Raw genomic sequence first — 243,992 nt, 5'->3', positions numbered from 1 at the left:
TAGAAGTCTAGGATTGCCTATTGATTTGCAATTACAAATGTTTGACACATTGGTAGCACCTATATTGTTATATGGGTGTGAAGTGTGGGGTTATAGTAACAATAATACTGTTGAATCTTTATTCTTACAATTTTATAAGATTATTTTAAATGTTAAGAAGTCAACTCCAAATTGTATTATATATGGAGAACTAGGTAGATATCCTATTGATGTATTTATTAAAAGTAGGATGATTGGTCTATGGAAAAGATTCATGTGTAGTAAGCAAGATAAGATTTCATCTATTTTGTATAAATTGTTATACACCATGCATAACAGAAATATGTACCATTCAGAATGGATACGTTGTGTTGAAAATACACTAAATGAATGTGGTTGTTCTGAATATTGGTTAACTCAAAATGTGTCTAAATCTGTCAACCTAGCTAAGATTGTAAAGCAAAGGTTATGTGACCAATTTAAGCAGAAATGGTGTGCTACTGTGTATGAATCACCTAAATGTCTCAATTATAGAATTTTTAAAAGAAAGCATTGTTTTGAAAAATATTTAATAGAACTTCCTACAGATTTAAGGAAATCTTTATGTAATTTTAGATGTGTTAATAATAAACTGCCAGTTGAAAAGGGCAGGTTTTGGGGAATAGCAAGAGATGATAGAATTTGTGATATTTGTGACTGTAACTCATTAGGTGATGAATTTCATTATTTATTCCAATGTTCTTATTTCAAAAACGAGAGGAAAATGTTATTGCCAAAAGAATTCACTACAAATCCAAATGTTGATAAATTTCATGCTTTGTTTAACTCAGACAATTATAATGTAATATTCAAAGCTGCAAAATTTTGTAAAATCATACTTTCTTTAGTAAAATGATTGAAGTTACTGTTTATATAATATGTTCGTCTTCCATATATTTGGAAATGTATATCATGTATATATGTTAACTTGTTCATTTAATCAACCTATTTTGTTATATTGTGTTAAATTGTATTCAATTGTATTTGTTCACATACCCTGGTTAAGGGTCTTGAGAAATAAAAAACTTGAAACTTGAAACTTGAAACAAAGTGAAATCTAATGAAATTTAGTAAAACAATTATTAATATTTGAAAAACAGATTGAATTGTGGTAACATACTATCTTTTTTGTTGAAAATGCATGAACTGATTACAAAACGATTCATTCGATCTCCCATGAAGCCCATTTTATGTCCGTTGATCTATTGATCATTATGACGAGGTCATACAATTTTTATTCTTCTGAATGATTTTTTTTTATATTACAGTATATGCAGGCTCAAATTTCCCCGACCATCAACCCATATGGCCTCTTTGTGACCAGACCTACCTATTGTATTCATTGTGAACTTGTTCTCGTCCTAAATATGCATGAAATATTTGCCACTGGACGTTAAGCAACCAACAATCAATCAGTATATTCAGTTATCTATTTTACATAAAGATTAATAAAAATGAATTTCAAAAAAAGTGTTTGTTGTTTTATGACCTTATATTTATTTTAAGTTGAACTTCTTATGGAGAGCAACTGGCTTACCTTGACCTGTAACTTGGCATTGCACAAGGTCATGTTTTTCTCTGGATGTTTATGCCGTCTTTACACTAAATCCATTGTATGTTGGATGTGTACGGATTGAGTGTTAAGTCTTAGAGGCATGATTTTTTTATTAGTTGGTAGTGGCTTTGAACTAGCTGTCAGATAACTGCGAGTACTCTCAGATCTGTTCATCGTGTCTTTTTGTGTCGGGATGTATAAGTACCCGGCCACGTCTACTTGTATTTTTGTCTATCTGATAAGTTACGCCTTTCAACTGATTTTTTTAGTTCGTTCTTATGTTGTACTGTTATACCACTGTCCCAGGTTAGGGGAGGGTTGGGATCCCACTTACATGTTAACCCCGTCACATTATTTATGTATGTGCCTGTCCCAAGTCAGGAGCCTGTTATTCAGTGGATGTCGTTTGTTTATGTGTTACATATTTGTTTTTCGTTCATATTTTTACATAAATAAGGCCGTTAGTTTTCTCGTTTGAATTGTTTTACATTGTCTTATCTGGGCCTTTTATAGCTGACTATGCGGCATGGGCTTTTTCATTGTTGAAGGCCGTACTGTGACCTGTAGTTGATATTGTTTGTGTCATTTTGGTCTTTTGTGGATAGTTGTCTCATTGGCAATCATACCACATCTTATTTTTTATACTTACAATAGGTTACATTGTAGATAATTATTTTCAATTTATGTATTGTGGTTTACACAATGACAAGAATAAAGAAAGAGTGAAGAATATTTGGTTTAGCAAAACGACAAAGAATACGAGTAGGTTCAGGCAATGTTAAACATGTGTACAAGTGTACTTTGAAAGAAGGGACTGGAGTTAGAATAATAAAGAAGCGTAGAGCAATTGCTAACAACAGAATGATTTTTAAACTATTAACGCCAACTATAAAGAAGAAATTCCAGGTGTACAGGTCTGTCGATGAAGTACTTAGAAGTGTTGAAATTACCAATATAGCTGCCACAGAATACAGAATTATAAACTTACAGTGTTTGCAAAAACATGTTTCCGAGATAACATGTCATGCTTTTCTTTGTGATAAAGCAAGAAAAAGGATATTTCAGGTGCAGTTCCAATAATTTTGGAATCTCAGGTAGCTCATTTTGGATTAGCTGCAATTCTCGCTGCCAAATGTACGGAATGTGGAAAAAAAATCCTTTTAGACTAGCCCCAAATTGTTAAACGTTGGAACACGTCACTATGACATCAATGTCAGATCTGTGTGGGGTTCAATAGTAAGCGGGAACGGTTTAGCTCATCTAAATGCACAATTGGCAAGCATGGATTCCCCAACTATGGCATAGAACACATTCAGTGTTATCGAAAAAGAAATAAATCAGTGGGGGAAAGTGATGGTAGAAGAAGAAATGTCATCGGCCATGGACTTGGAATAAAAACAATAGCAATAAAAAAGAATAGATATCCCGAAGGTGTGCATAAAATTAATACATTTATTTATATATACCTTACAAAACTATAATTATTGAAAAATGACAATCAGTATAAAAAAAACATAAAAATAAAAACCAAAACCCAAAAAGTATAACAGTTACATTTGTAAAATATGTAAGATAATAATTTAATGGGTGTAGTTGTACTTCTCAATTTTAGACATTAAATGTCCACTGGTTTTCATATGTTAAACCCAATATAATAATTATAGAGCGGAACAGGCCTATATTTCATAACAGTATCCCTTACATGATTGGTCGATTTATTATTGTTTGAATAATGTTCAATAGCAACTATACAATGTATGTTGTAAGAGAAAGATTTATATTTTTTCTAAAGGGGAGTAGGAGGAGGGGGCACCCACTTTTGCTGGGAAAAAAATAGTTGATTGTATAGGGAATCAATGAAGCATGACCAGAGTTGGTTCCCTCTGAGGAATTTAAAGGGCCCCTAGTTCCACTATCTGCCACTTAATAAGGGTGGTGGACAATGACAATATAATGAATAATAAATTTTCATAAAGAAAATATATCTTCATACTATAGAACTAACCTTCCAGAATGTTAAAAATCACCAAAAGCAAAAGGCCCATTAGCACCTGTATTATAGGGGTTCAAAGGAACATTGACCAGTATTTGTTATTGCAATGAATTGGGCTCCACATAATATTTTTTAATGATTTAAAATTCTTTACGATAAAATTTGGAATCTACAGAATTAAATGTCAATTTCATGAAAAAAATAGTAACATTTATTATTATGTTGGCCTGTACAGATGATTTTTACAAGCAGAAATTAAAGAAACTTTGGTAATTGGACAGTGGTTTAGCACAAAGATTGTGATTTTATTTAACTGGAATAAGGCTCCGAAATTAATACGGCCCCTAAAAACTTGTTACATTGGTTATTCAGGGTGCAGAGACCAAAAATTATAACTTATTGAACACCCAGTGGCATATATTTCTGTAACTTGTTGAACACCCAGTGGCATATATTTCTGTAACTTATTGAACAGCCAGTGGCATATATTTCTGTAACTTATTGAACACCCAGTTGCATATATTTCTTGCATGTTCCTTGATAATTACGGTATTACAATTTGACCATGAAATTCTATACCACAAAGGGAATGTTGGGATTGAGTTAAGGGGTAATTGTCCAATTCATGAAGGAATTACGGGCAGAAAAATGTTGAAAAACAAGCATACTAAACTCAGAATTATACACAAGAAACTGTAATAAAAATCAAAGAAGATTAACAAAGGCCAGAGGCTCCTTACTTGTGACAAGCGCAAAATTGAGGCGAGGTTAAACATGTTTATGAGATCTCAACGCTCCATTATACCTCTAGCCAATATAGAAAAGTAAACGCATAACAATACGCACATTAAAATTCAGTTCAAGAGAAGTCTGACTCTGATGTCAGAAGATGTGAAAAAATAATAATAAAAAACAAATGACACTAATACATCAATAACATACTACTAGCAGTTAACTGACATGCCAGCTCCAGACCTCAATTAAACTGATTGAAAGATTATGTCTTCATCATATGAATATCAGGCACAATCCCTCCTGTTAGGGGATTAGTATCATACTATCATAACTTTAATTAATAAACATTTTCTTCTAGATAATCCATCCACAACAGTTATGTGTGATGGTGGATGGAGCAAAAGGTCGCAAAAGCACTCATATAATGCTATTGGAGGCGTTGCCGTTGTAATTGGTGCAGAAATTAAAATAATCTTGCACATAGGGATCCGAAATAAATACTGCTACATTTGCAATAGATGTAAATCCCTAGGAATAACACCAAAAGACGGTGAATGCTTCGAATTTGGACTGTTTCAAGTCAATTTATAGAGTCTGACATAATTGTGGAAGGTTTTTCGAAGGGTAATGATTTTGGAGTGCGTTATATGCATTTTATTGCAGATGGCGACTCATCAATTCATGCACAAATTATGGAACGTGTACCTGTTTGGGAAAAATTTGTTCAAAAGATGGATTGTGCTAATCACATAACCAAGTGTCTTAGGGGTAATTTAGTAAATGAAAATCCGAGTGATAAAGGAAAAGACAAGTTGAACAAAAGGACAAGAATAAGAATTGTTAGTGATGTCCGGTGTTCCATAAGAAGAAGGTCCTCAGAAAAAAATAAAACACTAGCCATCAAAAATTTAGAACACGTTATCAGAAATGTAACATCACACATCTATGGTGATCACACTAGATGCAATGAAGATTTTTGCAAGGTAAAACAGACTTGAAAACCACAGTAATGGAGCACAAACAGATGCAGTTGATGATGATAATGATGCTGATTACATATTCCTCCAACAATCGGAAATTCGCACTCAAGGTACATCCTGACAGGCTCAAGAGCAGTCAAGAGGCTCCTACATGCTTTCCAATTCCGATTTACAATCTGGAATGAGACAGGATCTTTCTCTCCTACTGAACAATGTTGCACGTATGGCTAGATCTTTATTAGGTAACTTTACAACTAATTTGGCGGAGTGTTGGATGCATATGAGAACAAAATTTGATGGCGGAAAGATACTAAACCACTGCAATAGAGGATCGTGGCATATAAGATGCTATGCCACTGGTTTAAGTTTAAACAAAGGACCAACTTGGTCTCCAAATGTGTGGGAGCAAACTACCGAATCAACACCTGGTGCATATTTTGTAAAGCTAAATGAACAGCGCAAACAATGCATTAACAATAACAATACCACCAAAGACAAGTGCACTATTAAACAACATAGATGGAAAAGAAAAATGTCATCAATAAAAGAATCAAATACAAAGAAAACAAAACAGCATTATGGAAAAGAATCTTTACAGGTTGAAACAGATATTGCGTCTGAAGAATAAGAAAAATTAAAAGTTAACTATTTAAATAAAAACATAGATACTCCTGAAGCTGAAATCATTAAAAGTGAAAAACACTACGTCTCAACTATGTTCTGAAATTTGGAAAGATGAAAGAAAAAACGCATTACAGCATCAAATTTTGGCTCAGTTGTAAAAAGAAATTCAAAAATTAAAATAGCACTATTGATTCAACAACTCCTGTACAGTACATTCAAAGGCAACAAAACTACAAGAATTGGAATAAAAGAGGAAAAAGTTACCATCACTGAGTATGTCAATATTAAACAGAAACAAAATATACACACCAAGGTTGAACAATCAGGACTTGTCATTGACAAACATCATAAATTTTAGGAGGAAGTCCAGATGGTGTAGTCACTGAAAACAATTCTAAAGGACTTATTGAAATTAAAAATCTAGTTCATGGCAAGAATATTAATTTGACACAAGCTCCAATGTCAGTAAAAAACATTTGCCTAGAAAATATATCGAACAACTTAAAACTGAAAACAAACCATAACTATTACTTTCAGGGTTTATTGAATGGATGCAATTTACCATGGATAGATTTTGTGGTGCGAACATTAAATCCATATGATACACATAAAGAAAGAATATATAAGGACACAGTACTTTGGCAAACCAAGATGATACCTAAATTAACAGCATTCTATCATAATGCTTTACTTCCAGAGTTCGTTTCACCACGCTACAATACATATCCTGGAATAAGAGAACCTGGCATATGGGTAAGGAAGTGTTTGACTCGGTTATTTTGCTTTCTTTTTAACGTGTAGGAAAATTATCTTCCACATGTACAGTCATGTCTCCCAAAAAATTTCATATTGTACTTGTATATGTGAATATTGATATAATCAAAAGTGACATATATAATAGCTAAATCTTTTTTAGGTGAAGTTCACCTGAGAGAGTTTTGTATTTTGGTGTGTTTATAAATATATATATATGTAATGTATTTGGAACTGATGTATATGTGGACAGGGGAACAACAATAGTGTTAAAATAAGGCTGATTTTTTTATCTCTTTATTGATGCATGCAATATAGGCATTCAGAGTTTTCACACAATGCAGAAAATAGTATTAAGCATTGAGCAATTAGTACTACAATAACGATGCAAATTGTTTTATTGTATAATGTGAATAAAACTGAATTATTTGGCTTGAAATAATTGTGGCTTTGTCAACTTAATATATGAAAATTATGATGGTAACATACATTTTGCACAACCCAATTAAAATATAGGCAATGTAAAATTTCTATTGTGTACTGTACAAATTAAAGTATGTTAGAATATTAGATAATATAATTTGTGTAATATTATATATAGCTATCATGATCGACTATTAGATCATTAGAAAGAAAGAAAAAACAACCAATCAGTAATAAGAAGCTGTTGTTACATTTTCCTTAATTATTCCAGTACACTGAGGTACCATATTTAGGAAGCGCTTCAAGTCAACAGACATCTGGTAAAGTGAACACAAGACAGAGAGAATTCTTGACAGTTGAAAGTGACACAGAGATAGATGAACCAGTGGTAACAACTACCAGTTAAATTGCTAAAAGGTAAAATTATTATAAAATATAACATTATTTGAATGTGTACTAAAAATCAAAAGTAGCAGTATGGTTGCAAAAGACATTGGAAAGATGCGAAAGAGTTTTCAAATCATAATTTCAAAATAAACGGACAGCATCATGGCCAAAAAATAGGTTCGAAAGCCAACTTCGCACAAAACACAACATAGAAAACTAAAGACAGGCAAATCCAACCTAACCAAAAAACTGGGTTTGAACTCTGATCGTCTTGCAGGGTAAGCAGATCCTCTTCCACATGTGGCACCCATCATGTTGCTATTTTTACTACAAACCTGGTGCTATGTGTAATTTAGAAGGTTACTTTTTAGGAAAAAAGGATTAGCATCAAGTAGAAAACCAGGGTTTTGGATGAAAATCTCTTACTTAACTTTACAATAAAGTTTCAATAATTTTAATGACAATTTTCATATACCTAAGGTGATTAAAAGGATAGTTATGGCCTACATATACACAAATTAAAGTTGTCCCTAATCAGTGTTTACACATATAAACGTTGATTTTATTACATCAAGAAAAATGCCATCATCCAATGTACTTATATGATAAAAAAAAAATGTTATTAAAATTGTTAGTGAAGTTTAAAAATATTTTTTTTTTCTTTTATTTTCAGATTAAAACGCAAATGTTCTGGACCAAAATTTGTAGTTAAAGAAATATTACATGGATGGGTGGAGGAAAACGGCAACAGAAAGTGGTTTAAAGGCAGGGTAATTTCTGTAATCCAGAATAAAGATGGAGACAAAGATGCTGTATATGAAGACTGTGATGAACCTTATGAGATTGATCATTTGCTAGAGGATTTTACAAATTCCTCTTTGACATTGATTGATATATAGATGTAAGTACAATATGATAATTTAATGTGCACCAATAGCTTCATGAGGATGTGTCCTACAAAAATATCAATGTTTGAACTTGATCTAGATAATCAAATAAAATAATCCAAACAATGAAACAAGCAATATTTCAAATATAAAATGTATATGACATGGGTGGTATGATTGCCAGAGAGAACAATATAAACAAGAAACAAAAAACTATTGATTCAAACAAATTATGTTCAATGTATGGCCTTTTGCATGGAACAAATGCACATAATTCATAATGTTTTGCTAACTGTGGGTATACATACTTAAATTTAATATGTAAAAAGGGAGGTAATAAGCATTAAAAATTATATTTTTTGATTTTACCAGGATATTGCCTAAGTTGACGCCATCGATACCTTTGTTGGCAAAGGAAAGATTAAGGAAAGATCTTTTCTCTTTTTAATCTTTTCCAATGCGGACTGGCTTGTCTACGGAGAGTCGTTGAAAGATTGGGATTGTTAGAGCTGTGGTATATCTTTTCGATAATGCGAACTGTCATAGAAACGATGGAATGATCGGGCTGATTGAAATGCTGGTATAGAATGTCGTTAGCATTGAGGTTAATGTCTGATCTATGATCGCACATACGTTTGTTTAGCCTTCCTTTCGTTTCACCGACGTATACCAATCCACAAAGGTTGCACTCTAATCTGTAGACGACATTTATTGATTTACAATTCAGATCATCGTAACTTCTGGTAAAATATGACTTCTTGGTCAAATTGCTAGTGAATTCAGCATCTGTAATTAAAATTGCACAAGTTTTGCAGCCTTTGGTCTGACATTTCGAAATGCGACAGTGTTGTACTGTGTCATCAAAAACCAAAATGTCTTTAAGGAGAACTAAACATGGCTGTATATGTTTAATATTTCTATTTTCACTAGGACGATGATCTGAATGAGTCATATTTGAGATATTTGTCATTTCTGGTGATGAGGGGACACCTCCCGTATCAGATGACACCGTGTCCATGGTGACGTCTGGTTCGGACCTTTTTATACTGGGCGACGTCCGAGCCAGTTGCCTGTTTGATCTTAGTAAATTCATGCAATTGTAGTTTTGCTACTGGGTGGATGATGTCCTCGGGGACAAAATAACCACCAGCAAAGACATCGACGCAGTGGTTATAAAAGAGGGACGAAAGATACCAAAAGGACAGTCAAATTCATTAATCTAAAACAAACTGACAACGCCATGGCTAAAACATAGGCATAATTTGCAGCCGATTCGATTTGGGTAGTAAAAAAATATCCGTGGGCTGCAATTTTTTAAGAGAATGTGAAATGCATGAACAACTTCATTAAAAGAAATGTCATATGTACATTGTACATAGAACATATCCTTAAATATTTCTTGGTTAAACTTTTGTTGTGATTAAACGTCAAAATATCAACGGGGTTTTTTCTTCATTTTAATGATTTTCATAGTTTTTTTGTAGCCTTTGTGCTTTCACAATAAGTGATGCATATGTAATTTACCTTAGTTCGCCGTATTATTCAGTTCGGCCATTTTGACAGACATGTTTCTTTTCTTATTTTGTACCGAATTTTGATAATATGATGCGTATTTCACAGATTTTAGAGGTGGTCTTTTTATTTACACGTTCAATCACCCGATCACTTCCGATAAAATAATTATGCACTGTTATTTTTGCTTTTAAGATACAGACATACCGAACTCAGTGGAAAATTTAAAACGGAAGGTCCACAATCGAATGACAATTTCAAAGGTTCAAACTAATCAAAACGAATATTTCTGACTTGAGTAGGTTTGAATATGCCATACCATTTTAAATATTGCGAGTATCAAACTGTATCGGATTGTCATACATAAAATAAAATATTGTTTTTTTTCTAATGCAACGTCGTTTGTAACGTTTATTTTAATTGAATAACGTCACGAAATCTCATTGCATCAATTGACTATTGATGCTATGAAAATAATCGCGCAAGCACAATCAATGTCTGCCAAATTTTAGATGTGTGATTTGTCGTTGTTTTCGGTCAGTTTCATTAGAACAGAGATATAAATATTGTATTTTAAGCTCCGATGGCATCAATTGGAGATTTTATGGTCGCAAATATCCATTTACTGTCTCCGCTAAGGCGTCGCCAGTAAACTTAATTTGCGACCAATACATCTTCAATTGATGCCGTCGGAGCTTAAACTACAATACAGTTATTTCCTAAGTGTCAGTCGTGTCAATAAGCATACTATGTCAAGGTTTGTGTACAATGATACATGCTGTTACATTTTTACCCCTGAGACTAATATAAATATTTGTTTTATACTTGCGATCTAAATGACTTCGAGTTAATACGTAAAAAATATAGCGTCATAAAAATGTGTAATAGGTGATAAACAAGTTTTTACGCAGTGTAATGCTGAGGGTTCAAAGTCATGTTTATCGATTTTTTGTATATCCTAAAATGATGTCACTATACTTGTATTCTACATTACAACTCAGCTTACTTTCAATTAATTTTGCATATATACTAACGTCATTTTACGGTATCCTTAAAACCAATTCAGAATGATATACGAACATCAATTCAGTATACACTCAACTTTGTACTTGTTTGGCTTTATAACTTTTTTATAACTCGGGTTTTGTTTTCTGTAATTAGTTAATACTTCAGTTTCATTATGTATATCTCTTTCATATTCATTTGTTAAAATTTACTGTTTGCAATAGCATTAAGTGTTCTATATAATAAGGATGTTCTTATCCCGTGCATAAAAACAATGCCGTATTTGTCAAAACCTTTTCAACTTTTGATCTTCAGTGCTGTACAACTTATTACCTTTTTCACGTTCGATCTTTTATATCTAGGCGTTATGTATTCAGGTTTAGTTTTCTGTAATTAGTTAATACTTCAGTTTCTTTGTGTATATCTCTTTCATACTCATTTGATAAAATTTACTGTTTGCAATAGCATGAATTGTTCTATATAATAAGAATGTTCTTATCCCGGGAATAAAAACAATGCCGTATTTGGCGAAACCTTTTCAACTTTTGATCTTCAGTGCTGTACAACTTTGTACTTTTTTCACTTTCGATCTTTTATATCTGGGCGTCACTGGTGAGTCTTGTGTGGACAAGGCGCGTTTTTGGCGTATTGAATTTTAAACCTGATGCTTTTTGTTATCTATTAATCATGTTTTTCTTTGTCTAATATGTTCTCCTATTTATTTGTATTGTAGTCCTGTAATATTATGTTGTCATGTCAATGTTATATTTAACTTTGCCATTAAAGTGCGAGGTTTGGCATGCCATAAAACCAGGTTCAACCCACCACTTTTATTCCCTTTAAAAGTGTCCTGTACCAAGTCAGGAAGATGGTCATTGTTATATTATTGTTCGTTTCTCTGTGTGTAGCATTTTAACGTTGTGTCGTTTGTGTTTTCTCTTATTTTTGAGATAAGACGTGGCACGGTACTTGTCTATCCCAAATATATGTATTTGGTTTTCATGTTATATTTGTTATTCTCGTGGTGTTTTGTCTGATGCTTGGTCCGTTTCTGTGTGTGTTGCGTTTCGGTGTTGTGTCGTTGTTCTCCTCTTATATTTAATGCGTTTCGCTCGGTTTTGGTTTGTTACCCCGTTTTGTTTTTTGTCCATGGATTTATGAGTTGCCTTTATTTATATCTGAGCGTTACTGATGAGTCTTATGTAGACGAAACGTGCGTCTGGCGTATTGAATTATAATCCTGGTACCTTTGATAACTACTTAAACCAATCAGTGTGTCTGGTGAATGAAAAACCTAAACATCGCATTGGAAGCACAAAATCAGCAAAAAAAAACCACAACGTACATTGAATTATTGCATAGTGTTTATGTAAAATAAAATATGACAGTATCTTTATGGTTAATCAATCTATTTCAGGTAATGATACTTAAAAGGATCAAGGTGAAAATTCCAAGTAAAAAATATATTAAAAAGCATCTCTATTTTTAAGTACATTTGCACAAATTTAGGCAACCATTGGGGAAGAATACTTTTTATTTAAGTGTACAATACACAGTAAAATGTTGTGCATCTTGCACACATTAAAACAGGTCATAAAAGAGGGACGAAAGATACCAAAGGGACAGTCAAACTCGTAAATCTAAAACAAACTGACAACGCCATGGCTAAAAATGAAAAAGACAAACAGAAAAACAATAGTATACATGACACAACATAGAAAACTAAAGAATAAACAACACGAACCCCACCAAAAACTAGGGGTGATCTCAGGTGCTCTGAAAGGGTAAGCAGATCCTGCTCCACATGCGGCACCCGTCGTGTTGCTTATGTGATTACAAATCCGGTAAATAGTCTTAATTCGGTAGGTCATTTTCATGAAAGGGAAGGGGATTGTAGTTACGACGTAAGGAACATATCCGATATCATTTGTGAAGCGGTTATTCCATAACGGTCAACCAACTCGTGATGACGTCCGTAAAATTTACGAAGAGATGATTTCAACTTCACCATTTGGAACTCTTGGTTTAATAGCTTCTTTGTGAGCAGTAACCCTCTATCAAGAAAATCATGATAGGAAATGTAAGCACGGGAATATCGTATCAATTGGGAGATATATACCCCGTATGCAGGTGCTGCTGGAATGTTGCTACTTAGAAATGGAAAGTTCACAATTGGAAAGCTGAAATCATCTCTTTTGACGGAAAGTTTTGTCTTCAACCGACCCTCATTGTCAATTTCTAGATGTAAGTCAAGATATGAAGCCGACTTAACTGTATCTGTAGTATCCTTTATCTCCAATTCGATGGGATAGATGCGATCCACATAGTCACCAAATTTTGAATTGTTTAGTGAAAGAACGTCATCTATATAGCGGACAGTAGAGTTAAAGGATATTGCTAACTTCTTATCTTTCTTCCTAAGAAGTTCCTGCATGAAGTCAGCCTCATAATAATATTGAAACAAGTCAGCAAGTAGAGGGGCACAGTTTGTTCCCATTGAGATGCCGACAGTCTGTTGAAAAACACGTCCTCCGAACGTAACAAATATGTTGTCAATCAAGAAATCAAGCATCTTGATAATATCGGTTTCAGAGAACTTTTTGTTTGAATCAGAATGATTCTTTACAAAGTAGGATTTATCCCTCCCTAAGACAAGATACTAGTATCTACGTTGGCCATTCTTTTTTATAAAGCAAAGTAATACCAACTCTTTTAATTTGTCTTTTAGTTTGGAATGTGGAATACTTGTGTAAAGAGTAGAAAAGTCAAATGTTTTAATACTGTTACAAGATGAAAGAGAGTTAGATTGTATGTACTCTAAAAGATCTTTGGAATTTTTAAGTATCCACATCTGATTCACACCACCTCTAGAATAGGAAGTTTCACAATAAATTTGAAGCCCGTCTTTGATTGCTGATAAAAAAGATGTTAATATTTTAGAAAGGGGTTTCGTGGAGCACTTGGAAGACCCAGCAATATGCCGTTGTTTGTAAGGACACTTATGTAGTTTCGGTATCCAATACAGTGATGGAAGATCCAGTTCTTCATCTTTGGTTGAAATACCAAAGGAACAAAGAACAGACCTGATTATCCAGGATTTCCTCTTTGGTAATTGTCGTGGGGTATATGTTGGGTTTCCAAGTGAATTGTCTATACCTAATTCGTTTATCAAGCAATTAATGTAATGACTTTTACAGACAAAAACGATGTTATTTGGGGCTATGTCTGCGGGGACAACAACATATTTATCATGGAGGTCAGATAGGTGTTTAGCAACATTTGGATCTTTGAAGATTGACGTAGCATGGGCCTTGATGGACCCATTCAGTTTCCTAATTCTGATTTGTATTAACGACCTCACTGCCTTAATCCATTCGGATAGAGTGTCTACGTCTTCCTTCTCGCGCTTAGCCCATTGCCTGGCATAATCCTCGACTGAATCCATCAAAATTTTAAAGTTAAATTTCCAATTGATGGATTTAGGCTCACGATATTTCGGACCTTTCGATAACACGTTTCGTAGAAAAGTGATATTAACAATGTTAAGGTCACCGGTAATAACGTGGCCAGAAGGATTATATGTGAATTGGGAACTAGCACAAGTGCAATCAGGAGGTTTAGACTTGAAGTCGTCAATATCGAGATCCTGCAAAACGCGTTTGTAATTGAAAATTTTAGTTGCAATAGGTTTGGTATAGGTATAAGAAATTATTGGTACAGACTGGTCTTTGAAATAAGGAGGTATTTTCGATTCAACTAATTTATGATGAAGGATATTGCCTAGGTTGACGCCATCGAGACCTTTGTTGGCAAAGGAAATATTTAGAAAAGATCTTTTCTCTTTTTCATCTTTTCCAATGCGAACTGGCTTGAAAAGTCTGTGACTAGCAATATCCAAATTTATAGCTTGTAGTTTGTATTGGTTTGAATGAGGGTTTGTAACAGTGGATTCCAAACATAAATTGAACAGAGAATGAAGTTTTGAAAGGGGTAATAAATAAAGTTTCGTGCGAATGTGATGAATACCTAACGGTTTTTGTATGCATGGCAGCAAGTCATTAATAGAGACATCATGCAGAGAGGGTGATGTATAATGACGATGGCCATGACTACGTCTACGTCGAGGAGTCGAGTTGAAAATATTCATCACATTCACCGAGTTACACGATGGACTAGATAGAATACCTATACCATCAATTTTGTCATTGCATCCATACGGTGTTGCAGTTCTCAATTGTCTAATCCATTAGTCTTCTTTTTGTCTACGGAGAGTCGTTGAAAGATTAGGATTGTTCGATAGTTATCAAAAGTACCAGGATTATAATTTTATACGCCAGACGCGCGTTTCGTCTACATAAGACTCATCAGTGACGCTCAGATCAAAATAGTTTGAAAGCCAAACAAATACAAAGTTGAAGAGCATTGAGGACCATTGATCGAGCTATGGTATATTTTTTCGATAATTCGAACTGTCATAGAAACGATGGAATGATCGGGCTGATTGAAATGCTGGTATAGAATGTCGTTAGCATTGAGGTTAATGTCTGATCTATGACCGCACATACGTTTGTTTAGCCTTCCTTTCGTTTCACCGACGTATACCAATCCGCAAAGTTTTGAAGCCTTTGGTCTCACATTTTGAAATGCGACAGTGTTGTACTGTGTCATCAAAAACCAAAATGTCTTTAAGGAGAACTGAACAAGGCTGTATATGTGTAATATTGCTGTTGTCACTAGGACGATGATCTGAATGAATCGTGTTTGGGATATTTGTCATGTCTGTTGATGAGGGGACACCTGCCGTATCAGACGACACCGTGTCCATGGTGTCGTCTGTTTCGGACCTTTTTATACTGGGCGACGTCCGAGCCAGTTTCCTGTTAGTTCTTCGTGAGTTCCTGCAATTGTAGTTTTGCTACTGGGCGGATGATGTCCTCGGGGACACCAGCAGAGACATCGACCCAGTGGTAATAAAAGAGGGACGAAAGATACCAATGGGACAGTCAAACTCGTAAATCTAAAACAAACTGACAACGCCATGGCTAAAAATGAAAAAGACAAACAGAAAAACAATAGTACACATGACACAACATACAAAACTAAAGAATAAACAACACGAACCCCACAAAAAACTAGGGGTGATCTCAGGTGCTCCGGAAGGGTAAGCAGATCCCGCTCCACATGCGGCACCCGTCGTGTTGCTTATGTGATTACAAATCCGGTAAATAGTCTAATAATATGTTGCAATTTTCAGTTGAAAAATAGACTATAAACATTCGACAAATGTTTGGTAATGTGACTGAAAAATAAGTAGCAAAACAATGAAAGATCAAATCGGAAAGTCCTTTATCAAAAGCTCAAAACATCAAACGAAGTAAAATAACTGTCATATTACTGACTTGGAACAGGTATTTCCTTAAATGGAAAATGTTGGATTGAGCCTGGTTCAATACTTTGATTGAGCTAGCGTAAAATACTGTTTATACTGTTTTTAATATCAAGCAAGTTCTTAAAAAAAAAAAAAAAGCGTACCTTGGAAATTGAACGATGTTTCGAAATCCAGGTAAATATAGTTATATACATGTATTTTCCTTAAAAAGCAAAATCACACAAAAAAAAATGAACTCAGAGGAAAATTCAATCGGAAAGTTCAATCACATGGCAAAATCAAATGACAAAACAAATCAAACGAATGGACAACAACTGTCATATTCCTGACTTGGTATAGGCATTTTCAGATGTGGATAATGGTGGATTAAACCTGGTTTTATAGCGCTTAACCTCTTACTTTTACAACAGTCTCATCAAATTCCGTTATATTTACAACGATGCGTGAACAAAACAGACATGATAAATAAAATGGTCAAAATATGAGTACAGCAGTTATCACTGCATAACAATCTTAAAACAAACAATTTTATAAAAAAAAAAAAAGCACACAATCATCGTTCAAATTAAAAACACATTCGTTGTGTCTGACCTCAGAAAATTAATACGTCACATAGGAAGAAATTTTGTCGTTCAATGTTTACACAAAGCAATTTCATAATTTCACATTGGAAATATTGGCGTACCGGTTTAAAAATCAAAAGTGTGTTACAAGAGTTAATTTTCAGAAATGAATTGAGATTTAAAATTGTACAAAAGTTCTGTAGAATTTCTAAGAATCCAAAAATGGTTCATACCACTACTCGATTAAAATAATTTTGTCGGTTGTCGTTCAACGTACTTTCTAATTCATAATAGAACTAGAACATAATGACATTTAATAGAAGAATAACATAATGACGGGATCTTTTAAAGTACAGAGTCACGTTATAAGAACCAAAGAAAAACTAAAAGTCGCATATACAAAACACACCAGCAAAAAAAAAAGATAATACAAACACATTGACGTGATGAATAAGTACCGAGCCACGTCACATGGATATCACAGAAAACAATCCAAACAGTAAAAGAAATGATGATAATAGAACAAAGACAAATGGACGAACAATATAACACGTGATTTAGATGATAAACAACGTCAGTACGCAGTATCGTGTATTATTTGTGAAGTTGATACGGAATATTATAGGTCTTGATACCTTCCGATGAACATTTTTAGGAAAATTACGAGATGTTCTTTGAGATACCCTGGTTCATAAACTTTCTGCTCAGACAATGGTGACGTTTTACAAAGTCTGAGTTGGAGCTGCAAGCTCTTGAATATCGAATAAACTGGGAAATGTATATTCTATATGCAGGTGAAGTTGGTATATTGCTACTAAGGTGGGGCAAATTTATAATTTCAAAATTAAAATCGTCTCGTAAAATAAAATATTGTAATAGTTTCGTGATATATTTTGGCCATCACTTGTGACTTTCAACAAGTTTATTCTTGTAGATGATTTAAAACACTGCAAATATACATGCTCCACATGTGACCCCGTCGTGTTGCTCAAATTATTACAAATATAGACCAAAAATAACGTTATAATGTATATGATTGGGTTAATACTTGTAATTCAAAAGCTAAGAAAGTTTTAATTAAATCGAAAAGTTGTAATTAAAGGTATTGATAATTTGGCGAATAAATTAAAAACAAGTTGGAAATATAAATTAAGAGCGCATCGGAGTGTCCTCTAGATGGAGATCAGAGTACCTTTGATTTGTTATTGTCAATGTCCACGCATGCAAGGATTTTGCGTCGTCGATCAATACACCAAGTTCTTTCTTTTCCAGTCGATATTTATACAGATTTCAGGAATTAGATACATGCAAATAGAAGCTTCTTTTCTTTGTTTTAAATCGAATAATGCATGTGCTTTGGTGAGAGTCTGCACCAAACTTTGATCATTAGGTCACCAAGTTAAACACACATATTTTTGTCGCTTTTATGAAGGAAGAACACGGGGTCTGTATTTTGATAAGGTTGTTTTAGTTCCAAATGTAAGTTTCTTTAGAAATAGACTAAGAAATCGGTTGGCGAGTCGCACTCATGTCTTCTTGTAGTCCATACAAAACAAACATTTAGTAAATCGAATTTCAAGATTTAGAAATTTCACTTATCGGTGGGCATTCCGCAAGGTTTTTGAACAGATAATACTAGACTGAATTTGAAAGTAATAGCACGAAGAAGTTTGTCTGACGTGAAAATACGTTGACCTATATCTCATGGCTTCATTTACACACATAGAATGAACACTGAACCTTTATGATATTTTCTCTAAATCATATGAGTTATGCTTTTTGAAGAAACTTTTAAGTCCAATATTATAATATATTACAATTATAAAATTGAGAATGGTAATGAGGAATATGTCAAAGAGACAACAACTCGACCAAAGAGCAGAAAAAAGCCGAAGGCCACCAATGAGTCGTCAACGTAGCAAGAGAATACCGCACTCGGAGATGGTCCTCTTCTGGCCCCTAAATAAAATTGTGTGCTAATTCAGTGAAAATGGACGTCACACTAAACTCCATAATAATAAATAAATGAACTAAAATTTTAAAAAAATCCGTACAAAGTCCAGAGGCTCCTGTCTTAGGGTTAAACATGTTTTGCGAGATCTCAACACTCCCCTATACCCCTAGCCCATGTAGACTAAAAAAAACACATAATATATACGCACAGCAAAACTCAGTTCAAAAGAAGTCCGAGTCCGATGCCAGAAAAGGTAACAAAAGAAACTAAACAAAATTACAATTATACATATATTAACAAAGGACTACTAGCAGTTTCTGACATGTCAGCTCCTGGTCTCAAGTAAACTGATTGAAAGATTATGTCTTCATCATATGAAAATCAAGTACAATCCCTCAGGTAAGAGGTGTAGAATCATACCATTTATAAAAAAAAAAATGAGAAGAACATAACCCGTATCATGCCAACAACTAATTTTAGAATAAATGTGTTTATAAGCATAATATTTAGTGAGGCTTTAAATAGGTCGGCTTGCCGGTGTATGATAATCCAACACTTTATGAAGGTGTGTCAAAGAGTTGAATAAAAAAAATACCGATCTCAAAACACCACAAGAATGGAGAACAACTGGCATATACCTGACTTGGTGCAGCCACTTTCTTATGCACGTGACTAAACCTAGTTTATTGCTAGCTTAACCTCTCACGTGTATGAAAGTTGCTTACAATTTTATAACATTGACAACAATGTGTGAACTAACCAAACAGACTATGTCTGTAACAGAAATACCAGGTAACAATTTCAAAAATAGGGGTACAGCAATCAACATTGTGTTATAATATTAGGTCATTTATCTTGGTTCAAACTCGTGACTGGTTTTTTTCAAGCAAAACTCATGAATTAAACGCAAATATGTTTCAACAAATCACCAACTCGCGTTATAATACATCTTTTTAAATATTGCGTAAATGCGAATGTATGCGTATATATATATGCGAAATTTGCACCGCCTACGTGTAGGAAACCGTTGGTTCGTCGAAAATCCAGTCTATCAACTGCCCAACAGCAAACATGTTTGAACTTTTTGTCACTCTTGTCTGTGCCAAATACTCATTGAAAGAGAAATGCCTTTTTAAACAAACAGATAAAATAGAAATGCAGTTATCCTAAACATCACAATCATTTTTCAGGACGTTGATGCAGACTACGTTTATAACTGCGTAATCGAACAAATTCAGTATCTTTAAAGTACTGCAAATCATCATTATTGCTTTCATGAAGGAGCAACCAATATAACTTCAATGGTTTGTTTTGAGTCGGAATTAATTGTTTTCTTTTTTCGCGCGAACAATTTTATTGAGTTATTCGACGCTATCAATCAAATTTTTTTTTCTTTCAATATTTGACACTTTAAGCATGGGGAAAACTGGATTATTTATCGGGAATATTTTTTTGTCATCTGCCTGACCAGAATTTTTTTTTTATCGAATTTGAAACAAACATTGTTTTTTTCCTTGAATGCCAACATCCTTTGATATACCGACAATTTAACTGTAACATTATGTTGGCGTTCAAGGAAAAGGTGCAAGTAGTTATCACAACAAAAGTGCATGCTTATCAAAACAATCATTCTAATTAAACAGATAGGTAAATACAGGTAGCTAAATCTAGTTCATGTTTCTTAAATTGATAAAAAAACATATTTTGCTGGTTTATTCCCGTTAAAATAAAATAGAAAATGTTGGCATTCTAGGAAGATACTCAAACATTACCCTCTTCCCTCTGTCATCTGCCCTTCTGCTCACCACGGGAAGTGGATGTGAGATTTCGAGAAAGATAAATTTACTTAAAACTTTTAAAACTATAAGTAGCGCATAACTCTTTAAAAAAAGTAACAGTTTGACGTAAAAAGTACCTTTTCAAGTTTATGAATCTATCATAGCTGAGTATTTGTATGCAGCACGACCTTGTAATAATTTCTCTACAATACATCCTATATTTCAAACTTCAATAAACAAGTCTGTTTTACTTTTCATGTTTTCTTACGGCTGCTGGAATGTGGAAAGATATGATTTTTACACAATTTGTTATCTTGATTTCTTAATGACATCCCTAAAAATGTAAAACTATTCGGGTGGTGTAAGTAAAACTGTTCACGCTATATTACGGGGCGCCGAATGGGACTCTTGTGGTTTTGCACAAAATTCTATTCTGTCAAAACAAAATCATTTTTGTCTTACAAAACTATGTGCTACATACTTGTTTTGTGAGAACTTCAATTTTGTGATGACAAAATTCATTTGTGTAGACGAAATTCATTTTTGTCATGACAAAATTCATTTTTGTCATGACAAAGTTCATTTTTGTAGACAAAATTCATATTTGTCATGACAAAAGTCAATTTTGTCTAAAAGGTATGCAAATATAACAAAATTGACTTTTGTTACCTGATATGGAAATCAAATCACAAAAGTCAATTGTGTGAGGTAAGATTCAATTTTGTGAGACAAAATTGACTTTTGTGAGACAAAATTGACTTTTGTGAGACAAAATTAACTTTTGTGAGACAAAATTGACTTTTGTGAGACAAAATTGACTTTTGTGAGACAAAATTGACTTTTGTGAGACAAACTTGACTTTTGTGAGACAAAATAGACAAAAGTAAATTTTGTTAATTTTGTTGAGACAAAAGTCAATTTTGTCAATTTTGTTGAGACAAAAATCAATTTTGTCAATTTTTTTGAGACAAAAGTCAATTTTGTCAATTTTGTCAATTTTGTTGAGACAAAAGTCAATTTTGTCAATTTTGTTGAGACAAAAGTCAATTTTGAGACGACAAAATTCATTTTTGTGTCGACAAAATTGAACAACAAAATTGAATTTTATGAGACAAAATTGACTTTCGTGAGACAAAATTGACTTTTGTGAGACAAAAATCAATTTTGTTGAGACAAAATTCAATTTTGTCAATTTTGTTGAGACGAAATTCAATTTTGTCAATTTTGTTGAGACAAAAGTCAATTTTGTCTCACGTTGGTCAATTTTGTCTCACTAAAGTCAATTTTGTCAATTTTTTTAATCACAAAAGTCAATTTTGTCAATTTTGTTGAGACAAAAGTCAATTTTGTCAATTTTGTCAATTTTGTCTCACAAAAGTCAATTTTGTCTCACAAAAGTCAATTTTGTGTAACAAAAGTCGATTTTGTATGCAAATTAGTTCACAGAAACCAAACTTAACTAATTTGAATACAAAATTTACTTTTGTCGCCCAATTTTCAAATTAGGTAACAAAAGTCAAGTCTGTGTAACAAAAATGAATTTTGTCATGACAAAAGTGACTTTTGTCCGCTGATAGATAATTTTGTATGACAAAATTTTAAATTTGTAGTATGATACAAATTTTGTTAAACTGAACTCATTTTTTTTTAACAAAAGTCACTTTTGTCCGTACAAAATTGAATTTTGAGTACAAAACCACGAGAGTCCCATTCGGCGCCCCGTATATAGTGCCTAACAGGATTGTGTGAGGTAGAGAAACATGACTTTCAAACGATCGTGTTGAATTATGACATACAAAAATTGGCAGATCGGACATATTTTGACTTTGATTACTCACTACTCTTGTTTGGGTTTAATTGTAATTGCAATATTGAAATTAGAATGAAAAATGTTTTTTTTTTGTCAGGATAAACAAACATTTTATCTGGCGAAGCTGTGCGTAAAATGAATTTCGGCGTTTCTCATCTAAACATGACTTTTTTAGTGAACAAAACGTTAAATTAATTAATTTCCAGTAATTTCTCAAGAACATGCTATATAGATATAGGAAGATGTGGTGTTAGTGCCAATGAGACAACTCTTCATCCAAATAACAATTTAAAAAGTAAACCATTATAGGTTAAAGTACGGCCTTCAACACGGAGCCTTGGCTCACACCGAACATCAAGCTATACAGGGCCCCAAAATTATTAGTGTAAAACCATTCAAACGGGAAAACCAACGGTCTAATCTATATAAACAAAACGAGAAACACGTATATATTACATAAACAAACGACAACTACTGTACATCAGATTCCTGACTTAGGACAGGTGCAAACATTTGCAGCGGGATTAAACGTTTTAATGGATCCAAACCTTATCCATGAGTAATGTCTTTGCTCCAAATAAGTAGCATTTTGAGAAATATAAGAATTCGCAATTACAACCATTCATACCTTTAGTTTCATTGATAAAAAAACATATGGACTCGTCCGCTGTCCAGTTTGAAGGTCATTTAATTAACTGCTCACTCATCACGTGTTCGTGTAAGAGGAAAACCAATTATATTATTAATTTTATATAAACAAAAGTTTCTCATTCATTTCTTTAAAATTGAGAATTGAAATCCTTTGCACATTTTTAGCTTGATAAATCAATTAGGCAACTATTCATTTAAAGGGTTATAGAGCTTTTCTTTTCTTTTCTTTTTTCATCTATAATAAAACAGTGGCGATTCCAGCCCGCTGACTGATATAAGAGGCGCTTCGCTGAGATGATTAAGGGGGGGGGGGGCTGCTCCAGTTATGCTTCAGTGACTGGCTTATAAGTTTTCCAACAAAAATAATAGTTGGGCCGGACCGTCCCCTCAGGTCCTACTGGAGCCACCTATTACACTTCTGAAACAAGTAAAAAAGAATCTTTATTAATTCAAACTTAAACAATTTTCGAAAGATGCACGTAGACGAATGACCGATTTCATGAGACATACTATTTAATTGACACAAAAAAAACCATTTTACTCTCCAACTTATACATTATTCAGTATAATAAAATGATAATCATATGAAACAAAAATACAGTGATAATTATGCACTTTTAATCTAAATCGTATGCGTCCGAGTCATTATCAATGCCTTCAGATATAGCTTACGAAATGCTTCTGCATTCAGATGAGGGAATATCATGATTTTCAATCTCTGCATCTTCATCTCCGGAATCAGAAGAATCACCAACGCTAAATACCAAAGAAGGATTTTCTCTTTTGAATTTTTCCATTTCGTCTTCTTCGTCGGTTCCCTGAAACAAATACCAATCTTCCCAAGTGCGTGCTTTTTTTTACTAAACATTCCCATTGTTTTTTAGAACCAAGTCAATGCCTTTAAGTTGAATATTTGGGTTCTGATACATGGTCTGCTTGATGTTCTTTGATCTTTACCTTTCTCAATGAGAAATTTCAGCATTTTAAATGTGTGATTGATGTTGTTATTGGCGACATATTTTTTTACCAATGCCCATGTCACTTCAACAGGGTTCAATTGATGATGATATGGTGGCAAAAAATAACTTTATGTCCATATTTGGTAGCTATTGATGACATCTTAAGTTTTCCGTTAGGCATGTTTACAAACACAACTTCGCGTAATGCCTTTGCTGTTTTCGGACATGGCATTTCTAACTGTCCCGGAATTTCCCCTTTCAACCACATTTCTTTTAACTGTGCAGGTTTTGTTTTTGTCCAATAAGTTTTTCGACATTTTTGGTTAACAACCTCTTTATGATATGATGCATTATCTGCAACGAAAACACACTTTCCAATAGTTTGGCATTCTGTTGCTAGTTCTTCGAAAATTTCCATGAAATGTTTCCCGTTCATAGAGTCATGGTAGTCAGCTGAAGAAATATAGTAAAATAAACTAAGAATGATAAACAAATATAGTGAAAATAACCAAGGATTAAAACAAAAAGAATAAAACAGTAAAAAAATATGAAAGAGAAAAAAATCATAGCAAATTTATTAAAGCAAAAGAGGCGTGAAATTAAATAACTTTATTAAAGAAATAATAGAAAAATGTTAGAATGTCAATCTGATATCTTTCGCCCTTCTTTTATAAAACAAACCCAAGAAGAGTGTGTCCATAGAACACAGATGTCTCATCAGCACTTTCATTTTCTATGATCAGTGGAGCGTTAAATTGGGGTAAAAAAACTCTTATTATGCATTGGAATTGGGAGGTAATATCATAGGGAGCATGTGCAATATGTTTCAAGTTGATTGGACTTCATCTAATAAAAAACCTCGACTAAAAACTTAAACCAAAAACTTTAACCGGAAGCGGGACAGTCGAACGAACGGAGGAACGTAAAGACGGATCAGAAAATATTATGCCCATAAAAAGAGTAACAACACGTGGTCCTTAAAATATTAATGTCATTGACAACGTAGATCGTTACACCAATATCTGACCTTCCAATAACGTTTACTTGCTTGGCGTCAGATTATCACATTTTATTAAAGACTTATAATGTGGCAACAAATGGGAACAAAATGTAAAGTGTTTTCTTCTCTATTTATCTCGTATATGAAAATAAGGAGATGTGGTATGATTGACAATCAGACAACTATCACCCGGAGTTGATTTCAAATGCATTGTAGGTGGAACAAATATACATTGAAAGGTCGCCATACGGACTTCAAAAATGAAAAGCACCCAAATTGTACAAGTTGGACACTAAACAGAATTAATGCACGGCTTTGTGTAATTTTATTTCATTCTATTCTATAATATCTTATTTTATTCTATTCTATAATGTTTTATTTTATTTGATTATAATACTGTTTTCTATTGTTTCGGTTTTGTTTTTGTAGTCATGTTTTAAACATCATTTACTATTTATTTTTTTAAACATACCAGTCTTTTTGGCAGTAAATAGTTTATATTTCCATTGAATCCAGCCATTAGCACCACCAGCGTGGAAAAGAATCCATCGGTTGCCTTTTCCAGACTTCTCCTTTACAGTTAAACCGTTATAAAACCAGCTTCTGTTGAATACAGGGTTTTCGTTAACATACGTCTCATCTATGTATACTGGATAAAAGCCTTCATTGTCGCTCAAGTTTTTCAATTCCCGGCAATATTTTAGGCGCCAATATATAATTTCTTTGGTTTGTTCCACACAAAAAAAATGTCCGGATTTTGATTTTCGAAATTCAAACCCAATTGCTTTTATGATTCTTCTTAGCTTCGACCTACTGATTATGACACCCTTATAAAAAGACAAGTTGCGAACAATTTTTTAAGCGGTTGGAAAAAAATCCCTTCTTAGCCAGGTGTTCAATGAATTAAATGTATGGCAGATATAATTTCTCTGTCATAAATGGTATTTTTTGTACGTTACAGTCCTTTTTGTCTCTTACCAGGCCATGCACCATCCCTAAGTTGTACAACAAGAGACATCACACAACCATAGCTGTAACCAGTTAAAAAGGCTAGCCTTTCAGTTACAGCATGGTCTGTTGCATTTGAGTTTTCGTCAAGGAGTCTGACAGCAACAGTGCAAACCAAATCTATGCTCGATTGTGACAATTCTTTTCCTTCGTTGCCGATATGCTTATTGAAAACTTTACAATATTTAGTAGTCTGACCTTGAGTGTCTTCTGTATTTCCTTCTGTTGTGACCTTTTTCTCCACATATACTGCAGTGTCCATGGTGGTGTCTGAAATTGTGGCCATTAGCTCTACAAACTGAACAAATCAAATACAAACAAAGAAAGAAAAACACTCCAATCTGGTGTACATTTCTGATAGACGCCATCACACTTTTATACTGGTTCTGTTAATTTTATTTGTTTATTTATTTTTGAAATAAAATAATATAATAATTGGCATTTTAATCATTTTTTTTCATTGCCGATGCTTTCTGTCAATTGGTGTGTACGTACTCCCCCCAAAAAATCAACATTTTTATAAATCAATTGAGTTAAATTTTATAATTTTTATTCTTTTTTCAAACTTTTGCTTGTTCACACTATACGGACTTCATATACAGGAGTGTGCTCCTTAAGCAGAAACTGCTCCAACAAAGTTATGAGGAGGACAGATTAAAATTGACACTCCGTAAATTTTATGGACACCATCACGAATTGGTGGATCCATATGATGTCTCTTTAACCAAATTAGCTAAGGACATTTTTACCACGTGATAGATTGTGGTTTGCCATTATGTCGTCTAATCTTTTAATTACCAAACGTGACTTATTCCCGATTGTGACTGTTTTGCTGAATGTGAATTCGCATTACTATAAGATGTGTTTCTGTAGTTGTTTATCCCAAATTCTTGTTTTTAGTTTACATGTTTAATGTTATATTTGTAATTCTCATCGGATTTTGTCAAATGTGTTGACGTCTTTTTATTATATTTTGGTGTTACGGATAGAAAAATTAATCACCGCCTTTATTAATTATATTAAATTTTGTACGATTATTTACGTTTGAAGTTGGATTCATAACACAAACTGGACATATATATATTACAGTTTATTGCTATTAATAAGTATTGCAATATGCATTTTGTTTAAATGAATTATCAGTATTTAGTTCTAATACAATCTTAAATCAATCCTAATTCTATCTCACTTTTGAATGATAGTTTTTCATATGTGACGCCATGCTGTTTCTAAATTTCATAAATTCAAATGTGGCATAACGTTTGTGCCTTTTCGCCATCGTATGTGACGTCACATTTTTTTTAATTACGTTTACGCCTGGACTGATTCGGGTGTGTCTATTCGGGTTTAGTTTTCATTATGTATATCTCTTTTAGATTCATTTGTTAAAATTTACTGTTTGCAATAGCATGAATTGTTCTATATAATAAGGATGTTCTTATCCCGTGCTTAAAAACAATGCCGTATTTGGCAAAACCTTTTCAACTTTTGATCTTCAGTGCTGTACAACTTTGTACCTTTTTCACTTTCGATCTTTTATATCTGGGCGTTATGTATTCGGGTGTAGTTTTCTGTAAATAGTTAATACTTCAGTTTCTTTATGTATATCTCTTTCATATTCATTTGATAAAATTTACTGTTTGCAATAGCATGAATTATTCTATATAATAAGAATGTTCTTATCCCGGACATAAAAACAATGCCGTATTTGGCGAAACCTTTTCAACTTTTGATCTTCAGTGCTGTACAATTTTGTACTTTTTTCACTTTCGATATTTTATATCTGGGCGTCACTGGTGAGTCTTGAGTGGACAAGGCGCGTTTTTGGCGTATTGAATTTTAAACCTGATGCTTTTTGTTATCTATTAATCATGTTTTTCTTTGTCTAATATGTTCTCCTATTTATTTGTATTGTAGTCCTGTAATATTATGTTGTCATTTTAATGTTATATTTAACTTTGCCATTAAAGTGCGAGGTTTGGCATGCCACAAAACCAGGTTCAACCCACCACTTTCATTCCCCTTTAAAAGTGTCCTGTACCAAGTCAGGAAGATGGCCATTGTTATATTATTGTTCGTTTCTGTGTGTGTTGTATTTAAACGTTGAGTCGTTTGTGTTTTCTCTTCTTTTTCAGATATTGAGATAAGACGTGGCACGGTACTTGTCTATCCCAAATTCATGTATTTGGTTTTCTCGTGGTGTTTTGTCTGATGCTTGGTCCGTTTCTGTGTGTGTTGCGTTTCGGTGTTGTGTCTCCTCTTATATTTAATGCGTTTCCCTCGGTTTTAGTTTGTTACCCCGATTTTGTTTTTTGTCCATGGATTTATGAGTTTTGAACAGCGGTATACTACTGTTGCCTTTATTTGTTTACTTCAGAGTTACCATCCCTGCTTTATAAACATTTATTAATACACGGTCTAGTTTAATCAACATACATGTTACACTTTAACAGGTAAACTTATCATAACATCACTTAAGCAAATCAAATTGCGCAACTTTCCATAACAATGACCGGTCCACATCATTATAAGTGGTAGGGGTAATTTGAGTAGGGAGAAAATGAGAGAAATTTTAAGTTCATTTTTTGTTAAAACTACTTAAAATTTGTGAACCAAAAGTATTGCTATCATCTAAAAAAAACATGACGCTTTGTATCGGTACAATTTTCGCATCTCCCAGTTACGTATTTCATGCAATAAAAAGTGGTCTCCAAAAGTCAACATAATTTTTGACTTTATACAGATAATTGGCTCTATTAAAAAAATTACTTTTAACAAATTTTACAATTGTACAACGTAAAATCATTTCTCAACGCACTTAAAAAAAATCATTCTGATTGGTTAAGTAGTTTTGTCAAAAAGTGAAAAGAAATGAACTTTGGTACACCAAACATCGAATTCCCTCACAGAATATTATCACACACTATAGTGCGATTGAAACGATTCGATCCGTTGTTTTGTTGGGTTTAATTTACAGTTCGAAATGCATCGGAAATTCATATATTCGAATGAATTTGTCTCGAATTTAAAATAAAAAAATTGGCACAAATGAAAAAAAAATCAAAATATTTTCATTTGCCCATTTCTGTGTTTTCATGAACTCTTGTGGTCATGGTCGAAGTTTGTCAATATTTTAAACAAAAATGATATTCAAATATGAATAAATGATATAAAAAAAAATGTGTAACATTCTCAGTCCAAGGTGACATGTTTTCAAAAACTAAATACAGAGACCCTGATATAATCGAATGACTTTCGTCTGTGGCCATATAACAGCTGTTATATCTGTAGGCAAAGCAACATGTATGATCAACGGATTCAAAATGTAATATTTTCCGATACCTAAGGGTTTTTGTTACATAAAGTTCTAATTAATCATTATCACTGTTGCCTATCAGCAAGTTTCTAAACCATTATAAAATGAAATCCAATGCTGTACTTCGCTAGACGGAAATTCTAAACTAACAGACATCATAATGAAATATTCTGTAATTTTCTGTATTGTTTTAGTAGTAGTAAGTTTTCACGAGTCTTTACAATGCTCTTGTGATTGGGGATTCTTCGAACTCGAAGGCAAAAGCATTCATAACTCCATCTGCCATGACAGACAATGTAAGTATACGTTTATATTTAGTTATTTATTAAAGCAGGACTGTGGCATTGGCTGAATTATTAAGTTGGTTCTACCTGTTTGACTATTTTGATATGAGCGTCACTGATGAATAAAAGCAACAGAAGTATACCGATGTTCAAAACTCGTAAATCTATGGACAAAAAACAAAATCGGGGTAACAAACTAAAACTGAGGGAAACGCATTAAATACAAGAGGAGAACAACGACACAACATTAAAATGTAACACACAGAACGGACTAAGCATTAGACAAAATCCGATGAATAGCACAATGAGTCTTATGCAGACGAAACGCGCTTTAAACTATAAGTCTAGTACCTTTGATAAATATTTACACCACTGGATCGATGCCACTACTGGTGGACGTTTTGTTCCCGAAGGTATCACCAGCTCAGAAGCCAGTACATCGGTGTTGACATGAATATTAATTATATAAATTTCTTGTTTACAAAAGTATGAATTTGTCGATATTAAGGCTTTTCTTATACCAGGCATAGATTACCTTAGCCGTATTTGGCACAACTTTTTAGAGTTGTGGGTCCTCAATGCTCCTCCACTTTGTAATTGTTGGCTATATAACTATTTTGAGACTGAGCGTCACTGATGAGTAAAATGAAGACGAAACGCATGTCTGGCGTATTAAATTATGAGCCTGGTACCTTTGATAACTATTAGTAAAACCTACATTTGTATTTTTTTTTAAATTATTATACTTAATTCACTTTAAAATGTAATGTCTGATTAATATTAATAACTTTTTTAAATCTCAAATAATGGTAAGTAATACTTATTCAAAACTTGAGTGGCTACATATTGAAATACACATTAGATGATTTTTTTTGGACGATTGACATAAGTGTACCTTTCCAATTTCCATTCTCAATATTATTTCACCATAATAAACAGTTGTCTTATATAAATACAGTCAAACCGGCTTAAGAGAACACCTGTATTAAGCAGAAACCTGTATTAAAAAACACCAATTTAAGACTCCTCTGTAGTACATATCATATAAATGGAATCTGTAATAAAAGACAACCTGTCTGAAGACGCAAATATCGAATGGGCTGGCCGCCTCAAGATTTAAAAAGACAAACAAGACCATAAAAACTACATAGAAAACGAAACTGAGGTCGTAGGTTCGAACCCCAGGAGGGTTAAACCAAAGAATTGAAAATTGGTACTTGCTGCTTCTCCGTTAATCAAGCGGCATTCTGGAATAAGATTAAAGACTGGTTGCTACGGAGTCAGAATAATGTGTCAGGTTAGGCTGACATGTCTTTCTGTGGACTAGCACTACTTAAATTAATATTAACGTTATTTTGGTGTATAGAATTAATTATATAAAATTAAATTTTATCGTTTTTTTCAGATATATTGTTTAAGGCAGATAAAAAATCAGAATTACCAGGAGCTAGTGGTAATAACGAGATTGATGGAAAAGTTCGTTTTACTGTTACCTTACTGAAAATGTATACGGTATGTTCAATTTTGTTATCATCTTTAAAATACTGAAACACAATTGGGAACATGATCTAAAAAAATTGGAAACTTTGAATAACATAGACTGAAGATACATTGTTCCCGCAGAACATTAAAACGCATAAGTCAAAGACAAAACAAAGACGATGAAAGGACAGCAAAATAACATAGTAATGCATAGACATCTTATAATTGAGCTTCACGGATCCAACCAAAAAATGGTGGTCATCCCGTATATTTGATATATTTGTTCAAATTTGGCGTAAATCTTGTGTATTATTATTTATCTGTATGTCTTTTTTTTCATTTTAGCCATAGCGTTGTCAGTTAATTTTTAATTTATGAGTTTGACTGCCCCTTATGGTATAATTTGCCCCTCTTTTCATAACAATTTTAAAATAATATATATAATAGCTTGTAAATTATTAATGAAAGAAATCAATATAATTTTCAATTTTAGTTATCTTTTACTAATCTCTCTTGTGAATAACTTATACAACTGTAAAACTTGGTTAAATAATGGTGTTAACTTTATTATTTCTTTCCGATTACATTTATCTCACAGCAGTTGTGTTCGCAAAACATATGTAATTTGATTTAGGGATATTTATGTACCTTAAATCTTAGATATTGAATTAATTGGACGTTTTTCTTTTTGTTTTGCAATACTCTTAAAATTAACATGTTGCGGTAAAAAAAAAATCGTAATCGAGCGCTAATTGGACATTCAATTTAATGGATGACTTTTTTTCACGAATGTTATGGTCGATGCCTCTGCTGGTGGACTATTAGTCCCCGAGAGTATCACCAGCCCAGTAGCCAATACTTCGGTACTGGCATGAAAATACGGACTTTTTTGTGTTTTTAAAATTTGCTGTTACAAAATACCGGTATTAAAAATTATTATAAATTAAGGAATGTATCTCCCTCATGCAAAGCTCTGATTCCTTTCTCGGATTTGGCTATACTTTTTTGACCTTTTGGATAATAGCTCTTCATCTTTTATATAAGCTTTGGATTGCAAATATTTTGGCCACGAGCATCACTGAAGAGACATGTATTGTCGAAATGCGCATCTGGTGCAAGAAAATTGATACCGTTAATTTTATTATATTCGTCAACAAACATATGCATAATGCTGTGTTAAGAGCTTACATATTCATTACCAATAGTCAGGCTGACAGAATTATTTGTTTTCTTTTAACCAGTAAGGGAGCAACTATTTAACCTCAAGGGTCTAAGGGAGAAGGAGGGGTATGGGTTTTTTTCTTAATGATATTTTATTTTCAACGCAATCAATCAGATTATTTTTTGGTGTCGTTTAAAGTTGTTTATATATATTGTAAGAAGTGTGATAATCGACTAAATGTTTTCGTCTTGACATTAACATTGTGACATACCAAAAAATAAAATGATTTTGTTTTCTTTAGAACGGTCATGAAGACAACTTTGCTGCCGGAAGAACTGTGTTTTTGGATGCTCCTATGGCTAGTTCATTATGTTCATATATTAATTTTAAACTTGGCAAGAAATACTATGTAAATGGTAAGTTCATACTTTTATTTCAAGGACTATATGTAAAGTGTTACTGCTTTAGGTGTATACTGCATAAATTTATGCATAGTGCAAGGTGTAAGCTGTGCTGTTCAGTGTACATATACAGTGTTGTATAGTGTATATAATCTGTGGTGTATAGTGTATATATAATGCCATGTTTAATAAACTGTACTGTATAGTTTATATATTCTGTACTATTTAGTGTATATATAATGTACTGTATAAAGTATGCTGTACTAAAAATTGTATCATTAACTGAGTTAGTATAATTGTTTGTACAGTATAGTATATTGTATATTTTATATGAAAACATTGAAAATATTTGTTGATAAATTTCTGTATATTAACCCATATTTTTTATTAGATAAGAACTTGCCTTGTTTAACATGTGGTTTGAATATGTTATTCATTTTTAAGTAAAATTAACGTGATGTCGTACACATGGGCTAAATTATATACTTTTGGCCTTAATAATTACTTTTCGGGAAAACAAAAGCAAATGTGGCTATATTCCAGCTTTGATTAAGATATTAAAATATTGGTAATAGACCAGCCAATAATATATTGAAATTAATTAAGTTTAGAAAACACTATATGTGTGTAGTAGTGAAAAAAACTCATATTTAACGAATAATAGATAAATTTAGTGTATTTACTGTCACCTCATTGGTTAAAAGTATTACTTTAATTTTCAATGTAGTCAAATTTTATGGCGCCCACTCTGACGTTATGTATGCATACGCTAACATAAGTGTACGTTGTTATTGATATATAAATAATATAAAAAGTTCTTTGAACCCTATTTGACTGTCCTCAATCATGCCCAAAATGACATGAATTAACATGCTTTATATAAACTTTTAATTTGTTTGATTAATTCAAACGGATTGGGTAAAATGTTCTAGAAGTTAACTCAAATGCAAAACCATATAGAATTCAGACATTTTAAAGGAATGCAGTTTTTTGAGTCCCTTAAAATTTTCTGCCTCTTTGTATTACCAAATCATTGACTAGATGACAACCATTAAAATATATATATAAATGTTTTTTTCATCCGTTTTCAATTTATAAAAGTATACAAATTGAAGCAAAGAAATGTAGCATCCTTTGGCTTGTATATAGTATGGTGATTTAATGTTTATTTTCAGTTTTCGGTGCAACCAAGGATTCCAAAACCTTTGACCTAAATGGGTGCCATTATTCATCAAGTGTGGCAGAGATATCGGATGTTGAACGTCGTATTATTACAGGAGAGTTGGATTGTCCAGCACAGGAAATGGTGGTGTCATAATCTACATTGGACTTCAATCAATAAAATTTCAAATACGTCATAACGTTGTTAACATCACAGCCGCCATACAAATCATACAAACTTAATACAAATGGTTTCACGCTTCTGTTTTATGTCTTGCTAGAAAAGGAGTGTTTGTTTTCATTTTCGCATATTCACTTGTAAAAACATGATGACATCTGAAAATAAAACACTATTACCTACAATGTTCAGGGTCAGGGAAAATTCCACATTCAAATACTCTCATGTGTAGATAATCATAGAACACATGGAATATAATGAACATAACACAAGTTAAAACTTACTAAAAGACCAGTGAAAAACAAGAAACATTCCGATTTAATGAATTTGATATGAAGCACAGTAACATAGAATCATCAAACCCCGTTTTCATCTTTACAGGTCATTCTTTTGCTCAAACCTAAAATTGGCATACATATCAACAGGACACTAGGTAATGAACACTACAATACACTTTAAATTGTTCAACGTCGTTTATAAATGTTTGTGTATGTCCATACCGCTCCCTTAGACGTTTAGCACGATATTGCATCTCAAATAGTAACGTCAAATTTTTACGTTTTACGGCGATTACCGACTATTTGGGATAATTGTATTTCGCTTGCAATTTTTGTTTTGCACATCAATATGAATACTTCTTATAATGTTTTGTTGTACCAAATATGCATGGAATATTTCCCAATGAATGTAACGTAAGCAACAAACAACAAAATATATCGTATTTGGATAATGCATAAGTCTATATGAAATGAGAAGATATATACGGTATGATGCAATGAGACAACTCTCTACCAGAGATCAATTGACATAAAACGTTTTAAAGTGCAATGTTTTCCCATTTAGATCCGAAAAAGAGGAGAATATATATTTAGCTTTAATATAAAAAGTTTGTCGGGAATTATAAGTTAAACGGGTCTTGCTTATGAAATTCACTATACTTTCTTTAATAGCGGTACAATTAGATTATGAAATGAAACGATTGTCAGAACAAAAAGGTGAATTAAAATTCATCTCATTTGTTTACAAGCTTTGTATGATGTGGAGAGGTATATAGCCACGCTTTAGGCCCAATTTTATTTTCACTTTCAATTCTATACACATGAATCTTATTGCAAGGAAATAAAAAAAAACGCAGTCAGTTTACGCTTCCCAAATTTGAAAATTTGATAAAGATGATTTGTGATATAAAACTTTTTCACAACTTAATAACTTCATCTAAACGAACGAACCCAGTCATCGGATTTTTTTTAATACTTTTTGATAGTATCTGACTATAAAGAAAATTCTATCTGAGGAACTTCTACAGATGATCCACCATAAATGCGTAACCAGAATAGACAACGTTGAAAACGTACGAAATCGTCAAGTGGACAAACTTGCAAGACATTTCATTTCTTTGAAAACGAAGTCGTTTTGACTACGCAAGTTATAAAAAAGTATAAGCTGTTTTGTAAAGTTAAAACACAATTATGGAAAAGCACTTGTTATAATGCAGCTAATCTAAATTTTCAATAAATAACGTCGCAAATTATAATTTATTTTTTAAAAACGGAGAAATCCGACATTGGACATCTTGCAAAACATTTGCCAGAAGCCGTTGCATTTTTCTATATAGTATGAGTGCTGCAAAAATTCTAATTTAATATGGTCTATGTATGCACTTATATGAGCCGAGTTTACACGAACGAAATATCATATAATCTTATATTTTAAAACCTATAAATTTTGATAACTTAATATCTTCCAAAATCTGACCATAATGAACAATATTTGTTATTGCCAAAAAATAGCGTTGGTCGTATCAGAAACACATGTCCAGTAAAATTGTTATACTTTATATATAAAGCATATCATTCATTCGAATTTTCGTGGATATAACACTATTTTGAAGAACACAAACACCCCTGCCAAAATGACTATGCTTATAGTCTGTAACGTCTGACACGCATATTTTTGACGTTTTGTCAATATATTGTCCTCATTTTAGACTAAAGTAAAATATGATAAAACAATTTGTACTGTTTTTCGGAATAGTATTTACCTGTCTAGTCTATGGATTTAAATTTTATATAACTTAAATGTTATTATTTTATAGAACAGCTGTTTATAAGTGTTGACTGATTGATAACACGGTATTGACGCAATAACGTGCGTAACGTCTTAGCAATGCATTTGCGTAGTCATAGTTGGCGTTTGAAAGAGATAAACCGGATATACATTGTGCGGCTTCATTGTGTATATGAGATTTGAGATATTCGTTAAAAAGGGGATGTGATGAACGGTTGTCTCAAACGATTACAAGAATGTCTTCCGTTTTAATATGTCTCCCGTAAACTTCGGTAGATCAACTTCGGTAATCTGTGATGTAAAATTGTCGTTTTTGTTGGGTTTTCGTTAGTATTCACGGACTAATTTTCCACTGAAAATATATTTTCATGGTTTGAGTTGTGATTTGCAAGTGTATTTGCTATCGGAACATAAGTTGTTTCAATCACTGTGTGCTGAAATGAGGGTCGAGTCTTTTATAGTCCTTTTCATTTTCTTATGAAGATCATATGATATTTTTTTATTTCTTGAAAAAACTTTAAAAGGACAACGATCATTGTTGACGTAAGATTTAGTAAGATTTAGGGGGAAAAATATTCTTCACAGATAAAGATGTTTCTAATAATCAGTAGGTATCTTGAAAATATTTCTCTCAACAGCAGTGCTCCGTTAAGCCATGAATTTTAAAGTATTAGAACAAATTTGAATGTCTAGTCATATGAATACTCATCAACAAAGATGTTATTTACAAGGCGAACATAAAACACATCAAGGAAAATATGGTGATATTCACCAATTGATTCTTTTGCATGCACGACGCGTTTCGGTGATATACAAATACCGTCCGTCCATTTTTCAGTGCAATCGTTTGTATGGTCGTGGAAGCGCCACTACATGTATAATATTATTGGGTGGTTTTTAAAAAAAATATATCATAGGTTTATATGCAGATGTTGGAATATAGGTTTCAAACAACTTTTTTTAAGCAGTTATTCCAATTTAAAATACAAAAAAAATATGTTAACTATGTCAAAACTTGCATGATAAGTGTTCCCAAATCGACAATTCTCGTAGGATTGTTATAAAATCTACATGTATATGAAAGTTAATAAATGCATTGTCCGGGACAATTTCGAATAATTAAATATCTTATCAACGATTCCAGTAATCAGGAACAATGTCTCTTAAAAATGTAACTTATATAGAAAAAAAATGCATCGTAAGCACTCTTAAGTGTACGATTCGTGTCAGATATTTATGAAATTCATAGAAATATATGGTAACACTGAATTATATGAACTTTAGCGTCCCCTTTACTTTTTTAATACTTCAGTATCAGTGTTCTTCTTTGTGTACTTACTTGGCATTGTTAACACAGGACTATCTAATGAGCCATCCCCTCCAATGCTATGAGAAGAAATGGAAATTAAATACTGGATGACTCGGTATGTAAGACAGATATACAAGAGAGGTGATTACAATTCTTTACTACATGGTCTTTATATATAACATTGTATTTAATACATGTATATGGAAGGTAGGGAAAATTAATGACAAATTGAACGAATAGAGCTATGTCTTTTTGGTTCTCAAAATGTTTGTTGTTTATCAAATAAACTTATTCTTTGCTGCGGCCGATGCAAGTTTCTGAATATAAATAGAGATGATTGTGGTGACTCCTAATAACGATTTGGGGTGAATACCGGAGAAAATATATGCATTGTAACTTATATGGCCACTATTATTACTCAATTTATTTCACTTCACTGGGCGGAGTATAACCGGTTCGCTCATAATAAACCAGTCCATCTATTGATAGGTGTTTTAGAATAAACTCATCAATGAAGTGTCCAGTCATTCTTTTGTAAATTCCTTTGATGACACTGATAGGTGATTAGAAATCAGTAATAATTATAACGGCAATCATCCTTATCACACACATCTGCAAATAGACTGTCCTTATGCAAATTAAAACGTAAGCTCCGCCCGATCAGTTGAAATAACATTGGTAATACTTTACAAACAAGAATATCCATAACCATCTACAGAGATCTTTAAATGAGTAGGCGTTACGCAAAGTGGTAGACTATATATTGTTGTCCTTCTTTAATTTTGTTTGAAAGATTGTAAGAGGAATTGAAAATGTACACGAAACTACATGCATTTTTATATACAGTTGTCATTTGTGTAACTTAAATATATATTCCATCAGACCTTTTCGTAATTGATTGTTGGTCATGTGCTAATAGTTCATGCATATTCAGGACAGGAACAAATCTGGCATATCTTTCGGCAAAGCAACATATGATCAACGGATTCAAAATATAACACGTTTCGATACCTTAGGGTTTTTTGCATTAAGTAACAATTATTCATTATAACTGTTGCCTTTCAGCAGTTTCTAAACCATTATAAATAAAATCCAATTCTGTTCTTCACCAGACGGACATTTTTAACTGTCAGACATCATAATGAAGTACTCTGTAATTGTCTGTATTGTTTTAGTAGTAATAAGTTTTCACGAATCTTTACAATGCAGGTGTGATTGGGGATTCTTCGAACTCGAAGGCAAAAACATTCATAACTCAATCTGCCATAACAGACAATGTAAGTAAACGTTTATATTTACTTATTATTTAAAGCAGTCCAAATCATTAAGTTGGTTCTACAGTGCAAAATCAACTCTTGTATTCTTAAGGAAAATGTCCTCACATTATTTTTTCTAATTGACTTTAAAATTTAGTTTAATGTCAGAACATAATTATTTTTATTTTTTTAACCACAAACAAAGGGAATTGTATGTTTGTGAGGTCTGCACAGTTGCCTATCAAAGCTTTAGAAAGGAAATTTCAAAATGAGATGATGACCTCAAGATCGACTATACAACTGAAAGTACATAGCAAACTAAAAACTGAGGTAGTGGATTCGAACCCAAGAAAGGTTTAACCAAAGAAATTAAAATTGGTATTTGCTGCTTCTTCGCTAAGATAGTGGCGTTCAGGAGTAAGAGCAAAGACTGGTTGCTACGGAGTCAGAATAATGAGTTAGGGTAGGATGAAATGTCTTCCTATGGATTAGCAATAGTTGAATTAATGTAAACATTAGTTTTGTGAATAGAATAAAGAGATATGAAATGTCATTTTTATCGTTATTACAGATATATTGTTTAGGGCAGATAAAAAATCAGGAGTACCAGGACTTAGTAGTTATAACGAGATTGATGGAAAAGTTCGTTTTACTGTTACCTTACTAAAAATGTATACGGTATGTTCAATTTTGTCTAAATACTGAAACAATAATTGGAAACTTTACTTAAAATAAAAATAGACTGAAGATACATTGTTCCAGCAAAACTTTGATACTCGTCAGTCGAAGATTGTACACTGACAACGCCAATGCTTAAACAAAAAACAAAGACGATGACAATAAAGACAAGACCACAAAGCAATGCATAGAAAACTAAAAACTGAGCTTCCATACCCAACTTTATCAGTCCTATTCAGGACCGATAACTCTGCCGTTAAATATTATCGAGTAAACAATTGTTGAAATCAGAACAATTGAATAATATATATATATATGTCTCTGTTGAAATGTAGACAATAACATTTGTTCTACACAAGTTACACTCTTAATTTCGATTTATTAGAAGCCTGAATTTGCTTAAAATATTGAATTTAAATGAATAAATAATGAAACCATATGCAATGAAATCGCTTTTAGTTTGCTATGAATTAAAACAAAATCCATTTGAAATAAAATTTGAATCAGAATATTTCTTTGAAATAATTATGGAAACATAAATATTTAATTTTATAACATTGGTTGCAATGAATTACATTGATTTCCTAGTTAAATAAAAACCGATAATTTCACATGTGAAATAAACGTGGTTATTTCACTCTCTCATGTCATACAACAATAAGAGTTTGTGAATATTATTATGCGTCGAAAAAAAGATATAGTTCCTTACACGTTTCACATTAATTTCTTTAAAAAAAAAAGCCATTTGCCAATAATAAAAAGAATAACTAATTAAAGAATTAAAAAATCGAAAAATATTCAATTCGTGACTGAACGACGCTGATAATTAACTCATGAGCTACGCGCATTCGTGACATAATGTGTTGTTCGGTTACTCGTTGAATATTTTTCTCTATTTGAATTCTTCGATTAGTTATTCTATAAATCTTTTTGAGCAAACATTTTGTTTAAAGAAATTTTCATAATATTCATATTTTCTTTAAGTTTGTTATGATACATACTTATGATTTGACACGGGGAAGAGAAGATATTTATTTGTACATTTATGAAAACTGTTGTATATCACAAAATTTAATTTCTGGTAATCCATGTATACACAGGATGTGTTATGTCACCTAGTTGCTTTTGGTTTGCACGTCTACCTGACACTATATTGTTATGTAACTTTATAACCAAAGTAAAATTTTACCTGTTCGTCAAGATATAGAATATTCATCTGTAATAATTGTTGGGCATTGTTTTATTTTTCTCTTGGAACGAAACTTGGTTTTTTTTCTAAAAGGAATGTATAAATATATTTCTAAAGAAAGATAAATTATAGAGAAAACAGGAAAAACACCTTTAAAAAAAGAAGAGAAAAAAGTGTATCATAGATTGTATTGTAAACTATTTTCTGGTAAAAGTTTATATCTTAGATATTTGTTAAAATAAATATTATTAGGCGTCGAAAAAAAGATATAGTTCCTTACATGTTTCACATTAATTTCTTTTAAAAACAATCCATTTGCCAATATAATGAAAAGAATAACTAATTAAAGAATTCAAAAATCGAAAAATATTAAGTTGTAAAATATTGTAAGAAGTGTGATTAGCGACACAAGTTGGTCGTCTTTACAAGTAAATTTTGATCTACACCAAACTTATTGATTTCGTTTTCTTTAGAACGGTCATGAAGACAATTTTGCAGGTGGAAGAACTGTGTTTTTGGATGCTCCTATGGCTAGTTCAATGTGTTCATATATTGATTTTAAGATAAGCAAGAAATACTATTTAAATGGTAAGTTCATACTTTTATTTCTGTAATATATATATAAAGTGTTAATTATTTTAGTGTATACTGCATAGTTCAAAGTGTAAACTGTGCTGTTTAGTGTACAGACACTGTTTTATAGTGTATATAATCTGTGGTGTATAGTATATATATATATATATACAACTCGTCTAAACATCAACCCAACAATGTTAGATCTGTAAATTTGCTTTCGCAAAATTTTTGGTTCTTCCCTCGCCGGGATTCGAACCCATGCTAGTGTGATATCGTGACACCAAATCGCCTGCACAGCAGCCGTCCCGCTAGACCGTACGACCACCTGGGCTCTCAAAATAAAAGAGCTTTCGGTGGGCATGTGTTACCTTTCCACGTCAGTTTTAATCTAGCGGCGTACTACAGTACATGATATATAAGGCATGAAGATGTTATTGTTACAGATCAGCTAAATTATCTATAGTAAAGGATCCTACAAATTAATGTAAGATACAGTCACAGAAAATAATTATATTCATAAGTACGTCTGAGTCAGTGACAACCCTACAACAGATGTATCCATCGGATCGCCATCAATGATGGTTTATGTAAATTTGCTCTTGCAAAATTTTTGGTTCTTCCCTCGCCGGGATTCGAACCCATGCTACTGTGATGTCGTGACACCAAATCGCCTGCACAGCAGCCGTCCCGCTAGACCACACGACCATGTCTATATAAACTGTACTGTATATCTTATATATTATTCTGTACTATCAAGTGTATATATATTATGTACTGTAAAGAGTATATATCATTAGCAGATTAACAGTATAGTAAAATTATGAGTACAGTATAGTATATTGTATATTGTATATGATAACATTGAACATATTTGTTGATAAATTTCTGTTAACAACCCCATATTGTTGGTTTGTTTAGAACTTGTATTGTTTAACATCTGGTTTGAATATGTATTCTATTTTAAAGTAAAAATAACGTTATGTCGTACACATGCGCTAAATTATTTACTTTTGAGAAGCCGTTTTAATTGCATTGCGGGAAAACAATAGCAATGGCGAAATAATTGATATTCTTATATTGCAGTTTTCATTAAATGTTTTGCAGATGTTAAAGTATAGGTAATAAACCAGCCAACAATATATTGAAAATGATAAAGTTCAGGAAAAACTATAAGTGTAGTAGTGAACACATTTATATTAAACTAATACAACTATCAAAATAAAACTAAGAATAATGTTCGACCGCTATATGGCCCAAAATCACATATATTATCATGATTTATATAAACTTTCAATTGTTAAATTAATTTAAACGAATTGGATAAAATCTTCTACAAGTTATCTCAAATGGAAAACCATACAGAATTCCGACATTTTAAAGGAATGCAATTGTTTGTCCTTTGAAATGTTTTGCCTCTTTTCTAAAAGGAAGGTATTACCCGGGAATTGTATAGTAAAACTATTAAAATCATTGGTATTACTCATTTATCGAACAGGTGACAACAAGTAAAAAAATATATATAGATATAACTTTCATCCGTTTTCAATTTTAAAAGGTTTAACCATTGAAGCAAAGAGATGTAACATCCTTCGGCTAGTATATAGTATGGTAATTTAATGTTTATTTTCAGTTTTCGGTGCAACCAAGGATTCTAAAACCTTTGAACTTAATGGGTGCCATTATTCATCAAGTGTGGCTAAGATATCGGATGTGGAACGTCGTATTATTACAGGAGAGTTGGATTGTCCGGCACAGGAAATGGTGATGTCATAATTTACATTAAACTTCAATCAATAAAATTTCATATATACCATACCGTACGGTAGTTAACGTCATAACCGCCATATAAATCAAACATAACAGAAGATTGTACGCTCCTGTTTCATGTCTTCCTAGATAGAAAAGGAGTCTATTTGTTTTTCATTTTACCGCATATGACTTGTAAAAACATGGTCACACTTACCAAAAAACACTATAACATACAGTGTAAAAGGTCTGGAAAAGGTTATATATACAAATATTCCAATGATATATATAATACTAATAGTTCTCGACAGGCATAACCTTACATAGAGGCGGATCAACTTGGGACTCCCCTTTTAGGACGATCAATGCATTTAAATGGGGATATGTGGTTGAACTCCCCTTATCCTGGGTTTGAAACCTCCTTTTGAAAAAGGCTGGACCCCCCTGCTTACACCAACGCTGATTTCAAACCAGTCTTATAATTTTCAATAAAAATGAACACCACATTATTGTAGCACCCGAAGTGTTTGTTTTAAAAACAACCAACAAACTCCATCCATATGCACAAAGGCATCGATCTACGTGGATCTAACGACTGCTACACATATCAATTCTTATGATCACATAATAAAACTTACTACCTTCAAATGCAGTCCTTTTCTCTACAGTGAACATTTTTAGACTACAGTACACTAACAGTTGACACCAACTGTTCTATGCAATATAGCAGTATTTAAAGCATTAATTAGCAGTTATGCAAATATGTTTAACCGCATGTTCATGTTTTGTATTTATTTTTGTTGATATTCATTTAAAGTTATTGGAAAGTGGGTCACTTTATCTTAATCTTTCCCGTAAAGGGCAATATCAAAATAAACCCACTATAGATACCAGGATTATTTTTTTTTTGTATAGCAGACGCGCGTTTCGTTTATAAAAGACTCATTAGTGATGCTCAAATAAAAAAAATTAAAAGGTCAAATAACGAATGAAGTTGAAGAGCATTGATGACTTCAGCTTCCGAAAGTGAAAAAAAATGAGCTAATAATGACACATGATCACCACGCCAGGTGATTTCTATTTGAGATTAATGATAAAGTACTCATATATACTAAGAATAAGATAACATCTTTCATCGAGTATTTATTGAATGATTTATTTCTTTCCCAAACCAAATTGTCCATTAGCATTAAATTTTGTGGTGATGAATTCATGGCCATGGTCGCCCTAAAAAATATGAAAGGATTAGTTGTAAATTAAAAAAGTGCATCAATACAGAAAAGCTGAAAAATGAAATACGACAATGGTCTTTATATGTGTATAAATGTGTACATGCATGAGTGAACATCAGAGGTTCGACTCCAAAGTTTTGCCCTATGTTTTTTTTTATATTATTGAATATTCAGACTAAGGATTGGAGAAGTGGGTATTTTTTATTGTACTAACAAGTTTTCAAAAACAACAGACGAATTGCGGCTCCATCAAAGAATTGTTTTGTTTGTTCATAGACAGTACATAACGCATGGTACTTGGCGGCTCCACACGTAACATCGGTATTTAAGTCCCCATTCTTACAGTACCCTGACAAATTCTTTAGCTGATGTTCAAGGATAAACTTGAAGACAAGATTAAAATTACACGATTTATTGGGAAATCCTTATGTTATCGACCATAAAGTTAGATAACGATATACATTTAACCACAAAACTTGCAAAATAAACGTTGTATACTTACTATTGAAGTTGAATATACATTTATATAAAACTTACATGTGTTCCAGGACAGTGGAAATCTTGATCTAAATGCCAAGAAAGCTGTTTAGACCCTGGTGCCTCAAACTAAAAAAACAAATTTCATTTATATGAATAAAAATTAATATATTAAGATTAGATGTATGTTTCACAAGAATATGAAATTTGCCGTAGAAATCTAAAAAAAAATGCACGTGCTTCCCATGACAACGTCACAATAATGCATAGAAAAGCAGATCCTGCTCCACGTGTTGCTCATGTTATTACGAACCCGGTAAATACTCTAATTCGGTAGGTCGTATTCGTGAAAAGGGGACAAGATTATAGAAACGACACATTCGATATCATCTTAGAAACAGATATGCCGTAACGGTAAACCAACTTTTGATGGTATCCGTAAAAATTAAATAAGGATGATTTCAACTTTACCGTTTGGAACTCTTGATTTAATAGTTCCTTGTGAGTCTCCATCAAGGAAATCATGATAGGAAATACAAGCCCGGGCATATCGTATCAGCTGAACGATATATACTCCGTATACAGACTCCGTATACAGGGGCTGCTGGAATGTTGCTATATAAGAAATATAAAAGGGGGACTAGCTGTTAAACTCATGTTCACCGATTTAAATCAAATTATCATAGGCAACAGTATTATACCGCTGTTCGAAATTCATAAATCGATTGAGAAAAAACTTAAACTGAGGGAAACGCATTAAATATAAGAGAGGGACTTACGACACAATAGAAACACTTCATTAAAATGTAATACACACAAAAACGAACTATTATATAACAATATAACAATTATATAACAATGGTCATTTTCCTGCTTGGTACAGGACATTTTCCGAAAAAAATGATGGGTTGAACCTTGTTTTGTAAAGCATTTATCCAAACTATTATAAGTCTTAAATAAGCATTTAACACGGGCATGAAAATACGTAGCTTCGTTTCGTGTATATTTTAGTCTAGATACCATCTAAGTAACTATCGAGTTGATCTCTAAAGTCATCCACCAACCATATAAGCGATGTAAACATAAATATAGATAGAAATAGATTATAAGCAAACTCGTGTTGTTCCATTTTACTAGGGCTATTTAATATCATATTATAGATGAAATATATGTTTATCATCGTTTTTACCTGTATAAGAATGATTTTTGTGTATCAAATTAGTTACTAGTAATCAAATGATTTCCTTTTGCTTCACTTTCAATGTTGACATTCTTTTCTTTCAAATAACTTTACACATACAATTCACGTGTTATCCATCTCAAGATAAGGGGTTTAATTGAAGGTCACATGAATACGGAAACAATGAGAACGAATTATTCACTTGCAAGTGAATAATTCATAATAAATGTTTTTTGGGCTTATTTTGACAAAATGGAACAATGCTGGCTGCTTAAAGCGAGTTATTATTTCTTTATTTGCATTTCATCAATGATTGAATAAAAATAAAAAAAATCTTAAGTTTCGTAGCTAGTGCCCAATTGAATATGGTTGTTATTTTAAATGAAGTAACAAACCATTATATCACGACAAAAAATTGATATTCATGGCACGGACTTTTAAAGAAGGAGGACTAATATATACTTCATATATATGAAAGTTTATCACAAGTGTGAAATAATAGGAGAAAGCTTTATTGTTAGTTTACTAGATAAAATACTTACCATGTTATTCCATAAAGACAAAGCAGCAGCTCCATGACCCTTCTCGTTAAAATGGAAACAGTCAGGTGAGAAATAACTCAGATCTACCATATTTGTACCGGACTAAAAATTAGAATATATGATGAGTTGTTAATAAAGAAAAACACAAAAATATAACACAAAAAAAAACTTAATGTGAGCGGTTGGTTGAAATATTTTTCAAATAAAAATATTAAGAATACCCATTTCAAATAATTTTTAGAATTTAGTACCTCTGCTTTAAAAGTAAAAGTACTTATATAATTAATGATTGAGGAACCACAATAACCAGTGTACTTACATGAGTAGGTGGTCTAGTATTTGTAAAGAGGAACCACAATAACCAGTGTACTTACATGAGTGGGTGGTCTAGTATTTGTAAAGAGGAACCACAATAACCAGTGTACTTACATGAGTGGGTGGTCTAGTATTTGTAAAGAATGGTTGAAGGACAGCTGTAAAGTCAGACCTGGTGTCGTATCTACCACTGTCGATCAGTGCCTTCGTCTGGTCCTGATAATCCCGGGTGAACCCATCTAATAAAGCAGCATTACCTTTGTCCTTTCCACATGGACATACAAAACTGGAATACAATTATTTATCTTCATTGTAAAAGAAAATACTGACTCTTGTGTATTAGTTCTAAATAGGTTTTTATGATTTATTACATGTATTTATGTATAAATATCAGTGATAACTATGTGCTGGATAATTGTAAGTTCATGAATTCTATGGAAAACGATGACATGTGGCTAAAATTCCGTGCATATTCTCGACAATAACACATTAACAATTATCCAACTTAGATGGTACGCAAAATTTAAGACTTGAACGTGAGGGAAAAGGATAGGGACAAACACATTTATATTGCAACTTACCGACCAATGAGCTTATGAAAAGTGTATTGAAAGAGTTCTGTATAAATGTGCAGAGAGATCATTATCATAGATTAAAAACGTCATATATTCGACTGCACGTGGCTATGAATATATGCATGACTCGGCATAACAAGACGGACACCCCTTTTGCGAATATTTATCTAATACGAAGTGCATTATGATGATCAGCGCCAAATTTTAAACCTTTTCTAAGAATTGGAAAAAAAAATTATTATGCATATTGATAGATAATATTTTTTAAAAAATTATTGAAAATTTGCCGTTTTCTTTCGAAAATCTACAACGAAATTAGATTGTTTAGCTCATTAGACAACCACAATAGAAATTCCAATCCTCTGTTACAATGATTAGATACAGATTTATTTTTCAGGGGATACATAAAAAGTGATGCCTTCTCTTATATTGATGTTTGTTATGATATTGTTCACACAGTTTAGTGTGATCATTATTTTTAAAGTAGTGGCAATAAGGCCCAAATATTACAAGAGATAAAAAAGCTATCATACATATTCTTTGATTTGTCCGAACTAGACAATGGTTCAAGGTATTCAGAAATTAATTTTTAAAAATCACATTGATCGAGTTACCATAGCAATAAACCATGACAAAATTTGTACATAAATATTCTAGATGTTTTTCATCAAATTTTAAGTATGATTCGGAAAAGTGAGTGCGCATCCAAGAAACAACTTTATATTTGGCGAGATTGTTCTTACAGTCATAATAAAGCTTTTCTTAAATTATTTTGTTGTTTCGTAGGATGTTTTCACAATGAAAATAACGATAAAACTGCCTAAATTCTGTACTTTTCATGGTTTTAGAGAAAACGGTACATACTATGACGTGATCGTGACGTCATTTGATAGAAATATTTATGTTTTTCATCTATATTTTTTTACCCTATGCATTTCCTAAAATTTGAAATGATGGCCCAACAATTTATTTTCTTGTGCCAAAACCGGGCCTTAGTGCAATTAGACCTTTGTTAAAAGAATATTATATCCTCACCTATGTACTAAATTACACAGAAATCCGCCGTTCATTGCAGCAATTGGTGCAATATCAAAGATCTGCACTACATTAACAAGAACTTTTGGAACTTGAGCATGTAGTATATCCAGAGCTTGTTTGATGTTATTGGCATAATTGGCACCGCTGTACTTGATCTGTTCATGTATGTATATATATATGTATATAAAAAAGCATGAAAATAGATATAGTGTACTAACACATGTTCACACTTCTCTATAACACAAATGTTGTTAGACGAGAGAATCAGGCAATATTGGGTCAAATACAATAATGACTTGTTTATTTGTTCCGTAGTTTTCCTGTCATGGTTGATGTGATTTAGTTTTTAACCCAGATTTGTTTTCAGTCTCTCAATCTATTTATGACTTTTGAACAGCGGTATGTTACTGTTGCCTTTTTTTTTCTTTCCAGAACTTATGGATACCTATGTTTCCTCGAAAAACTAAATATATAACCTGTAATGTTTGTTTTTCCTATATTTCCTAAAAACATTTATATGGGTTTGAGTATGATTGTGACCTCTATACTCGGGAATTTATCAGTTTAGTTCTAGAGCTCTCTAACAAATCTAATTATGATTCAGATTCTGTGTTTTCTACAAGCATAGCTTGAACAAAAAATGTGTATTCTAATCAGATTTACGGTCTTACACGATCGTTACAAGCATCACACAGGTCATTTCCACCAACAAAAAGTGTGACAAGCTTCCAATCGTCATTATATCGCACATTTGCATCAGACTTTAGACTGTTTACCAACATAGCAGCTTGTTCTGGCATATTGCTGAAACACAAAGACTTTTACATTTATATGTGTGCTTATGTTGTTTTTTTATCTATTATATCAAATGAACATATCATTATCAAGTCACGTTAGGAACATATACATTGATTAAATATTGTTAATTATCATGTTCCTAGGACACGGTTACATATATCAAAATTTCTTGCAAAATAACGCTACTGTTACTGTAACATGTCTGTCATCATCAGGCGAGATGTAATATAATACAGAAAGAACATAGAGAGCTCTAGAATTAGATTTGAAACTAGTTAAATATAATGCCTTAAGTAATTCAAAGCCAACATTTTAAAATGTAATCATAAAAATCAGTAGAAGAATGTCTTTTCAACCATTTTTTATTTATTTTGCCACATATTGATAAATAGTATAACTAGGCTATTGTTTGTGAATGGTTGTGTCTTGTATTTTTTGCGGGTTGATAAATTTTAATTCACTTATCTTTATTTTCTTTTATAGTTCTATTTTTGCAATTTCACACAATAATTATCATGTTTTAAGAAGTTTTGTTTATCCCCACAACCTTACTAAGAAGTATCCCCAGGGTCGGCTTTGTTAAGTCTAGAACCAGCGCTCCCACGGCCTCCTGTTCCGGTGGAATATCCATACAAAAATTGACCAAATTTCTTTAATATATCTGTAAATAAATATGTGTTGTTGTTAACTTGACTATTTGATTGAATAGGAAAAGGAAAAATGATCGGTGAGCATTTATTGTCCTCCTCCTGTTTCCCACCCCATAAAATATTAACTCAGATGACGTCTTAGTTGTCACGTGTTCTGTACATGTTCAACAACTCCCATCGAATTCAAGATCCTCGTTTATAGTTTTCTTTAATTTAAATATTCTAATGCGTTTTACAGTACAGAGGTTTGTGATAATGACCGAGTTTGTAATATCCCTCCAAGTTGATATTTTTCAAATGAAGTTTATGAGAAATATTGCCATCGTGACGTACTAGTAACACAAAAAGGGCAATGCATCGATCATGATTGTTAACGTTAGATTTCGTGAGAGTAAGTTGTAAGCGGATTAATTAAGTGAATATATTAAGAAAGAAGTGTTTCCTTGCAGATAAATTGTTATTTTAATGATCAGTAGGTATTTTGGAAATATTTACCTCGACGGCGGTGCTCAGTTAAGCCATAAAATAGTGGAACGAATTTGCAAAGTAAAGGCGCTGTATAATATACTTTGTTTCCAAAGTCAACATTAATATCATCAAGGAAAATACTGTGGCCTTAACCAATTGATGTTTTTTTCTAATAAATGTAATTTCATCATTTTATTTTCCACGCACGATACGTTTAAGCGAGATATGAAAATACCGTCCGTCCGTCTTTCCATGCAGCCATTCATATGATCTTGTAAACGCCATTACATGTATAATTCTTGACAGATTTTTGTAAAATTTATAAAATAGTTTACACAAGCAGTCATGAAGATATTCGAAATTAAATTTCAAACACCCATTTTTGTAGTTAGTTATGTCTCTTGGAAATTATATCGAAGATTGCATTGTAACGGTTTTCAAGTCTACATTTCTCGTGTGTGTGTTATGAAATCTTTATTGAAGGTTTATTATAGCAATGTCAAGTTGGAGTATCAGCGCTGTCAATTATTTCAGTAACAAGAAATTATGTCTCCTAGAAATGTTATTAATATAGAAAAATTGTAAAAAAAAAATGTAAGTAAACTCATCATTGATACTAGGATTAAAATAGCGATCTCCGAAATGTACAATTACTTTCAGATTTTATGAAAATTGTTAAACTCGAGATATACATGTACCGCTGAAATAAGTGTACCATAGCGTAACGGTACGCTTAATTTGAAATATCTAAATTTCAGTTTTAGCTCGCTTGCTTGACTGTACTTACTTGGCATCGTTAATACAGGACTATCTAATGACCCATCTCCTCCAATGCTGTGAACAAAATGGAAATTAAGAAGTTAAGTACTTGTATTTTTCTTTTAAATCTAATGCAATATATTCTCATTTTAAAACAAGGCATAATATGCTTCAAACGCTGGATAACTAGATGCGTGACGCTGATATATATAGCGAGGTGATTACGCTTCTTTACTGTATGCTTTTTTCGTTAGGTTACTTGTCTTTTATGAAAGGTAGGAGAAAATAATGATAAATTTATCGAATAGAGTTATGTCTCTTTGGTCTCAAATCGTTTGTTACAAATCCATTAAAACAAATTAGAAGCGAAGGTGGTCAGCAAATATTGGGGTGGGGTTAAATACTGAAAATTTATAATATACATTATGACTGAAAGTAGAAACCCCCTTTCAATTTATGAAATAACTAGGCCATAACCATTTGCGGGTATATTTGCACAAAGGTGCGATAATCAGTCACTGCGCTTGGCTTTTTACTGATTCTAAGAAAGACTTGCTATAATTTCTGAGAAAATGAAAAAATAAATGAAACTGCATATAAATATTCAGTATCCATTAGTGTTGTGTGAATAAAACAGATTCCACCGGACCTTTTCGTGATTGTTTGTTGAACAATTGACAAATAGTTCATGCATTTTTAAGAGATTAACAATGACCAATTATACAATAGTCATGTTTTTCAAAGTGGTTTGACCGAGATGACTTGTGAAAACTTTTGACTGCCACCGTAAATAAGCCTGTGTTGTTGATTCAAAATTTTTAGGTAGTGAAGTGTAAAAATACAACAAATGCATTACCACCATGAATGTCCTCTATATTCTACCAAATCCCCGAGAATGTTGGTTGCTAGGATACCATTTCCGGCCTATAGAAATAATAATAACAGCAAATATGATTCAACGAATACCTAAGTACACGTTAAGAATACTATAAATTGAAGTTACCTGAGAGAAAGTATCTATTTTTTATAATTGTTTCTTGATAGCGTCATACTTATAATTATCCCTCAAGGCTCGTAATTCCTGCATTTTTTAAGCATTATTCTTTATTGTGAATATTAAAATAAAAATGTTTGTAAACCATCGGTAAAGTGACTCGTCTTTGGACTAGGCTTTATCAAAAATGTTTGATATTATATAAGAATGTCTTATCAAGTCCTGTTTATCTTGTTATTTCACGAACAGAAATGGAAATCTTACCGTTAAAGAATCTCCCAAGGCTGCAACTACTCTAATGTCACCAGGATGGAGTTCATGTACTATAAATGAGAAAATATATGGTATACACATAACATTACTCCCAAAACATTGGTAAATAATAACATTTAATAACATATTCACAATAGATATTATTGTTAGCGAAATGAAAACGATCCTTTTTACTAAACCATAATCTTACAGTGTCCTTTGTGACCTAATTATATAAAACATCCATAAATATATGTTCAAGTCTTATGGACAATTTTTCACTAAGGGTGACACTATTTAATAGTTTGCAAAGAAGACACAATTTCATGGGACACGTTTTTGACTTACATATACTCTTTTCAAGATAGTGAACAGTTGTCAAAAATTTGACATTGGGCTTCTCATATTGTTTAAATCAGTACGAAGTGTTTTCGATTTTATTCACAAAGTTCATTGTGACACTAACCGTTTGTTGCATGGTGTCCATTGTGTGCATGGCTTAAATGACAGTTGAATGGTGGCATAGGGTATTTTGCTCGGGTTTTACTCTACAATGACAAAAGCTTGGGTCAGAGTTATTGAAATGCATTTCTTAACAAATATAACAAACTATACATGTTCAGTGAAAATAAGGTTATAGGTAAAAAGTTATAACTCATTATGTACATTGAACTTACTAGAATGATCTAGAATACCAATCTAAACAACAGCGTTTCGACAATAAATACAAATAAATGGTTACCAAAACCATGAACGTTGTACAATTGTCCAAGTTATTGGACATTGTTTTAGGTTCTAAGAAGTTGTTTTGAACAAAGGGTTTTCGATTGAACACTTTTAAACAGAAGTTAAAACATGACTTGACAAACGAATTTACGTAGTAAGTATTTTCCTCTTTGCTTTGAAACAATTTTTGTATTCATTTCCGTTACTTTCAAACATTATAGCATCTATTTTTGTTGTTTCTATACATTTTTGTGCATTTGCTTTCATGGTTTTCAATCAATTGTGTATCTATTTTCGTTGCATGTTAACATTTAAGTATTAATTTGGTAATTTTTTACCTTCTTAAAATCATCATGTCTAAGTTATTGTAACACAATGTTTTCAAAATACAAAAGGATTTACAATTTCTACTTTTCAATTATGTATGTCCAACAATCGTCGTGACCAAAAGCTGTGTGATTTAGTTTTTTGTGAAGAGTAATCTCATTGGCAAACATGCCAGATCTTCATTTTAAATGATTTTTTTCTTTGGAAAGCTTACCACTCCTGGCCATGTTTTCAAATGTTCTCTCCACATCTCCATAAGGGTACTGTTGTTTGGCAGAGTTTCATTGAAAAACTCAACATATCTATTCCAAAATGTATCATTGCCTGCAAAACATAATTCAGTTTTTAAGTTTTATAATGATTTTGTTTTTATTGAGATGAACTCCATTTTATTGAAAAACTAGTCGAATGGTTCAAGGTAGACATTCAAAGTCAATAGTTCGACAATAATCTGACGTTAGAATAATGAAAAGAGATCGAAACGACTGATAAGTCAAGAAAACACTACAAAGAAAACTAAAGATTGTGCAACACGAACTGCATTGAAAACTTTAAGGGTGTCTCATATGTTATAAAGAGTAAGCAGACTAGACTCCATCAAAGCATTCGCCGTGTTGATGAGTTATGTCACAATCGAGTAAACAGCAGACGGTGTTGTGGTATATTATTTATTTATTGTGGTACCGACAATTCCATTCGTGGTCATCTGTGACACATGTATCTAGCAACGGTCAATGAGTTAACTCCGTAAAATTTTGGAAGGGATGATTTCTATTTTTCCACTTGGAATCCTTAGTTTAATAACGTCCTTGTAAGCAGTTACATGTATCAAGGGAATATTGATATGAAACGCAAGTTCAGAATACCACATCAACTGAGAGGTTTATACTGTATATGCAATCGCCGCTGGAATGCTGGTATTTAAAAATGAAAATTTCACAATTTGAAAGCTGATATCATTCCTTTAGTCAATTTCTAGATGTAAATAGAAATATGAGGCAGACCATGTATTGAAGTATTTTAATGTAATACTTCAATTGGCAGACATAACTGTTTATTGGGTATTTTTTATTTCAAGTTCTGCATTATAGTTGCGTTCAACATAGTCACCGAACTTTGAAGTATTTAGTGAAAACACATCATCATTCATTTTTATTGATACGGACTGCAGCTTTATTAATATACTTAATCATTGCATATGTTTTTATTCATGTGCACTGCATTCTATTGATATACACTGTATTTATTTACTAATATACCCTACTTTTTATGGTATGCTCAGCACTTTATTGACAAACACTGCATTTTTAATGACAAGCACTGCATTTTAACTGATATGAACTTCCTCTTTTATTGATATGCACTGCTTTTTTTTTATTGATACGTACTACGTATTTATCGATATGCACAGCACTTTTCTGGATATGTAGTTGCATTTTCATTGATATGCATATCACTTTTATTTATTTGCACTGTATTTTTATTGATATATACAGAACGTTTATTGATAAACACAGAACTTTTATTGATCTGCACTGCATTCTTGTATTAATATACACTGCATTTGAACTGACATGCACTGGATTTTTAATTGATACGCACTGCTTTTCTTTTATTCATATGCACTACGTTATTTTATTTGCACTGCATTTTTTTCGATATGCACTGCTTTTTGTATTGATATGCACTGACTTTTGACTGATATGCACTGCGTTTTTATTGATATGCATATCATTTTTGTTGTTGTCAACTTAATTTACTGACATTCAATGCACTTTTATTGACATGCAAGTCTTTTGCATTAATATGCACTTCATTGTCCTAACATGCATCTAATTTTCATTTCACTGTATTTAATACTTATTGATGCAAGTGCGTTTATATTTATATGTAGTTCTACTGCGTTGTTTTGAGGATTTGTTTTATTAATTATGCATTTTTCTTTATATACCAAATTTTTATAAACACAGCATTTTATTGAAAGTACATGAATCTGTACTTCCGTATTTCAGTACGGTATACATTGCAACCTAAATCTATAACACGATCAATTGTTGTCACTATATACGTATATTAACATGAAACGGCCTTTTTGATAAAAAAAAACTTAATAAAAAGAAGTCTAGTCTAGCATGATTAAATCAATATCCTAAACTATAACTTCAAATAGACAATTATCCTTAAAGGGTGTGCTAGTTCCACATGTTTTGTCAATCAATATTTACTTACAACCGATAGACAAATATACTTAACATATTTCCAATCCTGTAGAACCTTGCAGACAATTTGTAATTTCAAATTTAATCTAATTTTTAAAATATATATCAGCAGATATGATTAAAGCAACTTTAGAAAAAGCAAATTTATATCAACCGTAAATACGTTACTCTCTTGAAAATTAATATACTGTAAACTCAGAAATTAGTGCGTGCATTTATTTCGATTTCAGGAAAAGCTGTAAACAAATATATGTATCAGATATAAGAATTCGAGTTCTTATCATTGTGATACTCTATTATGCAATATTTTCATTGATACAGACCTCGCCATAATTTCTGAGTTTACAGAAATAATACTGTTTGTTTTCAAAAAGTAACGGTAAACATAATATAATAAAAGCCAAAACTTTTTAAATTTTAAGATATCAAATAAAAAGTGTTTCCTTATTTGACAAAATTTGTGAAAAAAACCCACATAAGTACACATACCATTACAGCTAGCTATACACGCCAAGAAAACTAATGCAACAAAACGACCCATTATGTCGACGGAGAACTGAGAACTGAGGTTGAAGCGGACTTATCTTAATCGTGACATTCCATGGGTTAAAAATATGTCCCAGTTCAAGGAACTGTCAATTTATAAATGTATTTCGGTCAATTCTCCAGGCTTATCAATAAGTTCACAACACGACCTTAATTATCATTGTACTCTGGCTTGACTTTAAACTGGTTTCAGTCATTTCTTTCGCAAAAAAACAATTTGTTTTTGGCAAACTTTTGAATTATGTTAACATTTCTTTGGGAAATTTTCCAATCGATTTTGTAAAGAAGTCCCCAATGATATTGGATAATTCTTTATTGTACCAATTGTAAAATTGGCAAAGGTTTGGGTTTGACCTTTTTTAAAAGAGGAAATGACAATGTCTGCTTAATTTATCACCAGTGTCATTAAAAGCCTTTTCATCTTATAGATACTAAAATTTTCATTAATAAAGCTTCGTGAATGTTATTTGAGACTGTTATATCACACTATCGTATTTTTGAAAGCATGTAAACTAACCATATTATACTTTCTTAACGATTGTTAAAAAAATAATTTAATATTCTAACAAATTTTAAGACAGTTTATTGTCGTAAATAGTAAAATTTAAATGAAAAGGATTTATAAATGAATGATATTTTGCTTTTGGTGTTTTTCAGTTCAATCTTTTATATGTATAAAAATATCTTTAAAAAATTGCTATTATAATGAATGATCGTCCACTGTTTTTATGTTTTTGTTATATGTATTTCTATTTGTATCCATTAGATGAGTTAAGGTGGTATGGGAGTCTAAAAAAAATGAAAGAATTTGTTCATACTTTGCCAAAACGTAGTATCTGTTGAAAAATATAATACAAATGATAGGTCACCGTGCATTTTCTCAAGCTACAGGACGTGACAAAATGACACATTTTGTATGGATTATACAGGAAAAAACACCATTTTGGGATTAGAAACTAAACAAAATGATAGAATTGTTAAATACGTAAAGAAAAGATAGCTTTCAGACAATTCTTTGAGAATATCAAAAGAAAAGATAGGGTCACCGTACGTTTTTCCTGGCGAAAATACAAAATAGGAAAATTCCATGTAGATTCCTTTAGAAAATGCACTGATTTAGAGTTACCTCCCCTTAAAATGCCATTTTTTTAATTTTTTTTCAAACAACCAAAACTAATCAACATTTGCAAAAATATTAATATTCACAAGTTATATTCTTATAAATTGGTTCTTTTAAATGAAAATTCATATTAAATAATTGCATTCCTGCATCAAATTTTGCTGACTTGATAGAAAATCTGGACCTTTGGTTCACTGTTCACTTTTTACAATCCAAGATGGAGAAAGACACCCATACCACCTTAAGTATTTTTCTACTGATTTTTATAGTTCGTTTTTATGTTGTACTGTTACACCACTGTTCCAGGTTAGGGGAGTGTAAGGATCCCGCTTACATGTTTAACTCCGCAATATTCTATATATATATGTGCCTATCTCAAGTCAGGAGCCTGTAATTCAGTGGTTGTCGTTTATTGTGTTACAGATTTGATTTTGTTCCTTTCATTATTTGTACATTAACTTGACCGTAAGTTTTGACGTTCGAATAGTCCATTTGCCAATTACCGTTTTGATTCTTTTATTACACCTTTTTTAAACAATTACCTCCCTTTGTCGATCGTAGACATACCGGACAAAAATTGGCTTCTGATGTCAAAAGTAATTAGTTCAACAACAAATCAATGTTATTAAAAGATTTTAAAACCTTATAAATAACTCTCATTACGCACAGAAAGATTTGCCTTTCTGCTAGCTCTCCATTGTAAATAAAAAAATAATGTCCGTAATAAGGGAGACAACTTTTTTAGGGATATCTAATTACAGGGTCAATTACGGGAATTGGCAAATAGCCTATTGTTTTACATTTGTCATTTTTAAGCAGTTTTGATTTTGACCCGCGAGAGTCATGTCATGTATTACTTTTAATAAGTTTAGTGGTTATTATGCTTTCCAAATTAAATTCCACTTTCTGTCATATTTGGTTTCCGTTCATTTATTTTTAAACCTTGAATGTGCTATCAATATCTGTGAGTACTATTAGTGTTATGTACTATTATCATTGACACGATTTACTCTTAAATTATCGATCTGCGTAGTTAAACTTTTGTTCTGTTGGTTTTATTTTAGTAAGTTTCTAATTCAAACAAACAAATTAACAAATAAACTCTCGAATCATTCGAAACTGCAAAAGGACCATTCTAGGTTGAAATAAAAAAAAATCCAAATGTATCGAGCGTCGGTCGGTTATTACTTAACAACACGAAAAGCAGATTTTTAAATTTCCGATTTTGAGTTTTCTATTTCTGTGTAGAATAATCAAGCAAAACATGCAAATGGAGTGTGCTAGTGGTAGTGCTACCACAGAGATTGGTTATGCGTCTAGTGCATTGAGTCCAATACTTTACTCTACCGCTGGCTAGCCTACTAGTAGGCAAAACAGAAAGCCGAGCGTGTAAGTCTGTCTTTCCAGTACAAAGCCTCTACCAGTCGAAGACATCTACAGTGCCTACATGCTACAGCACACCATCACTTGGTCTTAGTAATCTAGGCTAAGCTAAACTCTAGAGGATCTTGGAGTAACACGGACTCCAGAGATGCAGTGTGTAGATCCACTGGTGTGTTGTTATGCTTCATCAACCTTGCTATAGCTCTGGGTAAATATTCAGCCAGATAGAGGTTGTAAGCCAGGTAAGACAACATGTCGAGAAAACAAACTGGGTAGATCACTGTTCATCAGCCGAGCAAGGCAAATGATCTAGAGGACGGCAAACTCAATGTTAAATGCCCTTGACCACCAAATTAAGCATGATGATAATAACCATCTTATAAAACAAAACTTATGACAGAAATCAACACAAAAAATCAACAAACTTCAGGCATTCATGGGATGACGGGATGCACATGTAGCAATATGATTGTGCAAGGAGAAAGCCCATCGCGGGATGGGAACCGGAATCTAATGGATTCAAAAAGACCTTTAAGATCGGCACATGGACTTTGAGAACTATGTTCAAGGTCTCAAACACTGCGAAAGTCATAAAAGAGAGATGGAATGCTACCAACTAGGAATATTAGGCATCAGTGAATGCAGGTGGACAGAGTCAGGAAAAATAGTCACACAGGGTCATACCATCATATACTGCGGCAGAAATGACAACCAACGTATAGAAGGAGTTGCAATTATTATGAATTAGGAATGTACAAAGAGCTTGATAGAATTGGAACCTAAAAACGAGCGATTAGTCAGAGCTCGCTTTAATTCAAACTTTGCCAAGACAGCACTTATTCAGTGCAACCTACCTACGAACATTGCGGAGAAAAAAAATAAAGACGTTTATCATGAAGCTCTTTGCGCTAAAATAAGCAAAACAGTACAACACGATGTCCTTCTTATTACAGGAGACCAAAATGCTAAAGTTGAGAAAGTAAATTCAGAATATGAAAAAGCTATGAGAACAAAAAGGTTATGGCCTCATGGATGAGCATGGAGAGAGACTGTCAAATATGTGTTACTTATTGATAAGAAATTGGAGGAACCCTATTTTAGCATAAAGACATACACAAATTAACATGGAATTCACCAAACAACAGGAACAAAAATCAAATTAAACACATTATCATTAATGGAAAATGGAGCCAATCATTACTCAATACCCAAGCATTTAGAGAAGCAGATGTGAACAGCGACCATCGTTTAGTTATAGCTGTTAAGAATACAGGACAATAACAAGCCTTAGAGAAAGATCACCAATGTCAACTGTTTGAAAGAACCTGAAATCCAACAAAAGTTTATTATTGAACTACCAAACAGATTTGGAGCTTTAGGGGATATTGATCACACTGAAGACAGTTCCACAGAAAAACATTTGGAAAAACATCAAAGAGGTGTATCAAAGCACAAGTGAAAAGATCATTGGCTTCCGAATGAGCATCTATAAACAATGGTTGTCATTTTTATAAATTTTCCTGTTTACAAAACTTTGAATTTTTCGAAAAACTCTTCAACTTTGTATTTGTTTGGGCTATTGCTATTTTGATATGAGCGTCTTATGAGACGAAACGCCCGTCTGGCGTACTAAATTATAATCCTGGTACCTTTGATAACTATTTACAACACTGGGTCGATGCCTCTGTCGGTGGATGTTTCGTCCCCGAGAGTATCACGAGCCCAGTAGTCAGCACTTCGGTGTTGACATGAGTATCAATTATGTGGTGATTTTTATAAATTTCTTGTTTACAAAACTTTCGAAAAACTAAGGTTTTTCTTATCCCAGGAAAAGGTCTTATCCTTAAATGGAAGATAGAAACAGGAACAAACTGGGTTTAGAAGATGGAAAGGCTGCATTGCTCTTAAGAACATCATTTAACATTGTATAGAACGGATGGCAGCTATATATATCAACTTTATTGATTTTAAGAAAGCATTCGAAAGTTTACACAGAGAGACTCTTTGGACAATCCTTATATCGTACGGAACACCACACAAGATTGTAACATTTTCTACAATTTGAAAATGCCTATACCAAGTCAGGAATATGACAGTTGTTATTAATTTCGTTTGATGTGTTTTATCATTTGATTTTTCGTTTTGAATTTTCCTCGGGTTTCAGTAATTTTGTGATTTTTCTTCTTTTTTTTATACCAACTTTGAATGTGCTTTGATACTTTACAACACAGAAACTGACTGGTTTAAAGTCAAATATGGGGTACGACGGGGCTGCATAATCTCACCGATTTTGTTTCTGGTTGCCATTTGTCATTTGCCTAGATGATGAAGAAGACCACCAGTGACATAAAAATGGCAACAGATGGTCAATGTTTACAACCGTAGAGCAACTTCACTTAGCTGATGATATACTATTATCAAAGAAACAACATGCAGGAAAATATCAAGGAATTTTTGTTCGAACAGAAGATCAGACGAGTGCCAATTAGACAACTCTCTCATCCAAATTACAATTCGTAAAAGTATTTACCATGCATTATAGGTCAAAGTACGGTCTTCAACCCGGAGCCTTTACCAAACAGCAAGCTATAAAGAACCGCAAAATGACATGTGTAAAACCATTCAAACGGGGAAACCAACAGTCTATTTTTTATACAAAAAGAGAATCGCAAAACACTTATGAACCACATAAGAAGACATACTATGAAATATCAATAGAAATGGCTAAACTCAATCAAAAGACCATTTTAAAACACAATGAGGATACACTGAACGAATACATTTGATCTATGACACAATGTAACTATTTCTATATAAACAAGAATATGTTGTTTTGTTCACACATCGTTGTCAATATAACGGAAGTAACTGTCATACAAGTGAGAGGGTTAGATAGCTAAAAATCCAGGTTCAATCCATCATTTTCTACACAAGAAAATGTATGTATAAAAAAAAAGAAAATCAAAAAAATATTAAACTCCGAGGAAAATACAAGACGAATTCCAAGTCAGGAATATGACAGTTGTTATCCATTCGTGTAATGTGTCTGCTCTTTTGATTTTAACATTTGATTAAGTACTTTCTCTTTTGATTTTTTCTCGGGGTTCAGTATTTTTGTGATTTTACTTTTTAATTACTCTAAAGTGGCACCGATTTCAAGCCGTATATGGTATGAAAACATATCTATTGTAATAGAACACCTCATGTTAATCCCTATATGTCTAAATATGATGTTCAGTTGATGTGTATACTGAATTCACAGTTCAAAACTGGGACGGTCATTAAAATGATTCTAAGCTTGACCCTGCTCGTATGTTTTTTTTAAAGAAAATTCCTTTTAAAATTATACAATACCATTCTGACCATTTCAATGGGTAGCTAGTATTTAAAGATGGATGTCGACAAGGAACAAATTGAATTAAAATTGTAAATCATGCGCGTCTTAATGTTTACCTCATGTTTTTCTCCAGTCATTTTGGCTTCTTAAATAACAATCAATTACTAACGTATCTAATTTAAGCTACTACGATGTTAAAATATAATATTCTATATAGTGTATCTCAGTGCTAATATTATGAAACTGGTCGACATTGATTTCATTCAGACTGTCATTGACACACAACATTAATAATCAGTATCATATTAATTATTAGTGATACATGTAGTTATATTAGTTTCCACATTTTTTACAGTCACAACCAGACGGTTCTGTTATTAAAGTCGTTGGTGTGAAGTCTGGAATTAATTCTGTGCCGTCATAACATTCGTCTAAAATAACAGTTTTTCTCGTTTGTCCTTCTTCCCTGCAACAATGACATGTCTGTAAATTAAGAAAAATCACACATGTTAATTGTTCAGTATTAAATATTGTTTGATTTCAGAATAGAGCAGTCGAGCAATGGCTTTCTGTATCATTGGTGTCTGCCAAACGTCTCCTTCAATTTTTACAGATATTCACAATTTTACCAATATACAACAAGAATTCGTATTGATCAAAGTATAGTTTAATTCGACAATGCATATGTGTTATTTCCAAACATTTTTGTTTGTTAGGGGAATAGAAAATATGTCACACGCAGGATATTAACTGTATAAAAACAAAAAAACCAGGGACACATCTTCATGTCTACAATTCAATTTGTAAGAGTATGTCATATTCATGTCAACGGAGAATGGTACACATGTGACCTAATTATAAATGCTTATGGTTGATCGAAACTGTTATTTGTTAAACTTTGCCAAATTTTAATATACAAAAAAATAAATTATAAGAGCATTTTTAACAAAGCGAAATCGGGAATAATATATAAATGCGAGACACAAAAACTAACGATAACCACTGATTTACAGGTTCTTGACTTGGGAAAGGCACATCAGAGAATCATGTTTACGGTAGTCCTCCCATTATCTAGGACCGTGTTGTTACAGAACAACAAAAGAACGAACTATAAAAACCGTTATTGAAATAACATTTAGACTCTTTGATATATATTTTTTTATTAGTTTTGATCATGTTTGTAAAAAAATGTATTGTTCAAATTATAGTATTTCTGTTAATTTCGGAGATAAAATGTAATACTAAACTATATGTTTACCCTATTAATTCCAGTGTTACTGTTCACAGTTGGTTTTGCATTGGATACACACTTGCCTTCACATTGCTTAACCGTAACTCTGCCACTGCAGTCTACTTGCTCAATATTACCTTCCAAAGAAACTTCAATACTTCGTGTAATGGTCATTTCCGTTTCCTTATGCGCACACATATTTTCATTTTGAGAGAATACTACATGTAGACTTTGTATAATACAAATTATATGAAGCAAAGCTCTCATTAGTGACATATCTGAAACAAAGCAAAATGTTATAGAATATTTTAGGTGAATGTGAAAGTCAAAACTGTTTTCTGCACATCAATAATATATAAAGACATTGTATGATAGATACTTGTTGTCAGGTTTTCTGCAAATTAATACTGTTAAGGGGTTACCTAACACTACAGGGAGATAACTCTATAAAATCAGCTAAACTTTTTAATTACGTTGTGTTGTTAACGGAATATTAAGCTTCTCAATGATCAAAATGAATGTTTGTCAAACTGCTATATAACCAGTGTATTTTTTCTGATAAATTGGTTGGTTCAAATTTTTTGATTTTTTTATATTTTTGTCAAAGGGTCAAAGTAAGTATTTTCGAAAAAAAAATTATGAAAATTAAACGAGCCAAATAAATTTAAGTCAAGGTGTTAGGTACCACCTTTTAAAATATCATCTTTCAGTAACAATTTAAAGGTTCATTGCGATAACGAGCAGCGAAAGAACATAACACCCGCGGCTAAGCTACACGTTGTGTCAAGCTTCTGATATTTTACAATATCTATCTTAGGAATACTAATAATCTATTCATCAGATCGTATTTAAGTACTTTTCGTATTGCTTTATTTTTTGTTTTCTATGTTTACTGTGTGTACTGTTGTTTGTCTTCTTCTATTTAAGCCATGGCGTTGTCAGTTTATTTTTTACTTTGACTTTCAATGTGTTAGGTATCATTAGCCTTTTGTCACTAGTCAAGTAGAAGAATTGATGATTTTTATTTGGATTTATATGAACTTAATAGGCTTGTACACTATGAAGCTAGTAAATAAGTCTGGATAAAAGTTATATAGGTCAAATAAAACAGACTTGACGTTGTAAAGCCAAATATAGAATTTTATGAAGAACTGATGAAGATGAGACAGACACATGGTAGACCTACTGTTTTATGTAGTCATGGTAACTTTAGAGCTTTGTATTATAATATTTTGGGTTTACGTGACTCATTGCTTGACTTCGACTATCAAAAATGAATTAAACGAAATAATCATATGAAATAAACATATTTTTTTTGGTTCGAAGTCATCTGTAAAAAGCTTTTTCAAAAAGAGTTGTGAAAAATATTTTTTCTTTGAATGATGTCAAAAGGCATATAATGTTAAAATCCTAGGAACATAGAGGTTGTTCCCTTAATATGTATGTATATATAACATTTGCTTTTTTAATGCCAAACTTTGATAATTTTTGCCTTCCTTTTTTTATTCAAAAAACACTGATTGAGTCGTGTGTCGACGTACCGCGCATCTGACGTACTAAAATTCAACCAATCATATCTGATGACTTCATCTGTCGGAATAGATGTACGGTCACATGGACCTGTCTTCTGTTGTCTGTGTCTTGTACTGACTAAGTGCAAACCTGACTTATTAAACTACAAGCTATGTATAATTTATGATGATTTTCAAGTACTTGTTCAAGTCCACTGTAGGGGGACTTTTTGTCTCCTATGGTATCACCAGTTCAGGAGTTGTAACCTATTTGCTAACACAAAATATATTGAATGATGTCTCTCTGTGTTAGTTATCTTATGAGAAGTTTAAACCAATCAGAGCAAAAAAATAATTCCACGTGATGCCGCATCTTTGGCACATATTTTATTTTTGAAAGTATTAATCAATTGTTTTAAAGTCAAGTTAAATTTAATGAAACAACTTCTTATCTAAATCTAAAATTATTGAAATTTCTGAAACAGTGATAATTTGATCATTATATTTGAAGATACATTAATCTTCTTTCTTTGATTTCATCATTATATTCCTATCCATGTATTCCTCGAAATATCGGTGTTAATCAATTGGTTTAGAATCGTATAAGCTTGGTACGGTTATATTATATGCATGACATTATATCATTCACCTATCATTTTTAATTTTAAATTGGACATTACTTTAAATTATGTTAACGAGTTTTGTATTTCTTTTTGTAATATTTAGTCTTATGTAGACGGATCGCGCCCCTGGTATACAAAAAATGTTTATGTAAATATTTATGGCTAATTCATTTATTTTTCATATAACAATAAGTGTGATACAAACTTAGTAAGTATAAGATAATTTGAATGTTCAGTATCTACATATGAATATTAAGGCATAGTGATATATCTACGTTTTTGATAAGCAAATTAATGCGAATTTGTTAGATGCTGCAACTAATTGTGTTTTTATTTCTTTATTTCATAGTAACATAGCTATACTTGTATGATAGGTACTTGTTATCAGATTTTCTGCAAATTAATACTATTAAGGTGGTACCTAACACTAAAGGGAGATTACTCTATAAAATCAGATAAACGTTTTAACTACGTTGTGTTGTTAACGGAATATTAAGCTTCTCAATGATCAAAATTCAACTGATTTTTATAATTCGTTCTTATGTTGTACTGTTATACCACTGCCACAGGTTAGGGGCAGGGTTGGGATCCCGCAAACATGTAACAGCCAAATTAATCTATTCTTGCGGTAGAACATCACAATTATATTTGAATTGGATAAGATGGAAATAGTTATTAATCAAGAAAGATTAATGAATAAATCCACTGTTTCATCTTTATTTGATAGTTTGTCACATATTTTATTACAGTGTCTAATGGCAATGAAATATTAAATAGAATATAAAATATTGATTGAAGTATTAGAATTACTACTTACCTGTGATTGTTAAAGAACCCTCATTTCTTACATATTCGTTTTTGTACAATTACACCTTTTTTAATTACGATTTGACAAGTTGTATCTGTTGGATTGAATAACTGTTCATACAAACCGCATAAGTAAAGTAGCCTTACTAAACTAATAGTATGAATAAAATACAATTTCTGACAAGATTTACTCACGTTTCTGATATGCTCCCTGTGGATGATATAATAAGAAGATGATTTATTGGCTTTATAACGCAGAAGATATAATCGCTTGATTTGATGACGTACACATGGTAAGGTGGGCTTAATCCGCTGTCCATCATTACATAGGTATATTCCATAATTATATCATATAGAAATGTCTCTGACATATCTTAATCCGCTGTCCATCATTTCATAGGTATATTCCATTATCAAATCACATAGAAATGTCTCTGACATATCTTAATTCCAAATCAATGTACGGATAATGAATAATTGTCCCTTAAATAATTGTTATTAATATGATTACTGTAATTTCAGATTGTGTCAGTTAAGACCAAAATGCAACCATCCTTTTAGCGATATATACTTAGAAAAATCCGGTTTCAAAAATCAATATGCGAGTTAAAATTATTGGGATTATAAGCATGTCGCATTTTTGTTGTTGCAATAATAAAAATATGACAATAATTTCGGCAAACAATATTCGAAGACAATGTTAGGGATAACAAATTTCATCATCAATCCTTTGGAACAGTAAAGCAAAGAAGACCTTGAGAGAAAAGTTAAATCTGTCGTTACCACTATTACTACTACTTATACGTCGACATTGATCTTTAATAGAAATTGAAAATACGGTAAGGAATAGAGTGTGAATGTCAGGAAGAAGAACATAATCCAAAAACTCAAATATCAAATAATATTTAATAATATATTTAATATGTGCCCGAACAACACTGATAAACATCTCTTCTGCATTCTTGAATATATGTGTAGTTCCAAAATTTCGACATTCGACGTTCGTTAGTTATTCACGCAACTGACGCAGCGACTGAAATAAGTCTTGTCGGACGACAATCATTTATTGAATTTTTATGTACAAAAGATGTTCTTGACAATTAATATGTACAAACTCACAAAATTATGAAATTTTGAACTTGTTGCCTTTTGTTGCCTGTTGTTCGTGTGATTCTTTGTCAATTGTGTTCTCCAATTTATTTATATTGTAGTCCTGTGGTGTTGTGTTGTCATTGTGATGTTATATTTCACATGACCATAACAGTGCGAGGTTTAGCATGCCACAAAACCAGGTTCAACCCACCATTTTTTCTTTAAAAATGCACTGATTACATTTCAGAGAGTATACATTTGTCAAAACGAGTGAGTAGATTTTCACCTGGACGGACGTGTTTACTATATGTCCTGTAGGCCAAGGTGAATAAAATGTCGAATACTTAAATCATAAACTGATGAGTTGAGAATGGAAACTTCCGATCAACTACAAGAGGAGATTACAGCAGTCATTTCTCTAGTTGAGAGTCAAACCGCCGATTGGATACTAACCAAACGGAATGGCAATTACTCCATCAAGATAAAATGGCGTCAAATTGAAAGACAGAAAACTGTGACGAAAAAGAGGTCATCAAAAGCACGTCAAGACAGGAATAACCGTCGACGACAAGCTTTTCTCTCTCGCAAAAAACTACAACCGTCAGGAGACCCGACTTTAAACACCGAGAAGCTGGAAACAACTGCACCACCCCCAAATGACGAGATCTTGGAAATACCTCCGATCATCACTGATATGGAAACAGGTACACAAGACACGTCTATAGAAGGCAATCCATCAGCAAACCAGGACTCGGCTGATGAAACTTTGATTGACACACCGACACTTACAATGGAAATAAGGAAGTCTTCGGAAGAAGATCCCACCCGTGAGGGTGCCGAGGGTCGATCAACAAAAGAACAAGAAAAAGATACGAACAAAATAAGAGAAAGAAAAAAGAAACAACTTGAAGCTTGCAGCTATACCAGAGGGTTAAAAGTAAAGAAAATCTGTCTAGATCCAGCACAACAGATGTACGTGTTAGATATAGATATTCCTGACCAGAACTTATATCTATTAGTAAGAAGCGATACACTTCAGCTGGACAACTTTATCTATAAAGATCAGAGAGAAGAAACGTACAACTTCATCAAGAGAAGTTTTGACACCTGGTTAGACGTGCGAAACAACAAGAACTTTCTATATAGTTTAGAAAGAATAAAAGAAATAGAAACATTTAGTAAAGAATTGAAACTTAAATTGTTATAAATAAAGGGTGAAATAAACCCCATGGCCCAATTTGTTATACCTAAAAAAAAAATTTAAAAAAAAGAAAAAGAAAAAAATGCCCTGTACCAAGTCAGGAATATGGTCATTGTTATATTAAAGCTTGTTTCTGTGTTTTACATTTTAACGTTGTGTCGTTTGTTTTCTCTTATTTTTTAGTGTAAATTCACATTGCGATAAGACGTGTCACAGTACTTGTCTATCCCTAATTCATGCATTTAGTTTTGATGTTATTTGTTATTCTCGTGGGATTTTGTCTGATGCTCGGTCCGTTTCTGAGTGTGTTACATTTAAGTGTAACATGTATGTCGTTGTTCTCCTCAAATATTAAATGCGTTTCCCTCGGTTTTAGTTTGTTACCCCGATTTTGTTTTTTGTCCATGGATTTATAAGTTTAGAAAAAACGGTATATTACTGTTGCCTTTATTTATTGTGATTTTAGAAATACTCAATATTTTAAAACAAAACACTGTTCAACAATAACATGTAACATATACAAAATTGCCCTAGTATGTTCAGGTAATTCATTTTAAAAGTTGGTATCAACGATGCTGCTGGTAGTGAATGTTTGAAAATATGACTTTTCTGACTAGGAGTTTAATCGATAAAATATTTGAAGAAAATGTCACTGAGTCTCTCTCGTTTCAAAATCATAGAATAGGCCATGTTAATTCCAGCTACTAAATTTGTTATCAAAATTTATAAGTTCACATAGAAATAATCATTATCTCTAAGTAAATGGACCAGTAATGGGGATACAGATTTGCCATTTTAAGCGCAGACGAGAAAAAAAGCATATTCTCAACACTTCTCTGAACCAACTTCTCTCTTTGTGTAAATTCATTGACAAAATTGACATTAAATGAGATAAGACTTAACTCGAACTTAATGTTTTCATTTAGAATTCCTCCAACGCTATTCTTCTTATACCTATGAAGTCTCTGCCACTAAAATCACATTCCTGGACACTTTCAAAAAAGTGATACCAAACATAGACTGGTATTTAACTATCATCAGAAGTTCACGATTATAAAAAAAAGCGGTTCTGAATTCCTCATTAGCTGAAATTTCAAATACAAATATTACAAGGGTTGTGAATAAGCTACTGCAAAACAATTTTTGGAACACTGAAATGTTTGTGAGCAAATGAAAAGATAAAAAACCCTCAAAGCTTAATAAAGTCATCATAGATACCAGGATTAAAAATGATTTCGAAAAGACTTCTTTGATAGAGAGAAAAAATGCTATGTTTACAGGTCAAATAGACTACGAACTTTTGATTCATCTTTTTGTGCTGAAAATTCCAAGGAAATTTCAAAACGGAACGTCACTTAACAAATTGTAAAATTGATTTTAAGCTAATTATAAAGCACATCAAACGAATGGAAAACAGCTAATCCTAACTTTACGTGCATTTTCTTAGGTAAAAAAATGGAGAATGAACATAGTTTAATAGCTAGCTAGACCTCTCACTTGTATGAAAGTCGTATAAAATTCCATTATTATGACAGCATTGCGTGAGCAAAGCAAACAGACAGTAATAATGTTTATAAATTGGGTACAGGAATTATCATTTGGTTATAATCTTTTAGCATGACGCATTTATTTGGGTTTTTTTTAACCTTTATCAGAAACGGGAGCTGTAAAAAGATGAATTTATTATATGAGATTTATAATTTGGTGGTTTAAAATCTTCTTTAAAGTTATAAAGAACATTGAGACCAAAAACATGTCAAAATTTTTCGTGTATCCTTGTTTCCTGGTAAAGTTTCTACTCGCTCAGGCACAGCTGACCTTATAAGTATTTGGTTATATTTTTATGCCCATTTTGGTCATACATCTCTCCCTATTGTTTTGGGTTTTATAATGCTTTCTTTAAAATATTCGACTTTGGGCCTTCCCGATGAAGGTAAATCCAAAAGTCCATCTTCGTACGCATAAAATTTTGTTTTCATTTCTAGCAAATTAAAGTAAATATGTAGCATTCATATAATTGAAACATTATCCGATTGATTGAACTTATTATACTTATTATATTAAAATGTCTTATTTTATTAATTCATTTCGTTGGACACGCGGCATTTGTGTGATTTTCACTAACATAATAAGCTCCGCCCACCCATAGCAACATATGATAATGATAGCAACAGGTGTAATGCCTAAAATTAATACCCCTTATCGCGATGTTTATAGATCGGGAATAATTACCACCCGCTATTGCCAAAATTTACCTATTCTTGTTTTTACATCATTTCCGTCGTTTTGCTGTTATTGACAGTTCACTATTGTCCTTCTAATAACATATTAGACTCATGAATCATACGGTATTCCGTATAACAAGAGGGTTTTTTTTCGAAGTCACATGGTATCGCTTTAAACATTTTTATTTAAATAATACCACAGTTATTCATGGTAGCAGATTCAACTGTCAGTAGAGATCAAGTAGTATCGATATGTCCAGTGAAAACGGCACTGATAGGACAGAAAAAAAAATGTAACACCGAACAGCGATCAAAATGTAAAACTTGTTATTTTGAATCAGTCAGCAACAGGTAAATATGATTTTAATTTCATTTTAATTATATATAACTGCTTCAAAAAAGGTAAGTGAAGGATAAAGACTTTTTTATTTCCAAGGGGGCTATAATAAATTTTAATTTAGACTTGTGAAAAGGAAAAAAACAAAAATACTGACCTCCAAGGAAAATTCAAAAAGGAAAATCAAAAGGCAAAATAAAAAGTCCGAGTGAAACAAATTCTAGAGTAGTAGGCCGTACCTCTTTTTGATTTTGATTTGGTAACAAAGTTGTAAATGTTCTTAACGAAGGAATCTATCATTTGGGGAATCGATGGAGATCATCATAAATCATTCACGTATAATTTCGACCAATCCTGCAAGTATTTCCAAAACATAGCTGTTTGAATCTTCCTGTAAGGACGAAATTGAAAATATATTTAACTTTTGTTGTCACTTTGGATCTAAGATGGACAACGGAATTGCAAATAAGTGTAGAACATGATGGACATTCATACAATTTGATGGCGTATTACCTTGAGAACACTCTTACTAATTGTTGAATTAAAACCTATATTTTATTGTACAGATTTTGAGCATCGGGAGCATCGAATATATATAGTTATCTATCACTTTGAGTTTATGAGACGTACAATTATTGGGAGAATTTGATTCTTCAACTTGATATAATGCTTATTAGTTAAAAAAAAAAAGCCGGAAAAATTATAAAAAAATATTGCAAAACCTCAACATAGACACCAGGCTTGCAAATTTTATGCGTGTTTCGTCTACGAAAGATTCATCGGTGATTGTTGAATCCAAACAGGTAAAATGTCAAATAAAAAAACAAAGTTGAAAAGCATTCACGACCCAAAACAACTATTAACCATTTTGGAAATGGTCTTAGATTGATACCAGGACTGCTTTAAAAGCATCTATTGAAAAGTCGCTTCGGACTCAACAAACGACATTTGAAATGCCAAAACACATCAGCATTTGTGATTTGTGATTTGTGAACTTTATGATTATAACACAATGTTGGCTTCATATTGTTTTGCTAGTTTGCTTACTTATATTTAGATATAAATGTTTGCTGAAAGACAGAGAGTCTACTGACTTTCAGGACTTTCTGAACCCCGTAAACAATGTTCGGCAGAGAAACCCTATTGTTAGTGTTTCAACTTTAAGCTATTTTCGCAGACATCAAATGTTAAGAAAACAACCATGTATATAAAAAGAAAAGATTTTACTTGCTAACAACCATACGTTATGCCTGGAAGAATCAAACATTCATAGATGAGGAATGGAGTGGTAACAATGAATTGCAAGAACATATTATTTGGTCGTCTGTCTGAACGGAAACGAAAACACTATGGTTTATGAAATGTCATTGTTCAGATTCCTTTCTTTGAATTGAAGAAAAGAAAATGTTTTTCTTATTAAGTTTGATGATTTATTTGCGTCATGCACAATTTTAATGATATACGGTGGACGAATTAATCGATTGGACACTGGTTTATAAGGGAGTAATTATACACGACAAATTATATCAACGGCAACTGTATTAAAGCATTTATATCATCAGTTTTGCCTCTTGATCAATTTGAACAATTAACTACAAACACGTGTCTTTAACATTCATAAAAAAACCTTTTCATTGATTGCCAAACACATTTCGTCATTATTATTCGTGTTTGTTGTTTATATTTACAGACTATGTGACGAAGCATAGGGAGTCATAAATATATATTTGTTCTAAGTTTTGATGAAAATAGTGTTCAAAATACCCCAATAATCCTCATTTTAATATATTATTTTAATTTTAATGATAAAAGTTGAGATTTGGTATACGTTCATTAAACAACTATCAAACACAAATAAAGCACATATAAATGGTGTAATAACGTTCAAGGCGCATAAACAGGTACTAACACATAATCTGTTTTCCACTTATGCAGATTTTCAAAAAGGACACCCTTGTATGTTTTGTATTTCATACAATTGGAAGAGCGAATGTAAAATAATATTCTTATTTTAGAATTTTTGTCGAAACGTAAATGTTTTGATAGTAACTGGCCTATTGCTACTAAAAAATTCAACAACTATCCAACATCCTCATTATCCAGTGGATGCCGTTGGACTTTGCAATACCTTTCTATTTGATAAAGCGAGCATCATTTCTAACTGTAAATAAAAAATGCAAAAAAAAATATATATTTTAGTAAAGAGTGTGTATATATATAGATTAAAATATTAAAGTATAACAACACATAAATCTTATATAAGTTTCTTTTTTTAATTGGGACACAAAAATAAGTCATATAAACAATGAAAAATATAATAGAAATGAGCTGACAGTTTGAACTCAAAGTTGATGGCATGAATGCATATGTGTCTTTGAAATTATGAATATAAGAGAAAGCAGTACTTTTTGCTTTGCACACATGCATGTAGTGATTACGTGTAATGAAAGGATACTCTAAATACTATTTTTTTTCTATCAAATGAGGATAAATGAAATTACCTCGACGTTCCTTGGAAGGATTTTTAAAAGGTCTCAATGTTAAACTGAATTTTGCATTAGGGACAAAATATATTTAATCTAAACTAAAACAAACAAGTACTGTTTTCTATGATCAGTAGATCGTGAAATTGGGGTAATAACTCTTATTTTGGCATTACAATCAGAAAGATCATATCATAGGAAAAATGTGTACTAAGTTTCAAGTTGATGGCACTTCAACTTCATCACAACCTAACTCGACCAAAAACTTTAAACTGAAGCGGGACAGAAGGACGGACACACGAACAGACGGACACACGAACAGACGGACAAACGGACGCAAAGACCATGTAGAAAACATAATGCCCATAAAATGGGCATAAAATATGAAGTTCATGATATAATTTTATCATTTTCTATATCATTATTCTATCAATCGGTTTTTTTGTTATTGTTTTTTTGTTGTTTTTTTTTTTTGGGGGGGGGGGGGAGTTTTGTATATGATAATATCTCTACGAGATAGAAACAAGAGTACAGACGCTGAAATGTCTCGCCTGCGTTATCGATCATTGACTTCCTACAAATAGATCTTTGCTATAAGTATCACATAAACTAAACATGATCCAAGAAGGTGTTACACCAACATTGATTTTTCCATATTAGTACTTATTATATTTGTACTATTCAAAAACTTGCGCAGAAATTATCTTTGTTTCAAAAAAAGAAATATTTGGCATGAATAAAGCTCTATCCTGGTCAGTACTATAGTCAAAATAGTACATTTCATTGCATATAGGAAAATAACCGTCGGAACGGTGAGCGAAAAATCAAGATCAAAAGATATATCGCATATAGTATCAGAAGAAAACCCACAACAACTTTACTTTAAGCACTGAACCATGAAACAAAGTCATGGCAAGATAACACATGATAGTTGGTCATGTACACCTTACAAGCATTTCAAACCCCAAATATGGTACACATATTGCTCATAGTTTTAAAAAATCAGACCAAAACATAAAAACTCAACATTGAGGTCAATAATTCTGATGTCACGATCAAGGAAAAAGACGACGGGACTGTGGTTACGAAAAAAGATCTATATTGGTGTTCCTCTTTGGCTCAGATATTGCACATCTACTCGTGATGGTGTCCGTAAAAATTTCTAATCCAAAAATTCAACTTTACCACTTGGAAGTCTTTAGCTTTGTCTTTATGCTTTTTGAACACCGGTATACTTCTGTTGCCTTTATTTACAGATCCCTAGTAGGCAACAACCAGTAAGAATGATTGTCTCTTGACTCTCTTTTCTCAATTTGTATATTTTTAAGTCCAAATATGCCATAGTTGTTATGGTATCCTTCAAGTTTGCTGGTATTGATGTGTTTATGTTAGTATAAACTTAGAATTATTAAGTGATACATCATCATAGCGCAAAATGGTGTTCAATGATAGTGGTGCTAGCTTCTTTCAATTCTTCATAAAAAGCACCTGTATGGAGTCTGAGTGATATAAATAAAGGAACAAGAAGATAAGAAGAGGAGCACAGTTGTTCAAATTGGAGTTTCAAAATGTTTTGTTTAAAGCCAAATGGTCTTTTTGTCTTTTTACAACATATAAGTGATCCATAATATATAGGTATCTTCGTTGGCCATTTATGTAAGTGAAACAAAGTTTAAACTTATTTTAGCAAACGTTCTGTAAGTTAAGTACCTATAATATATACTTCAAAACCATCATATATTATTTGTGAAGTTTATAGAAAAATATTTTTCAACACGGTATCTTTTCTAGGTATCTTCTGATGAACTATTTTGTGAAAAAGGAAGAGAGGCTCTTTGGCATAACCCTTGTTCGTCAGCTTTATGATCAGACACTGGTGACGTTTTATAAAGTCTAGGCAGCAGCTTCAAGCTCCTGATTACCGAATGAATTGGGGAAATGTATATCCCATATGCATGTGAAGTGAGGGGTATAGTGCTCCTAAAGTGGAAAACAGAATGAACCATTGATTTATGATGACTAAGCTGATGACATCGAGACCGTTGTTAGCAAATGTAAGCTTTCAAATTTGAAAGATGATTGTTTTGGTTCATGCAATTGTTTCCAAGCCAACTGCACTGTCTGAAAAAGTTTCTACTGATGATATGCGAGATGCTAGTTGTAAAGAAAGCTTGTCAAAGATTCCAGGATATAATTTATATTAATATAACCCATATGACTTCTTAAACAAGAGTGTACACGCTGAAATGTCTCGCCTTCCTTACTAATCATTGATATTGTGTTGATAGTTCTAAATATAAAGCTTTATTACAACTGTCACACATACATAACATTAACCAACAAAAATAAACATTGACCAATAAACCATATGAAAATGAGGTCAAGGTCAGATGAACAATACCAGGAAGACATGTACAGCTAACAATTCTTCCATACAACAAATATAGTTAAACTATTGCTTATAGTTTAAGAAAAACAGACCAAAACACAAAAACTAAACACTGAGTAGTAAACCGTGAAAAGGAGGTCAAGGTCAAATAAAACCTGTGCAAATGACATATAGATCATAAAATATGTCCATACATCAAATACAGTTGACCTATTGCATACAGTATTGGAAAAAAAGACCAAAACTCAAAAACTTAACTTTGACCACTGAACCATGAAAATAATGTCAAGTTATCAAAGGTACCAGGATTATAGTTAAGTACGCCAGACGCGCATTTCATCTACATAAGACTCACCAATGACGCTAATATCAAAATATGTATAAAGCCAAATAAGGTGACATCTTCCAGCTAGACATGTACACCTTACAATCATTCCATACTACAAATATTGTAGACCTATTGCATACAGTATACGAAAAACAGACCAAAACACAAAAACATTACTATACCACTGAACCATGGAAATGAGGTCAAGGTCAGATGACACCTGCTAGCTCGGCATGTTACAGTCCTTCCATACACCGAATATGCAAGAGCTATTGCTTATAGTATCTGAGTTATGGACTTGACCACAAAAACTTGATCACTGATCCATGAAATGAGGTCGAGGTCAAGTGGAAACCGTCTGACGGGCATGAGGACCTTGCGAAGTACGCACATACCGAATATAGTTATCCTATTACTTATAATTAGAGACAATTTAACATAACAAAAAATCTTAAACTTTTTCTTCAAGTAGTCACTGAACCATGAAAATGAGGTCAAGGACATTGGACATGTGACTGACAGAAACTTCGTAACATGAAGCATCTATATAGACATTAACTTTTAGTGTCTTTAAATATCAGCTGCGAGGCTAGTAAAACAAGGTGTATGCGAGCTTTTATCGAGCTATTACACCTGTTTCGAGCCGAGTACAAATACGGCTGACATTTAAAGACACTAAACAGTTATTGTCTTTATCCTGCAATTAATTCTGTATATTATTTGCGTTTTAAAAGACACAAAAACGCATGTTTTGCATTTATTTTCGATTTGAAATCCCTTGAGGCCCATGTAGTAATACGAAACAGTAATCACACATTCAGCTGAAGACGAATTCGCAAAGAAAGAATCTCGAACGGTCAACAATAATACATCACTCAAGGTGGATAATTATCTATTTTAACATAACAACTAATTTCAACAGTAAAAAAACAAATAACAAAACATTGTCTTTGAATCAGGAGTGTACGAGTTGTCCTACGCATCAGACTCGACATTCACCAAACATGCATGCTGAAATTGACATGTTTTTTTTTATTACATATTCATACACATTTAAGTTTTCAAATCGGTAGTTGTCATCGAAGAAAAGACTGTTGTTCATGTGTGTATGTTAGTAGAAAATTAGTGTGATTATTATTGCTCTAAAGAAATGTTTGAAAACAAACAGAACATATAAAAGTAATCGTTCATTTGCAATTAATACGTCATTGGAATGCGATTGCAATACACATTCTGAGTTCACGCATGTTCACCCAATACTCAGTCCAGCAGTGGGCGGAGTTTTAAAGCGATATCTGTATAGTATACAGATACAGCATAGCGATATCTGTATGGCTGTATCTGTATAGTAGAGCACCTAATTGCAGGATAAATACAAAGTATGAAGCATACAGGTCTTCCACCGCCATAGCCGCCGCCAGATCACTATCCCTATGTCGATCTTTCTGCAACTAAAGTCGCAGGCTCGACAAAAATGACATTCAATACACCAAATAAAGTACCAAATTGAGGTGCTATCATGAATATCCAAAAAAACAAAAAGGGTTTTGCCAAATACTGCTAAGGCCATCTATTCCTGGGGTCTATTTCCTTACTGTTTCAAACATTCAAAGTTATGTAAACAGTTAATCTTTCTATATTACATACTATTATCTATGATAATGCATGTCAGTATTTGCATAACATCCATTGGGGATTTGCAATAGATTTTTTTCCCAAACATTCGTTGTCCAGAGAAGGAAGTTTAGAAAGGGATAATGAATATACTTCAAATAAAGATCTCTAATCCTAAACAAGATGTTTAAAATTGAGAATGGAAACAGGGAATATGTCAAAGAGACTGTCTTTCCAAACTTGAATCATAATTAGCAAGACACAATTGAATAAGTAGACTAGAACAGAATTCATCACATGGAAACCATTATGTCGTTGGATAGAAAAAGTAGTTCATCATACCACACTTATATATTAAGTAGGGTTACAAAATATTAAATCTTCAACATTACAAAATTATTTATTTAGAAACATATATAAACCTATACTGTATAACAAATATCACAGAAAGAGTATACTGATTAAATTGAACTAAATATAAATCTGGTACTTAAAACAAAAATAATATGTATGTACAGAAAATACTGAAACAATAATATAACTTAAGTCATAAATTGCTTTTGGTCAACATTTAATGGTAATGTCTCTTCATTATTGAAGCTTTAATATTGTCAACAATATTTAGTGAGGTCTACATGTATTTAGTCTGTTAGTCTTAGGTCACTTTCATGTCCTTTTACATTTGAAGAAATCATGTGTATGATTATAAAAATACAAATGCTTAAAAAATTCTTACCAGCAATATAGCTGTATAATAAATGATAAAATACTGAGTGTATCAGTGATACTAACATGACATATCAGGCAAAGATATACAACTTGCTATATGTGATAGTCATAAGACACATAAGTCAATCGAATCATCTTGCTATCATCTCATCAAAATCAATAACTAGACATGAGTCAGTTGTTAATGAATATTCAGGGCAGGTTACATTTTTCAGACAACCATTAAATTTTCCTAACAACTAATCAACAGGTGAGGTCAAAATACTTACAAATTTACTTAGAAACAGACTAAATCACTAACACAAGATTTTGATTGATGGACCATGCAAAAAGTAAAATGGCAGCTGATATTTGTCAGAAAAAAACAATTTCATGAAGATTATTTAATAGACCATTGGTCAAAATGGGAAAAACTTTACAAAATTGTCAGTAAAGGAATTTTTTTCTCAAAAAGTAATCTGACATGAAAGTTAGATGATACAATTTAAAGATTTCCTTCAATCATTAAAAATAGGTTCAGGACAAAAGACATCTATAAAAGGTATTTTCCATAGGTCATTTATATGACAAAGAAAAATGTTTTACCATATCGGTACAAAAAAGAAGATTGGTATGATTGCCAATGAGACAACTCTCCACAAGAGATCAAATGACACAGAAATTAACAACTATTTCTCTTTGACATTATAAATATTAATAATAAAAGTCATACTAATTTATTTTAGCATTTACAGAATATGTTTAAAAGTATAAAGTAATTAATTTGTATTTTATAAATACAATAATATATAATAAAATTAGATGCAAAGAAGCTAGTGTAAAGTGATCACATCATCAAAGAATTTCAAACCAATCTGAAAATCAAAACAGAGATGAAAGCATTGAACAAAAGGAAAGAGTGTGTTATTCACATTCTTCAATAAACTTCTTTTCAATTTACTGTAGCTGCATTAAAGGACTTTTAAATTCTCATTATATACACATATATTATATATATCATTGTTCAGTCGCAAGATATTTTATAAATTATATGACCACTTCAACTTTCATATAAGTAAAATTGAATCCATTTCAAAGGAGTATGTTCGATAAGGTCCTAAAATGGCCCCCCTTTTTAGCGTAAATTTTAAATTCAGATTTATCAACCAATATCACGATAAATTATAGCTAATACATTGACTAGCTAGGATATGAACAATTTTGTTGAAAATTTTACATTTCTGCGTTTCATTATGACGTCACAAGTTGTACTCATATTGTTTTTTCACGAAAAAATCAATGAAAATGGGTAAATTTCCATAGATTATTGGACTGGAAACATAGAGCGCATACGTCGACAAGAAAGATCTTTTAAAATAATGTTTGTGAAGACATTTCACATGTCTTATTTGAATCTTAAGCTTGTCGACGCCTGCGCTCTATGTTTCCTGGTCCTTCATTTGGTTGAAATCTAGCTGATTTCGTCAAATTTCACCAAAATCCCTTATTTTGACCTTTTTTGGATGTAAAAATCAACGTGTTAGAATTAAACTTTGACAAAAACAGTTCTGTTTAACTTTCTAACATGTCTTTAAGGCAACTTAAAACATTTATTGTCTTATAACTATGAACTTTATAATTGGGGCCAAATATGGCCCTTATCGAACTTACTCCTTTGAACATAAAGTTAATAATAGTTTTAATAAAAGAATAGAAATTGCTAATTAAAAGATATTGTTATAAATTGATGGTATTGCTTCAGTGATAAAACATTATATTTTTCTTACAACAATAAACAATTCTAAGTTTTAAAAATGTAGTATCTATCTATTAAACCTGATTTCATGATAATTAAAATCGTCTTATCCTTGAACAGGATCAGATAGAAAAAAATACTAGTAAGTATATCACAGGGTAATTTTTTATTGCTTATTCTGAGCTTTTAACATAATCTTACTAAGTACTAAGACATTAACAATAGTAAGTGACGTCCATTTAAAAAAAATCATGACAGAAATGTATATACATTGTATAAAAATGTGCAAGTCCTTTCAAGGAATAAGTGTTGCCCATGTCTCTAAGTAAAATAAGTAGGAATAGCAAAGTTTAACTTTTCATATTAACTCAAAAATACAGAAGAATACAAAATTAAAAAGGAAGTGCACAACAGGATATTCTGTGGAAGAATCTGTCAGTTTTTTTCAATTCTTTCACCATAGAATAGTAAATGAATCAGATTAAGTTATGTTCAACCTACACAACAACAAAAGTGTTTGTCTTTCACAACAAAATGAATAAATTCATGGCAGTAATTTACTAATAAAATCAGAATTATTGTGAATTTGGTAACTGGCTAAATGATATATATCATGATACTTTATGTTTGGAATAAATGAAGAACTATTCTATATTAAGCACTTTTGATGCAAGTCATAGGGTGATATGGTTCATGTCAAAAAGAAATTTCAAAATATAAAAAAAAATTAAAGATACAAGACTTAAAAATTTTGTATTACAGACAACTTTCCTCTACAAAAAACTAAAAGCGAATATCTGATATGTACCGGTATAGTAAATTAAATATTCATTATTTCAGGAATAATGAGACAATAAATAAATTGGTGAGAACAGTTTGGTTTCTTTATGAAAGATGATGAAAACTACTAAAAGAACATCCAATATAGAATGAGTAGTTTTTGCTGAGCAATTTAGACTTCTGCACACAATAATAAGTCATGTTACGGTGGAGATAATGTACAGTCAATGAAGTTAAAGCCTTTATATAACATTATTACATTTCACACATGTTCCCATTAGAATCTGTAATTGAATTTTTACACACACTTTTAGCATGCTTGTGCTTTGGACAACATTTTTTACAACCAAATAAATTTGTAAAAAGAAGCTTCAATTTTTTGTGTATCTAGAATTTAGAAGATTAGGTTTTTAAAATTACAAACAAGCCATAAAAATCTTTTATAAAAAAAAAAGATCACATAATTAGTAAATATTGTTGTAAGTTACTGGTACCATAATTTTTTATAAACATGAAATCAAATTCCCCAACCTGAGTAATTGCTTTGAACAATAAATAACAAATCTTGCACATAATATCATTTTCCTATTATAAATAAGACTAGAACATATTCTTTACTCTCCCAACCATTCTTTGTTTTGAATGTTAAGAAAACATTTGTTTTTACTTGTACCATTGTACAAAGCCATATTTCTATTTTTTAAGACATATCAAAAACAAAACATTGTACCGCCATCAGTTATGTTTGTAATGTTGAAAAATGAACATTCAATTATAAAAAAAGGCTGCTTCGTGCACAAAACTGACAGTTAATTTTCTATAAAACAAGATAATTTTACTACAAATTAAACTCATATAGAGCGAGAGCATTTAAAATAAACTTCTAGGAAATTGACGGAAATTGACAATTATCACTAATGAGTAATTATAACAACCAAAACAAATATACATGTAGCTGTTGTATTTTTGTATTTTCCCTTGGCAAAAAATTATATCAGTAAATATGCTACATCTGTATATATATCATGTAGTCATTTGTTCTCGATAGTAATCAGTTCTCGATAGCAATGCTTGTGTTTAAAATAAAAGTAGTTCACGGCATCGCACATGTTTTCTATTTGTCTGTATTTCAAGGACAGAATGAAAACTCACTTCAAGCAAGTATTAATTTCAACATTTCAAGTTTTCAGACATTTTACAACAGTAAAAATAATATTTTCTGATTTTAACCTTCTTTTCCTTATTCCCAAAACAATCCTAACGTCATCCCCTCGGTTCATAAATAGCACGTTTTCAAATATAAACAAAACTTAGCTCGAAAAGAAGGTCAAGTCCACATACCTAATACACAATTGTAAGATGTGGTGTGAAAATAATTATGGAACGCAGTTTGAGCCATACCTTATCAAGTATAAAATTTAATTAAATTCAATTATCGAAAAAGTAATGCCCTTAAATATTGTGACTGTGACAGTAAAATATTAATAACAGCTGTTACAACATCTTATAACATATACAAATTGGTTCAATAATTTTAAATCATCTAAAATTAATATTCAATGCATATGTTGGTCCTTGAGTGATAATTCCTAGGATATCGGTTAAAGATGCCTAAATTGATCAATAAGGCTAAAATTCATACAAAAAAATGTTTTCTAGAGACAAATGATAGTTAATTGATACTTTTCTTCAATTTGCATAATTTTAAATCTACTAAAATTATCAAACATGCTTACCATACTATACTTTTCACAACTATCCAGAATTGATGACGTTTTGCACACAATGTCAAAATTGAGCACAACAACAGATGTTTTGATTTTTCTTGATTTACGCAAGAGAAAATCGTGAGGATAATAGGAAATGACTAAAGGTATCTACTAAATTAACACAATCATCTTTGACCACAATTATTTGAAGAACTGGCCCTATGGAGCAAAAGTGTGTTGCTCTATCGAGAACTGATAACACTAGGAGATATTTATGAGACAATATACAGTTATTGTATTCTCTTTAGAATAGTCTATCAAATACATTCCTGTAACCTTACATAAACAAAACAAGACAAACTAAACCATAGCATTTGATTTGTGGCATGCATTCAATTTGTTTTGCACATTTTACAAAAAATTATAACAGTCAAATAAATGAAAGGTCAATCCTTTAAATATAATAAAAAAATTCTTATTGAGACATTTTTTTTTCTTATCAAAAAACTTTTTTTCAAATCTACTTGGACTGGGAAATTCTTTGACATAACATCATACATTGAGACTTCAGTAAAAATGTATGTTTATCTATTTCATGTGTTTGTCATACATCCATCTGCTACATAAGATAATTTTATCTGGTATGTAAAATGATAAATGTACATTCTTTTCAAGGAATAAAGATTTTTATAGAGCAGAGTAGCTTCATATTTACTGATGTAATGCACATTTCAAATATACAAATGATAACCTCAAATTAAATGCTTTCATGTTATGCTTTTAGAAAAATACAAACAAATAACAAAATGTAACTAGCTTTTTAAAATTTAACTGTTTTTATATAAAAATGATGGTGCTGGTTTTTGGCTAATCACTCTTAATCTAATAAATGCATTAAACAACAACTGTAACAACTCAAAGGCACACTGGGAATAAACAACACACTGGACATTGTTGAGAAGTGCCACAACTTCTGAATAAGTTATTAGAGTGAGGTTCCAGACAGTATTTGCACCATACTACAGTGAAAGTTTTCTGTATCTAATGTCATAGACTCTGCAAACTCTATATATCTGGCACATTTATGACTGGCAGAATTTTGTCTCTATATAACAAGACTAGATCTGAAAATAGAAATAGAAATGTAAAAAAAATCCATTTCAGTGAATCAAGGTTAACTGTATTTCACTAGAAATTAAAACTTTAGTAGTACTCATCTTCATAAAAAGAAAGTTTATATAAATATTTTAATATTTGATAAAGGAGTAGGTCCGGTAAGGGCTGATTTTGGCCTCAAATTTCAGGTTCATCTGAACAAAGATTTTGACCACTTTTTAAACACTTAAGTGTCTATTTAATTTGAATCAATTACTTTATGTAAAAGATTTTAACTGATTTAGTCATAAAAAACGTACCGATTCAAGCTGAAATATGAAAAATCTACCAAATATGCCGAAAAAATTTTCGGATGGTTTTTGTCAAAAATGAAAGTGGCCGCATTCGTGGTCATCCTCAACCTTTATATATGTTGTATATTATCATAAAATACAACTTACCTTTCAATATTAAGGATGAACACGAATGCTTCCACTTTCATTTTACATGAAAACCTTCTAAAATTTAACTAAAATGCTAGAATTATGAAGATTTCAGTAATTTAGCATGACTTAGTGGTGCTAGTACTAAATATATGTGCATTGTATCGTCAAAAACAGCCCATATTTATGTAGCAAAAGCATTTTACTATCCAATAAATATCTAAAAGTTTACATTTTAACAATTTTGTAAAACTGCTATATTTTGAGGCCAAAAAGGGGTCTTACTTGACCTACTCCTTTCATCTGCCTCTACTATATAAGGCCAAAGGCAAGTGGTTATCCCTTGATATGTGCTTTTAAAGTCACAAATCGAGTACACTGCAATAATATATCTTTTGGCTGTAAAGCAAAATGAGTCAAACAAAGTGAAGTGAAATGTACTGGACAATGGCATACTTCAGTAGGAATAGTGTAGAACACAACACAAGTCCTACAATATTGATAACACTGAACAAAACTAGACCTTAAAAAAAATAGAATTCTAAAATCTATAAAAAAAAAATCATAAAAATTTCATTGCCAAATGCATACGTTTTAGAGATTTTAATTTTGATTAATTTAGATTTTGATAAGTAATTATAACCAATATTCCTAAAATAAGATATTTTAAAACACATCAACATACAGTATATATAAAAAACACATCTTGTTGGGATTTCAAATTATGTTTTTAACTGTTACAAAATATTAATAACAAGATATCAAAATCATTGTTTGAAAGTTTCTTAAAAATCTGAAAGAAAATATGGAGAACCATTATTTAATAGTGTTCTTATATGAAACATTTTTTTTTATATTTGATGTGTTTCCCTCAGTTTAAGTTGGTAACCCAGATTTGTTTTTTTCTCAATCCATTCATGAACTTAGAACAGTGCACTACTACCATTGCCTTTATTTGATTGAATGAGGCTAGATTTATCTACTTTTTATTTAAAATTCCTTTATATCTGAATTAAGTTACAATTCTAATATAATCATTGCTAAAGACCAAGTATTTTTGGTACCATGCTTTATAATTTTATCTGCATTAAGGCTAATATACATTCATATAACATAAGATTGTAAGCATAGTGTTGTTCTAAAGAGAGGAAACAATGCAAATATATGCTTATTATTTAACAAATACCGTAGTGGTCTTTATGTACTAGCTATAGGCTGATATAAAGTATGCCAATAAGCACTTAATGGTGTAAAAATATAAAATGCACACACAAAATTGTTTTTCCTAATTCTATAATACCAAAAACACTCATTTTAATAGATAAGCTATTTGGTTCTGATGATAATTAACTTCTTATGTCAACATTAAGAGCAAGTTTTCAAGAATTATACAAATAATGTAGCGGACTGCTTCAAAGCCAAAGTTTTAACATACATTTAAACCAAAAAAAATCTATCTTTTAATATTTATGGCTTAAATTCATATCTTAGTTTAGGTTTCTACATTGTACATGGTAGAAAATCTGGTAAAATTTTAAAATAAACTATTAATAAGAGAAGAATGAACATTTTAGTCCTATTTTCAAATTAGATGACCCCCCCCCCTCTCCCCCCTTGATATTAACTTCTACATTTATAAGAGACACCATTACTAATAATTTTCACAATCAACTTCTCTGCTGATGTATGTCTTTAATAAAATTATATTCTGAATAACAACTCATTGAAACAACCATGACTTTCAAGATTAAATTTATAACTTCCTTTCCTATTATTGACAGAGACTTGATACAGAGTGAAAGGCTGGAGGTGATATTTTGAAAACTCTATATTGAAAAAAATGTAGCGCCAGCTTACAAGTCTAATTTTGTTCATCAATTAACAATTTAGTAAACATTTTCAAATGAACCTTGCATGACATTTTCACTTTCATGCAGTAACTGACATCATTTCTGTCCAATGATTTATCTAAAACAAGGTGTACTTCCATGTTAAATTAGAGATGACTACTTATAATACCAAGTAAATATGTATACTAGCTTGTTGATTTAGTCAAGCTACTACTTGTTTTAGAGCCTGATTACTTACTTCATGTATTCTCCATGGCTAATATCACTATGTCTGACTAAAACATCACACTGCCACACAACAATAGGTTCTACTGATACATTGTGTCCCTTTTCCTCATGTCCACCAATCAACAACAAGTAGGGGGGACCATTCTATAAAATATACAAACATGTTGAATCAACACCTATACAATTGAAATTTTATGATTTATTTGTGTTTTTTTATTACTATCTAACTGATTAAAAAAATGTTTATCCATATGAATGTTTCACATAATGAAAGATGTGTAGCTTACATGTAAAAAGCAAAACAGATATAAGAACAAAAAGATAAAGCTTGTATTCCCTCCTGATACTTTTAATCTTAGCCAAATGTTTACACGAGGAAATCATTGCCAAAGGCTGTACCGTGACCTATAGTTGTTAATTTCTGTGTCATTTGGTCTCCTGTGAGAGTTATCATACCATATCTTCTTATTCTTAAATTATAGTTTATCATGTGTAAGAAAGTACACATAGGGCAATTAATAAAATCTATACACTGAGAGGTGCAATGAATGCAGTCTGCCTCCCTACATTAATATTACAAATCAAATACCTCAACAACAGTCTCTTTACAAGCTTCTTGGTCCTGTGTCGGTTTGGACTCTTGGTCCTGTGTAGATTTGGACTCTGTTACATCATTGACTATGTCTGATGTACCATTCGAGGGACTATCCACATCATCTGGGTCTAAGGTGTCATCGTCAATCTCTGTTTCCTCCATCCAACAATTCAAACTACATTTCCTACAAGGCACTTTTTGGGGTAGCTGCATACTGGTTGATTTTGAGGTTATTGGTAGAATTTGGACAAGATTTGGTTTACTAATATCACTCATAGAATATGATTTTTCTTCTAGAGAACTTTGTGTTTTCATCATAGTTTTGTCATTAAATTCTGTTTCATAAAATGCTGTATCTGGTTGTTTTATTTTTAAATCTTTGTTTGAGCTGTGGGTAATATCCATCTTTCTGGAATGTTTAAGTCTGTTATTTTCCTGAGTACTGTTAGAGAAGTAATTATCACAGAATTCAAGATCTTCAACAACCAGGTCACATGACTTGTTCTTATTGCTATGAGTTTTACAACGGAATGTATCACCATTCGGGGACAGGTTAACTTGTCCTGGAATATTTGATGCATGAAAATTCTGCTTTTTATTTTTCACAAATCTAGTAACAACTTGGGACTTATGCAATGAATCTTTCTGATTAACATTTGCATTCATATTTTTCAGTTCTAAAGAAACCAGACAATCAGAGCTGTCATTTGAACATTTGGCAAATCTATCCATTTTTTCACAGCTACTATCCAGCTCTAGACATGGGTTATCTGTCCCTAGTCCACTACCATTAGATATCATACTATCCCTTGATGTCTGTCTATTACATAACAGGGGGGACTTCTCATCTTTCTGTTTTGTACCCTTATCAAATCCGTTTCCTTTGAAAGGACTTCTCCGGTCAGAATTTCTCTCATTTAAACTGGACATTTCAATTGGCTGAGAAGTAGAGTTAATTTGATTTGATTCATCGCTCATATGAAGTGCTAAAGTATTTGGACGGTTTAATTTGGCATCTTCAGTCTGCTCTGGAGATCTTCTAGCAAATCTTGCTGAAGAATAAACTGGACTTGATTTTGGTCTATTTACAACTTTTTGTCCTTTCTTCTGCAGATGAGGTAATGATTTAGTTCTGACAGAATTATCCCCCTTCCTATATCGTGCTGTCACAGGAATAACAGAATGCCATTTACGAGGTGAAGGATACTGATGTGTGGGTTGGTAATGTGTCCATTTTAATGTGCCTGTAAAAATAAAAGAAAGGGTTTGGAATGAAAATCATATTTAACATCTGAACAATCTGAACAAAACGACTTTTTGGTATAATGCAACATTTTACGTTTGTAATTATACACTTTTTACAGAAAGAAAACTTTTTTTTTTTTTTAAAAGAAATTAAACAGTATAAAAATCAATTTTGCAATGACTGATGAGGACAGCAGGTGACACAGCAGACAACAACATATTTTCATGTTGATTTAGATGGTAATGAAAATAAAGCAAAAAATATCAACTAGATGAAGAAAGACTTAGTTACATTTTGTTTTAATCAAACATCATTTCGTCAATCACGCTTCTCATGGCAAGGTTAAAATATAATAATGATTTAATGATGTCTGACGTGAAGCGGGTTTGTTTTTCATAATGATGTTGTCATGGTTGTCATCCATAAATTTACAGACAAGTTCAGATTTCCAATCACTGTAAAATAGCGTTCACCAATTTGACTCAAATTCTTATATTCGACTTATAACATAGTTAACCAATCATGTGGACATGCACTGAATTTGGTGTTTTGAGCAAAAAATTTTAAATGTTTTGTGCTGTGAACACCAAAACCCAGTATTTGATTCAGAATACAACAATTGTGCACAAAATTTTAATGACTGCCAGGTCAGCTGATATTTTAGGTGTTAAAATATTTTATTTGACCAATAAATGTTAGTGACACCTGATACTTACAGAAACCAAACACCCATATATCACTTGACATTACACCATTACTTTCTCCACCTACTATTACCATGTAATCCTTCACCTAAAAATACAAACATTATTTTCAAACATAAAAAAGTATTATTATCTTTTTAATATATATTTTACCAAAAGATTATGTAATCCTACTACCTTTTCATTATTTTAACACTTATTTTTATGTAGGTTATCTGGAAAATGATTACATAGATAACTTATCAGTTGATATTTACAATTTATATCAATGGACTCCCACTTAAAATTGTGATAATAGTCATACATTGTGTCATATATGTAATATTTACATTCTTGGTTATCATGGTCATACAATTCAATGGGCCATAAAATTTCTAAGTGCAAATTAGTTTACTCCTGATTTTAATCTCCTGTATCTACATGTAAATGAACTTGCTGTTGAATTATCAGCCTATTTAGGAATCACTACCCAAGGACCAAAAGCTTGTGATATTGTTAATCTAATTAATTTGCAGCAGACAAAAAATGTCAAACTCTGTCTCAATAAATTCTGGTGTTGTCATCCTGGTTTATGGCTGACCATTTTACTTTTCATGATTTTAGATTTACTTCACTTTAAAGTTAAACCTTTTGGATATCTAATATCTGCTTTCAAACACAACTTATAAGAGCTTTTTTTTTTAAATAAGCATATAATGTTTTTTTAATTAACAAGTGTGTTGTAATATTGTTGTACAAATGATGCTTAGGTAATCATCAAACTTAATGATCTTGTGGTTACTTTGAAAGCCATGGTGTATTCAAACTCATATCTTTAAATTTACACCAAAATGTTGACCTGCTGTATCCTCAGGGTAGAACAAATTCATTACAGCAGATTTTTAAGCTTGCATAGCATACTTTACTGTTAATCATATCCTATATTGTACAAGTCAAAATTTAGAATCTACAGGACACAATTTTGTGTTATTGTGTTGGTGTCTCATTAATTGAAACCAAATCTCATAGTAATAAAGTTTTAACACAATATGAGTTATACTTTTATACATATTTTACTATAATTATAAGGTTTATGCACCTGTCCTAAGTCAAGAGCCTGTTGTTCAATGGTTGTGGTTTGTTAGTGTGGTTCATATATGTAGGTGTTCCTTATTTCTTGTTTCTGTATAAATTAGACTGTTGGTTTTGTATAAATTAGACCGTTGGGTTGCTGTTTGAATTGTTTTATACTTGTCATTTGTGGAACCCTTTACAGCTTGCTGTTCGGTGTAAGCTCTCTGATGAAGGCTGTACTTTAACCTAAAATTGTTTACTTTTTATACAATGTCACTTGGATGGGGAGTTGCCTCATTGGCACTCATACCACTTCTTCTTATTAATAGGATAATACTAGATACAATTTGAAATAATTAACGGACATATCTCATGACAATAAAAAATAAATGGGGAATGTATCCATAGGAACACATAGGATGGCCCCCTATCATTTAACATTATAAAAGGAAATAACTCAAGAACTGCAAAAGTGATGCTTCCAAAATTTGAACTTAAACTGAGTGTAGTGGTAATTAGCATTATATATTCATTTTTTTCATTTGTAAAGGGGCATAACTCAACAACCGTAAATTTGACGCCACCTAAATTCAAATTTGATCTGTGTTTTGTGGTAATAAGCATTGTGTAGAAGTTTCATAACAATTGATTGAAGTAAGAGAATGGAAACCAACTTTGGGACGTACAAGGGTAAAACTTGATGAGCCCTCGGCTATGGTGGGGGGGAGGGTTAAAAACTCACCACTGTTGCTGAATGTCCAGATAAACAAGGAGGTCCATACTTTGACTTTATTCTGTCCCATTTCAATGAATCTATAAAACAAGATGTAGTATGTTTTGATATGCATATATTTTAAAAGATGTCTCTGCAAAATGAGGAATGTGAACTATCACATACTAGAGTAATTGTCAGAAAAAAATTGAACTATTTTGCAAGGGAAAAAAGATACTAAAAGATTTAGCGAAAATATGTAGTCTTAAATTATTTTCAAGGGTCTTTGCAGTAAAACAGTCAAATAATGAATGTCAGGCACCCCTTAAATCGAAAAATTATAGATAATCATGAAAAAGAAAAGCAAAGGCTTCATAAATTTCAAAATTCTTTTTTTTTATATTTATTTTCTGGGTGGCAAGGATTAAATCAAGATATGCTTTTAATTTCTGAAATTTAAATTTATATACAAGGAAAATGTTGTATACTTACGCAAATTAAATCTCCAGAAGTCTGATTTTGCCTGCAGGCCAGACATTCCTCCAAATACCCACATCTCACGACCGTATAACACTGATGTATGTCCATGTCGTTTACCGGCTGTATTCTCTAACCTCTGATTAGGGTTTATCTGTTCCCATTCTTCATCGTCTGAAATGTACACAAGGAATGTCTTGGCAAAATAATTCAATTACATCCATCAAAAGTGTTTACAAATACCAATAAAGTATATATATATATATATACAACTCGTCTAAACATCAACCCAACAATGTTAGATCTGTACAGTGTTCTCCCCAGGATTTTTGGATAGCACCAGGGTAACCCGTGACGAAATGAATTTTACAGTATTTTGTGTCGCGTTGCGTCGCTTATTTTTTTTTCTTGTTACTTTTTGTCATTACCTGTTTGCCTTTGTTGTGTTTACTGTGGTACTGTGTTGTAGGACTTAGGGGAGAACACTGCTGTAAATTTGCTTTCGCAAATTTTTGGTTCTTCCCTCGCCGGAATTCGAACCCATGCTACTGTGATATCGTGACACCAAATCGCCTGCACTGCAGCCGTCCCGCTAGACCACACGACCACCTGGGCTCTCAAAAAAAGAGCTTTCGCTGGCCATGTGTTACCTTTCCACGTCAGTTTTAATCTAGCGGCGTACTATAGTACATGATATATAAGACATGAAGATGTTATTGATACAGATCAGCTAAATTATCTATAGTAAAGGATCCTACAAATTAATGTAAGATACAGTCACAGAAAATAATTATATTCATAAGTACGTCTGAGTCAGTGACAACCCTACAACAGATGTATCCATCGGATCGCCATCAATGATGGTGATACATGGCTGTGTACATAATGTATATACAACTCGTCTAAACATCAACCCAACAATGTTAGATCTGTAAATTTGCTTTCACAAATCTTTGGTTCTTCCCTCGGCGGGATTCGAACCCATGCTACTGTGATATCGTGACACCAAATCGCCTGCACTGCAGCCGTCCCGCTAGACCACAATACCACCTAGGCTATATATATATATACAACTCGTCTAAACATCAACCCAACAATGTTAGATCTGTAAATTTGCTTTCGCAAATTTTTGGTTCTTCCCTCGCCGGGATTCGAACCCATGCTACTGCAGCCGTCTCGCTAGACCACACGACCACCTGGGCTCTCAAAATAAGAGCTTTCGGTGGCCATGTGTTACCTTTCCACGTCAGTTTTAATCTAGCGGCGTACTACAGTACATGATATATAAGACATGAAGATGTTATTGTTACAGATCAGCTAAATTATCTATAGTAAAGGATCCTACAAATTAATGTAAGATACAGTCACAGAAAATAATTATATTCATAAGTACGTCTGAGTCAGTGACAACCCTACAACAGATGTATCCATCGGATCGCCATCAATGATGGTGATACATGGCTGTGTACATAATGTATATACAACTCGTCTAAACATCAACCCAACTATTTGCTTTCGCAAATTTTTGGTTCTTCCCTCGCCGGGATTCGAACCCATGCTACTGTGATATCGTGACACCAAATCGCCTGCACTGCAGCCATCCCGCTAGACCACACGACCACCTGGGCTCTCAAAAAAAGAGCTTTTGGTGGGCATGTGTTACCTTTCCACGTCAGTTTTATCAGCTTTTCATGTCAATGCAAGTACATATCATCTAATTGTGACCAAATTAACAATGGTTACTTTTATGTGCAGAAAATATTATACGTGAATTTGAAATTCCTTATGTCTAGAAATCCAGGCAAGGTTTTAGATTATAAATTATGTTGATTCCAAGAAAGACATGCCCCTATATCCATACACATACCTATGTGATATGCCCATACATCTGAGGTTGATCCCTGAAGATCAATGTATCCACCATACACATACATCACATTGTTATGGACCACTGAAGTGTGATGTCGTCTGGCACATGGCTGTGTACTACCAGCATCTGGTACGTGCCTCCTGATATATTGTAAATCTGAAACACAAATCACTTTTATGAAACAGGTGTTAACAGTGACATAGGATCTAGCTCAATGAGGTCTAGAATTAGTTGCCTTTAGGTTGCACTTTGTAAATACAGCTGTTTCTCAAACCACGCCTCTTTTTGGGAGATTTAGAATATTAATAGAAAATTAATTTTTGTTTACATACTGGTTCCCAGTTATGCTCTGTTTGTTCCATCTCATAGAGACATAACTTGGGAATGTTACCAGTAAATAAACATGTGCATATTGTTTACATCGAAATCTGTGGTTACCCTTCATTCGAGGTACTTGGCGTTAAGCAACCACCAATCAATCATTCTAGCTAAGGTAGGGGTAGTTAAGAAAATTAGTGTTAGTTAAAACTCTGGAAAGTTCAGTGCATATAAAAGTTGAAAATATGCTGCACAGCCCTATATTTTGACCTTTGAAAAAATTGTAGTGCATATGAACTTTCAATTCTAGGATAAGATTTTTTTTCAAAACTTCATAGTAAAAGTGGTATAATTTTAGCCATTAAAGGAGTTCCTGTGGGAAATTGGATGGTCAATATTTACAGAAATGCAACCTTTAATAAGAGTATATACATTTATACTTATCAAATATAAGACTGCTTACTATTTTTTATTGAGTTTAAAAAACAAGTTCATTTATCAATGTACGACCTCTTGGCCTGGTTTATTTACCTTTGTTGAGTTTGTAGTTTCAAATTTTTTGTGGAGGGGGAGGGAGGAATTCCAGAATTTATTTATGTCCATATATATGTGACAAAAACAACAATAGATCGACAGTAATTACCTGGATTTATAATCCATAAAGCTGATTCTGTGTGATCATAACTCAGAACACCTCCAAACAGTAACAGAAGTCTCTGTAATTACACAAAATATAGTGTGAACTCAATTTACGAAAATTGCATACAAGCAGTGTTCTCCCCAGGATTTTTGGATAGCGCTGTGGTAAGTGCGTGATTTTCCACAATTCTCAGTAACTTTGTCGCGCCGCGCGGTTGGTTTGTAATTGATTTTTTATGTGTTTCTCCTATATTATGCTATTGATGTTTTCTCTTGTAATGATGTCCTCATTATGCTCATGGAAGTTACCCTTTGTTTGCTAATGTTATTGTCTGGGTATAGACATGATAGAAGAAAAGTCTTTTTCTCCATTGTAAATTCATATAATCCTCATATTATTATCTGTCTGTAACACCCAAGGAAAAGTCTTTTCCATGGTGGGTCTATACCAGACTGCCTATGTGAAGATTTCTTATTACTAACAGGTGATGTTGCAGAACATGTAGGTCCAACAATAAAGTCATTGTCAGCTTCTGTGAGAAAGTTTTCAATGACAAGATTGGTATTTTTTACATTTACTTTTATAAACATTTCTAGCAAAGTGCGACTTTGCAATAAAAATGAGTATAGTATTTCAAAGGAAGAAATGAACTTGCCCTTTCAATAATATTCAATTGTTATCAAAGATTTGCTTAAAAAAGGCTAAAATATTCCAATTATGAATTATGAATATAACATGTATGAAAGAAATCCTATAAAAATATTTTAAAGATTTTTTTATTTTAAAGGTAAATTACCAATCAAATACATTATATATGCCAATTGAAGCAATTACCACCTTTAGAGGTTGTGTTTGATAATTCTATAAACATTTGAATATGTGCCACCAGATAAGTTTGTTAAGATTTGACAATACTTCTTTTAGGTCTTTCCCTCCCAAATTATCTCCCTTACTGGCTGACATAACTTCCTGTTTACACTTATACTATTTCTAATCCAAGCCATCCTCTGTTTACATTAAATTTAAAGCAATATTTAAATAATATATATTGATGATTGGTTGACAAATATCGATATTTCATATATATCTACACAAAAATTTCGTTTTGTCTTATTCCCTTATCTATTTGAAAAAGAGCCACGGATGGACAAGTAATCGTAATATACGGGCTTATAATGAATCCCTTGATAACAGGGTTGCCTCCTTCAAACAATTCAGGTTCGGTAGTATTAAAACGCGAAAAAGTAATGATATAATCGTAAATGGTTCAAGCAATGGTTGAGACCACGTTGTCAGAGAAGGGGGTAACACTTTCCTTATATTTTTTAGAAATGAACTTTTCAGCACCCGAGACATGCATTAAATGTCTCTGTCCATTCCTTTCATAAGTTTCGGTATTTTTAAAAGCGAAAAACTCGAGGGAGGAAAGGTTAATTTGGCAGTAAAAGTTTTGCAAATGGCGCCATTTTTATCATTTATTGAACTTGTCCCTACGATATTTGACATTGTTGGGTGAATTAACGATCTCTTGGATAAATAAACCAGTCGATCACGTGATCGGAATGTGTACAAAATAATACAGGATGTTTGAAACTCAAAAACAATAGCGCTGATTTTTGATTGGATAGCGCCGCGGTCTGCCCAAATACCACCGCGGTGAATTCAAATAGCGCTGAACATCGCGGCGCTAAAACGGCCTGGGGAGAACACTGTACAAGTATTATACTACATTGAGACAATTCTACATACAAGTCATAATCTATAAAACTAAACCATTATAGGTCAAGTTACGGTCTTCAGCACTGAGCCTACATGTAGTCTCACACCGAACAGCAATCTATAATGATAAAGGGCCCCAAAAAATTACTAGTGTAAAACTATTCAAACATCATGAACATGTATACAAATACGAATCATACACATGTAAAAAATACTTTTATTTATAATCGTTTATTCTGTATCAATAGAATTTTAACATATATATATGTATAATCAAATTGAATTTGCAACATATGTAGAACAGATCTCAGATTACACAATCATATGTGTTGAAAATAAATAAAGCTATATTTTTTTTTTTTTTGCAAAACTGACTTTTTTTGTATTGATCTTGATGGTTGGTCTTTGATAGTTTCTGTTCAATAGGTTCACCACTTTTCTAGATTATGGCAAGTCAATTGGCCGTTTCAGAATCTAAAGGATTATGGGTAATTTCATTGTTCATACCCCAAAATGAAAATATATATGTCATTTGTTGAATTTTCATTGTTTAGGACGTTTTTAACCAATTAAGAGGTTTTGGTGTACACTTTTGAAAATATTACCCAGAATGCATTAGATTCTGAAAAGGCAAATTGATAGCTCAAGATTCTATAAACACTTACACATGACTTTTTTTGTTGAACACAAATGTAAGTTGAATGTTTTTTTATGGGGTTCTTCTTCATTTCATGTTTAGCTATTTTTTCTAAAACACATTTAAGTTGGTTATCATTTTTCATGTATAAATGTACATAGTTACCTTGTGTGCAACTAGGCTGTGGCCTTCAAAATAGGGAATCTTTTCCCCTCTATATGAAAGTTCCTCCCATTTGTGTGTACCTGAAAAATTAAAATATGAGATCAAAATGAGTTGAGTTTTTTTTTTTCCATGTTTAATGGTCAGTTTAAAATTTCACTTACATAATTGGGGAAAGAATTCACGTTAAGAGTTCAGTGTTCTCCACCGAGCCCTTAAGCATTATGGTAATGATATATAAATTATTATATTGCTTGAATAAGATGCTTTTTGAAATGATTTTATCACAAATCAAATTCAGGATGTGATACTTTAGTTTAAATTTTAAAGTTGCTTTACAAAGAAAAATACATTGTTTGAGTGCTATTTCAACATGATGTTCTGTTACATGTATATCTGTATCTAATCAGATTTCATTCAGTTAGAATCTCGTTGATGAATGTTTTTCCTAAAACAATACTGTATTATATGACCTTTTGTAATGCAAGGTTTAACTGAATCAAATAAGATCTATAAATCAGAAACATTACACTTTGAATGGTATTTCATTAGCAAAAGCAAAATTCTGTAATATGATGCTACATGATGACATGTATTCCTAAGAATTATCTATTTTTAGATTTCAATATGAATATTTTTGTGTTTATCAGTCCAAACATGTTAAAGTTTAGCAACAAAATGTATCCAAAAGATGTGAAGAATTAATGCAAATGAATGTTCAGTGTTATATTCATTGATGATAACTTCAGCTTATAAATAAGCTTGATAATTGATTCTACAATCATCAAAGAAACATTGCATAATGATGTCATTAATTCATGAAATGCTAAATACCTATATGAAATCTGCAGAAATCTTTTACTGAAACATTGCCATCTTTTCCACCAATAATGTATGCATATTCATTATGTAAGCAGCATGCATGTTTACATCTAGATCTTGGTAAGGTTTTATTACATGATGCCTTTACTTTATTCCATTTGAATAGTACTGATAGCGAAGAAATTTTACTCATATTTTTTTTGCCTCCCTCATATTCAATTTTATATAACTGCAAATGTCTTTATTTCAAATCTGAAAAATAAAATAAATTTTATAGAATTTTCATCTGCAAGGAGCTTTTTACACCATGCATGTACACAGCTTAAGAATAAAAGCATGGCTGATTAACAAATTTCATTGATGCAGTACTACAATAAAGATAATAAATAAAAGTTTATTCACTAACTTATTGACATTTTTGCCTCTGTCCCAAGTCAGGAGCCTTTGATAGTATTGTACATGTTGTATATATATATCTTTTAGTTTTAGTTCATTATGTTCATTTATTATATGTTTTGGAGTTACATGTAAGTGTGATGTCCATTTTTACGGAACAAGTACACAATTTTATTTAGGCACCAGTTGAGGACCATCTCAGATTGCGGGATTTTATCAATGCGTTAAAGATTCAGTGGTGGCTCTCTGCTCTTTGACATATTCCCCATTTCCATTCTCAATTTTTTACACTTGCTGTACATGTAACATACATTGTATCGTTATTTTTGTATTAAATCAAATTACCATATCATTTAAATTAGTAGTACAATGTATTTTTTCTTTCATCATTGTTCATAAAGATGAAATAAATGTCCTATTTTGTGCAACATTTCAATTGGAAAAGTCAACAATCATTTAATATTCTTTCAAAAGAAAACAAATCCTGGTGTTCTAGCTACATACATGTATTCGTCTTTTCTACTGATATAATAACTAGAATCATGCAAATAAACTAAAGAAAAGGTTTGTAAGCATTATACAAATATAAACAACACTTTTTCTAAACCACAAAACAGCTAGTAGTACTAGTACGCACAAACTAGAGGCTCTAAAGAGCCTGTGTCGCTCACCTTGGTCTATGTGCATATTAAACAAAGGACACAAATGGATTCATGACAAAATTGTATTTTGGTGATGGTGATGTGTTTGAAATTCTTACTTTACTGAACATTCTTGCTTCTTACAATTATATCTATAATGAACCTTGCCCATTAGTAACAGAGAAAAATATTTGGTAAAAATTTACATAAATTTACCGAGTTAATGAAAATTGTTAAAAATTGACTATAAAGGGCAATAACTCCTTAAGGGGTCAATTGACCATTTAGGTCATGTTGACTTATTTGTAGATCTTACTTTGCTGAACATTGTTGCTGTTTACTGTTTATTTCTATCTATAATAGTATTCAAGATAATAACCAAAAACGGCAAAATTTCTTTAAAAATTACCAATTGGAGGGCAGCAAGCCAACAACCGATTGTCCAATTCATCTAAAAATTTCAGGGCAGATAGATATTGACCTGATAAACATTTTTGTCCCATGTCAAATTTCCTCAAAATGCTTTGGTTTTTGAGTTATAAGCCAAAAACTGCATTTTACCCCTATGTTCTATTTTTAGCCATGGCGGCCATCTTGGTTGGTTGACCGGGTCACGCCACACATTTTTTAAACTAGATACCCCAAAGATGATTGTGGCCAAGTTTGAATTAATTTGGCCCAGTAGTTTCAGAGGAGAAGATTTTTGTAAAAGATTACTTAGATTTATGAAAAATGGTTAAAATTGACTATAAAGGGCAATAACTCCTAAAGGGGTCAACTGACCATTTTGGTCATGTTGACTTATTTGTAAATCTAACTTTGCTGAACATTATCACTGTTTACAGTTTATCTCTATCTATAATAATATTTAAAATAATAACCAAAAACAGCAAAATTTCCTCAAAATTACCAATTCAGGGGCAGCAACCCAACAACAGGTTAACGGATTCATCTGAAAATTTCAGGGCAGATTGATCTTGACCTGATAAACATTTTTACCCCATGTCAGATTTCCTCTGAATGCTTTGGTTTTTGAGTTATAAGCCAAAAACTGCATTTTACCCCTATGTTCTATTTTTAGCCGTGGCAGCCATCTTGGTTGGATGACCGGGTCACGCCACACATTTTTTAAACTAGATACCCCAATGATGATTGTGGCCAAGTGTGGTTTTATTTGGCCCAGTAGTTTCAGAGGAGAAGATTTTTGTAAAAGTTAACGACGACGGATGACGACGGACGACGACGACGGACGCCAAGTGATGAGAAAAGCTCACTTGGCCCTTCGGGCCAGGTGAGCTAAAAATGCAGTAAGGAGTTATAACCTTTGAACTTGTTGTCGTGCACTAAAACCTGCCTGGGGATTTTCAAAAGTTGGCAGGTATGTACATACCTGTCAACCTGTGACGATGAAAATGCAGGTCATGACCTGCATTGAAGAATCAAATCTCAGGTCATAACGCGTACGAACTTTTTCGAGCTGAATTTCAGTATTTATGGTACATTTTCTTACAATGTATATCAAAGATACCAAAACATCAATACATGTTCACTTGGTTCAGTCATTTTAAATCTTATTAATTTTTGTTTCATTGCACTCTTAAAGAATTTTATAAATTTGTGTAACTCAATCTTATATCCTGTACTTTTAGTAATCATCAACCACTACCATTTATTTTTCAAATGTAATTTTAGAATGTTCAAGATAACTAGCTGTATTGCCTTTTTTTTTCTTTTTTTTTTATCATTACTGTATTGCCTTTTATTTTTTTTTATCATTAACTGTATTGCCTTTTAACATATCATTTTTTCCTACAGTTAGAATATTTTACTTAAAATTTAGACTATGATAAAATATAGTAATACAGTAAAAGGAAGTATAAATGTAAAAAATAATTTTCAACTTTTTTTTAAATATTGTATAAAGGTATAAAAATATTGAAAAATTTATTTTTCAATATGTATTTGAATTTTATATTTTTTATGATTTAATCTTTTTCACCCATAAAACGTAAATATAAGGAATAATTTTGAATGGTGACAAATAAGGGGAAGTAACTAGTTGAAATATGTTTGTTTATGTTTATAGTGCAATTTATTTACGACCTAAAGCTTAGGTAATTGGTGTTAATGAACAGTGTGTTTCACACCAAAGCTGTCAAATGAAGCCATGCACTTAATGGGTCACTTAATTTGACAGTTTACATAGCTAGATGAACTTCCTGTTCATGGAAGAATTACGAATTTGCCGGTATTTCAAAGGAATATTACTTATGAAATCAATCTCAATGCTAAGAAATACGGGTGAAATCGGGTCATTTTCGGAATTCCTGGGTTATTTCATTAAATTCAATGACCCGGCGGGTGTCCCGGGTGATCCCTCAGAATTGTGAAAATCTCGGGTCACACCCGCAGAAAACGGGTCAGTTGACAGATATGTATGTATGTTAGATGTATACACCTTATTGCTGATCCTGGCTGACCCGAGAATCAGTGCCACTTAAACTAATGACGTCATGTTACTATTGTAAAACCATCACTTTCCCATTGGCGTCAGATTTTGTATTATGATGTCAGAATTTTTCAGGGAACCTGTGTGATGTCCAGTAATGGCAGACAAATAGCAACAAGGTGTATACTACAGCATCCAACAAATATAAATGTCAGACATATAATTTACAAGGTCCAATTATTTACAGTGTTATGCTGTTATGTGCTTGTTTTCCAAAATTTGTGCCTCCTAGAGGCAGATAAGGCGGGTAGGGTGTGAACAATTTTGTTGATTAAAAAGAGAATCATTGAGGAATGAATGAAGTGGTCCCCTCTCTAAGGCAGATCAATTGGCCCACTTATAAAAATTTATGGATCCGCGACTGTCCCCAAGATCCAACCACACCTCAACAAAATGTATAAATGACCATTTCTCGACATACTTTTTACCAAATGAGACATTAAACCTATAAATTTTATAGCTGACGTTTTGTCTTGCTTTTACTAACAACTAAAAGTCGTATTTTTTCTTACTTTTGAGTCTTTTCTGGTCAAAACATTTTTTTTATGTTGTTTACGTTATTTCGAAATTTAACAGAAGAGGTAACTGAGGGGGAGACAACTCTAATTACTATCAGTTAGAATGCCTTTTTCATTTGCTGAAAATAGGGTTTTTGATTATGTATTAATAGTTATCAAAAGTACCAGGATTATAAAAGTTTTAATAAAATTAGCTTCCTGTCTGCATGAACTTGTATATAAAAATATAAAACAATGTCCTTAGGATAACGACTTATCAACATTCCAAGATAAAAAAAAAAAAAGACTCTCATCAGTGATACCAGAGACATATAATACATTATATGTCTCTGATGAATAATTGATACTGCACATACAAAATCCTTGCTGTTCTTTATTAGAAAAGATGTGTTTAATTAGACCAACGTTTAAAGGTTAATGTTTATCTTATAAAAAACATGCTCCATTCCTAATAAAAGACGAATGATACATTAAATTTTGTTTCTCCTAGCTGATACGATAGACTATATTTTTTTGCACAAACGCATTTGGCTAACATTATTTTAAAATCGGCCAAGACATTGAAAAGTTATGGCATCCAATATGGTTAGAAACAAAAACTGACAATAGTTACATTAGAGATTAGAAATAAAGTGATGCTCACATGAAAAGAACAAAAAAGGATGCCGCTATCAAAAAAATAAACAGGTGTTCTCAATAAACATATAAAAGATAATCATCAAAATATTTTGTGGTGAATTTTTAAAATAATGACTGGCAAATTGTTTTTCAAACGTGGTGTCATATATGTCTCAGTGTAATAGCTGATTGTAATTTATCCAATTGAAATTAAGATTAGTATTAATTTTGTAAGTAAGTAAGTAAGTAAGTAAGTAAGTAAGTAAGTAAGTAAGTAAGTAAGTAAGTAAGTAAGTAATAAGTAAGTAAGATAAGTAAGTAAGTAAGTAAGTAAGTAAGTAAGTAAGTAAGTAAGTAAGTAAGTAAGTAAGTAAGTAAGTAAGTAAGTAAGTAAGTAGTAAGTAAGTAAGTAAGTAAGTAAGTAAGTAAGTAAGTAAGTAAGTAAGTAAGTAAGTAAGTAAGTAAGTAGTAAGTAAGTAAGTAAGTAAGTAAGTAAGTATGTTTGGCATCTGGATTAAGCTTGGTAAGAAGTGTGTGGCTGTCAGTACTTAAATGGTGCAGGCCAGTTGAAGCAAATTTTAATGCACCTCGAAGCCTCTCAGATTTTATTTTCATACTGTACACTCTGGCATGGATATTTTGTACGTGATTTAGGAAAAGCGTAGCTGAAGTCAACCTTTGAAAAAAATGTCATTGTTATGATATAAAGCCGCAATGTTATATTTTGTGTTCACTGAGGAATGATAGTTGTTTTAATGACTTTGGTCAAGTTTTTCTTTGACGTTAATATGATGGTACAAAACCGTCGTATTTATTTACATGTTTTCAGGTCGCTGAAAATGAAAAAGGAGTCAACGGTAAATATTTGCATAGTCTAGATTGTACACGAATTCTCTATATTTTAGTTCGTACTCACCAAAAATAATCACCCGTATATATTTTGAATTACATCTATAAAAATCCAACTAAGCAAACATGTTATTAGATGGTTATATTTTGAAATAATGCACTTACACATATCTGCACATACATTCCGACCTTAACGATTAAATTTTACGTATATTGATATACATGTATGTCATTATTGTTATTTAAATAGTGTTTACACAACTGTACATGGTATTTATTTACATTATTGAGGTCAAAAGTGTCATTTGATAAGAGGTATTCTCCACATATATATAGTTACATTGACTGAAATAATGAAATGTCCTAAAGTTGCTGGAGCATGAAACAGGAAAATAAAGACATAGCGACTAAGTTAATGGGGTAATTTAAGAAAATCAAAATACATGGATGAATTCCTCTCCTGTCATTGATAAAAACAGTTTTCACGGTAACACTGAACTAATGGGGTCATATCGAAGACTATATTTAGAATGAAAGGTGCAAGAAAATATATAAAAAAAAATGATAAGCTCAAAAAGATGAAAGTTCCAATATTGTAATATCAGGAGATGTATCTTAATATCTATGAGTGAATTCAGATTATAAAAACTGCTTTTTTCCTAGTATCCCCCCCCCCCCCCAATTATTTGGAGAGGGACCATGCAAACCTTGAAATGAAAAAGTTTTGGTATGGCAATAGGAAGCTATCATTTTATTATAGAATCATTTAGGTCTCTTTTTTTTCATAAAGCTGTGTCTCCGCTTATATTTTGATGAAGATGGTTGAAACTTGTGGAGCAGGACCTACCATTTGTGACATTTTATTATGAATTTGCCATTGTTTTCCCCTCTTTGTTTTACCCTGATTATATATTTTTGGAATCGGTCACACGTGCCATTTATGAATATCAGTGGCAACGTCTTTAATATGATATATATAGCCAAACAAAATCTATCAACCCACCATTGCCCAATGCATGGTCATGATATACGCGAAGCCTTACTTCTCATCGAATTAAAAAAAGAAAAGAGACAAAAAGTCACTAGACTGACAGGGACTGCGCACATTTCTTTGGAATTAAAGACACTTAAATTATTGGATATGTTTTACATTTAGTGTCTGTATAACGTTTATTGTCATGTTTTTTTTTTCATCGTCTTCTTTCTTTAGGTAAGGGTGTTTGTCCTTCTTCGTCTCGTTTTCTTATACCCCACCTAGCTTGTCAATGATTACTTATTTACAACCAGGATATGAGAATCTTACACAACTTTCATTATATTGACAACATGCTCTTTTTATTATATTACAAAGAAAATATCCAACCTAATTCTTAACGATTCATCATGAAAGGAAAATATACGATGACCATGTAAGTACCCGTATTTTAATGGTGTCGCTTTTGTTTAAGTATCGATTAGACGGAACAGTCAACAACAAATGTTTGTTGCAAACACACAGTATATAATTATATATCAATTTACATTAAATTTAATTTTACGATAACAATTTAAAAAGATGAAGGACATCATTGTTGCCTGGTGCACTGAAAAGGAAAACTTATTAACCAAATGTAACAAAGATTTCATTAATAACTTAAATATGTATTTTAAAAACATTTTTGACAAATTTTTATACTTTAGGTACAATATTGTATATCAACAAACGCGAAAAACTTATTCGCTTATTATGGGGCAGTGGAAAAGTGATTTTTTTGGATGTTTTAAGAACTCTTACCTCTCTTTAATGACATATGTGGCACCCTGTTATGTTGCTGGTAAAAATGCCGAGGAGGTTGGGTATAGCTGTAAAACATTAGGGGTACTTTTCTTTGTTCCATTCATTGGATCTCATTACAATTCTGTGATGAGAACCAGGATACGAGAACAGAACAGAATTGATGTGAGTATATACAAAATATCCTTTATTATACCTATAATATAGAAACAAAGGATTTTGTGTATCCATGACAGAAAATAAGCACACGAACCGTTGAAAAAACGCAAAAGAGGAAAGGAACAGAGCCTTTTGTTGCTGTTCTTCGTCTCAGCGTCAGAGTGCTCAGCCTTCAGCACAGAGAAAAAAAACTCAACTCATGTCGTTTTATCATGATTGTACATAATTAAAATGTTCGCTTTTGTGTTTTATGCACTAAAATCTTTTGCAACATGGATGAGAATAATTGGCAGGTCTGTATATTTAGATGCAAATAAAATCCTAAGGAGCTTTGTGTTGATTATCTCATCGTGGTCGTTTTAAAAATGTAACGAAACGCAACACTGCATCAATACTGAAATATGAATATAAAAAACATTTGTTTTTCATTTACAAAACCTGTCACTTAAATGTATGATTTATCTTCCATTCTGTTTCCTGGAATATGTATAAATTGAACCTATATTTACTAATTTTGCCACTTAAAAATATTTTCCCTTGTCAGACTTGGCAACGCTTGCTAGTATATGACAACATGACGTATCCTATCTGTACTTCCTTCTGGTTGTCACATGGCAATTAGTACGGGCACTTGTTCTATATCAATGACTGCTATATAAGCTAATTGACAGTAACTAAAGGCTACCAGAAGAGTGTATAACGACGGTGTATGTCTTGAAACAAAAACGTACTCAAACCAAAAATAGCATCTACTCCCAAAAATAACAATTCAACAAAAGCTGTTAATGCCGTTCAATTAACGGATTAAAATTATTCATGCGTAATAGAAATAGCCCAGGGTTTCTGAGAGAAGAAACTTATTCTTCCTTGTAATCAACACCGTTTCATTGTCCAGTATAAGTGATAATTAATATGGTATAGATTGAGAGAGAAACGGGGAATGTGCCAAAGAGACAATAACCCGATCAAAGAGCAGGAAACAGCCCAAAATCACCAATGACCATGGGTCTACAATCTAGAATACCCCATACAAGAAGGCGGGATTCATTTGGCTATACACAAAAAAATGTTTACTAGTTCAGCAAAAATGGCCCGTCAAACATATAAATGTACCAAAATTAGAAAACACCCAAGACTAACAACAGCCGGTACATATATGTGTATGACAGACTATGGAGTTTCATGATTGTCATAGAAAAATGTCTTAACATTAATATTTATCATCACAAACTAATTGTGATCTTATAGTTATAAGTCACGGTAACATATTTTGTTATCTAGTGATTCGATGGTTGGAGATCGTTGGAGGCATCTGTCTATGGCGATTCAAGAGACCAAACAGCAACATCAAACACAGAAACAAAACATTTCCCCAATAGTGGCACATGTCATCATGGTCATGTTTATCTGTTAATGAAAATAGCCGATGGTAGGCCATCACACACTTAGTCTATCAGAATATGGTCTTCGGTTTTAATAGTGACACACCTAGATTCTGTAAATAAAAGTAATTATAAAATCATATATATTTCTTTCTCACTTTACAGGGTAACAGATTTAAAGACTTTTGTGTGCATACATTTTGTTATTATTGCGCTCTTATTCAGGATGCACAGGTAAGTTTAGTATCGGACATGCGATGCTAAATTTCAAATGATTTCAACTTCTGTTAATAAAACTGAGTCATTTTCTGATAATATATATGTATAAAAAAGAATTTGTGGTATGCTTGCCAATGAGACAACTCTCCACAAGAGACCAAAATGACACAGAAATCAACAACTATAGGTCACCGTACGGCCTTCAACAAGGAGCAAAGCCCATGCCGCGTAGTTAGCTATGAAAGGCCCCGAAATGACAATGTAAAACAATTCAAACGAGAAAACTAACGGCCTTATTTTTACATGTACAAAAAGTGAACGAAAAATAAATATGTAACACATAAACAAATTTAAAGACAAACAGTGAATTACAGGCTGTTAACTTGGGACAGCACATATATACAGTATGTGGCGGGGTAAAACATGTTGGCAATCAAACGTCATTTAGGAATAAGAGCACAGACTGGTCGGCTCGCTGTCACCATAGTGGTTATATTAAAATATCAATTGCCAAAAAGTTGTTTACAGCAGTATGTGTTAAATTATTCCATAAATTGAACCGACTTTCACTTTCACTACTATTGAATTGTGATTTTACCTGCAGCATCTAAATTATATATGATGTTTCGAAATCTTTCATTTTAGACCAGAACTCAAGTTTAATAGTTATTATGCATATATTTTAAGTCGAGTCTAAAAGAGTTATGTATGACCCTCTATCTCCATGCTAGTTTATAAGAAAAAGATATGAAAGTTTTTTGTGCTCTGTTCATTTCAGGAATTAGAATGGTGGAAACCACGAGAGCCTCCCAAGGATCAAAAAGTCACAAGAAAATGATGACAATTCGTTTATAATTATTTATATAGAAGATATATTATGATATATAATTGCCAGTGTACATACAATTGCCAGTGTTCATATAAGTTCCCATAATTTCAGATACAATAAAGTTTTGTGAAGTTGTCAATGTAATAAACTATACTCTCACCAAATACTGAAATTCGTGTCCCCATCTCATGGGAAAAAATTTGAATTACCTCTCTTTGTAGTAGACCACAAGCAAAATTTACATTAAGTCCATAAACCTATCCTTTTGCATATTTTTATTCATGTACATTTCGTTCATTCAAAAACTAATCACTGAAATTAGTTCCAATTATGCGGTTTTTTTTTACTCAAAACGTGAGAAAAAAAAACACTTTTTAGGGCATACGATACAGTTACAGGGGAGGTAATGACGTTGCTAACGTAAAATGTTATTTTCGCGACGTCAAACTGTGACATATCGGGAACAGATGCATTTTACCACTGATTTTTATCATTCAAACTGATTTAATTTGAAAACGAGGTCATGGACCCCTATTTTTCCAAACTGGAATTTGTATCATTTTGCAGGGAGATTATGTGACCCAAATTTTATAAAACTGTAAATAGAGGATTTTTTTAATTTTGATAAACATGCTGCAAAAAATGACGTATTTTCCTCAATTCATAAACATTTGATAAATATGAGTCATTTCTGAATAAAAAATGCATATTTTTTAAAAGACTTATAAAATACAGAAATTACCGATTATTTAACAAAAAACAATATGTGTTCATCTTTTATAACAAAAAAAGTTATGTCTTTCTTTAGAAAAAGAAATTACGGCCCCAAATCTGAATTTTGAGCAAATATACAAAATTTCGACCTCATTTTACTCAAAAATTAGCACATGAAGGTGTATTTTTTTATTACATATTTGATTTAAACAGATAAGAAATAGCCTATATGCAAATTTTCACGAACTTGTAAATACAGGATCAAAACTGTGTCGTATGCCCTTAATAAATTGATTCCTTTTTTCGATATCTCGCCATATTTTTTTTCTTGAAATGAACATTATAGACTCTTAGCTGATAAATTCACCTAAATCAAGTGAAGAAAAGCATAATAAACATAATTATGAGTTTGAGTTATGATCAAAAAAGAAAATTGAATATTCAGTGCAATTAAATATTGACTTTTTTTTTAAATCCTATTCCTGTACCCGCGGCAGCGCACCTGTCATTGAATGTGTATCCGGCATGATCATGTAAATACACAGAGTGTAACATAAATACATTGGTAAACAGATCAAAAACGAAAACATTGTGTAGTCCTCCAGACCATATCAATCATATGCATTATGTAGACTCCAACGGAAAAAAAGATATGATAACATATAAAAATAGAAGATGTGGTATGATCGTCAATGAGACAGTGACTTTCAAAAAATCTGTTGACAAGCACTTAACTCATCAGTTGGATACAAATAGAAATACATATAACAAAAACACGTGGACGGGATCGGGTACTTGTACATCCAAACAATAAAAAGACACTTAGTACAGATCTGAGAGTACTCGCAGTTACTGACAGCTAGCAAATAACAACAAATAAACAAAATGCATGCATCCAAAACTAAATTATCAATTCGTACACATCCCACATCCATTTGATTTAGTGTAAAGACGTCATTAACAGTTCGAGAAAAACATGACCTATAGTGCAATGACAGGACAAATGAGTCGACAGATTGTAGATCTTTTCTTTTAAAAGACAAATAGCAGAGAACAACCTATTGTCCAAAAGTTTTACTGAGTGTGGGCACACACTATGCTGGAGTTAAGCTAGTTCTACCATTGCAGGCACACACCTAATCCTTTGCCCATGCATGATATATGTTGTAAAAGTAAAACAAACAATCAAAAACCTGTGCTGTGAGACAAAAATGTGGCTTTTTGTTAATGTAATAAATAACAGTTACACATTTGTCATTATTTATGTTGTCTTCAATGAAATTAAAAACATTAAGTGGTATACAGTACTTTTTAAAAACACATATGACCATAACACAAATCTTTAACCCAATGCCGTTTCAAACACAAAACCTTTTGAAATGCTTTACTTAGTACATGATGATTAATACAACCAACAGTGCAATCTAATTGAAATATAGTTCTCTGGTTTCGCTATATTCAAGACATATAAACCCACAAAATTTCCCTCGTATATTCTCTAATATCATTAGAAGTGTTCCTGTCTATAGGAAGCTTATACAAAGAAGAAGAAGAAGACATATGAGTGCGAGCACGCGAGTTAATTTAAGTCTACACATTAATCAGATTGTCAAGTAGTGGTAAAAGAAACCACTAAAAGTAGTACAAATAAAGCAGTATCATAAAAAATATCTATACCTTTTGGCATACAACACATCATATAGCCTGAATTGTAAACACCTTATTATGCAGCATTCGAATTTAAAACATCGAAAGATATTTTTAACAAAGCAATGCTTTATCATTAAAAGGTAATCAGACATATAACTTAAAAAAGGCTCAACATACTGTGAAATATAAATCAAACAGCACTATATTATAGGAAATTATAACAAAGAAATGTATAGCAAAACAAAACAGAAATAAATTATTACATTAGACTGGACATCATGACTATACAGCAAGAAACAACACAACACATAAAAGTCTATAAACCAGAGTTGAGACATGCTGTCATTGGGTTAACTGAAGCTGTCTTTTTTTTTAAACATCTGGTAAGTGACTTTGACATGTATTGAGCTTGATGGTCAGCAAACTATTAAGTGTGGTTGCCTTAATTGAGGCTGCTGTGGCGAGCCGACCATTCTTGATGAATTTTACATGTGATAAAGACCCCTCTCAACCTATTCTATATATTCAGTGAAAGTGTGACTGTTATGACATATAGAGTTGATGAACTAGTGGACACATTTCTTTGAACAAGAGCCATGGAGGTCCATGCATGGAGAATTGTTCTGCTATGACGTACAACCCAGAACACCATAGAGGGATGGAAGACTGTCCGTACTGTTCATGTTTATGATAAATGCTCCATTATGTCGCTATCTGTAAATCTAGCAGATACAATATCGATGTATTGGTAAAGGAAAGGATTATCATTTTAGGATGGGCACAAAATGGTACGAGAAAAGCAAAGACGACACATAATTTAGAAAGCAAGGTCATAATTCGCTTGCTAAGGTAGTGAATAATATTGTCACTCAAAGAAACAAAGAACAAGAAAAGACATTCCTAACAGGTTTCTTGAACTCGTATCATACATTTGGTTGAGTAGTAATCGTTAGAGTCGCCCAGTCATGATTTAAATCATCAGAACATAGGAAGAAAGAATCATTTTAAGTGAAAAAGTCAGTTTATCATACCGTAGCTCTTGCCGTTGGTCATGAGATGTTAAAACTTGTAAGATTTTAAGTTTAAAGTTTTATACGCCCGTCAAAATTTTGTTCGGTGTCTGTCTGTCTGTCTGTCTGTCTGTCTGTCTGTCTGTCTGTCTGTCTGTCTGTCCGCGTAAACATGTCGCACTATGACTTTAGAACGACTTATCCAAATTTCATGAAACTTAATATGGTTGTGTATTATGATGGTCAAATGATCTGTATACTTTTTGGTGACAATAAAATTAAAACTTTTTGAGTTACAGCACTTTGTAACTGAACAGGTGTGTTTTTTTTTATCACATGTCGCACTGTATCTCAAAAACAATTTTTGATTATTGCTTCAGACTTTACACACTTCTTAGCTATATTAATCTTAAGATCTGTATACTTATGGGTGATGATTCAAAATTTCATTTTTGAGTTATTGAGTATTTTGTAAAAAAAAGGGAGTTTATTTTTACATGAGGCGCCATATCTAAAAAATGATTTATGGTTATTTATGGAACGCCGTAGCTGCCTTATGTGTACCTTTTTTTCGATACGCTTATACTTTTCAATATATGCACATACTTTTTCTATATATGCACATACTTTTTCTCTATATGCACATAGTTTACTTTATATGCACATAGATATAGGAAGATGTGGTGTGAGTGCCAATGAGACAACTCTCCATCCAAATAACAATTTAAAAATTAAACCATTATAGGTTAAAGTACGGCCTTCAACACGGAGCCTTGGCTCACACCGAACAACAAGCTATAAAGGGCCCCAAAATTACTAGTGTAAAACCATTCAAACGGGAAAACCAACGGTCTAATCTATATAAACATAGTTTTTCTATATATGCACATAGTTTTTCTATATATGCACATAGTTTTACTATATATGCACATACTATACTAGACCAATAAACCAGAAGGAGCATCTTCAAAATCAATCAAAAATACAGTTTATTGGGCCTACGCATAGTATTTGTCCTAAAAGTAATACATATTATTTCTTTGTAGAAAATAACTTCCGTTCATAATCGATACTAGAATGTCAATAGTTTATTGCAGAAAATAGTGTTTTAACTCATAAAATTCGACAGGTCTTAACATTCTCTATTGCTACTTAAATTTTCTTTTAGAATAGTGTGTGTTTTTGTATACAAAAATTGATTGCCAAAAGATATGCTTCAAAAGAGACCAAATGACACAGAAATTAACAACTAAAGACACCGTACGGGCCTTAAACAATGAACAGAGCCCATGCATACAGCATATAGTCAGCTACAGAAGCCCCCAAAATGACAAATGTAAACAATTATATATAACGAAGGCTCCTGACTTCAGACATCAGACTCGGACTTTTCTTGAACTGAATTTTAATGTGCGTATTGTTATGTGTTTACTTTTCTACATTGGCTAGAGGTATAGGCGGAAGGTTGAGATCTCAGAAACATGTTTAACCCCGCCGCAATTTTGCGCCAGGTTCAGGAGCCTCTGGCCATTGTTAGTCTTGTATGATTTTTAATTTTAATTTCTTGTGTATAATTTATAGTTTAGTATGACGTCCATTATCACTGAACTAGTAAACATATTTTTAAGGATCAAGCTGAAGGACGCCTCCGGTTGCGGGGGTTTCTCGCTACATTGAAGACCCATTGGCGGCCTTCGGCTGCTGTCTGTTCAATGGTCGGGTTGTTGGCGCTTTGACACATTCCCCATTTCCTTTTCCAATTTTATACTATACATTCAAATTGTGGCGGGGTTAAACATGTTAGCGGGGAACCTACCCTCCCAAAAGCCTGGGACAGTGGTGTAACAGTACAAAATAAGAACGAATCATAAAAATCAGTTGAAGAAGTATTCACTTAACAGTTGGATATAAATAGAAATACATCTACCAAAAACATAGAGTGGACGGAGGGTACCTGTACATCATACCAAAAACAAAAAGACACTTAGTACAGCTCTGAGAGTACTCGCAGTTACTGACAGCTAGTTCAAATCCAATAACAACCATTAAAGAAAACATGCATCTTAGACTAAATTTTCAATCAATTGTGTCTTGTTTTGTTTTGTAACGTCAGTTTAAAATTGCTGCAAATTGTTTTTTGTGTGTACTTTTGCATATCGCAAGAAGTTTCGAACGTCTTAAAATTGTTACTAGGAATGCTTATAAGTTCTGTTCATCTTCTGATTGTTGCATGGGTTCATTTAAAAGAAAGCTTCTCAGCTTGTTATTATATGGGTGTAAAATTGACCGATGAACACATGTATATGGTGCGCAGTAATAAAATTGAGAAAGGAAATAAATGGGGAATGTGTCAAAGCGACAACAATCCGACCATTGAACAGACAACAGCCGAAGTCCACCAATGGGTCTTCAATGTAGCGAGAATTCCCGCACCCGTATGTGTCCTTCAGCTGGCCCCTAAAAAATAAGTATACTAGTACAGTGATAATGGACGTCATACTAAACTCCGAATTATAGACAAGAAACTAAAATTAAAAATCATACAAGACTAACAAAGGCCAGAGGCTCCTGACTTGGGACAGGCGCAAAATTGCGGCGGGGTTAAACATGCCGTTTATGAGATCTCAACCCTCCCCCTATACCTCTAGCCAATGTAGAAAAGTAAACGCATAACAATACGCACATTAAAATTCAGTTCAAGAGAAGTCCGAGTCTGATGTCAAAAGACAGTTATTACCACAAAATGTGCGCATTGCTTCCATGCAATGGAGATGTCGGTTGTTTGGTAGATTTTATCTATCAATGAAGTCAAGTTAAAAGGATAAATGTGTAGACAACTAAATGTCACCATACGGCTTCAAACAATGAACTTAATCCGTAGGCTTTAAAAATTCCGGTATGACAAAACGTGAAACAGTTCAAACGAGAAAATAGCCAATAATGAAAAAAAAACAACCAGCGAAAACCAATTGCTAATAGGTTTCTGACATGGGACACACACATAAATAATGTGTTATGATTTAACATGTGTTTGAGCGCTCAACACTCTCCCTTGCCTTGTGCAGTGGGGGTTATAACATCACATCAGAACAAACTTTTAAAATCAGCTGGAACGGTATTGGCTCATCAGATCGGTACTTAGCAATGTATAAGTAACCTGCAGGTACAAAAGAAACATTTGACATCAGACTCGGACTTCTCTTGAACTGAATTTTAATGTGCGTATTGTTATGCTTTTACTTTTCTACACTGGTTAGAGGTATAGGGGGAGGGTTGAGATCTCACAAACATGTTTAACCCCGCCGCATTTTTGCGCCTGTCCGAAGTCAGGAGCCTCTGGCCTTTGTTAGTCTTGTATTATTTTAATTTTAGTTTCTTGTGTACAATTTGGAAATTAGTATGGCGTTCATTATCACTGAACTAGTATATATTTGTTTAGGGGCCAGCTGACGGACGCCTCCGGGTGCGGGAATTTCTCGCTACATTGAAGACCTGTTGGTGACCTTCTGCTGTTGTGTTGTTTTTTTTTATTTTGGTCGGGTTGTTGTCTCTTTGACACATTCCCCATTTCCATTCTCAATTTTATTTAAAATTAGATTTTTATGCTAAAGCCAAGAAATAACTTGTTAGATAAAGATTTCGTTTGTTCAGTCTGGCCCGTTTTTTTTAAAATTATGATTCTTAAAACACTATGAAAGATAGTAGTAGCTGTAACTGGTGTTGCGATTTACTAAAGCTATCTGTCTGAATAAAAAACTTAGATAACAAAGGGAATCCACACAGCTAAGCAGTTCCCCAGTTCCCGGCGCTTCTTCGCGAACAGTACCCATAGTCTGCTCATGACAAATCAAAATACATGTATGTTGACGTTCGTAAAACTTTTGAGTAAATAACTTCAAATTTACCGTCTTTGACCCCTGATTCAACCATGGGGACCCAATTATTTTCCCCGTTAATTAAATTCAATTTCATCAGAATTAAGGGAAACACATTTATTTCCTATATTATGCTGCAAATTTCAATTACTCTGTCATATTAAAGTCAGTAGCCCTTATGTGATTTCTTAAAGTAGAGAATTCTTGAAGGGTCTTGACCAGCATTTAAGAGATGAATACTGTTTTGAGTATTTATAGGGTAATTTTATGAACTTCTCGGTGATTCCGAAAATAAAATTTGGACATGATTTCTTGGATCCACTCATCTCAGATGTCCATCCGCGTGTCTTTTATAATAAAAGTTATTATATAAACATCCTCCCAAAAATCAAATAGTCATCACCGAAGAACGAGTTATCATGAAAAGAATTGTCCTTAAAATGAATATGTATGAAATATTTGCCACTGGACGTTTTCGTTTCAAAAGCTACATGTAACTATAATAACCACTATTAACATTCAATAAAATAGTCCACCGGTCGTCAGATTAAATTAAGTTTTTAATTAGACTTTGTTTGATTTTTTCATCATTTTTTTCTTTTTTTATCTAACGTCCGCTATATTATGATCCAACGGATTTTAATTTTCGGTGTTTGTAATTTACGCCTTCTTCGGATATATTAACAATACAAACAAAATAATTTGACTTCGAGTAGCGACCTATACGTCATAAGACAACCTACACGAAATATTAGACATTCTTATTGATGTACAGGTTAAACAAATCTGAAATCAATAAACCTATATGATTCTATTATCACTTCAAAAACTATGGGAAACGTAAATGGAATCAGTATTTTGTGACGTCATGTGATGTATTATGAATATTCATAGCGCACCTGCCATTTTGAATAGAAAAGCAGAAAGGTTCGGAGTTCGGAATACAAACAGAGATGTCATCGTATTATTTAACATACTAACATGGATTAATTTCATTCTAACTCTTTACTAATATTTATCATAGCATGGGGATATTATAGGCGGCTGATAAACTATGCCGTCGGTGCTTTTTTGTTCTATTTTCCTCGTGGTGGCGGTTGGTCGAGGTTGTTGTTTTGGTGCCCCTCTAGAAAATCCGTTTCCTTTGGGAACGGTTGGTAAGTAATATGAATAATTTAACCCAAAACAACCCATCATCTGCATGTGCAATGTCTTATTTAATCATATCATTTCATTATCATTGAAAATATCAGAAATATGTTTGTTTATTTTGATGAAAAAATTAACATAATCTCAATTTTAGCAGACGCCTAATGCCACTTCCGTTTCTTTTCAGCGATGAAATAAACGGTTTTTAAAAGGGAAAATACGACTCCAAGGTTTAGACATCTTGTAATATTTGAAGATGATCAAGCTACTCTGATCTTCCAAATTAATTGAAATGTCGTTATGATCTGATGATAGTGTGGACTGTTGTAAAGAAAAAAGGGGGAGGGATGAAGTAATATTATTTCTTTTGACATGTTGTGTCTAAACTAAAGTAATTTTTCTTTGAGCGATCAAGTGAAAAAACCACTCTGGACACAGGATATCTAAAGTGATTGGGATTGAAGATAATCATGGTGACCATATGCTAGCAAATAATTATTAATTTATACATTGTCAATTGGTCATGCATAAGAGAGGGTGGTAAAGGGGGGCCCTGGACACGTAAACACGTGAAATATGAATCGCAAAAACATTGCACAGAACATAAAATCGGTAAAAAAGAAGCACGCGAAATAAAATCGTAAATAGTTATCGTCCTCTAAATTAAGTCTGCCTCAACCTAATGTTGTCAAACTTGTGAACAATATTTATTTCCTTCAAACACAGATCAATCTAAAGTTTGGGTGGTGTCATCTTCACACAGTTTTCAAGTTACATGTACTATCTCTTTTTATATGGTAAATTGGCGAATTTGCTGTATATTTACCATCAGGAACATCTTTGTCCCATGGATACTTTCTTCTTGCATTTATAATTTTAAGGATAAGGTTTTGTATACAAATAGGTTTGCCTGCTCTGTGGTCGGGTTGTTGTCGCTTTGACACATTCCCAATTTACATTCAGATTCTCAATCTTTTTTTAAAAACTTATCTTTCAAGATTTAATAATTTTGAACAATAAACATGATAAAAGCAAAAACAAATATTTGAAATATTTGAAAAATCCGATAAAAACACAGAAAGGATGGTAGTGTTGGTATGGTGTTCACAAATACTTCTTTTTTGCTCTTGATAGTACAAATATGATTTTATAAAATATGGAAAGATAAACAGTTTCTTGTTAAAGTACATGTAGTTCAGATGGGTCAATATTTGCAATTGTTTCTACATACTAAGGCAGTAATGGTAACATTTTCATATGTAGCTCAGTCCATATCTTTAACTTAGATATGTATGATGGATCGTTTCGAAACTTAGACATTTTCACATATGTGGTTAAATTTCAGGGTAAGAAGTGAGATTACTTTTTCTGTAAATTAGCATACCCCAAAAATCCTTTCTTGATTCAACTCCTCATGGTAAAAAAATCTCTTTTTTAACACAATGAGTTCTTTGAAAATTTAATACTTTGAACACAATTAATAACTCGATAGTTTTAACACATTTATTCTATGTTCCTTTACTTTCAAAATCAACACAAATGGTTAAGCTCACTTGTTAACAGAAACATGTCCAATATCACTACAGAGATTTTTTGTTTACACACAACTTTGAGTTCCTCATTTTGAGGCGCATTTAGGTCCCCCAAAAACAATCTATTTCTGTTTGCAGTTACCCGACCATCCCTAGTTTGAGCGCCAACCCTAAGCCATTTTGTTTCCCTTCATAAAGTGAAAAATTAACTGAACTTGTGTCAAAAGTGAAGATAGTGATGGCTGTTACATCCCAATGTTCATAATCGTGAATATGATAGCTGTTTTAAGGAAATTTGCGACTAGTGTGATGAAATAAACATTTTGCTGTCATTTTTTTCCAAATTATATCAAAGGGAAATAATCCAAACATTAAAATTACGGGTTAACTCGGCCCATGATCAACTTCGACCCTGACAAGATGGAACTGCACACTCAAAATCATGTCACCAAAAAAATTGGAAATACCGACCTAACTACCCACATTTTTTTTAAAGCATATAACTTTAAACAGACATGTATTTTTTTTGGCCTTAGGGATATTGACCCAGATAATGCAAATACATATACATGTATACATATTTTATTTATTTTTGATTTTTGTGAGAAAAAAAATAGTTATTCATACTCTAATATTTTTGATGAAATCAAGAGGGAATGCATGATACATTTGTAACACAAGATTTTGCTTAGAGGCCTATCTTTTGTGTTACATGTTTGATTATTAAAGTGCATTGTTCAAACTTGGATCTAAACATGATAAAGGGTACTCTTGAAATAGATATCTATAAATACACTATCATATCAATTATTCAGTTTTTCGTGATGGTTGATAGAGAAAATTTAAAGCTTGAGTGAAGATCAATGTACTGATTCACTTACCCAAAGAGTTATTTTCTTCTCAGTTACATAAAAAAGATGATTTGAATGTCAAAGTGAACATATTATGAGCAGTCAGGATTCTACATTGTCAAAATTATCTCCCATTATTTTTTGAAAATAAGAGCCATTGAAGTAATGACAGTTCCAAATCAGTTTTGTTCAAATATGAAATGAAGGTACATGTAGCTGTTGGTCTTTTTATTAGAGTTCTTATATCAACTCAATTTTCAAACAATTACAGACTGCAAGGAGATTTGTGAAACCCCAAATAGGTTAACATTTGTTGATACTGTATTCATTTTCAAAAGGTCAATGTCTATCATAAAATTGAAAAAATCATTCTCCAATTCTGTAGGATCCAGAACAATTGTAGAACAAATCAGAGGATACATGTATGTCAATTTGTCCTTGTTGAAATTGTTCTTCCATTAAACTGATTATTTTCTACAAGATTTCTACCATATTTCTACTATAACAAATTTGAATTTCTTTTTTTTTAGAAAGGCCCTTCTAGTTTCTAAGTTGTAAGGTGACAATATGTAATATGAGGACTTGAAACAGAACTAGTAACATTAAAATAATGTCCCTTAGCGGCATATTTTTGATTATTTGGACAAAGAGAAATCAATTCAATATACCAATACATGATAGTTTGGTCATTCTAATATTCTCCCATTGTCTCTGGTAAAATAAAGTCAATACATATCATTGTTAAAAATAGAGAAGTGTCAGTCTCAACACTAGATTAAACTCTACAACCTGTTTGTGTTCAGCTTCAGGTTACATTTGTATGTCGACTTTTAGTGCTGTTATTGGCAGCTGTCTCATTGACATTTATATTTATACCCTGGGTTTACTTATTCATATTTTAACTTCCAAGGTCTCTTTCTGGATTGTCAACTTTTGTTTTGAATAATGACAAATGCCATTGATTTATTTTTGGTGATAGAAAACAGAAGGTATTTAGAATAGCCATGCAGTCTCGCAAAATTGAATAACAGCATAATTTACTTCTGTATGGCTGAAGGACAATTCACTACTCTCAGTATTGGAAACGTGTAAAGAACAGTTTAATAATGGAGGACAATTATTGATAAATTCTCATGTAAATAGTATGAATAATAACTGGTCACAATATTGGTATACACCAACATCTGTCTATATACATGATATACAAATGAACAATCTAAATATTTTTAGTAGAAAATCTTTCAATTTTGCCAATTTTTATAATACAGACATTGAATAATTGTCATTATAATTACAAGTTATCAGATGGGTCACTTGTGTCAGCTTTTTTATATTTTTTGAAGCTAAAATGTGGATCTTGATGTTGACCTTATCCGATATTTAGAATTAGTTTTGTTTTCTCATCACAACATGCAAACATATATAGTGGCATGTACTGGGTCGTACCCCTTAGTACATATACAATGTATTTAATATGTCCCTGGATCATGTGGATTGTAGTTTTGTATTCCATACTCAAAGCATTTCCTAACTTTCCAATTCCTGTATATCTTCCTTTCCTGGTATGATGAAATCAGCTGTATTACACCTATGGGATCAGTTGTAAACTGTTACATATGATCATATTATTTATAAAGCTTACTTTTCCACCTTGCTATCTATCCTCTCCATAATTAAGGTTTCCTGCATTTAATTGCTTATCTATATATCATATCCTATCAGTTGGTCATGGCAGTAGTAGGTATTCATATCATCTTCATCATGTTCATGATCATACTAAAACACTAATACATGTACATATGAATTAAAAGTCAAATAAATTTATTGATGTATGTTGAATGTTTTGTTTTATTGTCAAATGAGGAATTCTAATGGACAGAATTGTTCCAGTAAATAAAAGGAATGGATAACGTTAAATCTTAAAAACAAATCAGAACATTGTAATATACACACATACGAATGGCCTAAAATATACTAGATACTATAGCAAACATCAACCAATACAATTTTTTTGTTTAAATGAAATATGAACAGGAAATAATGTAAAACATCACATGACCAAATTCATCACTATTAACACAAGCCAGCATGCAGTAATACACTTAAGTGGAACTAATCATTGAAAAGAGATGTGGGTAACTGTTAGTGAGGCAGCAACCCTCAAACACAACAAAACAGAACAGACATCTAGAGGACAATTTACACTTCCTAAACTATAGAAACATGTTCTTGACATGCTTATCACCTTTATAAGAAGATTTATCTTGTATTAAGTATTTGTTCATGGATATTTAAATTCTTTGTTTGGGAAAAGTTTGCATACATTTCTTTGTAAAATTTGTATTTCATTGAACTTTTAAGTTCTTGGTTCCCATGTATTTAACAAAATCCATAAAAATTGGTATCCAAGAATATTAATGAATCCACAGTATGATACATTGTAATCTGATGTACATGTACAGTAGTTGTCGTTTGTTTATGTAATATATACGTGTTTCTCGTTTCTCGTTTTGTTTATATAGATTAGACCGTTGGTTTTCCCGTTTGAATGGTTTTACACTAGTAATTTTGGGGCCCTTTATAGCTTGTTGTTCGGTGTGAGCCAAGGCTCCGTGTTGAAGGCCGTACTTTAACCTATAACGGTTTACTTTTTAAATTGTTATTTGGATGGAGAGTTGTCTCATTGGCACTCACACCACATCTTCCTATATCTATGTGAATACATGTAAGGACACTGGTATGGATCCTTGTTTTATTTTAATTTGGAAAATCTCATTGAAATGGCCAGGCTTTGCAGTCATAAAACTTTTGAGCACAATTTTTGTACTCAGACTTGGGATCCAACCAATCAACATACTGGGTTTGATCTTTTGAGCATGCAATTTGTACTCCCAGTACATTGTACTGTGAAAAGTTTTATTACTGAGGACCCAGATGAAACTACATGTGCCAATGAAACAACCCTCCACTAGAGACCAAGTGATACAAAAATTTACAACTATTGGTTGCTGTATGGCCTTCAACAATGAGTAAAACCCATACCACATAGGCACTTATTAAAATGGCCCTGAATTGACAATTTTGCAATAATTCAAATAAGAAAACTATTTCATTTATGTGCACAATGATGAATGAAGTCACTTCTCCCTATGATTCTGAAGTAGTGTGAGCCCTGACAAGTATATATAGCACCAAACCACAACCACTGAATAAAAGGCTCCTGACTTAGAATAGGCATGTACAGAATGTTTGGGGACATAAAAAAGAAGATGTGGTATGATTGCCAATGAGACAACTATCCACAAAAGACTAAAATGACACAGACATTAACTATAGCCTAGGTCACCGTACCGCCTTCAACAATGAACAAAGCCCATACCACATAGTCAGCTATAAAAGGCCCTTAGAAGACAATGTAAAACAATTCAAACGAGAAAACTAATGGCCTTATTTATGTAAAAAAAAGACAAAAAAACAATTATGTAACACATAAACAAACGACAACCACTGAATATACAGGCTCCTGACTTGGGACAGGCACATACATGTACATAAATAATGTGGCGGGGTTAAATATGTTAGCGGGATCCCACCCTCCCCTTATCTGGGACAGTGGTATAACAGTACAACATAAGAGAGAACTATAAAAATCAGTTGAAAAAGGCTTAACTCATGAGATGGACAAAAATACAAGTGGACGTGGCCGGGTAACATGCTTGGTAAGAAAAAAAATTGCCATTGTGACCGAGTCTAAATAGAAATAAGGATGCAAGTTATGATTTTGCTTACATCTTGAAATTTTGACAGAAAGAGGAAAACAAGTTGATCAGACTTAGAATTCTTTTCTCTCAGTCTCAGTCAGAAGTTGTTAATCCACACTGGGACAGCTTTCACCTAAATATTATCTAAAAAACACTGAAGATACAGAAAACTTGTGAAAAACATATCCAAAAGAAAAGATAAACATTAAACAGGACATGAATAATTGTCGATATCAATTGGTATAAAATTACCATTGAATAATCAGATTGTATGCTTTCTGTAGGGAGATTCAAGATAATCATGATAATGCTACACAATTATTATTCCCTTTTATTCCAGTTTTGCACAAAAAAATCCAATTGTCAGGTATTGATATGTTGCTTGTTTCATGTCCCCTATTAAGGACCCCTTTCTTTATAATTTTATCCTTAGAGATGAGAAGGGTATAATTTAAATCAAGATTTTTCCATTACATGTATTATTAGTAAATAAATCTCTTGAGATTTATCAATCAAATATATTAGAAATGTTTATCTGTATTCATTTGAAAATTTTATGTTAAATTACAATTACATTTATGGTTATTTGTTATCTTGACTTTGTCAATTTTTAATGAATTAGTGTGGAAATTAAATACATATTATTGAAAATGGGAATTAAGTATTCACCCTTGTCTGTCTGTACGTATGTCCCAAAGTTGGTTTCTGTTCTGTAACTTTAGTTTGCATCAAACAAATGGTATGAAACTTATACACAATATTTATTACCTTAAAACACAGATCAAGTATGACTTTTGGTGGCCTGACCTTGACTGTTCTAGAGTTATGCCCCTTTACAAATGCTGTATTTTTTGTTTCCATTCTCTACCTTAACTTTATCTCATCAAAATGTTATGAAACTTATGTACAATGCTTATTACCAAAACAACACAGATCAAGTTGGAATTTAGTGGCATCACCTAGACTCTTCTAAACTTATGCCCCTTTACAAATGGGAAAAATGCTGAATTATCTGTTTCCATTCCCTTACTTTAGTTTGCTTCAACCAAATGTTATGAAACAATAACAACACTTATTACTACAAAACTCAGTTCAAGTCAAATTTGGGTAGCATCACATTAACTGTTCTTCAAGTATGCCCCTTTGTAACTTTATAAACATGTATGATATGCAAGCAGGGGCATCATCTGTGTCCCTTGGACAAATTCCATATTTATTTTCTATCCATTCTTTGTTTTGTCCATCTGTGTGTTTGAATAAAAAATAGTTTCAAGAACACATCTTGGGAATGACTTTCCTAGTTGGGATGAAACTTTTTGATTTTTGGATAAGTAAGGCCAAAGATTGAGGTCACTGTCAGTCAGGGGTACTACTTATACAAGTGTATTTTATTTACTTGAAGAAGTAAAAAAAAATATACACATATAAGTAAATTTGTAGGATACTTATACAAGTGAATTTTATTTACTTGTATAGGTAAAAAAAAAATGACTGAGTTATGTCCCTTCGGTATTCAGATTTTTTTACTTGTATAGGTAAAAAAATCAACCTTTCTTCTTTTCTTGAATTTTGAATATTTCTTTGCTCTAATAGAATTTGAAATTGTGTACCCTTTGCAGATGACTTTACTAATCATTTAAGTGTAATTTCATGGACAATGAAAGTCCCATTTGTCTGTTATCTTCTTAACACTGCTCATTTACAAGCCCCAAAGGAGCAATTTTTGAAGGCCTTGCGCAAATATACAAGATCTTTGCTCAATCAGTTTCTTTGATGAATTAATGAGATGAAACATTGAACTTTAATGAAAAAATTTGAGCAAAGCTGGGAAAAATCATTAAAGGCATGATTTTACATCTCAAAACTTGAGGATTTTTGTTGGATTGTAAGAAAAACTTACTTATACAAGTAAATTTTTCAGAAAATTAAGGGGAGATTATTCAAACATTATTTATTTACTTATATGTGTATATTTTTTTTCACTTCTTCAAGTAAATGAAATACACTTGTACAAGTAGTACCCCTGACTGACTGTTACTTACAATAGTAAAATATAAGAAAAGTAGAGGTCAAATAGTAATAAGATTTGAGTTTCAGTTTCACTTGCTTAATTGAAATGAAACTTGTACATATGGAAGATATACAACTATTAAAGGAAGGAAAAAGGCTTGATTTTGGTGTCAAAGTCATAGTTGCTGAGTATAGACTTTATTTTGAAAAATAGTTTCTGGATGATAGTTTGTATTTACCTATTTTAACCGGAATAAAACTTTAAAATGAAAGAAGCCTTTTGTGTCTAAAACAGAAAAAATATTCTGAGTTTGATTTTTGGATGGTAACTTGACCTTGTTTGATTTGAATGAAGCTTAAACAGATAGAGGATATCTGGAAAGGGGAGAGGCCTATTTTTGTTGGGGTCAACTGGATTTGGTAAAATTGGCTTCCAGATAGTATCCTACTAGGGAAAATAATACAATAACAAAAATACTGAACTCCAAGGAAGTTCATAATGGAAAGTTCCTTGGCAGATGGCAAAATCAAAAGCTCAAACACATTAAATGAATTGAATATAACTGTCATATTCCTGACTTGGTAAAGGAATTCCTTTTGAAATTTAACTCTTTGAATCATTCGCAAGACAGAAATGACCAATTATGGGCGCCCAATTATGCATGTATATAAATTTGTCCAGCAAAGCATGCTAGTTTATTTTAAAAAAATCTCTGAATAAAAATCAATAATATATATATATACACATGCAACTATGACGCAAGTTAGATGTCACCAAAAAAGAACCCATATTGATTCAGAAAAGGGTGTCAAGGTTTTAATTCAAGAGAGTGGGAGCAAAATCTGGTTTCTCAAGAACTTTTCCTAGTCTTGGAAAAATAATTAACTATTGTTGTCTTGCTTTTTTGCCATGGTGTTGTCAGTAAATTATGACATGAGTTTTGAATGTCATCTTTGTATCTTCCTCTCCATTTTGTTTCACTTCATCCAAAGGGAAAGTGAACTTAATTTTTAATCTGTTGTTTGTCTTTGTCTCTGAACTAATATTATGCCCCCGTGGTAATGGAGGGGGCATTAGGTTTAACCCATGTCATACTGTTACTTCTGTCCCGATGTACATGTACATAAAGACTGTTCTTCCCAAAATTAGTTTCTGTTCTGTTTGCCTCAACCAAATGTTATGAAAGGTATTCACATTGCTAAGTATTACATGTATTGCAAAACACAGATTAAGTAGGAATACTGTTCTAGAGTTGTGGCCCTTTTAAAATGGAAGATTACTGAAATTTTGGTCTCCATTCTCTAACTTTAGATGTGATGAAACTAATTCACAATGCGTATTATGACAAAACACAGATCAAGATTGAATTTTGGAGCTTCAATTTTATGGTTATACATGTATATAGTTATGTCCTTTCTTAAACGGAAAAAAATGATGATTTTTTTATTTCTGTTCTCTAACTTTAGTTTGCCTCAACCAAATATTATGAAACTTTATGCACAATGCTATTTACCAAAAAAACACAGATTAGGTTAAAATTTGGTGTTGTCACTCTTACCGTTCTAGAGTTATCCCCCCTAAATTATGAATAAAAAAATTGCTGAATTTTTTGTTTCCATTCTATAACTTAACTTTGCCTCAACTAAATGTTTTGTATAGACAATGCTTATTACCACAAAACCCATATCAAGTCATCTGTGTCCCATGGCACTTTCCCCATGTATTTTATAACAAAAGTCCTCTTCTCTGATACTATTAGAAAAATTGGCAACAATTATCAGAAGGGCAAGGCCATCTAGTTAAAAATGTGTCCATTGATCTGTTCTGCCAACCAACATTGCTTAGAATAGAACATAGAGGTAAAATTGAAGATTGTTAATTACACTTATAACCACCTAATTTAGGCAAAAGACATTTTTACAAAAGAAATGTTCAGCATGTTATATTTACACGGAACTGTCTCATTATTGGAGTTATTGCCCTTATTTGACATTTTATTTTGTCATTTATGCCTATTTTCTTGAACATTTTCAAAGATGGAGAAGCTTCATCAACATGTAGGAGTAACTGCCTTTGAAAAGGGCTTCTTCTGCAGAGTGGTCTTAATAGTCTAACTACTGTATCACTAGTTAGTAGTTAGTCAAAACTGTGGTTACAAGTCCCACAAGACTCAGGACTCGAATCCTTCATTTAAATTTTATTAAAGACAGTGCTGTGACTAGTCAGTGGAAAACTTGTGTCACTGTGTAATTTTAGTCTCAATAGGTATATATTTGAACCTTACTGTCTTACAGAAGAAAAGAAGGTGTGTTATGAATGGGAATTGGTACAACAACCATTTGAAAGTGCTTTTATATAGATTAATCATTTAATAAACTCTTTATATTTATTGACTCCAACTTTTGTGTACATAGCATCTTTTATCTTACTTCTTCCAAAAGGCTTAAGACCAGGACCATAAATACAGCACAATTTGCACATTTTTTCTATGATAATTTACTGTTTTTTTCTAGATTCATGGTTCACATATGGTTATTAAAACTTGAAATAAGCCTAGGAACACTAAAATTAAAAATGAGAAACTGTCAGATGGAAAGTCAGCTAGCTCCTCAGGCATAGAAATGGAAAAGGCTTAAAAATGCTTATTTCAGCACAAATTGAACATTTTTACTGAATTTCTATCATGTTAAGATGAAAATCCTTTAATTTAATTAAGCTGGACTGATTGATATCGTCAAGTAATTCAGGAAAGTTGCCAAATTACAGAGTCTACATTTATTGAATTCATCTCTTAGGCTGATGACACATGAGTCTTGTAGACAAAAAATGCAAATAAAAAAAATCACACAAACTCAATTCAAAAAATATTTTAACAGTGTAGTTAACTACTTTTGGGACAAATTATATTCAAAATTATAGAAACGTTGATCAGCTCTTACTCAAAATACAGATAATTTATGTTTGGGCAGTCTGTAATTCAGTTTGACAGCCTCAGACATACTGATTTGTATACGCTTTTAATGGGACAGATTTTATAGGGTTATTGCATGAATATTGGGGAATATTGTCCAGAGTAGAATTTTATATTGCACGAGCTTGCAAGTGCAATATATGTTCTACTAGGGACAAATTTTATTATTCCCAAACATTCATGCAATTACCCTTTTATTAGCTCACCTGGCCCATAGGGCCAAGTGAGCTTTTCTCATCACTTGGCGTCCGTCGCCCATCGTCGTCGTCATCCGTCTTTAGCTTTTACAAAAATCTTCTCCTCTGAAACTACTAGGCCAAATTAAACCAAACTTGGCCACAATCATCATTGGGGTATCTAGTTTAAAAAATGTGTCCGGTGACCCGGCCAACTATCCAAGATGGCCGTCATGGCTAAAAATAGAACATAGGGGTAAAATGCAGTTTTTGGCTTATAACTCAAAAACCAAAGCATTTAGAGCAAATCTGACAAGGGGTAAAATTGTTTATCAGGTCAAGGTCTATCTGCCCTAAAATTTTCAGATGTTTCGGACAACCCATTGTTGGGTTGCTGCCCCTGATTTGGTAATTTTAAGGAAATGTGCTGTTTTTGGTTATTATCTTGAATATTATAATAGATAGAGATAAACTGTAAACAGCAATAATGTTCAGCAAAGTAAGATTTACAAATAAGTCACCATGATTAAAATAGTCAATTGACCCTCTAAGGAGTTATTGTCCTTTTTAGTCAACTTTTAACAATTTTCATAAAATTTGTAAATTTTTACTAACATTTTCCACTAAAACTACTGGGCCAAGTTCATTATAGATAGAGATAATTGTTAGCAGCATTAATGTACAGTAAAGTAAGATGTACAAACACATTACCATCACCAAAACACAAAGTTGTCATGAATCCATCTGGGTCCTTTGTTTAATATTCACATAGACCAAGGTGAGCGACACAGTTGTGTAGCAATATAATATTTGAGAGTAAAAATAAGATTTTGTCGCTGAAGTCATGAATTTTGAAAAAAAATGAATATTAGAATTTTTTTTGGTTACTTTCTGTGGGAAATATTATATTTCTATACCATTATATGGTATACCGGTACTGTTGTCCATCTGTTTGTAGTCAACATGTTGGACAATAACTAAAAACAATTTGAACTGTTTATATCTATTGACTTGAGCTATCAATTTTCATAAATTATGAATATTAGTTATTTATATATGTTACTGAGTTATGGGGTTTTATTGATTAAAAAAGGTTGATTTTCCGTTTTATGGAAAATCACTCAAAAATGCTTTCAGCAGTTATGAAGAAACTTTGAAGAATTGTTCATATCTATTGATGTAAGCTCCCTTTTGATTTTTTTTTGGTGACTGGTTCATATCTATTCAGATATAACCTCCCTTTAGTTTTTCTTGATGTGATTTGACAATGAGAAGTCATTGAATTTTATTCTATGAAAAAGCAACAGGCGTATCATGAACTTATGGCACAGCTTTTTATTGACCTTTTCAAACTGGACAAAATTACTACATTCTTCAAAAATTTTAAATGCCCAAAATATCTAATTTCATACCCTACTTACTTTTCATGTCCCATTTATGGGCATTGATTATGTTTTCTGGTCTGCGTCCGTCTGTTTGTTCATCTGTTCCTTCGTCTGTCCCGCTTCAGGTTAAAGTTTTTGGTGGAGGTAGTTTTTGATGAAGTTTAGTACACATGTTCCCTATGATATGATCTTTCTAATTGAAATGCAACAGTAGAGATTTTCTCCCATTTTCACGGTCCACTGAACATAGAAAATGAAAGTGCGAATGGGCATCCGTGTACTGCGGACACATTCGTGTTTATGCTTAAAATATAAAGAAAATAAGTGTGGAAGGTACATGCATATGAAAAAAACTTTGCAAATTATACAGCACTGTCCACACTAGGGATTCTAGTTGTAGACCACAAAAAATTAAAGGATGATAACTGGACCTCCATGCTTATAGTCAATTTCTCATCATTAGCAAAAATGATAAAATACTTTAGATACTTGTAGTTTTACCTTGTTTTGGTTTCAACTTATGTTTGGCTTGTTAACATTTAATTATTGCATGCTATCTAGTTACAAGTTTAAGTCCTGTTTAATAAAGCAGTATTAAACAATTGATAAATACCAAGCTTTATTTCCATAATATATTGTAATATTTGTTATGATTCAGCATCAAACACCCACAACATATAAATGTCAATGCCACTCAATCTCTTGATATTTCTAAAAGAGTTAGAAGGATACATACAATAATTATTTCTATAATGATTATAGTCTTAAGAAGGATGTTTTGGATAAATAGTAAGACATTTTGGGATTAGTTATTTTAAATGTCTGTTATCTCAGATAAATTCATACAAAACTTGTCTGGCCTTCAGATGCTTTGGATTAGGGCTTATGGCAGGAAGAATTTGTAGTAACTGTCTTTTTTGTTAGCTTGTTAGGTTGCTTTATAAATCATTTTTGCTTACAACATTTATAAGTAGAATGAGTAGAAAGGTTTTAGCAGTCTGAAGCTTTTACACTTTGTTGTCAAAAGTGAGATGGAATACTTAATACTGACTTCTAAATCCATACATTGTTCTTTTCACTGAGAAAATTATAAAAAAAATCTAATTTTTGGCTTCTTTACAGACAGAAATCTTAAAAGGTTAACAGTTGAAGTGTAACCTGACACTTTAGAGAGTCTTTATGTAGATTCTTGGTGTAATAGATGACTTTCAATGTCATTGTTCTAGATCTGAAATTAGGCGTCTCATTTTAAGAATGCTGAATCTAGACATACATAATGTAGAATACATACATGGTTTTAAAAGCATTAACTTTGAAAGAGTAAACTTCTATGAATTTCTTACTCTAATTTAATATAGAAATAAATGTTTTATTATTAAACTGGACATCTTGACCCGAACTCTCTCAACTGACAACATTGTACCAGATTCACATTAAGTTCCAATAAAACATATTTTCAAATGAAGGCAATTATGATTGATTTTAAAGGAGTTCCAGTAAAGTATTCCTTTAAGCATAGAATAATGATAGAAAATTACTCTATAACATTTGCAGTATTTATTTCTATTCAAGGAAAATCCTTCTACATCATACAATTAAGACCCATTGCAGTTTTTTGTCCAGTTCCAATAATAATGGTGTCATTGCCCTACAATCTATGGAGTATTGCAAGACAATAGTAATGAATACGGTACTAAACCTGAAAATAGAATGGCAGAATACCCATCAATATGCATTGAAAATTACTGATATTATTGAACAGCAATGTCAGTCCATCAGTTTTCAAATGCGTGTTGTTTTACTTGATTTATGAATTGATTTGGCACTAACATTATCAAGTTTCATTGATATTGTTGTCTGGGCTTTCAACCGTTAGATGGCTGACATGATTGTTTTTTAAATGACCAATTGATTTTTGTGTAGTACAATATATAAATATTACAGAAATAGATCTGTGTAAAAGAACATGTTCATTGAACCAATAGAAAGGTCTTGAAACATGTCATATTGGGACCATTTTTAAATTGTCTAGATATCATCTAAAGGGAGCATGCATTTCAAATGAAATGGAAACTTCTTGCAGCTAAATGCTGATGTGACTATATAACATAACGCCAAACTGATGAATTCGCAGCACAATGACATTTATTGATATACAACATCCGCAAAAAAAATCCACTATAAATGAATAGAAGAGAATCTTGATTATTCTTCTGTTGATTCTACTGATATATATAATATAGGTTTAGAGATTTTTAGTGACTCATAACATGATTGCTTCTTAACTAGTTATGAACTTTGAATATGTTCAGTTTGCTTCTTAACAAGTTACGAACTTTGAATATGTTCAGTTTGCTTCTTAACAAGTTACGAACTTTGAATATGTTCAGTTTGCTTCTTAACAAGTTATGAACTTTGAATATGTTCAGTTTGCTTCTTAACAAGTTACGAACTTTGAATATGTTCAGTTTGCTTCTTAACTAGTTATGAACTTTGAATATGTTCAGTTTGCTTCTTAACAAGTTACGAACTTTGAATATGTTCAGTTTGCTTCTTAACTAGTTATGAACTTTGAATATGTTCAGTTTGCTTCTTAACAAGTTATGAACTTTGAATATGTTCAGTTTGCTTCAAGTGACTTCTTTAATATGTCATGATTTGTATTTATTTGGAATTTTTGTTTCCTTGTAAACTTATTTGAGGTGTCAGTTATGTAGAGCAGTCTAGGATATGCTTTCCCTTCCAAAGCACCTGAGATCACTCCCAAACTTTTAGTAGGTTCATGCTGCTAAGTCACCAGTTTATTATGTTGTGTTTTATGCACTATTGTTTGTCTGTGGGTCTTTCTTTTTTAGCCATAGCGTATTATCAGTTTATTTTTTGGACTTACGAGTTTGAATGTCTCTCTGGTATATTTTGTCCCTCTGGTAACATTTGTCTCTCTGGAATATCTTTTTTCACTCTGGTATCTTTTGTCTCTCTGGTATCTTTTGTCCCTCTGGTATCTATTGTCTCTCTGGTATCTTTTGTCTCTAGTATCTTTTGTCTCTCTGGTATATCTTTTGTCCCTCTGTTATATCTTTTGTCCCTCTGGTATCTATTGTTTCTCTTGTATATCTTTTGTCTCTCTGGATTCTGGTATATCTTTTGTCTCTCTCATATCTTTTGTCCCTCTGGTATCTTTTGTCTCTCTTGTTTCTTTTCTCTCTCTGTTATATCTTTTGTCTCTCTGGTATATCTTTTGTCTCTCTGGTATCTTTTGTCCCTCTGGTATCTTTTGTCTCTCTTGTACCTTTTCTCTGGTATATCTTTTGTTTCTGGTATCTTTTGTCCCTCTAGTATATCTTTTGTCTCTCTGGTATATCTTTTGTCTCTCTGGACAATCTTTTGTCTCTGGTATCTTTTCTTCCTCGTGTATATCTTTTGTCTCTCTGGTATATCTTTTGTCTATGGTAAATCTTTTGTCTCTCTAGTATCTTTTTTCCATCTAGAATATCTTTTGTCTCTCTGGTATATCTTTTGTCTCTCTAGTATATCTTTTATCTTTCTGGTATCTTTTGTCTCTCTAGTATCTTTTGTCCCTCTAGTATATCTTTTGTCTCTCTGGTATATCTTTTGTCTCTCTGGTATATTTTGTCCCTCTTGTATATCTTTTGTCTCTGGTATATCTTTTGTCTCTCTGGTATATCTTTTGCCTCTCCGGTATAACTTTTGTCTCTCTGGTATATCTGTCTCTCTGGTATCTTTTGTCTCTCTGGTATATCTTTTGTCTCTTTTGTATATCTTTTGTCTCTCTGGTATCTTTTGTCCCTCTAGTATATCTTTTGTCCCTCTGGTATATCTTTTGTTTCTCTGGTATATCTTTTGTCTCTCTGGTATATCTTTTGTCTCTCTGGTATACCTTTTGTCTCTCTGGTATCTTTTGTCTCTCTTTAAGAGTTGAGAGCCTTCCTTTGGTTCTATTTTCTTTCTTTTTTTGTAAGTTCCTTTATATCTACAGATTGAAATCTATGAAAGTGGGAGAGTTCACATGTCCAAAAAACTAAGTATTGAATGACGTCTCTTTTTCATGTGCCTGTCCCTGGCAGTAGTTTGACATCATATGTTAATTTCTTTGATATTTTGAGAATTCTTGGTTAATGGCAAATCTTTAAATGAGTTTGGTGAAATTTATTCACTACGGTTACAGTCTGGACAATTTACAGCAATTTTATTATGTAAATTACCTGTCTATCTTTCAATTCTGTAACTTGCTGGTATCTTGGTTTCTCGGTTAGTTTTGTTATTGGTTGTTGTCTCATTGAAGTTTACCCAGTGTTTACTTAGAATTCAAACATAGTGTTTTGAAGTGTGTTAAATAAAGCCAGTAATAATGTAATAAATTTGCTATTTAGTTTCGGGATGAGTTTTAGGGATTGAAACATTATGTCACTAATAAAATTTGTCTATACTTCAGAAAAGTAAATTTACAGAAGAATTTCATATAAAGCCTACATAATTTCTATTTGTATACTAGTCATGCTAGTAAGGAAAGGACAGTTCTGTAATACTCAACAACACATGGCTATTGAAGGACAATTTAATAACTTAAGTAAGAAATCAATGGAAGTGTCATGAAAGTCTTGTCAATGTTTCTATAGGGAGGTGATGTTACTTTTAACTTTCCGAATCCAATCTTCTACGTGATTAACTGTAAAAGTAACCAATAAAACTCCGCCATTGACATATGAAGGAATAGTACAGTTTATACTAATTGGACAATTAATGAAATTGTCTTCAATAAGAGAGGAAAGAGAAATCTTCCCAACTTAATGCAAAGAGCATTTTTCTTGTTAGACACACTTTCGTTAAAACTAAATGCATAACATAGAAAATTTGAAGAGATAATTTGTTAAGATAAGGATGAAGATCTATCAAAAAAGACTAAGTGTCTTAGGTGGGACTTTATTGATGTGGTTATGTTTTATCATGTTCACACTTTACATTGTGAAGGATTGGTCAGAGTTTATTTATTATTCATAAAGATTTTGTAATATTAGATACCTTCTCACTGCTGTACAGGACCCTGGTCAATCTTTATATACATTCTGTAGATTATGTTGTCTTTTCCTCACAATTCAGACCATGGTGCTAAATTTCAATAAATTAGTACGTGCAAATCCCTCTTTAACATGTTTAAAGATGTTGAAGCGGCACTCAAAATATTTGAGAAAAACTAATATATAATAAAAACAATATGTGTTAAAGAGACAACAACCCAACTAAAGAGCAAAAAGCAAAAAAATAAAATAAAATCAAGGCCACCAATTGGTCTCCAATGCAGTGAGGAAATCCAGCACCTAGAGAATGTAATGTATAGCCAGTCCTAAAACACTGTTTGACAATAAGATATGTTCCTATTTAAGTTTGATATTTAGAAGCCTCATGATGGATGACCTGATGCTATTATGTATAAATACATGTATCTGTTGCAATATTTCTTCATGCTTCATAGATTGCTTGATATATTGTTGCTTTATTTAAATTGACTTCTTTAAGTTATAAATATTTTTAAAATTTCTCTTTTCATGAAATTTTATTTGGTACCATAGGTTTTATTTGAACCAATTTAATTGAAAGTGAATCTACTAAGCTTCCTCTGTTAGAATTGTTTGAATCTTGAATTGATTGCATTTGACCCTGTGTCATGTATGTAATAAAAGTGTAATATGAATTATGTTATGAATGCTGAACATAAACTTCCATTAGATTTTTATAATTTTCCTTAAAATTGAAGTTATGCAATGAAAATATTGCACATGTTACAGAGAATTAACTTGAACTACACTTTGTGAAATCAAATCCCATTAAATTTCCGAAACATCAAGTTTGATATTTAGTTTTTATGATCTGGAAAAAATGTTTTGTTATACATATTGCATGGCTATATTATTTCTGTTTACTTTGACAGAAGCATGAATCATGAAATTTTGATAATTTGTAACTATTGGCAGATTGCTGATCCAGGGTTTAAAAAAAGTGGTGACCCCCTGTTCAGTCAAAGTTTATAGTAAAAAGTCTTTAAATTAATCATATTTGAATCACCATTTAAGGCCTGTTCTCTCCCTAAATCTGCCTCTGGTGGCATTTTAATACCAGAATTTAGATTTTCACAGATTATGCTTTTACAATTTCAAAGTTGTGAAAGGTTGCTTTTTAATTAACTTTTTTTTCTAATTGATGAAATATCACATAACTTTCAATAGATATAGGAAGATGTGGTGTGAGTGCCAATGAGGCAACTCTCCATCCAAATAACAATTTAAAAAGTAAACCATTATAGGTTAAAGTACGGCCTTCAACATGGAGCCTTGGCTCACACCGAACAACAAGCTATAAAGGGCCCCAAAATTACTAGTGTAAAACCATTCAAACGGGAAAACCAACGGTCTAATATATATAAACAAAACGAGAAACGAGAAACATGTATATATTACATAAACAAACGACAACTACTGTACATCAGATTCCTGACTTAGGACAGGTGCAAACATTTGCAGCGGGATTAAACGTTTTAATGGATCCAAACCTTCTCCCTTTTTCTGAAACAATAGCATAACATCACAACATAGAAAAACATACGATAAAATATCAATTGGCAGACTTAACTCAATCAAAACAACGTATGATTACACAATGAACGAATAAATTTGTTCTGCGATATCTGAATACAAATGCACAGTTTATAAAATATTAGAGACAAACATTCATGACCAAAAAGCTAACAAACAAATTCAAACACACTGAGAAATATTTAACCAATCAATGTTCACTTTAGAAAAAAAACGTTTTTTTTATAATCTTGAAGTTTATACAAAAGTTGTAAGAATAAGTGAAAATTTGAAGATATTACAAATAATCAAAGCTGGTGTACAGACAAGATCCATATAAATAAAAAATAACAAAAAAGCATTATAAACAGTATCAACAGTATATATCAACCATGCATGTGATATATTCATGATATAAGGACTAAAAAAGGTAATTTTACAGTTGTTTGGAAGAGCTACCAGGCCATTACAGTTCATGATGTTTATCAGTTTTCCAGTTGTACGAATATTGCTGGTTCAATATTATACTATTTGATAAACTTGTAAATTACCTTAAAGAACTGTAGAACCCTAATTAGATTGTTAAATGAAGAATGGGGACTTAGATTTCTATTAAGTTACTTATTGATTGTAGTTTTACTAATCACCTTGTTGATATAATGAGATTTACGTAAACAGTGTTTTGTGTGATATTGCTTAATTTGACTGTCACTGTCTTACAATAGAATCCTCATTGTAATTAGGAAATTCAATTTCATCAAGATTTTTACACAGATTTCTATTTTCACTTTTTCAGCATATCAAAATTGGTTAATATATATTGAAAAGTGTTCACATTTACATGCAGATTCTGTTAATTGAATGCAAATAAGCATTTTTTTTTTCTTCAAAGTGATGAAATTAATTAATTAAACAGTTTGCTCTTAAATAACCTCAAACATACAATCATGTGTATAACATAACAATTACATGTATTCAGTTTAATTCATTTTAAGTAGAAATGAGGACTTAATGTTTTATTCAACTGGCTTTGTCAATATTGAGCCTAGCCCCTGTTTTCTGTGTCAATCAGTGAAATTTTAAACAAATAGAACAATTAATTATAATTAACAGAAATGTATCAGAAAGAACTACAGACCTGTAGCAAAAGATACTTGATTTATTTATCAGGGGCGGATCCAGACATTTTAAAAAGGGTGTGTGTGTCCCAACCCAGAGTAAAGGGAGGTTCCAGCTACATGCTCCCATTTAAATGCATTGATCGGCCAAAATATAAGGGCGGTTTCAACCTCCAGAAATCCTCCCTGGATCCGCCAATGTTTATACTGTTGTCTAATCTTGTCTTGACTAAGTTGAAATAAGACTTAGCCTAGGTGAACTGTTTCCATCTTAATTTTAAAAGTTAGAAAATTTAACATTATAATTAATTTGAATCTCCATGATCAGCTGTTTACTTTTTGTTCTATTTAATTTGAGAAGCTCTTCAGTGCTAGTGATAAGCATCACTGAATTAGAGACAGTTAAAACTGTTGAAATATCCATCTGATGCAGTAAAATTATTGCTGTTATTAATATTATAAAAAATTGCAATTTAACAAAATATTTGATTTTAAGTAAGAAAGGATAATTTGATTACGTCCTAGTTTATAATAATAAAAGTGGGTTTGGGATGAAAGTGGAGTTTACAAGTCTGTGTCTGCATGTCCATCCGTTAGTTTGCTCTGTCATGTTAAAATTAGGGTTTTTGCCCAAATTTTAAGTTGCGTTTGGAAACTAAAATTGTGAGTGGGGCATGGTGTTATACACTTATGCTTTATCATTATATAAATTTTCTTACAAAAAAGAGGCAATAGATAGGTACAAAAGGCTCATTCAAAGTCGAAAAATAAACTGTAATAAAAAAGACCAAAAGACAAACAACAGTACACAAACACAATATAGAAAACTAGACTGAGCAACACCAACCCCAACCAAAAGTCAGGGGTGATCTAATGTGCTCTGGAAAGGTAAGAATATCCTGCTCCACATGACTGACACCCATCATGTTGCTCTGCACTGGTTGAGCAACTGGGTGATACATTTGTAAGTCTAACTATGTAAGTCATATTTTGGGAATAGGGGATGAAATTGTGGTTACAATTGACACATATATATATATATATATATATATATCACAGTAGCATGGGTTCGAATCCCGGCGAGGGAAGAACCAATAATTTGCGAAAGCAAATTTACAGATCTAACATTGTTGGGTTGATGTTTAGACGAGTTGTATATATACATTATGTACACAGCCATGTATCACCATCATTGATGGCGATCCGATGGATACATCTGTTGTAGGGTTGTCACTGACTCAGACGTACTTATATATATATATAATATATATAACTCGTCTAAACATCAACCCAACAATGTTAGATCTGTAAATTTGCTTTCGCAAATTTTTGGTTCTTCCCTCGCCGGGATTCGAACCCATGCTACTGTGATATCGTGACACCGAATCGCCTGCACTGCAGCCTTCCCGCTAGACCACACGACCACCTGGGCTCTCAAAAAAAGAGCTTTCGGTGGCCATATGTTACCTTTCCACGTCAGTTTTTAATCTAGCGGCGTACTACAGTACATGATATATATCATAGGTTTGAACGTAGTTTTCAATTTAGACTCGTTTATATATATATATAGTTTTCAATTTAGACTCGTTTATATATATAAACGAGTCTAAATTGAAAACTACGTTCAAACGTATGATTGCGTTGGATAAAAACCGCAATTTTTATACGTGTGCATGTCAAACAAATTTCGTTGTAGAAAGATCTAAAAACAGCACAAACAACATTTTCCAAAAGACCAAAAACGTGAAAAAGTATATTTAAACAAAACGCATTTGACTAACAGGTCGAACAACTGATGTTCTTTAACCCTGCTGACTGCCATTGACGATTGCCAAATAAAATTATCACAAGATGTAACAAAATGGATCTGAATATAAATTTGATACGTCACAGAAAATTTTTTTTTGTTAACTAGTGGCTACGATGTTGTGCCACAAACATTTGGTGTCAATATTTCTTTAGTACACCAGATCTAGATTTCGACAATATATGTCTCTTCAGTGATGTTAGGGATCAAAACGGTATTTGGAAGGCCATATAATTTACTCTCAATTTAAGATTGACTTTTGAATTTTAAGAGACAATATTGGATGAACGGATCATATAAACCGGAGGGAAAATATGATACATGCCCAAACAAAAAATATAAACGAGTCTAAATTGAAAACTACGTTCAAACCTATGATTGCGTTGGATAAAAACTGCAATTTTTATACGTGTGCATGTCAAACAAATTTCGTTGTAGAAGGATCTAAAAACAGCACTGTTTTGGACGTATCGATAAAAGTAAACACAAAAGCGTCTTCAATGTTTTGTATGCTTTACTAGTCTATAATATACAAGAGAGACGTAGGCAAGTGAACACGTTGCGGGCCTATTGTTACGTAAATGGCGGTAAAACGTTAAACAAATAAAAGAGTATAAAATAACTATAACTAATTCACAACATTCTGGGGGCCGCAAAATGCAATTACTGTTCATGTATTGTTCATATAAAAGGGTATCGAAAAAACACTTCTAACAATTAAAGTTCATATTTCCTCAAGTTATACGGTCGCTTACTTTTACATATATTCACGAATTTAAACACGTAGCATGTAACTCGTAGTAACTTCTTTAATGACGAGAATCTCGATAGATCAATTATTTTCGAAATTCCATTTAATTCACACGGTTTTGTCTTTTCGCTGTCATCTGTTGTCGTTAACAAAAGAGTCTCTTGTTTAACTTGTGGGGTCCATGTAGGCCAACTGTTCTCATCCGATATCCACGGCGGTCCTTGCATCCACAAAGTCGATTCTTTGAATTGTGTTGATGATATTCCTCTAGTTTGAAGGTCGGCTGGATTTGAGTCTGTTGGTACGTATTTCCAGTCGTAATTTTGTGTCGATTCTTTAATTTCTATCACACGATTCTGAACAAATCTTCCAAATGATTTTATAGACGAAATCCAGTGCAGAACGATCTGACTGTCACTCCATAGTACTGTGCGTTGTGGTTTTAGTGTTTTCGTGAGGTTTGTAGCCATTCGAGCTCCTATTACTGCAGTCATCAATTCTAGCTTTGGTAATGTCATTTTGGCGAGCGGAGCGATCCGTTTTTTTGCAATTACGAGAGAAGAAGTGTTTCCTTTACACAAGTAGGCACTGGCTCCATAAGCGCGTTGGCTGGCATCAACAAAGACATGTAATGTGATTTTCTCGTTACTTTCGTTCTCATTTTGATCGTTGAAATAATGTCGTGCGATTTTCGTATTAACTGTTACATCTCGGATGTCATCTAAAATTTCATACCATGATTTAACTATGTTGCTAGGCAACACCTGGTCCCAATCGTATCCTTCTTTCCATAATGTTTGTACCAGTAGCTTAGCTCTTACGGTCACTGGTCCAAGAATTCCGAATGGGTCGTAAATTGACGATGATTTACTCAATATTTCTCTCTTTGTCGCTTGTGAATTATCAATATCTATACAATCTTCATTTAATTTCGCAAATGTCAATATGTCTGACTTCGCATCCCAACGCATCCCAAGAATTTTCGTCTCGCTATCCGTATCAAGTACGTTTGCCTTTATGTAGCTTCGTTGCTAAGTTGCTTGCTATTTGACTTCCATGTTCTCAAATTAAATCCTGCATTTGTCATGAGTTCTCTAGATTCTTCAAAGAAATTTAAGGCGGTTTCTTCCGTATTAACACTTGTAAGTACGTTGTCTACATACAAATCTTGCTTGAGTATCTCAGCTGTAGCACTTGTAACCGTTGACAAATGTTTCAATAATGTAGCGTTAAGAATAAATGGCGAACATGTCGCTCCGAATAAAATTACCTTGAATCTGTAAGTCTCAAGTTCACTCTTGGGGTTGCTTGGGTCTCTAAGCCAGAAAAATCCGGTGGAATCGCGGTCTTCTTTGTCTAGTCCAATCTGGAGGAATGCTTTCTCAATATCAGTTGTTATTTCCCGTAGCGGAATCTTGTAAGTATATCTGTTAGCTTATTAAGCTGCGGCGGTGTAGAAGAAAGGCAATCATTTAAGCTGGGTGATTCTGAATCTTGACGACAACTGCAATCATATACTATACGTATCGGTGTAGTCGATGAATCTTTTTTCACTGGGTGGTGCGGAATATAATGCACTCGATTAGTAGTCTCATCCGGGGTCTCAACCTTCTCTATAAAACCTCGATTTTCTTGGTCGTTGATTATGTTACCGTATATCTTAAGCATCTCTGGTTCTTTAGCAAGTCGGTTTATCACGTTATATGCTCTCTTTCTGGCGATCATCTCGTTGCTCGGCAACTCCGGATGTTCCTGTTTCCATGGGAACTTGGCGATGTACCTATTGTCTTTTAAATGAATGTTATTCTCTTGGTAAGTGGTCATTTCTTGTAAGTCTGTTTTCGCTTTCACTTCGCTGTCTGTTTCTGTTCCTATGGATTCGATTTCCCAAAATTTATGTATTTCACATTCTTCTAGTCTGTTTGGGGACAAAATGTTCATAATCGATGACATTGATTGGTTGTTACTGTTAGAGTTCATTTGTGTAGGTCCTGATAGCAAGTATCCAACTTTGGACTGTACAGCGGTTGGTCCGGAACCTCTAATTACTCTTTCTCCAACTATATCCCAATAATAATCGGCACCAACTAAGACTGATATCTGAAAATCCTCGTCCTGTAAAGCTGGGTGGGCTAACTTCAATCCATTTAAATGCGTAAAACTCGACTGGTTCCTTGCGTAAGTATGAATCGGATAAGCAATCTGTGGTACTATAAGAACTTCAATAGGGATAAGCGTATTCATTAGACCTTTAACATAAATAGTAGCAATTTGTAAATTTCTAACCTTCTTGTTGGATTCACCGAAACCGGATATCGTTATCGCTTCTTTCCTGTGTGGTATCAGGTTCAATAAATCGGCCATCTCTTGAGTGATAAAGCTTCGCTGGGCTCCTTCGTCGAATAGTATATTGGCGGTGTTAAAATGTGTCTTGTCATACGTGACAGGTGCTATCGCGGTTTTCAACAATACCTGCGATCTAACCGATGATGTTGATGAATGCATGCTTGCGACTGCGGCATCGGTATCTGGTTTTGATGTAATGCTATCTTTAGACTTGGTATACAAGTGTGTTTCATTCTTTGAACAAATGCTAGTATGGTGTTGTTTATTACAGTTTTTACAAGTTTTATCGGATTTGCAATCGGCAACTCTGTGATTTCCTAAGCAATTGAAACATGCCTGTTTCTCTTTAACAATGCGTTTTCGAGCTTCAATTTCCGTAACAGTTTTACAAGCTAATGGGGCGTGAACTCCTTGACAAAAGATGCACGCCTTCTTGGTTATGTCTCTTTTTACCCTTTCTGATTTGCGTAGTTGCGATTTGTACCCGTAAAGAATGCTGATGTGGGTGTGTAATTTGACTCTATATCATCACCGTTTACCGACTGACCCGCTTCCTTAATCGTTATCTCATGTTGAATAGCTTGCCGTAACGATGGCAAGTTACAGTGGTCGCCTCCGTGGGCACGTACCATGTTTTCTCGTATATTCCCAGGTAATTTATTTAATATTATAGGCACTAAAAGGCTTCCGAACAACTCGTGAGACTCCCCTATACTTTCAAGGCCACGGATGTAGTTTTCCATACTGTCATAGAATTTTTTCAAATTTGTAATATTTGACGTTGGACTAGGAAGGCTGATTAAACTCTGCATGTATGTTTGTACTATCTTATGTGGTTGACCGAATCTTTGTTTCAGTACATGTAATGCTTGTCCGTAATTTGTGTTGGTTATTTGTAGACCTGCTATGCATTGGGTGGCTTCTCCGAACAGTTGAGATTTCAAGTAATTAAATTTCTGCACATCGTTTAAAGACAGGTTATCGTGTACGGCAGCACTAAACGAATCCCAAAAGGGTTGCCATTCTAACATATTCCCACCGAACGTTGGTAAATTTAATTTGGGAAGTTTGTGGTACATGCTGGAGTTTCAAAAAACGGACGCTGATGTATTTGCGTGCATGAAACTGGGTTGTGGCTGACTTTCTTGATGATTTGTGTAATTAATAAACTCGTGTGCATTTGGGTTAAGCAATGACTTACTTGACTGTGTGTCTGTGATTTCCGATCGATTCCTTAATGATTTTTGAAAGTTTAGTTACACTCATTTCTATGTCATATGTGTATTTGTCGGCTTCCTCTATTTCCTCGCTCACTTCCTCATCTGATAGTTCCTCCACAATCTTCTCGTTCAGTTGGTCGATCGTTTCCTGTTTCTTCACAATAAGTCCTCGAATGGTTGAAAGTTCACTAAGGTCATATTCCTGTAAAAGTTCCTCGGAACTCGGTTCCACTTTCTTCAGCAACTTAGTAAGAACTCCCCGATGTCCAGCTCGTCTGATCTTCATCTTCGCGGTACTCATCTTTCGTGTTCTTCTGTTTTTGTCACGGCACCAATGTTTTGGACGTATCGATATAAGTAAACACAAAAGCGTCTTCAATGTTTCGTATGCTTTACTAGTCTATAATATACAAGAGAGACGTTGGCAAGTGACGAAGTTGCGGGCCTATTGTTACGTAAATGGCGGTAAAATGTTAAACAAATAAAAGAGTATAAAATAACTATAACTAATTCACAACAAGCACAAACACCATTTTCCAAAAGACCAAAAACGTGAAAAGTATATTTAAACAAAACGCATTTGACTAACAGGTCGAACAACTAATGTTCTTTAACCCTGCTGACTGCCATTGACGATTGCCAAATAAAATTGATCACAAGATTAACAAAATGGATCTGAATATAAATTTAATACGTCACAACTAGTGGCTACGATGTTGTGACACAAACATTCGGTGTCAATATTTCTTTAGTACACCAGATCTAGATTTCGACAATATATGTCTCTTCAGTGATGTTAGGGATCGAAACGGTATTTGGAAGGCCATATAATTTACTCTCGATTATATACAACTTGTCTAAACATCAACACAACAATGTTAGATCTGTAAATTTGCTTTCACAAATTTTTGGTTCTTCCCTCGCCGGGATTCGAACCCATGCTACTGTGATATCATGACACCAAATCGCCTGCACTGCAGCCGTCCCGCTAGACCACACGACCACCTGGGCTCTCAAAAAAGATATTTCGCTGGCCATGTGTTACCTTTCCACGTCAGTTTTAATCTAGCGGCGTACTACAGTACATGATATATAAGGCATGAAGATGTTATTGTTACAGGTCAGCTAAATTATCTATAGTAAAGGATCCTACAAATTAATGTAAGATACAGTCACAGAAAATAATTATATTCATAAGTACGTCTGAGTCAGTGACAACCCTACAACTGATGTATCCATCGGAACGCCATCAATGATGGTGATACATGGCTGTGTACATAATGTATATATACAACTCGTCTAAACATCAACCCAACAATGTTAGATCTGTAAATTTGCTTTCGCAAATATATATATCCTAATTAGAATTTGTAGAAACCCATAAATTGAGACATTTGTAATTCATATATTTTAGGTTTCTAATGGAATTTGAAATGATGTATTCTTAAACTAGAAATTACTCAATAATTAAAAATTATAGTTTTGATTCTTGATTTTTATCATCAAAATATATATGTAACATTTGACTTTTAAAGTTTTTTATTCTGCAACAAAAAGGACTTAAAATGTAGTAAGCTAGCCTATGGTTCTCTGCTACTAATTTACTTGGCTGTTCAATCTGTGGATTTATGTGTTTTGTAGATCACTGTATGTTTAGATGGATCATAAACATGTGAATGTATTTGTTTTAAGGAAGTACGTGTCCCCAGTTTTTAACATCTTCAAGCCTTTGTTGAAAATCTTTAACATCTTCCATCTTCTGGTCCTTGATGTATTGTTTGATTATTTCTGGTCTTATCTCCTTTGTATCTAATTTTATGATTCAATGGAAGAATTCTGCTGTCATCTAAAACATTTCTATTGGAAATTCATTAGGGAATTTCAGACACAATACTAATTGTTAAAGTTTGAATGGCTTAAATTTTTCTAATGAAAATTCACTTGATCTGACAAAGAAAGAACAATACACATCCTGAACCAGACAATTCCTCCATTTAAAACACCAACATGTTCATTTCTGATAATTTGGCAAACTTAAGTCTGACTTGGAAGTGATGAAGGAGATTTAAATTTGATGTATTTATTGATTGAGTCAATTTCTTAGACAAGTATGTAAATTTTCACATTTTCCTTATATATACCTTGATGTATGCCCTCAGTGATGTTATTAAAATGAATGCATCTAACATCTATCTTAAAGTAAAAAGAAAATCAATTTCTATCTTGTGTTAGTACATGACAGTAATATCTAAATACCGTAAATCTACTATATTGGCATTTTCAGGAAAATGTATTTACCAAAAGATCATTTCCCTATACATGTTTATAATTGACGCTATTTCAGCTGAAGTAGCAGGGTTGTTATGTAAGAGAATATTTCAGAATTGAAAAATTACATTGCAAACTGTAATCAATATATAGTAGGAGGAAGAATATTGAATTTCTTTTGAAAGATAAATTGATTTTGAGATCTGTTTCATTCATGGGAAGGAGGGATTAATGTAGAATCGAATTCCCAAAAGAATATACAATAAGATCAGGGGATATGATTAAATTACAAAAGCAATCTAAAGGGTAACTTTAATTGGTTTGCACACACATTTTTCTCTGATGTAACAATATTTGTTGTTCTTCCCTTGGTAATTTCCATAAAAAAGTATTCATATATATATATTTATGTAGCTACAGTGAACTAATATAAAAATTAGGTGATGTGGTACGAAACCAGTCCACTTCAAGTAATGGGAACCGGGATAATTAGATTTTTCAGATGGTTCATAAACCAAAGAATACAAGGAAATGAATTATATATATCAAAGGTACCTATACTGTTGTATAACAGTCAAATTTAATAAATACTGTATTACATACATGCATAAGAGAAGAAACAATTGATCACATTTTGATTAAGAAAACAGTGAGTTTGCCACAAAACGTCCTAATCATATTTTGCCTTAGTCAAATAAATGTCCTTTGGCCTGATCTCATTGATAAGCGTTCTTAATAACAGTGGTGTAAATATGAAGATGCTCTTTTTGTTTACTTCTACCAAATAGCCACATTGAACTGCATTTGTTAAAAAATAAAGATACATTTAAGTTTAGATTAAAGACTGACATTAGCACTATAGTATTTAAGAACTTAATAGTTTGGATTTGTTGAAGAGCTTCGTAATACATTGAAATGAATATACTTCAATGGAGGAAATAAACATGTATGTATGATGACTATCCTGCCAAAGACTAATTCAAATTATTCAAAATGCTTATAACCTCAAAGCACAGATCTAGTTTGAATTTTGGTGGTATCAGTTTAACTGATCTAGATTTATGCCCCTTTAAAAATTGCTGAATTTTTCGTTTCTGTTCTCTTAACTAAGTTTGCCTCAACCAAATGTTATGAAAACTAATACACTATCCTTATTACCACAAAACTCAGATCAATACAAATTTTGGTATTGTCTCTTTCACTGTTCTTCAGTTATGTCCCCTTATAAATATATATGATTTGCAAGCTGGGGCATCATTTGTATCACATGCACACATTTCCCATTTTTCTTCTTTATGTAGCATTTGTTGAAATGTGTTAAGCAAATATGGTAAAGAACATTTTACAATACACATAGATTCATGTACAATGCATTGAAAGGGGAAAGTATTTTGTGTAGATACTCTTCAGAAATATATTTGATACCGGTATATGAAATTGAAAATGTGGTATGATTGTCAATGAGACAACTCTCCTCAAGAGACCAAGATTACACAGAAATAAACAACTATAGGTCACTGTCTGGCCCTCAACAATGAGCAAAGCCCATACCACATAGTCAGCTATAAATGGCCCTAAAATGGCAATGTAAAACAATTCAAACGAGAAATTTAATGGCCTAAGAGATGGTTTATTCAGTAGACTTTCCATTAGTACAAGCATAAAGTTGATTATTAATCATTAAGATTTGTGGAAGCAACTTATTGAAGATGTCAGTTGTCATAGAAAATTCCTTGTCATTCTCAATATTTATCAATTATTGCCATGAGAAAATTGGAATTGGATGACAAATGTGGCTGTTTATTTGTACATTGTTGGTTGTCTAGCTGAGAAAATCCATTACAATTAAATATACACAGAAATAGCTCCAACTTAATACATTACCATAAGGTTTCTTTAAGCTGTTTTAAGATGGAGAATATTAATGTGAACAAAAAGGAAATGTTTGAGATGTTATAATTCCAGTGTCTATCCACGCACTACTTTAGAATCTGTCAAAGATTACTAAAGTACAAACAGAAGAGTTTTGTTTGCACCCGCCACCAAGTTTGTTCCAGCTCTGAGTGACTAAGACATAAATTTAAACGATAATCCATCTTTTCATTATTCTAGGATTAATAAGTTGTCAGGACTTTTTTTTCAGTAAACATTGAGTTGATTTTTGGTTGATATGTATGATGAGTTACTGATTGAGGTTGTACATGCAACTTATTAAAGCTGATTTTTTTTGTGTCAAGCCATTCACAGTCATATAAAGTATGGTACAGATGCATAATTATAGGGGAATGTTACAAATACTTTCTATGCTTACCAGAAGATTTCTCTTACCTATATTTCATACCTAATCAAAAGCACTGTAAAAAATTGAAAACAACACATTTAATGATTTCTTGTGTCTGAAGCGCTTTTCTGGATTTACCTTCATCAGGAACGCTCAAAGCCAAACATTTGAAATCAAAGATGTATTAGTACCAAAACTGTTAAAGAGCTATATATGTCAAAAATACCTAAAATAAATAGCCAAATTCATCTAAAGCCAACTTTTTTCTTAGGGAGTTGAAACCTTAGTTTCTTCATAATTTCAAAATTGATAAACTGACAAATTTAGTAAAGTTTGTTAAATCATGACAGTACCGAAATGCTGACTACTGAGCTGATGGTACCCTCTGGGACTGATAGTCCACCAGCAGAGGTATCGACTCAGTGATGTAAAAAATTGAAAACAAAACCTTAAATCATTTCTTTCATCTGAAGCGCTTTTCTGGATTTACCTTCATCAGGAACGTTCAAAGCCAAACATTTGTAAGATGAGGGGAGACAATCAAGTAACAATGGTGTAAGAATGAATCTTCATGAGTATCCTTAATACAGTTTGTTACCCAGAAATTTAACAAATCATGTATAAATCTTTGAACTACAACATTGAATTCATTTGTATATTGTTAAACATAGAAATTTGAAACTTTGGACACTTTGTAATCACATTATAGTTGAGATTGTTATTGGTTTTTTTTTGAAATTTTGAGCTGACCATGTTCATTGTAAAACTTTTTAACTGTGCACATGTGTTAATTATTGAACAGGTTCTTTGCTACAGGACATCTTTATATATTTTAGAGGACTACTTTCATGTACAATGTTAATGTCAGAGTTACTTATATAGTATATTTTACCCAAATGATGTAGAAGTTATCAGCTGTAGGTCTCTTTACTGCCTTCAACAATGGGCAAAACAATACTGCAGAGTAAACAATGAAGGCCCCAAGATGACAAACTTTGTCAAACAATACAAAAAATTAACAGCCAGTTGTTGCCAGTGATTATGTACAAAACAAATATGAATACAGCAACAAATGGCATACACTGAATTACAGGCTTCTGACTTTGGACAGTCACATTCAGAATCAGTAGCTGTTTAAAGATGTTTGCCAACTCCAACCCTCTCCATAACTGGGACAGTGGTATAACAGTAAAATATAAGAACAAACCATAAAAAGGGTACTACAATGCATAACTTGTGTTTTATCTTTACTTCACATTTAGCTGTCACCATTTAGTATATATATTAATGTTGTCTAAATTTAGTGTGTATTTGTACAGATTGTTTATATTTTGTGTATATTTTCCAGGTTGTTTATTCACAAGACATCTTTGCAGTACAGAAGAAGAATGTATAGATGGTAAGATGAATAACATTTAATAATTTGCCATTTTTAGATTGTAATTCTGGATTATGACTTAACATCTTTCAAAGAATCAGTTCTTTTACATTATTATTAACAATAAATTTTAATTGAAGCTAAATTGACCTCAAACCGTTCATCACTAAGGTAGTAAGTAAGAGCCCAATTTGTGTTGGTTGTGTATGACTTTATTAACAGAGATTACCTGGGTTTACCTGCAAAAGGTCATGTTTCTTTATGTACTCTGGCTTTCTCTACAAATGACCAAAAACTGTCTGAATTAATAAAGCCAAAGTGTACTGAAAGGGGCAATGTGAAATGAACACACCTAACTGTCATGTAGTACCCATGTTTTTCATTACGACACATCTAAATGCTATAATAATCTACATAAACCTTTTGACTTTGTTTAAATCTTTTAACCCTTTCCTCCATGGACATTTTTTTTTACACACGTATGATTCGCATGTGTTAAAAGGTTCTTTTAGGTTTTCTAGGAAATGGTGGGGTATTGTTCCATCCATGGCTTCAGTATAATAATAGCTTCTGGTTCTATATGTCAGAGAGTTATTCAACTATCAAAGAGTTATATATGGTGTTCTCATACAGAAATTTGTTTAGAACAGAAATGAATGATAGAACATGTTTGAAAAATAAAAATGTACAATTTTAGTGTTAAATACAATACTTAAAATGTTGGAGCTTTTATAGCTTGTAATGGGTTTTGCTTACATCTTCTTCATTTGGTCTCTGATGGATAGTTTATGCCTTATTGGCATGACCATCAATTGTCACTCTTTAATTAAGATACATTAATTTATAAGTCAGTTACATGAACTCAGTGTCAGTGGTGCTCATTCATATTTGAACACTTTTTTGTGCTGTTTGAGGAAAGAGAAAAATGTATAATCAAAATTTTCAGGCATAAGTTGTTTCAGAATTTATTAACCAACAGGAAATGTGAAAAGTATGTCCATTGTTGTTTAGGCCTTCAACAACTATGGACATACTTTTCACTTAGGGTCTATACATGTGAAAGTTACAAAATTTAGCATACCACAATAGTTCAATATTCTAAAGGGAGTGGCTAAATTTTACCAATAAAGTTATGCCTATTAATACAGCATTTTGTTGGAATGATGCTTTTACTAAAAATGATCTGAATGATCAAAATAGAAGTAAATAATTTTGTAAAGAGAATTTTAGAGTACTGTGAATTCATACCAATTTTCGTGGTTATCATGGGGTGCTCATTTTCGCCACATCTTTCCATGTTGTCTACAGTTTATGTTCAGGTCTATATGTTTTTGAAGTATACAGATATTTCTACATGAAGATAACTTCAAATGCAAAACATTCCTAAGCTTGAAAACATGTTTGTTTGAAAATAATCATCTGTAAAGTTAGATTAAAAGATGTTTGAAATTTCCAGATGTTTTGTCAATGGGGGACACATATTCGCCATTTTTACACATCTATTTAAAACCAAATAACTGCAGCTTTATATAATATTTATCAAATAAATTTCATTATAGATGAACAGCAGACATTTCAAAGGTGTAAAAACAGAAATTTAGGCCAATCAGTCAAAATTACTAAGAAAAAATTCTTTAAAAATCCTGTTTTTCATTCAGGAAATTTACCGAAAATCATTATCCTTTTTACTGCCCTTTTGCAGTAAGTGTCGTAATTTTGTTTAAGTTTTAAAAATAATCATATTTGTTATAAAATCACAACTTATCGGCATATTTCTTTCATTTCAGCCATCCTTTGAAGTTTTTACACCCCAAAATCATAAAACGGCGAAATTGTGTCCCCGGCGAATATGAGCACCCCACTCTACAGGCCAACCACAAATTCAAATCTTCAATGAATAACGTATTTTCAATTGGTTTGGTTTTAGAGATTGGCAAAACCAAGATATCAAATATCCACAAATATGCAAGTTTTCAGCAATCCTTAAAAATTGATACCCACGAAAAAAAAATGAATCCACAGTAGTTGTAATGGTTGGGAAATTACATCATAAAAGTGACTTCATTCACAGCCATGTATAATGTTCAAAACTTGTATTAAATTAAAATTAGATTGATTGATGTAAACTGAAATTTTGATGAATTTGGTAACTTCTGAATAATGAATTTATCCTGTTATGAGCCTCAGGAAATGACTATTTTATGATTTTAAGATAATGGAATAACTGAAAGTCAATGTTTTATATAATTTTTTATTACATCATGGAAATAGCATTCTCCTTATCATTCATGATCATGACATTTTTTAGATGAAATTAGAGTTTAAGTTGGTCAGAATATAAAAATCAATAAATGTCATCTGCCTTGAACATCAATAGGACAAATTTAACTGGGAAAAATATCTAGCACCTGAAGGTTTGGATGAAATGAAATAATTGAAATCAGATATGAGATGAAGACCATAATCTTTCCTGACCATTAACTGTAATGATGAGCTTGTCACCATCAGGAACTATCAGATTTATAGTTCAATAATCAAGGCATATATCTGTTATTGATTCTTTGTCCATGCTATTTGTTAAAAAATCTCATTTTATATGATAACTCAGCTGAATATTTTCCTTAAACAATGCCACTTTAGAAATAGATTTTTGTTTTTTTTCAACACTATGACAATAAACGAAGTTCAGAAATAGATTTTTTCTGATATTTCAGCATATTAAATAATAGATTCCTCATGTATTATGTAGTGAAGATTGGGATAGGATTAGTAGTATATGTGGATTTAAAACATCTGTTTTAAGGCATGATTTTTGTCTCGCAAATTTATAATAGAAAGTTGCAAAAAACAAGACCTAGTGAAGTACTGTTCAAGTACATGCTAATCAGTCAGCCGTAATGTTAACTGCTTTATATTTCAGAAGGTATAAGACCTGGATGCTTCACACTTTCTATATTTGGTGTATGGAATAATTGCTAAGTGTGTATGCTTGTATGGCAGGTATTATCTGACCATGACATTATTAGGGCCCCGCCTTTAGGCGGGTCGCCCTATAGTGATCAGTCTGTCTGTCCGTAACACTTTAACTTTGTGTCTGCTCCATATCTAGAGAACCATTATGATTTCATACTTTTACTTAACATGTTTATTAACCACCACCAGAGGTCGTGTCATGATGTATATACAACTTCCTAGCTCAAAGGTCAAAGTAAAAAAACTTTGGTTTCAGTTGACAACCCTGTGTCCTGTGGTGAAGATCATGTCCGCTCTATATCTTGAGAACCGTTATGATTTCAAAGTTTTTACTTGACATCCATTTTAACCAACACCAGAGGGTGTGTCATGATGTATGTACAACTTTCTAGGTCAAAGGTCAAGGTCAAAAACTTTGGTTTCAGTTGACAACCCTGTGTCCTGTGGTGAAGATCGTGTCCGCTCTATATCTTGAGAACCGTTATGATTTCAAATATTATACTTGACATCCATTTAAACCAACACCAGAGGGTGTGTCATGATGTATGTACAACTTTCTAGGTCAAAGGTCAAGGTCAAAAACTTTGGTTTCAGTTGACAACCCTGTGTCCTGTGGTGAAGATCATGTCCGCTCTATATCTTGAGAACCGTTATGATTTCAAATATTATACTTGACATCCATTTAAACCAACACCAGAGGGTGTGTCATGATGTATGTAAAACTTCCTATGTCAAAGGTCTGTCTGTCTGTTGGTCTGTCCATCGCTAACAAATTTGATCCACACTATATTTTGAGACATCTTCGCTAGCCAAGGGTTACGATCCACTTTCGTTCTCTTCACCCTTGGCAGATTAAGCCAACATTTGTGAAAACAATGTTGCACCATCTATCGGAAGATTAAAATCACGCCCATTCCGAATACATTATTCTTGACCAATGGTAGCACTTGAACTCTTCAATTTGGAGGTAAAAACACGGTAGCGTCTAGATTCTACACACTTGATAAAGCCGGAAACGAAAATATACATCAACATTCATGCATTTGTGCATGAAACATACACAGGATCTTCTATTAATTGATTAAAAACATTCAAGTTGTCACTAAATATAGTCGTATGTTTAAAGAATTTAAAGACTTGTTGCACAATAAACACGTGACAATTGTTTACAAACACTTTCTACATTTACACGTGATCATGTTTTATGCGCTTTTTGATTGGATGCAGCGAGTTCCGACTGCAACCAATAAAAATCCTTACCTTGTGTCTCCGAAATTTTATCTCAATCCGCCAAGGGTGAAGAGAACGAAAGTGGATCGTAACCCTTGGCTAGCGAAGATGATTTTGAGAGGACAGCTGTTATTATTTCATACTTTATTGACAGCGGGGCCCACAGAGATGGCTCCCATGTCAATGGTATCTAGTTGATATTGTTTATTGGTCAATGTCAAGTTATTGTTTTTTTTGTCTTTTTCTCAGATACTATAAACAATAGGTTAACCATATTTGGTGTATGTACCTATTGTAAAGTGTACATTCTTCTTGGGAGGAATCTTTTGACCTTGACCTCAATCTCATTGTTCATTTGGACTTGTCTGAGATCTTTGTATCAAATAGGTCAGTTATATATTTCTTGTGTATGATTGCCAATGAGACAACTCTCCACAAGACAGGTTATGACACAGAAATAAACAACTATAGGCCAACATGCAGCCTTTAACAATGAGCAAAACCCATATCTCATTGACAGCTTTAAAAGGCCCCAAAATGACAAACATAAAACAAATCTAAAGAGAAAACTTGAGGCCTACAAAATAATGAACAATATACAAATATTATTTTAATGTTGCATTCATTTGCATAATTTGATAACCCTGCATACCAAGGTATCCACTTCAGGGACTCTATCGAAATGATTCACACAGGTGTTGGTTCACCTCATGGAGTTTAATATACAAATATGATACACAGCAACACACAACAATATAGACCTCTTATCCTCAGAGTACCTGTCCTAAACATAGATCAGTTTTCATTGCTTTGCATTATTGCTACATCTCCATTTCAATACTTCATGTCATGTAATATGCATAAGTTTGTAAATATTTGAAAACACAGATATTACAAAATAATGCCCTTGGGTATAAGAGGATTAAATCTTTCATAGTTTGCATAATATCAATGTGATTTTAGTATTGGTTTTATCATGTTAATTCTATCAGATGTAGCTTGTGCTGCAATTGATCATTGTATTAATGTTGATGCTTTTTCTGTCAAAACACCTGGTCTCACTGCATTGTATTATCATGTGACACTGTTGTTTGGAGTTTTAAGAGATATTTTCTCAACAACAGTATACTGCAACCTTCATATCTAACAATTCATTGGCTTTTAGGACAATTTTTTTTTTATACTTTAGTCTTATATTGCATTTATTTTACCTTTTGGCACTTGTATCTTTAAGTATCTTTTTAATTTTTAATGAAATTATTCTACTCTTCGATACAAGTATGTGTTCAATATAGATTTCAATGTTCAGGAATAATAGATCAGGGTTTTTATACGACCGCAAATTTTGAAAAAATTTTCGTCGTATATTGCTATCACGTTGGCGTCGTCGTCGTCGTCGTCGTCGTCGTCGTCGTCGTCGTCGTCGTCGTCGTCCGAATACTTTTAGTTTTCGCACTCTAACTTTAGTAAAAGTGAATATAAATCTATGAAATTTTATCACAAGGTTTATGACCACAAAAGGAAGGTTGGTATTGATTTTGGGGTTTTGGTCCCAACATTTTAGGAATTAGGGGCCAAAAAGGGCCCAAATAAGCATTTTCTTGGTTTTCGCACTATAACTTTAGTTTAAGTTAATAGAAATCTATGAAATTTTGACACAAGGTTTATGACCACATAAGAAAGGTTGGGATTGATTTTGGGAGTTTTGGTTTCAACAGTGTAGGAATTAGGGGCCACAAAAGGGCCCAAATAAGCATTATTCTTGGTTTTCGCACAATAACTTTAGTTTAAGTAAAAAGAAAATAATGAAATTCAAACACAATGTTTATGACCACCAAAGGAAGGTTGGTATTGATTTTGGGAGTTTAGGTCACAACAGTTTAGGAATTAGGGGCCAAAAAGGGACCCAAATAAGCATTTTTCTTGGTTTTCGCACCATAACTTTAGTATAAGTAAATAGAAATCTATGAAATTTAAACACAAGGTTTATGACCATAAAAGGAAGGTTGGTAATGATTTTGGGAGTTATGGTCCGTACAGATTAGGAATAAGGGGCCCAAAGGGTCCAAAATTAAACTTTGTTTGATTTCATCAAAATTGAATAATTGGGGTTCTTTGATATGCCGAATCTAACTGTGTATGTAGATTTTTAACTTTTGTCCCTTTTTCAAATTGGTCTACATTAAGGTCCAAAGGGTCCAAAATTAAACTTCGATTGATTATGACAAAAAAATAATCGTTTGGGTTCTTTGATATGCTGAATCTAAAAATGTACTTAGATTCTTGATTATCGGCCCAGTTTTCAAGTTGGTCCAAATCGGGGTCCAAAATTAAACTTTGTTTGATTTCATCAAAAATTGAATTATTGGGGTTCTTTGATATGCCAAATCTAACTGTGTATGTAGATTCCTCAATTTTGGTCTTGTTTTCAAATTAGTCTACATTTAAGTCTAAAGGGTCCAAAATTAAACTTAGTTTGATTTTAACAAAAAATGAAATCTTGGGGTTCTTTGATATGCTGAATCCAAACATGTACTTAGATTTTTGATTATGGGCCCAGTTTTCAAGTTGGTCCAAATCAGGATCTAAAATTATTATATTAAGTTTTGTGCAATAGCAAGTCTTTTCAATTGCACAGTATTGCGCAATGGCAAGAAATATCTTATTGCAAAATATTGTGAAATAGCAATTTTGTTTTTAATTAGAGTTATCTTTCTTTGTCCAGAATAGTAAGCAAGAAATATCTAATTGTAAGAATTTTTTTATTTGGAGTTATCTTTCTTTGTCCAGAATCAACTTAAATCTTTGTTATATATACAATATACAATGTATATTCACTTTTTACTACCAACTGATAAATTAAAATAATCTTTACCATTCAGTGATAACAAGCAGTTTTTTTACATCTTAATATTTTATGCTGTATTTAAATGAGTAGTTATTGTCGCAAACTCCATTAGAAATTTTAATTGAGATTAGTTTTGGAATAAGGGAAAGGGGGATGTGATTAAAAAAATTGGGTTCAATTTTCTCATTTGAAATTTCATAAATAAAAAGAAAATTTCTTCAAACATTTTTTTGAGAGGATTAATATTCAACAGCATAGTGAATTGCTCTAAGAGAAAACAAAAATTTTAAGTTCATTAGAACACATTCATTCTGTGTCAGAAACCTATGCTGTGTCAACTATTTAATCACAATCCAAATTTAGAGCTGAATCCAGCTTGAATGTTGTGTCCATACTTGCCCCAACCGTTCAGGGTTCAACCTCTGCGGTCGTATAAAGCTACGCCCTGCGGAGCATCTGGTTCTTATTTGATGTTTCTGACATTTGGTCTGATTTACTGTGTATTTGGTCATACATATTAATCACACTCGTAATTGAAATAACTATATATAATTATAGTGTAATTCTGCTCTTATCTGGTCATATAAACATGAAGCAGGAATTAAGTCTGAATATAAATTCCAATACATGTTGTTAATAATTGTAAAATGACTCAAAGTTCTCAACAATATCTGATGAAGTTAATAATCTACTTGGAGGGATTTGCCATATTGAATTCTTGTAATACAATATATCGTATTTATCAAATGATACAAAATATAAAAAAAAATGCAGGAATCAAGTATTTTCAGTTTAGGCCATGTTTAAAAAGGTTACAAGTGCAAGTACAATGCAGAATGAATTCAATGTCTTTGAAAACACCCATAGGTAATCTTTACCATAAAGACATTACAGTTGTGGACTGAACATTCAATGAAGTATTAAGAGGTCTTTTTCTTGATAGATCTAACTATTTTCTCAAAATGTTGTGTAATTTTTGGTTGGTGTCTCATTGATGTTTATTACGAATCTTTTATGAGCTTACTAATGGTCATATGGGCCATGTAAACTACTATGAAGGTAATACGGACTGTGATAGGGCTGTATAGCTAGTCAAGGTCGTTAAAAACTTCCCTCATCACCATTGAAATCCTCCATTGTTTGTTGTCCGTCATCAGTCGTAAGAGTCCTCAATCCTTCTTGTAAACTTTAGAATAAAAGTTAAAGTTTTTCTCTGAAATTGTGCAAGCAATTTCATCCAAACTTGGGCTAAATAATATTTAGGATAACAGTACATTTGTACAATGTTTATGTGTTATGTTCTTGCCAATCAACCAACATGATGGTATATATGTTAAAATTGAACATAAGAGTAAATGCATTAAATGCTTAATATATTGAAAACCTAAATTGATTTAAGAAATCTGACAGGATAAAAATGCTTAGATCATAAAGGTTTAAAATAAACCTCCTTTTAAGCTCCCAGGCCCAAAGGCCAAGTGAGCTTTTCTCTTGGCGTCCGTCATCCAACGTTCTTCATTGTCATCCATTAACTTTTACAAAAATCGACTCCTCTGAAACTACTGGCCTGAATAATACCAAACTTGGCTGAAATCATCCTTTGGGTATCTAGTCTAAAAAATGTATTTAGACCTGTATCAAGCGAGAAAGTTGTGTCCATTTTTGCCCCAACTGTTCAGGGTTGGATACCAGCAGTCGTATCCAGCTGTGCTCAGCCAAGCATTTTATTTGTACACATAATGTTGCAATATATTCTTACTGTGCATAAGCAGGTCAAAAGTATAAATGTCCTTTATCATGTTTATTTGAACTTTTTTATGCCCCTGTCGTATTGGAGGGGGCATTCAGTTTACTCTTGTCAGACTGTACTTAGGTATGTACCAAAATTGTTTTCCACTCCCTAACTTGAGTTGGCCTCAATTAAATGTTATGAAACTTATATGCAGTATATATGTATTATCACAAAAAAAAAAGATCAAGTTAAAATTTTGGTAGTGTCACTCTAACCATTCTAGAGTTATGCCCCTTTATTAATGAATAAATTACAAAAAAATTAGTTTCCGTTCTCTCACTTGAGTTTGCATCAACCAAATGTTATGAAGTGTATACACAATGCTACTTACCACATATTCCAGTTCAGGTTTGAATTTTTGTTGGGTCACTCTATCAATTCTAGAGTTATGCCCCTTTATTAATGGAAAAATTATAAAAAGTTTAGTTTCCTTTCTATAACTTAAGTTTGCCTCAACCAAATGTGTCAAGCTTATACACAATGCATATTTCTACAAAGTACGAATCAAGTATGAATTTTGTTAGGGTCACATTAACCATGCTTAAGTTAAGCCCTTTTATAAATGAAAAAAAAATGCAAAATTTTTAATTTCCCCTCTCTACCCGGGTAACCTTAGTTTGCCCCAACCAAACAGTTTGAAAACTATACACAATACTTATTACCACAAAACTCCGATCAAATACAAATTTGGGTAACGTTACTTATCGTTCTTAAGTTTATCTCCTTTTATAATGTTGAATGTAAAGGGTGGGGTTGGGGTGGGGAGCATCATCTGTGTCAATGGGAACATATTTTCCATTTATTTTACAATAGAAAATTAACTAGTCTTTATAAGCCTTAAGCCTTTTGTCAAGAAGTTGATTTCAGAAATTTCCACTTCATCATACAACCCACTGATAATTTGAGTGCATTTTTTTTTTTAGAGTTTTGTATTATTAGTTATATGGTTAGCTATACTTACAGGCCTGGCCTAGGGATCAATTGAGGGTTAGTAAATTCCATAAGGGGTCAGTAGTGAATCTATAATTTATCTATCGATATTTAAGGCCTTGACCTTTTTGAAAAGAGTCTTAACAACAACTGTAAGTCAGTTTTTTTTTTTAATTCAAAAGCATTAATTCAGTTGTATGCAACACTTCTTTGAATGGCAGTTCTGTTGTTAGTCTTGCTGCTTTGTCCACTAATTACAGTCTAATTAATGATTTGATGCAGTAACTTTTGATGTTTCATCATGGAGAATTCACATGATTGAAGTACTGTAGAATGTGATATTTTCTAATTGATGTAAGTTCTAGCTTCTTAAAGTGAACAATTAGATATCTTCAAGGAAATTTAAGCCTTCAGGGAAGACTGGTGTCTTTGGAGCGTTAATTGAATTTCAATGAATTTTCTCTGTTATGATGATGATTTTGGAATTTTATTCATAAGGTTTTATAGCATGAATAAAATAAAAACAATCAATGCCATGGTTATGATCAACAGGAAAGAGTAACTACCCACTTACATTCTACCTGTAATTAGTTTGAATCAATAAGACTATTTGATGTGTGATGCTGAAATGATCTAAATTACTGTTTTTGGCAAATAGATAGAAATGTTAACAGTACTAATGAGAATATATGAGGTTTCAGATTGGGGAAGCAAGGGAATTTTAATTGGATTTCTCTAGTCAAGAAGCATGAGAATTTTTCTTGTACTTTTAGTTTTGTCCTTGTTTTCAACAACTGATTAATCATTTAAACCATTCCCTATAAACAGTTACCCTCTCGAGTTAGTGTAATGGAGTTGAAGATGTTTACATGAATCAATCTTATTATTCTGTTATGGTTTCTAAAGATTTGATTAGAGCTTTTCTGTCAGTTCCAGATTGTAAACAATGCATTTGAATATAAACACCAAGATGTTGATTTGCATGAAAGGAAGATTTGCTTAGGATACTTTTAGATTTTAAATACGTTAATAGATATAGGAAGATGTGGTGTAAGTGCCAATGAGACAACTCTCCATCCAAATAACAATTTATAAAAGTAAAACCATTATAGGTCAATGTATGACCTTCAACACGAAGCCTTGGCTCACACTGAACAACAAGCTATAAAGGGCCCCAAAACTACTATTGTCAAAATGAAGATAATACAGCACCTATTTATAGACTGAAATATTTGGAAAAGTTTTGTTCTAAGACAGTAGAAGTAGCTGATGAATGATCAATCAAATCTTCAAAGGTCTTTGAATGATTATGCACCTGTAGATAAAAACTTTTTTTGAATCACTGGGTCAGGGTCACAGGCACTTGTCTCAGAATTCCCCCTCCTTTTTCACCCCTCTAATATACCTTAATATATAACATGTGTTATATTAAGGTATATAGGAAAAAAATATTCTGAGACAAGTGCCTGTGGTCAAGCAATTAAAAGATAAAAAATTTTTTTTTTTGGATATCTTCAACCCATACATACATTCAATCATAAGGGAATTCAAAATGAAATACTATAATAAGTCTTAACTTTTTTTTAATAGTTTAATTTAAGAGTAATGCTTTTGAACAAATTACATGCAAAGCTAATAGAGGATCTAAAAAAATAAATCATTGACAATTAGTAAAAAATATTATTCTGTAGCCTTCATTCTTGCTTCTCAAGGAATCTTATTTTCTTAGTAGAACTCGTTCTTTCACATCCTAAGAAATTTAGTAGTCATAATTCCTTGAGGCTTTACAATAAGGTTTTTCAATCAAAAATGTCTGTGAAAGTCCTTTGTGTTTGAAGGCAGGAGTTGGTAAATTGAATAATCATCTAAAGAATGCAGGATTAACTTGAGATTATCTTTTCTTGGTTATATTGAGATTTTGCTGTTATAATTAAAAAATCAATGTTATCATGAACAATCTCGGGTCTAAGGGACATAAGTCTTGAAAATCTATACGACAAGTAGAATGTTCTTGTACAGTCTTATGCATAGACATTACAATTTTCATGTATTTGATATAGATAAACTATAACAAATTTGTAAGAGTTATTATATTAAATATATATTGTGGTCATCAAATTTCATTTATTTAGCTTAAACTAATAATTTACTTTATAGAATTTAATGACCAAATAGGTTCAACTCCGTAAGATATAAGAAATTTATCTTAGAAATTATCTGATTATTCCATTAAAACTTGCATAACAAACAATACATTCTTCTATTATGGATCAATCTCACTCATTACCCATTCATAGAGTTTCACACTTACTTCTGAACATTTAGGGTCAAGAGATTTAATCTTTGAAATATAATATTAAGAAGTTGATTTTTGAGATCAAAATTTTTAACACAACTCAATTTCACCCTGGTATTCAAGTTATATTGAAATATTATTGCCTCTGATTCACTTGTGTGAAAAAAATAGAGTTAGCTAGATTCTACTTTTCATTATGAGTTCAACAGACTACTACTACATACTGTAGAAACTTTAATTTGTGGGGTTAAAATTTCGTGGTTTCCTATAGTGGTATTATATGGAGATCAAATTTTCATTGGGGGTTTAATTTTGTGGATATATGCTTTCCACTAAATAAATGAAATTAAATCCTCCACAAAAATTTCTGCTTTTACAGTACTCCAACAAAGAATATTAGTTGTTTTAGTGAAATATTTTCCATTTGAAAATATCTAAAGCTTCTCTCTCTGTTTGACATTAAGTACAAAATTGAACTGCTTGGAATTTGAGTGTAATCTTTACATATATTAAGACACAAAGCATTATGACGGTGAGTAAATAAAGTATACCCTGCCAGCTTTGAATTTTTGATGGAATAAGGTTTATCTCCCTTTGCATGTGTTTTTGAAATGATGCTATCTCTCAAAGTTTGTGAAATGATAATAACCCAAGCAATTTTAAATTACATCTAATAAGTGCTGTCTGTTTCAAATATTTCTTTTATGATATATAACATGTATAAGGAATGTAAATTTCAAAGCATAAATTCCTTCCTTTACGTATGAATGTAAGAAAAAACATTCAAAAACAAAAGAGCAAAGGGGCTTGGATGATTTACAAATAAGTTTTTGCATTGTGCATTGTGATTTGCCTAAATGAAGAATTTGGTGAGATTATGTAATAGGAGGACAAGCCTGGTTGTTGAGGTAGAAAGCTAAGATCAGTTTTGAATATGGATTGCACTGTTCTTTCATCTCTTTAAAAGAAATTTCCATATATACATTTTAGCCACATGAGGTTTTCATATCACTTTCATATTTTATGACTTGGCCAAACACTTAAGAAGAGAGTAATACAAGATAAACAAAAAAAATATTTTTATCATGAATTTTATTCTTGTTTAAAATGCTGGAGAGTGTCCATTGTTGGAAATATGCACAGACCTTGTAGGTTAATACCTGAGGGGGTTAATGACTATCCTTTAGGGTATAACTGTGCCAACAACACTTGCCAAATCATACCCTGTTCTATCCAGAAAACATTGAAAAACATACCCTGTTCTATACTAGCACAGAAAATTTATACCCTATTTTTGACTAAATATATAAAAAAAGATGCAGTTCTAGACCCAGATTCTAGACTGTATCTTAAACAGTTAAGTAAGCCATCCTGTTCTAGACAAATACTTTGTTTAAAAAAAAAAGACAATGTTCTCACCAGCAGGGCATGAAAACGTGACCCTGTTCTAACCAGCAAGACATGAAAAAGGGATTCTTGTTCTAACCAGCTGGTCATGAAAAAATTACCCTGCTTTGTGGCACACTCATACCACTAAAAATATAGGAAGTAACCCGCCAGGGTTAATACTAGCTCTTGAGAGCCTTTACTTTAATTATCTTCAAGGGCCAATAGACTTTAAGTAAAATTTAATATGTAGTGATCAGTGGCCTTTTAATTTTGTCCTTAATTTTGTAAATGACAACACAATGATTGAAAAACATTAGCTGAAGTACAATTTTGTGAAAACAGGAAAAAAGTGTGTAAAGCTGCTACTAAAATGTGCTGCCATATTGAAGTAATGATAAAAGAATCCCTTTAAGGGTTAAATAACATGTTCTAAAAGATTTATAAGAATGAAATGGCAGGTTTTTAAAGTAAATTTCTATTTTTATGATCATTGCCTGTTGAGAGTTTCCAGTTTGTAAATGGAAACTGAAAAATTATGAAAAAATATAAATCTGAAATTTTTATCAAAAAATTAAATAATAGAAAATAGCTAGAAAAATATACATTTTTTAAGTCTTTAAATTTTCCTTAAGAGAACCTTTATCAGCATCAGGTATAGAAGAATTTTTTAGATTCCATGAAAAATTTCAGTATAATTCAGTTAATTGCTGCTAAATATGAAGTAGAAAACATAAAGATGATTCGCTACAGGAACACACTCTGGTTTCTATATGAAAAATATAAATGTCTTTAAATTCCATTATACAGTAAAAGGAGTAGCCTGACAAAAGCTCAGATGTTGAAATTGATTTGGTATTTCTAAGTATTCCTAATCATCAGCTCACAGCTTGTCCGGATTTCAACTGAAATAGAAAAATAACTGCTATCAAATTTGTGCCGTAATTGTGAAAAACATTAATAATGATTCCTGATCAAATGTGATAGGAAAACCAGTGGTGAAATGAAAATTACAAGGGAAACCTCACTGTGGTGCTGGAGAAAGGTGTATTAAGTTAGTGACAATAATAAGAGGTTCATAAAGGGCAACATTCCAAACTTTTATTTTTCATCTACAATAAAACTGTATTTTGCTAAAAAAATACTTCCTTAAACTAAAGATGTTATTGTTAACAAAAAATGTCCATGTCCAAAAAAATAGCTAAAAAATTATTATGGTGACCTATAGTTGTTAATGTCTGTGTCATTTTGGTCTTTTGTGGATAGTTGTCTCATTCGTAATCATAGCACATCTTCTTTTTTATATTACTAAAGAAGTCATGGTATCTGACAAGCAATTTTAGCCAATATAGGTTTACCTGAATGTGTGACAATTAAAACAATGATTGATAGATCAAGCATTATTAAGTTAACACCACTTATAAACTATACATATATACACATATATATCCAAAACATGAATAATGAAATTGAATGTACTGGTAGAAGTAATTTGATGTATATGAACTAAGTAATTTAACGTAGATGTATGCAAGAAATTTAATGTAGATGTACTAGGTAATATAATGTGTGATGTGAGAATTACTAATGGATGAATCCCTTGCCATTTGAAGGAAGTTCGAAATAAAACTAAAATTTAATTATAAATGTAACTTTATCATTAATCAGTAATACCTTTAATCAATTTCTAGACTTTTCCAAATAACTGTGATATATATATAAAGATGAGTGCATGATAATAGGACATCCCAAACAAAATCTATCAGTAAACCAGACCACAAATAACTATCAGTACACAACCAACTACTCATTGTTTAAAATACCTCTTCAAATACTTTTTATACAGTGATCTTAAAGTCACATGAAACAAGTTTTAAAGTACATGTATGGAACCAATGATAAATATATACTATACTTAGTCCTCTGTAATGTTTTACAAGTCCGAAACAGAATTGATTGATTGTTGGTTGCTTAACATCCAGTGGCAAATATTTGATGCATATTCAGGACGAGAACAAGTTCACAATAAATACTATAGGTAGGTCTTGAATTCATAGAGGCAATCTGGGATGATGGTCAGGTAAATCATAATGATCTACATCTGTGATGTTGATTAAATACCTTTACTGCATTTCAGGTTTTTTGTGACCTTGATAAACAATCAAAACAAAAGCATATATAATGCATAATAAAAAGTGAAAGTGAGATGATAGATGAGGTTTATTTTATTTAATTTTTACTTTCAATGTGTTTCCATTTTTTAACTCAACTTTTAGTTTCTTGTGTATAATTCGGAGTTTAGTATGACGTCCATTATCACTGTACTATTATGCATAATTTTAGGGGCCAGCTGAAGGACACCTACGGGTGCGGGAATTCTCGCTACATTAAAGACCCATTGGTTGCCTTTGGCTGTTGTTTGCTCTATGGTCGGGTGGTTGTCGCTTTGACATATTCACCATTTCCTTTCTCAATTTAATTTATTACAAAATTTTTGTGTTTGACTCTAATCTTAATTGACTAGGATTGTCAGTTGTACAGCACTGTTTATAGTACCTATAAAAACTGACTGCCATGAGTTATTGGAAAGTGGTGTAAAACACCAATCAATCGATCTATTATATACATGTACTGGTTTAAATGAGTAGTTTGTGATGAGAAACTACATGTCAAGTAAAAATAAGCTTGCATAGCATTGGAGTCAATTTATGGCCAACTTAGACACCAATAGTAGCCCAAACATCACACAGAATGTCAAATTATTCACAAGGCAGAAAAGGAAAGCTTAGCAGAATGGTTATCAGTTTCAAAGGAGTCATTAAAATAAATTTGGCTGGTTTAAATCTATAAGCCTTGACAAATTAGAATGGTTGAAGTATGAGATCTGAGTATGACTGACGTAATGATAACTTGATACCTTGTCAGTAGTTCAAAGTCGTCCAAAATCTGAGATTTTTTTTATTAAATTAGAAAGTTGCCAGTATGACTGAATGAAAATGTTTGAAGTTTGAGATAAGCACAGTTTAGATAATTTTTATAAACTAAATGTAATACGAAATCTAGCTGTCTTGTCAGTATTTCAAAGTCGCTGATCCTTTTGAATCCCTCAGAATACATCTTAATCAATTTTCTCTCCCTTATAAACTTGATATCATGCAATCAGAGTACGTCTACAAAGGCATAATGGAAATGTAATTTTTGTCTTAGAATTTGACGACTTTTAGAAGCCACATGACAGTGAACAGAGTTAATGATTGTAAGAAGGAAGTGTATAATTTCCTTTTAAAATGACAGGCTTCCAGCAACGTTATACAAATTGGTCGTTCCTTTTATATCATCAGCTGAAAGCTTATTAATACCTTTGAAAATTCACTCAGAAGAATCTTAAAGAAGTTATTGATTGGCAGATCCATTGTACACTTATTACGTTTGTTACAAAATCTTGTTTTATTCTCAGCAGATGAAGTACTTTCCTTCTGATCAAATTTTGGCTCAATTTTTTTGTTAAAGATTTGATTCATTGAATGATGATGTCTCAATTTTCATTTTAAGGGCAGATGTATTAGAATGATTACATTTGTACAAAAATGTTATGAGTTATCTCTCTTTTTCGACAGTCTATTGTACAATTATCTTTCAATACAGCCTAGAAACAAGTAGTAATCAGAAGCTTGCCTAAAATTTCTATTCTGTTTCATTTCTAAAAAACTGAGGTTTAAATCAGATGTTATGCATCATATGTATGAAGATATCTTCATAAAAGAAGCAGCCTTCATCATGTTCATATCTGAATAAAAAAAAGTAAATTTGAAAGAATATATCAACTGTCAACTACTATTTGAAATTAAAGTGCAAACATTGCCATTTTCTGTCAGCAACTTTTTGATTTTTTATAATAAAAATTAAAGACTAGAATCAGTTTCTTATCTTATTGTTATGTTAACTTAATGTCAAGGAAATTTGGATAACATAAGGTAAAAACCTTTCAAAGAAGAAGTTTTTTTTTTTTTAAACACAGACTAGTTAACAGAAAAAGCTAATACTAGTTTGACCATAACAGGGATAAACAAATTTGAAAAAAGCTTTAAGAAACCTTTTATAGAATGAAACAAGTTTCGTGAGAATGATTGTGATTGAAATAAATTTTGCACTGGCCAGGTTAGTTTTATAGGTTTCTTTCTTAGAAAAATTGAATTGTACCCATTCACCAAGAAAACCTAACTTTGAATTAACAGGAAAAGGCAGCTATATAGACTCTCAACAATATCAGAGATATGAAGCGTTACAGATGATGTTTTTTATTGACTCAAGTGACAGTTTGAAGCACCTGGCTTCTGATTGGTTGTATGATTTATAATGGCAGATGATATTGGGATTTTAGTATTCCGGTCAAAGCTAGTGTCCTTTGAGATATTAAAATCGACACTTTTTGTAGCTACAATTGTAGTTGGTCATCAAATATGACAGTACTTAATTCACAATTCATCCTTTTTCAGGAAATAACAACTAAGGTTTTGTGTTTTTCTGGAAGTCTAAGCCAACTTAATTTCCTTTTATTTTCTATACTTTCTTGAGGCAAACCCTGCTGATTTCCTTTTAACTCATTTCCCAAAGTAGGTGCTTATGCTGCAGTGCTCTAGGAAAAACATTTACAATCAGGTGTACTTTCACGAAAGTGATTTAGAATAAAAAAAAATCCATTACAGACAGAGCAAATATCATCAATGAGGTTTCTCAATTATATGTGGAGTAAATGACATGGTTTTAAATTCATCTTTGAAAGAAAATATTCCCATTTGGATCCTCCATCTTGGAGATCAATAAGTTCTATTCCTGTGGATATGTCGTGTCTTGTTAAGTTGAAAGCCTTCATCCTGAAGCTTGTTAACAATGTAACATTTTACTGAACCTAGCGCTCAACCTTGTCAGAGACCCATCAATGTAATTATTCAAATACGTAATTCGCCTCCAAATTATCCAAGTTTTCTATGCCGTCAATGGTTCCTTAATTTGTTTCCTATGCTGAAAGACGATTAATGTAAATCTGGTAAATTCTTGTCAATCGTAACAGAATTACGCCAAGTTTGTGATTGGAATTTTTAAGTGTTCCTCATTTTTAACTTAATTTCTTTTTGATTTACAAGAAAATTTGCTGTTGTCCCTTATTTCTCAAGTCTAATCGTGCATAAGAATTTGAGAAAATTCAATATGTATAGAGCTGTAAATTGGGTTATATTTGGTATTTCTATGATAATAAGATGCAGTTAGATTGGAAAAAAAAGATCAGACTTTATTTCCCATTTGAATATAACTCTTTAAATGTAAATATTGTTTTTTTGCATGAAAATGTGCAGCAAGATATTGAAATATTCTGAAATGACAATTCTTTATATCATGGTATAGGTGAAATTAATCTATAATCAGTCAAAAATATAAAATAAGGCCATAATTTTATTGTAGATGATTTAGGCTTTTTTTACTTATTAAAATAAAAAAGATATGGTGTTATTGGCAAAGTATAAAAAATTAATGTTTGCAGAAATTTAAAAAATGGTATGATGACATGTACACAGAATTTGATTTTTTAAAGTGTTATATTATAATTGTTATGAAACCCTTCTACTACATGTATCAGAGTTCGCGAAATCTTTTTTCCCCTGGTGGTCTTTAAAGAAAATCAGCTGGTCCTCACTATTAATCTATTGAAAAATACTAAAATTGTGTCGGTCCTATGCAAAATTTTGGTGGTGAAATCCTGAGGACTGACACTTTTCGCTAACTCTGATGTATAATAATATTTAAGAAATACATGGATGAGACATCAACCCAACACTGGAACTTACTAATACCATAAAATTAATATGAATGACATCCAAGAACTAAAAAACTTAAATGTTGCTTTAATTTAATTTTTCAGATTTATTGTTTGGGAACTGTCAGAAAGGAAACAGTTTGAAAGACTACTATCGTTATCAACTTAGTCCACAATACTTAGAAGCCCTAGAGGCCAGAACATGGGGACTTGTAGACAAGGGGTATTCATGGAAAGACCCGTATACTCAGTGTACGCTACAGAGTGCTCTGTATGCATTCCGTCATCACCAGTCTCCACGTTACAGCATCTGTGATGAGTCAGAGACGGAGAGTAAATCCGAAAATGTGGAGAGTGAAATCTCCGCTGTTTTAGAAAAACTTTTTGAACAATATTATGATGAGTACAAACGTCCTTCGTCTATACCACATAGTAATTTAGGTTTTCCAAGTAAAAGAGATGATGAAATAGTTTATGTACACAAGTATTTTGACAAATCACCTAAACCTTACACTAAAAAAAATTACTGGTCAAATTCTAACTACCTCGGAGACAAAAATGACGTTTATTATGAAGACACTCCAGACTCCAGAATAAGTTTACAAGATGTCAAAAATTTGCAACAGTATTTTCAAGATTTAGATGATTTACAACAAGAGAAAGACGATAAATTTTATACTCCTGAGACAGAATCTACATACAACACACATAACTTGATCTACGGAGATGAACTGGGACAGTCTAGTGAAGGTAGGGAAAGTATGATCTTCACTGCCTACATTGACATTTCCTTCTTTGACAAATGTCCATGATATTGGAAATATCCAAACGAAAAATATGCCTTCATGATCTACTTTTTGAAATATTTCGGTATGACATCCACATGATATGGATAAAAACACCTGAAAATCAGTTTCAAAACTTTTCCAAAATAATAACATAACTAACAAAAGGATGGAGATATATTTACCCAATTTTCACTCTCCAAATACTGAAGTAAATCACAAAATTAAGGTTGGATGTGAGGTTGGATGTATTAGACTAGTTATGACATACAATGATTGGGAAAAGAAATGCTTGGAAAATTCATTGCTACTACAAACTTTAACAGTAAAAAAAGTAAAGTGGATTTTTCCTGCAATTTAATGTTACAATCTTGAAGCAACACACACAAACTTGATTGCATTTGCCTATTTATAGATAAACCAGAAAATCTAGATTTTATCCCACTTTCAGTCATAAATTATATTGCATTGTATTCCCTTTGCATCAGTGTTGTGATACTATTTTGACTGTATTTCAGACATATAAACTACTGTCGTTCATTGGAACTTATTGATGATAAAAGTGAACATTATTCATTTGCCCTGATGATAACATAACGTTGATGCCAGCAGTAGATTTTGAGTGCTTAAATATGCAGATGGTGCATTTTCCTTTCCTAATGCTTTAAAAATTGTGATGTTTATCATAAGCAATGTTACCATGTCATTGTTTTACATTTGACTGCATTATTTTCTGAACCTGTTCCTGTACAATTTGGTAATTAAGTTTAATTTAGTATTATATGTCTGACTTATTTTATTGCAGAAGATGATACTAGTGGTGTGTTCAGTGACCTGCCAGAAAAATACAAAACTATCCTACAAAGATTATTATCAGGTATGTCATAACGCTAGACACATGACACTGTGGGACAGTTCATCAGCAGTCAAGTATTGTGCTTCTTTTGAAAAGATTAACATAGAATGTCATCCTACAAAACTTTGAAAGACATTATTCAATGTACCTATATGACTAAAGGTATAAAAAAAAGTCATCAGTATTTATCACCCTGCACAGATTTTTATTTCAATTTCTTGCTTTGTTCATTTTGCTCAAAGATTTTCCCTTTACAAGGGTGAGCATAAAGTTTTCATATTTTTTGTTTTTCCATTAATTTATTTGATTTAAAAAAAAAAGATAAGTTTAAAATTAAATGAGAAAAATTAATTGCAAACAGAACAAAAGCTATAATTAAAGATACAATATTAATTTATAGCAAAACCCAAACAAATTGAATAGTTCTTTTATTTGGATAGAAAAAAAAGCCCTGAGCAAACAATGATATTACTGGTTTGAAACCATTACATAAAAAACAAATTAGAATTTTTGTTTGAATATTTCAATGTATTACCTATTTTAATTGTTAACCAGGAGAACATTAGAAGTTCAAATCTTGTTTACGAGTCAATAATTATGAGAATGACAAATATCTTGGATTTTATAGCCAATGCCGATTTTTATGGGTTTTAACGACACAGTCTGATAGATCTGGTTAAAAAGATATTAGGAGTACCGCACTTTAATGCCATCGTAAATTCCGATCAATCAATTAGATCTAATTTAGACACTGGCATGATTCTCCACGCAGGGATAACGGTATTAATTTTATTCAGTCTCCACATTAAACGTATTGTTGAAGAAAATGGAAGAATTGATGAGAAATTAAGAAATACTAATTCCGCTTGGTACAAATCGTAATGAATACTGTATTTAGGTATAAAACAACAAGTTCTGTGCTTTATTAGATCTGAGGGAAATCAGGTTTTCTGCCCGACTGAAAGACAGATATCCTTGGCAACATATTTCTTGTGAATTAGCAATCATCAAGGCTTTTGTTATGCAGGATGGTTTATCGACAGTAATCTTTGCAGTTAAATATTGACAGTGTCAGCATTTCTGCAGGGTCAAAGCATATTAACAAAGATCCCTGATTTTGAGGTTATTGGATCCAAATTCCATTATTTATTGAAAATACCAGTACATTCAATTAGAACATAACTTTAGATTCTGCAATATTACATTGACCATTCTGATTCAGAGTTTGTTAAAATTTATTAAATTAAGATTGTTAATAATATCTACAGGTAAAATATTTATACAGTGGAACAAAAGAAAACACTGGTAAACCAACAATATTTTTCTGCATTTGTTTCTGTTTTAATCCTATTCTTTTAAGATAAAATAACTTTGGGTCTCCAGTATTCAGCCTAGCTGTATGTTTTTATTTAAATTTTAGACACTGGTCAATATTCACACAGAATAATTCAGAACCTATAGCTTTCCACAATATTCAGTAAAAATCACTAACTTAAATCATATCGTTTTCACAGAAGACTTAAATAATAAAATCCACATCAGATAACAAAATGAATTACTTTTTCAATAAATGCTTGTAGTTTAATGAAAGCAAGCTAAAAGTACTTTATCTGTTGAAATGAAAAATGCCTTCTCCCACCATACCCTGTAATTAGCTTTAGATCTTCAAATTTGTTAACCTTTCCTTAGGGGGATTCAAAACCCTTGCTTCTGTGACATTGTGGAAACACCGCCTGCACAATATCCAACAACCTAGACCTGGGGACCACCTTGGCTACGTATATTGTATAGATCAAAATGCCCCTTTTAGTCATATCTCACAAGGTGAATTTGCCTATTGTCATCAGATTTTTCTCTGCATTATTCAATTTCCTCATAAACTTGTCATATGAATAGTATAACTCGCTAAAAAAATAAAGATCATTGTCTGATGTCTGCAGGTTATTAGTCACGAAATCTGTACATGTAGGCTGCTACAAAGGATTGAAACATCATAAATTAATGTTTTGTACACCTGAGCTATGTATCTCAACTCAGTACTTGCAATATGATAAAAAAAACTTTAGTGCTTTCAATATTATAAAAAAAATAGTGTGTGCGATAGTGTAAATAACAGCATATAAGCACATTTATTGACATTTTACAAACCATTGGAATCTTATAAACTACATGTATGTGTTATATATAGAATCTGTTATTGACTTTCAAGCACCATTTCAAAAGTAATAGGTCTTAACAGATTTTCTCTGAAAAATTCAATATTAAAAGAAGATAAATCAATTTCTTATTGATTTATAATATTATGGTTAATATGATCAATCCATCTTATTAATTTTTCAATTTTTACTAGATATCATTGAAGTATTGTCCACAAAAAGACAACTTTTACAATACATGAGCTAAAAGAAGAAATAAAAAATGACTCATTTCTCCTTTATTCCCTGTAATATCTCAGTCTTCCATATTTATTTTATGGTTTGGACACAGACTGTTTGATGGCTTGACACGACTGTAATTGTTCAGACCAAGTGAGATTTGCTGATGTAGTACGACTATTTTAAAGTGTATTACTTTCCTTAACAATGAGAATGACAGTATATTAAGACAAGAGGATTACGGTATATACTTTGTTAATTCACAGGGGAAATTGGACCGGACAGTTTGACAGATGAACAGCTGAATTTCTTAGCATCTTATGTCAACTCTCGGCTTAAAGAATTTGGAGTTTTAGGGAAAACAGACGTGTCAGACAGCCAAGACAAATCCCTTGAAAGTACAGGTAATTATGAATATGATACTTATTTGCTATTTATGTAGAAAAATTATATTTGTTCTATGAAAAATGATTTGTATACTTAAATGTTGTAAAAATATATATTGAAAAAATTAAAATAAGGAATCAGAAATTCCTGAAAGACATGTCAGATAACTAATTTCTACATGAAAAATAAAGCACAATTGTCAGAGTCTTTCATAGCTTACTTTTTTCATTGTTTAAGTTTGTATAGTTGCCTAAAATAACTTGCTTCCACTTCAATTGAACTTAGTTTGATAGTTGTCTCATTGGCAATTGTACCACATCTCTTTATTATTATATGTATAGCTCTGAATGAGACTTATAAGTAAGACTTTTTTCCTGGTAACCATGTTTTTTTTACGTATAATTTGTACCAGAGCAGTCAGAGGGGTTTTCTATTGTATATCTCTGAATGTGATAAGTAATACTTTTTTTCAAAATAACAATATGTTTTTATATATATGTAGAATTTGTCCCAGAGCAGTCAGAGGAATCCAGACAGGAAGATGTTAAGAACCTTCAGATGGCCATGGAATCTGCTATGCAGTCAGCTAAGCAACCTCAGTTATCTGAGGACAGTCAGACACAACAAGGCGAAGACCAAATTAAAGAAATGCTGCTTAATGAAGATGAAAGAACCAAGAAGGTCTTGGGAATTCCAGTTGCTGGTCCATGTATGTAGAACTACAGCTTGTTTTTATTAAAGAATGCTTAAAAAAATCATTGATTGATAAACAGAAGCAATTTATTTTGACTATCATTTTACTGTTGATTCACGCCCCAAAATGTTCACTGTCCTTGTTAACGGGTTTGAGTGCATTAATGCCAACATTTATTAAATCTATAGTTTTGATGTCTATATTATATGGTCTCTTTGTGATTCAGCACTAAATAGACTTTCTTAAATACAACCAAGTTACAAGCTGTAGTGATAAGTTTCATTTTCAAATCCTAGATCCTTACCTTTAAGCCAATTAGACATACCCTACATGTACCAGGTATCACTATGGCAGATACAATAAGATCTGTGTTATTTTTTGCCAATAACAACATTCGTTTTGCTACCGTGTACCACATCTGTGCTTGTAGGATAAGGCATCTTGACCTATATGACAGACAATATGGTATTAAAATGCAAACACCTTTTGAAAAGTATTTTGTAAATTTATTTAATAATATATAGTCTGTTGTGTGGATTATTAAAAATCATCATTCTGTAAATTAAATTGCATTCTTTTAAATTAAACTTCATATACAATAATTGTTTTCTGTTTTAACAAAATGTTTTGTTTGAATGATTCAGCCATGAAGAAGAGTCTCCCCATGGATGGTGATGAAATCAGAGAAGATAGCAATATAGGTCAACCACTATTTAGGACAGATGAAATGTTCATGAAGGTGTCTCAACAGTAAGTTAATTGTGTTAGCAGAAAACACAACAAAGAAAGCAGAAAACACAACAAAGAAAGCAGAAAACACAACAAAAAAAGCAGACAACACTACAAAAAATGCACAACCAGAAAGTCAACACTTGTGTGACAATTTGATGAAAACAAGTAAGTTTCTGTTAGGGCTGTTACAGGAAAAACATGTTTAAAAGGATTGGACACCAAGTGTTATCCTTTTGTATGAGTAATGAAGCTGAAAGCAAAAAGTAGTTGGTTACAATTTATTTACAGTTATGGGTGATAGGACGTTATCTAAATTTTAAATTAGAGGAAACAGACAACAGTATTTTTTATGGAAATTAATAATTTTAAGAATAAAACATCTCAGCTTTGAAATTCCATTTTAACTCGGCAACAACTTTGGTTCTTATGCAAATATTTACAAATATACCTGAGTTTACAGAAGGCACCTAATTATATTTTGATGCTTATCTATTTACAGGTTAGATACCTATGATATCACAAAGTTAGTGTTGGCTATCTCCAATGTTACCAATGTATCACCTGAACCAGAAACAGCATTTAAGGATATCAGGTAAAGTTATACTTTGTTTTGTTGAAGAGATGAACGACATTAGCTTTTATTTCAAGGAAACAAATGATACTCACTTACATTTAATTTACCTTATTAATTTTAAGAAGTAAATGAACAAAGATGGCATTCCATTCAAAAGCTATTTCATAATATTGCATATTGACAATTTTTTCATTTAGAAGTATATTTATTTAAATTTTTAAATGGGAAGAAAAAATATGTTTCATACTTAAATTATTGCTAGTACCACTGGGGGAAAAAATGCAACAAAAAATATTTTTTTTTGGCTCAGGTAAAATAAATTACGATATGTTGATATTGCTTTTGCCTCTTTAGCTCTTATTTTTTGGAAACCAGGTTATAAGTCATACAAAAATCACCTGACCCGAATGGTCCTTGAAAGCTATTCTTTTGCTTACAAATCAGCAGTTTAAAATTCTTATAAGGAATATTGCAATGTTTTGTCTCCTTAAAAGTTAATTCTGTAATCAATGTTTGCCTTTATTTTTGCAAATACCATCAACAATTGAAAATGAGAGAATAATTAATGCTTTGTTTAGGCTAATTTGGAATAGAACATTAATTAGAATGGATTATACAGAGGGGAGTGATGCACCTATTCAAACTTTAATTAGATTTTGAATGCAGGAATTAAATTTAACAAAACAAGTGCAGAATTTCTGTAATAAAGATTTTGTAATGAACAGCCACAAGAAATGAATTTTGTCTGGCTGTCTCAAATGCAGCTTTTCAAAATATAGGCATATTAAAAAAAGAATTAAGAGTATTTTAAATAACTTTTGGTGCATTATCACACAATTAAAGTACAGAAAATCCTCTGTAGACAAATGTCCTTTGTTGTAAAAAAAAATAAAAATTATGTCTCAGCCATATTAAAAAAAGGCTAGCTTAGCAACATCAGTAAAAAACCCTGAAATAAATAAATATCAAAAATAAATTTGATTCTTTAAATATGATGTATTTTGATTGATTTCTTCTTTAAACTCACTTTGGTTCCAAAGGTCTTTTGAAGTAAATTAAGGCCAATGAAATAATATGTGATACTTGGATTTGTTTACATGACAATTACATAGATGTAACTATATCTGTGTAAGCTTATTATTACCTTTATTTATAAACTGTTATATTAGCTTCATATAAGCTTACAAAAAGTTAATGGAAAAAGGAGCGTTTTAATAGTATGTTATTAGGAAATAAGTGCAAAGACCAACCTACGTTTAAATGGATCATGTAACATAGAAAGAAGATGCAGTACAAAATAGTGTAGAAGAAATTATTAGCATGATTAATATGAGAAGAGTTAAACCAATGTTTCTTTCAAAGTTCAATGAATTATTATTGATCAATGTTGATATTGATGATTTTCAATTCTTTGTACAGGAGTTAAGGCCCTTGTTAGATTGGGAAATAGCACTTTGTCTTATCCATGCAATATCATATGATTAAGAAATAATTCTTTCATGCCATGCTCTATGCTCATTTTAACATGGGTAGGCATTATATTTGTTAATATCTTAATACCGAGCGTTAGCGAGGTTTTTAAATGTTTACAAATATAATGCCTACACATGTTAAAATGAGCATAGAGCATGACATGATTGAATTATTTCGATTCTCATAGGAATATTTTGAACTTTTGTACTTCGAAGCGGACCTATAGTAGACACTCGAAATGTCGCCATTTTGATTTGATGAACAAAAACTTTATCAAAAAATCAACAGTTTATCAATAATAAAATGAAGAGAAACATTTAAACTTACTTTTAAAATGTTTTTATTTAATTTCCTAGCGAGCAACACCAACAAAAATGGCCATTTTGATCTCTGGCGTTGTTCAAAATTCATCTGACGTTGCAATTTCAATTGTGACGTCAATCACGTGCAGCCCATGTTCTATTCAAATTAGAACATGGCTTTGTACCTAAAGCTAAAGAAGAACGTCATATTAGAATCCATTTTATAAACAATACGTCAAATTTTGTTGTTACCAATGACAAAGCAGTGGTAAAGTTGAATATGTGTATTGACAATTTATACTGTTGATTTTCAGTTGCTATTGTCCTTGATTGATTGAAAAATGGCACTTTATTTCAATATTGTGCAACCGTACAACCAATGCTTTACAAATATTACTATTTTGTTAGTGATGACAATATTGAGAAGGATATAGGCACATTCACATTCAGGGTTCTGTGGTTATCGTCTTTGCACTGCACCTTATGTGATTTCCATGCGATAACATTTGGTCCTATCAACCAAAGCTTTTAAAATTTTAGTATGTTGTTACTGTTCAATGGCAAAAATGAATGCAATTCTTATTAAGTATTGGCAATGTTCTCTTGTTGCTTTGATAATAGTTTTGGTCATTGAATGATTTGAAATGACATTTAAGGTCTTTCCTTGACACAGTGAGTCAAAGTTTGCTGTCTTTATGACAAATCATTGATCAGAAACGAATAATTTACCCGATTAGGTAGTCAAGCTGCTTGGAGCCTCTATTGACAACTTTACCTTTCAAAGTTGTGAACATCAAAATGAAATAGGGGAGCTTAAATTTTACCTGCCAGTCACAGAATTCTAGTCATTGAGATATGGCTCACACTTTAGATTTATTACCTATAAAATACTATTAAACTTGACTCAGTCTCTCTTCTGATTTGGTATCAACATCAACATGAATTGATAATGAGAGTACCAGGAAGTTTGATTAATAAAACAATATCACCAGTTGAACATGTGCATTTATACTAAGGAATCTCTTTTACCGTTATAATAGTAATAAATTTTGAAATTACAAATGAGCTATAATTTTAAACTTAGCAATTGGTTTTCTGAGAAGAGTATGTACTTCACAAACAGCTTCCTAGAAAAAGCCAGATCACGTTTTAACAGGGTAATGTGTCTAGAGAGATTATTAATAAGAACAACATGTATTATGATTTAGGATTAGTATTACGCCTATTCATTATGGACTCATTCATTTCCATATTTTATACATTTTGCTTTGATAGCCATTATTAGGAAGGATTTTAATTGGACTTTGATGTTGGAGAGAGATAATTAGCACATTACAATATTCATTGTATGTAAGCTGTAAGCTAGTCAGAACATGTCTGATCTATCTGAAATATATCTTGGTGCACAAGTATAAGGCTCTTTATCTCCAGACTTCTGAAGGATTAAAACATAAAAACTCATTAAATTTATGAATTTATTTGGTTTTCTTCAAGAAAAAAAAATCTACCTCTTTCTTCTTTTTTGTACTTTCTATAAAACAAAAATGTGATTGAGAAATATTGAAAGAAAAACAAGTTATGGTTATTCTAAGCTGAAACCTTCAAATTTTCATGATAAAAAAAAAACTGTCTTGTGTGAGTTCTTCAATTTGTGTTTAATCAGGATAAATTATATTTTTTTTTATTGAGGTCTTCTGCAGATTGATTAGTTTGAGCCAATATTATCTGTTCAATTATACCTTTGTAATTTGTGATACATGTTTGAAATTTTTATGCAAACTGATTTTTGGAAACTTAAATGTTGAAATTTCTTTTCATATGGAGACATTTTTTGTACCTTTATGAAAGCATTTCATTAAACAGTTCTCATTAAGTTGATTTTTGATGATTGAACACACAGGTACAAATGCCTTGTCAATCAGTCTTAGGACTAACAGTTGGGAAAATATTGTGGTTCAGGCTGTTGTTATAATTTTTAAGACCGTATATTACAATTAAAACTTTTTCTATTTGTAGAGAAGATAAAAGTAGAATATGGTGGAAGGTTGATCCTGACTACACCAATGGTAGAGATGCTGAGGCTGTAGTTAAGGAAGCTGGTAAGTCTCAATTGCTTTATCTCATTATTCAAAGGTGAGTAAGAAATCAAAATATTGCATGAAACTTTAGCTTTAAGTCAAAAGATCAGCATGAGGGAAAATGTCAGTCTGTGGTCTTTGTCGTATATATCATGTTCAACAGCCTTTATTTAATATAAAATTAATTAGATTAGCTATTATTGCCAAGGAGAACTATGTATTTAGAGTTCAAATAATAAGACATGGTATGATTGCTAGTTCAAATGACGAAATGTGGTATGATTGCCAGTTCAAGTGACAAGATGATGTATGATAGCCAATGAGAAGTGTCCACTAGAGTTCAAATGATGTGGAAGAAAATAGATTTTCATCATATAGATATAGTCTTTTAAATATGCTGTCCATTATTTGAGGTATGTTTCAAAAAACCAAAGTAGAACAAGATTTTCCATAATTTGCATGTTTAAGTTCGTTAAGTTCAGAGTAAGGGGAACAATTTACTATGATATGAAATATAAAATGGAAAATGGAAATGGGGAACGTGCCAAAGAGACATATTATAAATCAGGTATGCAGTTGTATTAGTATTTGGCACATCTCATATTGAAGGATATGATATGACCATGTCCCTTCAGTCATGGTTTATTGACTCTGCAAGATCTGAGGCATGGCTTTTAGACTCCTTAAGTATTGCATACTGGAGTCTGAAGTAGAAGTGGTATTACAATTTAAGCATTTGCATTAATACCATTGACATAGCAATAAGCCAGAAATCTCTCGGTGTCAACACTTTATATTAAAATTTTATTTATACTACAAAATCATTTAGTTTTGCCTAACACATCATCAATCCCTCTGAATACATATTTTGACACAATGAATAAATGATTGGATCCAATGAAGGAAGTGGTTTATAAAACATTGCCTTTCCTTTCGTTCTTTTAAAAATTACAGAAGTAAATTGATGCACACATTTAAGATTTAATTATCAAAATTACATCATGAACAATTTTGCCTAAAGAAAGTAACAAATTTTCATTAGGAGTACTATCTTTGAAATAGTTTATTATCTGCAAATTACTTAAAACATTCCTAAAATTGCTGAATCAGCAAAGTTTACTGTCGATTGATTTGGAGATTGACAAAAATGTCGTTAATTGAGGATTTGGAAGTTATTTTTCAACCATATTACTTTGTGACAATTTGTCTTTTTTTTATATGAAGGTCGTAATTTTATTTTATTTCTTCTAAGATTGTCGATATTAGTCATTCTACAAGGAGAATGAGCACGACTCGAGTACTTGGTCATGCATTTCACTTTTCCATTAAAAGATTTTAATCCTGTCTAGAAAATAAATCACTGTATTGTACCAAAACAAATAAACTTTGTGTTTTATTAGGTATTGATTTTCTTGCTCCTACATTTATTTTGTTTCTCATTTTAAAATCGTGAGTTTTTGCAGTAAAATAAACAGAATATTGTCAATTTAAAGTTAATCCTTCCTTTTTATGTAAATCCTTTATTGTTTAGTGAAGGTGGGTTAAAAATACCACCATTTAAATTGATTTTAAGTTTGCTGCATTGTTTTAATGACACACCACCGCACTAAATGCTTAGTGCAAAATTCCTAATAGATGCCATGAAATAAGGTCAAAACAAGAGTTGGACCTCATTTGTGGAAAGGAATTGTTTAAACTACATTGTGCATTAAGATTTCGGAGTAAAATATGCTTAAATGCTCATTTCAGTAATGAGATTTGTGCACTACAGCTGCAGTTTTAGATTTTAATTTTATGTAAATAATAACAGTTTAAAGCCAAATAGAAGACGTTTGTAAAACCATTCTTGACTTGTTTAATATAAAAATATTAATGATCCTTTTTTTCGAAGAGGATTAGCTCAAATTTTACAATCAGTATGCTCCCTTAAGGCCCTCACACTTGACTAACAATGTATCCCACATAATTCGAAAAAAACAAATGAATATTATGAATAATGCATAGGAAATTAATTGTTATCCTCCTGCCTTTCCCTGTTGGGACATTAATACCCTTGTCCGTCTGTAAATCCCAAAATTGGTTTCGGTTCTCTATCTTTAGTTTGCCACAACCAAATGTTATAGAACTTATACACAATGCTTATAAACACAAAACTGAGATCAAGTTCTAATTTGGATGGTGTCGATCACATTTAACTTTTTTCAGTTATGCCTCTTTATAACATTAATTTATATAGAACTGGGGGCATCTTCTGTGTAGACACATGAATACATTGTCCATTTAATTTTTGCTTTGAATACATTCATTTAATAATTTCATGCAAAAGCTAACTTATAAAAACAGTTGGATTTAAAGTATTTATATTTGACATATGTCACAGTGATTCAGGAAGATTTTCTAGATATCTTGACCAGAGATGTAAAAGACCTTTATAAAAATGCTTGTTCTTGTCTTTGGTATAATCAGTAATTGGATTGTATTTGATCCTAGTTGCATTCCATATCTATTTGTTACATAAGAGATTTTGTTGGACAGATATTATGGAATAGATCCATATTAACATCTATGTACATATAAGGCCTTATGGAAGACTTAATGATCACTAAATCAAAGCCAAGATATATTTTCAAACAGTTTATCTGAAGGGTATCACAAGGTGATTCCAGAATTAATTTGGCTGCCCTTATTTGATGTATATTTGTTCTACCATTATTGATTAATGCCTGGTATTTCCACAAATTCTGCAACAATAATCCAAAAAAGGAATAATATTTACATTGTAGTACAATTTCTTTGTTCCCATTTGGAATGATTTATTTGATTCTAGATAGAATATTTAGCCTTGTACGGAAAACTTGTACTATATATTAAGTAAATAAAAACTATCATATAACCTCCAAGTTCCAACAAAAAATACCTTTATGAAAAGTCCCTCTATTTTGTATCTTCAATGTCAAGTGACGTATTGGAAATTTTTTGCTGATTTTATGATCTTTCCCAAAGATTTCTTATCTGTAAAAAATTGGATCATCGCTTAGATTTTTCAAAAGGATTTTGTCACTTTGGTTGGCTTAAAACAATCATGTGATGATCTTTTTCCAAACACAACTGCACAAAACTCTCTATAACAATTTTATCACAATTTATGCAATTTGTAGATAAATAAACAAATAGAAAGCCAAAAAATCAACTTGATTAACTGGTTATTTCCTATTGAAGGGAAATGGAATGATTATTATTGAATGTCACTTTCGTGAAGTTTTATTGTATCAGTATTTTAAGTGTAAATTTGTTCAGATCTTTTCGACCCTATATAGAACTACAAAAAGAAGAGTTAATCTCTTAAAATTGGTTATTAGATACAAAATGTGACAAGAGTAACCTACTAAGAATAGAATGGCTTCATACACTATTATTATGTACAAGTCTCATTTGTGGTTTTATATTAACAATTATTTTCCCTTTCTATTAAACTGATCACGTATTGGTCCCTCAACAAAAGAGTAGTTGAAGAAATCCTTCTCATTTTCAAATTATATTTGTGGGTCTTTCAGCTTGATTGAAGCATTTACAGAAAGTGTAGTAATGCATACTGATCTAGTTTTATGACTGACAAAAAAACAATGCAATTTACCATGCATAAATGTTTCTTAATAAAGATTGACTGTGTAGTTTATCGAGAAGTTGTCACATTCATTAAGGATGTAGCTTTCATAGGCCTGTCAAAGACAGACATATTATAGCATTTTGTCTGTCCATCCAATGTGTGACAATAACTAAAGTAGGCTTTAATGAATCCTTACCAAAGACAGACATATTTACTTCATTTCAACTCTGGTGGATAGTTGTCTTATAAGCAATCACACCACATCTCCTTATTTTTATGCCCCATTTATGGGGATTATGTTTTTTGGTCTGTTTGTTCCTCCATCAGTCTTTTATCATCAAAAAATCTTCAACATATAAAAAAGTAAAATAAAAAAATACTTAATTCAGAAGAAAATTCCAAATGGATAACAACTGTTATATTCCTGACTTGGTACAGAAAATGCTGGAAAGATCCAATTATATGTTATACGAAACATTCAAGTAAAAAGACAAAAAATATATAATATCAAAGTTAAATTTTACTATGTAAACATTATAAACTTGCATAAATGCAGATATTATGTAACTCATAACTGTTCTTTTATTACAACATCATAAACATTTATGAAATAGCAAAAAATACAGATATCAAGGGAAAACTGTTTATTCCAAGAAAAAGTTGTGTTGAAACTTAATTTTCTCAAAATGTACTTCGGTTATTAGTAAGCTGTCGTTAGCCAAAGTGAACTTGACAATTTGTCATAAAACCTGCAGCACTTTCATTAGGACATGTAATTTAAGAAAAAAGACTTCTAATGAGTAGATGTAATATCTAGCTTTAAGACAGAAATGAAATTGATGTTTAAAATTCGCTACAAGCATTTTTGTAAAGAAAATTGAGTTTGTCTGAAACAAAAAGCTGACAAAATTTTAGGCACAGGAAATAAGTCATTATTGCAAAACATGTTGACGTAAATCAATTCTTGTGTAATAAAAGTGTGGGCTCAAAGGCATTGAGAAAATATATTATTAGATTGAAATAACTAAAAGCCATTTGAATTAGGAAGTTTCTGCCAACTTTGTTGAACTTAGATGTTATAGGTATACAAAAAATATGAAATGGTCATTCTCAAGACATTGTTGGGTTGTGTGAGGGGTAAATTTAATGCCCTAGATATCAGTGATATTGAATTGATATACATTATAAACTAACCTGCAATGAAAAGTGATTGATTGTTTGATGGCTGCAGTGCATCTAGAAGCAAACATTACATTCATATTCAGGACTGTAGCATGTTACTGAGATATAAAACCTAGTTTTGTATATCAGTGACCTGCTGAGTAGGACTTACAACATGTCAGCTTGTAAGGTTGTAGCAGAATCCATCAAAATTTTATAACAATTGTTAACAGTGCAGATTAACTAAAACTCACAGATGTATATATCTCTTAACTTGGAAAATTGCATTCTTTTTCATTTCTGCTCTCTAGCTAAGATTGTCTTCTTCAAATTTTATAAAACTCATATGCAATGCTTAGAGAAGCACAAACCATAGACATAATTCAGATTTAAGAATTGAGTCATTTATCATTCTAGAGTAATGTCCCCTTTTCAGTTCTAAAATAGCAAATCTTGGGCAAGTACATTGCTCTTCTCATACATATTCTTCTTTTTTTTATCTACACTGTTGAAAGTACAGAAACTGTCCTTATTAAAACTCAGCCCATTTAAACTGAAAAAATTCAATTATCTTATAATTTTCCTTATTTGTTTTGTTTTTAAAAATCTTATGGTGTTAAATAAATGCTTGAAATCATAATAAAATTGAGAATGGAAATGGGGAATGTGTCAAAGAGACAACAACCCGACCAAAATAAAAAAACACAACAACAGAAGGTCACCAACAGGTCTTCAATGTAGCGAGAAATTCCCGCACCCGCATAAGTCTTATTGTAAAAGAAGATTAAATTATAATAACCCATGGGGCAGCTGAAACAGATTCCCCTCGTAATCGTAGATCACAAAGTCTGTGAGTCCTATAGAAACGTTGCTTGTGATCTGATTAACCGATACTGACAGTGATAGTGGACAGTAAGTTAAAGGAGCTCAATGACTAATTGCAACATTTGTGGTGTTATTATAGATTTGATACAATGTATTATACCCTGTTGTCTGTAGAAAAAAAATAATTACTTCCACAAGATAGTATCTCTGTATTTAATAAGACAACTTCCTTGCTTTTTTCATTCTGTTTCCTGTGCTTTAGTTTGAGATTATTACTACAGCTCTCATTATTTCAATGTCTTGCGGGTTTTGGTCTTGTTTTGATGTTGTATATACAGATAATTAAGAGGATGTACAGGAAGTTGATATAATAGGTACATCGTGCTCTGATCTGTTATAATGTAAATGTATAGAAACTATAAGAACACTGCCATCAGGCTTGTCTGTAAGTCCCTTGGTAGACAGCCTTCCCTGCTTGACACAAGATTCTAAGAATAAATTGTGTCTGTGTTTCCTGTCGTAGACATTCTGATCTTCAGGACAAGGAATTATAGTACAAATTTGTTCTTTTAAGACTTAAACAGTTTTTATTTTATCACGGTTATTTAAGCCTCTTTATGAATTATATACTGTCTCAGACCCTTAAAACAAAATTCTTAACATTAAATTATCAACAATATCCAGAAATCAGACTAGAATATAAAAGAATATATATTTGATTAAATTAGAATGTTTTTTTTATTGAAATTAAGGGTATAAACAACACAAGTATTGTCTCCCTAAGTTCCCTTTTTGAACTAAAATTTTCATAGTCAACTATTTTTCATCATTCTGTCTTATCAATGATGTAAAAATAAAATAACTTAATTTTTTTTTCTCTCTTACCTTAGATCTCAATTTTGATGATAAATGGACATCATGTTAGTAATGATAAACCTTTCACAAGTGTTTTGCTTACCTGACAAAGAACCATTTTAAGCAATAGTCATTGTATGACATGACATATTATTTAGTTAATGTTTGTTTTTTCTGCAATATTGTGGAGTAAATAGCAAAGGAGGAAAAGAGAAATCACAATGAAAAAGCTTTAGTACCTGCGTACTTGGAGCCTCTAATTATACATCATTTTCTCCATTAATTTCTAATTCAACTTTTCATTTTGAGTTTTATTTCTCTTTTTATAATGACACTATTTTCTTCATGGATGTTTCATTATTTAAAGAAAATTAAAAATCGATCAAAATCCAACAACTCTGGAGTTGCTAATCAGTAATCAATATGTATCTCCATGTTAGTTTGAATTTCTGTAAAAAACAAGATTTCAACTGTAGAATAAGACTCCTTTTATTGCATTTTTCTTAGAACTCAACAACCAAGACAAATTAGGTATAATGGACATTTTTTGTTTGTGTAAATCTTTTCCACGATCATTTAAGGAAATGAAAATCTAGCAGTTTTATTGTTAAATGGTTTGGTAATTTCTAAATGTTTGTTTTGTAAATATATTTTACAATAAAAAACTTTAAGATAATAGTCGCATTGTTTTTTTAAATAAAAAAATTTCAAGACAAGAATCTTATGACATCAAAATTGTTAGTTTTTTCCCAAGTTATAGAAACAACAAATGATGGTATGATTGCCAATGAGATAACTATCCACAAAACTACAGATGAAGTGGATGTTGTCAGTTCAGTTATAGGTAACCATACAACCTTCAACATCTAACACAAAAAAACCAACACATTTGGAAGGAACTAATACATCTCTATCAACAACAAAAACACAAAGTACACACAGATACTGACAGCTAGTTTCAAGCCAATATCAACTTATATCTAAGACTACATTGTTGGAATACTCATTGATAATTTCTTGTATGTACCATGTATGCAGTTTGCTCTCCAAGTTAATATTGCATGCATGCAGTTTGCTCTCAACAGTTAACATTGCATGCATGCAGTTTGCGCTCAACAGTTAATATTGCATGCATGCAGTTTGCTCTCAACAATTATTTTTGCATGCATGCAGTTTGATTGCATTGACTCTTTGTACAGTTAATGTTACTGCATGCATGCAGTTTGCTAGTTATAAGTCTTTAAGCATCTTGCATGAATGCAGTTTGCATATTTTTTACAAGCATGTAGCGAGCATCCTTCAATAGATATAGGAAGATGTGGTGTGATTGCCAATGAGACAACTCTCCATCCAAATAACAATTTAAAAAAGTAAACCATTATAGGTCAATGTACGGCCTTCAACACGGATCCTTGGCTCACACTGAACAACAAGCTTTGAATAAAGACCCTAAAATTACTAGTGTAAAACCACTCAAACAGGAAAACCAACAGTCTTATCTATATAAAAAAAATGAGAAATGAGAAACACATTTGATTACGATGTTTTCACTTTTACCTTTCTTGAGTTATGCCCCATTTAAAATGAAAAAAATGCTGAATTTATCATTTTCTGTCTCAACTAAATGTCATGAGACTTAAATACATAATACTTATTACCACAAAACTCAGATCAAGTACAAATGTTGGTATTGTCACTTTTCCCTCTCTTCAGTTATTTCCCTTTATATTTTTATATGATATGCAAGCAGGGGCATCATCTGTGTCCCATGGACATATTCCTAATTTATTTTATCTATCAAATGATATTTGGAGTTTCCCATTTCAAAATCCCATTATCATTAAACAAACAAAAAATATAGCATTTGGTTTGAATGCATGGATGTGCTCAAAAGGCTTTATAAAAGTCCAAAGTCAAAAAAAAAAAATTGTTTTAGTTGTTTGTTTTGGGATTTTTTTAAAAAGTTAAAAATACATAAGTTTTAATTCAGCAGGTTTGTTGTAGCTGTAAATGTTTTTCTAAGATATAATTTAGGAGCTGTTTATGGCATATAAATGCTGCATATGATTACTAAGTCCACTTTAGGTGACTTTAAGATAAAATTTAGAAGACAGGATAAACTTTCTTTGGCATGAACTTGGTTTGAGGCATCTTTTTAGATGAATAACAACAAATTCCAATGACGACTTGAGACAACCGGTATTAAAGATTTTGACACCAATCTTTAAGATTAATTTTCCAGTTTTCGTTCATCAGGTGTGAAATGAGATTAATTTTCTGCACATAACAGCTGATGATGGCCTGACAGATCTTACAAAATCTTCTTGGTTCATTGTAAGACAGAAGCCTCAAGGCTTACAAATAAATAGCTGTGTTAGTAAGAAAGTTATTTCACCAAATTGAACAAGGATTGCTTTTTGTTGTTGAAGATGATCACATGTGCAGGCAGTAATTTGGAGAGTTTCTTGACAAGGGTTACAATTTAACCAATCCTAATTATCTCCATAGAGCCAGAAAATTTCTCCTCATTAGTAACATATTGAACCAAGCAGAGCAAATTACCAATTTTTTTATCGCTGTTGAAAAAAGAGTTCTAATTTGAAGGAAATTTGAAATAAAAGACTAAAATTTATTTTTGCTAAGTGATTGCACTTTGTACTTTCCATTAAAAAAACAAACATGTAATAATGCTCTGTTTAGAAAAGTACTATTGAAATAAAGTATCATGAAATGTTTTCAAAATCATGTACTAGTAAGAATGAAGGGCATATGTTGATGTGGTAATATAAGGTCATTCCTCAAGAAAAACATGACCATATTAAGATGAGAAAGAAAATTTAATTTGAATGAAAGCCATGCAAATATTAGGTAAAGTTCTTCTATTGGTATTGATGCATTAGTACAAAGTTAGTAAAATTATTACAGCAAATAAGTTAAAATGGTAAACGTCCGCTCACAGTGAACTGGTGTCAAAACTTTGTAAAATAGAAGTCAAAACAATAAGATTATTAGATATTATTTTCACATCTATAAAACAGAGGAATACCTGTCTTAAATGTGACAAAGCAGGTGAATTAGGTCCATATTTAGTCAAGGGTAGTTAAGATATGATGAATGATGAACAAAAACCGATCTCTACTGCAAAAGCAGGTGAAAATTATGAATTTGAAGTTCATCATACAATTAAATAGCAATCAATTGTCACAAATAACAACATAAAAACATCATAAGAGCTTCAATATTGTTTGTTTAAAATATAGATCTAAAAGGGCAATTAAATTACTTTTTTTTTAAACAGGAACTGTTCACTCTAACATTGGATTATATCACTAGTTCAATTGTAAAAATTATAAGTCAAATGTTACATAAAAAGCTTGAAATATGACTGAATCTTGCTTTACACACCTAAAACAATTATATGATTGCAGTAAGGGTATATCCAATGCTATCATATATGACTGAATATTTTCCATTACTCCTTGTAGGTTCCATTACTTAAAACATGAATCTAATAATGAGTTCTTTACATATTAATGTGAAAAGAAATAAGCTAGCAAAATGAATAAGGAGAAACATCTAATGAAATAATACCCCCATCCTATATTAATGTTTTATAAAAAGGTGGTTATTAGGGAACAAAATTATGTTATGCAATTTCATTGCTTTTGGTGATCAGGCGAACACTATAGTTAATTGCATGTGAATCTTGGACTGCGCAGCCATATGTTTTTTTAAGAAAAAAAATATCAAGTCTTTTGGTCCTGTCAAAAACAATTACGTTACCATGGTAACCCATCATTAACAGAAAGGAAAAGAAAATCTTTTGTAGAAGACATCAATAACGACTTTGTTGCCTTTAGGTGTAAATGAAGTTAGAAACTATTGGATCGCTAGCAAGATGCGGCAGAAAATTTACAAATTAGTTAGAAAAATGGATATGGCCGATAGGGCCTTGTTAGGCTTCATAGATCAATTGCATTATGGAAAAGTCATTATTTTCCTAGTGGTAAGATGATGAATCCCTTAACTGACGATTTTGAAATATTACTCCACATTTAGATGTTGAAAAATTACCTTGAAGGTGTAGAAAGATTGACTTTTACAGATATAATTGGAAAGAATATTGTGATTTTCTTGTTATATTGTAGGGATTATCAGGAAAAGAATTAGAAAGAAGAAAATTGTTTGCTTGGTCTCAAAAATGTCTGATTCTATTATTGAAATAGATGCAATTCATAAATCATACAAATTTAAAAATTCCTAACATAACAAAAAATCTTGTATCCATAAATAGATTAGTAAGGAGTTGTTATAAAGACTATAATGCTTGAAGATTGTTTAGTTAAAGAGAGAAAAAAAATTGTTTTAGGAGATTATTTCTGTGTTTCCACTACATATTTCATACTTTAAAGCTGTATTTTACAAAAGTAGAACATAAAATGCTCTATACAAAACTTCACAAAAATTGTTCTATTTTCCTACATTTTGTTACATGTAATTGTTTATGTAGAGACTAAATAATTTTCATCTTGAAAAAAACCAGACTTCATATTTAAGGTCAAACTTTCTATTGAAATGGAGTTATACTTTTAAAATCAAAATATGGTTATTTCTACTGTTCCTTGGCATACAAAAACTAGTCTGGTTTCTTGTAACAATTTAAAAAGAATGATTGGTCTCAGTCATTTTGTCATTTAAGAGTCATTGTATTAGCTGTTATACATATTGTGATGATGATTTTGATTTTAAATTTCAGCTTGAAAAGCTATATAAAAGGGAACAATTATGTGATGTATACTCCTTCAAAGGCATTGAATACCATTCATCCTTTACATTTCTCATTGGCATTAATTTGTCAAGGGAAATAACTTATATTTAGATATAATGGTATCCATATTGATTCAAAGACGATTTTACAAGAAAGGGCTATGTACACTTCACTACATATATACAGATTTTTCTAGTCAGCTGGGATTATTTCTCAATTTGTTTATACCCTGAGGAACAAAACTGTGTGTCTTAATCTCATACGCAGCTTGAAACTTTCTAAAATAATAAATTTAGGCAAATTAGGATAAATAAAAGAGATCAAATAGGATATGCGCTAAAAACAAATCTTTTAATATAATGATGAGACCATTCTACCTTTCTAATCACTGACATTGACACTGATACTGTATTTCGTAAAGGTACTTATTAAGCCTTTCGTTCCTACCTGTAATTAAGGTAATTGGTGTTACATTAATTAGGATTCTATGTACAACATCCATTAACATGCCCAACAAATGTGATAAAGCTTAAATGAATATTATGTTGGACCATAATTAGAAAACAGCATAATGTCAGATGATTACTTCACTTTATAGAGACAAACATGCAAGACTTTACATTGATATAATAGGGTCTGATAAAGAATTAGTATAGAAAACATCACCAGGATATTGGTTTTTAGCACAACTTTTCCATTTATATATTAAAAATCTTAATCTTTACTACCAAATTGATACTTTTCTCATAGTTTGTTGATTGTGTAAGTGCATTAGGTTAAGTTTTATTGTGGATTTTATCTTATGCGTTGTTAGCATCAAGACTTGAACGGGTGATTTGTAACATGTAGTACATTTTGGATGTAAGTAAATTAAAGGTACCAGATATTATCAATGACTCTTTTATTTGTTTTCCTTGTTGTTTATAGATATAGGAAGATGTGGTGTGAGTGCCAATGAGACAACTCTCCATCCAAATAACAATTTAAAAAGTAAACCATTTTAGGTTAAAGTACTGCCTTCAACACGGAGCCTTGGCTCACACCAAACAACAAGCTATAAAGGGCCCCAAAATTACTAGTGTAAAACCATTCAAACGGGAAAACCAACGGTCGAATCTATATAAACAAAAGTTTTGTCTATTAAACTGTAAATTTAAGTAAAAAGCAAAGTAATTGAGTAATGTCTGTTGCAGCCCATAAAGCTCTGTTCAGTAGTTGTTATTTACCAGTATACATGCTATTTACCAGTATACATGCTATTTACCTCAGTATACATGTTATTTACCAGTATACATGCTATTTACCTCAGGATACATGTTATTTACCAGTATACATGCTATTTACCTCAGGATACATGTTATTTACCTGGATACATGCTATTTACCAGTATACATGTTATTTACCTAGGTACATGCTATTTACCTCAGGATACATGCTATTTACCAGTATACATGTTATTTACCTGGATACATGCTATTTACCAGTATACATGTTATTTACCTGGATACATGCTATTTACCTCAGGATACATGCTATTTACCAGTATACATGCTATTTACCTCAGGATACATGCTATTTACCAGTATACATGCTATTTACCAGTATACATGCTATTTAATGCTATTTACCAGTATACATGCTATTTACCTGGATACATGCTATTTACCAGTATACATGCTATTTACCAGTATAAATGTTATTTACCTCAGGATACATGCTATTTACCAGTATACATGTTATTTACCTGGATACATGCTATTCACCAGTATACATGCTATTTACCTGGATACATGCTATTCACCTGGATACATGCTATTTACCTGGATACATGCTATTTACCAGTATACATGTTATTTACCTCAAGATACATGCTATTTACCAGTATACATGCTATTTACCTGGATACATGCTATTTACCAGTATACATGCTATTTACCTGGATACATGCTATTTACCAGTATACATGCTATTTACCAGTATAAATGTTATTTACCTCAGGATACATGCTATTTACCAGTATACATGTTATTTACCTGGATACATGCTATTCACCAGTATACATGCTATTTACCTGGATACATGCTATTCACCTGGATACATGCTATTTACCAGTATACATGTTATTTACCTCAAGATACATGCTATTTACCAGTATACATGTTATTTACCTCAAGATACATGCTATTTACCAGTATACATGCTATTTACCTGGATACATGCTATTTACCAGTATACATGCTATTTACCTGGATACATGCTATTTACCAGTATACATGTTATTTACCTGTATACATGTTATTTACCTGGATACATGCTATTTACCTGGATACATGCTATTTACCAGTATACATGTTATTTACCTCAGGATACATGCTATTTACCAGTATACATGCTATATACCAGTATACATTCTATTTACCTGGATACATGCTATTTACCTGTATACATGCTATTTACCTGTATATATGCTATTTACCAGTATATATGCTATTTACCAGTATATATGCTATTTACCTGGATACATGATATTTACCAGGATACATGCTATATACCAGTATACATTCTATTTACCTGGATACATGCTATTTACCTGTATACATGCTATTTACCTGTATATATGCTATTTACCAGTATATATGCTATTTACCAGTATATATGCTATTTACCTGGATACATGATATTTACCAGGATACATGCTATTTACCAGTATACATTCTATTAACCTGGATACATGCTATTTACCTGTATACATGCTATTTACATGTATACATGTTATTTACCTGGATACATGCTATTTACCAGTATACATGCTATTTACCTGGATACATGCTATTTACCAGTATACATGTTATTTACCTCAGGATACATGCTATTTACCAGTATACATGCTATATACCAGTATACATTCTATTTACCTGGATACATGCTATTTACCTGAATACATGCTATTTACCTGGATACATGCTATTTACCAGTATACATGCTATTTACCTGGATACATGCTATTTACCAGTATACATGCTATTTACCAGTATATATGCTATTTACCAGTATATATGCTATTTACCTGGATACATGCTATTTACCAGTATACATTCCTATTTACCTAGATACATGCTATTTACCAGTATACATACTATTTACCAGTATACATGCTATTTACCAGTATATATGCTATTTACCTGGATACATGTTATTTACCAGTATACATTTACCTGGATACATGCTATTTACCAGTATACATGATATTTACCAGTATACATTTACCTGGATACATGCTATTTACCTGGATACATGCTATTTACCTGGATACATGCTATTTACCAGTATACATGCTATTTACCAGTATATATGCTATTTACCAGTATACATTCCTATTTACCTAGATACATGCTATTTACCAGTATACATACTATTTACCAGTATATATGCTATTTACCTGGATACATGTTATTTACCAGTATACATTTACCTGGATACATGCTATTTACCTGGATACATGCTATTTACCAGTATACATGATATTTACCAGTATACATTTACCTGGATACATGCTATTTACCTGGATACATGCTATTTACCTGGATACATGCTATTTACCAGTATACATGCTATTTACCTGGATACATGCTATTTACCAGTATACATTCCTATTTACCTAGATACATGCTATTTACCAGTATACATACTATTTACCAGTATACATGCTATTTACCAGTATATATGCTATTTACCTGGATACATGTTATTTACCAGTATACATTTACCTGGATACATGCTATTTACCTGGATACATGCTATTTACCAGTATACATGATATTTACCAGTATACATTTACCTGGATACATGCTATTTACCTGGATACATGCTATTTACCAGTATACATTTACCTGGATATATGCTATTTACCTGGATACATGCTATTTACCTGGATACATGCTATTCACCTGGATACATGTTATTTACCTGGATACATGCTATTTACCTGGATACATGCTATTTACCTGGATACATGTTATTTACCTTGATACATGCTATTTACCTGGATACATGTTATTTACCTGGATACATGTTATTTACCTGGATACATGCTATTTACCTGGATACATGCTATTTACCTGGATACATGCTATTTACCTGGATACATGCTATTTACCTGGATACATGCTATTTACCAGTATACATGCTATTTACCTGGATACATGTTATTTACTTTGATACATGCTATTTACCTGGATACATGTTATTTACCTGGATACATGTTATTTACCAGTATACCTGCTATTTACCTGGATTCATATTATTTACCTGTATACATGCTATTTGCCTGGATACATGCTATTTAACAATATACCTGCTATTTACCTGTATACATGCTATTTACCTGGATACATGCTATTTAACAGTATACCTGTTATTTACCTGGATACATGCTATTTACCAGTATACCTGCTATTTACCTGGATACATGCTATTTACCAGTATACATGCTACTGAAAAGAAATGAATTGACTGCAAGCGAATAGACTCAATCTAAACTGTAATGGTGAAGTGGTAAATGCCAATATGACTTAACAAAGTGTTACAATTTATTATACGATGCATTATGCTAAGATTAGGTGATACAATATTTTTTCAGCCTCCTGTTAATAATTGTCTGTCTCCTGAGTTAATTTGTTCTTTTTTTTTTGTACCTGCAAAAAAACTCACCTAGACATTGTTCTCCTAAAAATTGATCATAAATTTAAATACTTAAACATTTTTATCGGTTGCTTTAACTCTCTTTAACAAGTGCATCTGGGTTCACATTTTTAGCGATTTAAAGATTGCTAGATCCGTACAGTTCACCAAGGCACTTCCTTTGAATTAATATTCTCTCAATTCACTTGCAACTCCTGTATCTTTTATAGATAATAACAATAGATGAACAAATTTATAGATCTATTTGGCCGTACAGAAAATTGCAGTCAATTTGTGAAAATGCATGCTTTCACAGTTTAGGATTGAGTTTTATTGATTTAAGATAATAAAATTCAAAAGCTGGCTCAAGTTTTTATCCTTGTCTATTAGTTTTATCATCGTCAAATAAACATTGTGAGATAATTGTATAAAAAACACCATCACATTGTGTAATTCGTCAGTCGACTTGAAAAATTTAATTTTCATCCTAATGGTAGAGCGCATTAATTTTCTTCTCCACAGTAACATGGGAATATTGTAGAGGTCAAAATGTAATGAAAATTTACACAAATTTAATTATTAGATGAATATTAGTAAAGATATGACATTTTTTGGTTGAGAATTGGGAATATGAAAAATTAATGTAATAAAGAAAAAGAAAAATCTAATGAATTTTCACGGCCAAGGGTTTGTTCACAATGAATTTTGGGATAAATTACAATTGATAACTTTTTCTTCTTGAAAATGTTTTCTTTAATTGACAGACTTTTTAAAGTGTTACTGATATTTGAAATAGTATTTATTTTAGTTAGTATTTTTCTGAAACTTTACCGATTTGGACATGGTTAATTAAATCTTGGTATGAGAAATGATGGCTGCCTCAATTTCTTTGTAAGAGCTAAAACATTTACGCAAAAGGTAATTTATGTAACTTTGGTCACATAACGTTCGAAAGTCTACCACAAATTTAGAAAAATGACCTGGAAATATTGGATTAAATTTGAAGAGTACTTTTCTTATGAAGTGTATTGTCCGTTGTTTTCTCATTTGGAAGTACCGCACTATTCATTAAATTTATAAGAAATTACAAAATTGATAGGTAATTGACGCTCAGCATGTTAAATTTAATGCTACGTTACATATTTTCCCCATTTTGTTCACAACTTTTTTAATGAGCTTGACTTTTTATGGCTCCCCATATTTCTGTAGTCCTGTTATAGCTAATATCCTGTAATTTGATTCTGACAGATATTTTCCTACGACTATGATCCATTTGTCATACTTGTGAGGTCTCCCATTCTAGAAGAAACCTTGTAAAGTGAAGTTTTTCATATGTACTAAATATGTAAAAACATATATACAAGGTTTCATGTGTCTGGTTTTAATATTACATTCTAATTCATTTTTAGATCTGCCTTATAATTTCTGTGTCACATATTTTCATATCATCTCAAATTTCATACCTGCATTGATACCATTTTCTTTTACAGATTCAAAGTACTGTACTTAGTACTTCTCTCATACTAATACCTTAAATGAATCAGTAAGAAACTTTGAAATGACTTTTTCTACCTGGAATATTGAAGAGTTTAAGTTGTGGTATATTGATATGGTTCTTTAATTACTTTTAGACTGTTTGACTTTGAAAACCAATTTTGTACTTTTTCTTCTTTTCTTCCCTCTGAAATACACAGGTTTGACTTTTAAGTTTTCTGGTGTAATTTTCACTTATCATGTCCTCCTATTGGTAAGTTTGTGGTTAGATCCAAAATACAATAAAATCATACTCCATCTCCCAAGGATGTATATAGGTTTTGCTCATTGTTAAAGGCCAAATAATGAAATATAGTTGTTAACAATCATGTCTTTTACACTCTGGTGGATAATTGTTTCATTGTTTATATATTATACCACTTTTTGGTATTTTTGTATAAAAATATGTTTCAGTAAGCTTTTTTATTAAACAATTGTATTATGTTTTGCAGCACCAAAGAAAGATGAGATCTTGTCAAGAAGTGGACTAACTGGTGTAGAGATATTACAGATTGGTCTTGGCAATGGGGTATGTATCTGATATCAATGAAATTGTATTTGAAAACGAGCATAGAATATTGCACATAGAAAAGCCTGAAAGTGCCTTATAAAATACAGAAAATCTAGTGTGCTGTCAATTCAACAGCCTTATCCTTGTTATGATTTTAAAACAGATACCAGAGTAACATTCAAACTCATTAGTAAACAATAAACTAACTTCACCATCCTGACCATGGCTAAAAAGGAAAAGACAACATAGAAAACTAACATGTTAGTTTACTAAAGACTGGGCAACACAAACCCAGCCAAAAACTGAGGGGGATTTAGAAGTTCTTAAGTTTAGAATAACCATGATGAAACATTACAGAAGGAGGGGAAAAGATACTAGAGGAACATTCAAACTCATAATTCAAAAATAAACTGACCATGTTATGACTAAAAATGAAAAAGACAAACAGACATGTAATAGTATTCAAAACACAACATAGAAAAATAAAAACTAAGTAACACCAGTCATGCCAGAACAGAAAAGTACAGTACAGTATTCTCGTGGAACTGTAATCAGTTATCTAACATAGCTAGATAGTTTGAAAGATGATGAAGAAATGACAGGTAAGTGGATGATGTCAACTTGTTGTTTTAGAGGCTTGTAAAACTGGGGTTGGAGTATAAAGCTCTCAGATAGATTACCAATAGGTTCTTCCGTTTTTTCTCTCCAAAACAGCTTTAACTAAACCATTAGGCCAGCAGGTTTCAAGAAGGACCATTTATTCATGCTGTTCCCCGGTTTTTAACCCTAGGCATGAAAAATATCACTATACAGGGAGTTATTTATGTTAATTGCTATTGATTTTGTCATATAATCCGATTAAATATTAATTTTTAAAAGTAGAAAAATATTATATCATCCTTTTATTTGATTTGTAATTACTGATTATTCTATAGAGGGTTGTATATATTGTGTATACTGTCAAGTAATTGTGAAGAGAAATTCAATAAGCATCAAAGAATAAAAAGTCAGTCCAGATTGGTCAGTTGTCTGATTCAGATTGGTCAGTTGTCTGATGTCACACGTTGTCCCCAGCTGTCCTCGACATGATCCCTCTACAATTATACCACTGTCATTGATTTCTTATCATTGGCAATTGTGTGGGAAAGTATCTGACAAGGTTTTTGAAGGTACCATTTGTTAACGAAAGGCATCACCAACTTCCACATTGAAAAGTTGCTCTCATATTTGGACAGTCTTTATATGGCATGGCTGATTTTAGTTTGCAGTGCACCACAATTGTCATCTAAGATTTTTAGAATTTTAAAATTGTTTAAGAATTAAAAAAAAATCTTTCTTGTCCAAAGAATCTATTTTGCAGAGGGGGGAAGTAATAAGTGGTTAATAGTGAGTAGTAATGAAAGAGACATCAGATGGTCAAAGTTGAGGAAATTGGAACAAGCTCATTAAAATTGATTTTTAAGTCAGATTGAAAGAAAGAAAAGAGCAATATAAAAAGAAAAACAAATGAAAGAGAAATAAAAAATGAAAACAAATGAAAGAGAAATATTAAATTGTCAGGAAAGTACATGTGGACTTAAGACTTGACAATATACAGTTTTCAGACATATCAAATTTTTTATTGCAGTAAATTTGATACTCTTAGGCTTAACTACTTTACTCAATATCTATAGTTAGTCAAAAATGGTGAAAAAAGGATTAAATGTAGTCTACAACACATTAGACAAACCTCTGGTTTCTGTCCCAATAATAAAAAAGAAAATAATTATAGAAGACAATTCATGATGATCATTCTAAAAAAAGGAATTTCATTTTATTTTGAATATAGAAAAATTCTTAAAAAATTTATACTTTTAAAGTGGGAAGGACTGTTTTTATAATTGAGCCATGATTGATTTTAAATAGTTGAATTTTCACTGAATTTCATCAGTGCAGATTAATTATTTTTAGGGGAATTTCATTATTATATATAATTTTGTTTGTAAATTAGGATAAGACAACTGTTAAATGAACATGAGAACCCACAAATTGGTGGTGTGGCTTAACACCAATGTAGAATTACATTCTAAGCTGGTCTTTTCTTCTAATGTGAACTTAATTATCTATATTAAATCCTAAACTATCCATTGGATATATATATATAGCCTTGAAATGTGATGTCAACATAATAATCTGGCAAAACCTATTATTACATTCTTAAATTGCAAGCTGAGATACATTGGGCTTATAGATATCATCAAGATGCTTACTTGCACCAAGAAGAAAATAAAAACACATCAAAATTATGATACAAATTTGTGATACAAAGTGTCTTCTGTTATTATGTAGGCGATGCTTCAATGACAGATAATGAGAACTAAGGACAATTGCAAACCAAACAAGTTATTATAAGGAAGTGATGCAGTACATTATTAGTGTGCAGGTGTTTTATTTTATTATAAATCCTCTTGGATAGTTTGACATATGTTTTGAGCTTCAAACTTGTTTCATTTCTACATTAAATTAGAAGGCGTCTCAATAAAAACAAAATGGAAACAGAAATTTTATTTGTCAGTCATTTCAATTTAGTTAGAATGTATTCTTTTTCAAAATGGGTTAAGAAAAACATTTTTGAATTTGGGGTCCTCAATGCTACAACTTTGTACAGGGGGGTACCGGTACTTAATTTAGCCTTTAAACTTTTTTTTTATTATAGCATCACTGATGTAAACGAAACATTTGGCCCACCATGGCAATACAATATTTTAAGCCTGGTATCTATGACAAGTTTAATTAGCACCAACATATAAATAATATTATTTTCTTCTCCATTCAATTGGGTCCATACCATGAAAGAGCATGAAAGATTAATCCCTCTTTTATAATGTATCATGTGTGGTAAGTAGTTCAATATAGGGTTAATAATCTTTCAGTCTCAGCTGCTAATGGTCAAGCTTTATCCATTGTACTATAAATCTTAATTATCTACAGTTTGAGGGTCAACAAAGGGGGTATGGAAACGGAGAAATTAGGATATTTTCCACAAATGTTCTTTTTACTGAATCGTAGTCTTTATCTTAGTTGAGAAATAAGGACACCTTCACCTTTCAAAACATCAGTGCCCAAGTTACATGTGGTATGCAGGAAATGATGTTAAAAGGAAAGATGCAATTTAAAAAAGATGATTTTTTTATGGATATGGCTGTAGACTATCAATTAACTCTTACAATATGCTTATCTCTGCTCAGATTAAGTCAAGTTCTGGTTTAAGTTCTTTTTCTCATATGAGAATCAATGACCATTTGATTCATTCAATATTTGAAATTAACAGATAAATGAGATTTTAATAGTTGCAAATTTATATTTTACCATAAGATATTTTTTAGTTTATAGAATACACATATTAAAGATGTTCATATTTTTCAACCTATATGTAAGTTGATTATTTACATCTATTGAGAGTATCTTGGTAGTTGATTTTGGCCAAATTTTTCAAGTATATCAAGTGCTGAATTTGTCTTTTTAATGTTTTTACATTTTCCATGCAGGAATTTTTTTATTTGCTGAATTGAGTAAACATTTATAATGTTTGCTTACTGTTAGGATGGTGCATACCTGAGCTTAAATTAGTCTAGACTAGTTCGTTTAGCTTTGTTAATTGTGAAATAGGAGAGGGCATCACATGTGTCATACAAACACAAGATACAATGTACTTGCAAAGTAAACAACAATAAATTGTTCGATTATTAAAATACAGGTCTGCAGGCTTTTTCTGGCCTTAAACTTTTGTCTAGTTTAATGACAGTTTAATTAAAATATGCTTTATCAAATTATGATCAATTAACAATATATCAGTTTGACATTGAACAATTTCTATGCATTTTTCGAAAAACAAATTCCGAAGCATCTGTATTTTTATGTTCTTGCTTACTTTGCCTTTTTTATGGATTGGTGGCTTACATATCTCAATCAACACAGCTTTATTAGTACTTAGAGAATGGACATGGAGAATGTGTCAAAGAGACAACAACCCAACGACCAAAGAGCAGACAACAGCAGAAGGTCACCAACAGGTCTTCAATGCAGCGAGAAATTCCCACACCCAGAGGCATCCTTCAGCTTCAACAAATATAAATACTAGTTCAGTGATAATGATGCCCATACTAAACTCCAAATTTTACACAAGAAACTAAAACTTGTATGTATCCCCAATATACAGACTTCAATAACTGGGGTGTGATGACCTCAGTTTTTACCTTGATAAACATATTCTAGATGGATTTGTGAGAATGGAACATTTGATAGATTGATTGATGATGCCATATCAGTACAAAAAGTTTTTATTTTAGCAAGAACTGTTTTAAATATTATTTTACAAGACATTTCTGTGAAATCAGACAAATGGTCTTTTCTGAATTGATTTAGGCATTAAATGAAACATCTGAAAACTACTGTTGCATTTTAATCATTACTATAATGGAATTAAACAATGTGGTCATAATTAATTCAAATTTCATTGCTCTAAAAATTCCCACATCAGACAAATTTTAACACCCTGCCTGTGTCCCTAGCATATGAAGATGATGAATTTAAGTCCAGCCATAATGGACCAAATATAAATCATTTCTAGGGAATTGATGAGAGTATTGAGATCAAAGATTTGTGGTCAGTTAAGTAACCTATCAACTGTTAGTACAGCCAAGCTTTGATTAATATAAAGGATGATATTGCTGATACAACAAATAAAGCACAAGTTAAATATCAATTCCTGTACAAAGAAACAGTCATATTGAGGGAGATTGCTACACCCAAATTATTTTTTGTCATCGAAAAGAAGACTTTTTTTTTTTTAAACAGCCAATACTCAGAACGATTGTTTCAGTAGGCTCAGGGCTCACACTACCAGGCGACTTGGGTGAAGAAGTCGCTTTCACAACCGTCACTTCGCCCTGTAACTTTTCCCTTTTGTGAACCCTGCTCTGCCATTAACCAATCAGGATCCAGTCCCAGAACTTTGTACACTGTTATTAGCTGAAATAAAATAAAACAAATATAAAAATAATGAAGTTCATATCTATATCATACCACAATTAAAATACACAAAACAACCAATATTTACTTTATGCGCAATAATGTTAATTTGTCTGAATTAAAAATATCCAACTAGTTTTTTTTTTATACAATGGTTGCAGGAAAGAGCAGTTATATAGTGTACTACATGTACATTTTGTGCTAAAGTTTTATATAATGAAATGAAGCCCTAGTATAGCAGTAAGTGATTATTTTTTTAGCCTTAAACAGATAAAGTTTCAAAAGTGTATAAATGTATTATAAAAGACGTGACATTTTCAAAAGTTAACTTTAGCCTTTTCTTTTAAAATGCCACAAAATTGAGTTATCATCCAAAGATGTTATTGATTATATTTCAAATACCTAAAAGGCAAAGCAAGTACATGTCAACCCTCTCTGCTTTAAACTTTACTTACCTCCCTTTGTTTTGTAGATTTATGGGTAATCCTGCTTATTACTTGTTAAAATTGAAATGACTATGAGATAAATGTCTGGAAACTTGTTTGAAATCTAATCAAGGTTATAAATGGTATTGCCATCTTCAAGACAATAATTCTTGCTAATTGCTAATCGATGAATGATTTCTTGTTCTTACTTTCTACACTAGAATGTCTACAAAAGGACGCTTTAGTTTAGCAATTTTCAGAGTTTTTTTAGCATTTGAAAATTAAACATTTTAACCAAAAATATAAGAATTTCCATTTTGATTGTAAATTTCCGTCATAATATTATACGTGAACCCCTTTTGGCACAGGTAATCAATTAGAAATACATATTTTAAAACAATATTTCTTTAAAATTGAGAATGGAAACAGGTAATGGAGACAACAATAGCTGAAAACATTCTTTGCATTTCTTGAAGTGATTAGGTTTTGATGGACATTGGTATTGATTTTGACCCCTAAAGAGGACTTGCACTCTTTTTTATTTTCCTGTATATTTCTGTTGTCACAGAAAGCTTATGTTCTGATGTCATTTTAAGAGTGGATTGCTCAATGGAGTAATTATTACTAAGTCTGGCACAACCCATTCATAAAAAAAAAAAGAAATAAATCTGTGAAATGTATTGCAAGATTCTGAACTGAAAAAAGTCAATGCATTGAAAGTAGTTTCTAATTGTATTCAAAACCTAGGCTCCAAAAAAGATGATATGAAATGATATGTTGCTTTTCTATAGGTAGGATGATTTTCAGATCATAAACAAGTTATCATTTGTTGACCATTAAGCAGTTTCCCTATATACTGAAGTAAGGACCTTATTGACCAAAGGACAGTTACTAGTGTATCCATTATGTATTAAGCCCTAAAGTACCTAAAAGTTATTTATCATCACTCCTGAGACAGGAAAACTGTCACGATCAGTTCATATATTTTTCATTTAAGTCGTAATACTGAATTTTAGTTGTATATCGATTGGATAAAGTCACACTGTGTCAACAGTGGAAATCTTTGGATGCAATCCGGGTCTCGTCGGGGAATTGAAATCAGGAATTTTGTGAAGCAGATGTTTTTTGGTTTATTCTCATTAACACAAGCTAAGCACAGTAATATCCTGTGTAAAGCTCTGTCTTGGGTGTAATTTGCTTCCGTACATAGCTATTATTTGCACTTGGGAGGGAGATGGGAATTTGATGGTCAGAATTTAATACAATATCTATAGTAACTGATTTTTCTCACATCACCGTCAAGGATTAATATGTCAGCAATATTGTCGTAAATCTCTTTTTGCTGTAAATCAATACACAACAAATTTCTATGTCCCATTTGGAGTTGTAGGTGAACTGAAGATCATCACTTATATTTCACAGATTATTTTCATCATAACTTATTTCTAGTGATAGGTTAAAAACTATTCCATATATCTCCTGTCATAAAACATGCTTATTCATATTCAATATGGACATTCAGGCATCGTTTTATTCACAGTGGTCCATTTATAGTCGTGTGTTTTGTAATTAACATACATATTCAGTTTGTTTACACAGGAAAATTGGGTTGATTGTGATTACAGGGTTGAACGGGTTCTTGGGACATTATTTTCTAGTCAAAGAGTGTTTTTGCAGCAATTCCGAATATAAAAATTGATCATTGTTTTCAATTAGTGAGAGGAGACTATTAAACTGATGTGTTTAAAACATTATTAGAGTTAGGCATGCATCCTATATTTGTTCTAGGAAGAGACTGCAAGATTGCACTCCAAACCTTTTAGAATCAAAGCTCTGATGACCGTTTTAAGAAAGTTATCTGTATTTTTACTCAGTGAAGCTGAAAGGGTCTTCTTCCAGGTATCTGTCTTTCTTTTACCACAGGCCTTACAGCCCAGGCAACTTAAACAGTTCATGAGGTGCCTTTAAGAATTTGATCAATGCTCAACTGACAACAGGCCATAATAATATATATTCACTATATAAAAAATTCTTAAGAAAATTTGAAGCTCATTGTTCAATATTATAATGCTATATTTGGATCTTATTTGACAAGGTGTATGTTATGTTGATGGTGCTATGAAAAAGGTCAAAGAAGAGGAAACAAATAAAGATCACCATCGAGATGAGGCAACTTTTACTTTTTTTGTTGGCATTGTGATTGGTTAAAGCATGTAATGCAATTTTAAAAAGGGACATAATTGTGACTGAACAAGCAGGCTTCTGAGATCTTGTGATCTGACGATATCAAGTACTACAATTATGCAGTGAATTGAATTTATTTCATTTTGTATTAAAAAAAACTTGTATCTTTTATCATGTTAAGGATTTGATATAGTTTTCCCGGTGTTCTTTGGTCATAGTGCAATGCCTGTTTTAGGTTTTATTTTATACTTTCCTTAATCAATCAGGAAGAAAAAAAAAGTTATTTAGATTTAATCTTACAATAAGCTGCTTGTATTGTCAAACCACCACTCAGAAGATTATAATAACCTCTTTGAATTCTGATTTCCAAATGAATATTAAACATTCATCAAGTCATAATTATCAGGCAAAGAAAAAAATTAAATGTTAAGCTGAGGAATTTTTTCCTTCACCATTTGAATGCAAATTAATTGTATTTCTTTGCACAGCATTGATTTTTCTCAACAACAAAAACCATCAAGAAGCCAGTAGAAATTGACGATGACAAATATCTGTCGTCTTTTCTTGGCCAAATCTGATTTCTTCAGTTAAATTATTCACACTTCTCCTTGATAAAATTGAACATCGTGAATAACATGGAAATGCATTATTCAGACGAAATTGAAATTTGACTTGAGTGGCAGGGGTTGAATGATGTAACAATACTGTTATAATAGAACTATTAACAATACATCAGCCTTCATCATCACGCTATTCACCGATCACCATTATACTCTAATCACTGACAGTTCACTTGTTACAGTGGTCACATTCACATTTTATTAGTATTCCAATAACATTTCAAACTTTGGTCTCACCTTTTAAAAGAATTGTCAATGTATAATATAACCTATTGTCTTCTGGACTTTCAATGTATCTTTCTGTAAAGCCGGTTCAACATCACTGTGTCAATTAGAACCTGGCAACGAATTATATTAGGTGACTTCCTTAAGTCCATTGTCCATTAATAGAAGCTCAGAAAAGCTGTCCGATCTATATATTATAGATATTTTCCATAGCCAATCAGCCTATTATTTGTTCTAAATACTGAAGAGTATTTCTTCAAACCTTTTGATGGGAACGAAACCAAAATTGGCCGAAATGATACATGTTGATGGTTGTATGAAAATTTTGTTATAAATATATAACAAACCAGGGATGCTATGGGCAGAAGTATAGGCTTTTCTGATTGGTTGAAAATTGCTTCTTTCTGGGAACTTCAGAACAACCAGGAACTAAATATTACACAAACATTATTTATTGTTGACTAAATAATTGTTTTCACCTTGATCAGTCTACCAATATGGCTGCCAGGATGGGACATCATTTTTCACTGCAGTCTGTTGGAAATATTTATAAAATTTTCTTTTTATCTTTTTTTGTCAATTGCCACAACTGTCAACTGTTAAAATGTCAATTATAGAGAAAATAGGTGGTTCCATGATGCCTAAAACTGGACTTTAGATTTAACCTCTCATATAATTGAGCCTACAGAATAAACCTGTTGGCAAAGATCTTTTATATCATGGTGTTTTAACTCAAAGTTCATGATATAGAAGTACCTTGAAGACAAACTGTGAACAGATGCTGACATGCATAACATGTATTGATGAATTGTGATAATTTGATGTTGTCAAGAATATGACAAGAGCAAGACAGACTGTAACCATTCATAATAGGTCCTAAATCAATAATGTTTTAGTTACAATTACACACAGTGCCAGAAACACCTGAGAGACATTTTCAGGTAGCATGATAGAGGTGCTAAAAGGGAATTTATAATCAATAGTCAGATCAAATTAGATAAAACTAGCATGTACAAAATGTTTAGAACAAGTTAAAGCACAAGCCAGTAACTTTATAAAAATATCTGTGAAGGGGTTTACTTGGGGTCATGAAGCGCTGACTTCAAATCAAAGATCAAATTCAATTTGTGATATAGATAGGCTTGAAAAAAATATATTTTCATGAGTTGTTTGTCTGAACTCCTGATTCATATATGAAGAATATAGTTAAAAATTAACCTCAGTAACAATAAAAGTTGACAAAATACTAGTAGATACAAGGAAAAGGACAAAATGGGAAATAATTGTAAAAAGCTTTCCCCCTTGAATGTCCGTTATTCAGATAATATAAAAAAGAAGATGTGGTATGATTGCCAATGAGACAACTATCCACAAAAGACCAAAATGACACAAACATTAACAATTATGGGTCACAGTCAGGCCTTCAAAGTCATTTAGCTTTTATTGTAAAATATGTATAGTATTAAAACTATTCAGGTCCTTTTAGCCTCTAGTTGACTTTGCATAGTGCATTTAATTTAATTAACATCAGAAATGATAACTTAATCAATTATTGACTTTTAAAAATGTCAAAATCTGTAATGATGAGAAACTGTATAAAATCAATGATGCAGTAGACTGGTGGATGAGTAATAGTCCTCTTTAAATGTGTGTAGACAGAGCTAAACCTTGTTCCTTTGGCTAATCAAAGGCCTAGCCATTAGTAGAAATGTGTTGCACTTTCGTGCTGCATGATGATTTATGGACTGAAAACAGATTATCTATCCTATTCTGAAACCACCAGTCTGCAGATTTGTCATTGAAGTTCCCTCATGCATATTAATATTACTGTCTCTCAGAGTCAGATTTTAAATTATGGAGGACCATTAATTATAAAAAAGTATGTTCATTTTTATATCAGGGAAACATTTATTAAATTCATTATTTCAATCATTGTTAGTGTGGGTAGTGAGTGGGATATTTCCTGTTTTGATATAGTTATCTCCCTTTCATATCAGTTGTCCTTGTTTGAAGTTTAAGGAAAGCAAATGGAGAGTAGAATTGTCATTCAGTGTGGAAATAGATATATAAAATCAAGAATTATACCTGTTCATGTATTCTAGAAAAAGTAGTTTACCTAATAGGATTAAAAGATTAAAACTTATACATATTAATATTTTTACAAGTGTAGATTATTTTTCCTTTATTTTTAATGTATTTAAAAATTGTCATTTTAAGGGGATGTAACTCTGAAATAGTGCATTTTCTGAAGAAATCTACTAAGAATATTGCTATTTTGTATTTTAGCCAGAACAAACGTACAGTGATCCTATCTTTTCTTTTGATATTCTGACAAAGCATTTTTAAGCTATCTTCTCATATTATTTATTTACAATTCCATCATTTAGTTTAGCTTCTAATTACATAATGGTGTTTTCCCAAGTATAATCCATATACAAATTGTCATTGTACCACCTGCAGCTTGATAAAATACACAGCGACCTGTCATCTTTATTATATTTTTGAACATATATTAATAAATACTACATTTTGGCAAAGTATGAACATATTCTATCATTTTTAATTGATACTCCTATACCACTCCAACATAAAGATCACATTATACTTAGAGGCAACCTCAGAGTTTGGTTTTACAGTCTTGTGTACATGTCTATATTAGTAAGCGTCTTGTATCTTTTACATAGTAAGACTTTGATCGTATAGACTTTCAACAGTATGCAGTCACATTGAATCATTATAATAATAGACAAGGTATTTTTTTGTGTCCACTCATGGATTTTTATTGAAACATGTGAAGTTCTGGTTGGATCATTTTTAAGGAATTTAGTTTTATGCTCATATTGAGCACCCCGTATAGAAATTTAGTCTAAATAGGCATCTTTTCAGAAGTAAAAAATCATGAAAAGTGCTTGTAACATTCTATTAGATTATATTTGAAGTAGAACATTTTGAAGAAAAAATCATCAATATATGAGACAACTTGTCAATGATTTCAAAATTTATTAATCTAAATGAAAGCCCTGCTATTATTTTTTTCATTTTACCTCACCTGTTTCCTAATAAATTAAGAATGTGGTTTTATTGTCTTACTTCTTGTGCATGTCTTAAGAACAATATTTCTTTGGTTCATTCTAACATGTACAGGTGTTACTGCAATGGCTTTGTGGTAAAAATGATAAAATTATTATTTATAACAGGAGAGGCTGCCAGAAACCAATGAACTCTCTTTTATTTTTTTCCAGTGCATATTGTTGTGTAATTTTTTTTTAAAGATTTTTATTATATTTGAATCAGAGATTTTTAAGTACAGCTGTACTGTAGATAATCATAAAGATTATTGTAGGGGCATAGTTAGGGGGAGAAGCAAGCCATCTGTATTTTAGTATAAAAGGGTATAGACTATATAATTATTGCCTGATAGCATGGGAAACTAAAAATCACCTGACAAATTCAACAAAAATATAAAATACGATTTATTTTTGCTTTAAACAATATCAAAGAATAATGAAATAATATTTCACTCTAAGCTGTCAGTTTCATTGTAATAGGCTAAACACATCACTGAATTTCTTAAGTCAATAATTCAAACCATTTGAAATTAGTATTCTTGCAACCTTTTAATTTAACCTTTAGAGAAGATGGGTACACAAACATTTGTGTTCATCATGTGGCTTATTCATTAACAAGAGAAGAATGTCAACATTTAAAAGGGAGCTCCCAGGAACAACCATTTCATTGCCAGATCCAGCACTAAAAAAAATCAAAAATTATACCGCAGTTTACTTAATTTTTAACCTGTAACTTGAAATCAAACAGACCCAGAAAAATGCAATTGTATGTGCTTGCTATCTATTTATTTGAATGTTTATATCAGGTTATTTGACCATTTATAGTCTGTAGAGGTCATGTGGATGGACAATATAGAAGGCTTCTAAAATTTCTAAAAAAAGCCAATACAATGTAGGGAGCTCATGTATTGTTAATAATGTTCATATGACCTTTTTGTAATTATTATGATATTTGTTTTTGTATGTTATGAATAAAATATCCAAATTTGGTTTAATTTTAATGTCTGTGCCCTTTTAAACTGCAATATCCTGTTAACCATCTTATTTTCATGGTTACTTTATTTCTTACTAATATAGCTGTTTCTATTCAATTTGGGGCGACTTATTTTCGAGATGTTTTAGTTCTTAGGTGTAATGAGAAGATTAACATTATATTAACTGGCAACAATTTATAATCACCTTGTATTTCTACTCAGAAAAATTTGGTTGATTATATAGGGAATCATTGAAGCATGACTGTAGTGAGGACCCTCTCGAAATGGCAGTCAGAAGGCCCCATAATAAAAAGTTCTGGGTCCACCACTGGATATCCAATGAGACAACTATCTACCAGATTTTAAATAAAGTGGGTGAACACAATAATTAAGGTAGCTGTACAGCCTTCAACAATGAGAAAAATCCATACTGACAGTAATATCTATGTCAAAATATTTTACACAATTTGTGTAGAGCCAAATGGTTAAAAATTTAGTTAATACATGTAATCATATCAATATATATTAGATATGTGATAAAATAAAATAAAAATGATTGATTTCCCAAATTGTAAACCATGACAACTAGATATAAGTTGATTGATACTTGCATACTGAAAGTTCACATAATCATAAAATCGTAAAGTTAATTGACTTGATATCAAAAAAGAAATACTACTAAACATGGTAATTTAAGGTAAAAATAGCAATACCATTTACGATAATTAATAAATGATACTAAAGTTAAATGACTCCTGGATAAGATATATGCTTAGATATCGACTGATACAAACATGAAGTTAATATGTTTGAAGAAAAAGTGACTTTCTACATCAATTCTGATCCAAGTAATTATATAAGGTTATGAAAATAACTGATCTTAGATGTTGATTTTCATTGCTATTATATTAAATTAAAATGTATATAGATTTTAAGAAAAGTTCCCTTCTACTGTTACTATAAAGACTTGATTGAATCTCAAACATTTGTCATCAATGTTATAAAATTTAAAATCTATTTTTCATTAATATTGTTCAAAATCACGATATTTCCATATAAAGTCATTTAAGAATTTTTAGCACCAAAACATTAAAATCATTTTGGAAAAGATAGTTGAGTATGGTTACCTAGGTAACAGGCATGTCATGATGGGAATTCTGATCAATATAATGTTAATATTAGTGATACAATGGCAAATCAACGTAAAATTCTGATTTCGTCTGCAGTTCCGAGGCTGAGTCCTAGTGGTATGGATGTATACATATTTATCACTAGTCAGCATGGGGACTTTGGGGACATGATGCCATTGTCATGGTGTGTAGTTCCAATTCAATGTGGTAGGAGAGATGTGATTTCATAGTAAAGAGAATCCTCTATTGAATTTAGGTAAGCCTTTGTTAAAATAAATTGCAATAATGCTGGGTTACTAGAGTGTCTTTGTGTGCATACAAAAGATAATATTTTCAATATTTTAAAGATAAGACTTGTATTACAAAACAAAGTTATTAATATTTTATTCATTTTATAGGTGTAGTAAATTGATATTTTTCTGCATTTAAATTTAAATTTTGAATAAGAATTATCTTGGTTTTGTTGTAATTTACCTTTAATATTTGATTAGATTTAATTAAAACATAAATATGGTTATTTATTTACACTTGAGATGAGGGTGAAATATTTAAAGAGAAAATGAATAACCTTTCCCTTATAAATATTGTAAATATTGTATCCAAAATGTGTTATGCAATTTATATTGATACAGTAAATTCAGTGTACATATATGTTTTTGAAACTAAAATTTAACTTTCATGATCTTGCATGCAGTTACTGAAAAAAAAAAATATTTTGATTTTTGAAAACATTGAAAGATCATTTAAATTACTCAGAGTTATTTTAAGATTTTATTTTAAAGTGAATTTCTTTGTGAGTGAAAGTTTGAAAAAATCATAAAAATCCCTTTCTTATGAAAAAAAACCCATCATATTATCAACCTTATCCTTTCAATTGTAAGAAATTTCTTTTTAATTTTCAAAAAGACATATCTTCATTTACTTCCCTTCAGTGAAGAATATCTTGTGTTACTTTAATTAAAGAAGCAAAAAATTAGCTCACAGTAAAAATCATTAATGTATTATTCATTAACTTTAAGGTAAAGATGATACTGACATTTATTATGCTCTAAAAAATATCAATATTTATCTTTAGATTATTTCTTTTTAATCAGCAAATTTAATCTCAAGAAAACAGCCAATAAAACTGTTAGTAATTTCTTTTAACATTGCAAAAAAGGTATGCTGTCATACACTATTTTTTTTAAATAATTTCTGCTTATGCATAATATCTGCTCAAATTCAAGACCAACTATGTTATTTTGTATACAGTTTAATTGTCAACTGTATAAGATAACAATATTTTATTTTCTAATTTTATGGTTAAAAAAAATAAAAAATTAAGTTGGTTCTGTTTCTCATTTTTAGTGAATTCTTCAAAAATTTATAATTGCTGAAAACATCCACCTCATATGAATTTTGGTGGATAATTTGTCTCATTGGCAATAAAACCAAATCTCTTTATTTTACATGTGTGGAATTTAAAAACAAAAGGATTTTTCTTGTATGATATTATACTTTTATACTTTACTACAAGTATAGTTCAAGCACTAATAGAAAACATTATGATAGAGGCTGGTTTTCTTTCAAGAGACATAAAATGATATTTTTTTTTATCTGAGCCTAAAAGCATGAGGACAAGATGAATTTTTTGTGAAAATGCATATAGTAAAAACAAGTTTTAGATTTAGCACCATTTAGTTCATCAAAGAAATAACTACAATTTAGTTATTTAGTTACATATGATAACTATAACAATTATGTTCATCATAAAAAGAAATTATAAAATCCTGATAGGATTATTTTCCTTAGATCCTGGGCTGTCAACTCATGAAAATAATCTTTCCTCTTTTAAACGATTTAAATTAGGTATATAAGAATTAGAATAAGTAAGGAACTCACTTTAAATCCAATGATTTTTTTTAATAGTTTTTAAATGTATTAATCATATTTTGGCCTTGGAAAGTTGTTCTGTTTTTTGAGCTATTTCAAAAATACAATTTGTATAACCAACTGTTTAACAAATCCAAACACAACAGCAATTTTGTTTTCCTCTATTACAATTCCATTTGAAGATAAATTATTGTATTGTTTCCTATAGGGACCTGTTAGTCTATACTACCTAAATTGATTAAATCTGTGTTTCCAGATCATATGACAACCCTACAATAAATTCTTTTCAAGGATCTGTCACTCGGGGAACGTTTAGATACTGGTTTATGATTTGTTTGTTCAGTAGAAATAAACTTTGACCACAGAACTTTGCAGTCTATTCTTTATTGTCCATCCAAACAAAGGAGTTTGCTTGTCAATACATATTAAAGACTATTGTGTATTGCTCAGAAGACAAGACTGTCACTGTTAATACACATTACTTGGTTCAGTTGCTCTCTTCATACATTATTTAGAGTAATACAAAAAATCCCTGCTGTGAATTGTAAAAAAAAATGATTCATGTTTTTTTTAATTCCTAGTTGGATGCTTACCTTAGGGCTTTGCCTTGATTCATTACCATTTGATTTATTTCATTAAACATGAATAATTTATTACCCTTGTTCGCTATTATTTTAACCTGATTTCAGAAAAAATCAGTTTACAATATTACAAAAGATCTATTTATAAAATGGCGAGCTAGCATTGAGACTCTCAATTTAGTAATCAATTTATGACTTGCAGCAAATCGTGAATTTCAAAAGAAACTTTAATTTTCAATTTTTTTTAGCAATGTTTATAAGGAACAAAAGGGTTTCTTTACAAAATTCCTAATTTGATAAAGAGTTTTAATTGTGGAAGAAAGACAATATTGGTTAATTGAAAATCAAGATCTTTAATTGCTACTATAATAGAGGAAATGTTGACAAATTTGGAGTGAATTTATTCTTGGAGATTATGCAAGCCATACCTTAAAGTTGTTTTAGAGATGGAAATTTGAGGCAAGATTTGTACATGTTTAAGAAACTTGTACTTCCATCTTTCAATCAATTTTATTGTTAATTTTGTATCTTTTATTACTATCCCATTCCACAGTATGACAATGTGACATGAATTTTAATTAACGCCTTTTACGAAGAAAATTTCCAGAAATTGATTATCTTGATTCAGGTTACTTAGATGTTTTAAATGAGGAGACTTGATCCAGTACGGCATTGAAAATTCATCATTGTATGACGGTAGGCGTAAAACCCCATCAGATGGATTAGGCTTGATAACGTGGAGAAGCTTAATGAAAATGAATGCATTTTTATTAGATTCTCTTAAGTCTGTGAGGAAAAGTCTATAATAATTGCAATTTATGGTTGAGAAAATTGTTGATTTTACAGAAAATAATGGGGAAATATTGTTTTGGACAAAATACATAAGTTATCTGATTAACATCTTAATTTAAGAATTGATAAGTCAAATTTAGAATGAATTTTCTCTGGTTTTATGTCTGACATCTAATAGACCAATGTTGCAGGATTATAAGTATCACTAATGTTCAATGTCTAATAAGTTTTCTCATTAAGGTTCTCAAGAGTTCAGTTTGTACTTATATGAAACTTTTGATATTTATTATAGTATATAATTTTACGAGCATTCATTGATTTCAATTTAGTAGTGTATCATGCAGAACAAAACATTAATTTAATAAGTTTTATTTAGAAAGAAGAACTTATAAGTTATTTAGTTTTGTCTAAAAAGAAGTATACTTTTGTTGACTTATATTTTATAGGTCACAGTGCCTCAGAAAGAATTCTTTTTTTTAAAGAAAGTTTACCTTAAAATTTAATGTTGTCTGTAAAGAAATTCTTTTACCTGTTTCTTTGAAGTACATTGACTTAGTACCTATTTTGATATAAGTGAGTTGAAAAAGTCAAATTTTACCTTTATTATAAGTGACCACATGGTGTGTTAATGAAGAAGTAACTTTATTTGTCTTCATGTTGCCTAAGATGAAGTAGTACTTATACATTTATTAAGACGTGACTTAAATAAAACTTTTATCTATAATGTTTGATGTCTACGAAGGCAAGTGACTTTTTCCTTTATTAATTAAAGTGTACTATAAGAAATATTGCTTTTATGCAATTGTGTTATAAACTATCATAATTCATGTTTTTCCAATGAAGAAGTTCTTTTTCCTTTATTAATTTTGGTGTACTTTAACAAAAAATGCTTTTATGCATAACTATATTTAGGTTTGTCTATGAAGATGTACTTTTTACCTATGTTTAAGAGTGCCTAGGAAAAAGTACTCTTACCTATTTTTGACCTGTAGGGGTTTCTATGAAGACATAATGTAGATCTCTCAAACTAATTATCTGAAGTGTAAAAAAATCATGATAATCAACAGGCTGATGATGTGATGATTTATTCTAGTATGAAATTATATATGCACCTTACAATCTGAATATAACAGAGCACAATTTCATAAATATTTTATCAACCTTAGATGTGAATAGAACCATATATACAGTGCCTAATTATTTAAAAAAAAAATCCATCTTTTAAACCAATTTCTGTCTTTATTTTAAAACCAATAAGTCACAATTAGATTTATTATAAAAATAAATGTTTGTTAGTTATATAAGGAATGGTAATTTAAACATGGTAGCACATTAACCTTTTTCCCAAGTTAAAAATCGCTGATGTTAGCAGGATGACTCACTGCCTTATAATTACAGCAGAAGTAATACAATCAATGGCTCAATATGCCAGAAACTGAAGCTTTATATAATCTTGTGTGATTCAGATCAGCTGCTCTCCATGCTTCAGAATCCAATTGTTTATCTTCTATAATTCACTTGAAGTCGTGTCTGTATGTATATATACTGAATAAGGCTAACAGTTATCATAAATATAACGGTTCTGAATAGCATGCATACATATCTTATAAAACCTTTACCTAGATTCCACCCAAAGGTAATAAAGAAGTATATTTCAACTGAAAATTAAACAACTGAAATATCAATATGTTAATTTAGTATTTTCTACATAATTTGATATAATACACCATACATAACTTGATCAACATAACTTGATATATGTACCACACATAATTTGATTTATATACCACACATAACTTGATTTATACACTACACATAACTTGAATATACATCGTGCATAACTTGTTATATACACATACAAAACTTGTTAAATGCCCCATGCATACTTTGATTTATACACCATTGATAACTTGAATATACACCATACATAACTTGAATATACACCATACATAACTTGAATATACACCATACATAACTTGAATATACACCATACATAACTTGAATATACACTATACACAACTTGAATGTACACCATACATAACTTGAATATACACCATACATAACTTGAATATACACCATACATAACTTGAATATACACCATACATAACTTGAATATACACCATACATAACTTGAATATACACCATACATAACTTGAATATACACCATACACAACTTAAATATACACCATACATAACTTAAATATACACCATACATAACTTGAATTATATACCATACATAGCTTGAATATACACCATACATAACTTGAATATACACTATACACAACTTGAATGTACACCATACATAACTTGAATATACACCATACACAACTTAAATATACACCATACATAACTTGAATATACACCATACACAACTTAAATATACACCATACATAACTTGAATATACACCATACATTACTTGAATATACACCATACACATCTTGAATATACACCATACACAACTTGAATATACGCCATACACAACTTAAATATACACCATACATAACTTGAATTATATACCATACATAGCTTGAATATACACCATACATAACTTGAATATACACTATACACAACTTGAATGTACACCATACATAACTTGAACTTACACCATACATAACTGATTTAAACACCATACAATCTTGAATATACACCATACATTATAAACTTGATTTATAAAGCATTCATTACTTGAATACACACCATACATAACTTGACAAAGACATACATAATTTGAATATATAGATCAGTAGAATATTTAAGGTCTTTTCTTCATAGAAAAATTCATGCAGATTATGTTGTCTATTTCCATAAATGGAGGTGTTCCTATTGGGAAAAAAAAACTTTACGTGGAGAAAAAAAAATAGTCATAAATTTTTCAAACTTTTATTTTGATTGTTATTTTGCCATTGAGTAGATGAACTCATCATAGATAAACCAGACGTATTTCATCCACAAAAGACTCCATCAATGCCACTTGAATAAAAAAAGTTAAAAGGGACAAATAAAGTATGAAGTATCTAAAGTGATTGAAACCTGTTCTACAATCTGATCAAATGATATGAGCATCTTGTAGAAACCATCTCATTATCGAGCAGAACTACAACCATTTTCAATAACCAAATCAGCATGATTTTTCTTGTTGATTCCTTTCTTAGCCCAATGGCAGTAATTTTCACTCGAGAATTTCCAATATCTGTTCATTTACTTATTTAATGAAGTAAAGAAAATGTCATTTTCTGTTTGTAATTTGGTAAAGTATCGGGTTTGACTTGTGTTTTGATGACAGGAAGGCTTAGCTTAGGGTTAGTTATAACAAACTGTAGAACGTCGGAACTGTAAGTTTAGACTTTAAACGAGAAAAATGTTTTTATTTAACCTAATGTCTTAAGGGCATATTTGCTATAGTGTTTTACAATATAATTTACATGTAATCTTTGTCAGCTGCAGGTTTGAATTTAAATGGTGTGATTATAAAAGTTTTAGGGAGAAAAAAAGCCCATACGATTGATTATTGGCTTCAGTGGAGGAAAATTAAGGGTAAATAATAGTAACGTAATAATTTTAAAAATCTATAATGATTTTTCAAGCCATTCATATCTGAAATTTTTTTCTACAAGAAAAGGGAAATTATTGTATTTTAATGATAAATATTCATAAAATTTCACTTTATCCTGAAGAGGGTTTATAAACTAAAAGACGAATGAAAATTGTGACATCATCTCTGGTTTCAAATATTTAAAGCAGACAATGCCTTATTTAGCTGCTAATAGATTAGTAACATTTCGGTTAAAAATCTTCCCATGTAAAAACTGAATTGTATTTTGCATCAAGAACTTCCAGTTGATATTAAATTTTCACTGGTAATGTCTTCTCAGGAAAGAAAATAATGTTTTGTAAAAGCGAGTTCTGACCTTTCTGATATAAACATTCTACATCAGGGAGCAATGAATCATTCAGATTTGCTGCAATAAATCTTAGCGAGTTAGGAGATGTTTTAACTTAGATCAATGGGAGACATATAGTCAGTTGTATATATCAATGCATATGAATTCATAGCCTAACTGTAAGACAATAGGATTTTCATATTCAGTAAATCAAGTTATTTAAGCTACAACTTGGTTGTGGTAGAGACAATTTTGTGTGTAGTGTTTTTAATTCTGTAGTCTTCTGGGAACCTTTTGGTTTGATTAACAGACAAGTTTCATGATGCCAGTGTAAAATTCTGGAGTTTTATTTCATTAGCGTATTTTATGTTTTTTGGTATTAAGCTATTCCAAGTAAAGAAAGGGGAGTGTATTCTATATTTAGATTATCAAACTATTTCATAGCTTGTTTCAAGGTAACCTTCTAGTGTTTAATATGTTGCAGAATATGCGACATAAGGATGCTAACCTCATTTCATGGCTTAGTTTTTGAAGTTTATTCATTTCTTTCTCTCAAATATTTATTAAAAGCAGAAGGCCTACTGTAACTGGTGTATGCAATTATATTAAGGTTAACATGTTTTGCAAGGTTTACCTGACCTTGACAACATTTTCATGGATCATTGATATTGTTAAGTTTATGTGATACCATATTCTGACCATAAGTATGTTTCTTTTACACATATTATTTTTGTAATTTCAGAACCAGGATGAGCTGAACGTAAAAGATGATCGCTATTTTGTCCTCACCTTCGTGTTATGTGGATGTATTGCTGGCATACTATTGGCTGTTGTCGTCATTTACCTGATTCGACGTCACTCACGTTCAAAAGAAAAGTTAGCCCAGCTTGCAACTGTATCTGAAGGGACAGAAGCTTCAAAGGACTATCAGGTAAAATTAAAATCATACAGATAACTTTAGAGTATAGCCTGAAGCTTTTCATCATGTACTATACGTTATGCTACTTTATGGTAAGTAAATAATTTAGCCATTTGTTTATCTTTTGTCATTCTTACTAAAAAGAATGCATTGCATAAAGTATATAGATTTAGAAGTGAAGTGAATTGTAGTTTATGCTTGGTGGAGGGAAGAAAATGAAGTTTGTCTATATTTCACTATACCAAATTAAGATTACCAAGTGGTGCATAATGAAGCAAGCTAACTAGATATTTGTGACGGTAAAATCAATATATATGTCTGCAAAACTCAAATACAGCAAATTTTTAATTGGGTTTCAAATAAGTTTTTTCCCCCTCAAAATGTGAACAACTTTGTGATGTACAATTAATGTCATAGAATTAACATGACATCATATGAACAGTTTCTTTATAAAACATTGACCTGACTTTTTACACTTTATAACAAAAAATTGAGGGAAAAACTGATAATAAGTAGTTTACAAGTTCATTATTGGAGTATTCAGTATGCAGTTTTATCTAAGTTTTCCATCTACCATGAAGTAGATTAAAATTTATTTTCTGTTCGCTGGCCAGAACTATAACAGTCTATCTTAAAACATGAAGTTGCTGACTTTAAGACATTTAACACCCCAACCTTCCAAGAAACTTTTCAGTATGAAAAAATTGATTGTCTATGAGATAAACATTTTAGGTTTATTTGTTGCAGTCATTCTGAAAGTACTTAAAGTACATGTAGCACATAATTGTATTAAAGTCATAATTGCTATTAAATAATATCACAAAAAAATATTAACATGTAAATGGTTGTACCTAAGTTAGCTTGCTGGTCATGTACTAGATACAAACCTATGCAATACAATGGCCTAATGATTTTTCAGTAGATATGTGTAGAATTATTACATCATTGCCATTTTATGTATTGGTAGCGGAACTTGTCCATCATGTGTGAGTCCCAAGAGACAAAGTAATTATCAGTTAATGTGATTTTGCTGTCACGGACAGATTCTTAGGAAAGTAATTGCTTGGCTCATTCAATAACAGGCTTAGTCTCCTAATTGATTTGCATTGGTAAGATGCGTTCTCACCCTGACAAGAAAGTGAAAAGAATGAAATGTTATTGACCTGTATTGTTATGATAAAAGAATAATGTGTGATGGAATCTTTAACTTGGTGTAGTAAAAAAGGTTTCAAATGGCTTGTAGACAAGGGTTGAGTATTGATGGAAAGGCAAATATTCATGGTGTTTTTGAAACAATTTTATGCCACATAGGCTAGATCTCCTGAAATTGTATTCATTGCTTTTTATATTTAGTGATGAAGTTTACTTAAAACCACTGAAATTTTTTAGCACATTGATAGTCAGACAAATAAATTATTTCTGATTTATTATGATAGAATGTTTTTGTATTACATGAAAGTAAATTGCTTGGATATTTTTTTTAATATCACTAGAATTTGATTACGGTATTTAATTAGACCCTTATGATAACAGAAATGTTAGTTTTTAAGATATAAACGCAACTGTTACCTAAATTGATAAATTCTACCTGTTATATTGTTTGATCCATGTAAAGTAGTCTATTTTTGTTTTGAAACTGGAAGAAATTGTAAAATAAATATTGCTTTTTAATTGTGTTAGAGGCATTAACCTTTCATGCATGCATTTTCTACATGAATGAATAGAAAAATTTAGCTTTAAATGTGCAAAATGATTAACAGAAAAATCTATTCTCCCATGTTTTGTGAAATGAAAAATTTATCAGGTTTAGTTATTCTGCATGTTTGATTCAATACATGCATTTCCAATTCAAAGTTTTAGATTTATCAGTAATAATAGAGTGAATCGGATCTGAGGCGTACAAAATGAATTTGTTTCCGTTAACTTATTGATTGGGCTTTAGCATATTTAGTGCTGTTTGTCATTGGCAATCCGTTGAACCAGAAATGTAGTGTTATTTGCATCAGTCCTAGGTTTACGGAAGTGATGTAGCAATTGGAAGGTTGGTTTCCGTTCATTCTTCATTGATCTGTCTATATAATCATATCACAGTTGATCATATCTTTTGTTTGCAGCTTTAGTTCGTTTTTTTTAACGGCTGATTAATCTAAAATAAGCTTCATTGTTTTTAAGATAGAATTCAACATGTAATTTTGCAATTCACATAAAATGTCTTTAATCTGTTAACAGAATACACCAGGAGGGTATAATTTAGTAATTTGGTTTTACTTTATATTAATGCTTAATATGTGTCTAATTTACATTTTGACTTGCTTTAGTATTCATCTATTATAAATCTCTAAATCAGTTCTATGCTATAAAAACATCCACCTACAAATACCTGAAGACAATCATTGACACAATAATCCATAATCAAATGGTGGCCATCTTTTGTAGGACCTATGCCGCCAGCGTATGCAGAGTAAGTCATCAGAGAAGCCTGAGCCACTCCATGCAGCCTCCAGAATCGGCAGTGTGTCAGAGACCCAGGTCAGAAGTCCATCAAGTCGAAGTAGTACATCATCCTGGTAGGTTTTACAGATTTAATGTTATCCAATCAAACCATCTTTTAGTCTATACATTTGTCTTAGTGGTTTCTTTTCTGTATACATTTGTACTTAGAACTTCGGTAACTCCTATCAATTGCATACCCTTTTAGTGATACCAGAAGATATAAAGAGTTCATCTGTTCATTTATTTGTTTATCCTTTATTTGAAGTATTATCTTTATTCCATAACTGACTGGAAAGATCGAACCGTCTATAATATTTCTGTAGTGTGTGTAATTGTACATGAATTTGTGATAAGGCCTTATTAGGGATGACTTATAAGAGACCAATCATGGGATTGACCATAGTAACTGTCTGATCTTAAATTTTAATGATATAAAAATATAGAGATGTGGTATGGTTGTCAATTTCAGATCTGCACTTTATTTTGTTTCTGTTTTTAGGCATCTTTTTAGATTAAAGTAGATTCTTGATAATCTAGAGGTACCGCCATTCTGTGTAAAATGAAAAATCTTCAGTCCACTTTTTAGAATCTGTTGATTAAATTAGTCAAATATATAACTGCATTGTATAATGAAGTTGTGTTCTTCTCCATTTGTGATTTCTATGTTCCTTGCCTATAGTTTCCTGTCTTGTGTTGCAATTTTAACAACCAAGAAGACATTTGAGATCATTTGAAATTAATTTATAAAATTTTCATTGCTTGATAACCTTTTAGATATTTTCTAAATGTTTTTGAATAGAAATATTCTGATTACAACATTTTGTGAATTGCTTCAATCTGACATGTTTAAATGAAAATACAATTATATTAAACTAAAGAGTTACCTCTCTTTTTTTCTTTTTTTTTTATTATCTTGGCTTGTTTATAATACTAGGAAAACCTGAACATTATTTATTATCAATTATATTATTACAACATTAATACAATTTTGTAATGCTTCACATTTAAGGCAAAGAGAAGTTGTATAATAATAATTGCTAATGAGATAACTTTACACCAGCTATAGGTTAACCGCGACATACAGCCTCCAACAAGGATCAAGATCAAAACTGTATAAGGACCGACCGTGCAAGGGCTGTATAGCCAGTCAAGGTCGTTAAAAACTTCCATTTGTTGTTGTATAAGGCCCCTTCATGACAAATGAAACAAAATGCAAACAAGAAAATTAACATCCTGATTTATGTTAATAAAAAAAGCCAAATATGATACACAGCATAAAAAAAGTATAGTTAAATGTGTTACCAAACAACTTTAATAGTATCTTCTCAGCACTGAATCTTTTTAAAGTGTAAAAACAAGTTTTAACATGTATGACCATTTTGAATTCTATTTTCTGTTTTATCTTGATAACAGTGCCTCAGAGGATTCCTTATTGATATTTTTTCTCTATTTTTTGTAATAAGACAATTTCTCTGTTGTTTTAAATGCTCCATCAAGCATTAAATTGAGAAATTATGTCTAAAAACAGTTTAATATTGCCTGGCACATTACTCAACATATTCTTTGTGATGTTGTAAAAAGTCAAGTGTTTCTTCTAAAATAACAATTTGTGTTGTCATCATTGATGGATGGGAATTGAGGTATTATTGATTTTTATACCTTATTGCTGATATTCCATAATGAAGGGAAATTTAAATTTGAAATGTTCCTTGAAAAGATTGTTATATCTATCGAACAAAGGATACTACTAATTCTCTTCAGTTCTTTTGTTATTTACATATTAAATGAAGTATGAATTGTTAAGCTTTTTTGAGTTATAATGACGAAATGATTGATTGATTTTTGTTTGTTTAATGTCCATTGGAATTAAGAAATGCAGAAAGAAGATTTATTTTAAATTTGCATTATATAAATAAAGTCTTTGTTATGCTATGCTTAAAACAAATTAAGTGTTTTATAATGTCTAAGCTTGACTTTAGGTGTGATCATTTTAATTTTAAAAGCATATATGTTATGTGAGATAAAAGCAATGGTTTTATGTAAAGAAAACAATTATTGCCATGCCTCTTTTGTTAAATTTCAATAAGGGTCAACATAAATTTAATCCCAAATATTGGTAATACCTCTAGAGTTCACAGAAAGGTCAGTGACCTTTTCACCCTATTGTTCTGTTGGGTGATCCTTTGTTAGTTTATAGAGAGAATTAATTTTTGATTCAGTGTATACCTTTAATTGTACCCTGTGAAAGATAAAGTTTACTTTCTTTTTAAAAATGCCATTTAATGTTAATAGTCTGTTACATAGACAGTCAACTAGTAAAAGTTCATTTAAAATGGAGGGAACCCAAATTATTTGTTAATATTCGCTAATATAAGTATTTTTATATCAAATCTACAGTGTTTTTGCTCTCTAAAAAAGAAAAGAAATAAATTTGTCATAGTAAAGAGAACCCAACAATATATAATTGAAAATTGTTGTATAAAATATCCCCATACTCTCTTAGCTAGCTATAAGGATATTATTAGTCGAACTCAGAGTGAGTTGTACATTGCAATCACATATATAAATCCATATATGTATCAGACCATTTGTCTACCTAAATTTTTCATATTCATATTTGGGCTAGAGTTTTATAATGTTAAGGTGAACCATGCAAGTGATTTTCAAATATAAACTGTAGAATTTCCTGTTTGACAATACTTTGAACATTTAGTTTACCCACTTAATGTGCAATTTTTAGAAACGTATTACTCAGTTTGTAAATTAAAGAGGGATTTGATATATGGTAATGTTGAGTTTTATTGTGTTAGTGATTATCAGACATGCTTAGGTAGTCACTTCCTATTCTATTATATCTTGAATTTTTTTACTGCCCACATAACATGAGAATTTTTTATCAATGTTTTATAAGGAGTCAAAGAACACGGAACAAGATAGCATGCAACTTCTTACTATTTCTTTATGATGGGGAAGTGGGAACACGACTGCTCTTCCTTGAACAAATTGAAAGAAAAATAGATATATTAAAAAAGAGCATTATCAACAATCTAATATTACTGCTGAACATTAATGTCTTTCAAAATTGCTTTCAATAATTGCAGAAAAGTTTATTACCACAGTATGCTTATACAGTTCATTAGTTTGGCCCAAAATTCAATTTTCTTCAAATTATAATGCTTTAATGAAATTTGTGATATTAATGTCAAAAACAAGGACATTAGTTCTAAGAATATGTTTGTGGAAAGCAACATTTTATTGTTTTCTTGGGTAATGCCTTGCCATTAAAAATAATCCTTCTCATTGTGGAAAATGTGAGCTGGTTTCATTTCTTTCCTGGGAATTAAGATTACAACTTGAAACTATTGTAAAGCTATATGATTCATCAAATTTAGATTATTTATGCTTCCTGTTTTGAAATATTTCACCAAGTTTTTATGATAGTTTAGTGTTTAGAATACTATTTTTAATAAAACCACACAAACATTGTCTTAAAGTACATATACAGTCGTTGTTCAGGGACTTGCAGTACATTTTTAATCAAAATAATAGATAAGATAGAAAGGAAAACTTATTTTGTTGTTTGTTTTCTAGTAAATAAAAACAACATTTTAAAAGATAAATTGCATCATGCATCTATAAATTAATTCCAAACTGCTTTAATTTTTTCTAAATAGTAATTTATGACATTTTTCATATTTCAAAACTTGACTTGTGAAATACAAGTTTACCCCTTAATATTTGAATTGAAATGAATATCAGATTTTTAATAGTTTTGTGATTTGACTTAAGGCTAATTATGGATGTCAGGTATATTTTATCTATTTGTAATGAAATAATTCTAAAGCAACAGCTGAAATTGACAAGGAATTTTATGATTTTGACATAACTATAAAAGCAGCATGTGTGAACTAGAAATTGTAATGTAAATTATTGACAATCTTTTGAATGGAATATAAATACAGTCATCAAAATTTTATAGTAAATAATCAATCGGTGATACAATATTGATATTCATGGCTGACTGAAAATTGTGGAGTTTAATATTACATTCTAAAGTTCAGATAAATTCTTTGTGATTACATGTGATTTAATGTAATAATTACCTTGATTGCTAAACCATGTAAAGTTGTTTACTTTTACCTGGTGCTTAATCGTAAAACTATGCAAATTAGCAAAGATGTGAAACAGTTAAAACCTACAGAGATAAGATACAGAATTTTGTACAAAAGTTGACCTTTTTATGTTCAGTAGATTTTATGGACTCAAAATGAAACCGACTTCTTGTGATTTAATTTATATCGAAACTAGATATGATTCAACTGAATTGTCTTTCTTGAAGGATGTGTAAGAAATAGATTAGTCTGATGGAAGTAAAGAAGCTTCTAAAAACTTGTTATTTGACCATAACTTCATTTTGGCATTATGCATCTAATTCCAAAGTGTGTTATGTTAATGTAATTTGATTGCAACATGCATCGATCTAAGAGTGTGGGATCTTCTTTCTGGTCAGACAATTGTGACAGTTATTTGGACACATTTACACATGTAAAACGATGGTCAATAGATTATACAAATGTTCAGCCATGTTGTTCTACTGAAAAACTTGTGTTTAATCATTATAGGAGTGAGGAACCGGTCACCTCCAACATGGACATCTCTACAGGACACATTGTTTTGGTAAGTTAGTTTAGAAAATGGGAGACAACTTTCTTCTAGCACTTAGAATGTACAAATTCACATTATCTACATCTTAACAAATTAGACCTCAATCAGATCTTTCTTTACACCCTGTTAGTGAATTTAAAACAAAACTGAACTAGAATATATGTATATTACCATATATTTTCCATAAAGTTTGATCAAGGAACTTGCAATAAAGGACTCATACAGAACCTGTAAGTTTAAGGGAAGAGAAATTCTATGAATGACAGCAAATTAAAGTGCAAGAGAATTTTTTAATAGAATGTGACCTATTAAAACTACAAATTACTCTCTTTCTCTTCCCCTTTTAAAAAATACTATGAGTACATTTATTAACCACATATTGTAAAATTTTCAAATAGTTCAGGTTTGATAGGGAATAGAATTATTCAATGCAGATATTTGTATGTGAAAAATTCCAATGTTTAACTTCAAAATATAAAAAGTATATACACACTGTTAAAAATAAGTGAAGGGAGGTAAAGACCTTGGTCTACACATATCTCTGAAATAATGGACACATGGCACTATCTGTTTGTAATGAGAATGTCTGCCCTTTTTAAATTTTTTCCTTTGAATATTGAATGAAGTAATAGGTAAATGATTAGAAATATCTATAATTTAATGAGTTACAATTGATTCAATAGTCTTACATGGAGGACCATTTGAAGAACAAGGACAGACTGGATAGAGAGTGGGAGGCTTTGTGTTCCTATGAAGCTGACCCAGCCAGTACAAAAGTGGCGAGTGACTCAGCCAACTCAAGAAAAAATAGATACAGTGATATATTACCATGTAAGCATTTAATCATTAAAGATAAACTATAGGATAGAAACTTATGGTCTACCACTCATTTATTGTAATATGTTGTAATATTTTGTGTTCCTTTCTTAACTATTGAAAATTGCTTCTTTTTACTTTTTGAGAAGAAAAAAAAGGAAAGTTAGGCCTATATTTAAATATTTCTGCTCCAATAATCTGTAATAAACTCTGATATTTTCCATCAACGGTTCAGTACATTGTTACTTTGGTGCCATTCTATATCTAAAAAATGACACTCCAGAGCCTATGGCAAAATGAGTATAAGACAGGACACGATTCAGCTTTTATAATTTACATAAAGTCAAGAGAAGCATTTTGTATATACTTGCAGTTTGTTTCAAAATTAAATGCTCAATAGAACATTATTTGTGTAGTGTTTAATATTAAAATAAGTTTTTAAAAAATCATAGTGACTAACTTAAAAGTAAGGTTTGTCATAGTGTGATTATTAATCTGAAGTCATTCATGAATAAAAAATTGAAAGTTTCAATCATTGATACACCATTTTAAACATCCATGTAAAACCTCATTCTTCAAGCTACATTACACCTTAAATACAGTTCAATGATTCTTGTTGCATGCAAGTTTTGTGTCTTACATTGTATAAACATTATATTGTTTGATTTAACAGGACCATCAAATTCTATGTTTATTTGTTTACCTTAATTATAGTAAGTTTGTATCCATAATCAATTACACCTAAAAAATTCAGCAAAGTAAAAATACATTTGTAGATGCTCCTAAAACTCTTTTCAATCTGTATCATTGTAGTTGGTATTAGCTATATCACAAATCTCAACATCATTCTCTATAAGAAGATTTTCTTATACCTCTATCATGTCTATTATGTTTTTTTTTAAATTTTCATATATTTTAGGGCATTAATGCTTCTATTTGTGGTCAACACTGTGACCTGCTCAACCCCCGACTTTGATCGCCTTAAAAATAGATACCATATAACAATATTTTTTACAATAAAACTGAACCAGCCAAATTTTAATAATTGAATGCTAATGTATTCGCACGATAAGATTTTAAAGATTTTATAAGTTAATAATCTTTCTTGTGAATTATATTTTAAATTATAATGACCATCTTGTATCGCATCATTTATAACTTCCATTTTCTTTGTGTCCTTTTCCAAATCAAAAATTAGATAACAAAATAAGATGATAAACAGTAATAAAAGCAGTATTCCCTGGAAGTTTTTTCGTGTGAGAGTAAGAACTTTTGTTGTTGAATTTTCCTTGTATTAAAGATTATATTACTCCGACATTTTCCATTGATGAATAATGTATTCTTATTTTTGTCAAATATTTAATTTAGTTTCCTACTAGATGATTTAACATGGTTTAGATATTAGTTTAGTAACTAGGATGGATTGTAGGAGTTAGTATTAATCCACTGATGAATTATTTATATTACAAATAACGTCCTAGCTACTGTTATTGATAGTTGCGAAGGAACTTGGGACTACATTTTACTCCTAATTGTTCATTCATTTCCTTATAAAATTATCTGATGAGACAGTTCATCTGCGTACATCATCTCAATTGTTTGAGTTCAACAGCCAGAATGTGTCGTAACCAGAATAATTAAGATAATTTTTATTGATAATTTAGAGATTTCATTAAATTTGTTTTCAACATTTTTTGCATGAAAGAACTTGTGCTATAAGTTACAATGAATCAATAAACCTATCAATTTACTGGGACTGGTTATTTACCACATGGTTTAAAACATCCCAGAAACTAAAAGCAATATTGTAAACTGCACTCCTTTTTCCCCACTTTTTTTTCCAGTTTCACACAAATCATTTTTCATACACATAACTTTTTCTGAAGCAGATGTCTTGAAAAAACATTTGGAAAACAGGGAGGACTACAATTGATTTCATAAATATTTAGATTAATATAGCTGAAACAAAAAAGGCAGTTGGGGTACCCAATGTGAGCCTCTTTGGCTTTTATGAATCAATTTCTTTCTGCATATTAAATGTTTTGATGCTAATTCAGTTAATTAGTCTACCTATATCCTCAGGTATTTAGACAGGTGTTGGAGGTAACTATTGTACTCTTTAAATCTGTAAACTCAATAATACAGTTGTCAGAAACTCTTCAATCTGGTAGATGTCCAAATATTCACCAAATCATTCAACTTCTATTTAAGACACTTTTTATCCATCACTTAAATCTTTTTCTTGTGAGAGTTACTGGCCCTTGGGGACATGGGCATCTCTCCCTTCTAGTTCTTTGTTTTTTGTACACAATTTCATTTAAAAACTACATTTAGTTGTTAAACTTATTTCACCCTATTTGTGTTCTTGTGTATTTGAAACGTACTTCCCTTCTTCTGGTATATTCCAAGTGACAGGAAAGATTGAAAAAAGATTAAAATATTGCATAACTGCTTGTTCCCCCAACACATTTCATGCACCATATTTCTATTTTATTATTCAAATTCAAACGTGTAAATTTTACATTCAATGCTATGAAGTGAAAACAAATGATGCTATTGTATAGGGAGCAAAGTATTCCAATAATAAAAGTAGAATAATATGTTTTATAATGACAGATATTCATTCAGATGGCTACGTTATCATTATCTCGGTGTTAAGTATTATGCAGGGTCATGTTTTTCTGTCAGTCCTGGTTAGTATATCATGTATAAACAGAAACCCTTACTAATAATCAGACCTATGATGTAGAAAATGGTCTTGTATAGATTTATTGAGGTTTGGATTAGCAGCTGCTGACCAGAAAGGGTATAGTTATAGTGTAGATAATTACATACTGGTCAGTATTATTACTCTGACATCCACTAATTGACTCAGACAAAGTTCATTATTATTTTTCACCTGACTAGGTGTTTATCATACATAATAAGAAGGGAGAAAACTGCCATATTTATTCTAGCTTCATTATTGTATATTATAATATCCCATGGTCAGTTATGTAATATTGGGGTAGCTCACAACACCAATGTTAAGAGATAGAAATACATAATGTATCATTATTTTTTAATCGAATTATCGTTTATGTACTAAGTAATACAGTTTTTTTTCTGATCTATTGGTTTTATTGGCTCATAAAACTGACGAGTTGTCACATTGGATATAGTTGAGATAACGCTCCCATATATTATACTGATTATATGAAAGGTTCCAGGAAGCTGAGTTAAAAATATAGTCACAAGATACATATGTATTTCAAATAATTGACTACTTTACTGACATGTTCTTAAGGCCATATTAAATTTTTAATGTATTTTACACTGATGTAAAACATTTTATTTTATAGACAATGTTTGAAACAAGATCATGATAAGATTGTATTCCATGTCCCTAAATGGAGGACATTTAGTCCTCAAAACAATTTATTATCTTAAATATCAAAATATTTAAATTATATATATTTCTATCTTTGAAGTTAGGAAATTGTAGTTAATTGAGGAAGCTGTTTACAGTTTTATTATTTCATATTACAATTGTTCTTATGAAGTTAAGGATTTCATGATATTTTTCCAAGAATTGCCTTCAGGTATAACTGGTATTTTATGAATAGTCTGATATTCTGGCAGAATATCCAGGCTCCTTTAGATTCTTTTTTTACTTTAAATTCTAGGAATTTTTTTTTAAATGTCAACTTTTTACCATAAATATTAAAACAAAAATATCCGGTAATCAGGTTATACAAGAAAACATTTATTTTTTTCTAATTGCAGGCATGTTTATTTCTTGAAGACATCAGAGTAAAATATTAAACATTTTTTCTTCAAATGAATATTTTTATTTAATTTGAAATAGGTTTCACAATTATTGACCCGGTCATATTGATAATATAAACTATATGCAGCATTTTAAAAGTGTCTTTGTTATTCTAAATGAGGAAAATGGTTGGGATTTTTCAAGCTGTAGCTGAATGCATGGAAAAAACTGCCACAAAAAATAAAACAGTATTCCCGTATATATGAATTTTCCTGCAACTTGGCCTTAGAAACAAATTTGTAAACTGGAAGAATCCAGGCAAAGAATTGATAAAAAAACCTGGAAAAAACCCAGATTTTGTTCATTTTAATTATTACTATATAAAACATACTTTTTAACTTTCAATTTCCATAAACCAATTTACATGAAGAAAAGAGAAAAATTGATAGAAACCAATAGGCTTTTACTTCAAACATTGATAAAAGTTGGCATTGCATAATATGTGAAAATCCATATACGGTAATATTAATGGAAAGCTCAAATTCTCTTTAAAATGTCAATGAGTATTAAAAGTAGGATGCACATTATTAATTAACATAGTTAACAGATTGTGTGAACTAAATCAAATAAAGCACATAGAGTATACCACTGAACAAAGCAATGATAAACACATATCCAATATTGATGGAGGAATATAGGTCTGGGGATCAGCTGCTGCTAACATTGAGTGTTAAACAGCTATGACAACTGTGATCAAGCTGTGATACACCTGTACAGGTATGACAGGTGGACACTAATTACCTATTAACCATTGTAATTACAGATGACCACTCCAGAGTAGTTCTGTCTAATGCCAGTAATATCACCAGCTCTGACTATGTCAATGCTAGCAGTATTGTAAGTAACTTATACTAACATTTTATTTATTTTATTTATTAGATGTTAAAAACATTTTGAAAAGCTCATTAAATTAGGCAAAATTCAAGCAAGCAAAATATATTTTAGCTTTACAGATATCTTATACGACTGTAGATGGCAGAATATTTTGATGATTTCTTTTGTTAGAATTTTTTTCAATGATGCAGCAGTTTCAATCAGAACTATTTTGCTTAAGAAATATATGAACTTAAGAATTAACCTTTCAATTCAAATGCTTATGATTTAAAAGTGTGTCTTTTGTTACTGTGGATTCATTATAATTTGTTGGATACCAATTCGATGGGTTGAGGTGAACCATGAAACTAAATGTTCAACAAATAACAAATTTTCTAAGCAGGCTTTGGCAAAACCATGAAATTAAACATCAACAAACATGTAAGTTTTCCTCAATCAACGAAAATTGGTACCCACGAAAAAATAAATGAACTGTCTGCAGTAAGATATATAGACAATATAATAATGATAGATTGATTGATTGTAGACTGACCATGATCCTAGAAATCCAGCCTATATTGCTACACAGGGACCCCTGCCTCATACAGTGGCAGATTTCTGGCAGGTTTGTAAACATTTATTGTTTGCTCATAAAAGTCTTATAATTATAATGATGTGCACTTTTACAGGCGGCAATAAGTTCCAAAGTTCTTTCATCAACTTTTAACTTTATAGTTATTATGAAAGTTTGATGTTATAAAATTTAATATTTCTTTTTGTTCTAGGGTAATTAGTGATCATTGGCTCTTTTGAAATTATTTATTGACAGCTTTCTAGCTGCCTGCGTAATGATAAATGAATATATTTTTGAAAAAAACTTTTCTATCCATGGGCAATTTTGCAATTTCCAAAAATAGACTTATACATTTATAAATATTTATTTTTGTTAATCTTCCATTATGTCAACCTGATCTGTTATAATTGAAGGTGTCTTAAATATTACAATCTGTATGCATCAATAGATTAGAAAAGTCATATCTTTATAAAACAGATGGATACGTCTTTGATTAAGCAGCACATGTTTAATGTTTACTTATATGAGTCAAAAAGAAAATAAGGAAGCACTTGTGAAATGAAACAGGTCACTTTAAATGAATTCAAGGTTTATCTGTTGGAGGTTCAGGCTTAATTTTTACATACCTCTTATCAGTAAATTATAATTAAAGTAATATTTTCATTAGTTTGTTCCATTATTATCCAAGGTAACATGTGTTCCACAAACACAATTTCCCGCATGATCAATCATCATTATGTTATTCAAACAAATTGATTGACCTGGTATTTATCAAGGACACTCATTTTGATGCATTATAAAAACGTGCAATTTCAGTATTAACTTATTCTTTTGATCTATATATGCTAAAAATATATGGAGTGAGATTTTAACAGTTCTGAAAAATTGCCTCAACTATAATAGATAGCTAGAAATTGTAAACAGCAAACATTATCAGAAATACAAGCTCCATGTCTGAAACCAATGTATGAGTCTTTATTTATTGAGTTACAATCCTTAAATGACAATTCATTACTAGTCTGTTTTATTGAAATCAATTAGCTATATTTTACTGTGAACATCAAACTATAACCAAACAACATCTACAAAAAAATATGACAATATGACTGAAACCATGGGATTACTCATTAAAGGAGTTGTTGCCCTTGTTTGAAGATTGTTTAATAAAAAAAAACCATCTTTCTGTCATCTATCATATTGAAATATTATAAATACATGAAACTGATTAAAGTAAAAAGAAATCAGCAATAGTAGTAATGAAAAAAGTTTACAGACTTTTGAATTTTTGTCTATTATATCTAAAACTATAAAAGATTGATAGAAACTGCAAACAGCAGAAAAGATCAGCAGTACATTTACTAGATTACTCTGTCTATGAATAATTGTCATTAATTTATGATTTTTTACAAAGTTTTTTAAGTTTTCACTTATTAATTTAGATTTTTCATGACTAAACATATTAATATTCATATTTCAGATGGTATGGGAACAAGGAAGTGTGATTATTGTGATGTTATCAAAATTAACTGAGAATGGTGAAGCTATGTGCCATCGATACTGGCCAGAGGAAGGCAGTGACTTGTATCATATATATGAGGTAGTTTAAAAAAGAAATGGTTACTTTAAATGACAAATAGGCATAACTGTCAAAGAACATTGTATAGGATATGTCTTTAAAGAATTTCAAAAACCTTTCTAGATGGAAAAAAGTTTAAAATTTGTACCCTTTTTATACGCTCGTCTTAGACAGGACGTAATATGTATACTGTTGTCCATCTGTCGTCCACATATCGAACAATTACTAAAAATTGCTTCCATCAACTTTTATGAAACTTCGTTGAATTGTTTATATCTATTGACGTAAGCTCCCTTTCGATTTTTATAAATTTCAGATTTTAAGTTTCTGTGTTATGAATTTTTATGCTTAAAAACAGAGGGATTTTCCAATTTTCAGACAATCACTCATACTTTCACAATATTTTATGAAATTTCGGTGACTTTTTTTATATCTGTTGACTTTAGCTACCTTTCAAAAATTAAAAGAACATTAACAACTATAGATCACCTTATGGCCTTCAACAATTAGCAAAGCCCATACTGCACAGTCAGCTATAAAAGACCCTGAAATGACAAATGTAAAACAATTCATATGAAAAAACTAACAGCCTAATTAATGTAAAAAAAAGTCATTTAAAGCATAGAGACAAGCTAAAAGGGCAACAGGCATATCATGTGCTTATAGCACAGCTCTTTATTACCTAAATGTGACCCACAATGCCTTAATTTTAAAAAGACATTATTATTCTAAGGCAAAAAAATCAAAAACCATAAGTTGATGAAATAGGACTTGGATAAAGATTAGTACATTAACACATTGAAAGACATTGATTGGTCTGTTTTAATTGTTGTTTTTATTTTCTCTTCAGGTTCATCTGGTGTCAGAACATATTTGGTGTGATGACTATCTGGTTCGTAGTTTCTACCTTAAGAATCTACAAACTAATGAAACAAGGACAGTAACCCAGTTCCATTTCCTGACCTGGCCAGATATGGGCGTGCCCAGTTCAATTAAAGCTCTCTTGGATTTTAGAAGGTACCTCCTTCTTAACATATTCATTCAGTTTAATTAAAAAAAAATTATAAAAAAATAAACCACATAGCTAATTTTGATGATTATTTTCTTTCATTGGGCTGAGATTATTACATTTGTAGTAGTGGCATCCACTCCATTGTAGTTAGATCATTTGGTGGTGGTACATGTCTTAACTTGTATTTATGTACATTTAGTATTAGCATTGATCATTTTTTGTTCCTTTTCTCACTTAATATGCTGTAAATTTACAAAATTAATAATGCCTTATTTTTGTTCATGCAAATATGCAGCAGGATGAAAATTTAACAATGCAAGAGTGAAATCTCTTTTATTAATTTTGATAGCACTTGTACAGGAATAACATTGCATAATCTAGGATTATAGTCATTTGTGGAAGATTGGAAGCATTATATTCTTAATTAACATAAATATATATTTGAATATTAATAATTAATTGGCAACTTAGTGCTTAAGAATTATCATTTTGCTATTGGATTCAGTACTAGACACAGGTTTGAGTGTGAAATTGTTGGTGCCTCATTCCTAAAGGAACTCATAATGTTTCATTTCTAAAGTAGTTGTTGACTTCTAGTAGTGTGAAAGGCAATGTTCAATTTTAAATTCTTCATTTTATAAGAATTGTGGTGATATGTTCCAAATGAACATTTGATTTCAAGCATGGTGAATGGGTTGTAATGCTTTGTTGTGATGAAGGATCAGTTTTCTGTATGGTTTATTGTTTTGTAATGCTTTGCTTTTTTTATGGTTTGATTTTGTGAATGATGGTTGGAATTATATTACTTTGCTTCTGACCAAAATTGATTTCTTGAAATTTAAAGGATTTTTAAAGCTTTGCATGTTGATGGGAATTCTTGTGTACACATCTTTTAGGTTAGACATTTTCACCAAATGATTGTTTTTTTTTATGTTTTGTTGTTTAAGCAATTGTTGATTTTACTGCTTCCTGAAGAATTTGTTATGTTTTCTTTGTGATGAAAGTTTGGTTGCTTCAACTTGCTTGCATGGTGATGGACTTTTGAATGCTTTGTTTCTGAAGGTTTTGTTTCCTGCATGGTCAAGGGTTTGTAATGGTATAAATAATTGTAATTTTAAGAATCAGTTGAAATTTCCTGCATGGTGAAAGGGATTTGATTTTTATTTTTGGTGAAAGATGCTTGATGAAGGAAGGGATTTTATTGCTTTATTGGTAATGTAAGATTTGACTTGGTGAAGGGTTTTGTATTGCTTTATTTGTAATGTAAGATTTGACTTCTTACTTGGTGAAGGGTTTTATATTTGTGATGAAGTTTACATTGCCTGCATGGTGATTGGTGTTGGCTAGTACTTAGAAGATATAACCACTGCTTAGTAGAACCACTAATCTCACTTTCAGTTTCTGAGGGAGCTTTTGTGATTTAGCAATTGTATATTGACAAATTGCATAGTCACAAAAGTGATCTGGGATCTGAGTTAACCTCACTAACACTTCACTGTAGACTAGCTTTGGAATGCTTCACATATATGCTGGGTTACTTCACTAACATTTTAACTTTGATACTGCTTGATGCAGTGGTAATTTTCAGTATTTAGCTTGATAATGGTGCAGTTGGAGTCACTTACACTTGTTCTTAGCATATGTTTGGTATTAGCACTCTCTGAATATTGATTATGTTTGATTTTTAGTGTCAGATGGAATTTTGGGTTTTTATTGGATTTGTGTTTTGGGGTCACCGTGGGCTTTTTCATTGTTTTTTTTTTGCAATTAAAGTACAACATGATGTAATTTTGTAGAGTAGGGAAATAGAACTTTACTGGTTGATGGAATGCATATTTAATTTTTGGAATTTGATTGATTTTGATGTATGGTTTTAATACCATAGGGTGCAGGTCAATGATATGACTATTTAATTATTGTAGCATTGGGTTTAGAATTAAAATGCTGTAAAAGTCAAATGAACTTTTAGGTTCTTTTATTAACATAAATTCATGTATGTTCACTTCAACTTTCTTTGAATTACTGGTTTACACTTCAACTTTGAGTCAGTAATTTACATTTCAACTTTCTTTGAGTCAGTTATTTTCACTTCAGCTTCCTATTAATCACTGGTTTACAATTCAACTTTCTTTGTCTCACTGGTATACACAACAACTTTTTTTGAATCGATGCTTTACATTAAAACTTTTTTTGCATCACTAATTTACACTGCAACTTTCTTTGAATCAACTTTCTGTGTTTCACTGATATCTTTTCAATTTTCCTTGAATCACTGGTTAACACTGAAACTTTCTTAGAATCCCTTATGAACACTACAACTTTCTTTGAATCACTTATTAACACCACAACTTTCTTTGAATCACTTATTAACACTGTGACTTTCTTTAAGTCACCTTTTAACACTACGACTTTCTTTGAATCACTGGTTAACACTGCGACTTCCTTAGAATCCCTTATGAACACTACAACTTTCTTTGAATCACTTATTGACACCACAAGTTTCTTTGAATCCCTTATTAACACAACAACTTTCTTTGAATCACTTATTAACACTGCGACTTTCTTTAAATCACCTTTTAACACTACAACTTTCTTTGAATCACTGGTTAACACTGCGACTTTCTTAGAATCCCTTATGAACACTACAACTTTCTTTGAATCACTTATTAACACTGCGACTTTCTTTGAATCACTTATAAACACCTTAACTTTCTTTGAATGACTGGTTAACACTGCGACTTTCTTTGAATCACTTATTAACACCACAACTTTCTTTGAATCACTGGTTTATACTAAAACTTTTATTTAATTGTTTAAATCACTGATTTACATGGAACTAGCTTTATATCAATAGCGATCAGTGAATCTTTCTTTATATTTCCAGTGAAAAGTGCTTCTCTGTATTACTAAAGAATATTAATATTTTTCTCTCACTTTAATTATTATTTTGTTGATTTATTACAGAAAAGTAAACAAGTCTTACAGAGGCCGTTCCTGTCCTGTTGTAGTACATTGCAGGTAAAAATATAATTCAACATTTCTTATTTCATGCATTTTATTTTGTCATCAACTAAAGAGTGTGAAACTGCATATGAATATAGAAAAAAATAAATAAGATTAAAGAAACTTTATGCTTGTATATAGATTAAAAATGTATGAAAATATTCCACAAAAAAATGAATTAGTTCACTAACTTTTCGCAAAGACTTGTCTTGCAATCATTACAATAAAAGTTTAAAAAGCTAAATTACCAATTTTTGAATTTACAGATAAAGAATTGATTGTCAGTTATTATAGTCTTGTTTTGTATAAATCATTCAAATTATAACTAGTTGATTTAAAATAAGATAGAGAAAAAGATTTCAAAGCAATCACAAAAATGAATCTTTTGCCTTTTCACCCCTTATTTTTCCCAGCAGTGCAGATGATTTAACTATCAATACAAAACGATCTAGTGACCCTCTTCAAATTATATACCAATAAAAAAATACTTTCAATTCATAGGACAGGAATTTTAGAATCTATAATTTAAAGTCAAAACTACTGATCATTTTAACATATGCGCATGCATTTCATACATTTGTTCTTCTTTAACAGTAATAAAAAAATGAATCCTTTTTGAGACTCCCACAATACATGGACATATCTAAAAATAATCAGTAACTTCAGCAACAATTCATTGACCCCTATCTTTTCAATGATATTTATATAAGAAAAATTAAACAAGAGGAAAATTTTGGTGTAACAAAGACCTACATTTTTGTACCCTCTTAAATCAAATGCTTAATGTACTATTTAAAAAAAATGTCATGAGAAAAGTTGATGTCTTGTATTGTGTATTACATGTACATGTGTATTATAATGTAGTGATAATGTGTATTACATGTATATGTGTATTATAATTTTAGTGATGGATGTGGTAGGACTGGTACCTACTGTCTGGTAGATATGGTACTTAATAGGATGGCTAAAGGAGCCAAAGAGATTGATATTGCTGCTACACTGGAACATATCAGGGATCAAAGGATGAACACTGTCAAAACTAAGGTAACTTGTAAAGCTAAGGCTTAGTATGTGTTGGCCTGGGCTGTTAATTAAATCTGCTAATATGGGATTTGATACACCCTTCATAATCTTGATAGTATTTGTTTTTTTATTCAGTTTAAAATTTCTTATTGGACCACAGATGAATTATCATGTTGTGATTGGTTAAATGCAGTCACATGGTGACTCCCTATGCGACCGTATGGAGTAAGTTTCATATGGGGTTCATGACGCGTTAATGGTGACATCATCTATTAATGTTGTTGTGTTTCATTGTTTATTTTTCAACAAAACGCTGTAGAAAAAGTTCAGCGTCCGATAAATTCATTATACGGTTAACTACTGACCCACTACGGATCCATAGAGGGTGAATAAAATTCATAGGGGACTTGGCCTCCGGCCTCACCCCCTATGGAGTTTACTAACCCTCTTTGGATCCGTAGGGGGTCAGTAGTGAACCATTTAACTTGTAATATGGTGCCACCAATATACACAAAATAATATTTTCAGACACTTGCAATTAACTTGTTTACAAAAAACTAAAAACCTATGTACCATGAAAAATCAGATGCATTGATAAGAGCCATTATGATGAACTTAAGAAAGAATGAACATTTTCAAACCTTTCAAAATTATGTAGCTTTTGTTGTCTTGCTTTTGACAAAAAAATGAAGGTCAAACAAAGGGATACTAATCAGGCAGAGGGAACATATAAATTTTTACAAAACTATATATTGGAGGCTCTATACCTTGAAGGAGTCCGTCAGGTTTTGTCAAGTGAATTTTTTCACTTACTTTGAGTAATAGGATAACTATATTTGATATTTAAGATCCTTGCAAAGTGTACATAATAAATGAAAATAAGGAGATGTGGTATGATTGCTAATGAGACAATTATCCACCAGAGTTTAGATTAAGTGAATATATTACCTTTGACCCATAATGGTTTACTTTTATGAATTGTGACTTGGACGCAGAGTTGTCTCATTGATATTCATACCACCTCTTCGTATATCTATATAAGCAATTAAAAGCAACCAAATAGCCTTCAACAATAACAAGGCCAAGTTTTTGGAGTCGTATCTCAGATACATGTATACTAAGCAGTGTCCATTATATTTGGTGAATGGAATGTTTGTAAGGTGTTCATGTCTGTTTGGCAGGTTTCTTCTGAGCTGACCCTATTTTCAACAACAAAGATTGATTCTCCTTATTACACAAGATTTTATGTTTTGTAGGAACAATTCCAGTTTGCATTGGCAGCAGTAGCTGAGGAAGTCCATGCCATATTAAAGGCACTCCCACAGTGAAGACCTCTCTTCAATCTGATTGGTTGAAAAATTGATATTATATGTACTGAAATTACATATAACATTTTGGGTGTGAATCTCATGTTGTTTAGTGTCAAATCAGAATAAACATTTTCTCAAATAAAATCTTACAGAATCTTTATTCTGAGCTTTAAAACTAAAGTTCTGCTAATTTTGTATACCATTTACAAATTTAATTTATTTATGTCATTTTTATTTATATTTTAAGGAGTGCCTAGGAAAGTAAAGGTCAAGTTTTATGATTTTTATATGTTATATATATATATTGTAATGAAGCTATATATGGGTTACAATTTACTCTGGCAACAGCAGTCAAGAGTTTTCGGGACTACTAATGGTTTTAGAAGCATAGATTCCACAATGACATTTACAAATAACATTTTGAGAGTATATTCATGACTTTTATTCATGATGTTTTTAGCATTATTAACAAAGTTCAGTCTTCTTGCCTGCATTTATGAGATATTTATAGTTTAAAGACAGATTTATATAGTTATGTTTGTTAAATTCTATTTCTATTTTATTTTGAAGATCATTTTATTCTATTCCTATTTAGTTTTACCTGTGCTGTGAAAGCAGTTGCAAATAAAGCAAACTATATCTTGTTCATTTCTACATAGTTGCTGTCTCAAGATTATTAAAAAAAAAGAATATATTTTCAGTCATGTCTTCCTTTACTCTCCTATGACCTTTTAAAACAACAGAGGTCGTCAATCTTCCATATCAAAGTTTTTTTAATGGGATAAAAAAGCACTGTGAAACAAGATTAAGCACCTGTGATTTGGCTAATAATCTTGAAAATATTAAAAGAAAGAAGAATTTATTTTCTCTTTCCAATGTCGATGTATAAAAAAATCAGAAAAAAGAATTCATTATGGACATATCTAAGGACATATAGCCTTGCTGACAGAGTTAATATTGAGACCATTACTAAAGTAATTTGAAGATATTCTGTCTTATTGATTTTTACATAAAAACAGTACTGTTAATTTGAAGCCAAGATTTTATTGCTTTTTGGAGCTGCTTTATAGTTCAGGGGAATTAAAAGTGATGACATCATCTTATAAGAATTAATTTGTTGTAACAAAACCCAATGATTTCAGACCTGTTAATCTTTCATTTGTAGAAACTTTCAGATATTTAGCTATCAATTTTAGAAGAAGATTTATTTTTCTTCTACCTATTCCATGACCATAAAACTTATCATGGCAGATAAATCCATGAACCAGTTTTGATATAGGCCAGTGAGTCATTAAAGGTTAAGAGTGGAAAATGAATCTAATATTGCAGCCAACATGCCTAATTTTATTTTTTTTAATTGAAAGAAAAAGGAATTTAGAAGTTATTTTTGGCTTTTGTAGTTCAGTTAAAGTTGAAGTCTTTTAAGACAAAGTTTTGCATTTTTTTTTATTATATTAAAAATCTCTAATATAAGCTTACTTGCTCCAATAGTTTCCAGTAAAAAAAACAACATTGAGAACAGCAATCAAAATGAATTGGCTTTGTAAAAAATGTGCAAATCAATACTTAAAACTTGAATATGAAATAATTTTATTACATTAAAACATAACATACATTTGCTTTTTCTAAAACTATTGATCAGTATTAATTTCAGGATATTTAAAACTGATTCTACACTGATTGTTCTACACTTACATAAACCAAACACAACAGGTATTTTGAGCTGGCTGATTAAACTTTTATGATGATGAATTATTCTTTGTGAAGGATTTTCATATAATAGTTATGGATCTTTTATTGTCTGTTTCAGAGATGTTTTATTACTTTCAATTAGAATTCATCAAACTTTAAGGTTTCAATATATGTGATATTTTGTTTTACCAATGTTTTATAAGCTTTAATTTATTTTCAAGATTCAGTACACACAGTACTTCTATAAACATCTACTTTCATATTTAATGTTTATATGTAGACCTTTTCAACCTCTTTTAAATATATATATATAATTGTAAGGTTTTGAAGAAAAAAAACAATAATGCTTGAATCTTGTTGGACAGATATAGTCAGTTTGTCATAATCAAATCGCCTTTCCTTTTGATAATTTTAAACTTCATACACATATACCAAAGATTAAAAAGTATAAAATGTAAGCATGATAATAATTTCGAAACATACAGAAATAAAATATGCAAAAAATATTTTTTGTCATGATGTTAAAACTGCAATTTTAGATTGTTTATCCTTTTGTGTATCTTACAGTTTTATGCTGTTATCTACAAATAATACAGTTAGAGCATGGCAGTGCCCTTTACTGAATCTAGTCATGTAATAAACAGCAGAACATACTGTTTTTGGGGGGACTACAAAGTTAATGATGTTAAATTTTTGTCTTTTTTATTCTTTCAGGTAAGTTATTGTTGAATATAAAATCTTTTAAGTATATTTCAAAGACCTATAAATCAAAGATGCTTTTACCAAACTATTAAATCATGAACTAACTTTGTTCCAATTATAATAATCTATTTTCTTGATACAAGAATTGTTTGTTGTAATCATATCCTTATTATTATTTGAACTATATAGGTAATGAGTATAAAAGAATAAGAAGGTAGTCATCAGGGTATATTATGCAACATAACAACTAAGAGAATATAATAAGGTTATTAAAGTTTGCATTTTTAAGGAAGATGAATACAGATTTGAGAAGTAATGAGACAGATTTGTATTTTATAGATCGTGGTATCCAGCCCACATCTTTGTTTTTATCACTGTGTTACATTATTGTGATTAAGGCTCAGAACAGCTTGTTAATTCTCTTATATATTTTATGAAGTTTTACTGTTAACAGATATATATTTTTTCTTTCACTTTCTGGTGTACATCTCATATATTTATCAATAAAGGATTTGATGTAGTACAATGTCACAAATTTTAAATGAAAAATGAAGAAGATGCAGTGATTGAATTGCCAACTTATTCACCGGAAGAGCATTTCCACATGTAAATACGCATGGCTCTTGATAAACCTCAGAATTTAGGTTTATTTGAGAAAAAAAGCTGCTTATTATTTAGAAAAGATCGGAAGTTGAATGAGGTTTGTACTTCATCATATCCTTTTTACCATCTATGAATGTTGTACTGTTGATTGTAGTAGAGGTCAAATAAATCGTCAATGCAATCTGTACACGTGTATTCTGTTGTTACTCGCAGTGGAGATGTTATACATTTTTTTGTCACCATCCAATAATTCAAGTATACTAGAAATTCAAATAGAAGCCTCTACACTAATTAACTATACATCTATCAATTTCTACACTCTAAACAACACTTGGGCAAGCAATGGCTAACCATAAACCCATCTTAAGGCTACATATTGTTAAAGGACATAAGCATGCAGACAACATTTAATGAAGATTTAGAAAAAAAATCCATATTTTAATTGACTGAAAGTGGAAAAGACTGAACAATACAATACTGCAATAAAAGAGGGGGCAAAATATATCAAGGAACATTTAAACTCGTAGATCAAAAATAAACTGACAACGCCATGGCTAAAAAATAAAAATTACAAACAGACAAATAGTATACAAGACACAACATCGAAAGTTAAGGAATCAACAGGTTCTTCAGATAGGTAAGCAGAACTTGCTTCACATGTGACACACATCATATTGGCCATAATATAATCAGACACCTGGTAAATAGTCTAATTCGGTAGGTCACTTTTGAAAAGGGAACGGGATTATAGTTTCGACTTAAGGAACATATCGGATATCACCTGTTAAACGGATATTCTATAACTGTCAACCAACTCGTTATGGCATCCGTAAATTTACGAAGGGATGATTTCAATTTCACAATATAGAACTCTTGGTTCAATAGCTTCCTTGAGATTAGCAAACCTCTACGTAGAAAATATATGGAAAATAAGCAAAATCCCAACATGCATTTTTTCTTGGCACCACATCGATCAAATTTATAGATGTTTAGATGCCAGCTAAGATTTAAAAAAAACAAAAACACGACGCTTACAGTACATATATGAATTAAATGCAAACTTTTTTTATAGCTTTTTTTCAATTATATAAAGTACAATTGTTTTATTTTTTGGAGGACCAAAAGTGACCAACCAATGAACATTTGTAAAATTGGACACATTGGTGAAGAATTCTGGATATACCATTATTCATTTTAAATAGTATCATTCAGCATTGCTATTTTAAACATTCATTATTTTTGAAACAAATGTTTGCTACTTTTTTAAAAATCATGGATAAACTGTTGGTAAATTTCTTCGGTACAGTTTTTTTTTAAATGTTTCTAAAAAAATAAGACATATTATAAAAGCAATCGATATCTGAATAAACGCGTTCATAAAACGACAATCGTTTTAAAAGTATCTGTTGATTATTTGTGCTATTACTGTAATTACTCTGTATAATGTTTTGTGGTAGAGACGAGACTTATTTCGATTAAGAATTATCAGAAATACAGATGGTAAAAGGCACACTGACAAAAAAAATCACAAATAAGGTACAGCGCTATTATTGCATTTTCTTTGTCAACAGCTTTTCTTGACGTTGTCCTGAATATTGCTAAATATAATTAGTACAAAAAATAAATTGATACAAATGTATACATAAGTGATGAAAGCTACAATCGATGCCTAAATTTTTATGATTCTTATCATAAAGAATGGGGGTGGGGAGAGATTTCAATGCAGTAAATTTTCTGCCAAAGCAACTTATTTGACATCATCCGGTTTTTGTATCCCAGACGTTAATAAATTTAATGGCAAAACTTTCTTTCTTTCATGTACTGGATTTGGCCATGGAAGTATTGTATATGCTTTCTAGCTGTAATGATTACAATGCCACTGTTCTGTACACTCGTCTAGACGCCTGTTATCGTTTATACAGTTTTTAAAGATCTAAAAAGTCTATTTTATGTACTCCTTTTAAGAGTTGTCACCCTTAATTGACTTATTTGGACCTGAATAGGCGATCATATGCGATATGTTGGGACCAATAAATAAACAATTCAACCAGACAGAACAAGACATTATCCATTTATTATTTGGAATCACCGAAATGTATTCGACCGATTAAAACTACATATATAAATGGATCTGATTGCAATATATAACTTCGAATTTCATATTACTTCGAACAGACAAAAAAACTGTTCCGCTGGTCGATGATGAGCGCCACAATTGTACAACTTATAATTTGTCTATTGAGTTGAGTACTTCCGCATATTAACCTTTTAAAACATTACATCAATACAATTTGGTCATTAGTAATGCATACAGTCTAAAAACAACAGAGAAATTAGAGGACAAAAGTGCAAAAATAGATACCTGTGTAAAAGTTTACAATAGATTTAGTGATGGAGCTATGCGCAGAACATTTCAATTTGTCATAAACCTACACCATACGTCATCCACAGTAGTAATCTATATGGTAAGAGTAGAATAATTTGTATCAGATATATATATGTAGACATGAACTTAGAAGCCCGAAGAACACCAAATCAAATTGAGATTTGAAAAAAACTGCACTTCCATACATACATTAAATAACACAAATTACGATCAACTCTACAATTGTATAACAATCACAATATATACACCAATAAGAGGCGGTATCTAATGATAGACTTCCTACAGAACAATTATAATTTGGCCCCTCTCCTGAATATCCATCAAGTTAGTTTATGAACTCAGAAAATAAACTCTTAGAACACGATAAGATCAATAGAATCGCACATATCACGGAGTAAGCAAATACTACAATTACAATAAACAAATGCAATTGCGGGCTTAACTGGGATAGCATAATTTATTTTAATGCAATTGTACTTTAAAACACGTCCCACGAGTCACATGCTTAGCATCCACCTGCATTACATATACCGCCACACAC

General features: G+C 31.6%; 6 protein-coding genes and 1 long non-coding RNA gene across 10 annotated transcripts; 4 read left to right on the top strand and 3 right to left on the bottom strand.

Annotated features, from left to right (window-relative positions):
* The first annotated feature begins 29,418 nt into the window (after nt 1–29,418).
* Nucleotides 29,419–33,990, top strand: LOC134705071 (uncharacterized). Its single transcript, XM_063563838.1, has 4 exons — nt 29,419–29,596; nt 30,990–31,096; nt 32,530–32,644; nt 33,805–33,990. Exons 1-4 carry the CDS (start codon nt 29,461–29,463, stop codon nt 33,945–33,947), a joined length of 501 nt encoding a protein of 166 aa, XP_063419908.1. The 5' UTR covers nt 29,419–29,460; the 3' UTR covers nt 33,948–33,990.
* A 4,264-nt stretch (nt 33,991–38,254) lies between these two features.
* LOC134705070 (uncharacterized) lies at nt 38,255–42,849 on the top strand. The gene is made up of 4 exons (XM_063563837.1): nt 38,255–38,621; nt 39,172–39,278; nt 40,941–41,055; nt 42,674–42,849. Exons 1-4 carry the CDS (start codon nt 38,486–38,488, stop codon nt 42,814–42,816), a joined length of 501 nt encoding a protein of 166 aa, XP_063419907.1. The 5' UTR covers nt 38,255–38,485; the 3' UTR covers nt 42,817–42,849.
* Nucleotides 42,850–43,917: 1,068 nt separating this feature from the next.
* On the bottom strand, nt 43,918–55,956 carry LOC134705069 (phospholipase B1, membrane-associated-like). The gene is made up of 13 exons (XM_063563836.1): nt 55,831–55,956; nt 53,337–53,446; nt 52,536–52,617; nt 52,082–52,140; nt 51,680–51,747; nt 50,852–50,898; nt 49,499–49,607; nt 48,820–48,952; nt 48,146–48,303; nt 46,650–46,821; nt 46,221–46,322; nt 44,559–44,627; nt 43,918–44,016 (listed from the first exon to the last, which is right to left on the bottom strand). The coding sequence occupies exons 1-13, from the start codon at nt 55,880–55,882 to the stop codon at nt 43,945–43,947; spliced, it is 1,233 nt and encodes a 410-aa protein (XP_063419906.1). The 5' UTR covers nt 55,883–55,956; the 3' UTR covers nt 43,918–43,944.
* A 6,065-nt stretch (nt 55,957–62,021) lies between these two features.
* LOC134705068 (uncharacterized) lies at nt 62,022–66,222 on the bottom strand. The gene is made up of 3 exons (XR_010105472.1): nt 66,095–66,222; nt 62,986–63,236; nt 62,022–62,210 (listed from the first exon to the last, which is right to left on the bottom strand). It is a non-coding gene; the product is annotated as an uncharacterized LOC134705068 (long non-coding RNA).
* An 11,727-nt stretch (nt 66,223–77,949) lies between these two features.
* Nucleotides 77,950–102,905, bottom strand: LOC134707075 (uncharacterized). 3 transcript variants are annotated; one of them, XM_063566566.1, is made up of 11 exons: nt 102,789–102,905; nt 97,105–97,344; nt 96,274–96,353; nt 93,756–93,828; nt 92,792–92,950; nt 90,940–91,098; nt 90,478–90,548; nt 88,695–88,770; nt 86,727–87,976; nt 86,148–86,281; nt 77,950–83,645 (listed from the first exon to the last, which is right to left on the bottom strand). In XM_063566566.1, exons 2-11 carry the CDS (start codon nt 97,283–97,285, stop codon nt 83,627–83,629), a joined length of 2,202 nt encoding a protein of 733 aa, XP_063422636.1. In that variant the 5' UTR covers nt 97,286–97,344; nt 102,789–102,905; the 3' UTR covers nt 77,950–83,626. The 3 variants fall into 3 exon arrangements, with proteins under 3 accessions (XP_063422636.1, XP_063422635.1, XP_063422634.1); XM_063566565.1 differs by having other exon boundaries at nt 102,691–102,846; XM_063566564.1 differs by lacking the exon at nt 102,789–102,905 and adding an exon at nt 101,151–101,232.
* Nucleotides 102,906–104,284: 1,379 nt separating this feature from the next.
* On the top strand, nt 104,285–108,111 carry LOC134707076 (uncharacterized). Its single transcript, XM_063566567.1, has 3 exons — nt 104,285–104,562; nt 106,104–106,172; nt 106,936–108,111. Exons 1-3 carry the CDS (start codon nt 104,350–104,352, stop codon nt 106,993–106,995), a joined length of 342 nt encoding a protein of 113 aa, XP_063422637.1. The 5' UTR covers nt 104,285–104,349; the 3' UTR covers nt 106,996–108,111.
* A 7,026-nt stretch (nt 108,112–115,137) lies between these two features.
* Nucleotides 115,138–241,252, top strand: LOC134707074 (receptor-type tyrosine-protein phosphatase N2-like). Of its 2 annotated transcripts, XM_063566562.1 has the most exons (21): nt 115,138–115,392; nt 147,801–147,851; nt 167,203–167,847; nt 168,688–168,759; nt 171,380–171,517; nt 172,003–172,209; nt 172,839–172,944; nt 173,426–173,518; nt 177,292–177,374; nt 195,235–195,311; nt 216,799–216,987; nt 219,412–219,542; nt 224,091–224,145; nt 224,817–224,964; nt 229,521–229,594; nt 230,118–230,195; nt 231,622–231,741; nt 232,571–232,737; nt 235,697–235,750; nt 236,641–236,779; nt 238,015–241,252. In XM_063566562.1, exons 1-21 carry the CDS (start codon nt 115,290–115,292, stop codon nt 238,084–238,086), a joined length of 2,802 nt encoding a protein of 933 aa, XP_063422632.1. In that variant the 5' UTR covers nt 115,138–115,289; the 3' UTR covers nt 238,087–241,252. The 2 variants fall into 2 exon arrangements, with proteins under 2 accessions (XP_063422632.1, XP_063422633.1); XM_063566563.1 differs by lacking the exon at nt 230,118–230,195.
* The last annotated feature ends 2,740 nt before the right edge of the window (nt 241,253–243,992 follow it).

Source organism: Mytilus trossulus, chromosome 2, assembly GCF_036588685.1.
Source record: "Mytilus trossulus isolate FHL-02 chromosome 2, PNRI_Mtr1.1.1.hap1, whole genome shotgun sequence".
Taxonomy (NCBI): domain Eukaryota; kingdom Metazoa; phylum Mollusca; class Bivalvia; order Mytilida; family Mytilidae; genus Mytilus; species Mytilus trossulus.
This window is presented reverse-complemented; position numbering and strand designations above follow the sequence as displayed.

Excerpts from the sequence above, each read along its gene's own strand:
- LOC134707076 (XM_063566567.1), top strand. The coding sequence starts at position 104,350 with ATGGGGCAGTGGAAAAGTGATTTTTTTGGATGTTTTAAGAACTCTTAC. Across the intron at positions 104,563-106,103 it reads GAGAACAGAACAGAATTGAT|GGTAACAGATTTAAAGACTT; the intron begins GTGAGTATATAC and ends CTCACTTTACAG. Across the intron at positions 106,173-106,935 it reads CTCTTATTCAGGATGCACAG|GAATTAGAATGGTGGAAACC; the intron begins GTAAGTTTAGTA and ends TGTTCATTTCAG.
- LOC134705070 (XM_063563837.1), top strand. The coding sequence starts at position 38,486 with ATGAAGTACTCTGTAATTGTCTGTATTGTTTTAGTAGTAATAAGTTTT. Across the intron at positions 38,622-39,171 it reads AATCTGCCATAACAGACAAT|ATATATTGTTTAGGGCAGAT; the intron begins GTAAGTAAACGT and ends TCGTTATTACAG. Across the intron at positions 41,056-42,673 it reads CAAGAAATACTATTTAAATG|TTTTCGGTGCAACCAAGGAT; the intron begins GTAAGTTCATAC and ends GTTTATTTTCAG.
- LOC134707074 (XM_063566562.1), top strand. The coding sequence starts at position 115,290 with ATGCCGTCGGTGCTTTTTTGTTCTATTTTCCTCGTGGTGGCGGTTGGT. Across the intron at positions 177,375-195,234 it reads GGCTGTAGTTAAGGAAGCTG|CACCAAAGAAAGATGAGATC; the intron begins GTAAGTCTCAAT and ends TATGTTTTGCAG. Across the intron at positions 224,146-224,816 it reads CTACAGGACACATTGTTTTG|TCTTACATGGAGGACCATTT; the intron begins GTAAGTTAGTTT and ends TTGATTCAATAG.
- LOC134705071 (XM_063563838.1), top strand. The coding sequence starts at position 29,461 with ATGAAATATTCTGTAATTTTCTGTATTGTTTTAGTAGTAGTAAGTTTT. Across the intron at positions 31,097-32,529 it reads CCTTACTGAAAATGTATACG|AACGGTCATGAAGACAACTT; the intron begins GTATGTTCAATT and ends TGTTTTCTTTAG. Across the intron at positions 32,645-33,804 it reads CAAGAAATACTATGTAAATG|TTTTCGGTGCAACCAAGGAT; the intron begins GTAAGTTCATAC and ends GTTTATTTTCAG.
- LOC134705069 (XM_063563836.1), bottom strand. The coding sequence starts at position 55,882 with ATGGGTCGTTTTGTTGCATTAGTTTTCTTGGCGTGTATAGCTAGCTGT. Across the intron at positions 53,447-55,830 it reads GTGTATAGCTAGCTGTAATG|GCAATGATACATTTTGGAAT; the intron begins GTATGTGTACTT and ends TATGTTTTGCAG. Across the intron at positions 52,618-53,336 it reads TGAAAACATGGCCAGGAGTG|AGTAAAACCCGAGCAAAATA; the intron begins GTAAGCTTTCCA and ends TTGTCATTGTAG.
- LOC134707075 (XM_063566566.1), bottom strand. The coding sequence starts at position 97,285 with ATGAGTAAAATTTCTTCGCTATCAGTACTATTCAAATGGAATAAAGTA. Across the intron at positions 93,829-96,273 it reads ACAGCCTAGTTGCACACAAG|AGACTTCTGTTACTGTTTGG; the intron begins GTAACTATGTAC and ends GTGTAATTACAG. Across the intron at positions 90,549-90,939 it reads CTTCTGGAGATTTAATTTGC|ATTCATTGAAATGGGACAGA; the intron begins GTAAGTATACAA and ends CTTGTTTTATAG.